General features: G+C 44.6%; 1 protein-coding gene across 10 annotated transcripts; it reads left to right on the top strand.

Moving 5' to 3' along the window:
* The first annotated feature begins 65,725 nt into the window (after positions 1 to 65,725).
* On the top strand, positions 65,726 to 223,763 carry CIT (citron rho-interacting serine/threonine kinase). Of its 10 annotated transcripts, none has more exons than XM_084868245.1 (49): positions 65,726 to 65,805; positions 66,677 to 66,785; positions 68,028 to 68,169; positions 77,366 to 77,541; positions 80,998 to 81,099; positions 92,379 to 92,521; positions 94,296 to 94,389; positions 101,093 to 101,296; positions 102,706 to 102,859; positions 125,435 to 125,618; positions 145,145 to 145,250; positions 146,158 to 146,301; positions 147,581 to 147,700; positions 153,629 to 153,799; positions 154,099 to 154,149; positions 154,676 to 154,729; positions 157,319 to 157,459; positions 159,330 to 159,455; positions 163,052 to 163,147; positions 166,912 to 167,028; positions 167,994 to 168,103; positions 169,079 to 169,253; positions 172,650 to 172,847; positions 179,805 to 179,858; positions 187,983 to 188,180; positions 189,079 to 189,272; positions 191,845 to 191,980; positions 194,256 to 194,360; positions 198,924 to 199,064; positions 200,068 to 200,175; positions 202,022 to 202,139; positions 202,403 to 202,567; positions 205,586 to 205,723; positions 206,243 to 206,423; positions 207,032 to 207,123; positions 207,644 to 207,748; positions 207,953 to 208,122; positions 208,807 to 208,851; positions 209,287 to 209,367; positions 209,504 to 209,639; positions 211,998 to 212,137; positions 213,489 to 213,581; positions 214,219 to 214,327; positions 214,420 to 214,548; positions 215,404 to 215,484; positions 217,002 to 217,080; positions 217,199 to 217,381; positions 222,111 to 222,414; positions 223,264 to 223,763. In XM_084868245.1, the coding sequence occupies exons 2-49, from the start codon at positions 66,690 to 66,692 to the stop codon at positions 223,285 to 223,287; spliced, it is 6,213 nt and encodes a 2,070-aa protein (XP_084724371.1). In that variant the 5' UTR covers positions 65,726 to 65,805; positions 66,677 to 66,689; the 3' UTR covers positions 223,288 to 223,763. The 10 variants fall into 10 exon arrangements, with proteins under 10 accessions (XP_084724371.1, XP_084724370.1, XP_084724369.1 ...); XM_084868244.1 differs by having other exon boundaries at positions 201,977 to 202,139; positions 217,202 to 217,381; positions 222,114 to 222,414; XM_084868243.1 differs by having other exon boundaries at positions 201,977 to 202,139; positions 217,202 to 217,381.
* Positions 223,764 to 224,274: the final 511 nt, after the last annotated feature.

Below are 224,274 nucleotides of genomic sequence, written 5' to 3'. Positions count from 1 at the left end.
CAGCCGCGCTCCATGTCCCTCCGCGCGGCGGCAGTCCCGGCAGCGGCGGCGGCGGCGGCGGCGGCTGCTCAGGCGCCGAGGCGGCCGCTCCACATCGCGCGCCGCGCAGCCCGGCGAGCTCCTTCCTGCCTTTCGGGGCCCCTCGCGCTCGCCCTGCCGCCGCACCCGCCCCGGGCTTCCGGCCGCGCCCCTGGCCCCGCCTCCGCCGCCGCCTGACGCGCGCCGCACCTGTTCGCCGCGCCGCGGGGTGCGCCGGCGCCTGGGTCTCCGCGGCGGCGCCAGGGGGCGCCGGAGCCGTGACCCCTGCCGTGACCCCTGCGCGGCCTCACGCCCGGGGCGGCGCGCGGGGCGGTCGGCAGCTCCCTGAGGCTTCCCCCGCCCCGGACCCGCGGGGGCCCCGAGGGGCGCTCCGGCCCGTCCAGGTGCGGCCCGGCCCCCAGCGCCCTCAGCGCGGGGTGTGGCCTCGGCCTCCCGTGGGAACGCGGCCGCCCCGGCCTCGCCTCCCCCTGGGGGTGGGGGAGCCTCACAACCGGGCGAGGCTCGAGCGGGACGCTGCCTCTTCGGAGACGTCCCCGCGGACAGGCGCCCCGGCCCCGGAGGGACGTCCCCGCGGACAGGTGGCCAGGCCCCGGGGAGACGCGTGGCCAGCGGTGAGATCCGCCCCCGCGAGGCGGAGCCGTCAGGAGAGGGAGCCCTGGAGGGCGGGAGGAGGGGCTGGCTCGGAAGCCTGCATCTCGATGGTGATGACTCAGGGATGTGAGGGACCAGAACCTCGAAAATAACAGCCTCGGAAATAAAAAAGAAAGGAATTCTATTGAGAAATAACGAAAAACACCTCTCACTGAGGAGAATATGGAACAAAGGAATGTCCCTAATGATAACTTGTGCCTCTGCCGAAACCGGTTTGGCTCAGTGGATAGCGTTGGCCTGTGGACTGAAGGGTCCCAGGTTCGATTCCGGTCAAGGGCATGTACCTTGGTTGTGGGCACATCCCCAGAGGGGTGTGTGTGCAGGAGGCAGCTGGTCGATGTTTCTCTCTCATGGATGTTTCTAGCTCTCTATCCCTCGCCCTTCCTCTCTGTAAAAAATCAATAAAATATACTTTAAAATAATAAATAACTTCTGCCTCTGAGCACTGGGCGGGTGCCACGGCTGCAGGGGTCTTCAAACTACGGCCCGCGGGCCACATGCGGCCCGCAGAGGAGTCTGATCCTGCCCGCCAGGTTTTTTGGGCAGTGAGCGCAGCCGAGGTGTTACAGTAGGGATTAGTAGTTCATATAGTCCGGCCCTCCAGCTCTCTGAGGGACCGTGATCTGGCCCCCACTTTAAAAAGTTTGAGGACTCCTGTAAGGGATGCATATGCATTATCTTAGGTGACCCTCGCAGGCACCCTAGGAGGTGAGCTCGGTCACTCTTCCCATTTTACCGAGGAGGAAATCGAGGCCCGTGGTTGCGCAGGTAATTGCACCAGGATCCGGTCCAGACTGGTTGGCCGGGGTTACTTCCACACAATGAGGTCCGGAGGAAGGTGGTGGTGAGGAGCGCTGCCCGCGGGGATCAGAAGGAAGACTGAGCCCACTAGCTGGTGCCGGTCGGTCCTTGCTCTGACCTCATTGGTGATGCTCCGTCTCCTAATTCCAGAAACTGCCCTTTCTGAAGCTAGAATCGCGATCCTCTCTCCCTTGCCTCTTGGACAGCATCCCATTTTTACTTAGATCATGGCTTGATTCTTTCCCCGCAGTGAGATGAGAATTTCAGGACAAGAGGCCAAAATGGGTCAAACGTTTCTCCTGGCTTTTATTTCTTATTAAATTCAGGGCCCCGCCATATTCAGGCCTATGCACCACTTTCTATGCTGGGGCTAAGGGGGAGAATCTGAAAGGCCTCGAGTTTTAGGGCTGGCTTTGTTCACTTGTTGCCTGGAAGGGAGAGAGACAAGAAGGGGTCCCACATCAATCTTAGAGCTCAGTTTGGCAATTCCCCTTTGTCTCTTTTTGCCAGGAAAGAACATGTTTCTCCCTAATCTATTTAGAAACAGAATTTCTAATCCAGAGGGGTTTCGGCTGTTTATTTTTCCTTGATCCAGACTTACAGCCCATCTTTCCAAAAAGGTGTTTGGCCTCCCCTTTTTTGTAAAAAAAAAAAAATATATATATATATATATATATATATATATATATATATATATATATATATATATATTTGATTGTTTTACAGAGAGGAAGGGAAAAGGACAGAAGGTTAGGAACATGGATGAGAGAGAAACGTAGAAACATTGATCAGCTGCCTCCTGCACACCCCCTACTAGGGATGTACCTGCAACCAAGGTACATGCCCTTGACTGGAATCGAACCTGGGACCCTTAAGTCCTCATGCCTACGCTCTAGCTACTGAGCCAAACCGGTTAGGGCTGGTCTGCCCCTTCTTGAATTCAGTGGTCCTGCTCCATTAGACTGACCTGTTACTGAGAGAACAGTGCTAACTAGCTCACAGGGCTCCACTGCTGACCTGGCCAGGAAGTGGTCATTTCCTACTGGACAGGTTTGCCTTCAGCACTGTCTCCCTGTGAGTAATCAGAAGAGACCAGCCCAAGATTGGAGAACTATTTTTTAAAAAATATATATTTTATTGATTTTTTACAGAGAGAAAGGGAGAGAGAGAGAGCTAGAAAGGTCGATGAGAGAGAAACATCGACCAGCTGCCTCCTGCACACCCCCCACCATGGATGTGCCCGCAACCAACATACATGCCCCTGACCGGAATCGAACCTGGAACCTTTCAGTCCGCAGATTGACGCTCTGCCACTGAGCCAAACCAGCTTCGGCTGGAGAACTATTTAGAATAGTGGTTCTTTTACATTTTGGTCTCAGAACCTCTTTACACTCTTAAAAATTATTGAAGATTCCAAAAACTTTTAGTTTGGATAGATTTAGATATTGATATTTACCATATTAAACACTAACTGATAACATTTATTATTTCATTTAAAAATACTTATAATAAACCTATTACATATTAACATCATGTGTTTTAGTAAAAAAAAAAAAAAAATCATTATGCAGTCCCAAATTTAAAAAGAATGAGAGGACTTGCATTATTATTATTTTGTTGTTAATCCTCACCCGAGGATATTTTTCCCATTGATTTTGGAGAGAATGGAAGGGAGGAGGAGAGACACAAAGAGAGAGACATTGATATGAGAAAGAAACATCCATCGGTTGCCTCCCATACCCATCCCAACTGGGGATCGAACCTGCAACCTTTTGGGGAAGGGGACGATGCTCCAACCAACTGAGCTACCTGGCTAGAGCATTAGGCACATTCTTAAGGGAAACTAGCTTTATTTTTTCCCTCTTTGGTAGCACATGGCAGTGAAGAATAACATTCCCACCAATGCATGCTGGTCCCACTGCTTTGATTCATGCTAAGGTTTCTGTAGTGTTGCCCACCATTGCTTTGGCACCATCAGTACAAATGTCAACAGTGAAAAATGAAAATGGTATTCGACCAATAGTAAAATTAGTTATACTATTATTTTTAAAAATATATTTTATTGATTTTTTTATAGAGAGGAAGGGAGAGAAATAGAGTTAAAAACATCAATCAACTGCCTCCTACACACCTCCAACTAGGGATGTGCCCGTTAGCAACCAAGGTACATGCCCTTGACCGGAATTGAACCTGGGACTTTTCAGTCCGCAGGCTGACACTATCCACTGAGCCAAACTGGTTGGGCTAGTTATACTATTATTAATAAAATTATGAAAATAGTGTTCACTTTATAGATTTTAAGAAAGGGTCTTTGGGACTTTGTAGATTTTAAGAAATGGCTCTAAATCAACAGTTTGAGAACTGTTGATTTAGAGCCATTTAAGACCATTAGGTCAGACTTGAGCTAAGAAGAATAAATAAGTACCTGCCAATATAGAAATTAGTGCCAGAATTTAAAGCTCATCAAAGCAAAGCTTATTGTTAAGTTTATTCTGCTTCATGCTAGAATAATATTAGCTAAAATATATTTAGCTGTACATTCCTTACATCCTTTATATGACATCTCATTTAATCCTCACAATAACCTATAATGTTAATATGTAATCCCAATATATATACTACTTGATACTATGATGCTAGTGCTTTATGCCTGACTGACTATTTACTAGAGGCCCAGGGCACAAATTCATGCACAGGTGGGGCGGATCAGAGCAGGGCCTGTCAGTAGGAGGTTGGCTGGCCAGCTCCTCCCGTAATGGGACAGGTTCGCTGACTGCAGTGGGCATCATAGCAACCAGTGGTTACAGCGTTCTGGTTGCTGGCTTTAGATAGATAGATAGATAGATAGATAGATAGATAGAATAATATCTATTTTTATTGATTTCAGAGAGGAAGGGAGAAGGAGAGATTGAAACATCAATGAGAGAGTAACATGAATCGGCTGCCTCTTGCACACCCCTACTGGCGATAGAGCCCACAACCTGGGCATGTGCCCTTGACCTGAATTGAACCCAGGACCCTTCAGTCTGCAGGCTGATGTTCTATCTGTTGAGCCAAACCACCTAGGGCCTGACTGACTCTTAATTACTATATCTCACTTCACATTTTTAATATTTATATATTCCTTTAAATATATTTGTATTAGTTATGCTGTTGGTACCTGGATATTCTGGTTGAACTTGGATATGACTGACCTTAGATTTCTACTATGGATGGAAATTTTCCTTCTAAGAAATCCTATTTCCAAATATGGCAACACTCATTGAATTTCCCCAAGTTGTTTTATTAACATCTTGATCTGCAAAAACTGCGAAGTGTAAAAGACAAAACATTTTCCAGAAAATTTGAAAAGTAAAGCATTGAAGAAACACCAGGAGTTGGCAAAACATGTGACAAAGCAGTTCTACGCTTGATATTTTTATTCAGCAATTATAAGTGTGTGTGCATTTTTTCAAGTGGCATATTTTATTTATGAGCTAGTGGTGGGAACATAAAAGTCTCAAAATTTTCTCAAATATAATTAAAAAGCTTTTTAAAATGTATTTTGGAGATGAATTGATTCAACATTTTGTAAAACGTGGTGTGTATACTGAACTTGATTTTAAATAATATTTTATTGATTCAGGAGAAGAAGGGGGAGAGGAGAGGAGAGAAGAGGAGAGGAGAGGAGAGAGAGAGAACAACCAATGATGAGAGAGAATCATTGATCGGCTGCCTGGTACACGCTCCACTCTGGGGATCAAGCCTACAACCCGGGCATATGCCCTGACCAGGAACCCAACTGTGACCGGTTCATAGGTTGACCTTCAACTACTGAGTTGGCAGGACTGAACTTGATTTTTAAGGAAAAAATATTAACGTCAGTGGCTGGCGCTCACCAGTGTTGGCCTTTAGCAGACACCCTCTTCTCCCTGGCATGGGAGTGTGCTTTCTCTCTATCCATCTGGGTGCCTCAGCTCTCCCTGCTGGGATCCTTTCTCAGTCCCACCTAAAGTTGCAGCAACTCCCCACCCCCATCTCTAGGTTCTCACCTTGATATCCCCTAGCACCTTTCCCCTCAACTCTCCAGGGCCCTGTCCTGGGCCTCAACCCCCACCCCACTCCTTTTCCCTTTTCCCAGATCACCATTCTGCCTGAATATCCACCTTCAGCTTCACCGTGTCCTCACCCTGCCAAGCTCCTTGTTTCTCTCAAAGCCTGGCACACTTTACTCAAGTCTCATCCTGTCCCTCCCCACTGATTCGCCCTCCCTCAGCTTCTGTCCTTTTCTTTCCACCACTATTTCTGTCCAACCTTTCTCTTTTTTTTTTTTTTTTTTTAATAAGTTTTTATTTTTCATATTATTACAAATGTTCCTTCCCCCCCCTCCCCCACCATTGCTCTCCTCCACCAGGTTCCCACCCCACCCTCTGCCCTTTCCCCTCTCCCCATTGTCCTCATCCATAGGTGCACAGTTTATGTTCAGTCTCTTCCCACGCCCCCCTCTCCCCTTTTCCCCAAGAATCGTCAGTTCACTCCCCTTCTATACCTCTGATTCTATTATATTCAACAGTTAATATTGTTCATCAGATTTTTTAAATTTCCTTGGTTTTTAGATTCACTTGTTGATAATTACGTATTTGTTGTTCATAATTTTTATCTTTGTTTACTTTCTCTTCTGAAAGAACCCCCTTCAGCAATTCATATAATTCTGGTTTGGTGGTGATGAACTCCTTTAGCTTTTTTTTATTAGTGAAGCTCTTTATCTGGCCTTCGATTCTGAGTGATAGCTTTGCTGGGTAGCTTATTTTTGGCTGTAGGTTCTTGCTATTCATCACCTTGAATATTTCTTGCCATTCCCTTCTGGCCTGCATGATTTCTGTTGAGAAGTCAGCTGACAATCGTATAGGTGCTCCTTTATAAGTTACTACCTTCTTTGCTCTTGCTTCTTTTAGTATTCTCTCTTTATCTTTTGGTCTTGGAATTTTATTTTATTTTATTTTTTTTTTTTTTAATAAGTTTTTATTTTTCATATTATTACAAATGTTCCTTCCCCCCGCCCCCCCACCATTGCTCTCCTCCACCAGGTTCCCACCCCACCCTCTGCCCTTTCCCCTCTCCCCATTGTCCTCATCCATAGGTGCACAGTTTATGTTCAGTCTCTTCCCACGCCCCCCTCTCCCCTTTTCCCCAAGAATCGTCAGTTCACTCCCCTTCCATACCTCTGATTCTATTATATTCAACAGTTAATATTGTTCATCAGATTTTTTTAATTTCCTTGGTTTTTAGAGTCACTTGTTGATAATTATGTATTTGTTGTTCATAATTTTTATCTTTGTTTACTTTCTCTTCTGAAAGAACCCCCTTCAGCAATTCATATAATTCTGGTTTGGTGGTGATGAACTCCTTTAGCTTTTTTTTATTAGTGAAGCTCTTTATCTGGCCTTCGATTCTGAGTGATAGCTTTGCTGGGTAGCTTATTTTTGGCTGTAGGTTCTTGCTATTCATCACCTTGAATATTTCTTGCCATTCCCTTCTGGCCTGCATGGTTTCTGTTGAGAAGTCAGCTGACAGTCGTATAGGTGCTCCTTTATAAGTTACTACCTTCTTTGCTCTTGCTTCTTTTAATATTCTCTCTTTATCTTTTGCTCTTGGAATTTTAATAATGATGTGTCTCGGTGTGGTCCTCTTTGGATTCCTTTTGTTTGGAGTTCTGTGCGCTTCCTGGACTTGTAAGTCAAATTCTTTCACCAGGTGGGGGAAGTTTTCTGTCACTATTTCTTTCAGTATGTTTTCGATATCTTGCTCTCTCTCATCTTCTGGAACCCCCATAATTCTGATGTTGGTTCGCTTGAAGTTGTCCCAGAGGTTTCTTACATTATCTTCAATTTTCTGGATTCTCTTGCCTTCTAGCTTCTGTGGAGGAGTGTCTTCTGGCTCTTTATGTTCCAAATCTTTGACTTGATTCTTGCGATCTTCCCTTTTGTTTTTAGGACTCTGTAAAATATGTTTTATTTCAGACAATGTATTCTTTATTTCTTGTTGTTCCCTTATCATTTCTTGATGGTCTCTTTTCATATCCTCATAGGTCTTATCCATCTTTTCTAGGAAATTCTTGAAAAACCTTATAAGCGTAGATTTGAACTCTATATCCAGACGCTTTTTGTCCTCCATTTCTTTCGTTTGTGATCTATTTTGTTGTCGCATTTCGCAGTTACAGATGGGACGGGGTTTCAGGGTGGAGCCTGCAGCTTTGGCTTCCGTCAGCCCCGCCCTATGCGGGTCCTTCAGTGCTCGCTGCCGGTGCCTCTGAGAGAAAGGTGCCCTCGATTTTCGCCTGCTGCCAAACAGTCTATGCTCTCCCACAATGAGCCTGGTATTGGGGTTCAGTTCAGTTGGAAGTGGAGTTGGAGGTGGCGTTCACAGCAGTCTGGAGCCCCAGTCTCCTTCCCGTCAGGGCAATCCCGAGGCACAGCCGACCGTCCCTTCTCTGGGGGCAGTGTGCGCGCCTCCGGGGCCTCCTTTCTCCGCTACCCCGGGGTTCCGACTTACAGCCCAGCTCCCTATGGCTGAGCCTGGGTCCCCGGGGTCTGGCCCAGAACTGGAGTTCAGAGCAGTCAGGGGCCCAGCACAGTCGGAGTTTTATCTCCTTTCCGCTAGGGAACGCCCGTCAGGCACTCGGCCTCCCTCCTCTCCGGCTCCGTCCTCTCCGCGCGCCGCGTGTCTCCGTACCTTAGGCTTTTACAGCTCCTCCGCGCTTCCTTCTGGTTTTCTCCTTGCTTCTCGTTGTAGGATTTCCAGTCAGTCGACTTTCCTGTAGTTCTGGGTATTGTCCATTTTATATTTTAGTTGTATTTTATTAAAATTGTTGTGTGCGGCTGCGGCTAGTTGCCTACCCGAGCAGCCATCTTGGATTCTCTCTGAGTTCTTGGTCTTGGAATTTTAATAATGATGTGTCTCGGTGTGGTCCTCTTTGGATTCCTTTTGTTTGGAGTTCTGTGCGCTTCCTGGACTTGTAAGTCAAATTCTTTCACCAGGTGGGGGAAGTTTTCTGTCACTATTTCTTTCAGTATGTTTTCGATATCTTGCTCTCTCTCATCTTCTGGAACCCCCATAATTCTGATGTTGGTTCGCTTGAAGTTGTCCCAGAGGTTTCTTACATTATCTTCAATTTTCTGGATTCTCTTGCCTTCTAGCTTCTGTGGAGGAGTGTCTTCTGGCTCTTTATGTTCCAAATCTTTGACTTGATTCTTGCGATCTTCCCTTCTGTTTTTAGGACTCTGTAGAATATTTTTTATTTCAGACAATGTATTCTTTATTTCTTGTTGATCCCTTATCATTTCTTGTTGACTCCTTATTAATTCTAGTTGATCTCTTTTCATATCCTCATAGGCCTTATCCATCTTTTCTAGGAAATTCTTGAAAAACCTTATAAGCGTAGATTTGAACTCTATATCCAGACGCTTTTTGTTCTCCATTTCTTTCGTTTGTGATCTATTTTGTTGTCGCATTTCGCAGTTACAGATGGGATGGGGTTTCAGGGTGGAGCCTGCAGCTTTGGCTTCCGTCAGCCCCGCCCTATGCGGGTCCTTCAGTGCTCGCTGCCGGTGCCTCTGAGAGAAAGGTGCCCTCGATTTTCGCCTGCTGCCAAACAGTCTATGCTCTCCCACAATGAGCCCGGTATTAGGGTTCAGTTCAGTTGGAAGTGGAGTTGGAGGTGGCGTTCACAGCAGTCTGGAGCCCCAGTCTCCTTCCCGTCAGGGCAATCCCGCGGCACAGCCGACCGTCCCTTCTCTGGGGGCAGTGTGTGCGCCTCCGGGACCTCCTTTCTCCGCTACCCCGGGGTTCCGACTTACAGCCCAGCTCCCTATGGCTGAGCCTGAGTCCCTGGGGTCTGGCCCAGAACTGGGGTTCAGAGCAGTCAGGGGCCCAGCACAGTCGGAGTTTTATCTCCTTTCCGCTAGGGAACGCCCGCCAGGCACTCGGCCTCCCTCCTCTCCGGCTCCGTCCTCTCCGCGCGCGCCGTGTGTCTCCGTACCTTAGGCTTTTACAGCTCCTCCGTGCTTCCTTCTGGTTTTCTCCTTGCTTCTTGTTGTAGGATTTCCAGTCAGTCGACTTTCCTGTAGTTCTGGGTAATGTCCATTTTATATTTTAGTTGTATTTTATTAAAATTGTTGTGTGCGGCTGCGGCTAGTTGCCTACCCGAGCAGCCATCTTGGATTCTCTGTCTCCAACCTTTCTCTTCCTGGTGCGAGTTCCTTTCTCCCAAAAGGATTTACTTAACACACGGGTCTGACTGCCTTTTTACCCGTACCCATTATTTTCTAACTACATAGAAAATGCTCATGAGGTTTGAACTCCAGGCCCATCTCTCCCTTCGCAGGCATTTTCCATCTTTCCCTTTATCGATGAAGAGCATGGACTCTGGAGCCAGCCTTTCTGGGCTGGTATCCCAGTTCTGCCACTTGTGACTTGGGTAATCTTTTTTTTTTTTTTTAATTTCTTTATTGATTAATGTATTAACTATGTGTCCTCATCCCCCCATTAGTCCCCTAACCTCCCACCCCGACTTGGGTCATCTTGAATCTCTATCCTTTATAAAATGAGGATAATAGTAACAGTTATCTAATAAGATCATTATTAAGACAAAAAAATTTCATATATGTAAAGCACTTAAAATGGTGCAGCCCTAGCCAGTTTGGCTCAGTGAATAGAGCACATGTGTCAAACACAAGGCCCGCGGGCCAAATCCAGCCCGCCAGGCCTTGCAATGTGGCCCGCACCGCGCTATCATCACTGCACTCCGCTGTCAGTTTATGACATTGTCAGTTTATGACTGTTCAGTAAACCATTCTGCCCGCGATTTAGGCTGGATTTTAGATTTTGGCCCCTTCTCTGATTGAGTTCGACACCCCTAGAATAGAGCATCAGCCCACAGGCTGAAAGGTTCCGGGTTTGATTCTGGCCAAGGGTGCATACAGGAGGCAACCAATAAATGTGTCTCTCTCACATCGATGTCTCTGTCTCCCACCACCCCACTCCTTTTCCCTTTTCCCAGATCACCATTCTGCCTGAATATCTGCCTGAAAAAATAAATGGAAAAATATCCTCAGGTGAGGAATCCTATGTAATAATCCTATATAATAAAAGGCTAATATGCAAATAGACCAAACAACTGAACAACAGGTTTCTATGACGTGTCCTGACCACCAGGGGGCCCAGGAAGCATCGCGGGTGGTGGCTAGGGTGCAATGGTGGAGCAGGCAAGTGGGGTGCCAGACCAAGGCAGGGCGCCAGTCGCTGTCATCAGGGCAAGCCTCTGGTGGTTACTGAGAATTCTTTGCTCCCACACACTGCAGTCCTCAGGTCAGCAGGTGTGAGTGGCGGCTGCCGCCCAATCGCCCTGAGGGCTTCTCCACCTCCTGCTCCTGAGGGGCAATTGGGGCAGCAGCCACCTCTCACCCCTGCTGCTGGCACCGGCCCCAATCACTCTGTGCTGTCAGCAGGTGCCAGCAGGGCCGGTGCTGTCAGAGAGTGGGAGCAGCGGTGGCAGGAGCAGAGGCTGCTGGCAGACAGGGGACCAGGGGCCACAGCGGGAGGGGCCAGGCGGGGGCATCAAGGATGGGCCAAGGCCCACCCCTGTGCCAACTGCAGCCTCTCGGCCCATTGTTCGGGCCCCTAGTAAATAAGTAAGTAAATAAATAAATGGTACATGGCACATGGTAGGCACAATGTAGGTGTTTGATAAAATACCTGAGCACAGATCTCTCCCTCTGATACCATAATCTTTTCTAACTTTTGCATCTGTCTTTCCCTTATATACCTGTTTCCTTTTAAAATCAATTAAACTTTAAAAAAATGAGTCAATTCAGATAAAAATAATAAATAATGATAGAAATGGTATTGGGTATGGCAAAATCATGATGGTGATATGGATATGACTAAAACCGGGGTAGAATAGAATTATTGAGGGTGATGGTCTGGGGTTTCTGGGTGAGATCTGGCGTTTAAGCACCTGTTTCTGATCGAGCAAGGCATTCAATGTGCGTGGGCTTTGGTTTCCTCGTCTGTATGGTGAGAGGTTGGGCTGGATGGCCATCCTTCATCTTTTAAGCTAGTGGTTCTCACCTGGAAGTGCTTGTGCCCCCCTGGAGATACTGGGCAATATCTGGAGACATTTTTGGTTGTCACAGCTGGGAGCAAGGGTTGCTACTGGCATCTAGTGGGTAGAGGCCAGAGATGCTGCTCTACATTCTGCAATGCCAGGACAGCCCACAGCAAGCATTTTCTATCCACAAATGTCAATAGTGCTGAGGTTGTGATCTAAAATGACAGGCTTCTGCAATTTGACATGGGATTTGTTCCCCGAAAAGGAATCAACGGGCTGTACACAAGAGAGTCTATTATGTGAGCCAACGGGTGCTTTTGGCTGCTTCTAGGGATTCCCATTGGGAAACCAGCCCATAACAGAGCCATACCACTTAGGCAAACAAACAAGAAAAAAAAATTAGGCAAACAAACAAGCAAAAAAAAAAAAAATCCTTTTGTTTTGAGCTGAATTGCTCTCAACATCGACTAAATGGCTCCCTACTCTCCTTCTCCCTCTTCTAATGATTTGGCTGTTTCCATTGCCCAAATTCATCTGAAAATTACTACTTTATGCTAAGAGTTGGCTGTATTTTGTTCTTTACTGTCCACAGTTGGAAAGATTTGTGATTTAATTTTCTCTGTATCCACATCTTTCTATTTCTTTCCAACAATCTTGGCCCTAAAAACACTGCTGATGTGTTTTGCTACATGTATCATTTATCTGAAGCTATTTTTAGGCATTTCCTAGTTTTATTTCATTTCAAGAATTTCTCAAACATTTGTTATGTCTTGTTCTTTTTGCATCACATTCTGGTTTAATCTGTTGGCAGGCAAGATATTTATACCTATTGATACTGCTCATACTCACAGTTTCTTAAGTGAATTTCTCTTCTCCCCCCTCTCCTGTAGTTTTCTTTGTCAAATTTAAAGAAACTGGTTTTATAAATAGTGTATCATCCAGTTGCCAGGACAACTGAATATGTTTGCTGGTGGGTAGGTAGGATGCCTTAAAAATCTATTTTTCATAATTTGTGGTATCATTGCTATTACTACCCTCTGGCTCTTGGGAGAAATAAGTTTTTACTGGTGATGAAATATCTTTATGGGTGAATTAAAATTCCCAAGTTCTAATGAAAGCCAATGGATAATTCAGTTATCAGAGCAGTTGGCCAGTAGGTATTTATTGATTAATCAACAAAAGTTGGCATGGATTTGGAATTAACATTATATAAGACCTTCGGATGTTATCTTCAAGGAGTATTACATCATTGATTGTGTAAGAGTGTGGTCACACGGGACAGTCACTATGATCATGTGGCTTGTCAATAGCTGACACCAGAGGAAATAAACGTAGTGGTTAAGAACATGTTTCTCGAGTAAGACCTAACTGAGGCTCCCCCAGTTACTAACTGGTCCTCGGACCACCTCTCTGACCACCAGGCAATGTGTAAATAATTTGTTCATTAATGTATCCTTAAGGCATAGCACAGTGCCTATAGTCAGATCTTGATACATGTTTATGATGAATAAATAATATATGTACAGTGCCCTGGCTGGTGTCGCTCAGCGGTTACCGTGTTGGCCTTCACACCCAAGGGTTTCAGGATTGATTACTAGTCAAGGGCAGGTACCTCGGTTGCAGGTTTAATCCCTGGCCTGGTCAGAGCATGTGTGGGAGGCAACCAATCAACGTGTGTCTCTCACATTGATGTTTCTCTCTGCCTCCCTCCCTCCACTCTCCCTGAAAAATCAATGGGGAAAAAAATATCCTCAGATGAGGATTAACACAAATAAAATAAAATAAAAATAATACATGTAAAGCACTTAGCACACTGCTTAGCATGGTCAGTGCTCACTCAGTACGATGTTAGGAAAAGAACACCTTGATCTCAGAATGCCAGATTTGTTACATACTAACTTGGTTGGTATTAACCTCTTCATTTACAGAATATTTATTATAAATGGAGGCTGTGGTGTTAGATACTATGTCGGAAGCAAAAATGTATATGCAATGATACTTGCAGATGTGCCTCTGAGGTTGCTAACTTGGGCAAAGAATGGTAGTGCTAGGAAGAGAGAGAGAGAATCAGCAACTATGGCTGCAGCCAAGGACACCTGGCTCCTATAGGGAAATAAGACCAGCGTGTAATCAGTGTAAACACAGCGATCACAAGAGGGAGTTGTTGTTGAGATGTTGGTCAGGAATTGTATTAATGGGTTTGAAATTGGAAAGTTTCCTCGTCTGGAAGAAAAGTTCTTAAAGGACAACTAGAATGGATGGAGAAGGGCTAGAATATTTGACAGGAGGAGAAAGGTGGTCCCCTGTGTTTGGAAAAGCATTGGTGAAGGCCTGGTGGTGGGAAATGGGGAGCAAACATGGCTCCGTGCCTATGGGAATGGTGGCGTCTCTCCTTTATCGGTGTGACCACAGGTGGAGTGACCGCTGCCCCCATCTGCAGTGAAGCACATTGGGCTTCTCTTCCTGACAGCCCCTTCCTCCCAGCCCCAGCCCCAATCCAACAAAGGAAGGCATTAGAGAGAGAAGCGGGCCCTCCTGATGGGTTTAGAAAATGTTTGCATAGAAGAAAGCTGTCTGCAGCTTTTATTATCCATTTGCATTTACAAAAGTCAAGAATTTATATTCAAGAAGACGTGTGAAATTACCCATTAAAAGAAGAGAAGATGGCAAAGACTCAGAAACTGATCCCAGAATTTATTTTAATTGAAGAAAAACCAAGAAATACATCAAAGGTATAAATCTGCATTTCCCTGGGGTCTCCGTGGTGTGATTCAGCTTTTTTTTTTTTTAGTAAGTGGGTCAGAAAACTGCTAATTCTGTGAGGATTTTGTTCAACTGCACTCAACTGGTATATTTGTTTCTTGCAGAACTAAAAAAAAAAAAAAAAGTATGCTAAATTGTCAAAGTTGATATCAACCTAGTGTCAAACTGCTTTGTTTATCAACCATGAATACAGTTTTAATTTTCTTTTTTAAAATATATTTTTATTGATTTTAGAGAAGAAGGGCGAGAGAGATAGAAAGAAGCATGACTGAGAACGCCTTTACTGCCATGCTAGCAGGCATCAGCTGTACGGTAATATAACCTGGGGCTATTGGGTAAGTTTTTCTGGACTTATATTCCTAACCCTTCACGGGTGGGAGCCCTTACCTGGGCTGATCCTCCTGCCCAAAGTAGTCACTGATGATACCAAACACCTTGGTCATCCAGGAGGACCACAGGTGGGACAAGGAAATATAATTACATAGTGGTCACCACCCATCTCCCCTTTTGTATGACACAAAATTAAACCACTGCTCCTTTGTGTGTAAAATTAAACAGAGGTTTCTGGCTGGTGATGACACCAAAGGAAGGGACCATCACTACTTCCTCCCGGGAGAGGTGTAGAAGATGAAACAAAGACCTTGTCTATAGAAAAAGAAATTGACAGCCAGTTTAAAATGGAATTTCCATGGCCTAGAGCAAAGAATATCCTCACATGATATTATTCTACAAGGTCACTATAATTTTTCCTAGAGTTGGGTTATTCCCATTACCTATAATAGTATAATAGTACCTCGCACCATGGGGTATCAATAAAAAATCATTTATTTTATTTTTATATATATATATATATATATATATATATATATATATATATATATATATATTGTTTGTTGGTGGTGCTTGGAGACAAAGGTACACAGCTCTAGATATTTTAGAATTACAACAGCATATTGTACAATTATCCCAAACAAACATACACACCAATCCTTTGAATGTCTGGCAGCAATTTAAAACGACATGAAAGGACTTCATCCCTCCTACTATGCAGAGGGCCCCCTGGGAAGGCACCTGAGCATTCTATATTGGCCCATCTTGCCCTTGTGGCCAAAAATGAACCTCTTCTCATGGTCCAGGTGCCCACAACTGTTGCCTGACCTTTCAGTTCATGCCGAGGCTGAAGCACCATGGTGGCTGGTACCATGGATCTCTCGCCTGCCCAGTGGGGGGAGCTGAATCCTCTCTAGAGAAGAAACATGGGTTCCCAAAAATTATGAGATCAAAGCCCGGGCCTCGCCAGCAGGTGAGGGGTTCCTGAGGCAGGTGCTGGGTGTGGAGCCCATGGGGGCACAGGCTACCAAGGAGACAGAACTAAACCTCACATCAGCCTGCTTGGCCCCGGAGGATGGCTGGTTAGCCAGACACGGGTAAGATTCCTCATGGAAGGAACAACCTAAGACAGGCACAGTCGCAGAGGGGCCATCAGGAGAGAACTTGGGGGTCAACAGAGGTGGGGCACAGACCCTTACCAACCCCCCTGCAACATGGCAGGCACCTGAACCTTCTCCCATTCTGAGGGAGGTCTCCTGCTCCCATGGCTGCTTCGCTTCCTATGCACAGCTCAAATCGAGAACAGACAGAGACTTGGCTGACAGCAGCTGCCCTCTCACTGCAACAAGACTTGTTTGAGAGGTCTTATACCCATGGTGTGGACAAGTGGGTTTTTAATATCCAAGTCCAGCCTAGTAGCAGGAATGCTCAGGCCCTTCTCAAGAAGGGAAATAATCAATTCCACTAATATACACATGGTAAATAAGATTGTTGCTAGAATGTTGAGTTTGACAGATGAATAGTAGCCAACTTCTCAGAGGAAATTAATGTGGCTAATGGAAATAAATGAATATTCTAGAAAAACTGATTGTGCTGTACAAAAAGCTGTTCCTAAAGTGTTAACAAAAATTCTATTGGCAGAACGAACGTCCCATGGTAAAATTGCACATGTTATGAACCTAAAGCAGTCATAGTGTAGCGCAAATAATTTAAAATGTAAAAGCTATCAAGACTACATTATAAAATTTACAAAAGTCTCCTATTATTTAAAGTAAAAAAGGGAATGACAGTGGAAGAATATCATGTAAGGGAAAATATCCTGAGAATAATTCACATCTAAAAAATTTGTACTTTAGAATATTAACCTTCATTCGAAACGCTAATAGCAAGATACCCATGAAAATACACACATGTTGTCAAAACATGCCAGGGGAAAATTATTTGGGGGGGAAAATGAAAAAGAATCCCGAATCAAATTTAAAGAAAATATCCCTTTATTAACTTTTGGTCGAGAATATATTTGTATATTTTCAGAAAACAACTCCAAGACCATCAGGAATCCTGTAACAGAGAGGAATAGACAGAAGCGCTCCAGCCATGAAGAGAGAAGAGACACAATTCAGAGATGAAAGATGCTGATGATGCCTCAGCATACCAGCAGACAGCAGCTGTGTATTACTGAAGGATGCCCAGGACCAAACCAGAGACGGTCAGACCTGCATTACCACCATTTGTCCACCAACCAGATCTGAAATATCATGGCTGACATGTACACATAAGGAACTATTTGACATTGAAATTGGGACTTAAAAGAACTATTGGCCCAGAAAGGAACTCACTACAGACTGATTCATTTGCCTCTCAGCATAACCATTATTGCTTGTCGCAGTTTAGGTTCTTACAAGGGTATTTCTTGGATCACATGATCTCACACATCTAGAAGAAATAATGAACAACATAAACTGATGAACAAAAACAGACCCAGAGAAAGAGAAGCAGCGATCAGACTCTCAAACCTCAGAGGGAAAGTAGGGGAGGGTGGGGGTAAGGGGAAGAGATCAACCAAAGGACTTGTGTGCATGCATATGGGCCTAGCCCAGTGTTTTTCAACCTTTTTTGGGCAAAGGCACACTTGTTTCATGAAAAAAATCACGAGGCACACCACCATTAGAAAATGTTAAAAAATTTAACTCTGTGCCTATATTGACTATATATAAAGTAATTCTCTTGAATAGGAATCAAATAAACACAAAGAAAGTATTTTATAATTACTTTATTATGAAATATTAAGTAAACAAAATAGTGAAAAATTATAAAATTCTTGTCTTGTCTGCACCTACGGCACACCAGGCAACATCTCCGGAACAGCGGTTGAAAAACGCTGGCCTAGCCAGTGGCCATGGACAACAGGGGGGTGAGGCATATGTAGGGAGGGGGTTGGGATGGGAATGGGGGGATAAGGACAATTATGTGAGACCATAATCAATAAAATAAATTAATTAATTTTAAAAAAGAAAGAAAGAAACATCAATGAGGAGAGAGAATCATTGATTGGCTACCTCCTGCATGTCCCCCACTGGGGACTAAGCCCGAAATCTGGGCATGTGCCCTTAACCAACATTGAACCTGGGACCCTTCAGTCCACAGGCCAACTCTCTATCTGCTGAGCCAAACCAGTTAGAGCCAGTCTTAATTTCTTTGATTGAAAGTCTGTCCTTTAATTAGCAAGTAGTGAGTGACAATAATGTTTGCACCTTTATTTTGGAAACTAGAGGCCCAGTGCATGAAAATTTGTGCACTGTGGGGAGGGGGCGTTCCTCAGCCTGCCTGCCCCCTCTCACAGTCGGGGACCCCTTGGGGGATTGGGCCTAAGCTGGCAGTCAGACATCCCTCTGACTATCCGGGAGCCCCCTGGGGAGTGGGCCTAAGCTGCAGTTGGACATACCTAGCACTGCCGAGGCAATGGGAGAGGCTCCTGCCACCTCCGCTGCACTCCCAGCCATCAGCCCAACTTGTGGCTGAACAGAGTTCCCCCTGTGGGAGCACACTGACCACCAGGGGACAGCTCCTGCATTGAGTGTCTGCCCCCTGGTGGTCAGTGCACGTCATAGCAACTGGTCATTCCACTGTTAGGGTCACTTTACCCTTTTATTATATAGGATGCTGTGTCCTATGTTGCACAACTCTATGTATAGCTGATACAGTGACACTGTAACACAGGGAGTCTCAAACAGAATGAAATTCAACAGGCAAACCATTGTACTAAACATGGAAGAGCTTTTTTTTTTTTTTCCAGTTTTAGTAAAATACACATAACATAAAGTTTACATTTTTGTCATTTTTACGTGAACAATTCCATGGCATTGATTATATTCACATTGTTGTGTTACCACCGCCACCAGCATTCATAGAACGCTTTGTTTTGCAAAACTGAACATCTGTACCCATGACACAGTAACTCCCCATCTCCCTTCTCCCAGCCCCTGGCAGCCATTGCTGTACTTCCGATCTCTATGAATTTGGCTATTCTAGATATGCCGTACATGGGATCATTCAGTATTTGTTCTTTTATAACTGGATTGTTTCACTTAGCATAATGACTGCAATGCTCATTGTAGTATGTATCAGAATTTCCTTCTTTTTTATTTAAAAAATATAGTTTATTGATTTTTCACAGAGAGGAAGGGAGAAGGGTAGAGGGTTAGAAACATGATGTGAGAGAAACATCGATCAGCTGCCTCCTGCACGCCCCCTACTGGGGATGTGCCCACAATCAAGGTACATGCCCTTGACCGGAATCAAACCTGGGACCTTTCAGTCTGCAGGCCAACACTCTATCCACTGAGCCAAACCGGTTTTGGCTTCCTTCCTTTTTAAGACTAATATTCCATTATATGTACATACCACATTTTGTTTATCCTTTCATCAGTTAATGGACATTTGGGTTGCTTCCACCATTTGGCTCTTGTGAATAGTGCTGCTGTGAACATGAGGAAACAAATATCTCTTCAAGTTCCTACTTTTGATTCTTTTGTGTATATACCCAGAAATGAAATCGTTAGATCATGTGCTAATTCTATTTTTAAAGTTTTAAGGAATCTCCATATGTTCCCCATAGTGCTGGAGAGCTATTTTAAAATCATCTGACATTGAGATGCACTTATTCATTCATTCCTTCGCTCTCATTCTTTCAACAAACATTCCTGAGGATTTGCCTTATATAATGACAATGCTAGGCTTGGTCGAGTTTGTAATTAAGACTAATTTGGTGGTATAAAAGAGATCTGTAAAATAAATATACAATGTAGTACTCCCAAGCCAGAAGGAGACTTGAATTCAGGGATTCAACACCATTTCTTAAAATGTTGCTTATCAGAAGAGAAGTTGGTCTATTTGGAAGCACAGAAAAAGAATCAAGGGGGGAACTATCAGGAGACCCATTAAATCACGGCTCAGGAATAGAGTTCTACTTTACAGACTCATTGAGGAGATTATCCCCAGAAGAGCAGAGTGTGTCTAAATATTCGGAGGGACGCTTTTTTAGCTCATTCTCCTGATTCTCTTGGTTCTAATTATATGCTTCTTAAACTGTGTTCTGACTGTAATTTGGCTTCTCTGCCTACAAAGAGAGAATGTTTTTGGTCATGCCAACCTCAACATCCTGGTCTTTGAGAGATTAAATATTTCTCATCATAATTAATAATTTGGGGAGCTCCAGTGGCGCAGTTGGTTAGTGCGCAGTACTTATAATTAATAATTTGGCATCTTGGTTTTGAACATGAGGCTTATTGAGCGCTAATGAATGTCAGTGCAATTCTAAAATATTTTGCTGCTACTGATGTGCTGGCCAAGTCAGATTCCTAAGCCTCTTACACCATAGACCGGAGCCAGGCCATAGATGTCCCTGAACTTCAGTTTCCTGATCTGAAAATGGAAATCAAAAACAGTACCTACCTCATAGAGTTGTACTGATTATATAACTCCATGCCTCTCACATAATAAGCACTATGCCAGTGCTGAGTCTTGTTATTAATAGGAACTGAACTCACTTATGAGATTTCTTGGTAGACAAAGTCTGACCTTGGTAGACAAAGCCCACATGCTTCTCTTCTGCTGGAATCTGCACACCTCTTTTTTTTATTTTTCATTTTTTATTTTATTTTTAAAAAAATATATTTTATTGATTTTGTACAGAGAGGAAGGGAGAGAGATGGAGAGTTAGAAACATCGATGAGAGAGAACATCGATCAGCTGCCTCTTGCACACCCCCTACTGGGGATGTGCCCGCAACCAAGGTACATGCCCTTGACCGGAATCGAACCCAGGACCCTTCAGTCCCCAAGCTGATGCTCTATCCATTGAGCCAAACCGGTCTTGGCTGCACACCTCATTTTAAAAAAAAATTTTTTTCTAGCCATATTTAGAAATAATATATTTTATTGATTTTTTACAGCGAGGAAGGGAGAGGGATGGAGAGTTAGAAACATCAATAAAAGAGAAACATTGATCAGCTGCCTCTTGCACATCCCCTACTGGGGATGTGTCCGCAAACGAACTACATGCCCTTGACTGGAATCGAACCTGGGACCCTTCAGTCCGCAGGTCGATGCTCTACCCACTGAGCCAAGCCAGTTAGGGCTGCACACCTCTTATAGGCAAAGTGCAGGGCACGTTGTGAAGGAGCCATCCCATCCCAGGTTGCCTTCCTGCCTCCTTTTTTTGCTGCCTCTCCCTCTCTTTCCAAGCACTGCACACCCTCAGGATTTTCTGCCACGGCCAGAGGAATCCAGCACCCCCTGGGAGTACCACAAGCTCTGGCCTTCACATAACCCAGCTTGCAGGTCCCTGGCAAGGTTACTGTAGTCAGTACAACAAATTTATTAATGCCAAAAAAGTCATGACTGAGCGGCTATGGATTACACATGCGTCCATTTTAACCTTCCCAGAAATGTATTGCCAACACCCAAAGGAATGCTCTCACATGGTAGAATTTAATCGACTGCGATTGGCCAATAAAGGGGAAAACTTTGGAGTCATGTGAGGCCCATTTGGTTCCCTCTTTCAGGTCTGTTGTTTTCTTTACTGTCCTTTTAAAGAAGTCTGGGCCCATTACAGAAAAAAAAAAAAAAAGAAGAAAAAAAAAACTTGTTATTGTGTGAACTCAAGGGATTTAATGAGATTTGCAGGGTTTTGAGTGAGAACTGGGAAATTCTTGGGCTAAGTTAGGGGTTTCAGGTGTGGGTGAGTTGCTGAATAGTAACGATAAGGGCCAGGGCAGAAGAGTAATATGAAATGGAGCTGATCAGAGACTAGGACAGATACTGACTGTTACTTTTTTGGAGCAAACAAGGCTGGTCCAGAGGACCTGAGCAAGGAGTTGAACTAGCTGCTGTTAACTTTGCTACTTTCTAACTGTGAGTCAATATACGGCACCAAAACAAGTGTATGATTTAGAAAACCACAAAATTCACTTGAAGAATTGGTAAACAGAACTTCCAAAGAAATTGTGAGTGAATAGAATTATTTAACCTGAGATAAGTAACAACATCCTGTGTTATGTTATTGAAGGTGGTTGTGTAAGTCAGCGTTCTCCAGAGAAACAGACCAATAGGACAAATAGACGAGAAATTTATTGTAGGTGTGAGCTTGCATGGTTATGGAGGCCAAAAAATATCACCACCTGCTGTCCCCACGCTGGAAAGCCAGGAAAGCTGCTGGTGTACTTCAGTCCAAACCCAAAGGCCCGAGGACTGGGGAGATGCTGGGGTATGCCAGAAATACTGTTTTACCAGCTGGAGTTCCCTTAGCCCCTTATTTCTATGTCATTAGACATGGAAAGTTAACCATCACTTGCCCTAGCCAGTATTGCTCAGTGGATAGAGCATCGGCCTGCAGACTGAAGGGTCCCAGGTTCGATTCTGTTCAAGGGCACATGCTGGGGTTTCAGGCTCTATTCCCAGTAGGAGGCATGCAGGAGGCAGACAATCAATGATTCTCTCTCATCATGGATGTTTCCATCTCTCCCTTCCTTTCTGATATTAATAAAAATATATTTTAAAAAAGAAAATTAATCATCACAGTGGTGATCAATTACTCTCTAACTACACTGAGGATTTTAATTAAATATCAAACAAAAGTTTCTGGAAATGCTGGTTGACTGGCCCTAAAATCATTTACTAAATGTACAGACTCTGGGCTCCTTTTAAAAATGGAAGTGGTAAATGACAAGTACTGGTGCAGATGGGGAGAAAAAGGAACACTGCTGGTGGGAATGCAGACTGGTGAAGCCACTGTGGAGAACTCTAGTATGGAGTTTCCTCAAAAAACTAAAAATGAAACTCCCATTTGACCCAGTGATCCCAATTCTAGGAATGTATCCCAAGAAACTATTGAATAGAAACACCAATTAGAAAGGATATATGCACCCCTATGTTCATAGCAGCACAATTTACCATAGTTAAGATTTGGAAACAGCCTACGTGCCCATCAGCAGATGAGTGGATTAGAGAACTATGGTACATCTACACAATGGAATCCTATGCTGCTTTAAAAAAGAAAGAATTGTTAGCATTTGCAGCAGTATGGATGGAACTGGAGAGCATTGTGCTAAGTGAAATATGCCAGTCAGTGAAAGAAAAACACCACATGATCTCACTCATTTATGGATAGTAAAGAACATTATAACCTGATGAACAAAAAGATAGATACAGATGCAGAGAAGCATCGAACAGACTGTCAAATTACAGCAGGAAGGCTGGGGGGGGGGGGGGAGAGGTGGGAGGTAAGAAGTCAACCGAAGGACTTGTATGCATGCATATATAGCATAACCAATGGACACAAGACACTGGGGGGTGAGGGCAATGGGGGGATATGGGCACACATGTAATACCTTAATCAATAAAAAATTTAAGAGGAAGTGGCCACTCTGGCCGGTGTGGCTCAATTGGTTGAATGCTGTTTCATGTACTGGAAGGTCCCAGTTCCATTCCCAGCCAGGGTATATGCCCAGATTGTGGGCTCAATCCCCAGTAGAAGGCGTGCAGGAGGCAACCAATGGATGTTTCTCTCTCACATCAATGTTTCCCTCTGTCTGTTCTCCCTCCCTCTTTGAAATCAATTTGAAAACATCCTATATAGTAAAAGGCTAATATGCAAATCGACCAAATGGTGGAAGGACCAGTTGCTATGACATGCACAGACCACCAGGGGGAAAATGCTCAACTCAGGAGCTGCCCCCCAGCCTGCAGGCCCCAGGTTGGCCAAGGCAGGTGCTAGCAGGGGTCTCCTGGTTGCCCTGCTGGTCACTCTGCAGATTGGCCCTGATCGCCAGCCAGGCCGAGGGACCCTACCCATGAACAAATTTCATGCACTGGGCCTCTAGTATTTATTATTTATTTATTTATTTATTTATTAAAATATATTTTATTGATTTTTTACAGAGAGGAAGGGAGAGAGATAGAGAGCTAGAAATGTTGATGAGAGAGAAACATCAACCAACTGCCTCCTGTACACTCACTACCGGGGATGTGCCCGCAACCAATGTACATGCCCCTGACCAGAATCGAATCTGGGACCTTTCAGTCCGCAGACCGACGCTCTACCCCTGAGCCAAACCGGTTTGGGCAGGCCTCTAGTATTTAAAAATAAAAATTGAAGTGGTGGGCCAGGATGTAACATATAGGATGGCTGGCTTGTATGTGGCCATGGGGAACATCCAAGTATGAATGAATGGTGCACACTTGAGCTTGTCATTCATCTCTTCTGCTTTGTCATTCTATATAACTCTCTATAATACTAGTAAAAGACTAATATGCAAATTGTCTGTTTGAGTGGGAGTTCAGCCAGGAGCTCAACTGGGAGTTTGACCAGGGGTTGGGGCCAGCTGGCCAACCACAGGAGGCCCCTCCCCCTAGCCAGCCCAGCCCAATTGGCTCCAATCAGGGCGAGCAGGCTGGACCCCACCTGTGCACGAATTTGTGCACCAGGCCTCTAGTCCACCATAAAAACAGAAATTGGTCTGTGTTAACTAAACTCATCCAATGTAATGGCCATTTATGTCAACATATAGCAATAACATTCTCAGAAAGTGCTTGCCCTTAATTTAACACTTGGACTATTGTGATAACTGGGCTTCTTTGAGATGTCTAAAAACAGACCGGATTGATCTGTCTCAGCTATGGGAAGTTTTGAGTGGGAACAGCGAAGGTGCAATTTTATTTCAAAGACAGCTGCAACTCCTATGATAAAAATTACTTTACGCCCAATAAAATTGGACTTTGAGGCTAAGATTAAGTCTCCAGGACTTAACTTGGGTAATGGAAGCTCTTAGATTCTTGTGCAGTAGATGTTTCAAATTAGGTATGGCCACAAAGTATCACTCTAAGGAACGAACCCTCGAACCTTTCTAGGGATGGGAAACCTTTCAATGTTATGGCCACCTTGAGTGAAAAGTTCATTGTCCACCCAGGTTCTGGCCACCAATTTCACTCACCTTCCTCTCACTTTTCCCTTGAAGTTCCGAGGGAGTGGGGCCCTCTTTTGAGTCGGTACAAGTACAGGAGCCAGAGAAACAGCAGGAAAATTCAATGAGGAAATTGTTTGATCAGATCAGAACCAGCTGTCTCGGTAAGCTAGCCAGCTTTCCTAGGATCAGAAACTCAAAAACCTATGCTTTTCAACGTGGCCTTTTTCTTTCTTTGCTCCTGGTACTTCCTGTGTTTACTAGTGAAGCCTCTTTTTAAAATCACAGATGATCTCATCTTTGCTAAAGGGCACAGGGAAAGGGAATTTTAAATTTATCCATGTTTTGGCCCATGTTTAAATGGAGAACTGAGAAACTCAGAAATGTGCTGCGGTGTTTTGCTTTGTATTCTTTTTTGCCTTTTTTTTTTTTTTTTTTTTTTCCTTGTTGAAATGAACATCAGGAAAGTCATTTAAAATTTAGGATCAGCCCTAACTGGTTTGGCTCAGTGGGTAAGAACGTCTGCCTGGGGACTCAAGGGTCCCAGGTTCGATTCCGGTCAAGGGCATGTACATTGGTTGCGGGCACATCCCCAGTACGGGTGTGCAGGAGGCAGCTGATCGATGTTTCTCTCTCATTGATGTTTCTAACTCTCTATCCCTCTCCTTTCCTCTCTGTAAAAATATCAACAAAATATATTAAATAAATAAATAAATAAATAAATAAATAAATAAAATTTAGGATCGGCTGAGGTAGCTCAGTGGTTGAGCATCGACCTATGAACCAGGAGGTCACGTTTCTATTCCTGGTCAGGGCACATGTCCTGTTGCAGGCAGGCTCCCTGGTAGAAGGCGTGCAGGAGGCATCTGATCAATGATTCTCATCATTGATGTTTCTGTCTTTTTCTCCCTCTCTTTTCCTCTCTGAAATCAATAAAAATATATTTTAAAAATATAGGATCATTGTACAAAGCTGTACTTTGTACAGCTTCACATAAAGCTTCTTTCATAAAAAAAAATGGGGATATCCCAAAGTTAAAAAAAAAAAGAAAACAACATAAGTAAACAAATTTTTAAAAACTGGAAATATCCGAAGACAGTTACCAATTTTAGCCCAACAGCTCACTAAACACTGAGCCATAACAGATGTAATTTTTTAGAGTTGATGAATCTTTTCAGCACCGATTCTTGGGGGCCTCTGGCATCGACATCTGGTATTATTATTTCAAATGATGATTAAAAATGAGTCTTATGTGCTAGGAAGCTCTTCCTGTTATTTATTTATCTTTTAGGCTTCCTTTTCCAACCACGTGCTTTAGTTCTGCTTATTTTAGGAAGCATGCATAGTGTTGCCATTAATGTATTCAGTATCAATTATGCACTTGCACACAGCTCTGCGTGGGTGAGTTGCAGAGCTGAGAATTTCCTTAAGAAAATGAATTCTGAATTTCAGTTTCCTTTGATCACTTTCCCATTTTAGCTGGCTACCTGGGGGGAGGAAAAGCTCCAAAGGCATCTGATGCCGCTGTTAGCTTTTAGTTTGAGTCATGCACCTTGGCTTTAACTTTAATGAAAACAGAAGGCGCGAACCCTGAAGCGTACGTGTTGGTCCCAATTCATAGGTCCTGGATAAGAAGCGTACGTGTTGTTCTTAAAAATTCATCAAGAATGCACTTTTTTGCTGAAGCCGGTTTGGCTCAGTGGTAGAGCATTGGTCTGCGGACTGAAGGGTCCCAGGTTCGATTCCGGTCAAGGGCATGTACATTGGTTGCGGGCACATCCCCGGTAGGGGGTGTGCAAGAGGCAGCTGGTCGATGTTTCTCTCTCATTGATGTTTCTGGCTCTCTGTCTCTCTCCCTTCCTCCTCTCTGTGAAATATCAATAAAATATATTAAAAAAAAAAAAAAAAAAAGAATGCACTTTTTTTTTTTGCTACTTGAAATCTCAGGTTTTGCTTAGTCTAAGTCTACAGCCAGGCCAACAAAATGATGTCCTATTAGATTCTTGGCAAAATTTTCTTTGACTCTAACCTCCCCCCTCCCCGTGTCTCCCACTTCCTTGTCAATCCCTCTTTTCTCTCCTCATCACGGATACCCTCATCAGCTTCAGCATGATGTCATGAACTGGCTCCCTGCCAGCCTCCTAGCTCCCCCCTCCCCCATCATAGAGACTATTTTTCAAAGTCCTGCTTGGGATTAACTGACCTTGGCAGTTAGGCTAACAAAAGGTGGAGCGGTTCAGGCAGCTTGTGGGAAATTTCCTTTACAGATGGTTTCTTTCTCTTAGGTGGCAGAAACAGAGACTCTTGGATGGCATATATTGGCTCGTAATTAATCATGAGCCAGGGTTGATATCCATCAACCTGACCCTACCAGAATGTTCTGATTTTTAAGATTTGCCTCCCTAAGTAGCATATCCTTGCCTCTGTTTGGGCCTTGAAGGAATTAAACCAATGAGAGATCAATCCATCTAAAAAACAACAACTTGATTAAAAACATCCTAGATCTGGCTTGTATAAAAAATAAAAACAAATACAGTCTGCTGGCGTAGCTTTGTGATTAAGCATTGACCTATGAACCAGGAGGTCACAGGCTCGATTCCACCCAGGATTCCGCCCAGGCTCCATCCCCAGTTGGGGTGTGCAGGAGGCAGCTGATCAATGATTTTCTCTCATCCTTGTTTCTCTGCTCCCTCTCCCTTCCTCTCTAAAATCATTAAAAATATATTTTAAAAAATAAGTATATAGCAAGTCTTGAAAAAATATCTGTATATCCATGTTCATGGTAGCATTATTCATAATAGCCAAAGAGTGGAAGCAACCCAAGTGTCTGTTGATGGATGAAAGAAGGAACAAAAATGTGACTTATTCATCTAATAGAGTATTTATTACTCAGCCTATAAAGGAATGACATTTTGGCATGTGCTGCAACATGGATGAAACTGGAGGACTTAGGCTAAGCGAGAGAAGCCAGTCTCAAAAAGACAACTGCTATGTGATTCCACTTATATGTGATCTCTAGAGCAAATTCCTAGAGACAGGAAGTGGAAACATGGTTATCAGGGCCTGGGGAGAGGGGAGAATGAAAAGCTGTTTTATGGATGGCTATAGAGCTTCAGTCTCGCAGATGCAAAAGTCCTATGGGTTGGTTGTACAATAATATGGATATACTGGACAATATTGACCTGAACACTCAAAAATGTTTAAGATATGGTTAAGATGGTAGATTTTATGTATGCATATTTTACTGCAGTTTTAGAAATCCTTTAGAAAGTCAGTGAGAAAACTCTGGTGATGAATTTGATAAATCTTTATTGTTCAGATTATTACAATTATTCCTCTTTTTCCCCCTCATAGCTCCCCTCCACCCAGTTCTCACCCCATCCTCTGCCCTTAACACCGCCCCCCCCAGTGTCCTCATCCATAGGTGTACAATTTTTGTCCAGTCTCTTCCCGCACTCTCTACACCACTTCCCCCCCAAGAATTGTCAGTCCACTCCCTTTCTATGCCCTGATTCTATTATATTCACCAGTTTATTCTGTTCATAAATTTTTTTATTTACTTGATTTTTATTTATTTTTTTAAAAAAATATATTTTATTGATTTTTGTACAGAGAGGAAGGGAGAGAAATAGAGTTAGAAACATCGATGAGAGAGAGTCATCGATCAGCTGCCTCTTGCACACCCCCTACTGGGGATATGCCCGCAACCAAGGTACATGCCCTTGACCGGAATCGAACCCGGGGCCCTTCAGTCCCCAAGCCGACGCTCTATCCATTGAGCCAAACCGGTCCCGGCGATTTTTAGATTCACTTGTTGATAGATATGTATTTGTTGTTCATAATTTTTATCTTTACCTTTTTCTTCTTCTTCCTCTTCTTAGAGAAATACCTTTTAGCATTTCATATAATACTGGTTTGGTGGTGATGAAATCCTTTAGCTTTTTCTTATCTGTGAAGCTCTTTATCTGACCTTCAATTCTGAATGATAGCTTTGCTGGGTAAAGTAATCTTGGTTGTAGGTTCTTGCTATTCATTACTTTGAATATTTCTTGCCACTCCCTTCTAGCCTGCATAGTTTCTGTTGAGAAATCAGCTGATAATAGTATCGGAGCTCCTTTGTAGGTAACTAACTGGTTTTCTCTTGCTGCTTATATTGTAATATTCTCTTTGTCTTTTGCTCTTGGCATTTTAATTATGATGTGTCTTGGTATGGTCCTCTTTGGATTCCTTTTATTTGTGCTTCCTGGACTTGTAAGTCTATTTCTTTCACCAGGTGGGGAAAGTTTTCTGCCATTATTTCTTTCAATAGGTTTTCATTATCTTGCTCTCTCTCTTCTTCTGGGACCCCCATAATTCGGATGTTGGTACACTTGAAGTTGTCCCAGAGGCTCCTTACACTATCTTCATATTTTGGATTCTTTTTTCTTTTTGCTTTTCCAGTTGGGTGTTTTTTACTTCTTTGTATTTCAAATCTTTGACTTGATTCTTGGGATCCTGTAGTCTGTTTTTAGATCTCTGTATATTATTCTTTATTTCAGTCAGTGTATGCTTAATTTTTGATTGATCCTTTTCATATCCTTGAGGGTCTCACTAAATTTCTCGGAGGTTTCTAGAAGATTCTTGAGTAACCTTATAACTGTGGTTTTGAACTCTATATCCAGTATTTTGTTTTCATTCATTTCTTTCATTTGTGACTTGTTTCTTTGACTCCGCATTTTGGCTGCTTCCCTGTATTTGTTTCTATGTACTGGGTAGCTGCTAAGTCTCCTTGAGTTGACAGAGTGGCTTTGCGTGATTGGTGTCCTATAGGACCAGTGTCTCAGCCTCCCCAGTCTCCTGAGGTGGATACATTTGGTGTACCTCTTTGTGGGCTGTGTGCACAGTCTTGTTGTAGTTAAGCCTTGTTTGCTGTTGGTAGCACTGGAAGAAATTGATCTCCAGGCCAGTTGGCTGTGATGATCAGCTGTGTCTATACTGGAAGATCTGTTGTGCAGGAGACACCCTTATGGGGCAAGACTTGCTTCATAGTAGGGCTTTGGTGCTCATTGAGTTTGCCCCTGAGTGTCTCTCTTATGGATGTGAAGAGTTGTAACCTGATATGGTTTCACATTAACCACTGAATACACTGGCTCTTGGATCTCCAAGGAGGTGCAAGGTCAGCCACTGTCTGGGGCCGCCCAGCAAGAACTACAGAGACATCTGCAGATTCCTCCTCTTTGTATGGAGTTTGGCAGTGCCTAGTGAAGCCCAGTTGTGAAGTAAGGCCATTGCTGCTGCCAGGTAGTGGCCCTTCTTTTGGGATCTCTGGGGCTCTCTGACCCAGCTGCAAGTTTTTTGTTTTTTTTTTTTTAGGCAAAGGAGAGGCCATTGATATACAAAAGCCACTGCTCACAGCTTGGGTGGGGTTGTAAATTGGGTGTGGTGGGGTCTCTGGGAATCACCAGGGCGGAGCAAACAGCAATGGCCGCCCTGAACTGGAGAAGTCCCTTGTTCTCTGTATCCTGCACCCCCATGCAGGGACAATGATTGCTACAAGCACCTCTGAGAGTAAGTCACCCTCATGTTCCTGTCCAGATGCCAGACAGTCCAGTTTCCCCCCATATGTGCCTGGTCCCCCAGAGTCTCGCCTGGAACTGGAGTTCAGAGCAGTGGGAGCTTGTATCTCCCTCCTGAAGAAAAGAGTAGCACATCCAGGTGCCAACACTTTCCGTGCCTCCGCAATTCCTCTGAGCCTCACTGCACCTTCTTCACCTCTCTAGATCCCACTCAGCCGGCTTCCCTGTGGTTCTGGGTGGTAGTTGTTCTGCTGTTCAGTTGTGGTTTTGATGTGGTTGTGAGAGGCAGCAAGTATAGGTAATTACCTATGCTGCCATCTTGGTTTCTCCCTTAAAAGCCATCACTTTTTTTTTTTTTTAATTTTATTGATTTTTCACAGAGAGGAAGAGAGAGGGATAGAGAGTTAGACACATCGATGAGAGAGAATCATCGATCAGCTGCCTCTTGCACACCCCCCACTGGGGATGTGCCCGCAACCAAGGTACATGCCCTTGACCGGAATCGAACCCGGGACCTTTCAGTCCGCAGGCCGACGCTCTATCCACTGAGCCAAACCGGTCTCGGCAAAAGCCATCACTTTTGTCAGCAATAGGATAAAATGTGCCACCATGATTTGTATTTTATTGTGTGTGGGATTTTTTTTTTTTTTTTTTTAAGAAAATTATCCTAGCCCAGCCAGCGTGGCCCAGTGGTTGAGCGTCGACTTATGAACCAGGAGGTCATGGTTTGCTTCCCAGTCAGGGTACATGCCTGGGTTGCAGGTTTGATCCCCAGTAGGAGATGTGCAGGAGGCAGCTGATAAATTCCTCTCATCATTGATGCTGCTATTTCTCTCTTCTTTCCTCTCTAAATTAATAAAAATATATTTTAAAGAAAGAATATCACCCTTGGTCTGTTATGAGTAAATAAGAAGTATAGATTGATGGCAATAGCTATCACTTTCATATCAGAAAGGAAAAATTTGAATACATTTCCATTATTGGACTGGCCAAGCAAAAAACCCTGACCTTTGGAAATTTTATTTCCTCTTCCCTCCAATCTGGTAAAGGGGACTGAGGGGAGGGAGGGAGAGGGCAGCAAGGAAAAACAGTTCAGGTAGTGGATGAACAGAATAATTGTATTGGGAGGTAGAACATCAGGAATGAGAAAATGCTGGAGATCTTTCCAGGGAGAGGGCCCTGACATCCAGGGACGGCCACCATAACGCCGTCAGGTTTCGTCCAGAGTTTAAGAGATAGCCCTGGCCGGTGTGGCTCAGTGGATGGAGCATTGGCCTGCAGACTGAGGGGTCCTGGGTTCGATTCTGGTTGGGGCCATGTGCCTTGGTTGCCTGTGCATCCCCAGTGGGGAGTGTGCAGGAGGCAGCTGATCGATGTTTCTCTCCCATCGATGTTTCTGGTTCTCCATCCCTCTCCCTTCCTCTCTGTGAAAAATCAATTAAAATAAAAAAGATAAACAAGTAGGAGAGGTTTTGATAAGAAAGACGCAGAGAAACACTTCCTGCTGCCTGAGAATTCTGAGTCAGTGCCCCGAGTACAAGAGCGGCTGCGGATCCTCATCTCTAGGGAGTTGAAAGAAAAGGGCAATTTGCTCTTAGTCATTTGGGATGAGTCAAGGTGAGGTCATCAGATCCTTCGAGCCCCGTGAATCATCCTCCTGTGCTAAGGTTTTGTGCCCCTAATCGCTTAAACTGTTTTTATTTTTATTTGTTGATTTAAAAAATATATATATTTTATTGATTTTGTACAGAGAGGAAGGGAGAGAGATAGAGAGCTAGAAACATCGATGAGAGAGAGAGTCATCGATCAGCTGCCTCTTGCACACCCCCTACTGGGGATGTGCCCGCAACCAAGGTACATGCCCTTGACCAGAATCGAACCCGGGTCCCTTCAGTCCCCAAGCGGACGCTCTATCCATTGAGCCAAACCGGTTTCGGCTATTTGTTGATTTTTAAAAGAGAGACAGAGCGAGAGAAACATCGATTTGTTGTCCCACTTACTTATGCATTCAGGGGCTGCTTCTTGTCTGTGCCCTGACCTGGGGTCCAACCTGCAACCTTGGCGTGTTCGGACAACGCTCTAACCGACTGAGCTACGGGCCAGGCTAACCTGATGTTAATACGTGTTGCTACCAGCACAGCGCCTGCTCCGTGAGTTCATGCCTCCTGCCCCGCCCCCTCCACAGCTCTTCTACCGGGAGGAGAGGCTGCTGGGAACCAAGAGCAGTCAGTTCTGGAAGCACAAGCTCTGGGTGCCTGGCACCTTTCAGATGAAAGAATCACAACATGCTCAAAAGTGCGGCGAGCCTACACTCTGTCACCCAGATTGTGCTCATCACGGGAACAGCAGCCATCCGGTTCACGGCTGCCTGGCGTGACATGCAACGTGACACCTGGGCGGCGGCCGGTGCGTCCCCAGACCGGGCACTGCACCTGGGGAGTCGGGCAGGCGCCGGGCCCCGTGTCCCGTGGAAGCGCACGGGAAGGACTAAAACAGCGTGGCCTCTGCGTGGGAATCGCCGGCTTCCCTGTCGCAATGTCACAGCTTAAGGCCGTTGGGCACTTGGCTAGTGTGACGGAGGAACTGAGGTTGTACTTCTACTTAAATTCTATCAGTTTACATTTTTTAAAGGTTGAGATGAAATTCACATAAAAGTAACCATTTAAAAATGAACAATTCCACGGCACTTGTCACAATCACAATGCTGCCAACCACCACCTCTCTCCGGTTCCAAAACACCTTCATCGCCCCAAAGGGAGACCCTGTACCCAGTCAGCAATGTTCCCCACTTCCTACCCCACCCCCCAATCCCCAGCTGGCACCTCCAATCTGTGCTTGTCTCCAAGGGTTACCTATTCCAGGCTTTTCCTATAATTGGAATCATAATAGCTTTTGTGTCTGGCTTCTTTTACTTAGAATAATGCAAGTGTATTTCCATTTAAATTTAAAAATAGTTGGCTCTGTTATTGGAAAACTTTTAAGTACGTTTGGAGTTACTTGAGTATATAAATCTACTTTTTCAGTTCCAAGTTTCTGAAATTTAACTACAGAGCAATAATTTCCAATTATTTCCAAAGGACACAGCATCCCAATCAAGATAAGTGTAAAATTACACTTTATCAGATTTCAGAGACTTTGTATGAAAAAAAGAATACCAAAGATCTCATTTATTCTTTTTAAAAATATTGGTTATACATTGAAATAATAATGTCTTGGATATATTTGGTTTAAGGAAATAATGTTTTTAAAATTAATTTCAATTGTTTGCTTTCTGCTTTGTTTCATTATAGCTGCTAGAAAATATAAAATTATGCATGTGTCCCACATTATATTTTTATCATTCCTCTTCTCATAAAAAAACCTAACTCAAGCTAACTAATTTGAAAACATTTATTTTGAGCACCTATTATAAACTTTTATATTTTGACAACTATATGGATGGAAAAGTTGGTTAAAAACCATTTGTTTGCCAATTTTATTGACCTTTCCTTAGACTTTAGTCTGGACAAGAAGTTTGTTTATGGATTGAGTTAAAGGAGTTTTCTTTAAACATATATATTTTATTTTAAATATATTTCTTTATTGATTTCAGAGAGGAAGGGAGGAGAGAGAGATAGAAACATCAATGATGAGAGAGAATCATTGATCGGCTGCCTCCTACATGACCCCAACTAGGGACTGAGCCTGCAACCCAGGCATGTGCCCTTGGCCGGAATTGAACCTGGGATCCTTGAGTTGGCAGGCTGATGCTCTATTCACTGAGCCATGCCGGCTAGGGCAATATATATTTTATTGATTTTTTACAGAGAAGGGAGAGGGATAGAGAGTTAGAAACATCAAAGAGAGAGAGTCATCGATCAGCTGCCTCTTGCACACCCCCTACTGGGGATGTGCCCACAACCAAGGTACGTGACCTTAACCAGAATCAAACCTGGGACCCTTCAGTCCTCAGGCTGATGCTCTATCCACTGAGCCAAACCTGTTAGGGAGAGTTAAAGGAGTTTGATCAAGTTTTCCTTCTTTCCTGCCAGATGCTGATGCTCATATAGAGTCAGAATCACTAGGAAAGGTCTTACGATACAATCATTTCTGCTTTTTAACTGGTAATTTAATGATGGTCAGTTTGGGATGAACCAAAAGTATATGCCTTACTGCTGCTGAGAACAAGGATCCTTATCTAAATCCATTCATCATTATGCTGAGTGGTGCCGGGCGCTGTGCACTATGGTAGATGCCAGGAATGCAGGTGCAAAGAAACAGGAACAGTCCCTGCCTAGCTGAATTTGCATTCCACTGAGAAGAGACAGAAACAAATTAATAAGATAATCATAGATTCTGAAAGTTCTATGAAAACCATAAATATAGCGATTTGATAAAGAGCAACTCCATCGAAAGGTGAGGAGTGAGGTGAGGGATGACTATGTCAGGGTTGGTAGCTGGGTAATCTCTCAAAGATGACATTTGGATTGACATTTAAAGACTAAGGAGTCAGCCACACCTGGACAGAACCCTCAGGTAGAAAGCTCAGTGGAGGCAAAGGCCTTAAAATGGGAAAGAATTTAATGTGTCTGAGGTATTGAATGGAAGCCACCTGGCTAGGGCAGTGGTCTGCAAACTCATCAGTCAACAGAGTCAAATATCAACAGTACAACAATTGAAATTTCTTTCGAGAGCCAATTTTTTTAAACTTACACTTCTTCTAATGCCACTTTTTCAACATAGATTCGCCTAGGCTGTGGTATTTTGTGAAACAGCCACACTCAAGGGGCCAAAGAGCCATATGTGGCTCGCAAGCTGCAGTTTGCCGACCACGAGGCTAGGGTATGTAATCAAAAGAGAAAGGAATAGGAGAGTTGTTGGCAAGTCAGAGCCAACAGGTCAGAGTAAGCAACTAAATTTTATTCTAAGGGTAATGGGGAGCCATTGATGATTTTAGAGCACAAAAGTAACCAGCTATATGCCAAAACTGGTTTGGCTCAATGGATAGAGCGTCGGCTTGGGGACTAAAAGGTCCCGGGTTCGATTCCGGTCAAGGGCATGTACCTTGGTTGCGGGCATATCCTCAGTAGGGGGTGTGCAAGAGGCAGCTGATCGATGACTCTCATCGATGTTTCTAACTCTCTATCTCTCTCCCTTCCTCTCTGTAAAAAATCAATTTTATATATATATATATATATATATATATATATATATATGTAACCAGATATAGTAGTTTCCATTCAGATCTAATTGCCAGAAATAAGACCTAACAATTGAGTAGTTTTGATAAGTGTCCTCCAGCATTCACAGTATTTTAATCAATAATCCCACATACCAAGACACGTTGCACCTTTCCCATGGGGCCTGTTTCCTTGAGAGACCACGGGACTCTCCAGGAGATAAGTCGTCAAAAGGAAAGTCGAAGTCAGTCAGGCAAGTTAGGCTCAAAATAATCTTATATCTGGCCGAAACCAGTTTGGCTCAGTGGATAGAGCGTCGGCCTGCGCACTGAAAGGTCCCATTTTCGATTCCGGTCAAGGGCATGTACCTTGGTTGCGGGTACATCCCCAGTGTGTGTGGGGGTGCAGGAGGCAGCTGGTCGATGTTTCTCTCTAATTGATGATTCTAGCTCTCTGTCCCTCTTCCTTCCTCTCTGTAAAAAATCAATAAAATATATTTAAAAAAATAATAATCTTATATCTGGCTGGAGTTTGGGTGGGTGATCTTTCAGGACAGTGGAGGACCTGTCACTCGGATGAATTCTCAGGACCAGTCCTTAAGGACTTACCATGCTTAGTTTTGTGTGGCTTTGGCTCTCAGTAAAAGCTGAAGGGGCTGTTGAATGAGAACTTTTTTGGTCCCCACTCATCGTTGTTGTGGCATCTTGTCCGTGGGTTGGGACACAATGTGGCTGGGAGCCGTTCCCCTCTACTGAATACCACCCTCATGCATCCAACAACGTGGCACCTTTACTAGTTGGTACCCAGGAGGCGGCAGCAGCGGCTGGCAGGAGAGGTGGTACTCAATGACAGAAGATGGAGATGTCTCTCGGGTAAAGTGGAAGTCAACTGAGATCGTCTCAAACAGCAGGAACAGCAGCAGGCCTGCTTGGTGCAGGTGTCCAGAGCAGATGGACAGGAGGGAAAATTCGAAAATGTGGTTAGCGGACTAGACTTGTTTCTGAGCACGTGTGACTCCCTCCTGGGCACTCCCGGAAATCCTGGCTGGGAGTAAGCGCGCAGGAGTCTGGAATTCTACGGTAGACAGCAGAGGAGGGCGCGGTGAGCTGTCTTGGGTTGGATTCCCCCAAGAAATGCTTGCTGAGGCAAGGATTTAAGGGCAGGTGGTTTATTTGGGGCCGTGGTCAGCAAACTGCGGCTCGCAAGTACATTCCGCTCTTTGGCCCCTTGAGTATGGCTCTTCCACAAAACACCACGGCCTGGGCGAGTCTATGTTGAAGAAGTGGCATTAGAAGAAATTTAAGTTTAAAAAATGTGGCTCTCAAAAAAAAATTTCAATCATTGTACTGTTGATGTTTGGCTCTGTTGACTAATGAGTTTGCCAACCACTGATTTGGGGGATGAACCCAGGAAACAGCAGCGTGAGGGTGAGGGAAAGGGAGACGCAGGAAGGAAGACAGCCGGGAAGAGGTGTGTACCAAGCCAGTCACTGCTCTGGGCACCTGGGGCTTGGTGGCCCCGGGGAACTCTGGGAGACTGCAGACGACAGGCCTCCCGTGGCAATGAAGGGAGAGGGAGCTGGGTTCCTGTCCTACCCACTCGCATCCATCTCCGTGGGGCTGCTTTTAGGGCCTTGTGCTCCCTGGCACTTCTGGGCCGTCCTGCTTGCTGGCCAGGAGTGATTCCACAGCCAGAACAGAGCCCTCATTCAGGCCACAGGTGCAGCAATGAGCACCCTGTGGTGTAGAGAGATGGGTGGTAAGGGCTCTGGGCAGGGCCTCGCAGTGTATGCTATACCCGTTACTACACCCATCACCACACCCGTCACTACATCCGTCACTACACCTGTCGCTATATCCATCACTACACCCATCACTATATCCGTCACTACACCCATCACTACACCCGTCACCACACCCGTCACTATATCCGTCACTACACCCGTCACTACACCCGTTGCTATATCCATCACTACACCCATCACTATATTCGTCACTACACCCATCACTATATGTCACTACACCCATCACTACACCCGTCACCATACCCGTTACTGCACCCGCTACTGCACCCATCACTACACCTGTCCCCATACCCATTACTGCACCTGTCACTGTACCTGTCACTACATCCGTCACTATACCCGTCACCATACCCATCACTGTACTCGTCACTATACCCGTCACTACACCCGTCACCATACCCGTCACTGCACCCGTCACCACACCCGTCACTACACCCGTCACTGCACCCGTCACTAAACCCGTCACTACACCCGTCACCGCACCCGTCACCGCACCCCATCACTACACCCGTCACTGCACCCGTCACCGCACCCGTCACCACACCCATCTATGAGCAGAGAGGATTTGTCTCTGTGTTGTCTCATTTCTGGACCCATCTCAGTCCTCACTTTTGTGTTGTTTGTTCTTTTCCTTCATCTCCTATGTACACTTCATGCTACATGGCTATGGTTTATGTATTCTTGGAAGCTGCCTTCAATCTTTTTTTGGGGGGCGGGGGCAAAGGGAGGGGAAGCAGAGTATAAGTAAGTACTAGTGAGGGTCACTGTGTCCCCTTTACTTGTTGGCCATTTTCCTCCTCTGTGACCTTCTTGGAACAAAGCTTTGTTCACTGTGCCCAGCACCGTACAACGCTGGGCACGTTGAAAGCATCTGCGTATTGTTCTGTAGAATGACACACGGCACAGAGACACACAGGCTGCAATAAACCAACAACAGGTGCCGGCGAGGGTGTGGAGAAGAGGGAGCCCTCGTGCCCTGCTGGTGGGAACGCAGACAGCGGGCAGCCACTGTGGAGAGCAATATGGAATTTCCTCAAAAAATTAAAGATGGAGCTTCTGTTTGACCCAGCAATCCCACTCCTGGGAATATATGCTAATGACCCTGAAGCACCAGTCAGAAAGGATGAATGCACCCCCATGTTCAGAGCTGCACCATTTACATAGCAGCTAAGATCTGGAAGCAGCCCAGGTGCCCATCAGTGGGTGAGTGGGTAAAAGACTGTGGTGCATCTACACCATGGAGTACTGTGAGCTGTAAAAAAGAAGAATCTCTTACCCTCGGAGACAGCATGGAGGGACCTGGAGAGCATATACTAAGCAAAATAAGCCAGTCAGAGAAAGACAAATATCACATGATCTCACTTATACATGGAATCTAATGAATGAAATAAACGGACGAACAAAGTAGATCCAGAGGCATGGATGCATGGAACAGACAGACAGAGCTCAGAGGGCAGGGTGGTGGGGAGACGGGAAGGGAGCTCATATGCATGTGTGCACAGCCCATGGATACAGACAATGGTGTGGTGAAGGCTGGGGGGGTGGGCACAGGGGCTGGGAAAGGGGGGGAATGGGGGACACATGTAATATTGTCAACCATAAGAAATAAATTTAAAAAGCATGACTCTGTGACCGGATGCAGACACAGAGGCACAGGACTGTGGCCCCTTTTTTGAACCTAGTGCTTGGGACCGTGCCTGCCACATAGTAGATGCTCGGTAAACATGTATTCAATGAATGGATAGGAGGCATAGGACCTCTGTGCAGTAAGGTTTCCCACAGGCCAACCATCAGAAATCCACCAAATATAGAATTGTGTGTTTAGTAAGGTCAAGGCTCCCTGCTACCTCTATCATGTGGGCGTGCTTGTTTTCATGAGCACAGGCTGGGAGGCGGAGCGAAAGATTGCTCTGGAGACGCTGTTTGAAGATGCAGACTCAGCAGGCTCTGTGCACGGAGGAGCGCCCAATGGCAATTCAGTGCATCCTGATAATGAACCTAATCTCTGCTGGTAGGTGTCCTGGCAAACCGCTCTCCATCGCACCCCACCGGGAGAGGAATTACCGGCAATGCCGGAGACTGGGCTCCCCCGGGGCCTCACAGCCTGGAAATGGAGGGACCGTTTTGTAGCTTATGAATCAGAGAGAACTTGGGTAAGGGCTGGGTCACAGGCAGGTAGGCATCTGGAGTTTTGAGCTGTAATATTTTTCCCTTCAGAGGCAAGCTCAGTGTTTTCCTTAATGAAACACTAACCGAAAACCAGGAAGTCTACCCTTTGAAAGACAAGCTCTTCACGTGTCGTAGGTTGCATCACCCACAAGTAGGTCACCTCTAGGAAGCTCCGTTTTCACGTAGATCTTAGCAAAGAAGGAGAGAGATAGCGTGGCGCTCCTGTCACTTACGTGTTTTTAAAGGAAGGTGCACGTGCACAGAATAAAATCCATCCTTTGGAAGTGAGGGTCCAGGGGTGTTAAGTGCACTCACTCTGCTATGCAGCCGGCACCTCTGCTTCTTCCCGAGCGGTTCCATCCGAAAGGAGTCCCTGGCTCATTAGCAGTCGCTCCCATCACCCCTCCTCCCTGCTCCTGACAACCACTAATCACCGTCTCTGCAGACCTGCCTGCTCTGGCTCTTCCATGTACACGGAACCCAACCAGGCGGGTGTCCTTTCCGGGCTGGCTTCTTTCACTTACCGTGATCATTTCCAGTTCATTCATGTTGTAAGCATGTATCAGTGCTTCCTTTCTAAAAAATATTTTAAAATATATTCTTATTGATTTCAGAAAGGACGGGGGAGCGAGAGCGAGAGACAGATCGATTTGCTGTTCCACTTATTAATACGTTCATTGGCTGCTTCTTGTACGAGCCCTGGCCAGAGACCAAGTCTGCGACCTTGCTGTCCTGGTGCTTCAGGATTCTTAGCATGTATTCCCAGAGGTGGGATTGCTGGGGAAAACGGCTGCTGCACCTTTAATTTTTCTGAGGAAACTCCATGCTGTTTTCCATAGTGGCTGCGCCTGTCTGCATTCCCCAGCAGCAGGGTATGAGGGCTGCCCTTTCTCCACACCCTTGCCAGCACCTGTTGTTTGTTGATTTATTGCAGCCTGTGTGTCTCTCTCATCACTGATGTTTCATCTCTCTCCCTCTCCTCTCTTCTCTGAAATAAATGACTATATATATATATATATATATATATATATATATATATAATTTTTTTTAAAGGAAAGGAAAAGTCTAGTTGTAATACAGGTTTGCCAAATGCTTGGCCAACCCCGAGGGAAGCTCTGGAGTGAGGACCATCCATCAGAGTCCTCGCCGAGGGGAAATGTCCTCTTCAGGGCTGCGCGGGGAAGGGCAGGACTTGGAGGGAGGAAGCTCTCCCCCTGAGGCAGCCCCTGGAGGAGCCGGCAGCTGGGGCCATCCGCTGACCACGCTCCTGCGTCTGGACAGCAAGTCTCTCCTGAAGGGGCGTGTGGGTGGCAGGTCCCTATGGACACCGTAGGGACCATGTTCCAGCTGCCACAGCCATCGCCGGCCTGATCCACTCAGTGGCTGCCTTTCTTTCCTGTCTCCCTTCCCACTGCCCTGGAGGCATCCCCTTCTCCTCCCGGTAAATGTACCGAACCCAAATCCTTGTTCGGGCTCGGCTTCTGGGGAAACGGACGTGAAGACACACCAGCTCGCCTAGAGAGTGATGTTCCTGCGGCAGGTCTGGTGGTTTCAAGTTATATGAATGTACTTTTTTCCCTTTAATATTTTTATTGATTTTTAGAGAGAGAGGACGGGAGAGGGAGAGAGAGCGAGAGCAACATTGATGTGATGGCGAAGCATCAATGATCGGCTGCCTCCTGCCCGCCAGTCATTGAGCCCGCAACCTGGGCCTGTGCCCAGACCGTGAATCATACCGGCAACCTCTCGGTGTGCTGATCGGCACCCAACCACCTGAGCCACACGGGCCAGGGCTGGACTCGCTTTTCTGGAGTTACAGGTACGTAGGGTGATTCAAGTTCTGGGCTTCAATTGCACAATTCTCGTTTAATTTGTTGCCTTCATTCTGCTCACATTCCTTTTCCTCCTAAAAGTATCAAAATGTGGTACACTTTTCGATCCTCTTACCCCTCTTGGAAGTGAGTGGTCCCTCACGAGACACACGGGCAGGGAACAGTGGTGAGTGTTTATCTCGAATGCCACCCACTCACGTCTGTTTGGGTGAACTTCACGCTGTAGAGATGGAAGCAGCTTTGGGCCCAGCTAACCCGGTGACCCTCAGCCTTTGCCGCTCGCGATACACATGTTGAACGTCCACAGGCAAACACCGCGGGAGTCCCAGGATGCCACTCCTCTTTCTGACAAGGGGGAAAGCATATCGAATGCTGGAAAGAATTAGGTTGTTATAAGGATAATGTATTATTTAAAAACAGATGAATCATTCTCAAGCTTCGGCACTTTAGCCATTAGCATCCAATCACTCACAACAGCCTTCACGACCAATTGAATTTGAGGACTGCTGCTCTCCTTCCAAACCCTGGATGACATAAAAAGTCAGTGAGCCGCCCGGTCAGGTAGCTCAGTTGGTTAGAGCAGTGGTCGGCAAACCTCAGCATGAGAGCCACATGAGGCTCTTTGGCCCCTTGAGTGTTCTAACGCCACTTCTTCAAAATAGACTTGCCCAGGCCGAAAACGGACTTCTGCGCATGGGCCATGAAGTTTCAGTCGCACTGTACGTGCATGCCAGCACATGGAAGAGCCACACTCAAGGGGCCAAAGAGCCGCATGTGGCTCTCAAGCCACGGTTTGTCAACCACTGGGTTAGAGCATCATCAGCAAGGTTGTAGGTTCAATCCCTGGTCAGGGCACATACAAGAAACAACCAATGAATGCATCCATAAGTGGAACAACAAAGTAATCTCTCTCTCTAAACTAGGGGTGTCGAACTCAATCAGAGAAGGGGCCAAAATCTAAAATCCAGCCTAAATCGCGGGCCGAATGGTTTACTGAACAGTCATAAACTGACAATGTCATAAACTGACAACAGCGCGGTGCGGGCCACATTGCAAGGCCTGGCGGGCTGGATTTGGCCCGCGGGCCTTGTGTTTGACACATGTGCTCTAAACAAACAAACAAACAAACAAATAAAACAAAACAATAAAGAAATCTAACAGAATTAGCTTGAGTACATTGGCTCCCCCAACCAAACCACGGGGAAGTGCTGGTTGGAGCTGGCTGCCCGGATGCTCAGAACTCAGCTTCACTATCGCTGTGCCCCTCACCCACGCCGTTCTCTGGAAATCGGCTGTGTTGCTTTCAGAATTTCTTCTCTGGGTGAGAGCCTGTGACCAGAGAGGAGGGACACCCTCTTCTCATCCCAGTTAGAAGAACCCCACGGAAGCACTTTGATTGGCTCCACCTGGGACTGTCCACGGTTTCCAGGGAATAACGTGTAGACGAAGCCAGGCAAGGCAGATGCCACAGGGTTTCTCACGTACGCAGTTGCTTCAGGGATAGTTGGGGCCTGGCAGCCACGAGTCAGTCTCTCACTCAGGGAAAACGAAATTTTACACACAGTCCAGCCCTTATTCCCAATGGATCCAGTCCATTTCCTGGGCTATAAATAGTAAAACCTTCCCCTCTCCTTCCAAGTGCAAATATTTTGAATATTTTCATGATTGTTTTCCAAAGCCTACTTTCACAGTCTCTCTTCAGAAGGCTTGTGCCAGTGTGTATTCCCATAAAGAGATGGCGGTGGGCATCCTTGGGTTGTAAACTGCCATTGATCCTGCACTGGTGGTTCTCAATCAAGGGTGATTTTCCATCCCAAGGGATAATGGCGGAGTCTGGAAACATTTTAATCATCACAACTGGTTTCTAGTGGATAGGACAGGATGATGCTAGACATCTTACAATGCAGATAACAGTCCCCACAACAAAGATTTATTTGGCCCCAAGTCTCTGTAGTGCTGAGGTTGGGAATCCCTGATCTATACAAACAGATACGGTCTTTATCCTATTTAATAAAAGCCCAGCGACTGAGTGGCAGAACGACCAGAACAACCGCTCGACCAGTCGCTATGAGGTGCACTGACCACCAGGAGGCAGATGCTCAACCCAGGAGCTGCCCCCTGGTGGTCAGTGTGCTCCACAGGGGGAGCACCACTCAGCTGACCGGGATGAGTAGTGCTCCCACGGCAGGCCAATCCCTGCAGGCCACCCCCACCAGTGTACGAATTTGTGCACCGGGCCTCTAGTTTCTGAACATAAAGGAGTCTCAACAAGAAGACTTGCCTGGACAGGGAAACTCGGGTAGCATGTGACCAGAGCTGGTGTATTCAGGCACACTTGAAGTCTTGTTTTCCCCATTTGGGAGGAGGGCAATAAATGTGCAGTAGCATGTTTTAAGGTGGCCAGCTACACGGCTCAGAGCACTCGCGCCTTCCAGGCTCTGCTGGGCTTTGTGTTAAGGGTAATAATTAAAGCACTTTAGCAAAAGAGAAATGGCAATTAATATGAGAAATGCCAATGTTCGGTTTATTTCTATCCCGACCCTTGAAACATAATAGTCATTTGTTGTCATGAAGGAAACTTAATGAAGGACCAACAGAATGTAGAAAAAGCCCGAGAGCAAAGTGTGTGGTCTCAGCATACTATACAACAGAAAATAATTGCTCTTTAATTTTTAGCTTCTTTATTTAGCATCTTTCTCCACATTACCCATCAAACCCAACTGTATTTTCTTTTTGGAAACAGTGTAATGAGGCAATAAAGGGACTTTGACATCAGTCTGTCGGCATTCAAATCCTGACTCGACTGATTATTATTATTATTATTTAATATATTTTACTAAGTTTTTACAGAGAGGAAGAGAGAGGGATAGAAAGTTAGAAACATTGATGAGATAGAAACATTGACCAGCTGCCTCCTGCACACTGGGGATATGCTAGAAACCAAGGTACATGCCTTTGACCGGAATAGAACCTGGGACTTTTCAGTCCGAAGGCTGACGCTCTATCCACTGAGCCAAACAGGTTTTGGCTCGACTGATTATTACTGGTGTGACTCTGGGCAAGTTACTTAACTAACCTGAGTTTCCTCTTTTGTAAATTGGAGCTGATAATGGTATCTCTTCGTAGGGCCACTGTGGTGTTCAGTGGCCCATATACATAAAGAGTTTTGAACAATGCCATAGCAAGTACTATGTATTAGTAATGTTCTTTTCAATTCTACGTTATGAGAACTTTTCAGATCCACTCTTTTAGCAGTTTTCAAATATACATTACAGTATTGATATCTTAGCTGATTCTCATTTGTCTCTCATTGATCCTAAATCTTACAATGTGAGGCTATTACTTGAAATTAATAAATTGAGAGCTGGAAAAAAAATTAGAGACGCAGTTTTCTTCTTCTCCCTTGTTAGTCCATTTTCCTTTCCTTGTCATTTTCCAGGATCTACGTACCTTCACTGCTTGAGAAGGTACTATTTCCTTTTTGTGTTTTACCCTGAATAAAACCAAGAATAGTCAGTGAACTATGAGTCAGATAATCCAACGCTATTCTTGACCAGCTGTGCAAGCTGGGTCTCAGTTTTCTTATCTGCAAAATGGGAAAAATTCTACCTGCTCAGGGTCAACCTCAACGGGTTGCAATGAGATTGAGTTGCAGTGGTGTATGTGAAAATGCTTCATCATTGGTAAATGAACGCAAAAACATAAGGAATTATTAATAGAGCCTTGAACACAGTAGGTGTGGTGTAGTAATCATTTGCTGGAATTTATTCCTGTGGGATCTGATCCAATAACAGCCACCAGGTGGCAGCAAAGAGCAAGCTTCTCTCAGAGGGTTCCCTGAGTTTTTTGGGGGAGTAAAGTGATTGATGCTTCTCCCCGATTTCTACCAAGTTGATTCCTTTCACTCATTCCCCGCCTCCACAACTCTTCCCTATTCTAGAGCCACCCACGTGTCTTCTTTTCCCCCCGCTTCTAATTCCCACCATGGGAATGGTACCAAAAATAAAAAAAAATTGAGGGGCAAATTGGAAGTGACCTCAATCTCTATGATCAGAGCCCGAGGTTAATATGAACTGGCAATGTGGATTAAACTGAGGAGAACTGTGAAATACAATTTAGGCAAAAATGGATGAAAATTGATGCAGCGATGGGGAAAATGAAAATATTTTTAGCAGATTAGTTGTTCTCTAAAGTCCTGTCTCAGGTGGGCCATCTGTTGACCCCTCATCCATCAACAAATATTCATCCCTGAGTTGGGAATACAGAAGCAGACCCAGTCCTCCTGGAGAAAGAGGAGACAAATATTGGACAAGTAATTAATTGCCCATGTGATGTGAGCCAAGGCGCGAGGAGGAGTGAGAACGGGCCAAGCCAAAACCGGGAGGGGAGGGTGCAGGTAAGAGCCCTCTTTGCAGAGGAGACAGCAAACTCGGTGGCCCGATGACCTCCATGTAATTCTAGAACATTCCAATGGGGAAAATATATACAATGACCAAAAGCTGGCAGATTTCTGTTTTATTAGAAGTAATAAAATAATTTTTCATCTATACATAATTGGAAAATACTCCTGTGTATGTAGGAGGCAATATTACTTTGGTCTGAGGATGGCGATGGGGTTGCACTGATTTCATATAGTCCCTAAGACAACTCTGTGACTCTCCCCACCCGCCAGCCCCCACTTCACCCCCGGACAACACAGGACACAATCCCTGTCCTCCAGGGGCTGAGAATTTAGTTGGAACAATGGCTGCCTCCCTCCGCTCCACCTCACCCCAACACTCTCTCTGTCTTAGTATTCGACGTAAACTTCTGAGGTTCTGGCAGGTGGGGACAGGGATCTACTCAGCTGATGCCACAAAGACCAACCTTGGTGCAAGTTCCCTTGCCTAGTACACCTCCCACCGCCCTGTGGAGCGGTCCGACCCTACCTGCCCCCGCCCTGTGGAGCGGTCCGACCCTACCTGTCCCCGCCCTGTGGAGCGGTCCCCCTCCACCTGCCCCCGCCCCGTGGAGCGGTCCCACTCCATCTGCCCCCGCCCTGTGGAGCGGTCCGACTGCACCTGCCCCCGCCCCGTGGAGCGGTCTGACCCTACCTGCCCCCGCCCTGTGGAGCGGTCCCACTGCACCTCCCACCGCCCTGTGGAGTGGTCCGACCCTACCTGCCCCCGCCCTTTGGAGCGGTCCCACTGCACCTGCCCCCGCCCTGTGGAGCGGTCTGACCCTACCTGCCCCCGCCCTGTGGAGCGGTCTGACCCTACCTGCCCCCGCCCTGTGGAGCGGTCTGACCCTACCTGCCCCCGCCCCGTGGAGGGTCCGACCCTACCTGCCCCCGCCCCGTGGAGGGTCCGACCCTACCTGCCCCCGCCCCGTGGAGGGTCCGACCCTACCTGCCCCCGCCCCGTGGAGGGTCCGACCCTACCTGCCCCCGCCCCGTGGAGGGTCCGACCCTACCTGCCCCCGCCCCGTGGAGGGGTCCGACCCTACCTGCCCCCGCCCTGTGGAGCGGTCCCACTGCACCTGCCCCCGCCCTGTGGAGCGGTCCCACTGCACCTGCCCCCGCCCTGTGGAGCGGTCCCACTGCACCTGCCCCCGCCCTGTGGAGCGGTCCCACGGCACCTGCCCCCGCCCTGTCATATCCAGTCTTCACCTGTCATATTTGTTCCCTTTCAAACTTTTCACGAAGCACGCTCTCAGGAACTTTTCAACATCTCTCAGGCCCCCTTTCCAGATATTGCATGGTCTCTCATCTCTCTCCTCTCAGCATCTCTGCTTCTCTTTCCACACAAAAACGCCCCCTATTTTTCCCTTCTGCACAGGGCGGAAGGTGACTGTCCTCGGCCCTGGAGTCTCCGTGGCTCCGTTTAGAGGACAGTAGCGCCCGATGGGCCCTCACGCCCTGCTCTCCGGTGTTAGTTAGGAGAAACGGCCTTGGGGCTCACAGCGTCAGTGTCTACTCCTCGTCCCAGGTCTGGTCAGGGGGTGGGGTCACATTGTGCAGACACAGACACAGGGGCCACCACTGGAGACGGGAATGGGGACCAGGCGGTTCTCAGGGACTTGGTGTCTTACCCCCGTGACCAGGGCAGAAAAGTAAACGGATGCCCATGTTAGGAAGGTCTTGCATTCAATGGAGCTGAATGATTCGCTCGGTGTCCTCTGCCACAGGCATTCGGGAGCACCGCGTCAGGTCGTTCTTGTTTTATTGTCTGGTGGAAAACAGAGAGACACCTCAGAGGCTCAGAGAACAAGCCGGTCTCCACCAATTCCCACGGAGAGATAGGCCCCCATTTCTGCCCCTGATCGGCTGCCATGAATATTTCCAATGAAGCTCTAATCACAGTGATTTCTGGCTCCTGGGAGAAGCTTAGCCGCACACCGGGAAAGCGGTGGAGGCTCTTGGATGCATTACTTTTTTTGCCGGAAGCGGTTTTCCTTGGCGAAGGAAAGTGAGCTGGGGGCTGTGCTCCTGAGGCACAAAGCCTTCATTTCCAACTCTGCCTTTTATACCCTGCTCATGGGAGCGGCAGGAAAGCCGGCTCGGGAGAGTGATCGCCTTCGAACTTTATTTTCTTCGGGTGCCTCCCTTCAGCCGCTGTCCGAGGACTCTCCCTATACCACCTCTGAGGAAACCCCGTAGCTTTCAGGCTTCTTCAAGTGTTCCCAAAGTCCTGTGCGGCCTGCCGATTCTCCGCTCCCTCCTATTCCGGAACAGGCCAGGCTTGTGAGTGTGGGGGAGGGGTGTGATCTGCTTTTCCATGTTTCAGTGAGGCAAACATCTCCAGCCCTCAATGTCTGAGAAAGGTCCCCAGGAGGAGGAGAGGAAACAGTGCTACTCCAGCCTGGGTTTGGGGTCAAGGGCTAGAGCAGGGGTCTTCAAACTACGGCCCGCGGGCCACATGTGGCCCGCAGAGGAGTCTGATCCGGCCCGCCAGGTTTTTTGGGCAGTGAGCGCAGCCGAGGTGTTACAGTAGGAATTAGTAGTTCATATAGTCCGGCCCTCCAGCTCTCTGAGGGACCGTGATCTGGCCCCCACTTTAAAAAGTTTGAGGACCCCTGGGCTAGAGTGAGGCTACAGGCAGCCCAGGAGTGTGTTTCCTTCTTATAGAAAAGGGGGACCCCAATTGTTTCTTCTCTCTTTGGAGCATAGGGTCCGAGAAGTTCCTTTTGTTCCCAGGTTTGAGTCCTGGCTGCCTCCTTCAGAGCCATCCCATGACCAAAGGCAAGCAGGAGGCTCCAATTCCTTTAGGTGCCCTTTTGTCATGGAGGCCTCCAAGAATACGCTATTTCGTGGTGTAGACACAAGGACCACCTGTAAGCCAAATAAATGCTAGGGAGGTGAAGAGAGGGAACGCCCCTCTTCAGATGGCAGAGTCCAGCACGCACTCAGCCAGAAGGAAGAGAGCTCTGGCTGAACTGGTTTTGTGAACACCCACGGTTTGCTGTTGTCTATATATATAAAAGCCTAAGCTACTGGCGGACCAGCCGACTGGCCAGTAGCTATGACATGCACAGAACACCAGGGGGCAGACGCTCAATGCAGGGGCTGCCAAGCAACAGCAACTTTGCAGAGTGCCATCTCGCCATCTGGGGCCCCTCGGGGGATGTGGGACTGCCAGTTTTGGCCCCATCCCTGCAGGCCAGGCCAAGGGACCCTACCTGAGCATGGATCCACACACTGGGCCTCTAATGTAGGATGAAACGCTTGGAAAGGGGAACAACGGACTGATGCTTCCACATGCTCTGTGTTTGTTTGAGACAGACATAAGCAAAGCAGGGCCTTCACATGACCGATTTTTCTGGGCATAGAGGTTTTCCACAACCGGGAAGACACTTCTCTTTCAATGGTGTGCTCGATGGTGTATTTTTGGGACGGGAATTTCTTGTTCAGGGGTGATGTGGCTTAGGGCAGCACGTGGGAAAGGCTTCTGTAACCGGACAATGGGTCTGGGCTGCCTGTCTCCCCTAGAGCCAGTGGAGCAGAGACAGGGCTGAATCCCATAGGAGCGTTTACCCCAATATTGCTGGCAGCGTGGGAGAGCAGCAGGTCATCCACAGAAATCTGCTGTGCAGCCCATCATAAGCCAGCTGCTTATATAGGCATAAGTACAAAGGAAAGTAGGCAAAGGGAGTTTACAGATATGCAGAAGGCTAGGGGTCTGCAAAGGGCTGAGTGATTTGCAAGGGCTGGGGTTACATGAGAAATAGCGAAGGGAGTGCCCACATTAACAAACAGGTCAGCAGGCTGGGGGTTTGCAAGGGCCTGTGGGTATGCAGAAAGGGCCTGGGGATCGTCTTAGGGCTGCTGGCTTCCGTAACACATCTTTGCTCCTCTTTCCAGATAACGGGCAGCTCCAAACGGGGAGGGCGGGCTGCCTCTCTGAGTCAGCTCCAGCCAGGGGGGAACGTGCCTTCTTTAATCAGAATAAAACGGTCACGGCTAACAGAGCCTGATTGATATTTCCTACAATGCTAGCTGGTTCCAGCATTCCATTTCTGCCCCCTTACATGTCCCCGGTTTGATAATGGCTTTCTTGGATCTGTTCCTGATCCTCGGACCTTTCCCGGCACCACTTCCCCGCCACTCATTAGACTGGGAGTTCCTGATGGGACTCCACGGACCTCCCAGGGGCCTGGCAGGGAGTTAGGCATCCGTGAACTTGGCCGCAGGGAAGATCACTTTTCCCCCCCACCAAGTTCTAACCGAAAGCCGGCCTTTCTCCTCTCATTAGGAATGCAGGCGGCAGAGCACCGGAGTGCTCCCGGTTCTGTGACCTTCCCGCCAGCAGAGGTCACAGACATTTGCATATTGCATGGAGAGCTGGTAATCTCAAAGTTAGTGCTTGAGAATCACTTCGAAATGAGGGCGGCTGTGAGAGCTGCTGCTGAATCTTATTATTTAGTGCGTTAATAAAGACACGCACGCATTGCTGTACCCCACGTTGGCTGTTAGAAGTATTCCGGGAACTGTATTTCAGTGTAATTGGCTCCTTTGTAATCCTGTGTGTTACACACCCAGAGGGACTCGCTGCAGGGCCCCAGGGTTTTATGTCTCGTGAGCCTGGGGCACTCCTGCCTCTGGGGCCCTCCTCCCCAGAAGTTATTAACAATTACATGATTACGACTGTGTGGGTTTAGAGAGGATGTAAATCCAGACTGGATTTATGGGTATCATTGTCGTTATTTCTCTTTTGCTTTAAAAAACAATGAAAACATTTGTGTGGGCCCCGGGCCCTGCGCCTGCTGTGCCTGCCGCGCCTGCTGGAGGAGTCGGCCTGAGCGGCTACTCCAGTTCCATGTTTGCAGCTCTTGCCTACGACGTCCCAGTGACACTCAGTCTCCATCTTCAGCCCCATCTCATTTCTTTCCCTCCCTCCCTTTCTCCCTCCTTCCCTTCCTTCTTTCATTCTTTTCCTTCTTCCCTTTCTTCCCTTTCTTCCCCTTCTTCCCCTTCTTCCCTTTCTTTCTTTCTTTCTTTTTTTCTTTCTTTCTCTCTTTCTCTCTTTCTTTTCCTCCCTCCCTTCCTCCCTCCTTCCCTTCTCTCCTTTCCTTCCTTCCTTCCTCCTTCCCTCTCTTCCTTTTTTCCTTCCTTCCTTCCTTCCTTCCTTCCTTCCTTCCTTCCTTCCTTCCTTCCTCCCTCCCTCCCTCCCTCCCTCCCTCCCTCTCTCTCTCTCTCTCTCTCTCTCTCTCTCTCTCTTTCTTTCTCTCTCTCTCTGTCTCTCTCTCTCTCTCTCTCTCTCTCTCTCTCTCTCTCCTTTCTTTCTCTTTTATCCTCACCCAAGGATATGTTTTCATTTATTTTTAGAGAGAGAGGGGGGGAGAGTGAGAGAAACATTGATGTGAGAGAGAAACATCAATCCGTTGCCTCCCGTAGGTGCCCTGACCCGGGATTGAACCCACAGCCTTTAGTGTCCAGGTCCTTTAGACTCTAGGACAACGCTTCAACCCAAGCGGAGCCACCTGACCTGACCCTCGGACACCTCAGTCACAGAGGAGCCACACTGGCTGTCCCAGAGCCATCCTGAACTACCAGGTCTGACACCAAGCACACTGAGTGGCTCTTTAACTCTGCGTGCGCTCCGATGTCCTCACTGGCGCCCTCCCCAGCCCTGAGTGGAGAAACCTGGGTCACTGTGACTCGTCCTCTCCTGCCCTCTCCACGCGTCAGTGACCAAATCCTGCCAACCTCCTCCCCGCCTCCTTCCCAGCCCCAGCCCGACCTCCGTCCCCGGAACCCCTGGCCCAGAATTCCCCCACACCTCCCACACAAACCTCGCTGCCTGTCTTTTGCGGAATAATCTTCCGGGGTGCTGACCTCAGGGTACCCACAGCCACCCAACCCGTGGGCTGTCCCACTGTCCGAACACACAGTGAGCTGTGGGCGCGGAGTGTGCTCAGAGCGAGGATCTCCGGGTCCCGCTGCAGCGGCAGCTTCCGACCCGCTTGCTATTGGACGGTGACCGGGAATCTGTGTTTGAAGCAAAGAGACACCCCTGGGTTCTCTTGGAGCTTCTTTTGAGAGACACGATGATGCCGGATAACTATTCCACGGTGTTTGACTTTCTTCCCGACCGAATTCCAACCTACCCGTTAGGCCTCTGCTTCTCCCTCCCCCTCTAGAGCTGTGAGCTACCCCTGCTCCTCCCTCCGATTACCCCTGTGCCTTCGCTCCAAAGCACCTCCTTCCCTGCTGGTTGAAGACCTCCTCACCTGCCGGGGTTCCATTAAAGGTGACTTCTTCTTCATATCTTCTGACCTCTCCAGGTAGAAGTGACTTCCCTTCTCTGTTCTCTGAACCACGCTGGACAAACCTCGCAGCTCATGTTTACTGGAGAGAGGGGCGGGGGGACGGGATGTTCAAAACCTCCAAGGCAGTGTGGGACACTGGCCGGCGCAGTCAGCACTCAGAGGTGGGCTTGTGCGAAGGACGGAGTCATAACAGTAGCACAGGGGTGGGAGAGGGGCTTTACTGACTGGTACAAAAGTATTTCAACATTTTAAAAATATGTTTTATTGATTTAAGAGAGGAAGAGAGATAGCAACATCCATGATGAAAGAGAACCATGAATCTACTGCCTCCTACACGCCCAATACTAGGGATTGAGTCCACAACCCAGGCATGTGCCCTGACCGGGAATTGAACCTGTGACCTCCTGGTTCATAGGTCGATGCTCAACCACTGAGCCATACCTGCCGGGCATATTTCAACATTTTAACAATCAGTATGGACATACTGGCCAAATAGTAGCAACCTGTGTGTGTGTGTGTGTGTGTGTGTGTCCTGCTAGGCCCTAGCATGGTTACATGCATTTTGATGCTCATCCCCAGTCTTTTCATAGTTATCAGCTTCACCCCGCTCCCTCAATAGGTTTTAGACCATCTGCAAAATGGATGGCTTCAAATGTCACCTTCTTTCTCTTCCTTCTCATACCTGTGTTGCAAATATGACGGCAGGTAAAAAAACAAAAACAAAAACCTCCCTCCCCCCAACCCCCACACCGCCCAAACCGGTTTGGCTCAGTGGATAGAACGTAGGCCTGCGGGCTGAAAGGTCCCGGGTTCCGTTCCAGTCAAAGGCATGTGCTTTGGTTGCGGGTGCATCTCCGGTGGGGGGTATGCAAGAGGCAGCTGATCGATATTTCTAACTCTCTATCCTTCTCCCTTCCTCTCTGTAAAAAAATCAATAAAATATATTAAAAAAAAAAAAAAAAGAATTTCCCCCAGTGATTCTTATGCATGCTAACCTTTGGGAACTATTGGGTCAGGTCAGTGGTTTTCATATCTGGTTGCGCCTGGAATTCCCTGGAGAGTTTGAAATGTACAGATTACTAGAGGCCCGCCCCCTCCCCCAACCTCTGGAACAAGAATCTCTGAGGGTGTGGCGCAGGCACTGTGTTTTATAAAACCTTCCTCGGTCACTCTGCTTTTAGTTAGGGTAGAGAACTACTGGTTTAGGACATTCTTAAACTCGTTAACCAGTCCCCAAGCAGTGTAATTGAATGCTTACAGTAATTAATAGGCGATTTTCTCTCTGGAATATGAACTCACGTGTTGGTGTGTGTGTGTGTGTGTGTGTGTGTGTTGGGAAGGAGGAAAACTCATTCTTATTTAGACTGCTGTCAGTGGGAAACCGCTTAGCAAGTCAAGTCATGCATTTCTATTCTGTGCAAGTCACGATGATTATTAAGGTGCTGAAATTGTCTTGAGTGGGCAGAGTTGGAACTGGCTGACTTATCATTCAGCGGCTTCCTGTTAATCAGTGGGGCAGATGGCCTGACTGCAATCCCTGAAGTCTATGGACTGCTTTGCATAGTCCTCTTGTGAAATAATGTACCACTTTCCCCCTCAGTTCATGGGATAAAAATAAGGCACAGAAATTGCAGGGAGCTGCTCAAGGCTGGATATCTTGCAAGTGTCAAAGTCAAAGATAGACTCTCTGAAGTCAGGTTATACAACTCAGAGTGGTGAGCTGACAGAATTGGGCACTTAGAAGAAGCATTTTGGATGACATGGTGTTGGTTGGAGGAGGTGGTTGAGAGGATGTGACTGCCAGTGGACCAGCGAGCAGGCCCTGGGCAATTGGAATCTCCACATTCCTCTGCTATCCTTGGGGTGTACATTGTGCCCACCATTTCCCTAAGTCAGTGGTTGGCAAACTCATTAGTCAACAGAGCCAAATATCAACAGTACAACAATTGAAATTTCTTTTGAGAGCCGGGACCGGTTTGGCTCAGTGGATAGAGCGTCGGCCTGTGGACTGAAAGGTCCCGGGTTCGATTCCGGTCAAGGGCATGTACCTTGGTTGCGGGCACATCCCCAGTGGGGGGTGTGCAAGAGGCAGCTGATCGATGATTCTCTCTCATCCATGTTTCTAACTCTCTATCCCTCTCTCTTCCTCTCTGTGAAAAATCAATAAAATATATTTTAAAAAAATTTCTTTTGAGAGTCAAATTTTTTAAACTTAAACTTCTTCTAATGCCACTTCTTCAAAATAGACTCGCCCAGGCCATGGTATTTTGTGGAAGAGCCACACTCAAGGGGCCAAAGAGCCGCATGGAATCTCGCTAGCTGCAGTTTGCTGACTATGGCCCTAGGGGAGCCATTTTCAAAGACCTAACCTTAAGAGAGGAATGTGTTGCCTGGCTGACATGGCTCCAAGGTTGAGTGTTGACCTCTGAACCAGGAGGTCACAGTTTGACTCCTGGTCAGGGCACATGCCTGGGTTGTGGCCTTGATCCTCAGTGTGGGACATGCAGGAGGCGCTGATTGATGATTCTCTCTCATCACTGATGTTCCTATCTCTCCCTCTCCCTTCTTCTGTGAAACCAATAAAAATGCCTATCTCTATAAAAGCGTAATATGCAAATCGATCAAACTTCGGAATTACCGGTTGGCTGTGATGTGCCCTGACCATCAGGGGGCAGACACTCAAAGCAGGAGCTCCCCCAGCCTGTAGGCCCTGATTGCCCAATGGGAAACTGGGGGTGGGTGGTGGTGAATGCAGGCGGTGCTGGGGCCCAATCGCCCTGCTGGTGGCTCCACACACAGAGGGCAACCAGTGGCAGCAGGGGGCAGAGGGCGGGGCCAGCTGCCAGCAGCTGGGAAAGATCGGCCCTGATTGCAGGCCAGGCCTAGGGATACTACTGTGCACGAGTTCGTGTGCCAGGCCTCTAGTGCTTAACAATAAAAAAGGGAGCCATGTGTTGTTGAGGCTATCTGGTTCCTGGTTCTGATCTTCTGGCCACAGATTGGTTCAAGGGTCATCAAATGGCTGGCTTCAGGTCAACAAGAGAAAGTAAGTTCCAGGTCTTGTGTGAGAGATTTCAGAAGATAGTCTTTCTTCCCTGGGATGGTGAGCATGACGATGTGGAGCAGCCATAGGACCACTTGGTAAGCCCTGGAAAGGATGCTAGCCCAATAGAAGGAAGGAGAGGATGGAAAGCTGCAGGCCAGGGAGATGCCTACAGGTTTTGAGTTACGTGAGCGAATAGATAACACATTCTCAGCATTGTTTAAGCGCCTGGAGCTGGACTTCAACCAAAACATCCTCATTGGCAACCATCTCTTATGAGCACAACTGACTACTTTTTAGGGGGAAATGGATGGGGAACTTCAGGCCACATGCTATTGAGAAGGACCTACCTCCCAAAGTAGGCTATGCAGGCTCTCTTGGCAGGTAAGGGGTTTTTACAGTCCCTCCTTGGGCCCCTTCAGTTAATGAAATCATGTGCCTGAGTCCTCTAAGGAAACCTATTAGTAGCCCTACACAAGCAAAAACTCAATACATTTGCCGACTGACTGGACATCCTCATTGTTAGTTGTTGAAAATCATTCCTATAGTTGGATCTCTAAATTTGAAAATGTAGACAAGCTCAAACTGAGTGAGTGTCTTGGGGCTCTTATAACCCACACAAAGCTCAGAAACTCATTTGTTTTATATCTTTGGCCATTAATAAACTCAACTTCTCTCTGCCGATCTTGACCGAAGGGGTCCACCTGCAGGATTCAGAAATGATTTGGGACTTTCAAAAGTGTTTAGCCCAGACCCGAAGGGCGGAGCCTAGCCCCAAAGAACTAAACCCAGACCTAGAGCCCAGCCCAGACCCTAAGGGCTGTAGCTAAGGCAGTCTTTTGGGGACGGGGACCTCCCCATGGCCCGGACCCATTTGATGTTAATGGACCTACCCAGGGATGGCCCAGCCAAGGCTTAAGAGCTGAATCTAGTCCCAAAGGGCTGACACTGGTTCTGAAGACCAGAACCTGGCCCCTGAGACCCCAACCAAATCCTGGGAATAGCCGGGGCGGAGCCTACCTGGAAGAGCCGGGCCCAGACAAACCAGCCGCGTTGAAACTGTCGCTGCATGTCTGTTATCCCTGTTTCAGAAAGGGGTGCAATTAAGAGGTCACTGGAGAAGGCGTTGTCACTCCGGTGAAAGCCCATTTATATAATCTTTGTAAAGGCACCCCTTGCTGCATTTGACTCGGACTTTGCTTTTCGAGGCACGACCAGATGGGCATCACCATGAAAAGCAAGATATAATTAAGGACTTGGTTAGGACAGTACAAGTGAGAGGGGGCGGCACCTGCAGTTATCCTACTCGGCCACTAGATAGCGCTTCTGCTCCGGTGAGGCAAAGCTCCGAAAGAGCCTAATAGTATAATATAAGGAAGTAAATTTGAAGGCGGGATATAGTAGGTGCTCAGTAGACAGTGCGGAATGGAGAAAGTCTGCATTTCATAGATGAAGTATTTCCATTGCTAAACAAGCAAAGTAGAAATTAGTAGGCACAATGTGAAAACACTTCATGCCCACTAAGATGACCCTAAGAATAATTTTTAAAAAGCGCAGAAAATAACAAGTGTTGGTGAAGACGCGGAGAAATTGGAGCCTGATGCATTGCTGGTGGGAATGCACAATGGCGTCGCTGCTGTGAAAAACAGCTGGGCAGTGCTCCTAAACACTAACTGTGGCATCATATCGTCCAGCAGTCCACCACTAGGTATCTGCACAAAAGAATCGAAAGCGGGCCCTAACTGGTTTGGCTCAGTGGATAGGATAGAGCTCCGGCCTGAGGACTGAAAGGTCCCAGGTTCAATTCCGGTCAAGGGCATGTACCTTGGTTGCAGGCACGTCTCCACTGGGGGGGTGTGCAGGAGGCAGCTGATAGATGATTCTCTCTCATGGATGTTTCTAATACTCTATCTCTCTCCCTTCCTCTCTGTAAAAAAATCGATAAAATATATTAAAAAAAAAAAAAGAATTGAAAGCTGGACTCAAGCAGATACTTGTATGCCTGTGTTCTTAGCATTATTCACAATAGCCAAGAGGTGGAGACTACCCAAGGTCCATCAGCGGTTGAGTAGACACACAAAATGAGGTCTATCTACACCATGTACTATGACCCAGCCATAACAAGGAGTGAAGTTCTGGTACATGCTACAATGTGGAGGAATCTGGAAAACATTATTCTAATTTTGTGCCATGAACCAGACACAAAAGGATGAATATTCTATGATTCCACTTGTATGAGGTACCTGGTATGGGCAGATTCAGAGGGACAGGAAGAGTGGAAGTTACCGGGGCTTGGAACGGGGAATGAGAGTCATTTTGTAACGTGTACAGAGTTCCCGTTTGGCGAGATGGAAAGAGCGCAGGAGGGGGATGGTGGTAGTAGTTGTACAAGAATAGGAATATACTGAATACTTGAACTGTACACTTGACAATGGCTGAGATGGTAAGTGTTATGCTCGTTGAATTTTAACCATAATTAAAAAAAATAAATGAGTCCTGGCTGCATAGCTCAGTTGTTAGAGTGCTGTTCAGAAACACCGAGGTTGTGGGGTTGATACTTGGTCAGGACACATACAAGAATCAACCATGAATGCATAAATAAGTAGAACAACAGATCAGTCTCTCTCTCTCTCTCTCTCTCTCTCTCTCTCTCAAATCAATCAATAATTTTATTTTTTTAAAAAAAGAGAGAGAACAAGAGCTATGTCAGGCTGGACAGCGTCTTTCTCAATATGTATAAGCCCCCCAAAGAGCGATCTTGGGCTTTTCTGCAAAATGATGCTAATGAGCAACAGAACAGAACACATCTTATCTTTTCCTACACAACCCTCCCCCCCTCCCAAGTCCCCCCAGCTACGTTTGCTTTCTGGCTGGGACAGTCTCTCCACACCCCCATATGGAAAACTAAGATGTATCCTGCAGTCTCCCCAAGCGCTTTAACTTCACTAGAAGTTGAGAAAGAAAGAGAACATGACCAAGACTGTGCCACAGCGGAAAGAGTAGAGAAGTGCAGCCCCGGCACTTAGGTTATTTACGTTGAGAAAAGGCCAGCCCCGGCAGTTTTAAAGAATGCGACGGCAAAGACAATTCTCTTCTTAGTGGACGAGCATTTAGTCATTACAAAACGTTGCTCAGACCTCATCTCCTCCTATCCTGCCTGCACGCCGCCTTCTTCCACCGTGCTGGATTCGGGAGGCCCAGCGTGGCTCCCAAAGATGTGCAGGTCCTACCGCTCAGATCCTGGGAATACCGATCTCACCCGGCCAAAGGGAGGGCGTTTTCCAAAGTGAAACATAAACCAGAGCGGCTTTTCAGTTGAATTTTAGGTTCTAACACTTGACTGAACTCAGGGGTGCATTAACCCAGAGACTATCCATGTCCCGAGGGCCTGTCAAGGCACAGACACCGTGCAAGATACTGAAGATGGTTATCAGGAGCCGGACGGCACGGTCCCTGCCCTTGCACGGCTGAAGTGTGGGTGCTCAGAGACAGGTTTTTATGTAGGATACATATGTTTTCAACTCCTTAAACCCCAAGGAGTGTGATTGCCGGGCTGATGGCACCTTTGGTTTGGAAATTGCCTAACCGTCTTCCGAAGTGGCTGCACCACTTTGCACTCACACCAGCCATGAACCAGTGTCCCTGTGGCTCCACACCAGCGCCAGCATTTGGTGTTGCCGGTTTCCTGACTTGGGTCCTGGGAACAGGTTTAAGGTGGTATTTCATTGTTGTTTTAATTTGCGCTTCCCCAATGACATGGGATGCGGAACATCTTTTCATGTGCTTATCTGCCACCTGTCTGTTTTCTAGGGGGAGGTGTCAAGGTTTTTGAGCCATTTAAAAAAAAAAATAGTTTGTTCACAGTGAACTAAGGAGGCTTTGCCTTTTTCTTAAAAAATACATTTTATTGATTTTTTACAGAGAGGAAGGGAGAGGAATAGAGAGCTAGAAACATCGATGAGAGAGAAGCATCGATCAGCTGCCTCCTGCACACCTCCTACTGGGGATGTGCCTACAACCAGGGTACATGCCCTTGACCAGAATCGAACCTGAGACCCTTCTGTCCTCAGGCCAATACTCTATCCACTGAGCCAAACCGGTGAGGGCTAGGGCTGAACAATTTTTAAATCAGGTTGTTTGTTCTCTTATTGTTAACTTCTAAGTTTTTTTTTTTTTTTTTTTTTTTTTTTTTTTGTGTGTGTGTGTGTTTTAAAAATATATTTTATTGATTTTTTTACAGATAGGAAGGGAGAGGGATAGATAGCTAGAAACGTCGATGAGAGAGAAACATCGACCACCTGCCTCTTGCACACCCCCTACTGGGGATGTGTCTGCAACCAATGTATATGTCCTTGACCGGAGTCGAACCTGGGACCTTTCAGTATGCAGACCGACGCTCTACCACTGAGCCAAACCAGCTTCAGCTGTGTGTTTTTTTGTTTGTTTGTTTTTTTTTTGAGGGGGGTATGTTTTGGGTAATAGCCCTTTATCAGATGTATCATCTGCAAATATTTTCTCCCAGTCTGTGGCGTTTATTTTTATTTTCTTAAACACTGTAGGGATTTGATAACTTTTTTCTTTTCTAGTTGTCCTAGAGAACATTTGATGTGAGCCAGATGGCTGAATTTCTTGCATTTTAAATGGACGGGACATTGTAAAATACTCCCGAAATTAGTGGGCTGAAGGTAGCGGTATTAAACCTCTAAGGTTTAAAGCTTTTACCTTTAAAGAAACACGATTAATGGACATGCCCAAGTACCATAGAGTGATTGTCTAGAATCAAATGACAGGAAAGCTAATTGCCATTTAATTGTATTTTGAAAATTTATTTTTCCTTGTTGGAAGCTTTGTCTAGGGTCAAAGAAGGGAAACACACACACACACACACACACACACACACACAAATAGGAAATGATTCATCCAAACTTGGATAAAACACCGACACCATTAGGTGTAAAAATGGAAGTTGTAACAGTTAAATTTTCATAATCTTTAAATCTGGAAACTGTATTTTGGTTTATTTGTGAGCTGTGTTGGTTTAAATAACATATGTTTAATGTTTTTGTTGGGAATTTTCCCATCCTATACTCACAACAGTTCTCAATCAAGGGAGACGTTGCCCTCCCCATCTTTTCTTCCAAGGCACTTGGCAATGTTTGGAGACGTTTTTTCCCCCGTCATATGTTTTTTTTTTTTTTTTTTTTTTTTTTTTATAATATATATTTTTATTGATTTTGTACAGAGAGGAAGGGAGAGAGATACAGAGTTAGAAACATCGATGAGAGAGAGTGGGGATATGCCCACAACCAAGGTACATGCCCTTGACCGGATATGCCTACTGGGGATATGCCCACAACCAAGGTACATGCCCTTGACCGGAATCAAACCCGGGACCCTTCAGTCCCCAAGCCGACGCTCTATCCATTGAGCCAAACCGGTCTTGGCTCCCCTCATATGTTTTTATTGATTTCAGAGAGGAAAGGAGAGGGAGAGGGAGATAGAAACATCAATAATGAGAGAAAATCAATTGGCTGCCTCCTGCACGCCCCCTCCTGGGGATCGAGCCAGGCATGTGCCCTTGACTGGAATGGAACCCAGGACCCTTCAGTCTATAGGCCGACGCTCTATCCACTGAACCAAACCAGCTAGGGCTGGAGGCATTTTTTATTGTCATGACTAGGGGTGTGTGCTAGTGGGTGGAGGCCAGGGATACTGCTAAATATCCTACAATGAACAGGACATGCCTCCATAATGAAGAATTATCTGGACCAAAATGTCAACAGTGTCCAGGATGAGAAATTGGAGTGATAACAATGTTTCACATTTATAACTCACTAGAGGCCCGATGCATGAAATTTGTGCAAGGCTCTCGGCCCTCACAGCCCCTCATAGCCTCAGCTGGCCCTCACACCCTGGTTTCGTCCAGAAGGTTGTCCGGAAGGATGTCCAGAAGGTCCTTCAGCTGTTCCATCTAATTAGCATATTAGCTCTTCATTATATAGGATTTTAAATTTTTTTACCTTAAAAATTGAGATATCATTCACATACCATAAAGTTCACACTTTAATTGTAGAGTTCAGTAGTTTTTAGTATATTCACAAAGTTGTGTAACTATCAACATTGCCATCTAATTCTAGAACATTTTTTAAAAATTGATTTTTTACACAGAGGAAGGGAGAGGAATAGAGAGTTAGAAACATCAATCAGCTGCCTCTTGCACACATTCTATTGGGGATGTGCCCCCAACCAAGGTGCATGCCCTTGACCGGAATCGAACCTGGGACCCTTCAGTCCACAGGCCGACACTCTATCCACTGATCCAAACAGGTCAGGGCTAATTAAAATATTTTAATCACCTCTGAGAAGAAACTCCCTACTCATTAGTAGTCATTCCCCGTCCCCCCATCTTCCTAGCCCCTGGCAATCACTAATCTCTGCCTCTATCTCCTTGGATTCCCCTAGTCTAGACATTTCATGGAAATGGAATCATGTAATATGTGGCCTTTTGCATTTGGATTCTTTCACTGAGCAAAATGTTTTTGAGATTCATCCATGTTGTAGTCGGTTGCCAGCGGTTCATTCCTATTTATGATAGAATAATATTCCGTTACTTGGACAAACCATCTCTGTGTACCCATTTATTTGTTACTTCCTACTTTTGGGCTGCAATGAATGCCAAATGCTGTCAGGAGCATTTGTGTAGAGGTTTTTGTGTGGATATATGTTTTAATTTCTCTTGAGTATATACCTAAAAGTGAAGTTGTTGGGTCATAGATTCTGTGTTTAACTTTTTGAGGAACTGCCAAACGCCATAATTTTACATTCTCACCAGCAATGAAGGAGGGTTCAATTTTATTGCACGTCTTCAGCAGCACTTGGCATTGCATGTTTTTATTTTTATTTATGATAGCCATCCTAGTGGGTACGGAGTCGTATCTCATTGTGGTTTTGATTTATACTTTCCTAATGACTCATGATGTTGAGCATCTTTTAATGCACTTATGGGCCATATTTGCATATCTTCTTTGGAGAACTGTCTATTCACATCTTTTGCATATTTTAAAGTTGGGCTATTTGTCTTTTTACTGTTGTGTAAAAATTCTTTATACATTCTGGATATGAGACCCTTATTAGATATCTGACTTACAAATATTTTTCCCTAGTCTGTGGTTTGCTGGCTTTAGATTTTGCAAAGCATTTCACATTTCTTAGCTCTTTAAAAAAAAAAAAATTTATTGATTTTTCACAGAGAGGAAGGGAGGGAGATAGCTAAAACATCAATGAGAGAAAAACATGGACCAGCTGCCTCCTGCACGCCCCCCACCGGGGACATGCCCGCAATCAATGTACATGCCCTTGACCGGAATCGAATCCGGGACCTTCCAGTCCGCAAACCGACGCTCTATCCACTGAGCCAAACCGGCTTCAGCTACATTTCTTAGCTCTTAATGTCATAATAACTATGCTTAAATTTAGACTCAAAGGTTAAGTGATTTGTGTTTTCCAAATTTCATGATTTAAAAAAAGTTATCTTCATGTGCCACTTATACTACTATCAACTTAACATTTTCTTTATTCACTTATTTTATTCCTTTTAAGCAAGAGTGGAAGGGAAGAGACAGAAACATTGATATTGCCTCAGGTGACACAGGATGGAGCCTGCAACCAAGGTGCATGACCTTGGCCAGGATTGAACCTGGGACCCTTCCATCCACAGGCCAATGTCCTGTCCACTAAGCCAAACTGGCTAGTGCTCATTTTCTTTCTCCCTTAGCCTTACTCCAAGTGATATAAGCTGTGAAATACCTGGTTTGATGGACCAGCTACAGTTCTCCCTGGCACAGGGTAAAATGTAACAAATGTATGTGACCTGAAAGTGTTTCTCACACCGGTGGTGGGAACACATTTAGGAGAACAAGTGATGCCTGGGCTATGGCTCCCTCTTAGTGTGCACGCAGCTGGTGGTGGTCATTTTTATTATTTAGAACTTACCTGCAGCTAAAATAGCTCCAGGAACTGTTTCTTACCAAAGGGACCAGAATAGCATTGCCTCTTTGTGGCTAGCTTCTCAGATTCCTCTTTTTCCCTTTAGGAAGATGGTATGTACAATGCTCAATGTTCCACTCCGTCTGGTTTGAATCTTATTCTTAAGTCAAGTCCCCTATCTCTTTAAGGTGCATTGGCTTACCTCTGCTTGCTTTCTCTCCCGGGTGAATGTTCTGAGGGCCATCCCATTGATTTAAAGTTTCGGGTATTTGCTATCACATTCCGCCTGCCACAGCCCTCTGCCGCCTCCCCTGCCACAGGACTCATCAGCCTTCTCAATTGTTCGCTTACAGCCCCGTTTCCCCTATCACACTTGGCTCCTCAAAAACAGGCAAGATGGGAGTTCTTTTCATATTGGTGCCCTCAGTGCTTGGAATAATAATTTTTTTTAAATAAGCGAATAAGTGGTAATTAAATGCAGGAACATCACAATGTCCCTCATTATGACTCAGAGCTGGTGAACTTTGTCCAGAATCCCCGTCACGGCAATCATCACGGATTCACGTTCAGCATTGAACTGGTCATCGTCTCATTTTGTGCAAGAACAAATGTCCAATTTCCTAACAGTCTCGTTCTAATGACGGTTCCTTCCATTTGGCCCATTTGGCCCATTTGGCCGTGCTTGTCCTTTTCCTATTGGCACAGCCTCTATTGTCCCTCTTCACTCTCTTTCCCTCCCACACTCTGTGCAGGGACTACCCCTGAGGGAAAAGCTAGCGCTAATGTGGCTTTTGCCTTATGTTTCTTTCTTCCTTTTGCTTATTTCCTATCTTGTTTCACAAAGGATTCACTGTTCTACTGGGACATTAATAGGGTATCAAAGTAGGATTCGGGGCAATGCAAAAGGGTGTTGTTTAACATTGCATTCTAATTTAGGAAGAATAAGACTTAAGATTCTGGTCAAGACTTCTGTTTGTGACACCTGGAAACTAGTTTGCTGGACTAGAAAAAGCAGCAGAAGCATTGACTAGCTCCATATTCCCAGCTTTTCTGTGATTCTTTTTTTTTTTAATCCTCACCCAAGGATATTTAAAAGTTGCGGGGGGGTGAGGGGGAAGAAACATCGATATGAGAGAGACACATAGATTGGGGCTGGGGAACCTGCAACTGAGGTACATGCCCTTGACCAGGAATTGAACGCTCAATTCTTTGGTCCATGGGCTCATGCTCTAACCATTGAGCTACCACCCAGGGCCTGAGATTCTTTATATCAAGGCAAGAGCTGTCTAGAACCCTATTTTGGTCTCCCCTCATCTTGCCATCCACAAACTTAGTTAAGCCTCTCAGGCCATTAGAAACATTTCTTATTTTTATACATTGTTCTGGACTGGGTTGGCCCTTGAAAATGACAAAAGCAAGGGCTGGGAGAATGTCTAATGTCTTCTGAGAAGCAGGTTTTGTGTAGAGGAAAGGATTTGAAGTCATATAGTCCCAGAGTTCCAAACCCAGCTCCAAGCCTAAAGCTGAATGACTCAAGATCAGTCCCATGATCCCTCTAAACTTCGATGTGTGCAGTATGGATTACAGTTCCTCCCTCTCAGGGTTGTGGTGAGGATTCACTGAGATAAAGTGCTTGGTAAAGTAAGGAGGGCTTGATAAATAAGAGCTGTATTGTCTCAGAAATGAGTAGCCAGTTATATTTTGGGGGGAAAAGTGTATTAAGCAAGTCTGTAGCTTTGGTTTTGTGTTGATATGTGCATATGTGGTGCATGTGTGAATGTGATAACACATTTCCAGTTCTATCTAGTGTAGGGATTAGAAGAGTAAAGAAATTTTTTTTATATACACACATAGAACATATATAAACACAATGGAATAATTATAAAATCTCCATTTTATTACCACCCAGGTTAAGAAATAGATCATATCCGTACCCAGACTCCCTGAAAGGCCCCATCACAACTCCAGGAAACCACTGTCTGGCCTTTTGCGTTCTTATGGTTTTACCACCCGTATATACATCCCTCCCTAAACAACTTTGTTTTGTCAGCTTTTGAAATTTATACTAATAAATCATACTTTATTGTTTTACTTCCTTCATTCAGCATTGTTTTGAGACCTATTATGCCATTGTGTGTAGTGTAGTTTATTCCTTTTCATTGCTGTTTGAAAACAGGACAAATAAGAAATTATCCTTTCTACGGCTGATGGATATTTGGCTAGCTTCCAGTTCTTTTGGCCCTTACACCACTCAATATTATTTGTACATTCTTGTACATGTCTCCTGGTGTACACAGTTAGGCATTTCTGTAAGATATATGTCCAGGAGTGAGTTGTAGACTGTGCGTATATTCAATTTCAGCAAATAGTGCCAAGACTGTACTAATTTACACTCCCATCAGTTATGTATGAATGTATGTAGAGTCTCTTCTTTGAAAGTTAGACTTTAGCTAAGATGGAAAAACAAGACCAGGCGGAGGCCTGGCTGCCTTCCTCCTCGCTGGTGGCCTTGAAAGCAGGAGACGCTGCCCTGGCCACTTCCCCAGGGATCCTAGGCACAAACCGGCGTCAGTAACCCCTGCATCCAGTTTAACCGCCAATTTCAAAATTCCTTGGCCGGCCCTGCCGGGTTAGTCCTTCCCAGATTCCCATTGGTCACCAGTCAAAGGAAGGAGCAATTTGATTGGCTCCCCTTTACCCTCACTCTGTCCCTTTAAGGACCTGGGCGGGGCCTGGGTGGTACGCAGATGTCCATCATAGGTAGCGGTCCTCTGATTGGTCCAAACAGGGTTGGGACCCACCCATTCGTCCCCGAGTTCAAACGCGAAGGCGGGAGGCCGGCGGCGGAGCTCGGCGCTGACGGGCGGGGTCCTCTGAGCGTGAGTCTGAGCCCCCCCGAGCCCAGTTCTTCCCACCCGACTCCCAACACGGCGGAGGGCCCCCGTCACCCACACCAGTCCCGCTTCGCCTCCCGCTGCGGGGAGGGCGGCGGTCCCGCCCTCAGGGCTGCGGCGGGAGTGAGAGGGGGTCAGCTGTGGGGGTCGGGGGGTCAGCTGTGAGGGTCGGGGGGTCAGCTGTGGGGGTCCGGGGGGTCAGCTGTGGGGGTCCGGGGGGTCAGCTGTGGGGGTCGGGGGGTCAGCTGTGGGGGCCCGGGGGGTCAGCTGTGGGGGTCGGGGGTCGGCGAGCGGGGTCCGGAGGGTCAGGATGGCGGTGCGCGCGCCTCTCCCACGGGAGCCGAAGGGTCTGCTGGGGGCGGAGGGGCCCGGGGCGTGAGGAGTTGGCCCCATGGCCTTCTGCGCCGCCTCCTGTCAGCATGACGTGCGTGCGTTCTTCCGACTGGTGGAGTCCGGCTGCCACTTGCTACCTGTGTGACCTTACCTCCTCAGTGTCGTCACACCCCGGCATCCACCCACCCCCTGCTTCCTCCGGCCTCTGTCACTCTGCTCTAGCCCCTCGGCCTTCCTTCCTGCCATCATTAGAGAAGGCCAGCGCCTGCCTCAGAGCCTTAGTGGAGCCCTGGCTGGTCCCTCTGCCTGGGGTGCTTTTCCTTCTCCAGTGATCACAAGGCTTGCTTACGGCGGATAGAAAGCTGTTTTTTGTTCGCCCTCCCCAGACTGAGTACCCCAAGGCCCCGGGTGTGGTGGCCGACCTTCACCTTCCCATCCCTGCTATCTAAGGAATATCAGGATCCTTCAGCCCTTCCTTCTCACCTCGTCAGCGCACCCTTGACCTTCTCCTTTCTCCCTTCAGCACCTGCGGGGAGATGTTGAAATTCAAATATGGAGCCCGGAATCCGCTGGACACTGGCGCTGCTGAGCCCATTGCCACTCGGGCCTCCAGGCTGAATCTTTTCTTCCAGGTAACAGGCTGCCAACTCTGCTCACCTGAGTTTGTTTCCTTGTCACTCATCTTTATGTTTATTACAATATTGAGACCAACCTAGGAGACATCCCGTTCTCATGCAGCGTCAGCAGGCATAAATATGGAGCAATGCTGCTAGATCTGTCAGTTTTTTTTTTTTTTTATAAATATATTTTATTGACTTTTTACAGAGAGGAAGGGAGAGGGAGTGAGAGTTAGAAACATTGATGAGGGAAAAGCATCTATCAGTTGCCTCCTGCACACCCCCTATTGGGGATGTGCCCCACAACCAGGGTACATGCCCTTGACCAGAATCGAACCCAGGACCCCCCAGTCCGAAGGCCGACACTCTAGCCACTGAGCCAAACTGGTTAGGGTGATCTGCCAGTGTTTTAAGAGAAGCCAGAAACATCCCCTTCTCCTACCGTTTTGGTAAAATCTGATTTTTCAATATTGGCAGATAATTCAAATTATTTTACATATCACAGGCCAAACAAAACATGTCTGTGGGCTAGATACAGTCTGCTAGTTTGCAACTGTTGCTCTAGATCAGGAATGAATTCAGCTTTAGAATAGTTACTCCCTTCATCACACTCTAGATTAGGGGTGTCGAACTCAATCAGAGAAGGGGCCAAAATCTAAAATCCAGCCTAAATCGCGGGCCGAATGGTACTGAACAGTCATAAACTGACAATGTCATAAACTGACAGTGGAGTGCAGTGATGACAGCGCGGTGCGGGCCACATTGCAAGGCCTGGCGGGCTGGATTTGGCCCGCGGGCCTTGTGTTTGACACATGTGCTCTAGATTGTTTGAGTGAATTAAAGACACTGAAGTTATACTAATAAACCTCTGGGCACACATGAAGGAAATGGCAGTCCTTGTTTCCTGTAGTAGAGACATGGAGACATGTCCAGACCAGCAGGGTCCAGAATGAATGTTCCCTTGGGCCTCAGACCGTTAAAAAGAAGGGCCTTTTCTAATTAATGGACCTTCACGTGATGTTTTTCTTCCCAGATGCTGGTGAAAGAAACCCACAGTAATGGAATCGTACAAGTGATAACTTAATGACTGTCAATTGATGTCTCTATAAAGAATGAAGCTACAGAATTGGGCTGTTAGCATGTGTCGTGAGCAGTTAGTCAAGTTGGTGGCTTGTAATTTACTCTGTGTGGATGGATGTTATTGATCAAAGCTTTTCATTATTGACAGTGTCTCCATCTGCTGTTTGCTGTTTTTAGGGGAAACCACCCTTGATGACTCAACAGCAGCTGTCTTCTCTTTCCCGAGAAGGGATATTAGATGCCCTCTTCGTTCTCTTTGAAGAATGCCGGCAGCCTGCTCTGATGAAGATTAAGCACGTGAGCAACTTCGTCCGGAAGTGTAAGTTGGGAGAACTGTTTCTTGAAACTGTTCCCCTGGAGAAACCTGGGAGGATACCACAGGCAGAATGAGTCAGTGGTTGCTGAGAGTGGGAAAGAATTCTGCTCTTAGGCCCCTTTTCAAAGTCAGCTTCCACCTGTTGTAGCTGGGAGACCGGATAAGTCAGGCTTCTTGTTCGCAAGCGACAGAAACTCATCTCAAACTAGCTTAGGCCAGTAAGTGAGAAATCCAAGGGTGGGTCAAACTTTAGGCATGGCTGGTTCCAGGGACTTAAATATTGTCCTCTGGCCTAGTCCTCCACTCACTCAGCCTGGACTGCTCCATTAGGCATAGTGAGCACAATGCTTAAGTCCCACAATATTTAATTTTAATAAGTTTAATTTATTTTAACTTAATTTATTTTAAAGTCATAAGGAAATATGTATTGTATATAGAAATAATGTATAATGGTTCTGGATTATGATTATATTTGTCATTATGCCACTGCTCATAAAATATATATAATTTTTTATTTTATTTATTTATTTTATTTTTAATGGAGGAAGGGGCTGATGAAAGCAAAAGAGCCTAAGGGCCCATGTTGGCCCTGCCCACACCCTGTTCTTGACTTTGCTTGACTTGGGGAAGTTGGCTGCTGGTCCCTAGTCTTTTTTGACCAGTGGTGATTTTGCCCACAGGGACACTGGGCAACGTCTGGGGACATTTGTGATTGTCAAAACTGGGGGGGGGGGGGGGGGGGGGGGAAGGGGGGGCATTGCTACTGGCATCTAAACAGCCTGTAAGGCACAGGACAGTTTTCCACAACATGGAATTATCGGGCTGGAAATGTCAATTGTGCCAAGTTTTGGAAACCCTGCCTTACATGACTTAACAGTATAACCACCCTAAACTTTAGTCGTCTCAAATGATGATCATTGTATTACCTTTCACGATTCTGTGGGTTCCTGGGCTCAGCTGAGGACTCCTCCTCTCTATGTGATGTTGGCCAAGATTTCAGGCACCAGGGACCCCTGGTCTGGAATGTCCAGATGGTTCACCCAGTGCTGACATGTTGACTAGAAGGCTGGGCTCAGCTGGGGTTCTGGGGTGACTAGGCCTTTTTCTCCTGAAGTCTCAGGGTTTTCGTGCTCTCCACGGCGCCTCTATGTGGTCCCTCTCTCAGGGGGTCAGCCAGCTACAGCCTGGATGCCTGTTATCTAAATAAAGTTTTACTGGAACACACAGCTCATTTGTTTAGGCGTTGTCTGTGGCTGCTTCCACATTTACAGTGGCATTTGAGTAGTGGTGACTGAGACCTTGAAAGGCCTACAAAGCCTAAAAGCCTGAAGTATTTACCATCTGGTCCTTTGAGGAAAAACTTGCTGATCCCTGATCTGCATGGTGATCCCTGATCTGCATGGTGGGTCTCTAGCAGAGATGTCCTACATGGTAGCTCGAGGTTTCCAAAAGCACAAAAGTAGAAGCGGCCAAGCCCCTTAGGGTGAAGTCCCGGAAGGGGCCTAGGGTCTATTTAGCTACATTTTGTTGTTTGAAGTGGGTCATAGGGCGGCCCAGGTTCCACTGCCAGGAACTACGCAAGGGCATGAATTCCAGGGGACATGTGTCACCTGGCACCACCTTCAGAGACTGGCTATCATACGCTGCCTGACCTTTATCTTTCACTGTGTACTAGTATATTAATACAATGGCAGGGAAGATTCTAATCGGCTCTGTTTTGGGTCGTTTGCCCACCAGTCACTGTGATTGGCCTCACCTGGGTACTCGGGTTCAGGGCACCGTGATTACCAGGGCCTCATGGAATGGGGGATGTGCAAGTAGCCAGAGGAGCTGGGAGTTTTGAATAGATGAAACCAGTGTATGGGCCCTAGCCTGTTTGTCCAGTGGATAGAGCATTGGCCTGTGGACTGAAGGTGTCTGGCATTGCAGGAGGCAGCCGATCATGATTCTCTGTCATTATTGATGTTTCTCTCCCTGTCCCTGTCCCTGTCCCTGTCCCTGTCCCTGTCCCTCTCCCTCTCCCTCTCCTTCTCCCTCTCCGAAATCAATAAAAATGTATTAAAAAAAATCAGTATATGTTCAGTACAATGACTTTAGGTAGTTAGGTGTGAACCTTGTCTGTCCTCAGTTTCCTCATCTGTAAAATGGGGGAAATGTATATCTAATAAGGCTGTGAGGGAATTGAATGATCAGGTTTATCATGTTGCCTGGTACATAGAGACACTTCATAAATGTTTCCCAATAACGATAGTCATAAACCTCCACCGATGTTTAATATATCTTTAACTTTAAAATGTCCTTGGGGTGTTTGCTCATTATTCTGTATTTGTTTGAATAAACTCCCACCTTATTTTCTTGCATATTTAAATTCTCAAATAGGGAGTGGAGGGGAAGGGAAATTATGTGACAGACGAATTTACCACTTACCGAGCCACCCAGAGGCACCTTCATTAGGCTGGAGATTGCTCTCTGGTTACTTTAAAGCAGTGGCTCTTCTTGACTCATTCCATAATCAGGGGGTTAGGCTTAGTGAAATGTAGATTCTTCAAATGGAATTCTCTTTCAGGGAACTGTTTCATATTGTTGAAGAGGCTTCCTGGAGAGTATAGTTGAGAGGCTATGATTGAAAAAGGTTGATTGCATTAGTGTTTTTTTTTAATTTTTTATTTTCTTTCCTTTTGAGTTTCTGTTTCAGAATGCAAGCTTCAGTTTCCCATGGGAATAAAGGTCCAAAAGCTGTTATTGCCCAAGATTCTAGAATCTTGTCACAGAGATAGAGATTTTCTCTGGGAATTTTTGGAGGAAATGAGACAGAGTGTACCCCTATAAACCAAAATGTTGCCCCTAGCATGGGCCAAGGGAGGGCAGAGAACTAGCATCTGGGAACGAGGGATGGAACTTTTTTCTTAATTACTGTCCTATCCCCAGTGTCTGACACATAGTAGCTGCTCAGTAAATACTGGTTGACTGACTATGATGCTAATGAACAAAACAAGTGGCCAAACCTTAAATATAGTGTCCCATAATTTGTGTGAAAAATAAACAGCAAGAGTGATATTAAAACACACATAGAAAAGTGTTCGTAATTGCCAAAGTTGGGAATTTTTGGTGAGTTGATAGTAGCTAAAATTCTACCCTCTTTCATCCACATTCACCATAGGTAAAATCTGTGTGTTCACAACTTTAATATTTATGGGCAAATTATAACTTGAAGTTTTTTCTTCCTAATTGTAAACATAATACAAAATTAAATATAAAAGATCAAAGAGAAAAATCCCTCAAAATCTTGCCTGCCTGAGATAACCATTATTAATAGTTTAGTGTATAGTATTGCAATGTTTTTGTCCTTATAAAATATTATAGCAATTATCAAAACACATCAAAAGGAGAAGACAGTATTTTATGAATTCCTCTGCCCCGGTCAATTAGCTTTAGCATCTATCAGCCCTTTCCCTGCGTGTTCTAACATTACTTGTGTTTAATTTTACACAAAAAGAATAATATGTGTTAAATTAGAAAGTGAAACATAATTACTTATTTGAGATCAATAAGAACTCAATGGGAATCACTGGTTCAGGCAAAGCCCAAATAGTGTTCCGATGAGGAGCAATGGGTATTTAGGAGGAAGGGAAGGGGCAGGATGACATCAACAGAAGGAAGGCATTTCTGTTGGTGCAGATAGCATTAACAGCCATGTTCATTCTAAATCATATTTAAAATTTCAGGCCAGTAGTCATAATAACTGCTTTTTTTTTTGTTATTTTGGCAAACAGTTCTTTGGGACAACGTTTCTTAAGCCCCATCCAAATGTTGTTTGCTCTGTTTTAATATTCCAAAGATTTGAGACAGAACAAGTTTAAGGCAGTTCCTCTGGCTTGGCAGCTCCGGTCCATTTTAGAGTGGTTCTGTTATTATTATTCACAAATGTGTATAATGTATTGTTCACATTGTGTATAATGTCTTGCCACTAGCTTTGCTCACTTAACAGCATATTTACCCAACAAATATTTATGGAGCATTGGCTATGTGCCAGATTCCCTTTTAGGTTTACAATAGTGACTAAAACAGACAAACTCTCCCCATATATTCTAGTGGAGGTAGAATAAGGGCCTAATCTTTTAAACAAGGGCCTAATATTCTTTTATGTGGGTGGACTTTCCCGTTGATGGACCTTTAGGTTGTTTTTAATCTTCTGTTACAAGCGTGCTCATCACGTTTTCATATGTATCTTCTGAGCACATGTGCTGGTGTTTCTGTGAAGCACTTTGAGTTCCTGGAAGTTGAAATGTTGGATTACTAAATCTCGAAAAGAAGCAGTGCATTCAGCGGTGCTGGCTTTTCCTTTCTGGGTGCAAATGTCTATCTGACAAGACCATCCTTTGCCTGCATTCTGTTATAGTGCTTCCGGTCTTTATTGCCACTTCAGAAGTCAGCACTGGGCTCTTACCTGCTATAACCATGTGCAGGGGTGAAGGGTAAAATGGTCTTGGGATTACAGAAGCTGCTAATTTAGAGAGAAATTGTGAAGATTTATTTTCTTAAATAGTCATAGACTTGAGTTTAGGGTCTTACCTGTTCACCTTAACAATCCAAAGCCTTTGAAAAAAGATATTGAGATTTGGAATGATTTTTTATTTTATTTATTTATTTTTTTAAGGTTAAGATGTTATCTTTCTTTTTTAAAAAATAAATTTTTATTTTTCATATTATTACAAATGTTTCTCTCCCCCCCCCATTGCTCTCCTCCACCAGGTTCCCACCCCACCCTCTGCCTTTTCCCCACCCCCCATTGTCCTTATCCATAGGTGCACAGTTTATGTTCAGTCTCTTCCCACATCCCCCTCTCCCCTTTGCCCCAAGAATCATCAGTTCACTCCCCTTCCATACTTCTGATTCTATTATATTCAACAGTTAATATTGTTCATCAGATTTTTTTTTTTAATTTCCTTGGTTTTTAGATTCACTTGTTGATAGTTACGTATTTGTTGTTCATAATTTTTATCTTTATTTACTTTCTCTTCCAAAAGTAAATTCATATAATTCTGGTTTGGTGGTGATGAACTCTAACTTTTTTTTTATTAGTGAAGCTCTTTATCTGGCCTTTGATTCTGAGTGATAGCTTTGCTGGGTAGATTATCTTTGTCTGTAGGTTCTTACTATTCATCACCTTGAATATTTCTTGCCATTCCCATCTGGCCTGCATGGTTTCTGTTGAGAAATCAGCTGACATTCGTATAGGTGCTCCTTTATAGGTAACTACCTGCTTTGCTCTTGCTGCTTTTAATATTCTCTCTTTCTCTTTTGCTCTTGGAATTTTAATTATGATTTGTCTTGGTGTGGTCCTCTTTGGATTCCTTTTGTTTGGAGTTTTTTGCGCTTCCTGGACTTGTAAGTCTAATTCTGTCACCAGGTGGGGGAAGTTTTCTGTCACTATTTCTTTCAGTATGTTTTTGATATCTTGCTCTCTCTCATCTTCTGGGACCCCCATAATTCTGATGTTGGTTCACTTGAAGTTGTCCCAGAGGTTTCTTACATTATCTTCAATTTTCTGGATTCTCTTGCCTTCTTGCTTCTGTGGAGGAGTGTCTTCTGGGTCTTTATGTTCCAAATCTTTGACTTGATTCTTGCGATCTTCCATTCTGTTTTTAGGACTCTGTATAATATTTTTTATTTCAGACAATGTATTCTTTATTTCTTGTTGATCCCTTATCATTTCTTGTTGATTTCTTATTAATTCTAGTTGATCCCTTTTCATATCCTCATAGGTCTTATCAACCTTTTCTAGGAAATTCTTGAAAAACCTTATAAGCGTATATTTGAACTCTATATCCAGTTGCTTTTTGTCCTCCATTTCTTTCGTTTGTGATCTATTTCGTTGTCTCGGCATTTTTGCAGCTTCTCTGATGGGGGCGGGGTTTCAGGGTGGAGCCTACAGCCTTGGCTTCCGTCAGCCCCGCCCTATGCTGTTCCTGAGTCTCAGTAATCCCCAGGGTCCTTCAGTACTCGTTGCAAGCACCTCTGAGAGAAAGGTGCCCTCGATTTTTGCCTGCTACCAAACAGTGTAGGATCTCCCCCAATGAGCCCGGAACTGGGGTTCAGTTCAGTTGGAAGTGGAGTTGGAGGTGGTGTTCAGAGCAGTCCGGAGCTTTGTCTCCTTCCCGCCAGGGCAATCCTGCGGCACAGCCAACGGTCCCTTCTCTGCACGCAATGTGCACGCCTCTGGGACCTCCTTTCGCCGCTCCCCCGGGGTTCCGCCTTACAGCCCAGCTCCCTATGGATGAGCCTGGGTCCCTGGGGTCTGGCCTAAAACTGGGGTTCAGAGCAGTCGGAACTGGGGCCCAGCACAGTCGGAGCTTTTAACTCCTTCCCTCTAGGGAACGTCAGCCAGGCACTCAGCCACCCCTCCTCTCTGGCTCCGTCCCTTAGGCTTTTACAGCTCCTCCACTCTTCCTTCTGGTTTTCTCCTTGCTTCTCGTAGAATTTCCAGTCAGTTGACTTTCCTGTAGTTCTGGGTAATGTCCATTTTACATTTTAGTTGTATTTTATTGAAATTGTTGTGTGCAGCTGCGACTAGGTGTTTACCTGTGCAGTCATCTTGGATTCTCCTCGTATCTCCTGGAATGATATTTTAGAATTCTGAGAGTATCATGGTGGTTTTGCCTGTAAGCAGTTTGCCTGCTTGTGTGATTGAGATGTCTGGTAGTTGGCAGAGACAGACCCAAAATTAATAAGTTGGACAAAGGCTGTAAGCAAATTGTGGGCTCAAGGCCTAACAGAGAATCAGGAGAGATTGGCCTTGTGTGGGAGCAGTAATGAAATCGGGTTCAGCCCAGAGAGTTGCAAGCCAGCGTATTTGGGAAATTATAGTTCAGAACTCAAACGCTTGATCTGAAAGAAACTTGGAAAGGGACAGGGAAGAAAGATGGGGCTGGCACTGTGATGTCAGGGTAAAAGGAAAATGCCGTTCAGCTTTCAATTTTGCTTCAGCAGTGATTTCTCTGTGGAGGCACTCTAGATTTTTTATTTTTATATTTTTATTTTTACAATGGTCATGATGAATTCATGGGGATCTACCTACCACTCTGGCCTGATTCCCCAAGGGCCGGAAGGAAGGTGTTTTGAGGATGACTGGCTAATGTGAGAGGTGGGTCTGTGGTGGGTAAACACTTAGTGCAACAGAGTTCATCGTAAGTGCCTTTGATACAAAGAAATTAAATTCCAGCTATGCAACAAAGAAAGGGGGTGGGTGACAGCAGTTACAACTGCATTGGCTAATTCATCAATATGCCACTCTGTGAATGTGGATATGAAATGGCTTTTCTTTTTGTTGGACTCGGTCCTGTCATGGTCTGAACAATCTGCTGAGCTGAACGTAACTCTAGAAATCTATCTTCCAATTTTGTCCATGGCCAACCTACAGAAATGGTGATCTGTTCCCGTGCCCAGAGGACTCCAGTGTCCCTCTGGGATTGCAAGACAGCCTCTTGGTCTTCAAGGTAGCACTGTCTGAGGGATTCTCCAGGGTAATTTTGATGATGTGTTTTCCTTGTCTTCCTTTGGAGTGTACCCCTGTATACGGTGCAGTTTCCTTATAATGTGCAGAACTGAATTAATTTTTCAGTCAGTCACAGCTGCTACCCTCCGTTCTTGCAGGTCATTAGAGTTGCTGCATATTCAGAGATGCTCCAGCCTAGTGTTCTTTCAGTGTTTAAAAAAAAGTATGTTAGAAACCTGCCATTCATTTATTTAGTCCATATTCATACATCAAAGATCTCTGACTGAACGTTTATGTCCCGCCCAGTTTACTGTGTTGAGCCTGTGTCCCTCAATGGGATGGTATTTGGAGGTGAGGCCTTTAGAGGTACTTAGATTGAGATGAGATCACAAGGATGGGGATTCCAAGAAGGGACTAGTGCTCTTATAAGAAGAGAAAGAGACTAAAACTGCCTTTCTCTTTGTCATGTGAGGATGGAGTGAAGAGGTGGTTGCCTATAAGCCAGGAATTGGGCCCCACCGGGAACTGAATATGCCTGCACCTTGATCTTGGATTTCCCAGCCTTCAGCATGATGAGAAATAAATGCCTGTTGTTTAAACAAATATCTATGGTATTTGTTATAGCAGTTCAAAGCAAACTAAGACACCAACAGTTTGTACTAGGACAGTGGTTGGCAAACTGCGGCTCTCGAGCCACATGTGCCACATGTGGCTCTTTGGTCCCTTGAGTGTGGCTTTTCCACAAAATATCACGACCTGGGCGAGTCTATTTTGGAGAAGTTTAAATTTAAAACATTTGGCTCTCAAAAGAAATTTCAGCCAAAATCAGTTTGGCTCTGGATAGAGCATCAGCCTGCGGACTGAAGGGTCCTGGGTTCGATTCTGGTCAAGGGCATGTACCTTGGTTGCAGGCACATCCCCCCAGTAGGGAGGTGCAAGAGGCAGCTGATTGATGACTCTCTCTGATCGATGTTTCTAACTCTCTATCCCTCTCCCTTCCTCTCTGTAAAAAAATCAATAAAATATATTTTAAAAAAATTTCAATCGTTTTACTGTTGATATTTCGCTCTGTTGACTAATGAGTTTGTCGACCACTGGCCTAGGAAAAGGAGTAAGATCATACATTAAGAAAAAGACAGCTGCAACCCTTTCAGAACTGTGGCATGTCAAGTTTGTTTTGTGTGTGTTTTGTAGCACTGCCACATATTAAGACAAGGAAGGCATTACTATTATTGACACAATTTATAGGCGATAAAATGGGCTACTGAAAGGAAACTGAGCTGAGCGCATGTCAGAATGGAATGTTCTAGAAACTACAGCATTGGTTGAGATGGGAGTCAGGATGCTTGCATCCATTGTAAAATTGACCTAAACGCGGACAAGCATTTTTGACCAAACACTGCCCTGCAGCTTTGGGGAGGAGGAAGGAAAGCTTGATCTGTTCTCCTTCCCCTATTTCCCAAGTCTACAGGATGCAAATTATAGCTGCCATGGAAACTGTGCTTTGGAATTTCTGGAGCCCTTAATTTAAAATATAAAAACACTTTTGTGCTGATTTTATAATTATTCATGATGATGAGAAGTGACTAAATGTCTTTGACAGTGAGGGAGGACATAAGAACACTTTCTCTTTTTTGGCTTTCATAAAGATGCAGGTCTTAGAAGCTCTTTATTTACCTGGGAGTCATTCTTCTATGTTTGCAGATTCCAGCACCATCACTGAGTTGCAGGAGCTCCAGCCTTCTGCGAAGGACTTCGAAGTGAGAAGCCTGGTGGGTTGTGGACACTTTGCTGAAGTGCAGGTGGTCAGAGAGAGAGCCACCGGGGACGTCTATGCCATGAAAGTGATGAAGAAGAAGGCCATGTTGGCCCAGGAGCAGGTAGGAGCATTTTGGCATCACACCTTTTCCCCTCTCTGTACCAGAATGTTTGTTGCAGAGCTGTTCATCTGCTGAATTGACATCTGGGATCAAGCACATTTTCCTGTGACTAGTTAGTTGCAGTTGCATGGGCAGACAGGTCTCTCATGTCCTTAGCTCTCTTTCTTGAACTAATCTTGACTCATTTTGAAGGCTCACAACTCCCCTGGATTTCTTTATCATGTTTTTATAGTTGTGTGTTTTATTCAGAACCAACTTGGCCTTTTAATTAATGAGTTTAAGGTCTTTCTTGACTGTCAGTTGGGGATTTAGAGATATGCATATTATGAGGTGAGTCAGCATTTGCTTTTGTGCACATTTTATATATTTGTGCTATGGGCATGTATATTTGATTTTAAAAAACACGCCTCTAAAGAAATGAAATAAAATCCTTATGTGGCTAGAGAGTTGCTTGTTTGAGAGCAGGTAAGAAGGCTATGGTATTTTTCTTTCTTTTAAACAAGCCTGATGCTCCAGACATATTGATTCTTTTGCTGTGTTTCTGGAGAGACGACCATCAGCCTTGGAGTTCAGAGAGTAATTTATTAGTTACAGACGTTTGAGTGCACATCATGTGTCTGATAATGTATCTGGCTCGTGGGAAGCCTGCACAAGGAAGTGAAGCTCCATGCTGTTGGTTTCAGGGTTTAAATTAAAATAACCTTGGAAAGCAGAGGAAAAATGCAAATATATAAAGCAGGCGCTTACCAGCTGAAACAGCTAAAGCGTCACAGGAGGGAGAGCAGTTAGCAAGTCTTTGAATGATGGAGTGAGGAGAGGTGTGAGCCAGGGGCAGTCAGGGGACGTTTGTTGCTGCGGGTTCTGGGCAGAGAGAAGTGACGAGAATATGCCAGGTGCAGCATGAGTGACTTTCTGGAGACTTGAGTACAGGATTGCTGTTTGCAGATGTGGTTTGTATTTTCAGTTTTTTAAAATGATTTAGAATAGACCTGGGAATGGGAAGAAATGAGGACATTTGGGTGGGATGGGGGTAACTGATGGGAAACCTCAAGAACCTTTTATTGTGGCAAAATAGATATAACATAAAATATATCGTTTTAACCATTTTAAAGATCAATTCATTGGTATTAGTGCCTTCGCAGTGTTGTGTAACCACAGCCATTTCTAGAACTTGTTCACATCCCAAACAGAAATGGTAACTCCCCATTCCCCCTACACCAGTTTTTGGAATGGCAGTTTAATCTGTGAGACAGCTGGGGATCATTTAGGCTTTTGGAAGGAGGAGGTTGGGATCAGAGTCTCAGGACCTCTGAGACTTTGTGTGGCCTCCAGGCAAAGAAGAGCGGAGGACAGGATGTTGCTTGTTGGAGTCCGAGGGGGATGTAGCCCGTGTTTAGAAATGCAGTGTGAGTAACTACCCAGAAAGGACCAATGCAGGGTGGGGCAGATCGTCTGCAGATTGTGGAAGATGCTCACCTGGCCTCCTGGCACCTACGTACCATCTATCCCCAGTGAACTCTTCCTGAGCACCTGCTGTGTTTGGAGTGTTTCTAGGTCGTTGGGAAGAGGCATTAGATATAGTCCCGACCTCGAGATGCTTACCTTGTAGATGGAAACAGTACATGCAAAGGCAGAATAATCCAGCGGCCCACACTGCAGTTCAGATAGCGTGCCTTCCTCCGGGGAATGACTCGTGATGACCCCTGTGAGGTATGGGTGGGAGGTCTCTAAAATCATACACATGTTGAAGTTGACCATCCATTCCTCAAGAGGGTGACTTTAAGAAAAGCAGGGTCCTTAGCTGAGCCATGCGGAGGCTTTGGAATTTAAGAGCATTAGAAGAGAGATGCCAGCACCAGGAGTGAGTGAAGAGAAATGCCCAAGGGGAGGAGGTAGGGAGAGGTAGTGTCCTGCAGACAAGACCTGTCGCCTAGGAGCGGCCAGTCCAGCCAGCCAGAGCTCCGTGAGAAGTGGAAGAGGTCATTTTAAATGAACAATGATACACTGTTACCGTCTAATCCTCAGACTCCCATTCAGGTGTGACCAGTGGTTCCACGGTCTTTTGGGACAAAAGGATCCAGTCCAGAACCACACCTGGCCTTTAGTTGTCCTGTCTTTTTAGTCTTTCCAATCTGGAACAATTCCTTAGTTTTTCCTGGACTTTCATGACCTTGATAATTCTAAAGACCACAGGCCAGTTATTTTGTAAAATTTGTATTTGTCTGATTTTCTCATGTTTGGGTTCAAGTTAGATGTCTTTGGCAGGAACATCACAGTTGAGACGCTCTGTTCTTTTTATTGCATCCCGCAGGTGGCTCTCAGTTTCAGTTGGTCACATTCAAGATGATGTTCACTTTGGTATCTGCCGAACTGCTTCACTCTAGTTACCTAAGTATCTTGTAGGAAGGTGCTTTCAAACTATCAAAACAGGCATTCCTCATAAAACTTTCAACTCACTCATTTATACTGTACGGGCTTATATTTAAATGTTTAAGTCAAAGAGTTATGATCCATTACTGTTATTATATATTTTTATAGTTAAATTGTCAGCAGGTTGGTCCATGAGAATCTCTTTAGATTGGCTTTTTGTCCTTTTGACATACCCCACCTTTGAGTACTGTCTTACTTTCTGGTACAAGTTTTCAGGACCTTGTACTTTTTCTTTGCCTGCTCCAGCCCTGCAACAGTCCTTTCAGTATAATACAGCCCTCCTGGCTCCCGTCTCTGCTCGGGGCTTGGGCCAAACCCTGGGAGCTTCCTGATGGCTCTCACATCACACCTCACTTTCTAGTCCAGCCCACAGCGCCAGCAGCAAGCTAACCAGTCAGTTGGAGCATCTGCCCCCTGGCGGTCAGTGCACGTTATAGTGCCTGGTCAAGTGGTCGAACTCCCAGATGAATTCTGGTCAAGGGGACAATTTGCATATTAAGGTTTTATTACCTATATAATAAAAATGCATTAGAATGCATCTAATCTACTGTCTTTGGTGCTGCCCTTCCCTTTGGTAGGCTCAGAACTTCCCTATATGTGGGTGCCTTCTTCACCCTGTATGGCTGTTGATACCATATATTGAACTGTCCCCACACGTGTTTGCAGCCCTCCTCATCCTGCTTGCACCTGGTATCCTGTTCTGGGCCACTATGCCTCTTTCTACCACTGTCACTGATGCTCAGGAAGGGAAGGTGAAGAGAAAGAGAAAGTACTTAGATTTAAAGAAAGTGAGTTGACTTTAAAGAAAGACACTAAGTAAATAATTGGTCAGATAATATATGGATCTGGCAAAAATTGTGAGCAAAGTAAGAAAATGGTTGAGATTTGTGGGATGCTGGGTTAAATGATTTTTTTTTTTTAAACTAGAGACATCAATTTAGGCTTTAAGAGAAAGAAAAGGGCATTTTCCTCTTCCTCACATTTACTTTGTATTATAATTGTCTAAAAGATTTCTTTTTCCTCTAGGTTTCATTTTTTGAGGAAGAACGGAACATATTATCTCAGAGCACAAGTCCTTGGATCCCCCAATTACAGTACGCCTTTCAGGACAAAAATAACCTTTATCTGGTGAGTATTTACATCTATCTGGAAGTAGCCCGGTGCACTGATACTGGATGTCACAGTCATAGAACCGATGTGGTTCTTGCTCAGACAGTCCATGGTACCTCTCTTTCCCTCCCCTGCTTTTCTGACTTTCAGGTGTCTTCCTGTTCTTCTCACCCTAAAGACTGAGGGCTAGCCCATTTAGAAACAGCCCCACTTACTGTTGGGTAGTGTAGCTATGACTTATAGGTCAATAATGAGAAATCATTTATTTGGGAATAGTCTGGGATTACCTTTAATAGAGTCTTGCTTTAATTTTTTAATAGAGGTATAATTGATATATAATAACTATATTTCAGATGTATAATATGTTTTATATTTGTATATATTGTGAAGTGATCACAACAAGTCTAGTTAACATCATTAAAAAATTTTTTTAATCCTCATCCGAGAATATGCTTAGAGATTGATAGATAGATAGATAAACATTGGTTACCTTCCATACACTTCTTGACAGGGGATCAAACCTGCAACCCTGGTATGTGCTTTGACTGAGAATTGAACTGGCAACCTTTTGGATGATGCTCAACCAACTAAGCCTCTTCCGGGGGGCAAGAAGTTTTAATTTTTTAAAATTGAGATAATTGATGATTATTATTAAGAAAATGCAATCACTGAAGAACTGTATGACATAGAAAGGAAAATGCTCTTCCTTTTTAGTCCATTTTCTAGTAGAACAAATATTAACTGTTATGCATGTTCTCTCTGACCCTTAACTATGTCTCATGGGAAAAGTATTTCTAGGTCTATATTTATAACACATACATATAGTTTATTTTACAAAAAAAGGTATATTACTCTCTGTTCTGCTCTGCTCTTCACCTTGTTTTTTGCCTTTACACGATTTGTCATGGACTTTTTTCCAGATTAGTACATACAGATCTGCCTCATTTTTTGAATGGCGCCATAGGTATTTCTGATATACATGTAACATAAGTTGTAGAATGCTAAAATTCATTTTGGGGCCTTGTTTAGATTCTTGGGGCTTTAGATTCTTAAAGTAAAAAAAAAGAAAAAGAAAAAAAAGTGTATCCTAGAAACAATTTTTGTTTTGTCTCTGAGTTAGCCCTTAAAACAAGACTATATAAACTTTATAGAGGCTCATGTAAGAGAGAGATGGGCTTCTATTTATCTTGCAATTTCACGGGGCTTCTTTTTGGGGACTTTACTGCCTTTATTTCCAACCTGGAATAAACAGTTTATTTGCTTTGGCTTCATATTAGTTGAGAAGCCATGCTGGTAGAGAAGCCTCCTCACGCCCCTCCCCCAACCCCTCCGTCCCCAGCCTTCTAAACGAGGACATTCTCACAGACTGCTGGGAGACTGGCCTTGCACCAGCCACATGCTCCTTCAAAATCAACACCACATCTGCTTGTTTATGGCCTGAAACTTCTTTTCCTTGAATAATGTCTGGGAAGCTTTTCTTCCTTGAGGACTGGGGCATGGAGCCCTGACCTTCACAAATGACCTTGATGATGTGTTCACTGATGCTTGCTGCAAATGCAACAATTGCCTTGTGGTGTCTGTATCTTACAGAGTCCCTTATGTTTGTGGCTATTAACAGACTTGTTGATTAGCCTGCAGAAAAGAAATTCCCTTGAAACCAGCAGGGGTTTGTTTGTTTGTTATTGTTGTTTTGGGTATTTTAATTAGAATTCTGCAAATGATTTAGAAGACCAGCTTGTGAGGATAAGCTTTATTTTCAAGGCAATGCATGCAGTCTTGGAGCTAGGAAAGGCACTGATTTTTGGCAAAAGCTCAGTCCACAGTTTTCTGGTCTGCCTTGCACTGCTCTGTAAGCTCATATTTCTCTTCCTTTGGGTTGAAGAGCTCATCTTCTAGATATCCCATCTCATGCAGTTTCTTCTTTAAAAAAAAAACAACACACATATTTTATTGATTTTTTACAGAGAGGAAGAGAGAGGGATAGTTAGAAACATTGATGAGAGAGAAACATCGATCAGCTGCCTCTTGCACACCCCCTACTGGAGATGTGCCTGCAACCAAGGTACATGCCCCCAACCAGAATCGAACCTGGGACCTTTCAGTCCGCAGGCTGATGCTCTCTCCACGGAGCCAAACCGGTTTCGGCTACAGCTTCTTCTTAAAACTACACATTGTTTAGGACTGTCACACTATCAAGGCCAGCTTTGGCCGGGTGATGACAGATTCTGAGTGTTGTGTGTAACTCAGATGACAACTAGTGGTCCAGGCACAGGTGGCAGTCACTGCTCAGTTGCTTCAGGGAAATGGTGTCTGTGGTGGCCAATGAGGATGACCAGAGGGAACCTAGGAGTTACCATTATCTTAAAAAAAAAAAAAATATTTTATTGATTTTTTTACAGAGAGGAAGGGAGAAAGGGATAGAGAGCTAGAAACATCGATGAAAGAGAAACATCCACCAGCTGCCTCCTGCACACCCCCCATTGGGGATGTGCACGCAACCAATGTCCATGCCCTTGACCGGAATTGAACCTGGGACCGACGCTCTATCCACTGAGCCAAACCGGTTTCAGCCCATTGTCTTTTTTTTTTTTTTTTTTTTTCCATGGCTCCACAAGTTTTAAAACATATCTTCAGGAAGTAATATTTGGGCATTTGAGAATTTTAAACTCTTTTGGTATTCCCATTTTTATCCTTACCAGTTGGCTTTGTCACAATGGTAAAAACCTACCCTTTCTTTTTAATTTGTGGACTTAACTGTGTGGACTTCTGCCTGAACATAGCCTTCCTGGAATAGCTCATGGGTTGGGAATACCTGCCGTTCCTCTGCTAAGATGGCTCCTGGCTGCAGGGGGTTTCCTTTTTGGGGTCTTCTAGCTGTGGGCTTCCCCCCTGGGTTTTGTCCCTGGCATCCGCATCCTCAGCTTAAGGACCATCTTCTCAGGTTATCTACTTGCCGACGTGCAAGATGGGAATGATTGCAAAACAGCTGCTTCTGGAGTTCTGGTTGCCTCAGCACACTGATACCTGGTTGCAACATCTTTCTGCCCTTCTTTAGTAGCTCCATTGAGTATCACTGATGGCATCTTGTAATTATCTCCTTGTCTGCATTGTCTTCTCAATTACTTTGGTACTTTGGAGTAAAATGCTTGCTTAGGGTGCAGTTTTCATAAAAAAATCCAAACTTAATATAGGAATCAAGGTGAGATTACAGATCCACCCTCCCTTATCTGCAATTCTGAAACACCCAGAGCTCTGAATAACCTCAAGTTCTTTTGTTACTTATTTGGCAGCAAAGCCTGACTTGAACTCCAGCAAAACCTGACCTGAACTCTCTTATTTATTCCGTTTAGTGTGACTATTCATCCATTTTGCTGCAAAATTACGAATGTATTTTATTACAGGGTGGTATCTCAGGCCCTACCCTTGGGTGTTACATAATGTAAAGTAAATGCACATTTTACCCTTCTGAAACCTGGGAATGCATTCTGCCGCAGGATCAGGGGACTAGATCTACTTTGGTATCATAAAGTACTAAATTCCATTATACCTTTTGACCACATAGAGATCATCAAACCTTTGAAGTTTAGGGAAACATGCAAATCATGGTAAGCTCCCCTGGTAGTTGAACATCATTGGTAATGCAAATGCATTTAATTGATGATACAATTTACATTAATGAAAAGATATAGGATTCCACCTCCGATATATTTCTCAGAGCTATCTCTCTTCTCCAGCCCTGCTTCTACGTGTGCGTTCCGGCCGCCATCTTTTGCCTGCATTACTGCATTAACCTCCTAGTGATCTCCCTGCCATCTGTCTTGTCCTTCCCCCAGGTCTTCCACACAGTGCAGCCAAGTTGTCCTGCTGTTAAAACCCTTCAAGACTCCCTGCTGCCCTCTGGATGAAGTCCAGACCTTTCCACGTGGTTTACATGGCCCTTTTTTTTTTTTTTCATGTCTCCAGCCTTGTTGCTTACTATTTCTTTCCTTTCCCTTGACAGTCACCCTACACTTCCTTTGGTTCTTTGAATTTGCCTCTAACCTTTCTCCATGCTGTTCCCTTTTTCCTTGTTCCTCTGGCTTACTCTGATTTCAACTTTTGGGCTTGGACCAGATGCTACTTCTTTTAGAAATAATTCTTCTTCTTCTCCTTCTTCTTCTTCTTCTTCTTCTTCTTCTTCTTCTTCTTCTTCTTCTTCTTCTTCTTCTTCTTCTTCTTCTTCTTCTTCTCCTCCTCCTCCTCCTCCTCCTCCTCCTCCTCCTCCTCCTCCTCCTCCTCCTTCTTTTTAATAACTTAAAACTTTTTTTAAATAAGAGTTGAGGTATAGTATAGTTTCAGGTGCACAACCCAATGATTGGGCACATATAACTTAATCTTTTTAAAAAAAATCTTTTATCATTTTTTAAAATATATTTTTATTGGTTTAAGAGAGGAAAAGAGAGGGAGCAAGAGATAGAAACATCAATGATGAGAGAGAATCATTGATTGGCTGCCTCCTGAATGCCCCCTACTGGGGATCGAGCCTGCAACCAGGCATGTGCCCTTGACTGAAATTGAACCTGGGACCCTTCAGTTTGCAGACCGATGCTCTTTCTACTGAGCCAAACCAGATAGGGCTCTATAACTTACCATTTTAGAAATTCCTGCCGGGCCCTTTACTGGACTCATCGCACCCCTGTACTTCCTCTTTCTGAGCAGCTACTCCTTCCTGAAGGGAGGGAGGGGTTATGTCTCCTTTGCTTCAGTAGAGTTTCCCCATGTAAATGCTTAAAAAATACTTATTGGATGAAAACACTGATTTCACAGAAATTTGATTTGTATACAAATTTACTTATTGTGTTATGGAAATAATATGTACTCTAAAGTATATAATTTAAGATAGACGCAATGGGATTTTCAAAATTTGGAGTGCAATGCCAAGGAAATTGAACTTGGGCACTTCGGAATTTTGATGGTTAAAAATTTTCCATTTGTAGTTACATACTAATGAATGTGGCTTACAATTTCTGGTATGTAGAAAATTGTAGCAAGTTCGTTGTAACATCTGGTTCTGTATAACAAGGCTAGTCCTGCATTCTGGCAGGTGGCCCATGGAAACAGTGCTGTGTTAATCTGGATCATGATGAAATCTGTTCAGTTCTGAATAGCAGATGCCTTTGCCTGTGTCCTTCCACTATGCAGCTGATCTTTACAAAGGAAACATTGTTTTGCAACTCACCACTTGTAATACGGTTACATCTAAATTCTTTGTAAATTCTTAGAGCTTGCTGGTTTTGTATTGATGTGTTTCATACTGTGGATCTCTTCAGGCTGCCTTAGCACTGAGCCTATAACTAACCAGTGAACCTTCTTTCCCTGCTGGCCTTCTATAAGCTTCCCTCTGTGCGTTCCCAATGCTCCCTGCTCCTCTGTTGCACACGGGGTGGTAGTAGTTAAGGTATAGGCTAAGGCATTGTAACGAAGAGACCCCAAAATACAGTCCATGTGGTGGAGCAGCAGTGATACTTCAGGAACCCAGTTTCCTTCCATCTGTGACTCCCCTATCCCTTAGGATGTTGTATTCATTGATGTGCTTGAACTGGGGCCATTTCATGCCTTTATTGTCCCCAACTGATAGCAGAAAGGAGAGCAAGGCAGAGCAGCCACATGTCTTTTCCATAGGATGATCCGGAGGTGGGGCACATGGTTTCCTCTCACATTTTGCTGACAAGACCTTGGTCACATGACTACACATCTGTATTGTCTTGCTGACCTATATCCAGCTCAGATTCTTACCACAATAGGTGAAGGGAAGAATGGATTTGGGGGACAAGTTATGTAGTCTGCCACAGAGATGAAAACTGGGTGTAAGCCACGCTCCCTAGAACCACCTCCCATCCTGTCATTACGTTATATTGTTGCATCCCAAACCACTTCTAACATGACCCTGGTTCTCATGTCCTGCTTGGAATTACTGCTCTATTCTTCCTATTTCTCTTTCAATGCACAGCCAGGTGGTTTCGTAAACAGTCTTCCTTTCTGTGAAGGAGCAATTTAGAGGTGGGCTGTTTCCAGGCAGCGACCCCGTGGCCTGTATGATCACCAGCCTGTGCTGCCGTTGGGAGTCTGGAGAGAGCGAATACAACTTCATTGTTTGTTTTACTGAAATGTGGCAGCTTGCGGTAGTTTTGACAGCAAAGACATGTGCTGTTTTGATCTCACTGGTAAGATTACCAGTTTTCAGGCTTGTCTCAAAACTCGCCAGCGTGTTCACGAGCTGCTGCTCGGGAGGCAGGCTTTGGAGACAGCTGCCCATCAGAAGGAGGCTGTTCCCTCGAATGTAGGTCTTTGTTCATTGCTGTTCCTGATGTGGTCTGTCCGGAGTCATTGGCCTTTTCGGCTTTAATGTTCTCAGTGGTGGAATCAGATATTAATACCTCTCATGGACCCCAATTCACTTGCTGAGTGTGTTACCTTCGGGGGGTTCTTTGAGTTCTCCATGCCTTTCATATAGTTGTGTTGTATCCTGGTCTTTAAGGCATATTTCAAGTGAGTGAATTTAGAGTCTTACCATTTTGGGTGTCCCTGTTTAGTTACATTGTCCCAGTTTGCCTGGCACCATCCTCCGTTTCTAATTCAGTAGGTCTGGGGCGGGGCCCAATAATTTTAATTTGTGATCAGTTCCCAGGTGAGGATGCTGCTGCTGGACCCCACTTTGAGAACCAGGGTCCTATAGCTGTTGGTATGGCTATAGTTAGCGTCTGGTTCCTGCGACTTCCTCCCACTCCTTCAGTATTAGTATACACATCTGAGACTCCTTTTCTGGTTCTTTTAGGCCAAGGCATGGTACCTACTCACTCCTCTGCTGTTAGCTAGCCACAGGAGTTTCACCATCCATGTTTATTTCCTTTAACCCTACCTATGCCTTTGGAAATAGCCCCTTCATTAATTCATCTCCTCTGTTATCTAGTTTGAGTGTGCTAGCCAACACTGTGGGTGATTCAGATCTCAATGAGGATTTTTTGAATTCATGCACTTATCAGGCTGGGATTCATAGTTTCTGAAATAAAAGGCCTCCTTTCTTTTTTTCTTGGTCATCTTGCCTTTCAAGAATAATTTAGGGTCTCTGCCAGGGCCCCCTCTGCTTATAGGACCCCTTCCTTGCTCCCTCATACCAAAGATCAGGAATACTGGCATAGTAGGTAATGATGCCAATAGCATCGTTGCGTTTCCATGGCACTTTCAGTCTTGCTGATTATAGTGCAGGCATTTCAAGGACAATGTTACAATATTTCTAAGTGATGGCCAGCGCAGTGTGCCTCTAAAGACACCTTAGGCAGATTGGAATAGAGTACTAAAGAACTATTAAATATTCATATACTTACATATGCATACATGTATAAGCAAGTGTGCAGGTATGTGTGTGCACATTACTGATACACTCACTCTTGGTTTCAAATGTAACACAGCTGATGGGAATTGCCATCCTTGTACTTGGGGGTTTGGACGCAAACACCAACAGAGAAGCATGTAATACGTTCCCTTTAATTAGCATCTGTAGCGGCTGCCATCAGAAGGGTCTGTCTCTGTTGGCCTGAATGTCTTTGCTTTAAAAGAGCAAGTCCATTATAGCTCCAAGCCTGGCTCGTCTGTCAGCTGCTGTGCTTTCTCTGCCATCCGCAGGGTTGTCACACTATTTAGGGCTGTTTCACTGCAGGGCTCTTTCCTCCTCCCACTTCCTGGCCTTTGATTACCATGCCTTGGCACTCGCCATTTGGGTGACCTGCAGCTGTTCAGGGACAGCTCTCGTCCTTGCAAAGATGGGGGATTGTAGCTTCAGTGCTGACAGCCTGGTTATTTTCCAGCCCTTTGTAGTCAGTGATCTTGTCTTGATTTGCAGAAAGGCTCCAGGTAGCCATTGGAAAAAAAATGTACAAAACAGAAGCGATAGTTGTATGAGGCCAGGTTTCGTACAAGGGCACCTTTGCTGTGGAAACTTTTCAACTGGTTGGAGTAGGGACCCTCGGTGCTCCACCATAGTGCTGGGCTGGCTGCATCAGAATCACCTGGTAGCACCCTAAAATGCAGGTCCTTAAGCCCCACCCATGGAGCTTAACTATGAAGTCTGAGTTGGTCCCTGGAACCCACATTTTTATTTACTTATTTTTTAAAATATATTTTATTGATTTTTTTACAGAGAGGAAGAGAGAGGGATAGAGAGTTAGAAACATCGATGAGAGAGAATCATCGATCAGCTGCTTCCTGCACACCCCCAACTGGGGATGTGCCTGCAACCAAGGTACATGCCCTTGACCAGAATCGAACCCGGGACCCTTCAGTCTGCAGGCTGACGCTCTATCCACTGAGCTAAACCGGCTTCGGCAGGAACCCACATTTTTAACAAGATCCTGAATGGTTAGGATGGGAAGAGACATACTTTACCCTTTCATGCTGTTTAATTAAAAAGAAATTTTTTTCATTCCATTAGAATTCCAGCTCCATGAAGATAGCTGTTTTCCTAATATCAAAAACAGTGCCTAGCACATAGTAGGCACTCACATATTTATTTGGATGAGTATATTTTATCTATTTTAAAATAGTGCTTACTTACCCAAGTGATTCTGGTGGGCAGGCAGGTTTGAGGAGCTCTGCCCAAAGGTCTTACCAGTCTAAGTAGGTTAGAAACCATATTTTGGGGGGGACCAACATCTCACTGGGCACCACTGGATAGTAAAACCAAGTGCTGTGAATGGTCAGTCTGGAACAGCCTGGGTGGTAACTTTAGCCTTAGTTTGTTGATAGTGTCTGTTGATGCTGCTCTTAAAGACTCTTAGTTTGTGACTTATTTTTAGGAATGTCAATTTTTATTCTCTTTTTGTTGTTGTTAATCCTCCCCGAGGATATTTTTTCATTGATCTTTTTTAGAGAGAGTGGAGGGAGGGGGAGAGATAAAGAGGGAAACTTGTACTGGTTGCTTCCTGCACTTGCCCTGACCAGGGCTGGGGACTGAGCTTGCAACCGAGGTATGTGCCTTTGACCAGAATCGAACCTGGAATCTTTCAGTCCGCAGACTGATGCTCTATCCACTGAGCCAAACTGGCTTGGGCTTATTTTAAGACATTTTCATTCTAAAAGTGTGACTACTAGTGTGCGTGTGTGTGTGTGTGTGTGTGTGAGAGAGAGAGAGAGAGAGAGAGAGAGAGAGAGAATGTGTGTTTATGTGTGTGTGTGTGTATGTGTGTGTGTGTGTATATATTAGAGGGCTCCTCAAATCTGCCTGCCCACCAGAATATATATATATATTCTGGTGGGCAGGCAGGTTTGAGGAGCCCTCTAATATATATATTAGAGGTCTGGTACATGAATTCCAGTCTGGTCAGGGGGAGGTGGGTGGTTGACTGGCCTGCCTGCTGGTTGAACTCCTGGTTGAGGGGACAATTTGCATATTAGCCTTTTATTATATAGGATATACACTGAGTGGCCAGATTATTATGCATTCAGAGATCATAGTAATCTGGCTACTCAGTGTATATGTAAAACAGACATCAAAATTAGCATTCATTCACTCACATACCAGAGCCTGTAGAGAACAAGGTTGGGGTGAGTGGGTGAGCCATAGGCAACTAGGTGGCTCCTGTGGGATCTTTTAGCACAGGGACAAGTAACTTATGTCTACTGTTAATTTGGGGGACATGAAGTCTACATTTTAGCTGCTGCCCCATCTAAGTGTTGCTGTTCTTGTTAGTTCATAGATCAAATCAAATGGAACCTTACTCTTCAAATTGTCCAGTCTCTGGTTGAGTATCTGCCATGTGTATGATGCCATGTGAATGGGGGTGACTCCCAGGTGATGTGGAGCCCTCCGGGAGGACACGCAACTCGCTGATTCCTTTCAGGGCCCTCTGGCCTGGGGTTGGCTTGGTGTGGGGCAGAGCCTTTACTTGACTAGCCTGGGGCCTCTGGGGATATGTGCCCGTGCTCCATGTTTGACTTTACTAGAGCTTTCTTCTAATTCTGGACTAAAAGCAAACAGGAGTTTGGAGGAGGATGGAGAAAATTCACTTTACAGAGGGAAAGGATGTGAACTATGTGAATGATGTGGAGGACCTTATTAGTGCCAGGCTTTGTGCTGAGAGGGTTCCTGGTGTGGGTGAAGTTTTTTGCTAATCAAATATTTTTGTTTGTCTTGTTAATCCTCACCCAAGGATATTTTCCCATTGATTTTTAGGGTGGAAAGGAGTGGGGGGGAGAGGTCGAAAGAGAGAGAAAAAAATCAATGTGAGAGAAATACATTTATTGGTTGCCTCTTGCATGTGACTGACCAGGACCAGGGCTTGAATCTGCAACCCAGGTACGTGCCCTTGACTGGAAATTGAACCCTCAACCCTTTGGTGTGTGGGCCAATGCTCTAACCACTAAGAAACACCAGCCAGGGCACTAACTCCCCCTTTCTTCCCTCTCCCTCCCCCCGCCCCATGTTTATACTAATAAGTTAATAATTTGTTATTGTTTTTAAATTCACAACAAAGGAGCTGTACTTTACCCTGCATAGGATGCCACTCTGTTTTACCGTGGACAGCTTTCCATGGCAGTGTGAATAGATCGAGTCCATTCATTTTTCATAGCTGAATCTTATCCCACTGTTTAGCTGGATCACATTTTAGCAGTTTCTTACTGATGGGTATTTGGGAGATTTCCAGGTTTTTTTCCTTCTATGTTACAAACAGTGCTGCAGTGGATCTGTTTATCTATCTACAAACTATTACATGTTCCTGTAAAATAGTCAGAAGTGGAATTATGAGACCAAAGAGTATATGTTCACATTTAAATATTTAATAGAGAGTCAGACTGTCTTCCACACAATGGAAGACTGATGGTTAAAGGCAAAGATTGTATCACATTTATTGCACGCGTGCTGTGTTCTGCTGGGTGCTGAGGGAATGCAGAAGGGGTGCAAGAGGTTTGTTGTCCTCCAGGAACTTCCATCGATGCTCTGTACTCACCCTCTGGAATGCCTGTTGGTATCAGTGGGTGGGCGAGTGGGAGGACTTAATTCAACTTTCAAGCTTGCCTTGCAAAGATTGTGCATGGTGTCTGGTACTAGCCTTTCATTTTATTGATTCTCTTGGGGAACAGATGCCATTTCCTTAGGGCGGGGACCTCATTCTACATGACTTATAATATGTCTCACACATCTTCATTACTTTGTGGAGACATCGTAATTAGAACATGTCAGGCAGGATTTGAGGATCTAATTGAGACATTTCCTTTTTTTGTGTGTGTGTATGAAGAATTAATAGCTTTGGCATTCTATACAGGTCATGGAATATCAGCCTGGAGGGGACTTGCTGTCACTTTTGAACAGATATGAGGACCAATTGGATGAAAACATGATTCAGTTTTACCTTGCCGAACTGATTTTGGCTGTTCACAGCGTTCATCTGATGGGATATGTACATCGGTAAGTGATACTCTCTGGTAGAATACTGAGGGTTTATCTGTATCACCTAAGAGTTCCAACAATAGAATGAATGGTTGATAATTTAGGCATCAAAATAACACTCTTCTAATTTTTAGCCAGCTTAACTATTACTGGCTGAAACTAAATTTTCCAAAATGGCAGACATTTCAGCTTGCCCATTCAACAGTGAAATAGACCTAGAATTGTAATGTTCTCAAGTTTGCTAGTTAGGTGTGTGAACGTAGTTAATTAAGACCAGGAGCTCTAATTAGAGGGATTCTTTGCATTATATGGTAGAAAGACAGAGTTTGACTTGCAAAAGGAGCTGTCATACCATGTAGAGCAGAACCATGGAATTGTACTTTTGACTTCACCTGTTAGTAATTTACAAAGGTATTCTGCACGATCCTCACTTGAAAAGTTTCTGTGCATCCTCACTATTTGATGTTTTATGTACCTGAGAATGTTGTGGGAATGGAATGTGGTTAGACCAGGAATCACAGGAGTCCTCCTCCTCTTCCTCCTCTTCCTCTTCAATGTATTTTGCAAAATGTGTGCTTATTATTTACAAGAGGCCTGGTATACAAAATTTGTGTACAGGGGAGGGTTCCCCTCAGCCCAGCCTGCACCCTCTCCAATCTGGAACCCCTTGGGGGATGTCCAACCGCTGTAAACTAGCAGTCAGACATCCCTCTCACAATCTGGGACAGCTGACTCCTAACTATTCACTTGCCTGCTTGCCTGATTGCCCCTAACTGCCCCCTCTGCCAACCTGATCACCCCTAACTGCCTCTGCCTGCTGACCTGATCACCCCAACTGCCCCCACCTCCCTGCTGGCCTGGACGCCCCCAACTAACCCCCCTGCCAGCCTGCCTGGTTGCCCCACGCAGCCTGCTGTTCATTTGTTTGGTCGTCCCTCACTAACCCCTCCTTGCTGGCCTGGTTCGGTCGTTACTATTACTATGACAGTATCCCAGACAATTTGCATATTCCTCTATTATTAGTATAGATATCCATCAATAGGGAGGTCTTATAGCAGAATACAGACACATAGATTTTTTAAAATTTAAATTCTTTTTTGTTTAAATTATTACATATGTCTCTTTTCCCCCCATTGACTTCTCCCCAGCTGTTCCCACCCCCCAGCACATGCCTTCACCTTCCTACTGTTTGTGTCCACGAGTTATGCTTATATGCATGCATATAAGTTCTTTAGTCGATCTCTTACTGCCCCCTCACCTCTGCCTTCCTTCTGAGATTGGACAGTCTGTTCTATACTTCTGTCTCTGGATTTATTTTTGTTCATCAGTTTATGTTGTTTATTATATTCCACAAATGATGAGTTCATGTGATATTTATCTTTCTCCGACTGGCTTATTTCGCTTAGCATAATGCTTTCCAGTTCCATCCATACTGTTGTAAATGGTAAGAGTTCCTTCTTTTTTACAGCAGTGTAGTATTCCATTGTGCAGATGTAACAGTTTTTTAATCCACTCATCTGCTGATGGGCACTTAGGCTGTTTCCAAATCTTAGCTATGGTGAATTGTGCTATGAACATAGGGGTGCATATGTCCTTTCTGATGGGTGATTCTGATTTATTGGGGTTTATTCCTAAAGTGGGATCACTGGGTTAAATGGGAGTTTTATTTTTAATTTTCTGAGGAAATGCCATACTGTTTTCCACAGCAGATACTAAGATTCTTGGCTGAATCAATGTCTAGGTGATGGGCATAGAGAAGACAACACTAATTTGTGGCCTGATTTTCTTACAGAGACCTCAAGCCTGAGAATATTCTCATTGATCGGACAGGACACATCAAGCTGGTGGATTTTGGATCAGCTGCTAAAATGAACTCAAATAAGATGGTAACAAAATGCAATAAGTTAGCTTAATAGAGGTTGTACTGAAAAACATTCTGTGATCCTTATAATAAGTTGGGGAAATACTGGGATAAAGCTGAGTGACATTTTGGAGCCTTTTTCTGCCGGCATGTGAAATGACTTCTTAAGGGGGATGAGAGTGGGGATGGGGACACAGAGTTCTTTCCCAGACTTACTTGACCTTGCACCCTGTTATGTATAATACTTGTTCATACCCTACAAGACATTTTTAGGAACATTCTTTTTAAAAAGTTTTTTTAAAATTAACTTTTCACAGAGAGGAAGGGAGAGGGATAGAAAGTTAGAAACATCGATGAGAGAGAAACATCTATCAGCTGCCTCCTGCACATCCCCCACTGGGAATGTGCCCGCAACCAAGGTACATGCCCTTGACCAGAATCGAACCTGGGACCTTTTAGTCTGCAAGCCAATGCTCTATCCATTGAGCGAAATCGGTTTCGGCTAGGAACATTCTTATAGTTTGGTTTAAAAGAGAGAAAAATACTCATTTTGTTTTCCCTTCATTTTCTTTGCCTGGTAGAGACTGTCTTCTTTTACATTATGGTTTTTTTTAACCTTAAAATATTTGTTGAAACATAATCTTCTTTATTTCAAATCCTCTATTTTCCATGCAGCACAATTAAAGTTAATCATCAGAGCAATTGAACCAAAATATCCTAGGCGTTAAGAACTAAGTGCTCAAAATGTTAATCCTGAGTCCTGGAACTGTGGTAAAAATTAAAATATATCCCATGTGTTAAATAGTAGGGCAGGAGGGCAGCTATTGAGAGCCAGAGTGAGAATATGTTAGGAAAAAATGACAAAGTAAAAAAAAAAAAAGGTTAAAAATCTAATAAAGTTAATACATATTAAAATGTGAATTTGGAAGTCAATTATGCAACAAATGATAAGTCTAAGAGAAAATCGACTTAGGTTTTAAGACTCATTTCACAACTGAACCACTTGGTGACCTAGATAAGTCCTTATGAGTTTGGCCTTTTATTCTTTCTCCAGAAAATACTGATTTTAGTAAAAATGCACAAATTAAGAGGTTAGAGAAGCTGTTCTTCAAAAATCCCCCAGCTGTGAGTTAAGTTCTTTCTGTAAAGGGAAATATGTAAAGTTATCTTTCTCAAATTTCTTGAAGGAAAGGTGGGTATTTATATCAAATTATGTTTTATAATCTATTCCTCTTGACCATTACATTAAGAATTAGATTATAGAACCAAAGCACTTTGTTTTTAAAATTGCATGCAATTTCAAAACAGGCATGAAAACTTAGGTGTTGAATTTATGGTGGAATAAAGTTCTGAAAAAAAAGTTAAATACAGCAAAAGTCTTACCACCTAAGATTAAAAAAACTTAACAAAAACTTACGCATCTAAGAAATAAATTGGGCCATTGGTACATAATCTGATCATTGAAGCATAGGTCAGCACCACTGACATTTTGGTCTGGAGAATCCTTTGTTGTGGGCTGTACTGTGTGGAACAGGATGTTTAGCTGCAGAAGATGCCAATAGTACCTTCCCCTCCAGTTGCAATAATCAACCAAAAATATCTCTAGGCATTTTAATTTTTGAGAAAATGCCATACTGTTTTCCACATGTCCCCTGAGAGGCAAAATCACCCCAGGTTGAGAATCATTGAGAAGCATCTGAAAGCTAGTTAATGAGAGCTAGCAACAATGCGTTTGCAATAAATCTGCTTAGAATGCTAGGCTAAGATCCAGTGTCACTGCTTGCTAAACAAATGGGAATCAGGATGAAGGCCCTATCTCTGCATCTGGAGTCATTCTCTTCAGACCCCTTGCAGCAGAGACAGGACTCCTATTCATTTCCGATTTCTGTTTTTCAGTGCTTCAAACCGCCCTTTTCACTTCTAATTGTAGCACCTTCACTCCAGGCAGGGAGCCTCCCAGAGGCACTGCCTTTTATTTGCAGCTCAATGAGCTTAACCCTGGATTATTTTGGTCAAGGAGATGTGGTTTCTCAGTCCTGTACACACAAGAGTATTGTACCTCCCCTCCTTGTGGAGACAGATCAATTTCTCTAGAACGTCCTACTTTTAGGGCTGAGAATGTGACAACCAGAGAAGTAGAGGTTTTTAGCATTGTTTTAAGTGCAAAGGCCCTTTTATTATAGAAGACCAAGTATTTGCAATCTACTACATAGATCAAGTATGGATATCCTCCTGTATAATAAAAGGCTAATGTGCAAATTGACTGAATGACAGAACAACCAGTCACCATGATGCACACTGACCACTAGGGAGCAGATGCTCAATGAAGGGGCTGCCCCATGGTGGTCAGGGCACTCCCACAGGGGGAGCGCTGCTCAGTCAGAAGCCCTGAGCCAGATTCACGGCTGGTGAGTGCAGCGTGATGGTGGGAGCGTCTCCCACCTTCATGGCAGTGCTAAGGATGTCCATCGGACATCCCCCGAGAGCTCCCGAATGTGAGAGGGCGTAGGCCCAGCTGAGGGACCCCACACTCCTCGAGTGAACGAATTTTGTGCACTGGACCTCTAGTAGAATTATAATTTTTTTTCTTTTTTTAAAATATATATTTTATTGATTTTTTACAGAGAGGAAGGAGAGAGGGATAGAGAGTTAGAAACATCGATGAGAGAGAGACATCGATCAGCTGCCTCTTGCACACCCCCTACTGGGGATGTGCCCGCAACCAAGGTACATGCCCTTGACAGGAATCGAACCTGGGACCTTTCAGTCTGCAGGCCGACCCTCTATCCACTGAGCCAAACCGGTTTCGGCTAATTTTGTTTTTTTAAATCAATGGAGGTAGGTTAGAAATGTGTTTCCACTAAATAGAATATTTTATGGTTCTGGCCAGGTAGCTCACTTGGTTAGAGTGTTGTCCTGATACACCAAGTTTGTGGGTTTGACCTCTGGTCAGGACACATACAAGAGGCAACCAATGATTACATAAATAACATTTTGGATGTTTCTCAAATAAAAAAACGTTTAAATATAATGTTTTATAGCCCTTAAGTTGGATCTAAATGATGTTGGTACTAAAAATACACTATATAAAATTGAATCCACATTGACTGAAATTATTGTGTTATCCCAAGTCAATTAATCTCTTTTCATTCACAAATATTGTTTATATGTTTTGGATATTTGTGAATCTTAAATCTGTTGTGTTTTCTATCTTCCATTGTCTTTATTTCAAGCTTCTTAGAATATTGCTTTGGAGTATTTTTCTTAGTAAGTACAGGTGGACCTTACTGCCTGGAGATTTGGGTGTTCTAGGATGTGCCAGTGACGTGCTGTGTGACTTAGATCACCACTTCATTTATTAGAATCTCAAAGAATGGCCGAAACCAGTTTGGCTCAGTGGATAGAGCGTCGGCCTGCGGACTGAAAGGTCCCAGGTTCGATTCCGGTCAATGGCACGTACCTTGGTTGCAGGCACATCCCCAGTAGGGGGTGTGCAAGAGGCAGCTGGTTGATGTTTCTCTCTCATCGACGTTTCTAACTCTCTATCCCTCTCAATTCCTTTCTGTGTAAAATCAATAAAATATATTTTAAAAAAAGAGAATCTCAAAGAATGGTCAACAGCTAATATTTTTAACCTGTGTCAGCTCGGAAAAAAAAATTGTAAGAAGATTATAAAGATTATAAATCAGCCCCATTGATCAGTTGGAAACCCATAGGATATAGCCATTTTTGAGATTTATGCTGGAGTGAGAATTTCTTAGCCCTCTGCTTCTGTAGAGGTGTATGTTTACACCCTGGGCAGTGAGATGGGGAAAGGTAGGTTGAAGCAGTTTTATACAGTGTAAGCATTTTGTGGGAAGGGGCTTGGGAAGAGGAAGACAGTGATTTTCTTACCTTCTTCTTGTCTTCTTTCTGCTTATAAAAGAACCTGCTAGATTAATCCTTTTCTTTCTCTTTTTAAAACCCTCTATTTCTCTAAATATGACTGACACTTCTTTCTTTTAGTAATTTTCTTCTCATCTCCTTCTGAACTGGTAAATTTTCTTCTCTATCAATATAGTGAAAATGAAAGAAACTTCACAAAATGGGGGGCCTGGTTAGATGGTGTGTTGGACTGGACTTATAGTACATGGTTTCCTTTTTGATATCTCACTCACATTAGCTGGCCATGAATTGCCCCCAGAGGAGAATGAAAGTATCTTGCAAAAACTTTATCAAGATGTGTGAGGTGACATGTCGATCAAGTTTAGTATTCTTGGAGGTCAATAGCTAATGGAAACTTAGTAATCATTAATGGCCATTAAAAGTCTGTTAATTACTGTTAATTACTTATAGTAGGACATATACAAAAAGCAAGCAAAGGAGTATTTTTCTTTAAAATTTAGAAAATTTACAATTGGATGAGACGACAGATGCCTATGATCACATATCTGTTATGGGCATTATTTGGGGAGTTAGCTGACTCTCTTTGATGAGTCTAATGAGTTTGAAAATGAGGCATTTGCAATTTATACCCTTTGCTGGATCATGCTGATACACATGACCTAGTCAAGTTCCAACTTGACTTTCAACCCTTTGGTTGTGGACAAGTAGCCAAGCCACGTGAGGTACAAACAGGGAAAACTGAATATTGTCAAACAACCTAGTGTGATGATAAAATAAAACCTAACATATGCAGATGTACATTTGAGGATTGTGTATTAATGTTCTGCAAGATAATTAGGCATTTAATCAACGATACAGTGGCCTTACTAACACCTGGGTAAATCAAGGTATTATAGTGTTTATTTTCTTATTTTGATATTTAAAAGGTATTCCTCATTGTCAGTATTGATGGATTTACCAGAATCCTGCAATTTAATCCTAACTTGTGTTGAGCTCATTAACATGTACACACACATTAAAACACAGAAGTCTGTGCTCAGGCTTCCCAGCGTCAAGGCTTCCTCTTGATGTAAGCTACTTTCAGTTCCTCAGGCTTAGGGTGTGCTGTCTTAAATCATGTTTCCTCCTTTCTCTTCACTTTAAAAAAAAATATATATATATATATATTGATTTTTTTACAGAGAGAAAGAGGGATAGAGAGTTAGAAACATCCATGAGAGAGAATCATCGATCAGCTTCCTCTTGCACACCCCCCACTGGAAATGTGCCCACAACCAAGGTACATGCCCTTGACCGGAATCGAACCTGGGACCTTTCAGTCTGCAGGCTGATGCTCTATCCACTGAGCCAAACCGGTTTCGGCTCTCTTCACTTTTGTCCATCAACACAGGTCCAGGGGTTTCTTGGGGGGTGTGGCCATGTAGCTTTCCCAAATGGGTATTTGCCGTGGAGATCCTGATGACCATAGTGTCAAGAGTAACAGCATCACACTGCTTTCTGGTTTACAATTTGGGAAAACATGATGGGCCTGAGGCAGGGGGGCACGAGGAGGACGAGTATGGAAAATGAGTCCATTTCCTATCACACTGGGCCTCTGGATCAGAGGAATGGACAAAATTAAACTTACAGTTGGAAGAGCATTGGGTCTTCATCACTGGGGAAAGGAGACCTCCTAGAGTCCTCTAAACATTCGCTTTCCTCTCAATTCCCAATCGAAGCTAATTTACTTTCTTGATATAAAGCCCAGCATTAAAGACATGTGGCCTTACCCATAAAATCTCTTGGCTCACAGAGGGGCACTTAACATCCTTTAATGGGGAGAAAGTTCTTTTGTGCCATGTAACTGCTGATGTGAGAGAAACCTTTTTAGATGTAGGGTTATTGGACAACTGGTCAACAGAGTATACGATTAACACCAGGCCCTCTCTGGTTTATGGGGAAGAAGGTTAGAGAGGTGATCCTTAGACTTCAAATTTCATGGTGCAATAAAACTTCAAAACAATTTTGAAGACCAAAAGGGCTGTTGCTGACTTATTAGGTTGCCTCCAAAGGGGTGGGTGAGGGGCAGAAAGCCTACTTCTGTCATGAGCATCATTTCAAGAAACAAAGGACATTTAAACACCAAAACAGCCAGAAGGACAAATTCTCAGAAACAGAAAGGACAGTTCTTTAAATGGAAAATATTTAGCTTTATAAAAAGACATGCTACATCGTCCTAATCTTTTGTTGCCAAGGTTGGGCCATTGGATTGGAGGGCCCTGGTTTCTGAACAGTGTGGAGGGAACAAGAAACAGGAGGAGTTGGGGATGAGGAAAGTGAACTCTGTAACATTTGACCTCTTGTGCAAATTTTCATATCTTTGGCCCGGTGAATGGGTCAAAGTGAAAATGTTGATTCCAAATATTTAAAATTGACATATAATATGTTTGTAATATTGTGTTGCCAACTAGCTGCCAGTGTCTCAGTAATGGGTAGATTGATCTTATAGATTCATTTTTAGGATTTATTATCACTTCGCTGTTTCATAAGAGAAGTTCTGTCACATCCATAACGTGTACCAGAAAAGCTATCTTCCACTTCACGGATATACTCCCCTCTCATTGTGTAACCAAAGGGTATATATCAACAGCTCTTTGCCCTTTTCTTTTGGATTATACTATGTGCTTAAAAAAAACTAGTAAGTCATTTGCATTTCCTGACAGTGTGCCACCTGACAGAAGGTTTAAGTGCCTGGAAGAAGAGTAATCAGTGGCAAATCAGCTTGTGTCTGAAATGTGGCTGTTCGCAATATATTTGAGGATAATTGAAAGCTTGTTGTGTTCATTTTATTTATGGGTTTCCAGGTGAATGCCAAACTCCCGATTGGGACCCCAGATTACATGGCCCCAGAAGTGTTGACAGTGATGAATGGGGATGGAAAAGGTGTCTACAGCCTCGACTGTGACTGGTGGTCAGTGGGAGTTATTGCTTATGAGATGGTGTATGGAAGGTCTCCGTTCACTGAGGGAACTTCGGCCAGGACCTTTAATAACATCATGAATTTCCAGGTAAAGAGCTATTATTAGATTTGAAATAATAGTAAGAAATGTTAAAAATTGTGGAATGAGCATTTGTAATGTAAGCCAGCAATACTGATTAATAACATAGCAAATACTTATATAGCACTTACTTTATGCCAAAAGCTGTTCTAAACACTTTGTTACTTTTAGTCTATTGGCTTTTAGCTGTCAGTAATTAATTGTAAGCTTATGTCATTATTTTGTGTACCATTAAAAAAGAAAACTGCAGCCAGTTAATCTATGATATTTAAGTATAAGATGCATTTTTATTTCAGTGTTGTTAAATGTGAATAAATGTGAGTCTTAGAATTGATGAAATATAGTTTATTAACTTGGCAAATTCTCCAACAACCCTGTGAGATAGATATTATTTTTATGTAACAGATAAGGAAACAAAAGCACAGAGTAGTTAAGTAACTTGTCCAAAATAACACAGTCTGGCTTTGCAGTCTATGCTCTTGATGTCATGCTATATGTGGCTTCTTATTACTATTAGCTATTGAATGTGATTGAGGGCATGAATCAAATACAGTAATGTATATAAAGTAGAATATAAAACTATTTTCTAATAACTGACTATTCACTATAGTAAGCCCATTTCTTAAAGATATGACAAATATAAATGTTTTAGTTTCAACCAAAGGAAAAAGAGAAGTGTTTTAACAGGTTTTGGTATCTCACTCAATTTCATCTTTCTGGATTACTTAATACATATTTTTATATGTATAATACATATTTTATATGCTTAAAACATGCATAGTTATTTGTTATTCTTGAGTCTCCTCTTGAGTTCAAGTTTCCACTTAGATGATTCTTGGGCTGATTTATTCCCCTCATTTCAGCCCACCATTCAGCAAGAGCAGATCGCACTCACTACATTGAAGTACCAGATTTACAGTGATGAGCAGGGAGAAGGTTCTCTGCCTTCTTCCTCCATCGTCACACAGAAATCAGAATACATGTGTGTGTGTGCAAAAGCGGAATACAGAGGGAGAGTGCAGGAGGGAGTGATAGGGTGGGAAAAGTAGGCAGGGAAGAAGGGCCCAGAGTGGGCAGGGTTTTCTAGGCAGACAGAACAGCATGATTTGTTTGGGCAGCTTTAAATAGCTCGTCATTGTTGGACAGCCAAGAGGGAGATGGGGAATGGCGCTAGATGAAATGGGAGAGGAGCAGGGGTCAAGTCATGAAAAGTATTGAGTCCTTGCAAAGAAACGAGGCCTGTTCCTATGAACAGGACATTTATTTTGGGAGCTTGCCTTTGGTTCAAAGAGAAGAGGGCACAAAACTTCCTTTTTTAATAAAAGAAAAAGAAGCTTGCATATAGGAGAAGTACTTTCTTAATATTGGGCCATAGAAAGCTGAATTTGCTAAGGAAATTATTTTATTTTTTGGAATAGCGGTTTTTGAAGTTTCCAGATGACCCCAAAGTTAGCAGTGAATTACTGGATCTGATTCAAAGCTTGTTGTGTGGCCAGAAAGAGAGACTGAAGTTTGAAGGCCTTTGTTGTCATCCTTTTTTCTCAAAAATCGACTGGAATAACATTCGTAACTGTAAGTAGAGTTGTGGTTCCTTCAGGGTTGGGATTAAGAAACATGTGAAAATGATCTGAAATTATTGTGGCCCACAGAAGCTGTTATAAACTATAACAATAAGGGCTTTAATTATCTACCGGATAGGAATGGCTGATGGTGTAGTGCAGCTGTCTGAGTAAAATTCCGCTTTCAAGTTGTTTGCACAGAACTGGGTCACTTAACAAACTCCGGGCTGATGTGGTCTTTAGAAATAGTCCCTCAGTAAGTTAGAGAGATGGACTTTGAAGATGGCAACTTGCTTCAATAGTTTTCTTCCAGAGGAACAGTGGGCCTGGTGTTCCGTTCACAGGTTAGAAAAAAGATTCCGAGATTAGGCAAAGTGCCCAGGTTGCTCTGCTAATGGCCAAGCCTGCATGAAAACCATAAATGCCTCGCATTTTCATTTGCTTCCCTCTAACATTTTTGTGTTTGCTCACGAGCATGTCAAATCTATAATCTATAGAATGGATTCATTCATGTATCACTTTGTAATGAACTAATGCAAACTAACTTCATTAAAAACAAAGATCTGATTTATTGTCAACAAAATAAAAAGGCTTGGTTTTTTACAAATTGGTGATTTTTTAAAACCGTTTTTTAATTGGGTGTGTTGTTGATTGAATGTGCTCTAGTGATCTGACCCAGTGATTAGCATAGATTAGCAGGTAAGAAAGCCATTGGCCTGCTTGAGTGTGTGTGATTTTTGCTGATGAGGGAGGTGGAGAAATGGAAGCCATCTTTAGGTGGCAAAACCAAGTTTCTAATTGGAACTGTTGTATTTATCACCGCTTATACCTTCAGCTGGAGTGTGTTGGGTTAAGATCCAATATTGTCGCTGAAACTGGTTTGGCTCAATGGATAGAGCATTGGCCAGCGGACTGAAAGATCCCAGGTTCGATTCTGGTCAAGGGCATGCACATTGATTGCGGGCACATCCCCGGTAGGGGGCGTGCAGGAGGCAGCTGGTCGATGTTTCTCTCTCATCTATGTTTCTAGCTTTTTATCCCTCTCCCTTCCTCTCTGTAAAAAGTCAATAAAATATATTAAAAAAAAAAAGATCCAGTATTGTCCAGTTGAAAGCCATGTTTATGGTTTCTGTAACCTCCTGCCAAAATATTTAAGTAGATTGCACTTCCATAAATCTTTTGGCTATTTTTCCCTTCTGGTAGAACATTGCTTTATTTTTCTAATCTTTAGATATTAACCCCCAACTCTCCACGGTTCTGAGCTTTTAATCAGTAATATATTTTCAGTGCAGTCTTCCTTTTTGCTTTTAGAAAGATGATACAATTTCTTTTAGTTGCTATTCAAATACTCTTTTCTTGCCTTGCCTTCTCATCTCTAATACTACAGGCCCGATAGGTATGGTCTTTGACCTGGCTAGTGACCAGGACTGATCAGGTTCCCTGCCTCCCTGCCTCTTCCTTTCCTCAGTCCCTCAGCGGGGGCACTGCTGTTTGCCCTCCATATTCCATGCTGCCCCTGGTGGTCAGTGCACATCATAGTGAGTAATAAAACTCCTGGTCTCACATTTGAACTTCTGAGGGGACACTTTACATATTAGCCTTTTATATATATACTCTAGGCTCAGTGCACAAAATTTGTGCATGGGGAGGGGGATGTCCCTCAGCCCAGCCTGCACCCACTCTAATCTGGGACCTCTTGAGGGATGTCCAACATCCTTCTCACAATCCAGAATTGCTGGCTCCCAACCGCTCCCCTTCCCTTGCTGGATTGTCCCTATCTGCTTCTGCCTGTCAGCCTGACCATCTCCTAACCACTCCTCTGCCAGCCTGATCGATGCCTAACTGTTCCCCGGCCGGCCTGATTGCTCCTAACTGCCCTCCCCTGCCAGTCTGGTCACTCTTAACTGTCCTCCTCTGCAGAACTGGCCACCCCATACTGCCTTCCCCTGCTGGCCCAGTCACACCTAACTGCCCTCCCTGCTGGCCTGGTCGCCCCTAACTGCCCTTCCTGCTTGCCTGATCACCCAAAAGTACCCTCCCCTGCAGGCCTGGTTCCCCTCAACTTCCCTCCCCTGCAGGCCTGGGTCTCTCCCAACTGCCCTCCTCTGCTGCCCTAGTCACCCCTAACTGCCCACAACTACCCTCCCCTGCAGGCCATCTTGTGTCCACATGGGGGCAGCCGTCTTGTGTCTTGGAGTGATGGTCAATTTGTATATTAGATAGGAACAATAGATTCTTGAATAAGCAGATAATGGTTTATGCATGCATTTGCGGATTATGTCTATGAACATATCTCCATTCAAGTAAGTCAGTGAATAGTGATTAACTTATTTTGTTTTTTGGTCAATCTTGACTTTTCAGTATTATGTCAGAATTCTCAGTGGATAGAATGTTGGCCTGTAGACTGAAGGGATCCGGGTTCGATTCCAGTGAAGGGCACATGCCCGGGTTGCAGGCTCCATCCTCAGTGAGGGGCATGCAGAAGGCAGCTGGTTAGTGATTCTCTCTCATTGATGTTTCTATCTCTCCCTCTCCTGTTCTTTCTAAAATCAGTAAAAATATATTAATTAAAAAAAAGAATTTTCAGATTTTGTTCTAGTCTTTTCCTTTTGGACTGTTTATAGGTTTTAGGTTTGTTAGGTTTACAAGTGTAACCACTGTTCTGTAAATGAGATAGCCCCGTGGAGAATACATGTCAGTGTAGAATGTGGCCCATGTTGTCCATCATGAGGCCCATCTCTGAAGGTCATGGTTGTCTTTGGGAGGAGATGACTTTCTGATGGACTACTAATAGTCTTGCTCATCTTCACACTTGTTGCTGCCATATTGCACTCACTATTCCTTCTGTGGCTATCTTAATTTTTCCATATCCTAATCAGTGCCCTCTTAGTTTTTCCTTATTTTTAACACACGTCCCCGCTCCTTCTCCCCCCCACACTCATTCATATAAGGAAATTCTCTTCACCCAACTGAATTCTAATTCTTTTTTTAAAATTTATTTTTAAAGTAAAAATTGTATATATTTAAGATGTACAACACGATGATTTGCTATACATATACATGATGAAATGATTACTGTAGTCAAGCTAATTAACATATCTATCTCCTCACAGTTAGTTTTTTCTCTTTTATTTTTTTTGTGGTGTACCTGAAATCCACCCCCTTAGCAAATTTCCAGACTTCAGTATAGTATTGTTAACTGTAATAATTCTGTACATTAGATCTCTAGACTTATTCATCCTACATAACTCCAACTTTGTATCCCTTGACCAGTATTTCCCTGTTTTCTCCACCTCCCCACCCTGGTAACCAGTGTTCTACTCTCGGCCTCTTTATATTTGACTTTTTTAGATTTCACACAGAAGTGAGAACATGCAGCTTTTTTCTTTCTGTGCCTGTCTTATTTCCCTTAGCACAATGCCCTCAAGTTCACCCAGGTTGCTAATATATATATGGACACCTGGTTATTTCCATATTTTGCTCTTGGGAATAATGCTGCCATGAAATGGGAGACAGATACCTCTTCGAGGTACTGACTTAATTTTCCGTGGGTGAATAACCGAAAAAGGGCTGGCAGGGTCTCATGGTAGTTTTAGTTTTAGTTTTAGTTTTAGCTTTCTTGAGCAACCTCTATACTGTTTTCCTTAGTGGCTGTACCAATTTACAACAGTGCTCAATCCTTGCCAATACTTGTCTCTTGTCTTTTTTATAATGGCCATCCTAACAGGTATGAAGTGATATTTCATGGTGGTTTTGGTTTGTATTTCCCTGATGATTAGGACGTTAAGCACATTTCCATATAACTCTTGGCCATTTGTATGTCTTCTTTAGAATAATGTCTTTTCAGGCCCTTTGCCCAGAATCCTGGTTCTTAAAACTTGCTGGTTTTTATTGACTTCTAACTTCCGGTATAGTGGCTCTGAAAAGTCATAAAATATGGTGGCTTCAAAAATTTTTCTTTTAATTTTAATAAACCTTTTACTTTGGAATAGTATTAAATTTATAGGAAGGTTGCAAAGCTAGTACTGAGACTTCCCGAATACCCTACTCCCAGTTTCCCTAATGTTAACATTTTACATAACAATGCCACATTTGTCAAAACTAAGATTAGTATTGGTGCATTACTATTAATAAACTTTAGACTTGCTGTTTATTTCACCAGTGTCCCCAGTCATGTTTTCTTTCTTCTTCAGGAATAGAATCCAGGGTACCATTTTGCAATTAGAGCATTTGTAGTTGCTGGGACTAATCAGATCAACTAATGTAGCTCAGCCGATGGGTGGCATCTTTCTGCCCACTGAGGATGGGTGGTGCCCTTTCCTGGAGGTCCCGTGCCTCCCTGACCATGCAGAGAGCCATGGTATTCATTTCACCGTCTCCTGGCAGATTTTCTTACTTTCACCACCCTCTGATCCCTGCATATTTGCAGTCAGCTTAGAGCTTTGTGATTGAAAACATTGCTGGACTCCATGTGATTTGAGCTATGTTCTAATTCTAACAGAAATTATGCCTTTGTCCAACTCTTGTTTTCAGAAGCACATGTTAATTGACTTCCCGTCAGACAATACACTTGAAGTCATCAAGTTCTCCAAGTTCATGGTTGCTGCTTAAATGCCTCGTGGTTCCAAACTGTTGAATAGTCCACTTTCCACACATAAAAGTGTTTCTTGATGGAAGCAACATTAACCTCTCAGCTGTTTTTACCCCTAATTCTTTTTTTTTATTGTTGTAACTAACGGAAGTACTGCTTAACACAGCAGGTAATCTTCTAAAACTCATTATCTCAAGAAGTGATCTTGGCTGAATATATAAATGTAGTTTAAGAAGGGTCTGGGCAAATTTATGAATGACAGAGTTGGGAATGGCTTCTGAGAGAAACTTGGACAAGTTTTGGCTTTGACACTGAAGTCAGATGGAGCATCTGTGCCCCCGGGTCCTTCGCCTGGGGAGCGATATGGGCACCACCAGAACTCTGACCCAGTCAGGAATGCTTATTCTCCCAGCAAGCAACCTCTGTGATGAGTCACTGCCACACTCATGGGTCACCAGGTGCCCATTACTTGATGCTTCGTCCCCAGCTTCACATAATCAGATATAAGGTTGGGTTTTCAGCTGCTTAGTATTATTATCATTATTTCAAGGCTGCTTTCCAAGTTTTAATCTGGAGCCTCTTAAGTGTGCTATGTTTCTTGGGCTATGCAGTTCTGGTGATGTTTCAGGTGTTGGTCAGGAGTCTGGTTGTACCCACACTGATTTTGGGCTCTGGAAAGCTGAAGCCAATCGAGCTCCTCTTTCATGCCTTTGGGGTCGCACCTGCCTTTCCTGGCATCGTGCACCTGCTCCTGTCAGTGGGGAAGCATAGCAGTCTGGTGCACTCTTCCAGTTACACCTTCTAGAACATATTCCCCCAAAGGCATGGTGATGTCAGAGCAAGTTGTATATCTTGCACCTCTCATTCAAGACAACCAACTCTTGACATTGAGAAATGCATAATGGGAGTATCGATTATGGATTATTCCCTGGAACATCTGTGGCTATTGCTCTGGAGAACTTGTCTGTTGCTTATGACATGGGCTTTTTCTTTTGATTTTCTTTTCTTTCACCATTCTCAGGAAGGCACAGTCCTTGAAAAATTAATCTGAGTTTTCAGGTCCTTAACATTTATTAGCTGAGAGTACATTTTGTTTTGATCTAGGAGTGCCTATGGTGGTCCCTTGCTGATGAATACTGAGTTATTCCCCTGTCAGTTAGGTCCCCCCCTGCCCACTCTCCTCTCTTTCTCTCTCTTTGCTTATGATCATTAATTGCTCTCTGAATAGTGAAACCACAAGGTCATAATCCTGTGGATGCTCCCTTAACCTGAGGGATGACAGCATTTGGTTTAAATCAATGAAGAGAGGGAGTCTACACTGAGTGGCCAGATTATTATGGTCTCTGAACACATAATAATCTGGCCACTCAATGTGTGTGTGCATATATATATATATATATATATATATATATATATATGCACACACACACACATATATATATATACACACACACACACATACATATACATATCAGAGGCCTGGTGCATGAATTCGTGCATGGGGGGGGAGGGGGAAAAGAGATCCAGCCAGTCTGGCCAGGGGGAGGGGACATGGGCAGTTGGCCGGCTTGCCTGCTAGTCAAACTCCTGGTCGAGGGGACAATTTGCATATTAGTCTTTTATTATATAGGATATACACTGAGTGGCCAGATTATTATGCATTCAGAAATCAGTGTAGGTGAAGTTCTACATATTGTGTGTAGAAATAAGCACGATGTAACTAACCCATTGGGTATTTTACTCCAGTCCCTCTGTATGATAGAAATGGCACCTATTCTGAGTCAACTACTAGGTATTTAGGTATATCACACCATATTACTTTAAAACAATTCTGTCAGAGGTAAGGATTTTTATACCCATTTCACAGATGTGGACATTGTGGTAACTTATCCCAGGTCATATATCAAGTGAGTAAGAAGGGCCAGATTTGGGTTGAGGTCTAGAGCCCATGCTCTTTCTATAATACTATGCATGCCCAAGCAGAAATAATTGTGATTAGTAATTATGATATATCATAAACCATGTCACACAAAAATGGTTTAATCTCTGTGTCTGTTTACACATATTTGTAACTAGAGGCCTGGTGCACAAAATTCATGCATTCAGGGTTGGGGGGCAGTCTCTCAGCCCGGCCTATGCCCTCTTGCAGTCCGGGAGCCATCAGTCGGACATCCTTAGTGCTGCTGTGGAGACAGAAGATCCTGCCACTGCTGCTGTGCTTGCCAGCCTGGCTTCTGGCTGCGCAGCACTCACCCTGTGAGAGCACACTGACCACCAGGGGACAGCTCCTGGGTTGAGCGTCTGCCCCCTGATGGTCAGTGCGCGTCATAGCAACTGGGTCGTTCTGCCATTTGGTCAACTTGCATATTAGCCTTTTATTATATGGGATTGCAGTAATTTTTGGATGCATAAGACTCAAGATATTTGAGTACCTACAATGTCTAAGTAGCTCTACAGGTGAATAAATTTGGATATGACCCTGCCTTCATGGAGCTTATAGTCTAAGCGTTAGATCCTTTGCTTAGAGCTATGGTTCTGTTAAAATGCTTAGTCGGTCACATCTGGCTTACTGAACCACCAATGCTTTATTTTAAACAAAATGTAGACCATGACCCAGTGACCCTTCTCTGTGTATGGCATTCTGTTCTTTCTGCTAATCTCTTACCCTTCCCACACCTCAGATTTAGCCTGGGGAAGAACAATCCATGTTGGATCAATGACTTACTTCTAAAATCAGGGTTTATAGTCTTGAGATGAACTGAATGGACTGGATTCATGATTCTGTTGATTTAGAACAGGACTTCTCAACTGGACACTGTTGACATTTGGGACCAGGTAATTCTTTGTTGTGGGGGCTGGTGTGTGAATTGTAGCATGTTTAGCAGCACCTTTGGCCTTTGCCCATAGAGGTCATCCCTGCAGTTGTGACAACCAAAATGTCTCCAGATATTGCCTAGTGTCTCTTGGGGACACATTCCTCCCAGTTCAGAATCATTGACTTAAAAGAATCGACTGGTTGTTACCAGGAGAAAGTATCACAGTAATCGGAATCCCTCAGGATTGCTGTTGGCTGATAAGCAGGGGAGCTGGCATCTGGGGTCAGTGGGACTTGCTGTGCAGCGTGTGGACCATGGACCAGCAGCGTCAGCATCACCTGGGAGCTTGTTAGAGATGCAGAGACTCTCGCCCCACCTGCTAAGCTGAAGCTACATTTAAAAAAGATCCCCAGGAATCAGATTCCTGTGCATATTAGTGTTTGTGAAGCTTGGCAAGGGAGAAAATTAGATCTGAGTTTCTTGTTTATGTTTGTGGAGTCTTCCTAGTTTTGTGCTCTGGGCTTAGGCTAAGGAGAAACTACTTTTAGGCTAAGAACTTCGATGGGTGGATGGAGTGCTTAGAAATGCCAAAAATGAGGCACTGCTTTTGAGGAATTGAAAGTTTTTCCTCAGCTGGGCTTTGTATCCTTCATGATTTCAAGATGGTGGTTTAACTTAATCTCCACCTGCTGTAATGGTTGCAAATGGTTGTAAAAAAAAAAAAAAAAAAAAGGGCATTTTTATGCTTTCCCACACCCCAGCTTACTGTTGTTTTATATTTACCTTTAATTAAGGATGGATTAAACTTTTCATCATTAATACTTTTTGTATGCATGTATTATACTGCCATGCCATTTATTGTTACCTACTATGTGCTAAGGGCTCTGCAAAATACTTTATGCATGTTATTGTTTCATTTACTTCTCCCAAACCTCTGTGAGGCAGGTACAATTATTAGTCCCCCAGTACAGATGAGGATACTAAGGCCTAAAGAGAAGAAGCTGCTTAGTGAAGGTCACGGAGCAAGGCATTGGCAGTGGCGGAAGTCAAATCAGATCTCCCTGACTCCAAGGTCTCTTAGCTTTTATTTTTTTTGAAAAGTTGTATAATCCCTGGAAAACATTCCAGTGTCAAGGAAGGTCATACAATGAAAAACATCTCCTCCCCACCACACCTCCAGTTCCTCTCCTTAAAGCGAACCACTACTGCCAAATTTTTGTATAACTTTCCATAATATTTTCTGTTAATATAAACGACAGCACAGCCTGTACTCTTAAGAGCATCATTATTCTGCCTCCCGAGAATTCAGGAGTATTTATTGTCAGGTTATTTTTCTGCATCATTGGAATAAATGAGGGGAAAGTCTTTGCAAAACCCTACTGTGTTTATCCTTTAAATTTGCCACTCTATGATTTCAAATGAGCAGTGCTTTCTTCTCAAATGAAAAGCTCCTTATGGTTTTAATATGAATATTTCAGTTATTTATTTTAGTGCTGTTTTTCAGATAGCATTCTCTCAATGGCATGTGCAGTGTGTGTGTGTGTGTGTGTGTGTGTGTGTGTGTGTTGAGCCTTTTAAAGATCTCCTGTCATTTGAGCAGGCTCTGGCTGCGTGTTGTTTGTGAACTAGTTTGAGGACGGTGGTAGATATACTTCTCTGTTAGTCTTAGGTGGCCCCTTAAGTGTGTCTCCCCTTCAGACACCCACCCAATCCCTTCAGGGGCAGGAGGAAGGGAGGAAAGGGAGCTGTTTGGGGGACTAGTATAAGGAGGGTAGAAAGAGGGGGGGGGTGCTATAGTTGTGATGGCAGAAGCACAACTTACTGGACCACCTGTTAAAACATAAAAAAGGAATAGTGAAGACATGTCAGTAGCTCTTATAGTTTTATGGGATATTCAGGTGGATATTGATGTGTCTCTTGAGGGCTGTTCTTTTTTTAGAGAGTAAGTCATTGACAAGAGAAAATAGACTAAAAAGAGCTAAATGCTTATGAATTAAAATGATGGGATTTCATTCTAGAAGCTACATCCAGATGTTAAACATATGTAATATTTCATTTTATTCCAAGATAAGTTGAAACAAGCTTATTTCAGCTGTAATTGCAGTATTAGAAGGAACAAAACAAGTGTAGAAATCTGGGTGGTGGAAATATCAGAGTAAGGAAATAAAATGAGGGTCAAAGGTAAAAACGAACCAGTTCTTGTCAGTTTGCTAGAAGATAGATTTGGTGCTCTCAGCCTTTTGGTGGCCAAAGCAGAAAGTATTATGAACAGTCCCATGAGTCTCAGTCCCACGAGAAAGAGACCCAGAAGGTTTGCTCAGAAAACACTGGATTTTCTGAATGTGGAGCCTTGAAGAACTTCCCATAAATGAGACAGACCCCTGTGACATGGTGGACCACATCCCTCCAACGCATGCCCTGGGCCTTCCCCATGATGCTTCTTGTAGTGCCTCTTAGTGTGAGCCAGCAATGCAATGCAAAATTCCAGTTCAGCAAATCAACTCTAAATGAGGTAATTAGTGCCTTTCTTGGGAGAACATGGGAAACAGGAAATAGGTTTGTAGAGAAAGCCCATAAATTGGAATCCATAGCCCTTAAATTCTCACTTGCCAGAAAACCTTCCACAACCAAGCAATCATGGAAATGATTTGGCCAAAGATTCAACATTATATTAAACATCTGGGTCTATATTCAGCAGCCAACTTCCTAGTCGGCTCTGTGAAGTGTGGTGCTTGCATTTACGTACATATTCAGAGGGCGATGTTTGGATAGAATTAAAGAGGGCAGCTGGCAGGAGTCAAAGAGGTTAAAGCCTGGGACAAAGACTAAGAGGTCCATGTTGTTCATGACTGAGGGTTTGGCAATGATTTTCAGTGTCTCACTTTAGAGAAAAGTGTGGCCAAGTCTGTTGCTCCCTGCTGAGAGAAAAGAAAGGTATAGATGACTTCGGGTTCTAAGACCCACCCTCTGTCCCTCAAAATTCTGACTAAGAAAGGACACACACAGAGAACTGGTAGCCAGATAGGGACGAAAATGTCCACTTCATTCTTGGCAAGGCAAGTGCTCAGTGACCTTCGATGTAAGAGTCTGTTCAGTCCACCCACCGTATTGAACAGAGAAGAATGGGAGGCTTCCCTCATGGCCAGGGAGGCCTTGGAATACAGAGGACAAGCCTGGTCACGTGGGTGAGAGCCTGCCGCATCTGGACATAGGCAGTAAAGCAGGAGGTGCTAAGCCTGGTTCTTGTTTTTGCAGCAACCCTGTGGGCCACTAAAACAGCCTGAATGTCCAAGGCCGCCTTCCCTGGGAGAGGAGTGAGATTAGATGTGTTCATTCTACATGCCTACCTCATGGGGTGAAGGAGCCTGGGTGGAAGCTCCTTAGACCAGGAGAGAATTGGGGACAAAATAGTCTCCCTTCCCAATGGTCGGAGACAGCTTCACTGGGGAAGAATAGGCGTACAGTAAGTACATGCATTCTAAGTGTGCACTTAAGTTTGGTATACACCTGGGAAACCATCACCACCCTCAAGATAATGCACATGTCGCCGAAATCGGTTTGGCTCAGCGGATAGAGCCTTGGCCTGCAGACCAAAAGGTCTCAGGTTCGATTCCAGTCAAGGGCATGTACCTTGGTTGCGGGCACATCCCCAGTTGGTGGTTTGCAAGAGGCAGCTGATCAATGATTCTCTCTCATCGATGTTTCTAACTCTCTATCCCTCTCTCTTCCTCTCTGTAAAAAATAAATAAAATATATTAAAAAAAAGAGATAATGCACATGTACATCACCCCCACCATATCTTCATGGCCTTTGTAACTCTTCTCTACCACCTCTCCCCCTCCTTCCCTTGCCCTCAGACCATGATTAATCTGCCACTGTCACTCTAAACTTTATTTTCTAAACTTTATATGAAGTCATACAATATGTACTTACTTTATCCGGCTTCTTTCATTCAACATAATTATTCTGAGATTCATCCACATTGTAGGATGTATCATTATTTCATTTCTTTTTATTGCTAAGTAGTAGTTCATTGTATGGATAAACCACAGTTTGTTTATCCATTCATCTGCTGATAGACATTTGGGTTGTTTCTAGTTTTTGGCTATTTGCAATATAGCTTCTATGAACGCTTGTGTACAAATCTATGGACATATGTATTCATTTGTCTTGGACAAATGCCTAGGAGTGGAATGGCTGGATTATATATGTATGCTTAACTTTTTAAGAAAGTGCCAAAGTTTTTTTTGTTGTTTTTTAAAAAAATATATTTTATTGATTTTTTTTTTTTTACAGAGAGGAAGAGAAAGGGATAGAGAGCCAGAAACATTGATGAGAGAGAAACTTTGATGAGTTGCCTCCTGCACACCCCCTACTAGGAATGTGCCTGCAACCAAGGTACATGCCCTTGACCGGAATTGAACCTGGGACCCTTGAGTCTGCAGGCCGACGCTTTATCCACTGAGCCAAACCGGTTTTGGCTTGAAAGTGCCAAAGTTTTTTTTATAACGGTTGTGCCATTTTATATTCCTACTGTCAATGTATGAGAAATCTAGTTTCTCCACATCTTGTCAACATGCCCGTTGGATGTAGTCACTCATATCTTGGAGTATAGTCGGCTATGGAGATGGGCTTACATTAAAAAAAAATTTTCTCCCATGTATTGACTTGATGAACATCCCCACTTTGTCTCTGCTTTCTCAGCAGGGGATGATGGTGATGGTGATGGTTTTGTATTTGCTCCACCAGGCCCTGCAAACTGAAAGGCAGCTCCAGAAACTAAAATGGATTCTGATTTGACCTTATTTTGGCAAGAATATCTAGTAGAGGGGCTTCTCTGGTCTAAGGTGGGACAATATGAGGATTGAAAAGACTGCAGTGAAGATATCAACTATATAAAAATTCATGTGTTCACACCAATAACGAAAAAGAAATATTATTGGTTACTTCTGGCGATGGCTGAGGGCCCCCACCCTCCAACTCATTACTCTGAATGTTCCTAAATACAAAGAAAGGCCCAAGCATTGCCTTCCTATTCGAACTACCTTCTAGGGTAACCAAATTATTGATGTGGTAATAAATGCAGAAGGAATGACCCAGTTGGAAAGCCACCATTTTGTAGCCCTTAATGAAGTAATGGCTGCAGGCAGTGGTCATCAGTGACCATTAGTGGAAAGATTGGAGGGACCTTTGTGGTGGAGGGGTCAGGCTGGTATCATTGGAACCCTTTCCACTGGGTCTTCCTCAGCATCACAAGAAGGGAAACAAGCAGACATGTGTGCCTCTACTCTCAGGCACTAGTACATACCCAGCACACCCTGGGCAGTATTCTTGCCAAAAGAATTGAATATGAGTCTATGGAAGGCCCTGGCCAGTTTATAGGAGACATGCAGGACAGAAAACATGTTAAACGAGTCAAAGAATATAACCAACCAAGTCCAGAATGTGGGAGATTTTATTGGGACACGCCATCCAGTTTCTTTTTTCTTCTTCTCCTTCTCCTCCTCCTCCTCCTCCTCCTCCTCCTCCTCCTCCTCCTCCTCCTCCTCCTCCTTCTTCTTTCTTCTTCCTCCTCCTCTTCTTCTTCTTCTTCTTCTTCTTCTTCTTCTTCTTCTTCTTCTTCTTCTTCTTCATGTTTTATTGATTTTGTACAGAGAGGAAGGGAGAGAGATACAGAGTTAGAAACATCAATGAGAGAGAGTCATCGATCAGCTGCCTCTTGCACACCCCCTACTGGGGATATGCCCGCAACCAAGGTACATGTCCTTGACCGGAATCGAACCCGGGACCCTTCAGTCCCCAAGCCGACGCTCTATCCATTGAGCCAGATCGGTTTCAGCCATCCAGTTTCTTAAACCAATACATTGCATTAAGTGGTTGGTATAGATTAGGTTAGGGGTGTCGAACTCAATCAGAGAAGGGGCCAAAATCTAAAATCCAGCCTAAATCGCGGGCCGAATGGTTTACTGAACCGTCATAAACTGACAATGTCATAAACTGACAGCGGAGTGCAGTGATGACAGCGCGGTGGAGGCCACATTGCAAGGCCTGGCGGGCTGGATTTGGCCCGAGGGCCTTGTGTTTGACACATGTGGATTAGGTGGTACACCAACTGAATCAGTGTATGAACCTTGGTTGGATCCTGCTTCAAACTAACCAACCATAAAGAAACAGTTTTGGGGCAATTGGAGAAAGTCTAACACAAACATGGTATTAGAGAATGTTAAAGAGTTGCTATTAACTTTGTTGGGTGTGTGACAGTAGTGTGTGTGTGTGTGTGTGTGTGTGTGTGTGTGTGTGTTTGTGTGTGTGTGTTAGTCCTTTTGTATTAGAGCAGTGGTTTGCAACTGAGGGAGCTTTGCCCTTCAGGGGACATTTAGACACGTCTGGAAGCATTTCTGGTTCTCATGTCTGGAGGTGCTAATGGCATTAGTGGGTCTTGGTTGTGGATACTGGTAACTTGTAATACACCTGGCAGCCCCTACAACAAAACCTGAGAAACCCTGGGTTAGAGATATCTCCTGCAGTAATAATGGGGGGAAATGATAGGATCTCTGGGTTTGCCATTAATAACCAATAAGCATGCAAACAAGGTAGGAGTGGGTGAGATGCAATGAGATTGGGAGTTGCTAGCAGTGGAAGTGATGGGCACATGGGAATTAATTTTCCTACCTTACTACTACTGAGCATGTGAAAGTTTTCATAGCAAACATTTAAAAATAAAATTTGAACATGTTGGAGGGAAGGATACTACAGAGTCTTGAGGGCAGCAAAGAATGAATCAAATCCAGTGTGTTCTTGGGTGTAATTCAGTTGTTGAGATTGAGGGCAAGCAGGTTTTAGGGAGTGGAAGCCGATGAACCAGCTCATTTGCTTTTGTTCAACTAAAGCCTGGGGCTTCCACTGGGTCCCAAACTGGATACATCCAGACCCCACTTGGCAGAGAAATGCCCAGCTGCAGTGTGAACAGGCCTGTCTTTTGAGTGTTTTCTAGCCTATGTAGATGTGTCACAGGGCCCTGAGCAGCTAGATTGAGAGGGAAGGGAAAAACAAAGCAAAACAGGAGGCTCGAAATCTGTGGTGTCAGAATTGAGAGAAAGGATCTCTGACGGTACAATTCTGTGGGATAAGTTGTTACCCAAGAACGTGCTATTAAGTAGCCTTTGGGACATGGCTTTTGAGAACGGTGAGTTTCAGACAGAGCTCACACCCCACCGAGATCTCTGCCACTAGAGAGGAGCTCTCCTGAGCAGCTGGCAGCCAGACCCCAGCACCCTGGGGTGTTGGTGAAAGCATACTCCAGTAACTCTAACTTCCTTATTCGTTTCCTTTGTGAAAACCACCAAATCAACATTGCCCTACAGGCTTTTTATGACTCTTCTGGGAAGTAAAGAGATGGGAAAACTTTTAATTTACTTAACTCTATTAGCAGCTGGTTATGATTTGCCTTCTTTTTGAATAACTTATACAAGGTATCATTTGGATGAATTATATCTGATCGCCTCCCACCTGGAGGCTGTAAGGAATATAACCTGTTCTTAAGGGCTCCGCTACTACTGTGTATTTAGTAATTAGCTCTATTTGCCTCTCCCCTGACTTGGTTCATTCTCATGAGACCTCTAATATTGGGTTAACTTGCTCTTTCTATTGTAACCCTTTTCTCTTGGAATTAGAGCTGGTCATTGGTATTTTAAAAATGATAACAAATATTGTGCTCGCATCAGTTGTTACATTTTGCCATTTCTCTCTGTAGCAACCCACTGTCTGTCTCTGTTATCACTCCCTTTGGATAGAATTGTCGTGCTGATATTGTAGACTTGTCCTTCAGAGGTTTCTGGCGTCGACCTCTTCCCACTATCACTACTGAAACGATCATATCAGCCGCAGGAATTGACACCAACACAGCACTCCAAGACTCTCTCTCATAATCCCTCCTGAAAGTCCAATGCAGGATTCCCCCCTTTCGAGGTGCAGCCAAGATTTCACACTCACATACTGTGCAGCCTCATTACCCATGGCCTCTTGGCTGCTGCTGTGGCTTATCTAAAGTAGCACTCTTCCCCGCACTTCAGCCACGAAGACACCTTTAAACCAACTCTTGAGATTCATTCACCTCCATGACACTTCCCTTCAGGGGGACACAAAACTTCCTGTATCCCCGTCTTCAAAACTCGCTCTCACTCCACTGATGTATTCTTGACTCTTCACACCTATATCCTGACCTCTAAACAATAGAAATTGCTCCCCTTCCACTTATTTTGCAGTTCTGTGTTGTTAACACAGATAAGTGCAATTCCAGTGGCTTCTCAGATTTTAAGGAACTGAAGATAGCTTATTTTTTTGTAGTCTTCCTTATAGGTTTGAATATAGTAACTACTTAGTTAAGTAGTGTTTTTTAAAATATATTTTTATTGATTTCAGAGAGGGAGGGGGAAGGAAAGAGAGTAGAAACATCAATGATGAGAGAGAATTATTGATTGGCTGCCTCTGGCACGTCCCTTACTGGAAATTGAGCTCGGGACCTGGGCATGTGCCCCGACGGGGAATCAAACAGTTACTTGGTTCATAGATGGACGCTCAACCACTGATCAACATGGCCAGGCTAAATAGTTGGGTTTTTAAAAAAATTTTTATTGATTGATTTTAGAGAGAGAAGTAGGGAGAGGAGGGAAGAGAGAAAGAGAGAGAGAGAGAGAGAAGCATTTATTTGTTGTTCCGCTTATTTATGCATTCATTGATTGATTCTTGTATGTGATCTGACTGGGGATTGAACCCATGACCTGGGTGTACCAGGGTGATGCTCTAAACAACTGAGCTTCCAGCCTGGGCTAAGTAGTGCCTTTTTAAGGTGTAGGACATCATGGTTGATAGAATAAAGTTGCAAGTGTTTTTGATTTAATATTATTGAATGCCCACTGTGTTTCAGGTACAGTCCTGATTCATTATATTTATTTATGTGCCATTGTCCTTTATGACACTGTGTTGGCTGTTATTCATCTTCTACCTCTGCCACACACAACTCAGCACCAATGTATGTCACCCACAGTGATGATTAAAAGTCATAGGAGTTTTATGAGCTGTATCTAGGCTCAGGTGTTTTTATTTACATACTAGAGGCCTGGTGCATGAAATTCGTGTACTAGGGTGGGGGAGGGGTTGTCCCTTAGCCCAGTCTGTCCCCCTCATAGTCCTGGAACCCTCTGCGGGAAGTGATCGGCTCATCAGCGGAAGATGCCACCCCAATCACCCCCGCTGCTGCTGCCACTGCTGGCCGCCACAGCCGCCAAGGTTTTCAACACGGACTCCAGTCCCTTCACCACGAAAAAATGACAGCTTTCTTTTGACATTTCTTTTATTTATTTATTTATTTATTTATTTATTTATTTATTTTCTCACCTGAGGATATGTTTCCATTGATTTTTAGAGAGTGGGGAAGAGAGGGAAAGACAAAGAGAAACGTCAGTTTGAGAGGGACACTTCGATTGGTTGCCTCCTGCAGAGCCCTGACCTGGGCCCTGGTCAGGGAGGAGCCTGCAACCTAGGTACATGCCCTTGATCAGAATTGAACCCGGACCCTGGGGTCCATAGGCCAAGGCTCTATCTACTGAGCCAAACTAGCTAGGGCAGGATATGACATTCCTTAGCCCTTCCAGCAGCGGAGCTTTGCTTTTTCCTCCAGAAGTGAGGTGGAAAAACCCTAGATTGCCTTCTTGGATTCTTATTACCCAAGTTACCAAGAACCAAGATCACCGTGAGTGGCGGTGTTCCGGGAGCTTAGCCAATGGGCGGTCAGAAAAGGTGTTTCTTCTGCAGCTCATGCGCAGAAGCCCCCTGGTGTGTGTTCGTTCTGGCCCACTGCCAGCCCCATCCTCCCTGTGGTCGCTGGGGCTCCCACCCATCTGCACGCGCAGCTCCTCCTGAGCCGGTCATGATGCCTTAATGTGTCCTGGCTAATTTGCATATTACCTCTTTATATATATAGATTTTATGTCTCAATTCTTCATGACTAAATTGGGTCTCCTAAAGTGGCATATTGCATGAAATAACCTATTAGGTCTAAGAAATTATCCCACATCTAAGGCTCTTATTATTCCTTCCTTCCTTCAAACCAGATAGTAAACATGGAACAAGGACAGCCAGGTACTGCTGTAGCTGTGAGGTGTGCCGTGGAGGATAGCACTGTCCTTCCCTCATGGAGCTGGTGTTCCTGTGGGGAAAGCAGGTGATGGACACAGCAACAGAATTAGAAAGTCTTTTGTGTGTTTTTTTGTTAATCTTCACTCAGGGATATTTTTCTGTTGATATTTTAGAGAGAGTGTAAGGGAGGGAGAGAGACAGAGAGAAAGAAACATTGATGTGCAAGAGGCAAATTGATTGGTTGCCTCCTGCACATGCCCCAACCAGGGCTGGAGATTGAGCCTGCAATCAGGTACATCCCCTGGACTGGAATTGAACCCATGACCCGTCAGTTCAAGGGCCAACATTCTAAGCACTTATCTAAACTGGCCAGAGCTATGTTTTGAATACTTTTGAAGGCAATACATTTCCCCCCCTCAAAGCTTCTAATGAATGTCAGGACTTAAAAAAAAGAGAGAATTTATAGGAAAGAGATTAACTATAGTTCTTAAAATAGCTCTTTGTTTCTGAAAGCCTTGTTTTGCCATCTATCTTATATAACCAGCAGGAAAAAACAACCCTGCAGAACTTATTTGGATAGCCCCTGCCACCAAGGAGAAAGTGCCCTGATATGACCTCAAGCACAAGGCTGATTTATTTAAAAATATGTAGGAAAGCATATTTTTCTATACTTTTCTTAGTGGCTTTTGCCAATGAAAAGTAGATCTTAATATGTGGTTTCTTAGTTGTCATTGAGTGTGGTGGGTGTGTTGGTGGGGGAGATGATGATTTTGTAATACTGTATCAGAAAATAATATAGGCACTCATTAACATATTTTTCAGACAGAACAATCTCCACCTTAAATAAAGAGGCCTTAAAGCCTCTTTATTTAACTCAAACATCAAGTAACTTCCTCATAGCCTGTATTAGGCTACGTGCTCTCATTGCAAGAGGTATTTTCTAGTCATTTAATTATATGTCTGTTCAGTAAGTATTTATTGTGCACCTACTATGCTCCTAGCAAATGCTATATTCTCAGACTCTATCAACATAGATATAGATCCAATGACCTATAAATACTTTAAAAAATCCTCACCTGAGGACATGCTTATTGATTTTAGAAAGAGAGGGCTGGAGAGAGGTAGAGAGGTGGGCTAGGGGAGAGAGAGATGTGAGAGAGAAACATCGATTGGTTGCTTTCTGTATGCTCCCCGACTGGGGATCAAACCTACAACCTTCAGATGTATGGGACTGAGTCATCCAGCCAGGGCTTACTACCTTTTTTAAAGCAAAAAATATTACAATTTATTAGGATCAAATAAGGGCCATTATCCATAATGTATGAGAAAAAGGAGAATTAATTCCCTAAGATTGATATGGTCACATACTTGGTGGTCTTTAGACTTGGCCAAGTTTTCCATAATCCTTTTAAAATCCGGCATCTAGATTTTGATTGTTTGCTGCTCACTCTATCTGGTGTTGCAATTAGATGTGTATTCAACCTTGTTATTCTCTGTCCTTTGACCGCTCATGTCTTCTCTGTCTCTCTGTGTTGCATTCATTAGGAGGATGTTCCCAACTGTAGCGTGCTCGTGAATCACCTGCATATCTTGTTAGAATGCAGCTTCTGATTCCCTGGGCAGGGGCAGGGCCTGGGGTTCTGCATTTCTAGCTAACTCCCTGGCGATGGTGATGTTGCCAGCCTACATGTTACACTTTGGAAGCATAAGTCTGTGTGATGTCTTTAGATCTAACTGCCAGTTCACTAATTTCTTCTTCAGCTGTGTTCTAATCTTTTACTTATGCATCCAATAAAAGTTTAGCTTTAAATTCAGTACTAATACTTTTCATTTTTATAAGTTTCACTTGCTTCCTTTCAAATGTGCTCGGTCCTTTTTTCAAAACATTTTGTTCTTTTATTAGAATTTCTACTCATTTACCTGATAATAAATTACTAATTTTTTATGGTCCATTTTAGATTGTTCTTTTATCTGCAGTTTTTGAAGGGCAAATTTTCCCATTTCTTACACCTGTTCATGCTCCATCATGGTCGTTTGGATGGTTTTTTTTCCTTTGTTATGTGTAGCTGATAGTTTTTACTTTTTTATTGTGAACTAATTTAGTGTGTGTGTGTGTGTGTGTGTGTGTGTGTGTGTGTGTCCTGGGTTGTGAGAGTGTCCCTACAAGTTATTCTCCACTTGTGTCTGTGAGTACCCTAAGGACTCTGTGATCCTGGACCAGTATTGATGTTCATATAGTTCCCACACCTTATAGTTCCCACACCATTCACCCTACCCAGGTTTACAGTGTAGTTGCCACCCCTGTTTCTTTCCCCCTAAAGGGCTCTGGTCAAGGGTGAGCATCCTCATCACTTCCAGTTTCCAGTTTCCCCACTTCTCTTTGACCTGAGACGGTGGCCCTTTTCCCGCCCACATGTGATTCCTAGCGCCTCTTTTCAGAGTTTCCTGTTACACTCAATTGACTGCCTGTTTGGAGGCTTACATCCCTGGCTTTTAATCTGTCCTCTGAATATCTCACCCGTTATCAGCTGGTATATTTTGTGTTGACTTCTTTTTATTGTAGCTTATCTGGCCCTTTTTAAAAATTTTGACCAGATGGGCTACCTTTGAGCATGATGGGCTATTAAAGAGGACTCTTATTTTATAGTATGGAATTTCTAAATCATAATTATTTCACAGAGGGTGGCTTCTACCCCTATATTAATCATACTCTTCATTCAGAAGTGAAATTCTATTTTAGTCTCCTAAAGATAGATTAGTTCAGCGGTTGCCAACTGGTGGTCCATGGACCACTGGTGGTCTGTGAGGTCCAAAAGGTTGGCCACCACTGGATTAGGATATAGTGGAAAGGGTATTAAACCTCTGTTAGGAATTAAATGATATAATTAAATGATTAGCACAAACATCCGCATGAGTATGTCGGTGTCGTGTGCAGGAAAGAATAATATTCAACCTAGATTCTGCTGTATCTCACTGGACTTCAGTACCTGCAGCATCTGTTGTAAACATGTATCTCATCTGTCATAAACAGTAGTACAGTAGGCAGTCTTCATGGAGTGCTTAATGTGTGTTGAGAACTGTATAGGCACTTTATACAGATTCTTCTCATTTAAAACTCCCAGCTGCCCTTTGAGGAAGTTATCTCTGTATTGAAAGTGAGACTCAGAGAGGTTAAGTAATTTTCCCAAGGTCACAGAGCTGTTAAGTGGTAAAGCTTGAATCCGCTTAGTCAGATCCCAAAGTAGGTGCCATAACCACGATGCTTCCATCCTGTTATCATCTGCAAATCTCTCTTCATACATTTTTTGTTTTTATCTGAGTTTCCTTATTTTAGAATGGAAAACTCTTTTTGATTCTTATGAGATGTAGTTTCATTAATTTTTTTTTTTGCTTAAAAAAAGATATTGGGTAATTGAAATCAGATTGGATTTGGGGCTGTGTTGATGGAAGTATGCCTGGGATGTAGGCTGAAGCATTCAATGTAATTTTTCCCCCATCAGCTAATTTTTAAAGTGTTAAGCTAGTAGATTCTGATACTAACAGAGAACATTTAAATTCTCTTGAGAGCTTGGAGGTGTTAAATAATTTCCTGGCAGTGCACATTTTACATTTTCAATCTCCCACCTCATCTCAATGCACCTGAAGCTCTGAGAATGCTCTTTTGCACTAACTGGGAGCAGCCAGAGCCCCTTTCTCTCCTCCGCCCTCCATATCCCTTCCCCGCTCCACTTACTTCCCAGTGCTGCTGCAGACGTTGTCACTGGGGAACTTTGGAAACAGCCGGAATCTTTTGAGTCTGTAAATAGAAAACAGATGCTGCTCAGATCTGGCCCACGGCTTTGTCCAGGAAACAAGGAGTTAAACAAGAGGTCTGGACTGTGAAGGGCTGTGACAGCTGTCCTAGGGGGCGCTGTAGCCAACTCCGGCAGTGACTCATGCTGCCCTGTCACTCAGATCAGCATTGGCCCCTGCCACGCAGGCGGCCAGGTGGGGTTACAGCCAGAGCTCGCAAGGAGTGGGGAGCATGAAGCCTGCACTGCGGGGGATGTGATGCCCAGCTCGCCAACTCGCGGGGCCAGGCTGCCTCAGACGCTTCAGCCTGCAGCCATGGTAACGCTTCTGGCCGGCTGCACCCCCGGGAGCCCACCGCCATGGGCAGCCTCCTGGTGACGGATGGATGAGTTTCCTCCTCCCTGACTTGGAGAGAGTTGAGTAGGTCTGCAGCAAGCGGAGAAAGATGTAAGATGCCCCTGGCCAGGAGTCATGCCTTAACGAGGTAGGACGCCGATGTCCTTCGGTGCATCCGCCAGCGCAGGGGTGCTGTAGATCATGGGGAAGAACTTTATTTGGCTCGCGTTTCATTATGCTGATTAAACTGCGGTGGATTCGGAGCGGGGAGGGCATGCTTGAGCTGGGGAGAAGGGAAAACGAACTAAAAAAAAGTGATTAATAAGAGCTCCGTGTGTACTCATCTGGATATGAATGAGCTAGACTGCAGTGCTGTCCTAACAGGAGTTACATACCTCCCAGATCCTCTTTCCTCTCCCTCTCATTCCGGCTAATCCACAAAACATAGAAACCCCATCTTATTTCAACCTTATTTAACGAATAGCACTAAATATTAATAATGCAGACCTGTCTGGAAGAGGAAATGAATAGGTTTAGGTCATCGGGCATGCTGGCACCACCCGCTGATGCTCTGTATAAGCTCTCTGGAAATATCAGCAACGAGCGGCTTGCTCACATGAGTTCCCCAAGTGCTTTCTTTCCATCAAGTGACCTGTTTGAGTTTATCCTTCAGTTTATCCCAGCAGGGAAGGCAGCCTGTCTGCGGGTGGGTGGCCATGTTGGCAGAGAAGGGGTTAATCTCTTGTTGCTGTAAGAGCCGAGCCCAGGCAGGGGCTGCCTGTGCGAGCTAGATTGAAAGCAGGCGCTGCAGTGCCATCGCAAACGCTGAGGGAGTCGGAGGATTTTCTCCGCAACAGTGTGCAATCTGGCTGAATTTCTCTCTCTCCCCACCTTCTTCTTGTTTTTCTTTAACCAGCTCCTCCCCCCTTCGTTCCCACCCTCAAGTCTGATGATGACACCTCCAATTTTGATGAACCAGAGAAGAATTCGTGGGTTTCATCCTCTCCGTGCCAGCTGAACCCCTCAGGCTTCTCGGGCGAAGAACTGCCGTTTGTGGGGTTTTCATATAGCAAGGCTCTGGGGATTCTTGGTAGATCTGAGTAAGTGAGAATTTGACTCTCTAGGGGACCTGCATTGATGCAAGACCTACAGAGCCCCAAGGTGGTGGTGGTGGTGGTCGGGTGGCAGGAGTGTGGTGGGGGGAAGCTGTTAACCAGCCTGCATTGGGAACGCAATCTACCTGTTTGGGCTTGGGAGGGGTTGACTGTTAATATTTTCATTTTGCTGTATTTAAGGTACCTCTTCCTGTCTGCAGCATCATAATTGTCAATCGGGTACTTTGGGTTAGTTTCCTAGTCTTCGGTCTTCTTTAGAGGGAGGAGATATGGGAAGCAGCTAGCAGTGCAGATCTGTGGTGGAGGGAGAAAGGTGCAGGGCTAAGATGAGCTGTCCATCTGTGTTATCTGTCCACCTAGGTCTCCATCTCTCAGGCGGGGAGATGGAGGTTGCTGTCTTGGCTGTACTGCAAAACACCTAGGAGCTGTGGCTCAGGGTTCCTGATGGGTTTAGCTGTCAGAGCTTCAAGTGGCTGTGCGGAGCTCTCAGAGAGCCGAGCTCAGCTCCGCTCGAAGTCTGCTGGAGATCAGGGCGCTGGCAGAGCGCTGGCAGCCAGAGAAAGCCCCGCTACCATGAGCCACCGGGAGGGAGGGAGTGTGATGCAGCGAGTCACTGATTCCCAGAACCGGGCTTCGCAGGGGAAGAACCAAACAGACCAGGAGACTAGGAAATGGAAGTGTGTACTATTACTGCAAACCTCTCAACATGAGAAGTCTTTCTTCATTTTTTAAAAAGCTAATGAAAAACGCATAAGCGTGGCACTTGGGACAGGAGGGTCTGGGTTCCGCCTCCTGGATCTGTCTAAAATGCAGTAGCCTCTGTGGATGCAGGAGCTCAGTGTCTCGCTTCGTTCTCCTGATCTGATGACAGTCTGTGTTCAGAGGCGGGAGTTCCCAGGCAGTTCTTGGACCGGCCTGGCTCCTCACTTGGAGGCTCTCAGGGTAATGTTGGGCAGTTAGTTGCTGCCCACTTAGGAGATGAGCAGAATTTGATTTTCTCCTTGGCAGCATTCATTCCTGGTTTGTTGTGCTTGTAGCTTAGACATCAATTTGAAGGGATATCATGTTGGTTCTTGGATGGTGCCTCCCCTTGGGTGCTATTTTGACAGTAATGTTCCTGAAAAGATTTCAGACTATTGTGGGGAATTGGGCACTTGACATGAGATAGAGTTGAGGGCTGTGATTGAATTTGGGGCAGATTTTTATTTAGAAAGGTACTGAAGTGGTCCTTCTTTCCTCCCTGCCTGGGTGCTGGGTTTAAAATTTGGGGTTGGATTTTGGTAAGCATTGGCTGTGCTTTTCTGTCTAAATTTGCTCAGCAACCCCCAAAGGGATCTGATGATGGGAGGAGAGGCAGAAAGCAAACTAGCTGTTGAATGTGCCCTCAGATGGATCTGAAACGGCCCAGCAGAGCTGCAAGGTTTTGCACTGGCATCAGGGCCAGGGCAAACGTGGAGGCCCGATACTGAAGGATGCATGGTTCCTGAGCAGCTTAACCTTGACACATGCAGCATACTGAAGGTCACAAATGGGACTGCAAGGAGGCGTGTGGAGAGCTCTGTGCTGGTCAGTAGTGGGCTGGCCAGTTCAGAATGAAGCAGCTTAGGGTGCTGATCAGTGATCTGAAAAACCAAAGAGGACTCAAGGGAATTAGATTTTAGGGTCAAAGGCAGAATGTTAGGGGGGGAAGAGGGGGATCTTAGGCACACAGCAATGAATCTGAACAGGATGTGATTAATTGCTTATTTTTCAGGAAGACCGTAATTGCATCTTCCTGTATCTCGCCGAAAGCTCAGTTAAGGGAGCTCTGTCAGGGCATCTCAGTGCTAAGGCCCAGGCCCTCGACGGATTTAATTTACCCGTGACCCTTTTTGCCAGATTGTGTTTATATTGCTCACTGTATCTGAAGATAGCTATCTCACCTTTGGTAGTTCAAACTATATCTCTAGAGCATAGAATGAGCTTCTGTTCATGCCCCATCAGAATGCTTAATAAGATCCTCTTAATAGAAAAAAAGTCCAAGCAAACAAAAGGCTGTATTTCTCATTTGTCTTTGGGGAAACTTCATTGCCTTTTCCAAACCAATTCAGGGTTGGAATCAGAAAGATTCTTCTTTCATCTTATGTCTCTTAATGTGATCTTGCCTTCGGACTACACTGCCATGGGCAGCCCTACAGGTAAAACCTATAACAGCATTTTAGCAATTCACTCCACCTGTTGGATATAGGTAACCCTGGGCATATTGGGTTGTTATTATTTAGAAATTCAATAAAAGAGATTCAGTGATGGAGTTACTTAGAATCCCCTGCAGGTTTGTTGATATATATTTACAGAATTCATTTGGAGGTGGGGGATGCATTTTCTGGGGGTACCACCATCGCCACCAGGTACCTGGTGTTTCTTCCTGGTGTTTCTCCTCCTCCCCTCGCTGTTTCCAGCATCACAGGTTTTTATTTACTCACATTGATTACCTGTGCTGTTACTCACTCTTCACACCACCGAGGAAACTGCAGATGTTGCTCTACTGCGCTGGGTAAATTGACCCCAGGTCTGCTGCCAGTGAATTGAATGAAATGTTCAGAGGTGGGGCTGAATGAATGAGGAATTTTCTCGGAGACTCTGGCAGTGCAATGACGTTAATTGTCGCGGCTGTTTGTTAGGATCCCTTTTCGGGCCCCAGACTATTTCTCAGCCAGCCACTGAGCACATCATTCTTTTAAGGTTTAATACAGCTCTCAGTTTCAGCATTCTCTGTCTGAGTCTTCATTCTCTGTGGGAGTTCCTTGCAGCTTGAGTTGGAGGGAGTAGGAGAGAGGCTACAGAATTAGTTGGGTTGTCTTTGGGGTGGGATTTATGGCAAAGTTGGTTAGTGCTGGAGAGTGGGTAAGTATTCCCTTTTTCTTTTTAATCAACAATAACCCAAACCAAGTCCCCAAGTTCTGCATGCCTGGTGGTTCCTGTGAGCTTCTATTTGCTTGGATTTCACAACAGTAGGGTATTAACGGAAATCAGTGTGTTAAAAGTTTCAAAATAGAGCGGGTCCCAGCTCTCTTCCCTTCCCTGTCAGTCGGGTCCAATTCTTTAGGACCCTTCTCCATCCTCCGAGATAGGAGGCACTGCCTTGTTGAAGCTCTTGCTGGATCAGTGCATCTGCAAACCGACTGGCTTTCTAGTCTGTGTTCGTTTCGCATAGGCCGGTTGCATGCTGGTAAAGCAGTTGGGAATTGAAGAGGAGCATTACGATCCCAGTGGGGCTGGACTCTGTGGGAGGCCGTGTCTGTTTAGGAAGGGGCTTACTCTTCCCTTTGGCTCAGGGCTTCCCCTTTCCTTTTGGGTGGAGCTGAACCATCCAAACACTGGGGAGAATGAAGAATGGCTGCCATATTGCTTCCCCGGATCCTTAGAGAACCAGTTTCTGGTGCCTCTTCCTTGCATGTCAGTTTCCTCCTCTGCAAAGTGGGGTGATGATTATACCTCCTCTTAGGGCTGTTGGGAGGATTCTGTGAAGCATCTAAAACACTTGATCTAGTACCTGGCACGTGGAAAAGTCTCAATAAACGTTCACTTTTATTATTTTTGTTACTATTGATACTCTATTCTGTATATGCACAGTGTCCTGTTCATGTCAAGTGGTGATGGGAAGAGCTCAGCAATAATTAAAACTCCAAAGTCATACCAGACCAGAAACCCAGCTTCCCAGGCCCTGCGGATTTTCTGCTAGAGAAGCTTAAACGTCCTAACCAACCACAAATTAGTAGGCATTTGCCAAACGCCTGTAGGTAGAGGATGGTTGTTGGGTGGAGTGGATGGGGGATAGAATTAGAAGGCCCGGGCCCAGAGCAGTTCCTTTCTGTCAGGTTGTACCAGTGAGAGTGTGTGTGTGTGAGACAATTCAGGGAGCACCGAGCGAACACCTTTGCTGCAGAATATCTTGGTACAAATTGGAGAGGCAGGAGAGCCAGGCAGCCCAGGACGGGACACTTAGTAGGTAATGCCAGTCACAGTTCTTGCCAAATTACAGTGATGACCATCGTTGGAATGTCTGTCCGTTTTCCCTTATCGGCTGTGATCACAGGGCAGGGCTGGGTCTCATTCATCCGCTCTTACTGGAGCGCCGGGCATGGCAGACCCTCACGAAACGTGTGCTGAATCTGAATTTATAGGGTGGAAGGTGAAAGGTGAAATATTTGGCTTGGCTTTTTAGGAGACAGTGATTTGGATGAGTGGAGAGGGATGTAGACAGGATTTCAGGTAGGCAGAGTGATAACAGCTCATCCTTACAGAGTACCAGCTCCGTACCAGGTTCTGTTCTAAGCACTTTATACAGATCAGCTCATTTAGACTGCACAGCAGCCCACAAGGAAGTACCATCATCACCCCCATTTTACATGTGAGGAACCTGGGCACAGAGCGAGTCAGCAACTTGCCCAAGGCCACACAGCTCCGAGTGGCTCAGCTGGGACTTGAACCCAGACAGTGCAACTGCCGAGTCTCTTAGCCACTGTGCTCTCCTGCCAAGTGTAAATGACTCTGACAGGAGAAATTGGGAAATTTGTGTGAGGTCCTAAGTTCACATGCTTGTTGATGTGGAGGATGACAAGCAATGGGTTTGGAGCAGGGTCAGGTGAGAATTAACAAGTGATCTGAATGCTAAATGACTTTGTTTTCAATCTCTGTGAGGTTATTGAGTAGGTGGACTGTTTAGCTCCAGGATTTTTCTGATTGATTTCTTCCTCTTCTCATTTAGACACTTACCGTGTGTGTGTGTGTGTGTGTGTGTGTGTGTGTGTGTGTGTGTGTGTACATCAACACATGCGTATGTACTCTTCCCTGAGAATTCTTATTTGCTAGGGTCTAAGGTTGGCAAGGACAGGGAGCTGCACTGACCTTGCTCTTCACCGTATCTGCAGGCTGCTCATATACAAGTTGCTCAATAAGCATTTGGTGAATCGATCCAAATCATTTTTATGGCTGCAGCTCTCCATTTGTTGATGACTCTATGATCCGTGTCTATTCAAACCTGCATTTTATACTTCCAAGCTGCCGTCTGCCATTTATCTTGGGATTGCTTATTCTAGTGAAGGATAGCCTGAGCTTTTCAATCAGTCCTATTTCCTTTTTACTGAAATACTTGGGAATATTCTCTTAAAAAGGGTTTTTCTTCCCACATCCAGCCTTGATCCTTATTGCAGAGTCTCATCTGTGTTTTTATTTTTTCTTTAGTCAGCAACAATGACAGAATCTATTGCGGTACATGAAGGTATGCATACCTTGTACTTCCCAAAGAGGTTAGAAAAATGTAAATGGCTCCTGCCCATGGTTACGGTTGTCCTGTATGGTTTCCATTCTGCCATTATCTGGACCAGATGTCTAACATTCCCCTCGGTTGTGTTGCATTCTCTATATCCTTGATCATTCAGTTCTTCCTTCTCTTAATCGAGCACATCTTGTTCTGCTTGTCTTATTCTGTTCTCTATTTAGACCGAGCGTGCTTGCCTTGCAGGCCTGGCAGGGCCGTTCTGCCGCCTTCTCACTTGTCTTAAAGATACCTTCAGGGAAGAGGATCCAAACCATCCCAGCCCAGTCCCAAAAATTAGGCTCTGGAAGATCTGTCAAGTGTTCTTGTGTGTGTGTTTTTGCTGGCCTACACATGCTAATTTGCACGGTTGCCTCGGATCCCCTAAGAAGACAGTAATTGACTAAATGGAGCTGTATGTTCTCAAGCTGTGTGCCAGTTTGGCAACCCTTCCTTTACCTAAGTGAATTTCTCTTCGTTCTCTCTATCTCTTATCTCTTGTCTCCTGACCTCACTCATCTTCTTTTCTCTGACAAGCAGAATTCTACAGAGAATAGTCTACACTCAGTGCCCCTATGTCTCAGAAGCTACTGCTTCCACCAACCCCAAATCTAGTGATTTCCACCTCACCGCAAGATACCGTTAATTGCCACATTCGTCTTGAAATTTTCTATTTTCTTCTGCAAACTTGGCTTTCCTTCTAAATCTCTGCCATTCACACTCTTTTGTAGCTGCTGTCTTCTATTCCAGGCCCTAAAGTACACACTGTTCCCTAAAGCACTCTGTTTAGCCTGTCCTTGGTGAACTCAATCAGTTTCTTTCTTTTTTAATATATTTTTTATTGAGAGGAAGAGAGAGGGATAGAGAGAGAGAATCATCGATCAGCTGCCTCTTGCACACCCCCCCACCCCCCCCCACACACACACTGGGGATGTGCCCGCAACCAAGGCACATGCCCTTGACCAGAATCGAACCTGGGACCTTTCAGTCTGCAGGCCAACGCTCTATCCACTGAGCCAAACCGGTTTCAGCTCAATCAGTTTCTTGATGTTAACTCTCCTTGCCCTGTGGCCTTCCTCCCAGCCAGGATATTCTACCAGTTCCTCACCGGCTCTGTCCTCTGTTCCCTCCCAACACAGACACACTCAGTAAGCCACTAGGTGCTAGCTTTGGCTTCTTCATTTCATTTAAGACAAGAAAACGGAGTCATCTGAAACTCTTGTCCCCATCCCATCTGTTGCTAAGACCTCTATGTTGTGCCTCTAGGGTGACACTTGTATCTATGCCCATCTTTCTGTCCTCACTCCCCTCCCCCATTGACACTTTTGCTTGGACCATTGCAGTAGCCTAGCGGATTCCTCTGCTTCCAGTGCTCCTGGCTCTAACCCATCCTCCACAGAAGATGGAACGCTTCCAAATCACAGGTTGGATGATGTCATTCTCCTGCTCAGACCTTCAGTAGAATCACAGTCGCACAGATTTAATGGCCACTCCTGGCCTTGGTATTCAAGCCTGGTTTATGCCAAGACCCAGCCTGCCTTTCAGTCCTCATTCCTTCTTGTCCCCTGTGTCTGGCCAAGCTGCTCACAGTGACTGTGTTTTCTACCCTGTGCCTTGCCCCTGGCAGGTCTTCAGTGAACATTTGTCAAATTGAATTAGACTAAAGTGGCCAGGGATTATACCATTTTCTTCTGCACAGTTTATTCAACTGTTAATGGAAGCTGTCATCTATTGAGTACTTCCTGTGTGCCCAGAACGATGCTGAGTGCCTTACATGCATTATCTCATTAAGTCCTCACCGTAAATCTATGAGTCAGCTGCTGTTAGCCCCATTTTACAGATGAGGAACTAAGGCTCAGCAATGTTAAGTTATTTTTCTTAAGTTTTGTAGGTAGTAACAGATCTAAGATTTAGATGCTGCTTCTAATGGTCATGACTTTACTAGATTATGCAGAACCTACAGAGTTGCCTAAAAATAACAAAGGTGAAAGAGCTGGCTTTACTAAGAATTCACTCTGTACCAGGTGCTATTGCAAATGACAAGCAGCCTCATTTAATCCCAATAACAACCCATTGTTTTACAGGTAAGGGAAGTGGTGATCGATCAGTGTGAAGCTTCTTAAGTTTCATGTGCTTTGATGTGGCAGAGGATGGCCAACTTTTTCAGCGTGTAACTGTAGAGCTAATACAAGCACTCTTCATTTTTTTGAATGAGCTATATAGCACAGCTTTGGAGTCAGAGAGATAAGAGCTCATATCTAAGCTCCACCTTTGCTAGCTGTATGAACGAGGCATTTAACTTCTCTCAGCCACAGCTCCCTTATGTGTAAGTGGGGGTTATAATAGCGTCTGTCTGATAGGTTTGTTGTGGGAACATGTAGAGCATACAATGCTAGCACCTGGAGCAGGTGAGTGTTCATTTCACATTTGTTATTGAGGGGTGAGGATGGGCCTAAGGGTGCTTTCGGATGTCTTGTCTTTCCTGCTTCACTTCATAAAGACGTCTTGCTGGTTTCTGCCCATTGAGAGAAGCAGACTCCATGTGGGGTGCTTGACAGATGTTGTAATATCTCCATTCAGTTTTTTATTCTGAATGGAGTCTGTGGTGTGTCAGTAAAACATGCTTGAGGCTTCTGGTAGGATCAGTTTCAAGTGGGGTTTGAAAGTCGGTGCAAGGGAAGGAGGAAATGCCAGTCTGATATCACGCACTTCCTCCACTTTACAGTGCTTGAGTGTGGCAGAATATGCATGTAATTGTGGCATTGCTGTTCCTAATACTAGGCACCTCTTGGGCAAGGACCAGCAACATTGCTCATGCCAGCATGCAAGGAAGGCACTGTTTGTTTTCCTTTGTCCATCCATGACCTTCGAACGAGGTGGCCTGGGGCACAGAAGTTCTTGGCACATCATTCATTCATTCATTCATTCGCTCAACAAATATATTGTTCTAGGCCTTGTGGCCTAACTATGAAAAAGGCAAAAATGGTTTTTGTCCCTAAGCATTCTGTTGGGGGATGACAGAGGATAAATAAGCTCATAAATTAGAAAATTTCAGATGGCGGTAGGGGCTCTGAAGAAATCCGAACCTAGATGGGGAATGACTGGGAGTGACTTGGGCGGCTGGAGCTGCAGGATGCACGGGGAACGTGGTTTGAATTTTGGTAGGTAGGGCCTTCAGGTTTGGGTTGTGCTCTACAGATGGCCCCTATGATTTTCCACATTATAATGGGGCAGAAGTAGAACTTGTACCTTGCATTTTTGTCTTTCCTGGTACAATCCTCTTTCATGATGCTGGGTAGCATCAGCGAACCGTAGCTCCGTCAGCCATACAGTCACGGGGTAAACAACCAATTCCCATTGTTTTTTTTTTGGACACTGGACACTGTTCTGAGTATGTTTAAAGTAGGCTAGGCTAAGCTATGATGTACAGTAGGTTAGGTATATTAAATGCATTTTTCACTTAATGATATTTTCAACTTAGTGATGGGTTTATTGGGGCGTAACCCCTTCACAAGTCAAAGAGCACCTGTATTTGCAATGTGCAGGAAGCCTTTGCAGGATTTTGAGGAGGGATGTGGAATAGCCGGTTCTTATTTTACAAAGGGTCTCTGTGATGTTGTGTGGTGGATAGTAGGGCAACAAGAGTTAGATTCAGGGAAGTAACTTGGGTTACTTCAGCCATCCAGACAAGAGGTGCAGGTATATCAATGAAATTAACCAGCAAAGCTAGGCACTGGCTTAGAGGTGGGGACTGTATTAGAGATCCCATGAGATGCTATGCTTTTATTAATAACATGATTTTTAATAACTGATTCTTAAATTACATGCTAATCATTCCAAAGGAAATGCTCTAATTCAACTGGAGACCACTGCTGATTGTGTGTCTATGTTTGGGTAGGGGGTACTCCAAAGCCAGCTAGACTCTGACACTCTTTAGAACAGCAGTATTTTTTATATTACCAAGTATTCATGATGGACACTACTGTATATGTTAAAATGGGTTTATGAAGTTAGTTCATAAATTTCAGAATGCCCAATCTTAAAAGCCAGTATGTTTTGGGAGCAGAATGCTGGTGAGTTTTTTATTCTTTACCCCGTGTTACATCTTGCAATGGCATGTGTTTTTAGTGCCTTTGGTCACAATTAAGAAGGGCCCGCAGCTGAGTAATTTGAGGCCCTTGTTTTAGCCTCCAGTACCCACTCGTGGTAGCTCACGCATATGTGTGATCTGTGAATTAGTGGCATCTTCTGCAGTCATGGGGTCCTCTTCTTAAGGGAATAAAGGGAGGTGTGATACATAATCATGATCTCAATCATTACAGTAGTGATTAGGAAGTACTTAACACGTGTACTGGCTTTTAGGATGGAAGTACAGATTGTATACTCTTTAGATATGAAGTATTTTGTTAATAGCTTTATTAAGGGTGTTTTTGGAGTTATGTGGATTACTTATAGACATTGGGGAAACTGCATTTTATCATTTTTACTTAAATGTTGAAGTTCCATGTAAAGTAATTTTTAGGTCACATCTAACACATTTAGAAAAATAAACACATTCTTTCTGCTGTAGCAGTAACAACGGAGCTCAGCCTTCCCTCTGTGTCATATACCGTTACCTCTATTAATACTCCTTGGGTCTCTATAATTATAAAGCAGATGTGTATCAGCAAGAGATGTCGATTTCTGAGTAAATTTTTCTAGAAAATAGAAGCTGGAAAAAAAAAAGGAAAACCCAAACTCGTCTTCGTGCTCACAGAGACAGCACTGCTGTGTGTGGGTGGGTGGCTGCATGCAGTGCTGCTCAGAAGTGCCTTTTCTCTCCATGGGGATAACTGGCTGTGGATCCGAGATGTGGCCAGGAGGAGTAGGCAAGCAATGTGTGGGCAGGCTGCATGTTCTTTTATTAGCATCCTTATTGTACTGCATCTCATCGAGCCTGGAGCATGAACCAGCCAGGGCCTCTGAAATCTGTGTTGTTTCCTATTTAATTACCACCCTTGAGCCATCGAGTGATGGAGGAAGAGTTGTTCGTGAGTGTGGGCTGAGCTGTTTGTGGGGGTGGCTGTGGACTGGCCTGGCTGTGGATATTCTTTAGTACCCAGGCTGCCCTGGGCTCAGGCTTAGAGTTGCCTTCCCAGAACTGCACATAGCCAGTCACAGATAGAAGTTACCTTCCCTCAAGTAACTGGTTTTCCTTTCCTCCGTGACCTCGCTTCTATGAGCTGCTTCGGTACCTTTCTTGGGTTTGTGCAAGGCATTGCAGCTCCACAATAGCAGAGTTGGGATTTGAACCAATAGCCGTTGGGTTGCAGAGCCCAACTTTAAATTCCCAACTCAACTGTCCCCACCCTAATCATCATAATATAGGAAAATGGAGAGGCCATAGGTAGGCTATTCCTGAGCATCAGTGTCATGGGATAATAATACTCACTCCATAGGATCGTGGGGAAGATTCAATGAGGTAACCCATAGAGCACCAACCAGTGCTTGGCACATAGTAAGTGCTCAATAAATGTGCATTATTATTGATGATAAAGATTGTGGCATTTGCTGAAACCGGTTTGGCTCAGTGGATAGAGTGTTGGCCTGCGGATTGAAGGGTCCCAGGTTCGATTCCCCTTGGTTGGGGATGTGCCCGCAACCAAGATGTGCCATGGTTGCGGGCACATCCCCAGTGGGGGGTGTGCAAGAGGTGGCTGATCAATGATTCTCTCTCATCGATGTTTCTAACTCTCTATCCCTCTCTCTTCCTCTCTGTAAAAAATCAATAAAATATATATTTTAAAAAAGATAGTGGCATTAATTCTCTCTGACATTGCTAGTTCCTTAAGGACAGGAATTGTAGCTTCCTTAACTTTATAACCTCGACAGCAAGGTTTCTTAACTCAGCACAATTGACATTTTGGGCTGGATAATGCTTTTGGGAGGTTCTTCTGTGGATGGCAGGATGTTGAGCAGCATATCTGGCCTCAACCCATTAGATGTTAATAGCACTCCAGACCGTGTTATAAAAGTAAAAAAATCAACACCCTCCAGATGTTACTCAGTGTCCCCTGGGTGACAAAATTGCCCCCTAATTGAGAACCACTGGTTTATAGGTACCTCTCACGGGATACCTTCCCTATCTATGTCTGTCTGTGTACCTATCTATCATGTATTTATCTTCTATCTATCTTATCTATCTAACACATTAATTTATAGAAGGTAGTCCTAAAATATTTATTGAAGTTTGAAAATTCTTTTTTTAAAAGTGTATATTTATTGATTTTAGAGAGGAAGGAAGAGGGAGAGAGATAGAAACATCAACAATGAGAGAGAATCTGCCTCTTGCATACCCCCCAGCTGTCTCTCGCATACCCCCTACTGGGGATTGGGCCTGCAACCTGGCAAGTGCCCTAGACTGGAATCGAACTCAGACCCTTCAGTCTGTAGGCTAGCGCTCTACCCACTGAGCCAAACCAGCTAGGGTGAAGTTTGAGAATATTTGGAAAACTCTTTAGTTAATAGGTAGAGTCCCATTCCAGGGTCAACAGAACTTCATGGTTAGTTTCTTGGCTGTAATTCTGTGCTCATCACTCAACCAGCTACACGATTTTTTGCAAACTTTCCTTAAAGCAACAAAACCATCAGCTCTTAATACTACTCTTTTTTAAAAAAAAATAAACTTTATTGTTCATATTATTACAGTTGTTCTTCCCCTTCCCCCAGCTCCCTTCCACCTGGTTCCCACCCCACCCTCTGCCCCTACCCCCACCCTCACCACCACTGTCCTCATCCATAGGTGTACGATTTTTGTCCAGTCTCTTCGTGCATCCCCTACACCCCTTTTCCCCTGAGAATTGTCAGTCCACTCCCTTTCTATGCCCCTGATTCTATTATATTCACCAGTTTATTCTGTTCATCAGATTTTTTTTATTTACTTGATTTTTAGATTCACTTGATAGATTTGTTCATAATTTTTATCTTTACCTTTTTCTTCTTCCTCTTTTTAAAGAATACTTTTCAGCATTTCATATAATACTGGTTTGGTGGTGATGAACTCCTTTAGCTTTTCCTTATCTGTGAAACTCTTTATCTGACCTTCAATTCTGAATGATAGCTTTGCCAGGTAGAGTAATCTTGGTTGTAGGTTCTTGCTATTCATCACTTTGAATATTTCTTGCCATTCCCATCTGGTCTGCATAGTTTCTGTTGAAAAATCAGCTGATAATCATATGGGTGCTCCCTTGTAGGTAACAAACTGTTTTCCTCTTGCTACTTGTAAGATTCTCTGTCTTTTGCTCTTGGCATTTTAATTATGATGTGTCTTGGTGTGGTCCTCTTTGGATTTCTTTTGTTTGGGGTTCTGTGTGCTTCCTGGACTTGTAAGTCTATTTCTTTCACTAGGTGGGGGAAGTCATTATTTCTTCAAATATGTTTTTAATATCTTGCTCTCTTCTCTAGCACACCCATAATTCGGATGTTGGTACACTTGAAGTTGTCCCAGAGGCTCCTTACACTATCTTCATATTTTTGGATTCTTTTTTCTTTTTTCTTTTCTGGTTGGATATGTTTTGTTTCTTTATATTTCAAATCTTTTATTTGATTCTTGCGATCTAGTTTGCTGTTGGATCTCTGTATATTATTCTTTATTTCAGTCATTGATGCTTAATTTCTAGTTTGTCCTTTTTTATATCCTCAAGGTTCTCACTAAATTTATCTGCTGTCTCTAGAAGATTCTTGAAAACCTTATAATTATGGTTTTGAACTCTACATCCAGTAGTTTTCTTTCCTCCATTTCTGTCATCTGTGACCTGTTTTTTGGTCTCTGCATTTTGACTGCTTCCCTGTGTTGATAGAGTGTCTTTGTGTGCTAGGTGTCCTATAGGGCTCAGTGGTTCAGCTTCCCCAGTTACCTGAGGTGGACACTCTTGGTGCACCCCTTTGTGGGCTGTGTGCACAGTGTTGTTGTAGTTAAGCCTTGAATGTTGTTGGTATCATTAGGGGGAATTGACCTCCAGGCCAATTGGCTGTGAGGATCAGCTGTGTCTACGATGGGAGAGCTGTGCTGGAGACACCCTTATTGGGCAAGACTTGCTTCAGTGGGGCTTTGGTGCTCACCGAGTCTGCCTCTTGAGTGTGTCCCTTATGGATGTGAGCAGTTGTAATCTGGATGGTCCCATTCTGACCACTGGTTCGACTGGCTCTTGGATCTCCAAGGAGGTGCTAATTTAGCCTATGCCTGAGGCCCTCGGCCAGAGCTATGGAGAAATCTGCAGATTCCTTTTCTTTGTTTGGGGTTTGGAGGTGCCCAGATGAGGCCCAGCTGTGAAGCAGTGCAAGCTGGTGTGGTGCCTTGGACCTTCTTTTGGAAGTTCTGAGGCTCTCTGACCCAGCTGCAGTTTGTTAGGTAATTTTAGATTGCAAAGGGCCAGGCCATTCATATGCAAAAGCTGCTGCACACAGCTGGGGTGTGGGGTGAAATCTGAGGGAATCCACAGTGTGGAGCAAACAGCTATGGCTGATCTTCATTCCTGCCCTAAGAGGCCCCTGGATCTCATTGTGCCACGGCAAGCATCTCTGAGAGAAAGCCGCCCTCGAGTTCTGCCTGAAGCCAGACAGTCCAGTTTCTCCCCATATGAGTCTGGATCCCCAGAGTCTCACCTGGAACTGGAGTTCAGAGCAGTCGGGAGCTTGTGTCTTCCTCCTGGTTGAAAAAGACAACCGCATACTCAGTTGCCAGCCCTTTTCGCTTGTGTGCCTCTGTACCTCTGCACTTTACTTTCGCACCTCCTCTGAGTCTCAGCGTGCTTTTCTCTTCCCTTCTAGTTGTATAATTTCCACTCAGCCAGCCTTCCTGTGCTTCTGGATGATGTCCGTTTTGTCTTTTAGTTGTAGTTTTGAAGTGGTTGAGCGAGGCAGCAATTTCAGGTGTTTACCTATGCCGCCATCTTGGTTTCTCTTTCACTGATTTTTAGAGAGAGTGGAAGAGAGAGGGAAAGACAGAGAGCTAAATACTGCTACTCGATGAAATGGTGCATTTTACAATAATTCTTAACCAGCTGAGTTACTACTTGCAGAGCACAGAGACCTATTTGGTAATAGTCTGGTGGATCTGAGGCCAGCTTTGGCTCCAACCTCCTAAGCTATGATTTACAATATGGTCAATTCTACAATAATGCAGATGTCTGCAATAATTTGCTATTGCTTGGAAAGTCAGAAGGACAGCTAATGAAAAGCTTAGGAAAAAAGTAGATATTTCAGAAATCTTTTGGGGGATCTGTTGGTTCAAGAAATACAGAGCTTATCATTGGTGCTAGTGATTGAATTGGCCTAAGTGCCTTTATGAAAAAATAAATGGAATACAAATATGTTAGGTTGTGCCAGCCTTTAGTATATTCCTTTTATGGAAATAATGAAAATGGTATATTTTAGTTGACTTATTAACATTGAGATCATAGGAGTAGTCTTTTATCATTGTCTAAAACATGTGCATTGTCTTAGAATTTATAACTCACCACGATTAACTTAAAAATTATGTTCCCATTAAAGAGTGACCAAAGGGCACCAGCATCAAATGGCGTGGTGAAAGTGCTGCTTGGCACCAAAAGCTGGGGACAGTCATACTATCCAATCTAATAAAGAGGGAATGTGCAAATTGACCATCACAATGATGGTGGTGCCCATAGCCACAAGATGACGGTGCCCAGTCCCCTCAGCCCCACTGGAGTCCCACAGTCCTTTCAGCCCAGCTGGGGTGGGGAGGAGGGCGGCAGGTGGCAGGCTCACTGTGCGGCCGGAACCACCCTCAGCCCCCCAGCTGCCTAGGGCTGGCCTGAGGCGCAGGCAAGCCTCAGATGGCAGCTGCCCAGCTGTCCAGTGCTGCCGAGGCTCAGGTAATCAGGGCTGGCCAAGACTTGCACTGCCGGCAGTGGCAGCAGCAGAGGTGTGATGGGGCATCGCCTTGCCTTGATCGCTGGCTCGCCTCTCGCCCCTGAGGGCTCCCAGACTGTGAAAGGGGGCAGGCTGGGCTGAAGGACATCCCTTCAGTGCATGAATTTTCATGTACCGGGCCTCTACTGAGTAATAAATGCCTAGACCCTAAATCACAGGCACCATGGTTCTCAGTGCTGTGTGTGCATTAGAATTACCAGGATGCTTAATGAAAATGGTGCTACTATTAGTCTATATGTCTCTGATTTAATTGGTCTTGTTGGACATATTTTTTTTTAAAGGCTTAATGTTTAAAGAGAAGTTTTAGGTTCACAGCAAAATTGAGAAGCAGGTTCGGAAATTTCATACGTACTTCTTGCCCCTGCTATTAACATCTGGTACCAGAGTGGTACCTTTGTTACGATGGATAAAACCTATACTGACCCATCGTTGTCACTCAAAGACCATAGTTTACTCTTGCTGTTGTACCATTCTAGGGCTTTGGACATCTGTGTAATAACATGCACCCATCATGGTAGTATCACATGGGTATTTTCATTGTCCATCAGTGTTTTTCAAAGGCTCTCCAGGTAACACTAAGGTGCAGGGCTGTCCAGAGGGCTGCAATGACCTTTGCCCTCTATCCTCTAGCCTCATGCTCCAATCCCATTGTTGTTTATGGGATTGTTGCTACAAGCCAGTTTAGTCACAGAATTCTTACCAGAGCTTTTAAAATTTTTATTTTATTTATTTATTATTTGAAAATTTAGAGTTTATTTGATCCAAACTCAGAACAAGCTCAAAAGCAAGATCTCAAAGAATTGAGAAGAGAATGGCAGTTTTGCGGTTCTCTTTATACATTTAGCGTCAAAGGAGAAAATGTAAGGAGGGTTATGTGAAATCCATTGGTGGCGTATTAAGGAGGTAGGAGAAAGCCAGGCAGAGGAAATGTCTAGGACTGGATAGAGTAAAATGGAGAAGTACATATTTCTTTTAACATCGAGATGGTATTTTGACAACAAGACAACAATCACCATTGCTTTTTATAGATGTGATTTTTATTTCTTAAGAAGACGATTTCCTTAGCACCTTTATTCAGAAGAGCTCTTAATTGTTGTACTAGTACTTCTAAACAGTGAACATTGGTCAAGTATCGGAACAGTAGAAGAATGAGGGAGTTAGACCTTGGGCGACAAGGAGGCATGCGCTTTGTCTCCTTCCTGCAAGTGCCAGTGAGTGGGGCCGCACATCTCCTCGATTCTGGGCCCCATTAAAGAGTGACCTAGATTAGGTTTTTGTTTGTTTTGTGAATCACGCCATCAGCTTTGCATCCACAGCTGCACACTTCAAATGTTAAGCCGGCCCTCCACATGTCATCAGGTTTGGGAGCCACTTCCCACCCATCACCATGCACCCATGTGATCACTCCTCTACAGATGCCGGTTTTGTGCTTGGGCACAGAGAGCTGTGGCCTGTGTTGTCTTCTCTGACTCATGTCAGAGCGTGTGACTTCATGACTGGCGGCTGATTCTTGATACTGGAGGACCTGTGAGCCTGTCTGTGGATCAGCCCTTCCTCCTGGCTGGGTTGGGTCTTCTTCTCCAGCTCCCTCCCAGAGTGAAGACAAGAATGAAGGAAACAGCAAGAGTAACCCAGGTCATGCTAAGCAACCCATTTTATCTCAGGTTAAAGGGGGGAAAAACTGTGTGAGTCTGTGTACCTAGATTTAGGTACAAAACAGGCTAATGAGAGGCGTAGAAATCAGTTAAAAATTTTGGCCAAATGTTAGATTTAAAAAAGGATTTATTTTTGGATTTTAGTCCCTGTTGCCCACTTCTATGAATAAGCAACATTTGTTTTAATGTGAATAATAGCACAGAGTGAATTCAACCCGCTGAGTTTGACTATTTCGAGTAACTGCTTTAGGCCTGTAGGGCCTGTGCTATTTATGACATTGCATGGGTAGTGATGACAAAAATGACAGTGATACTAGTAAATGGTTGGCTCGATTGAACCCTCGCGATGAGCCAGGCACTGTGCCTAGGGCTCTACCTAGGTTATCTCATCTAATCCCGCAGGAACTCTTTGAAGTAGGTTGAGAATTATCCCCATTTTACAGATGAGAAAAATGCAGCTGAGAGGTTACACAGCTAGCATGGCAGAGTCACATTTTGAAAAAAGCAGCCTGACTCTGGGTATTGACCTGCTTAGTTGCCCTGGAGCTGCCACTGGGGCATGGCAAGATAGCACTATCCCACCAACCCTTGTCACGGGGGTGGGAGGTCAGGGTAGGGACAGGGGAGCTGCAGGGAGAGAGGTGTTCTGAGTTGCTGCAGGGAACTGACCTCTTTCAGGCAGGGCAGTAGTTTGGGTCGGTATAAAGCAGAACTTTCACCTGCTGGTAAGATGTGAAAGCTAATGGAGAACCAGCTCCTGCAATCCCGTTACCAAGGCAACAAAGATGGGGCTGTGGGACAGCCGTGGGCTCTGCTGCATGTCCTTACCTATGTGAGAACCTTTGTCGGTTGTTGCTCTGACCCTGCCCTTCACCAGTCCCAGTGTTCGTGCCCAGGGGAGCCAACCACTGTGGGAAGCTGTCTTGGGAGGGGACTGTCATTTCCACCCATAATCAGCTGCTTCTAGGGATGAGGCAGAGTGCGAGAGTGATATACACAAGCATATCATTTCTATGGAGAGAGCATCCTTCTAACCCTCTCTCAGGAGGTCATGCTGCATTATTTTTGTGATCCCCCCCCCCCCCCCCCCAAGGGTTATATCAGGTGTATCAAGTCATCTTCCCTGCCCCAGCTCTTTACTGTGAGACGAACTAAAACCATTTAGTAATTGGCAGGTTGCTTAGTCACTCTGGACCTCAATTTCCTCACGTACAAATGAGGATAATAAATTGTATCTTCCTCCCAGAATTGTTGTGAGGAATAAAGAGTAAAAACATGTCTAGAGTTAGAACAGAACCAGGCATGTAGTCAGTGCCCAATAAGTGTATGAGCTTCTAGAGCTGCTGTAACAGATTGCTACAAATTTAGTGGCTTAACACAGGACACTTCCTACCTTAGAGATCTGGAGCTCAGAAGTCTGAGATGGGTTTTACTGGGCTGAAATCAAGGTGTAGACAAGACTGTACTCTGTAGCTTCTGAGAGAATCGGTCTCTTTGCCTTTTCCAGCTATGCTAGCCGCCTAGATTCCCTGGCTTGTGGCCCCTTCCTCCATCTTCAAGGCTAGCAGTGTGGTATCTTCAAATCTCTCTCTCTTTCTGACTCTGTCCTTAATTCTGTTGTGATATCTCCTTCTCTCTTCTGCTTTCATTTTATAAGGATCCTTATGATTACATTGGACCCAACCAAATAATCCACATTAATCTCCCCATCTCAAACTCCCTCACTTAATCACATCTGCAAACTCTCCTTTGCCGTGTCAGCTAACAGATTCACAGGTAATGGACATTCGGATGTGGACATCTTGGGGCATAGTGAGCCTTAGCAGTTTGTGTAAAATGAAACAGAACCAACTGGCTAGCTTGGGGATGGAATAAACAATAATTTGATTCATGTACATTTATTGAGTACTTGCTGTGTTAGCTCTCTGCTGCATTAGGACTATAGCATCAGTTATCCCTCCTCCCTAGAGCTTGTTTCCTTCCAGAGCTGTGGATGGCCTGCACCTTCCCATCGTCAGGCCCCAGGTTAAATGTCACCTCCTCAGAGAGGCACTCCCTGATTACTGTTGCTTAAAGCAGACCCTCGACCCATTTTCTCTTTGTGTCACGTCACCCTGTTTCCTTATTTGTCATCATCTGTAACCTTTTTTGTGTGTGTGTGTGTGTGCCTTATGCATTTTTTCTGCTCCTCTGCGGAATGCCAGTTCCAGGAGATCAGGGACCCTGATATCTTATTTATTGCTATTCCAGTGCCTGGGACAGTTTCTGGAACATAGTAGGTGCACAGCCCATATCTGCTGAGTGAGTGAAGCAATGTAGGCAGGGTGCTGCTCACACTCTCCTGTGTGGTAGGTCCTTTTATTAGCATCCCACCTCATAGATATGGAAACCGAGGCTCAGAGAGTCTGAATCATTGCCTCAGGTCAGTGGCAATTGAATTTACACCCAGCTCTGCCTGCTGCCAGGATCCTTGCTTCCTTCCACCTTCCTGCCTCATGCCGTGATGCCGTTAGAAGCCCCGCTGATGGCCACAGAGCTCTGGAAGCTCCATCGTCTGTGCCGTCGTTTCTGAATGCAGCTTTCAGGCCATGCATTTGCCACCTTGACATTGGTTTCCTTCTATCTAGGTCTGTTGTGTCGGGCCTTGACTCCCCTGCCAAGACTAGCTCCATGGAAAAGAAACTTCTCATCAAAAGTAAAGAGCTGCAAGACTCGCAGGACAAGTGTCACAAGGTATTTATTTCCGCAGCCGGCCTCTCTCCTTGCTCCAGGATCCTCCCGTCAATGTATGCCAAGGGAGCCGCCCGGGGCCGCTGCTGGCACTGAGCCACCTGATCCATACAGAGCGAGTGAGGTGCTATCGCCCTCGCTGAAGTCACGCCTCCGGCAGCTCAGAGGGAGATGAATTCGGGCCTTGACTTTGCTGTAAATCCTTTAAATCTTAACCAGAGGAGGCCCTGGATTTAAAACGGCCTGTTCCTCAGCATGACCCAGCCAGATGTCCGCTTCTTCCGGCAGGTGGTGTGGGTCCTCACCTGTGGCCGAGATGCATCCCATCTGCTCTGAGTGATGCGAAGTTTCTCTTCCTAGTCCTTTAAAACTCCTGCTTATGTAACTGCTGCCGCGGTGTTGATTATGCTCAACGTCTCTTAACATTCACTGTTCCTGACCAGGGGCAGCTTTCTGGAAGCGCATAAAAGTCACTACTTGCCTGGGACTCCTAAGTGTGCAGACGAATACATACTCCTTGCCCTGTCCTGGATTGTCCTCTAGACCTTTGCAAGGAGATGGGGGGGATCAAGATGGATTTGGGGTAACATTAAAGTGACGTCTGCAAAAACCAAACCAAACCAAAAGAGCAAACAGGTGCAAAGTGATGATTGTGGCTCTCTGGCTCACTGGGTTAGAGGAGTGACCAAGTGTGAACCGAGACGTGAATGAGAGGAGTGACTTAGCATTGGTGACTCTCCTTACGAAGAACTGTGCGCTCCTGGGCGAAGAAACAATGGTATTTCCATCCCAACCTTTGGCGCGATAGTGCCAGCCCAGACCACCAGATGGTTTTGGAGGCTACTTGAGATTTGATAGCCCCCAACGAACCTCCAGGGGCCTTTTTAACCTGTTGATGTGTTTATTTCAGATGGAGCAGGAAATGACCCGGTTACATCGGAGAGTGTCAGAGGTGGAGGCTGTGCTTAGTCAGAAGGAGGTGGAGCTGAAGGCCTCTGAGACTCAGAGATCCCTCCTGGAGCAGGACCTTGCTACCTACATCACAGAATGCAGTGTGAGCCTTTCCCAAGTCCCCTTCCCTTGGAGGTGGCACTTCCTGTTGTGTGTGTCTCATCCTGTTTCATGACAGCTCCATGAGGCACATCACAGCCAATGGCAGAGAGTAGAGAAAAGGAGCCTACAAAAGCAAGAACTGTGATTGCAGAGTAGTGTGAGCCTGGTGACAGGTCCCAGAGAGAAATGAGACTGGACCCCAGAAAGTCCAGGCAGGCCGCAGAGCTTGGCGATGGGCGTAGTCATCCTTGCAGCAAGTCACCAAGGGTCTGAACTTCACCCATCCCAACCTCTCTGGTCCAAACCTACACCAAGTCTGACACGATCAGCCTCGGGGAACCAAACTCGCAAATAAGCACAAGAAAATAAATGTCTTTTGAATCTGCCTGAAATCAATTTTCCATTGCCTGCAACTGGTGTAGCAATAAGAAAACTCAGCCTTTAAAACCCAGACCCTCTGTCATTATTTACCATGTGGCTTTTTTTTTTTCCTTTCCATCACAAGAGTAGACTGTCTTCTCCATTGTCTCGTTAAATTTTTCATCCAGGTGTGTGTTTTTTAATGTGCCCAATTAAACAGTCTTAAAAAAATGGAATCACACATTTTTCAAGTTTCTTCCCCCCTACTTCTTTCATGAGGGAGAGATCTATAGGACGTGGCTAATTAAGAGTAACTGCTATGTTTCCATTCCAGATTTGGCTGCCTTTCAGTGGTGAGTGAAGTTATTCAGCTCTGTAGTTCAGATATATATTTCAGTGCCACTGAAGCACTGAGGGAACTTTATGGATGAAAGGTATCCAGGAGACATAAGCCAGGAGATGGAAATAGACTGCTTGGAGTCTCAAGGGGCAATAGGGCAGAGCATGAAGTCATTGCTACTTTGAAAGAGCTATATACTAGCAAGTCCTTGAATAACTGATATTATAGAAAAGACTCTGTGGACTGTCCTAGTGTGGTTATAACAGCTAAGGGATCTGACTAGTGTTTAGTCCTAAACATGCAAGTAAATATGTGCTAAGACAGGGAGATGGTGGTAGGAGACAGCTTGTGTGGCTTCAGTCTGGATCAGAAGGTCACAGGGTTGAGATGATCTTTCTTGAACCCAGGGGTCTTTACAGGATGAAAATTGGAATCAGCAACCGACTGGAAGTTGTCGACTTTGGTCCCTCACCTGAAACCGTCTTGGTGTCTACGAAGCAGCTTGCAGCTCCCTTAATGAATCTTTTCAAACAGAACAGGCTCCACAGGGCCTCCCTATTAAAATTTTTGCTTTCTGCAGAGCTTAAAGCGAAGTTTGGAGCAAGCACGGATGGAGGTGTCCCAGGAGGATGACAAAGCACTGCAGCTTCTCCATGATATCAGAGAACAGAGCCGGAAGCTCCAAGAAATCAAAGAGCAGGTATGACTGCCTGCCCGGGAGCAGGGTGGCGCGCGGGCCTCATTTCAGGAGAGGGTGTTTGAGAGGTGGAGAGAAGGAAAGAGAAAGCATGAGACATGTAGGTCATTTGGAAACTTCAGCTAGCCCATATTTACATAAACTGTAGAGTGCTTGGTTGTAGCTCCTTTGAAATCCGTGCCCATAATGGCTGCTCTTTTCTTTTTTTTTTTTTTTTTTTTTTTAAATCAATCTTTATTGTTCATATTATTACAAAGGTTCCTCATTTCTTCCCCCCTCCACCAGGTTCCCACCCCACCCTCTGCCCCCTCCTCATCCCCCATTGTCCTCATCCATAGGTGCACAGTTTATGTTCAGTCTCTTCCTCCCTCCCTTTCCCCGATAGTAAATCCCTTTTCAGATAGTAAATCTGTTACTTAGCATTTTCTCATATCAATAATACCTCCACATGCCCAATGATACACTTCACACAAAAGACATTTTCAAATAGGTCAACCAGCCTCATCCAGGCCCCACCCAAGGCACTCACAGATCAACACCCCAGCGCTATACTAACTCAACACATCCAGATCTAAGCCTTCATCACTTGATTCAGCAGACCCTCAAGTTCCCGCAAAAGTTTCCAGCCATGTCTGAGAGGCAGCCGTGGGCAGGTACAGGCGAGGAGCGAGCTGTTTCGGGCCTGGCTGCTCCGGGCCTGGCCTCTGTTGCTCTGGTTCGTTCCACAACCAGCTGCTCTGGGTCTGGTCACTGCCGCTCCCGACCTAGTTGCTCTGGACTTGGCTGTTGCTGCTACAGGCCTGGCCGCACCTGACCCGGCTGCTCCGGGCCCGGTTGCTCCGGTCCCGGCCGCTCCGGGCCTGGCCGCTCCCAGCCTGTCAGCCGCTGCTCCGGGCCTGGCCGCTCCCAGCCTGTCAGCCGCTGCTTCGGGCCTGGCCGCTCCCAGCCTGGCAGCCACTGCTCCGGGCCTGGCCGCACCAGACCCGGCTGCTCCGGGCCTGGCCGCTCCCAGCCTGGCAGCTGCTGCTCTGGGCCTGGCCGCTCCCAGCCTGGCAGCCGCTGCTCCGGGCCTGGCCGCTCCCAGCCTGGCAGCCACTGCTCCTGGCCTGGCCGCACCAGACCCGGCTGCTCCGGGCCTGGCCGCTCCCAGCCTGGCAGCTGCTGCTCCGGGCCTGGCTGCTCCCAGCCTGGCAGCCGCTGCTCCTGGCCTGGCCGCACCAGACCCGGCTGCTCCGGGCCTGGCCGCTCCCAGCCTGGCAGCTGCTGCTCCTGGCCTGGCTGCTCCCAGCCTGGCAGCCGCTGCTCCTGGCCTGGCCGCACCAGACCCGGCTGCTCCGGGCCTGGCCGCTCCCAGCCTGGCAATGGCTGCTCTTTTCTATTAAAAGTCGTGGTTTAGAGCATGGGCAGGTCAGCTGTGGCCTCTGGACAAATCTGGCCCACCCCCTGTTTTCCATGACCATAAGCAGGAATGCCTTTGCATTTGTAAATACTTGTGGGAAAAATCAAAAGAAGAGGAATATGTCTTTTGGCACATGCAAAGTACATGGAAGTCAGAGTTGGGTGCCCATAGATAAGGCTTCGTGGATGGCCATGCTCATCCCTGACGCCTTGCCCGTAGCTGTTACTCCTGCGCCCATGGCGGGGGGAGCTGTGACAAAGACCATCTGGCCTGCAAAGCTGCAATCGCTTACGATCTAGCCTCTCACAGGAGGAGTGTGCAAACCTCTGCTTTCGATCACTACAAAGAAATTAAGGTTTTTTAGCTTTTCAGTTTCACCTTTAAGTTTTTGAGAGAAGCCAGGATAATTCATAGTCAGTAAAACTTACTAGATAAGTAAAATGTAAAGAAATAGTCAAGAAGAAGAGTAAGACTGAGTGAGATTTAACACAGCCAATCTGAGTGCAGAAAGCTCCATCATGTGTGTTCAGAAAAGAGCACTGAGAACTTTAAAAAAGCCTACTCTCCCCACACCCTCCTTTCAAAAGGGTTTTCTTTGGAGATTGTTCATTTTTTTTTTTCTTTTTTTTGCTTCATTGTTTCCATTTTAGCATAGATTTTTTCTGTTCTTTGAAGAAACTGTAAATAGAAACTTTCATGAAGAGATGGTAATGAGCAATTGGAGAGCTGAATTATCAGCTGCCAGGCAACTCTCATTCACTTCAGAAAACCCAATGTAAACAGTGATGGAAATGAACATTTTTGTCTCTGGGTAGCACCAACTTGGCCATCTGGGTGGTGCTAAATATAAGAAACGTCTGCAAATGATCAGATCCATTCACTCTTCTTTAAAGAAAGGATGATTGTTGGGGGGTGTTGTTGGTATAATCCATCACCTTAATATTTAAAAATGGTTGGTTACTATCCTCTTGCTTGATAAAAATGTTGTAAGTAAATATGCAATCTGGTTAGCAGATGTCTGAACACTACTAATCTTAGAGCTTTTCCAGGCCACTCAGTTTGAAAGACCTGCTTTGACAGGTGACTCATTGCCCCTTTTATCAACATGGTTTCTCATCCTGAGAGTTTCAGGAGGTGGGGTTCTTTTTCTCCCATTAGTTCAGTGTGTTCGGAAATTTGCTCTTGGTTGACATCCTGGGGAAATTAAAGCTATATTTGGCCACCAGAGGGAGCAGCTGGTGTCCATGAAATTCCCCAGAAACAGAATTAACAGAACATTTTGAAAGGTGGTTGAGTTCAAAGCAATGTCTTTTGTGATTTATATCGCAGTTGGCATGATGTGGAGTTTTAGATTTAATGACTGCTAACAGTTCCGGTGGGGGAAGAACACTTCTCGGTTTCTGATTTTACTTCTCACCAGAAGAAGGGTTTATTAACTTTTGGAAAGTTTTGTGAGGGAGGATGTTTGCAGTCCAGGAACATGCCCTGGCCGGTTTGGCTCAGTGGATAGAGTGTCGGCCTGTGGACTGAGGGTCCCAGGTTCGATTCCAGTCAAGGGCATACCTCAGTTGCAAGCTCTGGCCCTGATAGGGACACATGTGGGAGGCAACCCGTTGATGTGTGTCTCTCTCATTGATGTTTCTCTCTGTCTCTCAACCTCCCTTCCATTTTCTCTAAAAAAAAAAAAAATCAATGGAAAAATATCCTCGGGTGAGGATTGGCCAAAAAAGGAAGGCGTTTCCTGCTTTCAGCAACTCTTAGTAATTGGTTCCCAGCACTGTGTTCCTCTCAGGTTTGGCAATTTTCCCCTCCTCTTTATCTCAAAAGCTAATTTCTATATGGCTCTTTATTTTTTAATATTTTGCTTCTACCTAGCCACCCTTTATACAGTATTTGGACTTGGTTTAAAATAATACCCGAGTCTCCTGTGATGGTTTGATTCATGCACCTTTACCAGCAATTGCTGACCCCTCACTGTTGCCCTCGCCTCAGGAAGGGAAGCAGAAGCTCGGGAAACACGGAAGATGCTTCTCCCTGAATAGGTCCACGTCTGACCTCTTTCCCATTGAATTCTGCAGCTCCCTCGGAAACACTTACCTTAGGCCTCGGGAGTTGCCCATGGCCCCCATTCTGATCCGCTCAGCTCCCACCCGCAGGTCAGCCTGTGCTGAGACAGGACTGCTCTCCGCTGCCCTTGGAGACAGACCTGCTGACCTTCCCTCAGGTTTTCCCTGCAGCACGCATTAGCTATTGGATTTATGAGATTGCTGTGAAGTCTGCAGCATAACAACAGCGGCTCAACAAATGAGGTAGAATTCTCCTTGCTGCTTGAGCAGGCAGGGTGCCCCATGAGCTCAGAGAGCTGACGGAGAGGTTGCCTGATTCTTGCCTCCCTCCCGCCCCCCCCCCCCCCCCCCCCGGTGCTGATGGCTCAGGAAAGAGATGTTGGGGGATAAATAACTGCTCTGTCATTGCTGTCGACAAAACACAGACATTACATTTCTTCCTCACTAACAAGTTCAAGAAAGAAAAGGGAGCTTGGGTCCCAGGTTCGATTCTGGTCAAGGCCACAGACCTCAGTTGCACACATGATCCCTGGCAGGCAACTAATCAAAGTGTTTCTCTCACGTTGATGTTTCTTTCTTCTGTTTCTCCTCCTCCCTTCCACTCTCTAGGATAAATTGATGGAAATTGATGGAAAAATATCCTTGGGTGAGGATTAACAAAAAAGAAAAGAAAAGGGAGCTTGGGGATAAGATGCTCAAGATTTTCTCCCAACTCAGCTTCCTCCACAGATTGTTGTTTGTGACTGTAGGGTAGGACTGATGGTATTCATAGTTGCCCATAAAATATTTAAATTTTTTATTTAGAAGAGAAAAAGTTAAGGCTTTAGGTCAAAGAAACTTTTCGTAGATAATCATTTTTTTGTCTTTATATGAACACAGTAATAAAATATAATTCTAAAAATTATTATTATTATTATTATTATTATTATTATTTTATTTCATTTTTTTTGGAGAAGAAGGTCCAGGAAGGGACAGTACTCAGAGCCATGATAATCAGAATGCATCCAGGGGTCTGGAAAAACCCAAGGGAAAATGTATCGTTTTACATAATCGGCTCATGTTCCATTCCGTGAGTTCAGATAATTGTGAGCAGGTTATAAAGGCCTTTGGCTATATAACCCCACGTCACCCACTTGGGGTGCACCACCCAGAAACCTGGTGCCCCAGGACTTCTAGGCTGGAACCTCAGTGACAGTATAGTTTTCAGTAAAGTGAAATAGGACTCTCCACTCAGGGCTTGCTTTTTTTTCATTTCCCCTCTACCAATGATATAGTTAGAGGAGTGCTTGCATGAGAGCTACCCAGTTTTTATAAGGACATCACCTCCCTAGTGTGCACTGGGGAGATAGCCTATTAAAGTAGGCTGGGAGGTCTACTTTATACCTTATTATTTAAACACACACATGTCCTTGCTCAATTAATACCTCTTCAATTATTGCTTGGAGAATAGATCTTAGAGATGTTCTCTGTGTATAGTGAATGTCAAAGACCATCTTGATTCAATTTTTTGTTCTTTCATTTTATATCCCGCCTATCTGCACCCTAAGGCATCTTGGATTGCACAAGTGCCCATTCATTTTCTTATATATAAAAGTTTTGATTTTGCTAATAAAGATGATTTTCATACTTTGGCCAAAAGTTTTCAAAACTGCCCATTTCTTGCGGTAAATCCAATTTTGAAAAGCCTCAATTCATATGTTCTGTTTTGATTTTAGAAATGCATTTTGAAAAAGGTCAGGCTGTCTGGATCACTTGAAAGGGTTTGTTAGAGGGAACAAGATGATTCTTTCTTTGGAATCTCTCTCACAAGTTATTCTGACCGGAGCCAGTGTTTTCTGACTCTTGCAAATTTCAGGGTGACTTGTGTTTCAAGAGCAATGTTAAGTTCCTCATTCAGTTTGGGCCCAGAAAAATTAATGGTGAGAAACTGACATGATGACTTTCACCTTCTAAGATTCTTTCCAATTACCCTCTTGTGCAATCTGAAAGGTTAATTTTAAAACTAGTACCATATCTAATTATGTTAGGAGCACATGACTGCTAAGGACAAATCTATAGGAATGATTACCCTTGGAAGAAAGCTACACATAAGCAGTTTGTCCGGTTGTTTAAAGAACATCCCTTTCAGCTATACTGTGTTGCAGATGCCTGAAGGTTCTGTGCTTGCTTGTGGTATTATTTGCTCAAAGGGTCTTATTATAGGCACAGGTGTTCCAAATGGTGTTAATAGTTATCCATGTTCCACTTTAAGAGAATTTAAAGATTTAATACTCTCTTCTCCATCCTCACCCTCCCATGCCTCCCCCCTTTGCCCATCTGTCTGTTCACCTTCTCTCTAGGTCTGTTCTCTGCCAATCTCTCTTCAGTTTTGGTCTTCCCTCTTGGCCGATGTCTGTCCATCTTCACTGCCTGTCTTTTCTTTTAGTAGTTTTCAAGTTCACCTTTCTTCCATGGCCCGCCCTTTAGGAGTACCAGGCTCAGGTGGAAGAAATGAGGTTAATGATGAACCAGTTGGAAGAGGACCTGGTTTCGGCAAGAAGACGGAGTGACCTCTATGAGTCGGAACTGAGAGAGTCCAGGCTGGCCGCTGAAGAGTTCAAGCGGAAAGCAACAGAATCTCAGCATAAACTGCTGAAGGTAGCCACCGCCCACCAGGAGGGTGTTTGGGGTAGAATCATGAATAATCTAGCAAGAATAATGGGAGTGCTAGCCTGAGGAGTCTACGTGTAGGAAATAATGGGATATCTTGGAAAGCTCCTGGTTTTTACGGACGATAACTTATTTTGTCATCGTCGTTGTCGTCATCATCATCATCATCATCATCATAATCATCATCACTTTGATCACAGAGACTTAAGAAAGTACAGGAGGTAGTGTTGTCTGTAAGACTTTATATTCCTGAGACTCCCCGTTATGTCATATCTTTTAAATTACAGGCGAAGGATCAAGGGAAGCCTGAAGTGGGAGAATATTCCCAACTGGAGAAGGTATTTTCCTTTATTGATGTTGCTGTTTTGGTAGATAATCTTTCAGAGGTTACTATCAGTGGCCAGTCATTGGAAAGAATACTCATAATGAATAGAGAACTTTCTTCAGGTTTATTTTGATGGTCAACCTCTGGGTGACCACTTTTAGCTTCAGCTGTGGTTCTAAAGGGATAAAAGACATCATTTTTTTTTTTTTGTCATGTTGGCTCACAGTAACAAAAAACCCCCAGACTCTTAGTAAAATTAATGTGAAAATTCTCTTTGCCTTTAAGGCACTGGGCAACTTTGATTCTCTTTTTGCCATTTTGTATGCTGGTGATTCTAGAGGAACAGTCCCCGTGGAGGTTTGCTCTGGGATATTCGGTCTTTTCTGATAGGCCACTTGTTTTTCCTCTCCATTAGTAGGTACTGAGAAACACAACAAAAAGATCCCACAGAAACCTCAAGAAAATAGGACTGCAGTAAATGTAGCAAGACCTTAATGCTGATTTGCCTTTTGCTTTATTTCCTGGGATTTTAATTATAGATCAATGCTGAGCAGCAGCTCAAAATTCAAGAGCTCCAAGAAAAGCTGGAAAAGGTAAGCCTGAGGGGATTTTCTTGGGAGCCTAACCCCTTCCTCCCCCTTTCCAAATTCTTTACCTTGCCTCCTCCTGGGCATAAAAGATGAAAGAAACAGATTTAGTCACCCAGCGCAGGGGAAAATGCAGGGGGAGTGAGCTATTACCTGAAAATATGAGTTCTGAATATACTTTTTCTTTTGAGATGTGTCAGCAGTGTTTATTTTTGAAAACCAAGCTGTGTGAGATTCTCAAGAAAAGTTTCTAATTATACTGTGACAGAACCTAGGAAGCCGGCTTCTCTCCCTTCGGGGGCCAGGCTCCCCATTTTGCACATTTGTAAGGGAAGCATGTGTTGTTCATGACCCAGACTGCTTTCAATTAGAAACTCTGTGGGCAGCATTGCTGTGCACTGGAAGATGGAAGGAGCTGAGGAAGCATCTTCTGGGGGGAGGGGAGAGGGGGGAGTTTGGGTGACAGCATCCAGAAAAGTTTGTGCTAGTTGAACCCTGGAAATGCTAACAAAAGGGCCAGAATGAATGTGGTTCTGAGACATGCCTTGTGGATGTTTGTGAATGTGTTTATTGGTTTAGTGTAGCAGAACTCCTTCTTACTTTATTTATTTTTTTAATTGTGGTAAAAAAACAACATTAAATTTACCATTGTAGCCATTTTAAGTATATAGTTCAGGAGTGTTAGGCACATTCCCATGGTTGTACAGTGGAGCGCTGGAACTTGTCCATCTTGAAACCCTGGAACTCTGTACCTGCCACCACGAAGCCCCTTCCCCTAAAGCCCCCTGCCCCTGGGAACCACCTTTTCATTTTGTGTTTCTACTAGTATGGCCTTGACTGCTTTAGGTACTTCATATGAGTAGAGTAACACAGCATTTGTCCTTTTGTGACAGGCTTATTTCACTTAGCATAATATCCTTGAGTTTCAGCGACTTTGTGGCATGTGACAGGATTTCCTTCTTCAGGGCTGCATGATATCCCATTGTCCGTATCTTCCACATTTTATTTGTTCATTGCTTCCCTTCTTGCCTGTTCTCGAGCCACTAATGAAAGTCTTACTCCCTTTTAGCTAGTACTTGTGTAAGCAATCCTGTCTTCATCTAGAACTGTGCTCTCCAATAGAAGTGATATGCAAGCCCCCAATATCAGCCACAGATGTAATTTAAAATTTTCTAGTAGGCTTATTAGGAAAAACAAAAAGAAACAGGTAGAATTATTTGAATAGTATAGTTCATTTAGAGCAGTGTTTCCCAAACTTCTCTCATGATGAGAATCACCTGGTGGAGTTGTTAAACTACAGATTCCTGAATCCCAACTAAGAGGTGCTAAACTAGAATGTTGGGGAGCATATAGGTAAAATTGTATTCTTAACTTAGTGCTCTGTACAATTTTACCTATATGCTCCCCAACATTCTAGTTTAGCACCTCTTAGTTGGGATTCAGGAATCTGTAGTTTAACAACTCCACCAGGTGATTCTCATCATGAGAGAAGTTTGGGAAACACTGATTTAGAGTATATCATGGTAGCATCGTCAATATAAATATATCATGCTAACATGTCAATATTAAGACATTTATACTATTTCAGTTTTTAAATGTATTGAACGTAAAGAAAGAATGGAGTTCCCGCCCTAGCTAATTTGTCTCAGTGGGTAGAGCATTGGCCTGCAGACTGAAGGGTCCCAGGTTTGTTTCCAGTCAAGGGCACTGGATCCCCAGTGGGGGGCATGCAGAGAGCAGCTGATCAGTGATTCTCTTATCATTGATGTTTCTGTCTTCCTCTCTCTGAAATCAATAAAAATATATTTAAAAAAAAGAATGTAATTCTCAGTCCTACCAGCCACTTTCAAGGCTCCATGGCCACATGTGGCAAGTGGCTTCCATGTGGACAGTGCTGGTCTCGAAGCTGGAGTTTTCTTGCAGTTTCCATTTTTAAATTTTGAGTTTTTACTTTTTAATATTTTAATTTAAAGCAACTAAGTGTGAGGTTGTTGGTGTCTTAAACTCAGATCTTTACAATGATGCTATAAGAGCAGAAGTATAACGAAGACCCATATAAAAATTAACTTCAAAATATGTTATTTAAAAAAACAACACGTGGATTGGCAAATTACCATGAACGCTATGGTTCTTGTGCCCTTTGAAAACTAGTTGAAATTACCGTTTTTATCTTGTTTGCTTGTAAAGGTAGTACAAATTCTCTATAGGAAAATTAGAAAGTGAGATAATTAAATGAGGAGAAAATTAATGCTTTGAGGTAAATACATTATTATCTGGGTAGATAAATCCTTCTAGACTTTTGTGTTTGCACTGACTACATTGCATTGAATCTAAGATGATAATGATGATCAGATATATCACTATCTCATATACCCCAAGATGGAAAAAATGCTGTCAGTTTTCATTGTAGGATGCATTCCAAATTCAGCAATGTTAAAAAAAAATGCATGTGCATCTTAGAATTAGACAAACTTCATAATAAAATGAATGTTTATATGTTTTTTAAAATGGACATCCTACTAGTGTCCCTGGTTTTCCCCATTTAGAAAGTGGAATAAACGTGGCCATCCACTTTGTGTTCCCTCTTTCCTGTAGGCTGTGAAAGCCAGCACAGAGGCCACCGAGCTGCTGCAGAACATCCGCCAGGCAAAGGAGCGAGCCGAGCGCGAGCTGGAGAAGCTGCAGAACCGTGAGGACTCTTCCGAAGGCATAAAAAAGAAGCTGGTAGAAGCCGAGGTGAGCAGGGCACTGCCAGCCCCTGGCGAACTGACCCCGGGCCCTGGCGTGGCCACGTGGGAGTGACAGTGACCAGCCTCTGGCTGTGCCACGGGAGAGGAATGGCAAAGCCACCTCTTGCTTGTGTCTGACCAAACTGTTTTCCCTTCTGCAAATATTTTTGAAACTTGAGAGGCTTGGAAATGTTTTCCCAAAGGGGAAGAAAGATTTGTCGCAGCAGCTTCAAGTAGAAAGATGTTTTGATGAAAGCTTTTCCGTTCTGTTTTCCTCAGACCTGCTCACTCACCCGGGAGGGTTTGTTTGTGTTTATATAGGCAGACTAACGCCATCCCCAAGTTTTTCTTTTCTTCTCTCTGGACCCTTGTTTTTCCTTGCCTTTTCCCAACAGTGATAATAACATATTGATTTTAAAGGCTTCAGCTATTACCTGTGTGTCGATGACTTCCCAGATCTGTATTTCTGGGTGTCTTCTCTTTCTCATATTCTTTGTTGTTGTTGTTGTTGAAATCGTTTATATAATTATATAATAAACACACGAGTGTCTTCTCATTGTCAAAAACAAAACACTGCTGAATATAGAATAAAAGTGACACTTCCCCTTTTCTCCTGTCTATCTCCCCTAGCTCCTTGGTGATCGCTCTGCAGAATGGATGTGCCACAGTTGATTAACCATGTCCCTGGTGCTGGGCCTTCTGCTTTCCTTACCACCGTGCTGGCGTGACCCTGCTTGCTCATGTCTCTTTGGGGCCATCCTCACCCATGTTCCAGGCAGTATTTCCCACTGCTCCCCTGACATCTGGACTGGGTATTAATAGTGCATTAAATCTAGAATGAACTCAGGGTCTTCCCCCACGAACTGAGTTCCCTTCTTAATTTCCTCATGGTGGCCAAGGCCATCATTCATCTAGTCACCCCAGGCTTGAAACCTTGACACTGTATCTGCTTCTCCATGGACCCGTGGGCCCTGCCATTCAGTGAGCTACTCAGTCCTGTATATACAGCCACCCCTGTCCCCCCATTCATCCCCTGCCTGCCATTCTGTCGGCCTCCTCACAGACCAGGTCCTCTTCCTCTTAGCTGGGCAGTAGTGATTTTTTTTTTGCCTTTTGCTTCCGGTCTTTCCTTCCTCCCAGCAAGTTCGTATAGTAAGACTCGCGGACTCAGAAGAAGGCTCATCAACAAAGCTTGATGCCCCATCCCAAAGCTTTCAGGACTTCCATATATCTTACGTGCAGCCCTGAGCCTGGTACATGACTCGCCACTGTTTGACCCACCTTTTTGAATTTTACCTTTTCTCCTGCTCTTCCCCATCACGCATCTTGAGATGTAGCTGTTTCAGGCTTCAGCTGGGGCCTAACTTGGCTCTTGACCACCTCCGTGTTTCTGCTAACACGCCTGCCTTTGTCTGAGAGGCCTTGCATCCTCCTCTTCTGCCCTCCCCATATCCCAGACTGTTCCAGAACTCACGTCTCTTTGGCTCTTCCCCTCACCTGTTGGGTAAAAAGTCGCCTTTCCTGCCTCCAGCCTTCCACAGCACTCTGTACCTGTTTGCTTTATGGCTCTTCCCCTCTTAATCTACATTATGTTTACCTGTGTTTGTTTTACCTTTTGCAAGGGCAGGAGTTATGTCGGCTTCCTCTCTGTATTTTCCGTGATGCCTAGTGTGGTACTTCTGCAGATAGTAGGTGCTTCGTAAATATTTGAATGAATGAATGCACTCCTGTAACCTTCACAACCAAGTACTTGAATTCTAGAGTCTTTATTTTCCTCGCTGTTGGTGCGGGTCCTGAGACTTCTCTTCCCGCCTCAAGTGCAGGCGTTATGCCCGTAGCGGTTACCCCATTAAAACTCTCTGATTCACGATCTACAGGAACGTCGCCATTCTCTGGAGAACAAGGTAAAGAGGCTAGAGACCATGGAGCGTAGAGAAAACAGACTGAAGGATGACATCCAGACAAAATCCCAACAGATCCAGCAGATGGCTGATAAAATTCTGGTGAGCAGGAACCAAAGTTGAAAAGTTAAAAGATAACAGGGTAGAGGTTGCGAGGGAAGGGGGTAAAAAGAAGCATTAAGTGCCGTCAGAGGGGAGGTATTGCCAAGCAGGTGAACTAAGAGAAGCGATTTCAGTGAACACCGCATCAGAGAACAGAATGAATAATCACATTGTGGACATTTCAGCACTGGTAACAGATCCATAAACATTTTTTATTTTTGCTCTGTTTGCTACTGCCTGGCATTTTAAATGATGAATTTGCATACTCTGTTATTTCCCATAGATTTCTCAGGAGCATTTCCTTCCTATGAGCAGGGTTTTGTATGGCCGTTAGCTTCGCATTGCCAATTTTAAAAACTGCAGGGCTTTAGACCTTTAAGACCAAAGCCCAGATTCTTGTTTTTGGAGAAGAATATAATTAGTCATGCAGAATTGTTTTTCTCAGAGTAGTATTTGTCATAGCAATGTTCACCCACTCACTCTCTCTGCCACAGTTGGTTCTTATTGTTATTTTTCAATTTCTTTAGATGTAGCAAGTCATTTTTTTAGCTTTGTAATCACGATTCTGTATTCAGTTCTGGTGGCCAATTTAACTTCAATCAGGAAGGCTCGGGCGGTATTTGCAGATGGGTTCAAGTGTTGCCTGCCAGGGTGGGACTTTTGAAGGACTCTCTTTGGATCTCAGTCCCAAAGCCAGGAGTTTGATGCCACTTAGTGATGACGTGGAGTCTGTTCATAGCTCCTTCCTCCCCCGCCCCAGAAGCTACTCCGGCGTAGCCAGCTGTTTCTCTCTGCCATAAGGAGGCGAGGTGGTGAGCGGGTCACTTCTCTCTTTTTCTCTCTCTCTCTGCATCACTTCTGGGAAATGAATCATATATGAACTCAAGATTAGCCAACTTATAAGCCTGCACTTAATATTTTTTAAAGAAACACCCTTTGAAACTTTGCATTTCTATGTTTGTATATAGTCCCTAGCGTATGGATGCTCTTGAGCAAACAGCTGAAAGAGAAATTGGTTCGATTGTTTTGCTTGGGCACACAGTCTTCATGTATACGTCTGTACGCAAAGGCAAATGTGACTGTTATTCTACCCTTTCTGTTCTCTTTTTCTGTCATCAGAGTTTCTCTTGGCAATTGTCAAGTGTGTGAATTTTATTGTGAGTAAAATTAGGCCCCACCGAGATCCCCCACCACTATCCCTTGCTTTGTGCAAATGAAGTGGTTAAGTCTCTTGTGGTCGCAAAGTGTTTCTCTGTTTACTGGTGATGTGTTCATTCATTCATTCAACAAATATTTAATGAGCTTCTACTATGTGCCAGGCACTGTTCTAGGAGCTGGAAATATAGCAGCGAATGACAGTGTTTATGTAACAGGACTGAAGAGTTTGATCCAATACGTATAGAAAAGATAACGTTTTAAAAATGACAACAACAACAAAAAATGCCAAACTGCAAGACATCAGATTTTAGCATATCTGCTTTTCCAAAGGTCATTTGCAATTAACATGTAGGAGAATAGAGCTTCATATTCTTCGATTATATGTCGAAAACTCCCATTCATATATAGACCAGAAATTTGGTCTTAAAGTTGCTAGTTTCAGGTATCTGAGTTTTTAACCTGTTTTAGATTCAGATTTCCATTCCTGTGCTATCTTATGAGGACTGAAACTAACAAAAGAAGATTATCAAGTTATTTATAGCATAAAGAAAAAGTAAGCATATTTCTTTGTTTGAATGTATGTTGCCATCTGCCCAAGTTCCTCTGTGGCTGTGACTTCATTTACCGGAAGGTGCCTTTTGCTCAAGAACCCTGTGCTTATGCTGCGAAGTATCTAGGACATGGGCAGAGGTGGTCTTTAATACTGTTATATAATGAATAAGTTTTCAGCAGATCCCAAAATGTCTTCTGCTTTAAAATATTTGCTGTCTGGTAGGAACTTTCACCACAGATAGTTGGGGATCTCATTGTATAGCGAAGTCTTTGCAGAGGATCCTTTAGTACACATCAAACCCTTAAATTATGTTTTTTATTAATTAAAATTCTGTTTATGTTCAACTTTTCAAGATCATATCTGCTATATTGCAACAGATTTTGTGTACCTGGTCTTAAAACAACACTTCACTGGTCCCCGAAGCAAAGCCAATGCTTGCAGACTTTAGAATTTCAAAAGCTTGATCAGTAACATTTTATGTGCATGTGAATTTGGAAGTATTTTTTCCCATTTTTTGAACATATCCTGTATAATTTCTTCATTCTTCAAAATTCTCGTAATTCCCAATTTAAAAAAAAAAAAGTCATAATAGTGTCAAAAGATGAAAACTTGGAGTAATAACTGATAACTTTTTGTTTGTTTTTGATATCTTAGTTTTGGAGTGTTAACTTTTATATTAGTAATGAACTAATGGGTCTAGATTCATAAGACTTAATGTAGATGCGGATATGATATCTGCATTTGAGAATGTTTCAGTGAATTGAATGCTGCCTTTCACATATCAGTTTATAATACATTGGCAAATGAATTGGTATAATTTTCAAATGAATTACAAGTTTGTTTAAAGGTAGAATATTTAATAAAAGGATGCAGAGAATATTGAATTTGTGCTGTTGATATTACTCCAACTTCTCTTCTATTGATAACATATGTATGTACATATTTATGTCATTATTATCAGTATGTTTTATGTTCTGCTTTGTTACCATTAGCTTGTATCACATTGACCAGCGATTTTCAACTGGTGTGCTGCAAGAATTTTTAAAACATGCAATACCTGACTACTTAGTCAGGGGCACTGACCTCTTTTCCTTTAGATTGTCAAATAAAAAAGTGACAACAGCCAACACAACAATAGCTGTCTGATGTGAATCAATCAAAATTACACCTTTTTTTTGTCAGATCGGCAAAAAATATATTTTTTGGTGTGCCATAGCATTTTAATAGTTAGTGTATGTGTGTCATGAGATGGAAAAGGTTGAAAATCACTGATATACACATTAGGTCATATGACTGTCTTCATTCTCATATTCTGCATACCAGTCAGTTGAAATAATCATTCAAAACTCGAAGTGTTTCAATTGTAACATGAGTTTTCCTTCTGAGCTAGGGTTCTTGAGCAATCACTTTGTTAATGAGAAAAAATACAAAATTTTTTTTTTTTACCATAATAAATTAACTTTAAATTTAAAATAAATTAAAATTACTTTTCTCATTTAAGGCTGTCATAGCAGTGAAAATGGCCTGAAGCTCAAGATAGTGGTCAGGGGCTTTGCGCTGTACTCAACGTTCAAGTGTTGCCTTGTTACTCTTATTTCTCTATGCAGATATGAAGAGCTGCCTTTGTTTGGCCTGTCACACTGACAGATTTCTGATCCTGCCCACCTGCTGTGTGTGTATATGTGTGTGTGTATACTTGGACTTGGGAAGCCCAGGGCCAAGGCTTGGTGGTGATTTCCTTCCCAAGAGCCTTAGGGCTAGTGATGAAGGAACAGATGCCTGTTGCCTGTGATACCTGTGCCACAGTCATGCTTCCTGTGAATAGCTAACACACTGGCTATGGCCTGCCCTTTGCACACCTGACTGTCTGTTCTTTTGTGTCCAGGAGCTGGAGGAAAAGCACCGGGAGGCCCAGATCTCAGCCCAGCACCTGGAGGTCCACCTGAAACAGAAAGAGCAGCACTATGAGGAAAAAATTAAAGTAAAGTAATTCCCTGGCCTTCATCATAGGCACTTTGGGGAATTCTTCCTGGGCACTTTGGCCAGTTCTTGCTAGACCAAAGGACTGTCTGGGATAAACACTGTCTTCAGGCCACTGTGGAAGGCTTTGGTGTATTGTCCATGTAGGGGCATGGATATTAGAGCTTCAGAAATTTAGTCATTTTGTATCTCAATTTTATTTTTAAAGTATTTTGGACCCACTCTCATTCAGTCCATGATAATTTTGATTTAAATAGATTTACCACATTCCTGTTTTTAGTGCCTTCCTGAGAATCTTTTTTGGTTTGTTTGTTTGTTTAAAACATATCCTCAAAAACAAGTTTTTATATTTTTCAATTACAATTGACATTCAATATTATATTAGTTTCAGGTGTAAGCATGGTGGTTAGACATATAATTTATGAAGTGATTCATCCAACAAATCTAAAGTGTATCCTTGAGGATATTCTTTGTTGAAGTTCTTCTGGTGACAAGCTCTCTGTTCTGTTTGTCTGAAAAAGTCTTTACTTCAGTTTCATTCTTGAAAGATATTTTACCTGGGTATAAATACTAGGTTGGCAATTATCATATTCCATTGACTTTTGAGTTTTATTACTGTTATTGAGAAGTCAGCTGTCAATCTAACTGTTGGCTGTCTTTGAAAGTAATTGATTCTTTTCCCTTTTAACTCTTTAAAAATTTTGCTTTGTCTTCAATTTTGTGAAGTTTTACTGCGATATGTCTAGGTGCAGATTTATTTTTATGTATCCTGCTTCAGATATACTAAATATTATATCTTTTTCCCTTCTCTTTTTCCTTTTCCTTTGAGAATTTGATTAGGAATGTGTTAAATAACCTTCAGTGTACCCTTTGTCTATATTTTCCATTTTTTTATCTGTTAATGCTACATTCTGGGCAAGGTCTGACAGATTTTCCATTTTACTAGTTCTTACCTGTATAATCTGCTGTTAAACCTACCCATTGAGTTTAAAATTTCAATTACTGTATTCTTTTTTGTTTCTTGACATTCTGTTTAGTTATCTCCCAAGTTTCCTAGATTTTTTAAAGACAATAATTTTTCTATTTCATTCATTCATTTCTAAGCTTGTCTTTTATTTTTTTTAATTGCATGAAGCATATTTGCTTTATGATCTGTGTCTGATAATTCCAATATCTGAAGTATCTGAAGGTCTTTTTCTGCTTTGTTGTTTCTCTTGGTTCTTTTTCATAGTGCCTGTCTCCTTGTGTGCTTGGTGAGCTGTTCATTTCTTTAGGAAATTATTAATGGGAATTCTATGAGACCTTCAATGAAAATATGGCTCACCTTGTGGGGTGGTCATGGGTTTTGACTTGTCTACCTTCTTAACCTTTGAAATTCTTAACAATGAAAGTCTGGTTTGGTTTAGCAAATGCCTCAAGTTAAAAAGTGCTTTGTACCAATTTTACCTTTCTGGGTTTCTGCTTTCACTTTTATGTACTTTTGAGAAAATGTTTTCTATATTTCATTTAGCATTTAAAGTCATTCTCTGTAGAAAAAGTAGCCTAAATAATCTTATCCACCATATAAAATGATACATTCAATTACTATTTTAATTGTTGAAATTATTATTTTAGTTCAATTGTTAATAAATTCGGTGATCAGAAATGGATGTCAGCCTATCTCTATTTCTTTTTAAAATGGCATCACAATTTTTTAATAATTTTTGGACCTGACCTTCAATTCTTATGTCAGACATTGGTCATTGTATCTCAACTATTGTTTCTTTCCAAATCAGACAGTGAAGAAGGCTTTTATTTTTGTGGTGATGCTGTTACTGATTTGGTTGGTATTCTCAAAGAGGAAACTGGTCCTTTTTTTGAGAATCAAACATGCCTGTGCTCCCACAGCATTATCACTATCACCACCTGGACACCTTCTTTCTTTTACCCTTGGTGTTACTTTTGGTTGTTTTTTTTTATTAAAAGAAATATAGGAAAACAACCCATAAGTGATCTTGAAGTGTTTTAACGTGACCTCCTACTTGAGTGTATTTTAAACTTTATATACCCATTGTTTTAGTTTGGATCTGGCATCCAGACTTTTATGTATAAAAGAGTCCATTGGCACCTTTGCATGATGGAAATAACCCTTTGTAAAATTCATCCTGAGATTTGTGTGATTACATTGACTTTCCTGTCAAAAAGCCATGTTCTTTCTTGACTGAGACTTGCTCCTTCTGGCTCACCCTACCTCTTGCTGGGTTCCATTACTGCCAACATTGGGGTCTTTTTTTGAGCAGAGGCACCCCGAAAATGTGCTTTATTGCTTTAGCACCTCGTAAAAAAGAGCATACATATTCTAGATATTATGTGGTCTCTGCTGCCTTCTAGATTGAAAGAATTTTGTTTAGGGAATGTTAGGGAAAGATCTGTTTTCTTCTATCTCCCTCCTGGAATCTTTAGGAAACCTTTTCTTTTTCGCCTATTCTGCTTTGTATTTCCTGATCCCGCCTCTATAAGGCCATTTTACTTATGATTATGATCATACCCTAGATTCTGTCCTTTTCTTGTTCATAATTTTAGAATCATGCCCTGACATCAAGAGAATGGGCCACTTATCCTATTGAGCTTCTTCCCTCTTCCCATGACCCTGTCCTCCACCTTTTGTTCTTCTCCACCAACTCTCTTTCTATTTTTTTCCATCAGTCAGTTCCAGTTTAAAGCCCTCTTTGAAATCTTTCTTTCCTTTCTTTATCATCTGGAACCCCTCCCTGCTGACTGGCGCTTTTTAGAGATAATGTACCCATGCTCTATGAAGGTCCCCTCACAATAGGCATTGTGGGGAAGGCAGATTTCAATCCATCTGTGACCCCAATTCTTTCCAGCGTCAGATGCAGTTGGTGTCATTCAGAAAAGCAGGGTGGATTCTCTCAGATGAGAATCACAGGGCTGTGGTCAAAGGCTTGGACAAGTTATGATGTTGTCTCTCTTTTGCCCTTCCTTTTTTTCTCTTTTTGTTTTGGTGACCAGTAGGGCTTGCGGAACATTAGATCAAGCTGGCGGTTGGTGACACCATTACTGTGTTATTTTTCCTCCTGGGAACAGTAGGTGCTTAGAGTGGCATTCTCAGCACTGAGAACACATGGGTTCTCCCCCCTGGGAAAGGTTTCTCTTTCCAGTGACTTTTTGTGCTGCTGGATCAGAGGAAAGAGACATTTAGTTTTTCTCTCTTCTTTGTTGACTCTCCACCTACGTTCCTGGTGGGCAAATCCTCTTGCCCCTGGCTGTTTCTGACCATCAGCCTTGGTCACACAGACTTCCTCAGTCTCCAGCTTTCTGTCTCTTCATACAGGAGCCCAGAGATATCTAGATTCATTTTGTGCAAATTAAGAGCAAGCAATATTCTGAAAACTACTGGTGCATTGGCTACGATAAAATTATCCTCAGGTAATATATTCAAATTATAAGATCTGTAGAGAGATCTTATTTTCTCTTTCATTTGGAGTTCACCTCCATTTTGGATCTACCTCTTGGGTCTTTTTGGCTGCTGATTTTAAAATAAGTTCTTAGTTCAAGTCAATAGGTTACTTGCCATATCATGGTAAGACTTTTTAACCTCATTTCAGCTAAGAAACAGACTCCCAATCCCTCTCTTTGTCCCAGAATTTGGAGGGCTTTTCCCCTCCTCCCTCCTTTTCCCATTTTACTCAAGTGCCCTTGTTTAGCCTTCCCTGCTCAGCTGTTGCTGCTCAGAAAACTAACTTCCTTTGTTTCTGTTTCTCACAGGTGTTGGACAATCAGATAAAGAAAGACCTGGCTGATAAGGAGAGCCTGGAGAATATGATGCAGAGACACGAGGAGGAGGCCCATGAGAAAGGCAAAATTCTCAGCGAGCAGAAGGCGGTAGGTATAAGAAATCGCAAAGCCAGTGTTCAAAGGAGGGTTTGTGAACCATGCCAGGAACCACAAACCTGAGATGACTCCATTGCAGCTGACGAGTTACTCTTTCTGTTTCGCCCTGTGGAATTTGTTGCTAACAGGTGGTTCTCTCTGTAACTTTTCTCTCTTAAAGCAGTGGAGGTGGCAGCTCAGGATGGCCAGTTTCGCCTTTTCACTCTTCTGTAAGAGCTAATCTGTCAACAGCTGGAACATTGTCCTTCAAAACACCCCCCTGACGAAACATCCAATGGCCCTAGGTCTCCCTCATGCGTCCTCTCTTTTGTCCATCCCTCCTTTTTAATCTATAAGCAGGCATTCAGAAGGCTGTTGCTCATAGGCTCACCGGCAATGCGTGTTGTCTCAGATCCTACTGTCCTAGTTACTTCTTGTAGTTGGCCTTCAACCTCGGACTCTTTAAAGGAGGGTCCTGAGAGGTGGTGTTTTTAACCATGATCTTTGCTGGTTTTCATGATTCCTTATGTTGGGGAAACCTTCAAGAATGTCGGACAGCAGTGGCTGGGTGATAAGGTATCACTTAGGAAAGGACAACTTCATGGGTGATGAGAAGTATGAACTTGTAGGTTCAAGTTAGAGGCTCTTACAGGCTCAGGTGACATGCAGGTGCCATGGGGATCAAAGGAGGCCTGCTTCCTTGCAGAATGTCAGGTTCCTGAATAGGGCCTCTTCCCTGTTTTTAATGCAAGCCACTTAGCTAGTGTGGGACATGCAGTCACCCTTTAGGTAAAACAACTGAATGCCATCATCTGAGTAATAAGATCTGTGACCCTCCGGGTACAGCCTAGTTGAGTGCTTGTTGCCTCTGGTCAGACTGCCGGCATTTCAGATGAGACCCTGGCTCATGGCTCACATTTCTCTTGTGCCGGGGGAACTGCCTGTGGCTGAGGTTTCAGAGGTCCCCTGTGTTTCAGATGATCAATGCTATGGATTCCAAGATCAGATCCCTGGAACAGAGGATTGTGGAACTGTCGGAAGCCAATAAGCTTGCTGCAAACAGCAGTCTTTTTACCCAGAGGAACATGTAAGTATTCAAATCCTAAGTGCCTGTGTGATTATACTTTGATCTTGTCTCCTGGGCATAAACTCCATTCCCCTCTCTGATGGAGCTGGAGCAGATTTAATTAGTTGTGTAGTTTGGCCCAGCCCCTCATCCCATACTTATGTAATCTCGCTCTCTTTTAAGTGGGCTCATTCTAAGAGTCCTCTCTTTTGAGGTGGGTTTTCTTAAGTGCTTCAAATTGCCATCAGATTATAGCGTGTTTTGCTGTCTCTAATGAGGCTATTTATAGTTTGCTTTTGGAAAGCTGCAGACCTTGTTCCCAGACTTGCTCCTATGATTAGCCAGAGGTGATCTGTGTGTGCCCAATTGGGCCATCTCCTTTGCTGTGATTAAGTTAGACCCTGGGGGAAGAAGTTTGGGGCTTAGCAAGGACTCTTCATTGTCCCAGGAGCACTTTGATCTTTAAATTACAATCTCCAGAGTGGTTTTTTTCTTTAAATATCTCTTCAGAGCGCTTCTAAAGCATTCCTATCTTAGTTTAAACCAGTTTGGTAGACTGACTGCTCTTTGGTCTTTGAGTGATCCTGGTTTCTGATGCTTTGAGCGGGCTGGTGGAGAGGGAGCATGTTCATGGAGAAGAAGGAATAGCATTCTTTCTCCTCATCCCTCTCTCCTCCCCTAGGTCTACCTGAAAGTGTGGTCAGGGTTCTCTTATACGCTAAGTGGGCCCCTTTCTGCTCTCCTATACATACTGACTAAAAAAAAAAAAATCTCTGCCCTCGCCTTGACCACACTTAATCCCCAAAGTGGGGGACTTGTCCCCATGCCTGGATCATGCTCTAGCGGCCTGGTCAGGTCATAGCTAATCTGGGAATGACTGTGGTCCACTTACTGTAGAAGACACATCACTCACTCTGTTTCTGTCTGTCCTGAAAGGACGTGCTCACCTCTGACGAGACTGTGCTTTTGCTTGGTTCCTTTCACCACCCCTACCAGGAAGGCCCAGGAAGAGATGATTTCAGAACTCAGGCAGCAGAAATTTTACCTGGAGACGCAGGCTGGGAAACTGGAGGCCCAGAACCGGAAGCTGGAGGAACAGCTGGAAAAAATCAGCCACCAAGACCACAGCGATAAGAATCGTCTGCTGGAGCTGGAGACAAGGTTGAGGGAGGTGAGAGTGAGGGTGATCGCCCCAGAGGAGTTGTTGGGAGGACTCCAGCCGCAAACCAGCCAGGGATCAGGCATAAGTCAGTGCTCACCTGAGAGGCATTGTGCCTAGAGAAGGGCACAGGCTGGGCACAGGGTCTGGGTTAGAGTCCCACCTCCACTTCTGATGAGTTTTCCAACCTTGGGCAGGCTCCCTTCTTCTGTGCATTAGTTTCTTCATCTCTAAAGCAGCCATGAAAATTGATCTCCCTCCCAGGGTCACATGGGGCTTATGTGATTGGTGCCATCTTCAGAAGGAGGCAGAGTGATTCCTCCTCCTCTTGATTTAACAACGGTCACATGACTCAGCTCATGCACAGAGTTTAGCACAGCATTGGCTACTTAGCATGGCTTAATGACAGTGGCAGAGTCTCATAATGACAGTGGCAATTAAACCAGCTGTAAGGTTTGTTGGAAGGAAGGTGGTTCTCTTAGGAAGCTGGGAAGGAAAATATATTCTGTTGTAAATATATTGAGATTGATTGAAGTGATGAAGTTACATTCAGGTACTCACTTATGGTCTATTTATTAAATGTCTGTTTGTGCCAGTTAGTAACTTGATATAAGCTATGATAAGACAGACCCAGTGTCTGATCTTGGGGCTGTCAGCCTAGTGGACAGGGCTCCCTGGCACCTGCAGAGGCAGGACTGCCGCTCAGCAGAGCGGTTGCTGGAAGTGGGACATTGGGTTGGCAATGGAGACACCATGCTCAGATATTTGTGATGGAATTCTTCAAAGAGCAGACGGTGACTCAAGGAAAAGCCTGCTAAGCTGGCAGAGGTCTGCGGACCAAACCTTGGGGAGAACCCGTGCTTAGGCACGTCTTAGTTTGCACTGGCGTGTTGAAATGAGGCCAGCTCTCCAAAGGACAGGAGTTGTCAAGGTGTGGACCCTCCATTAGGACCACCTTGCTAGGTCAAAATGCAGATTCCTGGGCTGCTTCCTTCATCAACCTGTTGGAATGGAATTGGGGTTAGAGGGGGTGCAGAATAGAGGTTTGCATTTTTAACAGATGCCCCAGGAAATTCTTGTTTTTGGAGTTTGAGAACCATCTTTCTAGGTCATCTAAAAGCCTTAGGTGATGGTTTAACTTTTATCACGCAGGCGATATTTTTACTCCTCAGTAAGTTTAACACCACTCCCTTCTAAATAACTCAGACTTCTCTGAGCTTGGGAACATTGGCTGGATGGCCTGCCTTTCTTTTCCACAAATGTCTCTCTTACCTCTTCTGCCCTGAGGCTGTATAACTCATCTGGGCAATTAAAATGCCTTTGGGAAGCGTATTGCTTTGTTCTTAAATTAATATAGCTAGTTCCCCAAGGATGATGGCAGAAATTTAGAATGCTGCTGAGAGGCTCTCTGGGAGTTCTGGAGCTTTAAATGTAAAAGGCAGGTCCACCCTCCCTGCTGCTTGCTGCTGTTGAGATGGGGGGCAGAAGCCTCAACCTTGGCTTGATTCCCCTTAAAGGGCCTGCGCTCCCCCACGCTCGCCAAGTGTGTGCAGCGTTAGCTCTTCTCTAGCAAAGTGTGTGGAGACCTGACTGTGCAGGGCTCCTGGGTTCTCCTGTCAGTGCTCAGCATCCTGCTCACCCACCACTGCTCGCTCTACTGTCACCTGTTTCTCAAGGTTTTCCCAAGTGGCAGGGCAATTTCCAGGCCTGCTGTAGAGTGCTGGCTCTTTAATAAGGCCACCAGTAAGTAGTGTAGCTACACTTCCTGGGTTTGAACCAGCCCTGCCCTTGTTTAGCTGTGTGAAGTTTGTCTCTTGTCCCGTTACTTGATCTCAATGCCAGAGTTTGCTAATCTGCAGAACGGAGGTCATAGCAGTGTCTGCCTCATTGGGTTGTTATGAAGATGAAAGGAGTTAAAACAGTGCCTGGCTCCTGTGAGAACAACATTTGCTGCTATCATGTCGTTGTTGCACCATCGTCATCATTCCCATCCTCACTAGAGAGAGATCACAGTCTAGGCTTCAGCTGCCTGAATTCCCAACCCAGACCTTTGTCTGCTTGCGGAGCCGTCATCCCAGCAGACATTAGACATCTCCATTTGGCTGTCTCCCTGTTGCTCAAGTTCAATAGACGAAGACTGAATCTTTCTCCTCAGACTGGCTCTTCCTCTCGTGTTCCCTGTGTTAGCCAATGATTTCCCTCTGTGTAATGCACCTGCCCAGAAACACAGATTCACTGTGGACTCACCTTTGTCCTTTGTTCCCTGCTCCACCTTGAACTAACCACTAAGTTCTTTCGGTTCTCTAGGCTAAACCTTTCCTAAGTCTTTCTTCTCTTCACCCGTATGGCCTTTGGGACTCCAGTGTCATCTTTTCTGGGAAGCCTTCTCCTGTCCTCTAGAACTGGATCTGATGTCTCCTTTGTGTTCCCACAGCTTTCCACGTGTAACTCATCACCACAGTGTGTACCTCTTGGCAGTCCCATTGGAGAGTGAGCTCTCTGAGGGCAGTGAGCGTCTGTCATTTGCTCGGTAATCAGTGTCTGACAGAGTCTGGTTCTCGGGACAGCCTCATCAGTGCTGGTTAGGTCAATAGATGTGCCACAGTCTTCCTCCTCTCCATGCCTCTGGGTGCCTTGCTGCCCCTGCTTGGAATTTTCTTTCTTCTCTGAGCTGCTTGTTGGCTTCCTGTATTCTTCAGTCCACAGTGCAGTCACCACCTCTGCCCTCCGCTGTGTTCCCATTACATCCCTGTGTGTCCTGACCCTTGCACATGACCACAACATATGATAATGGTTGGTTTTCATTTTTCTTCTCAAGTTGAAGGCAGATCCTGTCTTTCATCTCCATTTTCCTTTTTACACCGAGGTTACTGAGTAAATTTTTCTTATATGAATGAATAAAATGTTGAGTAGATAGATGGTTAGATGGGCAGATAGAAGGAAGAATATTCATAATGTGACATTAATACTGGTTACCTAATGGGACAAATCAGAGCAAGAATATTTAAAATACACAGAATTCGGCCTGTTGTTCCATTTGTAGTCTAACTATGAAGGCATTCCTCTTACTAATATGATGTTACTTCTATCTGCTTGCTTTAAATGCTTTTCTAATAAGAGCACTTGTTATAATGTCCCCTGGAGGAGATTGTTGCATGGTTTTTCTTTGGAAACCTTCCCAAGCATTTGAATATTTGTAAATAAGGAATGTTTGAATATACATCCTCTCACATTTTCTTACTCCTGTTGATTTTCAAGACTCATCGAAGTCAGACCTATTTAATTTAAGTTTCTCCCTCAGTCGAGTGATGAGAATTTGATTCATGACCAAGTTTAAGATAACAACAGCAGGTCACACCCTGGGTTCCTTTATAGGTAAGGTCACCTGAGCATTTCTCTCTGTCTCAGGTCAGCCTCGAGCATGAGGAGCAGAAACTGGAGCTAAAGCGCCAGCTCACAGAGCTGCAGCTCTCCCTGCAGGAGCGCGAGGCCCAGCTGACAGCCCTGCAGGCTGCCCGGGCGGCCCTGGAGAGCCAGCTCCGCCAGGCCAAGACAGAGCTGGAAGAGACGACCGCGGAAGCCGAAGAGGAGATCCAGGCACTCACGGTAAGCCTGGGGCGGCCCCTGCAGCGCTGGCGGCCTCAGCGAGGATGAGTGTGGTGCTAGGATGTCTGCTCACTCTTAGGCATTTCCCAAGAGAAAACAGCCATCTCTTGAGATGTTGAACGGGCATTAAACTGGCTCCCATAGGTTCTCCTTCATTGGAATTAGTGTTTCAGTCATTTGGTATTATAATATCTGAGCTTTCCTTAGCATCTGGAAAAGGTCTTCCTTTATTTATCTTCCCTTTAAAAAAATAGTCATCCTTATTTTTTTCTTTTATTTTTTTTCAATTACAGTTGACATTAAATATTATATTCATTTCAGGTGCATTCATCTGCATTTCAGTTATATTTGGAATTTCAGTTTTAGCTAAAGTCTTTTTACTTGGATCTTCTACTTTGATTTTCAATAATCATTAAAAAATAATAATCTTAACAGTACCATATTTCTATATTTGTTTTGGTTAACTTTATGATCTTTTTTTTTAATTTGTAGATTCTGCTTTATGTCTTATATATTTATCTGATATAATCTGGTATATATTTTAAACTAGTTTCTTTCTTAGAAGTTATTCTCCCTTTGTTGGGTTCGGAGAGCCCATTATCTTAACACATTGGGAACATGATCTGACAGTGCCAGAGTCCTACGGACCAGTCTGGGACACAGGGACTTCAGGATTCTGGGGGTGACATAGTAACATATGTAGAAGATTCTTGTGATGCCTAGATTTTCCAGGTCTTTAAGTTCAAATACCGACTACAATCTGAATTTCCATTGTCTTTACTGCTGATGCCACATGTCCCCAATAATTGTTTGGAAGGAAGTAGTCATGCTATCTTTTTATTCTTTGCCTTGTTTCAAAATGTACTGAAAGCAATTTAGAAAGATACAAAACAGTGAAACAGGATAAATAAGAAAGAAAAGGCAAAGAGTAAATAAGACTATAAAAGGGAAAAATGGAGGCAAGCACGACATGAATATGTAAGAGTGAATGCAAAGAAGGCTTGTACACTTTCTGGAGTTGGGTGGATGGGGGAGGAAGACAGCCAAATAGCTCTTCTTGGCTGCTAAAGGAGACACAAAAAAATCTAACCAGAATTCTATTTAATGCATTGTATGTTGATATTCTGCCCCTGTATGAATACCCGCTCTGAAAGGAAGAGAACTCAGTAATTTAATCCATACTTAATAAGTCCTCATGGTGTGCCTAGGGCTGTGTCTTTAGCCTCTCTCCCCAGGGGATTGGCCTGTCATCCCTCAGGTCCGTTTGCATTGGAGGAGGAAGACACATTATTTTTCTGCTCGGTGGGAATAGGAGGGAGGGCGGTGTCCATGCATCCTCTTCCCTTTGGAAGGGGCGGGTATGAAATAGAGCTTGTGTCACCACTGTTTATCTGTGGGGAAATTAGTCTTTAAATCCTGCTTGCTGCTGGTTGGAATATGCTGTGTCTAATGGCTGCTGGGAGCCTAGCACAGCAGCAAGTCACGATTTAATTTAGTCAGATGAGATCACTGCCTCAGAGCATCTTCTTAGAAAAAAAGAAAAACAGCTTCCCGAGGCCTAGAAACTAGGGCTCTCCCAGTCTCGCAGATGAAGATGCCATGGAAAACGGGGCTTCTTAAAAGTTCTGGCAGGAAACTGCCTTTGGTCAGACAGCTGTTTATAAGCCCACCACGCAGGAACCCAGCTCCATGTCAGCTTGCTTCCATCAGTTTGAGGCCGTGGGTTTTTCCTTTCCGCTTCTTTTGATTACGTCCTATAAACCTGGTTATGGGCCACATGTGGTTGTTGCCTGAATGGCTTTGTTGAATTTGGTCTGAAGAATGTATTTTCCAAGAGAAAGAGAAAATGGTCACAAATGCTGTACTCTGACCCCCTCGCTCTCATTGTTCAAGGCCCAGGTTCAGACCCAGCGAAAGCATCAATCAAATTAAATCAGCCAGATCTAAAATGATCTCCCAGGAGGCTTGTCAGCTTCACAGCAGGCTGTTTTATCAATAAAAGGGAATAGTTAAATGGGCCATTATTGCTTATTTCAAAGAGGCCTCCATCTCCTCGCCTGGGAAGGAGTAGTTACCCCATTTGGCCTCTGCTTCTGGGCCAAATTAGACGGATCGCTGTTAAATTGAAGATCAGTATTGAAGGAGCTTGGCAGGGGCCACTGGGAAGCCAGTGTTGGTCTTCTGCTTTCTTTTTCCTCACTCTCACTTTACCCATCCTGTTAATTGCATTTTCATTGAAATTTACTGGCTGAGATTAAATCAAGGTAGAGTTAAATTTAAGCAAAAATCCATGCTTTCAAGATGCTTCCATGCTTATTGGTAGGAGATAGTATTTTCTGCCTGGACTTGAAATTTAAGACTCCATGTCGTCCTGTCCTGTAAGGAAGAGAATTGGAGTCTGTACGCTTTAGAGCACACAGATATGTGACATGATGTCGGTGTCACCTGAATGGTGCTGTGGGGTAGAGGTGGGGTGTGAGCCCTCCGTACACTTGCAAGGCCCACGAACATGTTTTGCGTCCCTTCCCTCCTGATAGCACTTATGGATTTGGCCAAGAAGCTAAAGCCAGAGACAGTAATGAGAGGAGTCCTCCCAGCATTCTGTGATTATGAAACCCCAAAGTGGTCCTGTGATAAGTTAAAATCGTTAGTCAATGCACGCTCTCATTTTTTCTTCCTCACCCCAATAAATATCAAACCCTGTATTTAATTAGTAAACCATCAGTGTGATAGCCAAGATGTGAAATTGGGGCATGAAAGGTGACAGTCTTGCTTGGTGCCTGCCTTCACAGAAAAAGGGGTGGATGCGTGGAAGCCTGAGTGTTCTAGAATCCTGACCATGGGTCCCAGAAGGTGGTCAGACATCTAAATACTGGTTTCCTTTGCTCAGCTCTGCAGATATTTTCTCTCATCAAGGCTGTGTTTTAATTCTCATATCTTCTTGTAACTTTCCTTAAAATGAATGAAGACGTAAGTACTCTTCAAAGAGAGTGGCTGTCTGTTCTGCAGGCTGCAGCCTGTCCATTCTACCTTATTGCCACCTAACCCCTAGCTCAGTGGTTCTCAAAGTAGGTCTGTGGATGCCTGATGGTGCCCAAGGTCAGACTATTTTCATAGTAATACTAAGATGTCATTTGACATTTTCTATTGGGTTAACACAATGATGGTGCAAAAGCAATGTTAGTGTTATTTAAAAAGAAATAAAATACAAATATTTGAAAAAGATCTCAGTTTTAATTTCTAATATGATAAATATAGATAGATGTAAACCACATAAACAAAAGCTTTTTGGGGTCCTCAATAATTTTTAAGAATACCTATTCCCTGTAGTACCTAATGTCTAATTAACACTCAGTTATTTTATTGAAAGAATCTAAATACATTTTACCTTGTTTATGTATTTCACTATCCTTATAATATACTATTATGCAACCTTTTGCTTTTTTGTATAGTTGGTTTATAACTTACTTCACAAAAACGTAAAACATGTTTCTTGACATTTTTTTTTTACCCAGATCAACCCAATAATTATTAAATTTCTTACAGTATTTCTAGCAGTCACAACAGGATTGTTTCTACATTTGGGGTTTATAGTTTATAGTCAATAATAAATCAAAAGCCATAGTGATGATAATTCATTACATTATCACCTCAAAGAGGATTGCCATTTGATGTGTCAAAATAATCCAAATGCCTCAATGATGGAAAATTTCAAAGAAAATGAAACAGTATTAGTGATTGACATTTCAGACTGCAAGTGGGGCAGTTAAATAAGTTTTTAATGGTGTGGTATTAGAAATTTTGTTATTATTAAGAAGGTGGAATAGGTCATCTATCCCTAAGTCTAGTCCAGGGATCACCGTTTAGGCTTTGAAGGAATTAACTCTACCCTCAGCTTCTTGTTGTTGTCTTTGAGAGATTTCACACCACATAGTCATTTTGAGCAGGGTTAAGCAAGCTATAACCAGTGAGTCAAATTCAGTCTGCCTCCTCTTTCCTGTCAGTAAAGTTTTATTGACACATTTTTTTTTTACATATTGAGTATGGCTGCTCTTGTGTTATGAGGGCAGAGTTGAGTATTTTTTACAGTGACTAAATGGACCTTGAAGCCAAAAACATTTACTATCTGGTCCTTTAAAGAAAAAATGTGCCCACTCTTGCTCTAGAGTTTATTAATCTACTAGAGGCCCGATGCACAAAGATTTGTGCAAAAATGGGCCTTCCTTTCCCTGGCTGTCGGCACCGCCTTCGCTCTGGACCAGAGCTGCCTTTCCGCTCCAGCCTGGATCTGACTTTCTGCTCCAACCCGGAGCTGCCTTTCCGCCTTCCCACGCTGCCCAGAGGCCCAGAGCGGCTGGGTGGTGTAGAACACCTGCGTCATCACCATGGCAACGATGCAAGCATCCCGCCCTGCCCCTGGCTGCTCTGCACATGCATATGCAAATTAACTCACAATCTTTGTTGGGTTAATTTGCATACTCCTTATTGGCTGGTGGGTGTCACGAAGGTATAGTCAATTAGCATACTGCTCTTTTATTAGGTAGATGGGCCTTATTCTTCTTTTAGGAAGAGTCCTCGGTGATCATGAAATGCACTCACAGGGGTCGGATGGTCTTTGGGGCCAGATACTCTGCTTGCTCACAGACGAGATTTCAATAGCAGTGTAGATAGCTACATTTCTACTTTGGGTAAATAGTATTCTTACACATCTATTGGTTGCCTCCCTCATCTGCCAGGGATCAAACCTGAACCTAGGTACATGCCTTGACTGGGATTTGAACCCACGACCCTCCAGTCTATGGGCTGATGTTCTAACTACTGAGAAACCAGCCAACGCTAATTCTTTTCTTTTTTAATTTAAGAGGACTACTTTTGCCTTTGGGCTTTCTGAGCAAAATAAACCATAATATATGTTAGCTCTCAAATCCAAAGGCTGTAAGGATTTGACTCTTCTTTTCCCTTGGCCCCCATGTTCATTAGCAGGTCTTACTGCATTTGCTTCCAAAAGAGATCACAGTCCATTCACTTTTCTTTGTCTTTGACACCATCCTCTCTTCCTTGAATGACAGTGGTTTCCCTGCTTCTTTCTACCTTTGTCCTATTTTGATCTATTCTTCCTGTGGCTTCCACACAATGACAATCATATCATGTAAGTCTGCTTCTTAAAACACCATTGGCTTTCAATTAATTGCAATTTGAATGAAATCCAAACACTTTTCTGGGCCTTCAAATTCTTAGTCCCTGCCTGCCTCTCTACCATTATCTTGAGCCACATTTTCCTTGTCTTTGCTTGAGCCAGGTGATTTTCAAAAATCATTTGGCTACAACTCACCAAAGATACATTTTACCTTGTATTGTAGTAGTGTATTTCACTGAATTTAAGGTACTGAAAATTGGGGTGCATCTTATAATCATAGCTTATATATGATTATATAGTCATGCTATATAATAAAAGGCTAATATGCAAATCAACCAAACAGTTGAACGACCGGTCGCTATGATGTGCACTGACCACCAGATGTCAAATGCAGGAGCTGCCCCCTTGTGGTCAGTGCACTTCCACAGGGGGAGCTCCAACTCAGCCACTGAGCTCCCATGGGGACCGGACCTAAGCCATCGGTTGGACATCCCCCAAGGCCTCCCAGACTGCGAGAGGGTGCAGGGCAGACTGAGGAAGATCCCCCTGCCCCACAAGTGCATGAATTTTGTGCATTGGGCTTCTAGTATATATATAAATATGTCATGGTTTAGTTGATAGCACTTTTTCTTTTTTAATATTACATAAAATTATGATAGTCTTACAACTTGATAACAACTTAAATGGGATGAATTATGCTATCTTAGACAAATTTTCTACAACAGGGCTTACTGTTGTAGAAAAGGGACCATGTGATGTGTTTTATATTCTGTCCTATTTGTTCCATTTCATTGGATAAAACAAACCAGAAAATCCCACTTAGCCTCACCATTGGGGCACAGCTTGAAGTTGAAAAACCTCTGCTGTAGCCACTTGGGTCTTTTTTGTTCATCAAGTGCCTTCTTGCCTCAGGGTTTTGGTACATGCTGTTCCTTTGCCTTTTCCTGTTATTTGCATGGCTGGCCCCTCCTCACCCAGCAGGTTTCGGTTTAAATGTCACCTCTTCAGGGAAGCCTCTGTGACCAGCCATCTAAGTGGGTTCCTTCCTAACCCCTTGTTCCCTTTTTTCTGTTTCCTTTATAGCATTTGCTACGCTTTGTAATCATGCACTTACTTAGGTTCTAGTTCCCCTCACCAGAATGAAGTTGTCGGCCCTACATGCTCTCTATTATCACAGTGTCTGGCATGTAGTATACACTCAAAAAATCCTTGTCAGCTGAACGAAGCAGATCTGCCTCTGTATTTATTTCAAGATCACTATGGGGTTTCTGAATCACAGCAGCTTTTGATTTAAAAAAAAAAAAAAAAAGTTCCTACTTTGTCCTGGCTATTGTCCTGTATGTGTGTCTGTGTGTTTTTTGTCTCTCTTGGGAATAGACTTGGTTGGGGAGGGTTAAGTAGCGAGAAGAGGGAATGGTTAAGGTCGGGGAACAAGACAAATGAAGGAGAGTAAAGACTTCATCCTTTATTAGGTTTTTTTGTCCACTCATTCCTAGGCATTAATGTGAATGTTCAAATATATTTGTAAAGGGTAGGCATGCGTGGTCTAAGTAGTTCATGGTTGTATGTCAACTGTAATTGAAAAATAAATTAAAATTTAAAAAATAGTTAATTGTTATCAACACAGCATCATGTGTTCCTGTAACTTTTGTTTCTGATATTGGGGGTGACTTAAGCAATCCTTTGGAAAACAGATGCCGAGGCTGCTGCATCAGCATTCTTGGCTTTCTAGGCAAATGCTGTTCTCTTTATTTGACCCGTAGTGTGTACAATTGTGTTCCTCCCTATGGAAAATTTATAATCAACTTCTTACCTTTTAGGCACATAGAGATGAAATCCAGCGCAAATTTGATGCCCTTCGTAACAGCTGTACTGTGAGTATTAACCAAAGATGATTAAAATAGCGTAACATTAAATCCAAGAAGAAAAAGAGAACATTTCTTCGTGATACCAGTGACTAATTTTTGATACAAACTCTCAGCTTGAAGCAGTTAATGCTGTCAAACCGATTTGGCATTTCTGAGCCCCAGATAACTTCAGTTTCTCGGGTGTGTGCCTGTTTTAAACATTTAAAAGCATTCTTCATGCTGGAGGGAGGCTAGCTGGAGTGGTCCAAATAGTTCTCACTGCACAACCACCAATAGGTTTCAGTAGCTGCAACAAAAGTCCCAAGCAGCTGCCCCTCCTTTTCCAGGGTGGAAGGTTCCCAGGCTAGCGCAGGCCAGAGATTGTGTAGGGGCAATTATGTTTGCGGAGAGTCTTCTGTAACCTGCTGCCTCTGCAGAGGAAACATCTAGAAATTTTAACTTCCTAAGAGGTAAAATCTGGCTTCCTTCCATGCAAATTTAAAATCTAGGACTCTTTGGAAGATGTTATTTATATTGAGAAAAATAAACCCTATGCACAGATAAGCATCATTCATAGATTATGTAATATGGTCGGGTCAATGGAAATGCAAAGTCTATTTTTGCTGAAAAGGAAGGCCTGAAATAGGCCTCTTTTAGAAGAGAGGGATGTTATCTTTACCCTTGGTTGCACTGCCTTTCTTTTTGGTCCTTTCATTGCTTTATTACCTCTTAGTCAGTCCTAGATGAGCTTGTTTCCATTTGCATTATTCGCATCTGTGAATTTCCAGAATGCGCACCCCCTCCCCGCCCTCATATGTGTTTTATTTTCTTGTAATGAACTCTTTCTTTCCTCCTTACCTATAGTGGGGCATTAAATCCTGATGCTTTCCCCTTTAGTTTAGGTATAAAATGCATACAGTAAAGAATATAAAGTGTAAAAGTTTTACATGCATAGACAATCTACGTTGCCACAACATAGATTAAGATACAGAGCATTTTCAGCTCCCAGAAGGTCCCTCATATTCTCATCAGCATCCTTTTCCCCAAGGGTAACCTCTGTTCTGATCTCTGATACCATAGATCAGTTTTGCCTATTTTTAAAACTCCATTTAAATGAAGGTCTTTTGAGTTTAGCATTTTTTTTTCTTTCTTAAATTGTCTGTGTGGTTCATCCATGTTGTGTCTGTCAAAAATCTGTTATTTTTCATTATGGTGTGGTGCTCCCAATATATGACTAGAGCTGAAGTCAGTTTATCCCTTCTCCTGCGGATGGATATTTGTATTGTTTTTGCTATGGGTAAAGCTGTTAGAGAACATTCTCGTACACGTTCTTTGGTGGCTATAAGCACTTATTTATTTATTTATTTATTTATTTTTATAAGCACTTATTTCTGATGAGCATGTACCCAGGAGCAGAATGGGTAGGTCACACGATGTGCTATTAGTTTGACTCCAGTAGTAGTCACCTGGCAGGTAGATTTTGGTTATTTCCTGGTGCTGATGGCTGGACCAGGGTGGGCCCACCTTAGGAATGTCTGTTGATTTCCTCCATTCTTCCTCCCTTCCACGAAGAATAGACGCATTCTGGGCCTGTCCTCTTTTTTTAGTTTCTTTTTGTCTTGGTTTCTTATTTACACAAGAGTTATTTGCTTATATTACATACATGCTCATAAATGATCACCGAATACAATATAGGTCTTTTTATGGCTGTGGTATTTTTAGATTACTACATTTTCCTAAAATAAACCGGGATATATTTTCAGTATATATATCAGTAATCCTTCATCTGCAGGTTTCCTTTCTTCATTTTTAGTCTTTGGCATAAAAATTAAAATAAAAAATTTAATACTATTATTGAAGTGTCTGTAACTGGCACACAATCCTCTGATGAATTTTCAAGTGTGTGTACACCTATGAAACCAGCACAACACTCAAAATCATGAACATATCCATCATCCTCAAAGTTCCCTTGTGCTCTTTTGTCATCCACTCTCCCCCACATTTTTAAAATTGGAAATTTAGTTTTTAATAGAATATGGCGATATGTAGAATGAATTTGGTTACTTAACTTATGTAACTTGCTTTTTTTTCTGCAACACTGACATGTAACCCTTCCTTTCCTTACCCCCCGGCATTCCGTAGAGAAGCTCTGGGGGCCTCACAGGTGGAAAGAGGGGCCCTACCCACAGCAGTGGCCGCTGAGGGTCCACACCGGCTCTCCTGTGTTAGGCAGACCAGGCTCCAGTTCTGAATTGGCCTGTGGAGAGTCTATGTGGTGTTATCTCTCAAGTCTCTACTTCTTTACCTATAAAATGGAGCTAACACTCTCCTTGATTCCCATACATCATGGATTGTAAGATATAGTTTATTTAATAACTGCTCTTTGAAGCCTGGGCAAGAGAAGAAAGATAGCCGCTTAGTTCCAATATATATCCAAATTACAAAAACCATAAATCTTAGGGAACACTGATTCATAGAATCAGAAATTTGGTAAATAGTACCTATTCATGGGGTTCCTACATGAATTAATGAGATGATGCATCCAAGTGTTTGCATAGGGCCTGGTTCATAGAAAGTGCTAAATTGCTGGTTACTATCATTATTTTATTACTAGAGGTCTGGTGAGTGAATTAATGCACCATTGGGGTCCCTTGGCCTGGCCTGTGGGACCAGGCCAAAACTGGCTCTCCAGCAGTCCCAGATTGTGAAAGGGTGCATTCCAGGATGTGGGAGCCCACCAGTGCACGGTCAGGGCCAGGGAGGGATGCAGGAGGTTGGCCAGCTGGGGAGGGACAGTGGGAGGGCTCCAGGGTGTGTCCAGTCTGTCTCACTCAGTCCCAAATGGCCGGACCCCAGCAGTAAGTTAACCTACTGGTCAGAGCCTTGGAGAGCCGGTGTATGTCATAACAATCTGTTGAGCTTCATTAGCATATTATGCTTTGATTGGTTGAATGGACAACCAGATGACCAGATGCTTAGCATATTAGGCTTTTATTATATAGGATATTGGACTTCTGACATAAAAGTAAATCCTTTGTTTAGAAAAGGGTTCTGCTCCTTAGAAAAGTTTGAAAGCCACTCCTTATGGAACAATATTTGGCAACAATTGTCAATCTCAGTTATTCTTTCACAAGTTCAAAGGCTGCTTTCAAGGCATCTCAGTAAATGTTCCTTTCTCGTTGGTGCAGTTCGAGATCGTCCACTAGAGTGTCTTTATTACTGTTGGGAATTCCTAAATCAATTGATAGAAGCTCCCAGTTAGCAGCTTTTAAAAACCCCACGAACAGTAAGATTTTCAAGCTCTGACCACTTCTATATTTCGAAGAGATATAAAAAAAGGATTTGATTCAAAATATAGATCTTTGAATCCTACCTAAGTCTGTTTTGGAGGGGAGTTGGTGGGCAAACATATGACACAGTTTTAATTATGAATCAATCTGCCAGCTATAAGATTAAAAATAAATAATATGCAAATAGCTGCCTTCAAGAGAAAAACAGGCATTAAAATAGGACTTCAGGCCTGAATCTTTGTAGCCTGGTGCTCATACCTGACTGGTGTCTTCGCCTCCCACATGCTACGGACATTCCGGGTAACGTTCCCCGTGGCGCCCCTCGCTAGGTGGGAGATCTCCGTTAACTTCTGTTTCTTGGAACCAGGAGTTTTGCATGAAAGTCTTGAAAAGCAACAGATAACCCCAAATAGAGATTTTTGTTTTTTTTTCAAAAGAGAATTTTTTTATAGCCTGTTTTCTCTTAGAGCTGCACCAAGATATCTTATCTGCAAGAACAGTACACAACAAAGCTCTGGTGGCCCGTCTCCCTCGTCTTTCTTGCCATTAAGATGGAATCAGGCTTTCAGTTTATCTTCTTTATCCTCTGTCTTTGGAGATAAAAGATTAACAGACTCTAATATAGTATACAGATCATTTCCCCTTGGTGTGGAAAGAATAACCAAAGGCCACAAAGTATACCCAATAATTCTCCTTGTGTATTATCTGGTTCAAAATCACCTATTATTATAAAAGTCTATTATTATACTTTTTTTTTTTAAACCATGGAGACCATTAATTTACTGCTTTGTCTCAAGTCAGTTCAATATCTGCAAACTCAAGTGTGTGTGTGTGTGGTGTGTGTGTGTGTATGTGTGTGGTGTGTGTGTGTGTGTGTGTGTGTGTGTGTGTGGTGTGTGTGTGTGTAACACTTAATACCACAACTCCAGCAACTGGAAACAGAGTCACAAGCTACACATGTTCTGGCTTGGGTAGAAAGAATACGTGAAAAGTCTGAATGAGTTAAAATGCTTGAAAGAGTGCTTGGGTGCTTCCCACAAACACAACCTCCTCCTCTTATCCATATAGAGGCAGTGCCAGGATCTAGAACCAGCAATCATAAACTGTTAAGTAGGAATCAGAGACGTGATCCCTCCACAAACAAACAAAACAACAAAGGACAACAGGGAAATAGAAGGATGCTTCCTCAGCGGGCCCGTTTCAGGTGAAGGGAGAGTAACATCTTGGCAGGTCATTGACATTTCCCAGTGTTTCTTCTTAAGCAGCTTGTAAGTTAATTTTGGGAGAAAGAGAAGAGGTGGCAGAAATTGATTTATATCACACTGCATTTTCTTTTCATAAATTTCAAAAGAAGTGGATATCCAAAGACTTAAATATGTCTTCAGATGGCAAAGAACCTGTTTTGGCAGTGTGCATATTCTTACATGAACAAATTTTCTGTAGTCCCTGCTCCCCAAGAGGCACTATTATAATCTTTACAATGAAACATCATCTTGGTCGTTAATTTTTATCCCTTGTATTTTTTTTAAAAAGAAATATTTTTATTGGTTTCAGAGAGGAAAGGAGAGGGAGAGAGAGCTAGAAACATCAATGATGAGAGAGAATCATTGATCAGCTGCCTCCTGCATTCCCCCTACTGGGGACCAAGCCCACAACCCTGGCATGTGCCCTTGACTGGAATTGAACTTGGGGCCTTTCATTCTACAGGCTGACTTTCTGTCCACTAAGCCAAACCAGCTAGGGCTATCCCTTGTATTTGTACATGGTACATTATGGTGGGATAGTAGGCAAGGAAATTCAAAGCATTAAATCAATAGAAGCGGAAGGGTAGTGAAGATAGTATTTATCTCCATGTCACAGATGGAGAAACCAACCCAGTAAAGTCCAACATTACTAATTTCGGGTTCCTGAATTCATTTTAATGCTTAGCTTCTGGGCCATTTTGTCTCAATTCTGTTTTCCTTTGGGAAAGAGGCAGAAGGAAGCATCATATAGATAGTTAAACTAGAGGCCCAGTGCACGAAACTGGTGCATGGGTAGGGTCCCTAGGCCTGCCCAGCGATCAGGACTGATCAGGTTCCCTACCTCCCCACCGCCTCCTTCCCTCGCTTCCTCAATGACCCCACCGCTGTCACTGGTTGCCAGCCACTTTCCGCGCCACCCCCTGGTGGTCAGCACAAGTCATTGCAAGCAATCAAACTCCCAGTCTCCTGGTTGAACTCCCAAGGGGACACTTTGAATATTAACCTTTTATATATATAGACTAGAGGCCCGATGCAGAAAAATTCATGCAAGAGCAGGCCTTCCTTCCCCCAGTTGCCAGCACCAGCTTCCCTAAGGCACCTGGGACCCAGGCTGGCTTCCCTCTGTCCCTGGCTTCATCAGGAAGGACGTCCAGAATGACGCCTGGTCTAATTAGCATATTATCCTTTTATTATTATAGATATTTGTAGTCTGTTATGAAAATGATCTTAAGGAGTGGGGTTTACTACCTATTGGAAAGAGGCCAGTTGAACTATTAAGTGTTGTTTATTCATTTATCTACTAGGGGCCCAGTGCATAAAGATTCGTGCATGGAAGGTGAGGGGGTGTACTTCAGCCCAACCTGCACCCTCTCCAATCTGGGAGCCCTCTGGGGAGCCCTCTTCAATCCTGGAGTTTCTGTCTGTCATTGCAATCATATCGGTGAATTGTCTGAGACCCCAACCCAGTTTGGTTTGTTGCTCACAGAATAATAGAGGGCTTTTTTTTTTTTCTTTGCTCCATTGTTGGAGATTTCCTAGAAGTTGTAGGATACCTTCCCTTTAATTTTTCCTCGACACTCTGACTTTACTTATGTCTCTCACCTTTGCTTTCCCTCCATTCCCCACCTGCAATAGTAACTTGCTCCAGGCTCACTTTGCTCTGGTGTCTAGGAGAGCCCGCAAGGCGTCTGCCACCAGAACTATGATTCCCAGCATTCTTGGTGCTCTCAGAACTTTGGGCTTCTGCTTCAGGTCCAGGGGCTGCCACCAGAACTATGATTCCCAGAATTCCTGGTGCTTCCCACGCTCTTGGTTTTCGCTTCGGGTCCAGGGCTGCACAAATCAAAAGGACTGCGAACTCCAGTCACCTTACTCCCAGCTCGGGCTGACAGGACTGGACACTCCAGTGTCGTTCCCGGGACCTCGGCCGCACAGTACCAGTGTGCATGCGCACTGGCCACAGGCTCAAAGCGGGCGGGATCCCGGGGATGCCTGCCATGTCGCCCCAACTATGCAGAGGGCAGGTGGGTGTCCCATGCCACCCCCGGCCGCTCAGCGCCTGCATGTGTAGGCCCTGAGCAGCTGGGGAGCATCTCTCCCTGCCCCTGGCCACTAGGCACCTGCACACATGCATGCTGCCCAGAGGCCCACCACCTTTGTTGGGTTAATTTGCATACTCTTTATTGGCTGTTGCATCACGGAGGTATGGCCAATTTACATATTTGTTTATAGATGGTTTGAGGAGCTTTAACCATGTCGCAGAGAGAGTGATACAGGGAACCCTATGAGTCATAGCTGCCTGCTAGGAATGGCAAGCATGCAGTGTTTTCCTATCTCCACTCTCCCATGAAGAAGGAGTCTCAGCTAAGAACCTGACCAGATAACCTTTATTCCCTCGTTTGTATCAATAGCTGACAGTGTACTTCAAACCAGTACGTTAGGAATTAATGTGGCTTCTGATATTAAAATTAAAATTTCTAGACCACTTACTACATTAAAAATCCATCAGCTCAGTTAACAAAATGAAAAGCTGTGCTTTCTGAGCCACATTGAACAAATGTACTTACTTGATGCTCTTTATTTCCATGTGCCCGGGAAGATATTTTTTAAACGCTAATCAGAGGTGGTTAAAATAGGGAATTAGTCATGGAAACAGTGTTAACATTTCATAAAGTAACTCTACTCTTGGTTTGAAAATTGGAAACAATTAATAAGCATAGGCTTAAAGGCATTTCCTTTTAATTTACATCTTTTTGTTACATAAAATTTAATTTGCTGCCTTGCACCTCATTCCAACTATTATAAGAAAATTGGCCTTAAAGTTCTCAAGTATTGTGTGTTAAAGTGGTCTGCAAGTGCTGATAGTGAGCCTCAGCAAAGAATAGGAAAGCTAAAAGCAGTGAAGTTGAAGTCATTTTGCCATTGAGCGGGGAAATAATTTAGCCAAACCCGATTAAATCTCTTCATAAAATGACAATTTCATATACACGCCTTCCCATTTTTCCGATAGTGAACTATATAATAAAAACCATTAAAGTGATACCATACATAGTATAATATTGTATTTTTAGGATTACTCTGAGCTTCCCTGAAGAATATTTTTCCTTTTTGCATGTAATTAAATATGTTGTCTGAGATATTATTAAAATAACTCTAGTGTCCTTTACTCAGTCTTCGATAAGAACTTTATTTTGCTTTATTTTCCTAAGACTATCTCCATGTATAACTATAGTTTCTATAGAAGGTGTCGTGAGCATTTTAGCTTAATTAGCTGGTAGTGAGACCAGTCTTCATGCCTCTTTCCTCAATTTGCATTTATCACATTATATTTTTGTCCATGAACTTTATCTCATTTAAAGGGGCCCCATCCGTACTGCCTTCACTTTTGGTGGATTTGCTTTTGCCATGTTTTCCAGATGAACCCCGAGATGGACTCTCCTCTCACAGCGAGGGCCTTAGTGCCCAGTGGGCGGGCGCAGGAGTTTGGGGCCCACTCTGGGAGTTGGAGAGACAAACTCAGGAGCTGTGTCCTATCTTCAGAAACCCACGGCTCTAGAAGCAATTTCTCAATTAAAATCTACTTGTGTGGTGTGTAACCGATGGCTTTCATCTTTTAGGTAATCACAGACTTGGAGGAGCAGCTAAACCAGCTGACGGAGGACAACGCTGAGCTCAACAACCAAAACTTCTTCTTGTCCAAACAACTCGACGAGGCTTCCGGCGCCAATGATGAGATAGTTCAGCTGCGAAGTGAGGTGGACCATCTCCGCCGCGAGATCTCGGAGAGAGAGATGCAACTCACCAGCCAGAAGCAGGTAAGGACAGTAATGGTGTCAGCGATCCCTGGTCCCCTCAGGTCAGCGTGATGCCTGGTGCATCCCCCCACTCCCCCTCTACAACAGAAACTCTCAGCTTCCAGGGCTGAGCCGGGCCAGGGAAAGGGCTCTCATTATAACCATGTCTGTGTTTTGAAGGCTTGAGGGTTTTAAAAATGGTTTCTAAAAGTGCGTAGTTCTTCTTCGGTTTGATTATTTTTTTTTAATATATTTTATTGATTTTGTACAGAGAGGAATGGAGAGAGATAGAGAGTTAGAAACATCGATGAGAGAGAGTCATCGATCAGCTGCCTCTTCACACCCCCTACTGGGGATATGCCCACAACCAAGGTACATGCCCTTGACCGGAATCGAACCCGGGACCCTTCAGTCCCCAAGCCGATGCTCTATCCATTTAGCCAAACCAGTCTCGGCTCGGTTTGATTTTTTAAAATTAAAACTAGCTCTGGCCAGGTAGTTCAGTTGGTTAAAGCATTATCTGGAGGTTACGTGTTCGATCCTTGGTCAGGCACATACAAGAATTGACCAATCAATGCATATATAAGTGGAACAATAGATTGATGCCCCCCCCCCCTTTCTCCTTTCCCTTTTCCTCACTCTAAAATCAATCAATAAAAAGATAAAAATTAAAGATAATAAAATACCACTGCTCCAGGAGGCTAATGTGATCCTTTGCAGTCTCTCCCCCTGGCCTTGCTTTGGTTTCTGCCGAGAAGATGGTAGCAGAAATGGCCCTTCATCAATTCTTGTCCAGTCCCCTTGATCGGTAGAAGAAAAAGATAGACTGTGTTTCAGGCTGTAGTGAGAAAGGTGTGCTTTTCTGAAACTGACCCAACAAAGGAACATCCAGGAAACCCTCCCTTGGTACTGTTTGCAGACGATGGAGGCTCTGAAGACCACCTGCACGATGCTGGAAGAGCAGGTCATGGACCTGGAGGCCCTGAACGATGAGCTGCTGGAAAAGGAGCGGCAGTGGGAAGCGTGGAGGAGTGTCCTCGGGGACGAGAAGTCCCAGTTTGAGTGTCGGGTCCGAGAGTTGCAGAGGATGCTGGACACTGAGAAACAGAGCAGGTGAGTGTTTCTGTTTGTAGAGTGCCGGTGACAGGGGGCCACAGCAGGACCACCTGAGAGTGCTGAACAGGTGACCAGTTGTCCCAGCTTTCCCAGGACTGAGGAGTTTCTGTGACAAAACTTTCAGCGCTGAAGCTATGAGACCTTTGGGCAGATCAGGATGGGCTGGTCACCCTAGTTGTCACTATGGTCAGTGGCACCTGGATTCTTGGCATTTGTTGTTGTCTGTATACTCTGTGGAGGACCCGGGAGCCAGAGCAGGACAAATGTGTCAGTGCTTTCTTTGCAGAAACTCTTTCCTCAGATTTCCTACCATGGTGGCCTTGTAGCAAGACCATCACCATTTAAAAAATACATATTTTTTTATTGGTTTGAGAGAGAGAGAGAAAGAGAGAGACAGAGACAGAGACAGAGACACAGAGAGAGAACAATTGATGATAAGATGCCTGCAACCGAGGCATGTGCCCTGGACCTCCTGGTTCATAGGTCAATGCTCAACCACTGAGCCACGCCAGCCATCACTATTTTAATCCTGGTTGTGAATAATGCTAGTCTCCCTCTATCCACCCTGTGATTTCTCAGCCTTGGCCCTATTCTCAATGTGGGCTGGTAACCCTTTGCCGTGGAAGCTGCCGTGTGCAGTCTGATGTTGAGCATCCTCCCTTATCTGTACCCACGTGATGTCCCTTCTCAAGTTGTGACAACAAACATGTCTCCAGACATTGTCCAGTGACCCCTGAGGGTGCAAAGATCATCCCCAGTTGAGAGCAACTGCTTTACAAGGATAGTTTTCTTTTCTTTTTCTTTCTTCAGAGGAAATAAGTAGTAAGTCCAGGCAGTCTTCTTCCTCTGTTTTCTCACCTTTGTCCCCCCAGCACAGAATGCCCTGCCAGGCCACGCATGCAGCCTGTGTACTGCATAGCTCGAGGCATGCCGTTCACATTGAGACATCCCCAATTGGCAAATTTGTTAAAACAGTCTCACCACTCACGACAGGAAAGTTTTGCTCTAACCAAATTGCTATATTACAGCAGTTTGCCAACAGACGGGAATAGAGTCTTTTTCCAGTTTGCACCAAGGTATCACATGGGCTAGAGCTAGCCCCATGACTTCCTGTCTGCATAGCTAAATCGTATTTATCCTTTATAACCTCCCTAATATCACTTCCTCCAACACTCACCTTCCTGTGATGCTCCTTAAGCAAGACAACTGTACATAGGAACATCTGTCATTTAGTCGGACTCATTTTGGTATTTTTTTTATGTTTATTTGACCATAAGAGACTCAACTAAATGTGTTGATGTTACATATAGTCTATGCTAAGTTAAACTAGAGAAGATTAGAAGCTAGAGATTAAATTTCAAGAGAAATATTCCATTTTTTGCACATCTTCCCACTCAGGGTATTTGCTGATTATGAGGGGCTGCTGGTTTGTCCAAACTCTTGGGCCCTGATTCCTCAGGTATGTTCTGGTTGCACTCACACAGACATCTCCCCCGGCCCTCAAGTCCAGCTCCCACCCTCGCTGTTTCTAGAGTTCTTCAGAAACAATTTTGGAGGTTGGAGTCTGGCTTCAGCAGTAGGAAAGACACAGCCACACATGGGAGGTGTAGTTATGGAATATGCTTAGGTAGGTATTTCATCTATATTTTTAGGGGGCAAGTATAACCCTCCCCCCAATTTGGTATTATGTGGGATACTGAGATGAACAAAGTCTAATTCTTAATTTTTGTCTTCAAGAGGCTAAGGCTAAGAGTCTAATGGAGGAGATAACCTATGCATTCAAATGTTTATCACCAAAAATAGAGAGTGGGGTATGTCAGGGAAAATGCATTTGTGCTTTGGATGCAGAGCAAGCAAGGAGAGGTTACTTCTGAGAGCAGAAGTTGGGAGGGATTTTCTGGAGGACACGGCCCTGAGTTTATCTTTGAAGACTGAGGCGGGTTTGGGTTCGTGGAGCAGGGAAGGGAGCATTGCCCATGGAGGAGCTTGCTATACGCCCAGATGTGGAAGATGTAAAACCTAAGACTACATGGGAAGGGAAGTGACTTTTCCAGTTTATTTCTAGTTTTTCTTTTCTCTAACCTTATTTACAGATACATTCACCAGATTCAAGTTTCAGTTTCTGATGAGCACACAAAACACCCAGCATCTTGCGAATACATTAAGGAGAGGAAATGTCTGCTTAAATGGGGTCTCCCATGATCCTCTGCACACGGTGGTCCTTCATCAGGACCTCATTCTGTTTCTTCTCCCACTGGAGGGTGTGGCAGTGTTGACACATCCCATCAGCCCAGTTGCATTGGGCAGCATGCCCTTTCCTGTACAGCCTTTCCAAGAGACTCCTAACAGGAACTTTACTTTTTAAGAGTATTTTTACCCAAGGCCTGAAGTGGGTCAAACCTCCGCTCTGTAATAAGTCAGGAAGCAAGGCATAGTTTGGATCAGGATAGGGCATCTGTCCAGCTCGCAGCCTGTTAGGTTGCTTATCAGGACGAAGGATGGGCCAGCCTCCTTTCTCCAGACTGATGACGACAGCGCTTCTGAGAGAGGGCCTGTGTTTCTCCGGCAGGGCGAGAGCTGATCAGCGGATCACTGAGTCGCGCCAGGTGGTCGAGCTGGCTGTGAAGGAGCACAAGGCCGAGATTCTCGCTCTACAGCAGGCTCTCAAAGAGCAGAAGCTGAAAGCCGAGAGCCTCTCCGACAAGGTCGGTGTCCATCCCTCTGCCTTTTAGGAAAACATCCTCATTTCCTTCTCTTCGATGGCATGGTTAACAAAAATTCAAATCCAACCTATGGTCAGCATATTCCATAAACAGGTATTTACTCATTCCAGGGAAGTCTCACAGGTATGTGTCACCGTGGGACATCCTCGGTTGGCAGTCGTGTGGATCTGGGGCATCACAGCCCCTCAGTGATTTCTTAGCATCTCCTTGTCTGGGCCCCCGAGTCCAACTTTTGGTTGGGACATACAACTGTCGTTTTCTGGCACTTGATTTCTAGAAGGCTTTATGGACTTAATGTTATATATACAAAGTGGTATACCAGTGTTTTAGAGGCTTTTATCTAAGATCCTTGAAAGAGATTTAGAATAGATATTTCAGTGTTATAGATAACAAAAGTGAAGATCAGAGAAATTTCATATATACCTCACAGATACATTTTCACACCCATGTACAGTCATCTGAATTTTGTATAACTCTTTGTTATTTCATAACTAGAGGCTCGGTGTATGAAATTCGTGCATGGGGGTGGGTGTCCCTCAGCCCAGCCTGCACCCTCTCCAATCTGGGACCCCAAGAGGGATGTCCGACTGCCTGTTTAGTGGGATCCAGTGGGATCGAGCCTAAATGGGCAGTCGGACATCCCTCTCACAATACGGGACTTCTAGCTCCTAACCACTTGCCTACCTGCCTGCCTGATCACCCCTAACCACTCCCCTGCCAGCCTGATTGACGCTTAACTGCTCCCCTGCCGGCCCGATTGCCTCCAACTACCCACCCTTGCCAGCCTGGTCTCACCTAACTGCCCTCCCCTTCAGGCCAGGTCATCCCCAACTGCCCTCCCCTGCAGGCCAGGTTATCCCAACTGCCCTCCCCTGCAGGCCTGGTCATCCCCAACTGCCCTCTCCTGCAGGCCTGGTACCCCCCCTCTCATCTGCCTTTCCCTGCAGGCCTGGTCACCCCCAACTGCCCTCCCCTGCAGGCCTGGTCCCTCCCAACTGCCTTCCCCTGCCAGCCATCTTGTGACCACATGGGGTCAGCCATCTATGTGTTGGGAATGAAGTTCAATTTGCATATTACTATTTTATTAGATAAGATTACAGAAGGAATTATTTGGGGTCATTATGGAAGATATAAAAACCACAGAAAATAAAGGAAAAAGTGACTGATCATACGTCACCACTATTGTATTGATAAAGCTATTTGTAGTCTTTTCTTTGCATGACATGTTGATGTGTGCACACAAACATTTACAAATTTAGGTTCTTACTATAGAAATAGTTTGCAGCTTTTTAAGACATCATATATTAGGGACTTCCCTTGATTTATTGAATATTTTTTGAACATGTAGTTCTAAAAAACAAATTACATCATTCCACTCGTGTTGGAAATTTGAGCTTCTTCCAATTTTTTTTTTGTTATTTTAAATAATAGTGATGAACATAGATCTTTATGACACCATGATTATTTTCTTACCAGAATTTTATAGAAATACAATGATTAAATTCAAGGCTAGAGCTTGCCTCTCAGGAATGTTCCCGAGTTCCTTGATACTGGCTTTACTATTTTTTTTTAACTGTGATGAAAATAAATACATTATTTAAAGATAAGTGAATCCTTTTGTGTTTAATATGAAGAAAGAAAAAAAATTTTTTTTTTCTATTTGACTATTCTCAAAATATTCTAGAACAAAGTTCTACCCAGCCTTTAAGACACCAGGCATCCTGAGACCATCTTTTCTCGATGACCAGGGATTCAGCATGAATTTCTCTACTTTGTACCTCTTATCAAAATTAACATCTAACCAAGCAGCCTCATTCTTTGTGTGTGTCTAGCTACGGTCACTCCCTGCCTTTGTGATTTGATGTGATATCCTTGAGAGAACATGTCTGTCCTTTTACCCCCAAAGCCCCTGATAGTATCTTGGGCAAGAAGTAGGTAACTTGGGCATATGACTATTATTTCGTTCACCACAGTACGTCAGATAAATAAGTTCTTCAGCGGCCGTTCTCTTAGAACTTGTCATAGCTGTACAAGTGATCTGTACATCCCTTACAGATCACTCTGGTGCTCACACAAAGGGCCTCCACAGGCTTATTATCTCCACCATGGACTTTTGTGGTAAACTTCTAAAACATAGTGTTTTCTGACCTTCAGAACTTGGTTATTCTGTACATGTGAAGGTTTGTGGGTATTTGCAAAAGTCATTAGCATCCAACATTCCTAAATGTGGTTTCATGGCCACTTCCCCACTGTCCAGCTCAGTGACCTGGAGAAGAAGCACGCCATGCTTGAAATGAACGCCCGGAGTTTGCAGCAGAAACTGGAGACCGAGCGTGAGCTCAAGCAGCGGCTGCTGGAGGAGGTGAGTGGGAACTGGCACACGGGGCCAGGCGGGCTTTCAGAAGTGAACAGTTGCTGCGCTCCAGTGGTCGGGTCCAAGTTAGACGTTTGGATTTTGCAATTGGCATTTTCGAGGAAGAGTGAAGTGGTCATGCAGTACTTCCTTGAAGAAGGGTCATGAAGGCCAGAGGGCCTCTGACATTTGCGCCCTCCCACACAGTGCTTACTAGAGTGTGGACCCCATGGGTATGCGCCCAGTGGCAGTTTATTAAGTATGTGAATGAATGAAAATTGCATTAAATTGTTCTTAATATCCAAAGTCTGCTAAGTTTTCAGGTTGGTAGAACATCCTTGCAAATCCGCGGTGTGCACGGGCAGAGACTTGATTATGTTGAGCACCAAGTTTCATGAGACTTGAACATTCAGTTAATTCAATTTAAAAAAATTATGCCCTGCTTTTGAGACACAAAATGAAAAGCTCCAGTATCTCTTAAACCCGTCCCTTCTGCTATTTCCTGAACTTTGTAGCAGAAATCTGAACATCGCTAATTAAAATGGTAACTACTTCCCACTCCCAAGCAAAGGCCTCTGTGTTGAATCACTAATGATTTCGCTTTGTTCATTAGAATGGACCAACCAAGACAGACACACTGTATAAAATACCTACCAAGAAGCTGGACTTCCGGAGTGTTCTCTTTAACCCATAGTGAGCTTAACCACTTGGATTAACCAGAGTTGCCTGTCTGCTTAATTGAGGTTTTATTATATGGTACCCATAGCTGCCAAAGGGCTCTCCTGGAAGAAATAATAGTGCTGTGCTATTAAGTTTGAAAAAATATGGTGAAAATTGTGCAGGCAAATATGGAATGTCTGATAGAATAATACTTTAAAAAACATGTGTGGGAGTTTGGGGAAGATCAGGAGACAGAAGTGGTGATAGTTGCACAACAATGTGGATGTATTTAGTGCTATTGACCGGCACACTTAAAAATGGTTAAAACGTTACATTTTATGTGCTATATATTTTGCCACATGAAATATTTAAATAAACTTAATTATATAGAGAAGTTTACTAAAGGCAGCACTAAGAACACTCCAATAGAAATTTAAAAGTGTACTTGTGCCTGGCCTGGGTGGTTCAGTGGTTGAGTGTCAACCTATGAACCAGGAAGTTCTGGTTCAGTCCTCAGTCAGGGCATGTGCCTGGATTGCAAGTTCCATCCCTAGTGTGGGGCGTGCAGATCAATCAGTGATTCTCTCTCATCATTGATGTTTCTATCTCTTTATTCCTCTCCCTTCCTCCTTGAAATCAATAAAAATATATTTTAAAAACATACTTAAAATATTAAAAAAAAAAAAAAAATAGAAGCCTACTTGGTGGTCAAATAGAGAACTGTGGTCTTTTATCAGGAATGAATAGGCAGTGTCCCCACTTTAGAAAGAACAGAGATAATCAGTGATGTCGTCTGTCCTATTTTCCTTCCAAAGAAGGAGAGTTGGCCCTGACAGCTCAGTGCTTTGGTCCAAGGTTACATGGTGAGTCAGTGACAATGCTCGGAATAGAATGCTGGAATCCAGATTCAGTCCCCTCACTCTCACTTCTAAACCACATGAGAACATTTCCAGTTCCCCAGTCTGCACTCCCAGACATCTGGCTGACACTGAGTTTGAGGCAAATTTCACTGACAGTTGAAACCATTATGAAACATAGAATGATCTTTATTGTCCAAAATGGGGCTCAGCTCCTTGGCTGTGGTATGCACCCTGCAGGCATGTGACAGAGGGCTTAACCCAGGTATCCTCATCCTAAACAGAGGCTTGTCAATGCGGCCAGCATCAGAGTCTCGGAGCTGGACGGAATTTTTATGTGTCTTTTAGCCCCGATTCTCAGCACTTGCACCACTGTTCCCAGACTTTACTGGTGGCTCTTTCTCCCAATTCTTTCCTCCTGGGCCCTAAATGGCCTCAGAAGCTTTTTCAACATGACACTTCACAGCCACTGTTAGTCCATTAGAAGGAATGCCAGAGATGGAAGTCCATTTGCTAATCCTGATGAAATTAATTTCCATCCAAGTTAGAAAATCCCTTCCCAACATTCCTCACACGTGGGTCACGGCCTAAATACAGTGACTCAGGACATCCCAACCCTTTTCTCAACAACTTGGATTCTCACAGAGTCTTTCTTATGTTGAGCTAACACTTATAACTTCCACACACTGGTTCTATTAGGTTGAAACATTTCCAAATAGAATGTAGTCTGATATTCCCAATTGAAATAGCAGATTAATATTGATTACTTGGTTATTAAGCAGAATAGCTGATGTTTAATTAGCACTTCCTATGCGCCAGGTGCCTTTCTGTGACAGTTCTGTAAGGTACCACTGATGCTCTCTACGTGGTCTAAGCTGCTCCCACTCCAGATTCCCCTCGACTTCTCTAAATGGCACATTTCAAGTTTGCAGTTTTCTTTTCTGGTGGATGATCTTTCCAGAGAGTTCCTAGGAGTCTGTGGTCTGGAAGCACAGATACGGTGGGGCACCTCCACCTTCCTTCGAACTCTGTGACCTCTGCCCACGCCCTGGGTTCCCATGGCTCTATCATGCCACTGACACCATTGGCCTGTGCAGTCACCGTCTGCCCTCCCACAAGTGGGTTGTTTGTTGACATCTTTGTGTTTGTATTTATTCAGTTGACGTTTTTAAAAACACCACCCTATTGAACTTTCTCTTGCTAGTCTTCTTCCATCCTTTCAGCCACCAGGGTTGTTACAGGCTCTGGTTTCTGTCATCTCGACCCCTCCTGCTTCTTCCCAGTCTCATGTCACCTCACACATTGTGGGACAGATCTAAGCACATAGCTAAAGCTTCCTTTCAGTCTAACACTGGCCAGGAATAGCCTCCACTCGCCTCTCTGGGAAGCAGGTAAATGGTTTTGAAAAACATTTTATTGATTACATATGTCATTCTTACTTGTTTTTTATTATGGTGACTTAGCAGCCCATTTCTTGGAAAGCTAAGGAACGGTTGTTGTGTTTATTCTAGAAAAAAACCTTGGGCCTGGCTGTCACCAAACACACTCTTGTTCCCAGCATTCGCTTCTCCGCTTCCTGCCTAGTAATTAATGTTGTTCTAAAATAGTGGGAAGAAACTTAAGAGGGTAATTTACAGAAGAAATCACTCCTGCTGTGAGGGATGGGTAGCTCCCTTGAATAGGTTATCTTAGCTGTTCTTTTTCATTTTCTTTTTTTAAGTATTTTAGGGAGTTCTATGGTTCGAATCAGAAATTCCATGCTGGATCACAGACTAGGTGATGTCTGGTTAATGACAGTATCTCTTGACTTTGGGGGACTGAGAAGGGAGAGGCTGGCAGAGTAGGTGGGGCAAGAAAGAGCTCTGAGCTGGATGGAGGGAAGAAAGGACAGAGGAGATAGAGAACATTGAACTCATTAAGCACCTGCTGTGTGTCCCCCAGTGAGGGCAGGGGATATACCCATGTTTAGATGAAGAAACTTAAGTTCCGAGAGGCAATATGAGCTCCCCTATGTCATATGACACACTTCCTCTCCTTTGCTGTGATGCCTCAAGGAATTTAGGAACCTTGATAGAGGAGGGCAGAGGAACAGGTGGAGGGGAGTGAAGTGAGACAGAGAAGGTCAGCGGTAGCTCTTGGCCCGCTGGGTCCGAGAGCACGGACATTGGCCAATGTCTGCGGGAAAGCCCCATGGTGAAATTAATTTCTTCATTAGCTCTCTGTCCTCAAGTCTGCAGAGGGTGTGGGCCACTGGAAGGGCTCTTTTGGGTCACAGCAAGTGTGGTCAGCCTGTATCCCAAGGGCTGGAGGAAATCAGGCAGGGTCTTGTCAGGATAGCTGTACTGCTTTTTACAAACAGGCGTTTTAGGAAAGAGAGCCATAAAACCAGGCCCTTTATAGCCTGCCCTATTTTTTTGTTGATTTTCCATTACAAAGTTTGGAGAGGTTTCTAGCACAGAACTACATTTCCGATAGCCTAAATTGAAAACTCTCTGGGTTTTACCAACACTTGTGCTGAATCTGGGCTCTTCCTCTTTCCACACAATGGAAGTATTTCCTACAGTTCTGGCGACTGTGTGCTCTTCGGGGTCCCTCAGCTTGATGAGGTCTCTCAGAAGTGATGTGATTCCCCTTGTATAGGCCTCACGGCCTGGCCAAAGTGATTTTTCCTAACAGCAATTGAGGCTTTAAAACCCAACAATAAGGACAAATTGGAACTTGGTTGTCAAGGCACAAAGTCACCCAGCCTTAGGTGGCTCACACTCTTAAATGCCGAGTAGCCTTCATTGCAGCTCTGACTGGGGAGCCCGACCCACCCGCCTGGACCTCCAGTTACAGGGGCACCGGCGACCTGCTGGCCGTCAGAGGTTTCTGTGCAGTTTCCTTTTGACCTGGGCAGCATCGCTTTGGGAAAGGAGACGGTTGTTGATGCTGGAGTGAGATGATTTCAGAAGCTGCACTCTTGGTGGCAGGCCTGAAATGAGCGGTAATAGGGACAGTGTGAAACACATGCTGTGAGTGGAATGAGCCCTTCTCTGGCCTTTCTTCCCACCAGCAAGCCAAATTACAGCAGCAGATGGACCTGCAGAAGAATCACATTTTCCGTCTGACTCAAGGGTTGCAAGAAGCTCTAGATCGGGCTGATCTGCTGAAGACTGAGAGGAGTGATCTGGAATATCAGCTGGAAAACATTCAGGTGAGACCTGCAAAGGGATTTACTTAAAAGTTGTCTGCGGAGCCAAAGCCTGGTGGCTGAGGGCCAGCTGGTGAAATGGTCAGTATCTTTATGTGGTGCATGTTGTGTATTTCCCCCAGTATTTCATTACGAACATTTCCAAATATTCAGAGAAGTTGGAAAACTTCTATCAATATAATGATTACCTCTGAGATTCTAGTATTAACCACTTGCTACTTTAAAAAAATATATTTTATTGATTTTTCACAGAGAGGAAGAGAGAGGGATAGAGAGTTAGAAACATCGATGAGAGAGAATCATTGATCAGCTGCTTCTTGCACACCCACCACAGGGGATATGCCCGCAACCAAGGTACACGCCCCTGACTGGAATTGAACCTGGACCTTTCAGTCCGCAGGCCAACACTCTATCCACTGAGCCAAACCGGTTTCAGCAACCAGTTGCTATTTTTACTTTTGCACATGTTTATCCATCCATCAGTCTACCTCCCCTCACCCCCAACACACACACCTTTTTGGCTATAAGAATAGGACTGAGTATTCAATATTGACTGAGTGTGTTTGTGTTGAATTTTCATATGCTAATATCCTAGACTGTATTTTTCATTTTCTTAAAGTATCAAATTTAAAAGCATTACAGGCAGTCCTCGGGTTACGTCGGGCTTGACGCACATACATCGCTATCTCCCATTTATTTGTTAAAAAGAAAGTTCCATCATTTCAACATATGTACATATGTGCTTAATGTTTTTTTATTATTTACTGTATTTACCACAAGTAAAGGTCAGGAATTGTTATCTTTCTTTTAATTTTTGTTTACTGTTTCACTTCATTACTGCTGTGTTTGTGCTCCATCTGAGTGACGTAGGTGCTTACATAGATGGGTTCTGACTTATGGCGAAAGTTGCGTTACCTCGCGCTGTGGGAAAGGATCTCCGACGTAACCCGAGGACCTACTGTACTTCTTTCTGGATCTGAGGTTGCTTTTGTTTTGATAATTTCAGGTTCTCTATTCTCATGAAAAAGTGAAAATGGAGGGCACTATTTCTCAACAAACCAAACTTATTGATTTTCTGCAAGCCAAAATGGACCAACCTGCTAAAAAGAAAAAGGTGGGTCATCGTTGTTTGAAAGGGGGGATTTGACAGTTTGCTTGACCATAATGATGATTCAGGGAAAACTATGGTGATAGAGAACCCAGGGAACATTGAAGAAAACAAAATGTACATTTTGTTATTTTATTTTGGGCTGAAATGTAGGTTTTGAGATAATCAGAATAGCCCTCAAAGAGAGGATATCATTGTCAATTCTGTACTTTATGTTCATGGCCTTTTAGATTGTATGCCTGTCTCTGTTAAGGGAGTAACTTTTTTTAAACCTAAGAGACTGGGAAGATAGCAGAGAAAGGTTTATACATGGGTCACCATACAGGTCTCCAAAGGGGGTCTCTGCTCATGGGAATGGGACTCAGAGGGATTAGCAGGTCATGGGTATGGACTTCAGAGAGCTTACAGGCCACGTGGATGGGCCTCCAGAAAAGGCTAGGAAGCACCTGGCCCAGTCGTTGTGATTGGCTCACGAAGAGCCTGGGACCCAGAGAGCTGAAGTAACCAGTTCAAAGTGCCTGACCGGACGGTTGCACCCTCCACCAAGGACTGCTCCATCCTTTTGAAGTTGTCCAGACAAGTTAAAAATTAGCCAAAAAATCTTCCCAAATAAGCAGCTATGGGCAGGGTTTCATATAATAAAGATGAACACTGGAAGATTTTTTCCTAGTTAGTTTCAGACAGGGAAGAAAGGACACACACCGAGAGAAACATTGATGTGAGAGAGAGAACATCAATTGGTTACTCTGGATGCATCCCAACAGGGATGAACCTGCAACCTAGCTATGTGCCTTGACCGGGAATTGAACCTGTGACCTTTTGATGCATGAGAGATGCTCCAACCAACAGGGTGGATTTTTTTTTTTTTTTTTTAAATAAGCCAGCACATGCTTTTCTGAACCACTGAAGGCCTCCTTTGAGGTTTGGCCAAGTGTTCTCAGTTTGCAAAGGTCTCTAAGGAATTCCATTTCCTTCCGGAGTAGCAGAGGCAGGGCTTTCACAGAAAAGGCCTCTGATGACTGGGAATACTGAGGCTTGAAGGGGTGCGCAGTCTCCATGAGCCTGGTGCTGCCTTTGCAGTAAGGATAAGAGCAGCATTCACAAGCAGCCTCCTGAGTGGTGGCTGCAGGGGAAGGAGTTGCTTGCACACTCTGTGACTGTGTTTGTTATGCTTATGATATTTAATCTTTTTTATTTTAGCCATGGACTGTAATCTGATTATGTTACTTGATGTAGTTAGGGTGTTTCCGTTTTTTTGTTTTTATTTTGTCTCATTATTATATGGTTTCCTTTTTTTTTTTTTTTTTTCCTTCTATGTACAACACGTCTCCACTTGCATTTTTTTTGAGTAATCCCCTAATTCTGACATAATTTTAGCATTCCATTTTTTGTTGCTTCTGTTTTTTATAACACTCTTCTCTGTGTCTTGTAACTAAGCATCATGAGACAAATTCAAGGCAAGAGTGATTTCTGAACCATCTCTCCTGACTCCATCCTCCATTTCCATTTTTTGAGGGTAAAGAATCAGGAAATGGCTCTCCTCCTGGGGAATGCTTAAGGAAGAGGTGGTGGCAATCCAAGCATCTTTAAACCCTCTCGGTGAAAGTTTGCGCATCCCTATTTTTTCCAGCCGCTGGAATGGGCTGTGGCCCCTTCCCCTCCCCCTTCACATGCCATTTTTACTAAATCCACTTACAGTGAGTATGCTCCTGGCTTTCGTGGTGTGCTCCTCCCAAGTCAGCGTCCTTTAGCTAGTGTAAAGTGCCAGTTTCCAGGAGTTAGGAGATATCTCTGTTTCCATTGCTAGGGTTTATTTAGTCGACGGAAAGAGGACCCTGCTTTGCCCACACAGGTTCCTCTGCAGTACAATGAGCTGAAGGTGGCTCTGGAGAAGGAGAAAGCTCGCTGTGCTGAGCTAGAGGAAGCCCTTCAGAAGACCCGCATCGAGCTCCGCTCCGCCCGCGAGGAAGGTAGGGCTCCCAACTCCCCCTGCAGTGCTAGGACCCGTCCCAAGGAGGTTGTTTAAGACCAGTTCAGCATCGGTATTTATGGCCAATGAGCTTTCAGTCCAGACACCCAAAATCTGAAAAATTCATGGCATCCTTGGCGTTGGCAATTTGGTACAATGTGTGTCCTTTTAGTTTGGGGTCCTTGAAAGACAGCTTGGGGCAGTCCATTGGCTCGGGCCTCTTGGTGACTCGCTGACCAAAATGTTGGATTGCTCTCTCCCCAGCTGCTCACCGGAAAGTCACTGACCATCCGCACCCATCTACACCAGCCACTGCGAGGCAGCAGATCGCCATGTCTGCCATCGTGCGGTCACCCGAGCACCAGCCCAGTGCCATGAGCCTGCTCGCCCCACCGTCCAGCCGCAGAAAAGAGTCTTCAACTCCAGAAGGTACCTTCTCAAGCCATTGGAGTTTGGTTGACATTATTTTTTTCCATTAAAAAATGGGGCAAAATAACAAGTAATAACACTAAGGCATAAAGAGTAAGAATCCAATCTCTCCATCCTCCCACTCCTAGTTCCCTTACCCAGAGTCAACCATTGTGTTCATCCATCAGTAATTCATGGAACTGCATATCTGTTTTAATCATATCTATATATATAAAAGCCCAGCAACCAGAATGAATGGTGGCTATGACATGCACTGCGACAGCCAACCAGGCTGATCTGGGCCCCAATCAGCCTCTCTCTTGGCCAGCCCAGCCCCCAACATCCTGATTAGGGGAGGGGGCCAGCTGCCAATCACTTGCAGCCCCTCTGCCCCATTGGACTAGCCCAATGGGCTCCCATTGGGGCCAGCAAGCCAGACCCCTACCCATGCACGAATTCATGCACCAGGCCTCTGATATTTTATATTATGTAATCATATTTAAAGATTTCTCAGACAGGTGAGTCTGAGAAAATAAGCATGTTTTTCTTAGGCCTTTTTTCTTTTATAAATATCAGAGCACACTATGTTATACACTACAAAACACCTTTCTTCTTTTAGTTAAAATGTTATCTGAGAGTGTTTCATAAGAACACACATGGATGGACCATCCTTTTCATAGTGTTCCACCTGGTGGGTATGTGACTCACCTGTTAAACCAGGCACTGGTGGGGGCATTTTTGTTATTTCCAGTTGCTGGTTGCCATACACCCTGCGCCTCTTGGCTTTGTAGCTGTAGGGTGTGCTCTGAGGAAAGGAGTCACTGGGCTGAAGGTTATTGCTTTTTGAATCTTGTTAGTTCATGCGGGTCCATATTCCTACCAACAGTGTGGGGAGTTTTCTTTATGGTCTCAGAAGCACTCTGTTCACCCAGAGATGAAAAGGACGTAAAGAAGATGGCTGGAGAGTCTTAGGGAGAGTGGAGGAGAGCTGTGATTTAGCATCATGGTATCACCAGCAAACCGACTTTTGTCACAAATATTGTAAATCTTGATGGCATTCTGCTGGTTTCCTTCAATGATGATGTCATCTTGTTGTCTCTGTTTACATAACACTGAGTCAGTCAAAGACCTTTACCCTTAACGCCTCTGAAATGGTGATGTTGATGCAGGAAATAAAGGACCTGGCTCTGGGTCTGTTGACAGGGCTGTGGAGAGTGGCTCCCGAGTACTTTGTGATGCTCGAGCACTTCCTTCGGGGGCCTTGCACGTGAGCGTGTCATTTATTCCTTACACCTTTGTGACAAAGGAAGGGTGGTGATGTTAAGTGGCAAGTGTAATTTGTATTTAGAAATTCCTTAGTTTTGTCTCTAGTTAGCTAAGTTCTAGGTCACTATTGAGAGGAGACCTATTAAAAGGAAAAAACATCTTATTAATAGAAATATAAGTGTAAAAATCTGTTTCTTGAGGCTTAAAAGTTGGGTTTTTAACATGAGGTTATTCATGATAGAACTAGACATGAAGGGAGAATACTTCAGTCAGCTTATATATTTAATAATTAGAAATTCTTAGATATTTGTGATTTTTAAATTGGATTCTGAAATGTTCTAGATATATATGTTTCACCTGGGAAATCAAAGAATTCATTACTAAGATATTTACAAACGTTTGACTTAAAAGTATGCTTCTTTATGCCCACAAACATCTATGCTATCATTAGTTGACCTCCTACTTTCTTTAAAAACCCCTAATTCCTGGTAATAAAATGGAGATTTTAAATTAGATGCATCTGTTAGTGTTAAAATAGTTTCCCACTATGGTCAATATGGCTCAGTTGGTGGGAGTTTCACGTAGCACACTATAAGGTGGTAGGTTTGATTCCTGGTCAGGGCAATAGGGCACATACCTAGGCTGTGGATTTGATCCCTGGTCGGGGTGGGTACAGGAGGAACCGATTCATATTTCTCTCTCACATCAATATTGCTCTCTCTTTCTCTTTCTCCTTCCTTCCTCTCTGAAATCAATAAAAAAAAATATATTAAACATTTTTTAAGTTCCCCCATCTGTAACTAACCTGCTGTAATAGTTTTTTAAACAATGTTATTGAGATAAGTTCACATATCATACCATATACTCACTGAAATGTATAATTCAGTCTATTTTGTTAAATTTATCAGGTTGTATAACCATGACATTCTAATATTTGGCTCCATCCTTTCCCCCCCAAAAAACCTATACTCATTAGCGGTCACTTCCCATTTCTTTCTTTTTCCCCCCGAACCTCTGGCAATCACAAATGTGCATTCTGTCTCTGAATTTGCATTCTGGACATGTCATGTAAATGGAATCAAACCATATGTGGCTTTTTTCATTGAGCATAAAGTTTTGAGATCCACCCACATCGTACTTAATTTTTATGGCTGAATAATATTCTACTGCATGGATAGCACATTTGGGTTTCCATTTTTTTTTGGCTGTCATATATAATGTTGTTATGAACATTTATGTACACATTTTGTGGCTACATATGTTTTCAATTCTGAAGGGCATATACCTATGAGTGAAATTTCTGGGTCACATGGTAATCCTATGTTTAACTCGTTGGGGAACTGCCAGAGTGGGTTCCAAAGTGGCCTTGGCATTTTACATTCCAACCAGCAATGTATGCAGATTCCAATGTCTCCACATCCTCACCACTTATTTTCCATATTTAAAATTTTAGACTTCTTGGGGCATGAGCGGTATCTCCTCGGGGTTTGATTTGTGTTTCCCTAGTGACTAATGATGTTGAGCACCTTTATATTTGTTTGTTGGTCATTTATCTTTTTTGGAGAGATGCTTATTGGGATCCTTTGCTCATTTTTAATTAGGTTATGTGTCATTTTATTATTGCTTTGTAAGAGTTCTTTATATAGTCAAGCTACAGGTCCCTTGTCAGAGAGATGACGTGCAAGTATTTTTTCTTGTTCTGTGGGTTGTCTTTCCACTTTCTTGATGGTTTAATTTATAGCACCCTAATGATTTTTTAAAATTTTCCTCCAGAATTCAACCGGCGTCTTAAGGAGCGCATGCACCACAATATTCCTCACCGGTTTAACGTGGGACTGAACATGCGAGCCACAAAGTGCGCTGTGTGTCTGGATACCGTGCACTTCGGACGCCAGGCGTCCAAATGTCTCGGTAAGAGCAGTTATGTTTGCAGTGGGCACCTGTGTCTCCACCTAAAAAAAAAAAATCTATCCTTTTTTCTCCTGTTTTAATTTCCTTATCATAGAGTACATGCATTTCCAAGCTTTTGGTTTCAGTGGGAGGATGCTATTTTTCTCTTGTTGGAGGAGTGAGTTTATACCTGTTTTCGGCTCATGTCTCCAACCTCCTGTACAAAGTGCTAATTTCCAGCCCCCTTTCTTCGGGCTGGTCTCTGCCTACCAGTAGGCTGTGTGCTTGCTGGCTTCCACTGGGATGTGCACATGTGTCCATTACACATTTGTCTGTGGTAGCCTGGGAGAGGCCGGGACAACTGGACTGAGAGCACTGGCTCTCTCATTTCCTGTCTCTGTAGCGGCCTGGCTCCTGGGGAAGCTTAGGGGTTACCTGGGTGACAAGGCCAGACTGACAGGCCCGCAGTGGCTGGCGGAAGAAGGGAATGGTCCAGGATCAGCCACGTGAGTTTTCAGGTTGTCCCTTGCTTTTCCCTAGAATGTCAGGTGATGTGTCATCCCAAGTGCTCCACGTGCTTGCCAGCTACCTGTGGCCTGCCAGCCGAATATGCCACACACTTCACCGAGGCCTTCTGCCGTGACAAAATGAATTCCCCAGGTCTCCAGGCCAAGGAGCCCAGCAGCAGCTTGCACCTGGAAGGTTGGATGAAGGTGCCCAGGTACCGTTGCAGGGTGGCTTGGGCTAGTGCTGGTGAAGGATGGCAGAATATGCCACCCCCAAATATGCCACTCTAGGATAAAGACTATTTTGAACTAAAAGCTCTTGAAAAACAGCAGGTGCAAGGACACTCTGCCTTCCCCTTCCTCTTCCTGAAAGCCGGAGATAAAGCTCCCTGTCAGAGCTGCCCTCCCTGCACCAGCAGGAAAGAAACACTCCGATCTCCAGAGACGGGGAGTCATGGCTGCCCCTGTGCATTTTAGTACTTTTCCAGAATCACTGCTCTTACTCAGCCTGGAGTACAAGCACTTGGGCCTCTCGGCTATTTGGGTCTTTATTTTCTTATGGAGATACCCAGGCAACATAAAATGTGTTTGCTTTTCTCCTGTTCATCTTCTGGTGTCAGTGGACTCCAATGCCAGCCACAGAACCCAGAGGGGCGAAGGAAGCTTTGCTCCCCTGTGCTGCATGGAAGGACACAGGCCACCTCCAGTCCTGGTGTTTTCAGAGAACTCTAGGGTTGTCTTCTCTGGCATCCCTCCCTCCCCCTCCCCTTCCTCCCCTGATTCCTCTGAATTTCCAACATTTCTTTTCCATCTGTTTTCCCAGGAATAACAAACGAGGACAGCAAGGCTGGGACAGGAAGTACATTGTCCTGGAGGGATCCAAGGTCCTCATTTATGACAACGAAGCCAGAGAAGGTAAATTGGGAATTCAGGGGCTTTCGTTGCACGTGGTGGCCCAGGGCTCCCAGGCTTGGCGTGAGGCTTTGTTTTTTTGGACTGCGCTGCAAACCTTCTACAATTCCCATTTTTGAAAATTAAACACCAAGTGACTTCACTAAAGGTTATTGGTCCGATACTCACATCTATAGGTCTCCCCTCTGAAGACCCTGCAGGGTGCTGCCCTGAAGATTCCACCTGCTAACACACCTTCCGAGAACTTCTGCCTCAGCCAACTAACCCATAAATCCGCATCGTCATCAGAAAGTTGACTGTGCTACTCATCTGACACACTTTATTTTTTTTTATCTTCCCTCTCCGCCTTCTCTGCACACCCTTCCCTCCTTTGTTCTTGTGTGCCTCTTTCCACGCATACTGTCTCTCTCTCCCTCTCTCTCTCTCTCTCTCTCTCTCTCTCTCTCTCTCTCTCTATTTTCCTCTTCCTTGTTCTTGTTCCTGTTCTTTTGTTTTTCTTTCTGCCCTTCCTCTTTGTACCAAGCTGGACAGAGGCCGGTGGAAGAATTTGAGCTGTGCCTTCCCGACGGGGATGTATCTATTCATGGCGCCGTTGGTGCTTCTGAACTCGCAAATACAGCCAAAGCAGGTAAGGAGAACAGGGGCCTCCCCCGGAGGTGGGCTGGGCTTGCTGAGTCCGTGGGGGCAGGAGGGTAGTGGGGGATTGGCCTGCACAAGGGCCCAACCTCCTGAGCTCCCTATCTTAGCAGTGAAATCTCTGAAACCTCAGGGCCATCCTTCCGGCGGGAGTGGGAAATCCACACCCAACCCTGTGCTCTCTGTCGCACTCTAGATGTCCCATACATCCTGAAGATGGAATCCCACCCGCACACCACCTGCTGGCCCGGGAGAACCCTCTACTTGCTAGCTCCCAGCTTCCCCGACAAGCAGCGCTGGGTCACCGCCTTAGAATCAGTTGTCGCAGGTGGGAGAGTTTCTAGGGAAAAGGCAGAAGCCGATGCTGTGAGTATGAGCGGGCGCCAGGGCTTGTCTTTGTGGGCTGACACAGTGGGTCCTGGCGGTCAGGATTTCCCTCGAGCTCCTTCTCGGAGTTCTGTGGGGACAGCGATACGGGCTCTCAAGTGGCTTGTGTGGGCACCACGGGCCCTCTTTTAGAATGGGTGGCAACACCGCTAGCCACTTCTTAGTCATGGCAACCCAGCCGCTCATGGACTTAGGAAATCCTCTCTCGTTTACTCTGATGAGTTTATTGGGTTTGAAGGCTGGAGTGTCAAGCATGATGGCCATGTAGCAGCACAAAAGGCGGCCACAGCCACGTCTGCTTCAGGCAGGCTTTTCACAGCCTTCCCAGTCGCTTCGGCACAATTAGCTCTCCCGTGGGCAGGTTTGAAATCCTGCTTATCCTTCAGACGTTAGAAACGTAGGTGTGCCTTGATTGACAGCAGCCCCCCAAACTTTTCAGGATATACAGGGCTCGTTGCTCATTGGCATTTTCTCCACCAAAGACCAAACAGTGCTTTTCAAACACTTACCTCCTATAAACACTCGACATATTAACAACCGGAATCCTTACCCACGAGCCTCCTGGTATCAGGAGCTCTGCTCACTGGGTAGACTTGTTCAGTGACCTGTTCCCTCGTTACCATGTACACCTCTGACTGAATCCACGTTACTCTGTGTAACCAGGGCCCCGGCTGCACTCCCTACGGGCTGCTGCCTGCGTGGGTTCAGGTAAAGAGACTCCGCAGCTTATTGGTTTGCTGCTGACCCTGGGCTTTGCACTTTTGCTACAGCCTGGAGGGGAAAGAACCTTCTGTGCGCTCATTAACCCTTTGCAGGTACATCTCTTAGCTTCAGCTTATTACCCCAGAATATCTTCTACATCTATTACTAATATACGTCTGCGTCCAAGCGGAGTTCTAACTGCAGTGCTAATTAACCACCGCCCCAGAGACAGCGGTAAGACTCAGTCTTGCCTTTTGAGCTCAGATCAAAATATGAGGCAAGCCACGAGCAGAAGTGTGTTTCTGAGTGTTTTCAGGAGTAACTTGCCTTTCTTTCTGACATTAAGCTTCTCGCCATTCTTGCTTTTGTCTCTGGTCATGAAATAGTTCAATCTCACCAGGTTCTTTTTTCTCTTTCTTATTTTCTTTCACATATGAAAAGAAATTGCTTGGGAACTCCCTGCTGAAACTGGAAGGTGATGACCGGCTAGACATGAACTGCACACTGCCCTTCAGCGACCAGGTAATGGTGCTTTCTGTCCGCTTGGCGTCTGGCTACAGCCACATGCCGTCAAGAAAGAAAAGGTTGTGTCAGCTTTGCGACTCTTCCTGTTTGGTTGTTATGGTGACGTGACGATGCTCATGTTCTGCCCTTGCAGGTGGTGTTGGTCGGCACCGAGGAAGGGCTCTATGCACTGAATGTCTTGAAAAACGCCCTCACCCCCGTCCCGGGAATCGGAGCAGTCTTCCAAATCTATATCATCAAGGACCTGGAGAAGCTCCTCATGATAGCAGGTGGAGGCCAAGGACGGCGCTTTTTCCTCACTTTAAGGAAAACCGTTTGAAAGCCAGGTGTCATGCTAGTGAAACCAGAAGGCAGCCCTCCTGCGGGCAGGTTGGAGCGGAAGCAGCTCTTCTCTCTCTGTCCCTGATGTGCCCAAGCTGATGGCTCTCTTGTTCTTTTCGGTTCCCTGGGGTCCAGTGTAGCACAGACTGACACCCCTGAGGAACTTCTCACCATGTGATGGGTGAAGAGCAGTGAGCCTGAGGCTCATTAACGTCAGACCTCTGTCCTCATCGCATCACACCCTGGAGCCACAGCCTGTGAGAGGTGGCCTGCTCCGTCCTGCTCTGTGACTTCTTGGAGACCCTTTGTCTAGATTCACCACTTCTTAGGCTTTTTTCTCTCTCCCTGTGATACACAGACATGTTATCACTTTTTTGGACTGAGAGTTGCAGCCAGTTCTTCAGCATATCACCTAAGAACAGGGTATTCTCTCACATAACCAAGGCAAAAATGTTTTTCTCTCCTTTGGGTACTATTTTTTTTTTTAAAGGAAAACAGTAATTTATTGGCTCAATATTCAAAACATCCACAATTAGGTCCTGTTTTAGGCACAGCTGGATGGATTCAGGGGCTTAGCTATGATGGTCTGGCACTGACTTTTCTTGTTCTTCAGCTCTTTCCTCTGCTTGCTTTGTTTCTTCTTATTGGCTTTCCTCTCTCCCTCCCTTTCTCCTTGACCTTATTCTTTAAAAAAAGAAAAAAATATATATATGTGTGTGTGTGTGTGATTTCAGAGAGGAAGGGAGAGAGAAAAAACATCAGTGATGAGAGAGAATCATTGATCGGCTGCCTCCTGCGCGCCCCACACTGGGGATGGAGCCTGAAACCTGGGCATATGCCCTGACCAGGAATTGAACTGTGACCTCTTGGTTCATAGGTCGATGCTCAACCACTGAGCCACACTGGCTGGGCTCTTTGATCTTACTCTTTGGAACAGTGTTAGGTTCACAGCAAAACTGGATAGTACAGCGATTTTCCATAGATCCTTCTCCCCCTTCCCCCACACACGCACACACAGCCTCCCCTACTATCAACAGTCCCACTAGAGGGTACATTAGTTACAAGTGATGAATCTGCACTGGGAAATCATTGTCACCTAAAGTCCATAGTTTACACGCAGGTTTGCTCTTGGTGTTGTATACCCATAGGTTGTGGCATGGATCCTCTATGATAGCATTATTCAGAATAATTTCGCATGGTACTGTTATGAATTCATGGAGTTTAACCTTTGTTGGAATACAGTGCTCTGACATACTGCCCATAGTCAGATTTTATCTGTGTCCCCATCCTGGCCTTTAGAGTATTTGTTTAGAGTAGTGATACCATCTGTGATCATTCACTACATTTAATCATGTCTCTTTAGTCTCTGTTAACCTGAGTGGATCCTTAGCCTGTCTTTTGTCTTTCATGACATTGCCATATTGGAATTGTCCGAGTCTATACTAATAAAAGGATAATATGCTAATTAGACCAGGTCGACCAGCCATCTTCCGGATGCCCAGCTTCCCTCTGGACAAAGCCATTGGTGGTGGGGGCGGAGGCAGAGGCAATTAGAGGCGATCAGGCTGCAAGGGAGAGCAATTAGGGATGAGATCAGGCCAGCAGGGGAGGGCAGTTGGGGGTGAGATCAGGCCAGCAGGGGAGGGCAGTTGGGGGTGACCAGGCCTGAAGGGGAGGGCAGTTAGGGGTGACCAGGTCGGCAGTGGAGGGCTGTTGGGGGCAACTAGGCCTGCAGGGGAGGGCAGTTAGGGGTGACCAGGCTGGTAGGGGAGGGCTGTTGGGGGCGACTAGGCCTGCAGGGGAAGGTCATTGGGGGCAGGCAGGCAGGTGAGTGGTCAGGAGCCAGTCGTTGGGCCTAAACTGGCAGTCGGACATTTCCTGAGGGGTCCCAGATTAGAGAAGATGCAGGGTGGGCTCAGGGACACGTTCTTCCCCACCCCTGTGCACAAATTTCACGCACCGGGCCTCTAGTAGTTTTTAAAACTACTAGATTTGTTCCTCTCATTTGTTCCTCTCATTGTTCCTATCCCATTCTTACTTTGGTGGGGAACATGTTTGAAAAGTATAGTTCTCCTCCAGTTTTCTGCCTTCAGAATGTTTTTTTCTCCATGAATATTGCCTAAGAGGTGAGATGTTTTCATTTGAGATCTGAAACTTGGACCTAAACTGTGTTTACAGGAATTCATGGAAAACAGTCCATCTGTCTGGCCTTGCTGGCTTTGTTTGTGAATAGAATTACAATTGCCATCCTGTGTCTTTGCTTAATGTCCCCACCCTGACCAAGAAGCTGTTCCTTTTCCCCTCAGGAGAAGAGCGAGCCCTGTGTCTTGTTGATGTGAAGAAAGTGAAACAGTCCCTGGCACAGTCTCACCTTCCTGCCCAGCCAGACATCTCGCCCAACATTTTTGAAGCTGTCAAGGGCTGCCACTTGTTTGCTGCTGGCAAGGTATGCTCTCCTCAGGGCCTCAATGTGCAGAATGTTTCATAATTAATTTCCAGGTCTCTTTTTCTAATATAAGCATTTAAGGGCTACACATTTTCCTCCAACTACAGTTTTAGTTGCATCGTGTGTGTGTGTGTGTGTGTGTGTGTGTGTGTGTGTGTGTCTGTGCACGCGCCAGGGACTGTTTCACTTTCTTCACATCAACAAGATACACACACACACACACACACACAATTGATTTCAGAGAAGAAGGGAAAGGGAGAGAGAGAAACATCAATGATGAGAGAGAATGATTGATCATGCATACTCTACACTGAGGATCAAGCCCACAACCTGGGCATGTGCCCTTGATTGGGTTTCGAACCTGGAACCCTTCAGTCAACAGGCCAACACTCAATCCACTAAGCCAAACCGGTTAGGCTGAACCCTGTAAATTTTTGTCATTCTACATATTTTTAAATTTCTTATATTTATCTGTGAATGATGACTTATTTAGAAATGTGCATCTTAGTTTCCAAAAATTGTTTTTTAAAAAATTATAAGTTAATTTCATCATAATGTTTGAAATATACAAAGAATAATGGAGTATATATGTATATTATAAAATTATGACAACTAATACTGTTGTAAATATCTACATATTCTCTATCCAACCCAAGAAATAGAATATTGCCAATCATTTTCATTTTCCTGTGTATTCCCTCCCTAATCCATCCCATTTCCCTCTGCCCACCCTGCCAGCACCTTCCTTTCAGGACTGATTTGAACAATCAGCTTCTTTTCAGTCTTGGTGAAATGACAAAGATCTAGGTGTAGGAGGTGAAGTAAGAGGGATTCAGCTGTTGTGGAAAAAACAGTTTTCATGTAGAACTCTATATACACAGATTTTAGCTAAGAACTTTTCTTTTTGGGCCAAAATCTTCTCTAAATTCTTATAGCAACATCTACTGCCTTTCCCCTCCCTGGGGGTGTAAGGTGGTCAAAAGGGCCTGTCTCCAGCAGATAACACACACACACACACACACACACACACACACACACACACACACACCCCATGCGTGTGGGGGCAGGTGGGTTTCCTGAGCCTTTCTCTGCATTTCTGTTAAATCAGGGGTTCTCACGCAGGGGTGAGCTGCCCCCGGGATGTTGCACGATGGCTGGAGACATTTTTTGTCAAACTATTGGCATCTAGTAGGCAGGGCCCTGGTGCTAAACATCCCACATGCACAGAAGAGCCCCTCACCAGGAAAGTCACCTGGTCGAGGGCTCAGCAGTGCCGAGGGTGAGCCCTCGCTGTTTTCCCGCAGTCCCTGTACCCACCAGTGACACTGCTTTTTCCTCCGACGCTTTTCAGATTGAGAACGGGCTCTGCATCTGCGCAGCCATGCCCAGCAAAGTCGTCGTTCTCCGCTACAATGAAAACCTCAGCAAGTACTGCATTCGCAAAGTAAGTCCAGGCCTGGTCCGCCTGCTTTGCCCATGCGCCGGCTAGAAAGCATGCTTCCCGGGGAACCAGTGCGTGCCTGTCCCTGCACCTGCCGTCCTCTCGCCCGGTGACCGTGGAGCGAGACCTTCCTTCCTGGAGGAGGCTCCAGGCCGCTGGTGGCTGCAGGTCTCCTCTCTCACTGGCAGAGAATTCAGACAGAGGGCGGCAGTGATGGTGACAATGGTTATATAGGCGACGTAGGTTCAAAATAGAAGCATAGAAGGAAGAAGGAAGCTAAAAGCGTTCCCTCCAGTCACCACTGTTAATAGTTGGTGTATTTTTCCAGGCTTTTCCCTCTGAGAAGAATGTTGTATTTTTAAAGCTTTCTTTTTGAACGCTACCTTTTTATTGAATTGGTGTTTCTGCCCTTTTATTTGGCTAAACTTTGGCCTTATTTTCTTAGATTGGGGTTGCAAAGAATTCAGAGATGGCAAAGGGATGCAGAAAGATTGAATGCTGTGCGTAATCTAAAGCTTGAACAAGTCTGGGGCAGAGGTCCCTCTGCAAGGCTCAGGGAGGCCTGAGGTGGAAATAGAGCTGGAGGCGTGGCTGCCTTGGGTTCAGGACACTCACCTTCTCCTCTTGCCCTCTGTCTCAGGAGATAGAGACTTCAGAGCCCTGCAGCTGTATCCACTTCACCAACTACAGTATCCTCATCGGAACCAATAAATTCTACGAAATTGACATGAAGCAGTACACGCTCGAGGGTAGGTCCCAGTCCTCCAGCCCACACACTGCTCTGGCCTTGCCAGCACCTCCAGCCCCTTCCTGAAGCCCTGCTTCTCGCCTGCCTTTTCAGAATTCCTGGACAAGAACGACCATTCCTTGGCGCCTGCTGTGTTTGCCTCCTCTTCCCACAGTTTCCCTGTCTCGATAATGCAGGTGAACAGTGCAGGGCAGCGGGAGGAGTACCTGCTCTGCTTCCACGGTGAGTCGGGCTGCTGCTCTGGCACCAGCAGACCCAGACTGGTCCCCTGGGCTGCGGGTGTCAGGGGACTCTGGGCAAGGCGGCCCTGCAGGGGTGCAGAGAACTCCTTCCAGCCGTCACAGAGGCTCCTCGGGATCCCCGTCCTGTCCCCACCAGGGTGCTCCCCTGACCCAGCGCCACTCTATTCTGCCCAAAGATCACGCAGTTCTGTCCTCCTCTGTCCGCACTTCTCTCCCTGTCATATTTTTGTCTTTTCTTCCTTCCTTTTTCTTTTCTCTTGATGTTTCTCTTCCTTTTTCTTTACAAATCCCTGGGTCTTTCTTTCTCTTCTTTCCTGTCTTTGGGTCTCTGTTTCTCCCCTTTCCTCTCTGCCTTCCTTTCCCCAACCCTCTTCCCCCTCCCTTTTCTTTTTCTCTCTCTCCCCCTTTCATTTGAACCCTCTCTTTCTTTCTTTCTTTCTTTCTTTCTTTCTTTCTTTCTTTCTGTATATTTTATTGATTTTTTTACAGACAGAAGGGAGAGGGATAGAGAGCCAGAAACATCAATGAGAGAGAAACATCGATCAGCTGCCTCCAGCACACTCCCAACTGGGAATGTGCCTGCAGCCAAGGCACATGCCCTTAACCGGAATCGAACCCAGGACCCCTGAGTCTGCAGGCCAATGCTCTACCCACTGAGCCAAACCAATTAGGGCAAAAAAAACCCTTTTTCTAATAGATCAGGCTTAGCAGGGTCTTTAGGTTTTAACCATCTGGTGAAATCCGGTCAGTGGTCCCTGGGCTCGACGTCTCCTTCTCCCGTCAGTGTGTGCCATTAGCCTTAGCTGTGCTGACGTCCGGCTCTGACTCCTTGCAGAATTTGGGGTGTTCGTGGATTCTTACGGAAGACGTAGCCGCACAGACGATCTCAAGTGGAGTCGCTTACCGTTGGCCTTCGGTGAGTGAGGCAGGCGTGCGGGCTCCTTTCGCCAGTAGCTGGTGTCCCGGGGAAGCATTGTGGGCGCGATGCATTGTGGCCCAAGCACTGTGCTCGTGATTCCATTGGACACCGAGTGCCACATGTAGTCGTCCCCGAGTCAGTGCTCAGGGCAGAGTCTAAGGCTGGATAGAGAATTGCACAGCCAAACCCACCAGCCTTTCGAAGAATTTGTTAGGGTCTCCTGAGAGCAAGCAGACCCTTCCCTGAGTTTATTTAAATCATTTCCAAGGCAGCAGAGTATCCCACGGCACCGCCGAACACCTGTCAGTGTTATCCGTTCTAATTGGGCAAAGCACTCAGGTCCTGGCCATTCTTTTTTAAGTGTAAATTGCCCTGTGATGAGATCTTGTACTAATTTTTAAGCACTTGTCAAATAGTATCTTCTGCTCCTAAGTTCTAAAAGTGGAACTACATACGTGATCACACATACATGCAAACATGTCCTTGCTTGTCCCCGTGAATGTTTCGAATTACCATCACAGCTGACATGCCCTTCAAGGCTTTTTCGTTTATCTGTGTCTGCATATCAAGTTCAGAACTCAGTGACTGAACACAGCTTATTGTCCACGGTGTGTGATTGCCCAGCTCACTCTGTTCCTGTGGTGTCAGCGGGTCACAGTGGCTCACAAACATGGCAGCAGCTGGTGGGAGCCCGGCTGGGCTGGTGGCTGGAGGCCCCAGCTCCTCTCCATGTGGGCCACCGTATCCCCTGGTTAAAGCACGCCACGGAGCCAGCCCAGGTTCAAGGCCAGGAGACTCCTGGGCCTCCTTTCCCCTTTAAGATAGAAAAGGTCATCGTTAGTGTTTCAGTGACCCTGTGATATATGATGTTAAGACCAGAAATACCTAATTACCTATGAACCCGGTAGGTAATTTAATTTTTTCAAAATGCACATAATCAAACATTTTTTATTTTTTATTTTTTTATTTTTTTTAATTTAATATTTTTTATTAAATTATTATCTGTGTACATATTTTAACATTGCCCCCCTCAAACATTTTTTAATGTGTACAGTAAAAGTCTCATCATATTACCAATCTTCCTAACTCTCCATCCCCACTCTCCCAAGAGAAAAAAGTTTTGAGTTTCTTATCTTTCTAGGGCTTTATGCAAATGTAGAGAGGAACTATATTCTTATGTCCTCCTTTTTTATCATTACAGTAGCACACCTGACACATTATTCTGAACCTTGCTTTATGCGCTAAAGAAAACTGCGCACCTCAGCCCCCCTCCCCCCATCTCAGTACTGGAGAGGTTCTTGTTGCATTTTGAGCTGTGCCACCGTGTATGTACCTGATCCCCTTGCATGTACCTTGAGCTGTTCCCATCTTCTGCCCTGAGAACATGGCAGTGAGCACCCTCGAGCAGCCTCCCTGTGCCCGGTGGGATAGCTGGGCCAAGGGTGCACTGCAGGCTGGTTTTCATTTTCTTCCTTTTAACGCTTCCTTCTCACGCTTCCTCTGCGGCGGCCCAGCCTACAGAGAACCCTATCTGTTTGTGACCCACTTCAACTCACTAGAAGTGATTGAGATCCAGGCCCGCTCCTCTCTGGGGTAAGCACGGCCCCGGCTCCGATGGGCTCAGGGTTGGGGTGGGTGTCGGGCCGGGCGCTGGTTTCCGTCCCTGTCTGTCTGCAGCGGCGCTCACGGCACTGCTCTCTCCTGTTCTCAGCAGGACCCCGGCCCGAGCGTACTTGGAAATCCCAAACCCACGCTACCTGGGCCCCGCGATTTCCTCGGGAGCGATCTACCTGGCGTCCTCCTACCAGGATAAGCTGAGGATCATTTGCTGCAAAGGGAACCTCGTGAAGGAGTCTGGCACTGACCACCACCGGGGGCCCTCCACCTCCCGCAGGTACCGTGCCCTCCTCTTCTCGGTCCAGGGGTTCGCACTCTCTGCAGAGCAGAGGAAATCTTGCTAACCTGGCTGGAGGTTCCGGTATTGAAGCACAAGCCACTCGTTTCTTTGAGCTCTGCAGCCTTGACATGACCTTGTCAGGGCAGTGGCAGGAGGCTGTTTAAATGGTCCTCAGCAAAGGCGGGAGGGAACACCCGGCCTTCCTCCGAGGGTGTGTCAGTGGCTCTGTTCCGTGCAGCGTGCATCATGCAGTCATTGCTTTGGCATATGTCCTTCCGGGCTAGCTGGGCGGTCATGGCGGGGTTAGAGGAGAGTAAACCAGATGCATCTCCTCCCTGGTGAAGTCCCAGGGGAGAGACATGCGCTCAGGCGATTCCAGCACAGCCTAGAAGGTGAGGCTGCCATAGGGGCGTTTGAGGTTCCGTAGCACTCAGAGGAGGCTCCCAGCCTGGACTTGGGGGACAGGGGAGATTTCCTGGAAGAAATGAAGTCCTATTTATATGTCCCTCTTTCTTTGTATGTCATGATTTTTTGTTGAAAACAAAGCCTCTCAGATAATAGAATGTGGTGACGGGAAATCTGGTCCCCTCCTTGGGCTTGCTGCTGTTTACTCAGGGACTCTCCCAGACTGATTCTTCTGGCTGCCCCTGAGGTTCCCTGGGAAAGGGCTTTTCCAAAGGGGTAGCGCTGAGCCAGGACAAATAGAAACCAGCCCTGAGGGTCTTTTCCAAGGAGGAACCAGACTGGTCAGCCGGACATTTTTCTAGGGAGCGGCAGTCCGCCGGGCTCCCTCTGCTGACAGCCCCTCTGCTGGCTTCCACAGGTGCTGCTGTCAACACGACTGCAGATCTGGGGGAAAGCCGTGGGAGCGGGTCAACTTACAGTGTCACAAAGCTTTTCTTACTGGAATTCAGCTGTCTTTCCTACATAAATGCTCTTGCAAGCCTCTAGTTAATTTCCAGAGTTCGGAAAGTTGATTTTGACAGTGTTTGTCCGTGTTCTTGCTGCGTTTATGAAGGAACAGGTTTCTCGCTCTGCCCTTCCTTCTCATACAGGTGGCTGCATGCTGTGCAGGCCGCAAACCTTAACATTCAGAGCGCGTTCCGTGTCAGTGTAAGGGAGCATTTCTTCCTTCTTTTCTAAGCCTCACCACATTCCTTCCCGTGACCTTCAGCTTAACGCTCTGCTCCTTTCCCATTGGGTATTGGACTGTTTTCCGTCTGTTGCTGTAGAGTTGACTTTGTGCCTGTGTCATTTTGATATCCTGCAAGCTTAGGAATCTGCCTGTAGGATAAGTTCCTAGAAGCGGCTGTGCGTTTGTGATTTTGATGGATGTTGCTGTGTTTCCCTCCGCGGCGGCGGAAACCTTTTGTCCCACAGCACTATGTGTCCTGCCACAGAGGGCACCAGCTCCAGGTCGATGTGGAGGTATGAGATGTATAAAGTTCAAGTCCTCCGTCCACAGAAAAGGCTGAGATGATTTAACCCAGGGGATATTTAATTGTCTAGGATTTCCATTTCTGGACTGGCTTACAACCCCCCGTGTCTACCAAGAGCTCCGTGGACCCCCTGCCCTGTGCAGACACGAGGCCTGGCTGGGTGCAGAGATGAAGACACTTTCTAATCGGAAGGGACTCGGTTTGGTGGAGGAAACACCTCTGATATTACAAAACACTCAGGTCTTGGGCTCTGTCTTTTGCTGAAATGTAAGAGTCAGTCAGAAGTATTCGGTCAGTGTGGTGTGATCCCAGGACTTGCTGGACAACCAGCAGCTCCTCACTCTTGGCCTGCCCCTGCCTCAAGAATGGCTGCTCAAAGTCCTCCCTTGGGAGTTTTAGATTTTATTTAAGTAGTTTTTATTTAATTTATCTAGGCTTTATTTAAGTAGCTCCTAAGTCATGTCAAGAACAAATCCAAGTACTGTAATTAGATTTTTTCCTCCCTGTCTCACTAATTCAGTGGCCAGGCACCTTCCCTCTGAGACTGTGTGGTGCCTCTGAAGCGAGTTACCTTTTCTGTAGTGGAAAGTGGCCCAGAGCCTGTGAACATGGCAGAAACAATGCTGCTGGCAGGCGTGTGGACAACAGCGTCAGTCTTTGGCTGCCTTGCGGCGTACACGGCCTATAGCTGGAGACTGCTTTGGGCAGGTTAGAATGTAACGTCTGAAATTGGGGGAAGAGTGCTGGCTGTTGTTGTTTTATTGTGTTTTCAGTGGAGAAATACATTATCTGTTCACAAAATACATAGCTCTTGGAAAAGACAAGGCGTACCGACCCGATAAACAAAGCAAACTCCAGCCCTGAGGCACTACGCACATCACGTGAAAGCAACAGTCTGGTCTCCAGGTTGTGAAAACTAGAACTTGAAAGACACTACACAGCTTGGCAAAACTGGACAGCAGTTACGTGAAATGTTTAATAAACTGAATTTCCCCAGCGTGTAAACAACACGACAAGACTAACCCTTGGGCCCGGCGCTCTCAGTCCACATTCGCCGATCACCGCATCGCCCGGGGCTGGTTAGCAGAGCAGGAACTGTAACTCTTTGCAAGAAGCATAAAATTGACGTGACGATCATTGGTTATTATGCACATGGAGATGGAAGATTGCCCACTCGGCCTAGAAGGATGGGTATTTTCTTTGTCCATTAATCTAAGCCGACATCCCCAACGGCCTTCCTTGAGCCATCTTTCTTCCCCTCGGCAGTAACCTCCCTCTCACTTTTTGAAGGGCCCTGTGGACACATTTTGTAATTTCTCATCCATTGCAGACTGGATGTGATTCTCCTAATGGGCTTCCTTTTATTTGTCTGCCATGTCTTAAAGCCAAGTAACTAGAGATGAATGTAAACCTTGGTTTCAAGCTGTTGAAATCGGATTTACTCTGTTCTGTTGCTGCGTGCTCAGCGCAGGGTAGGCTGGCTTTCTGAACACTTGGTACTGGGGTCTTCACAGTCAGCGGTGCACCAGGAAGTAAGAGAATGACATGAAACTGTGCACCATGAACCGACTGCTTATAAAGTGATCTCGCTCACCAACCTCTCTGTGTCACCGTGGAGCAGGAATTGGCAAACGTTCTCTGTGAAGGTCCAGATAGTAAATACTTTGGGCTTTGTGGGCCATATAGTCTCTGTCTCCACTACTCCACTCGGCTTAGTGTGAGAGCAGCCATAGACAGTGCATCTCCAGATGGGCCTGGCTGTGTGCCAATAAAACTTTACTTACACAAGCAGGCATCTGCCTGGGTGTGGCCCTCGGCTTGCTCTAGTCTTTCTCCCCCAGGGATCAGTATCTTTGCTGCTCAGTTGCTTTCAATTCTGAGCATTGACAAAGCAGTTTCTGGTAAAGTTAGACCAATAATTGAAGAAAGAAAATCAACAAATTTGATAAAATTATAAACTGTCCCAAAGGGAAAGATTTAAATTTCAAAGATCACAATAGGCCTTTGGGTAAACCAGATACTTTCGAAGAGATGTCTTTATGATTTACTGCAAAAGCTAGCATCTTTGTAAAGGATGTCATGTAGCATGTTAGCATATAATTAAAAAAAAATTTTTTTCAAGCATATAATTTTGCTGAGAAAGTTACAGCAAAATAAAATCAGTAAGAGATTCATACTTGGTTCAGTTTTAGAATTAGCATGTAATATAGATTTTTAAAATATTAAGGATAAGATAAATTTATTTTCCTGATTTCTCCTTTTACTTTGGAAGATAAAGCCCCAATCAATGAAAATATGTCTCCAAGTGGATTCACTAGAAATGGTCTCCTTGTAGGCGGGTTTGCCTTCTCCCAGCACTAATCATGCTCCGATAACGAGGACCGAATCTGTTTCTGCCCCGGGGGTGGGAGGAATGGATGTGGAGGCCGATTGTCAGTTCTGTTTCTTGCTTTGGCTTCTTCAGAGGTGGAGGGACGTGTGCGCAGAAATCGTCATGAAACACCCCGGCCAGTGAGGGGTACAGGGGGGATTTGTTGTATGAAAAGGCCTCAGTATTTTCTTTCTCTTTTGGGGGTGGGGAGGGGCTCAGTATTCTCACCTGATTGGTTATTAACCGTCACCCTTTGGGGTCAGGAGCATTTTATGAGCAGCTACACTGTTTTATCTGCCTTGTCAGCTTCCTACTTATGGCAGGCCTGATCCCTACACCTCTCACGTCAGCGTTGGGCTGCCTCCTTAGAAAGCCTCCTGGAGGGCGAGGGGACTGGACGCAGCCCAGGAGGGGACAGAATGGCAGCTGACAGGGATGAAACAGGCTTTCTCCAATGGCTCCCTTGCATCGAGGGCCTTTCAGCAGGCTGACCCTCTACGTGCAGTCCTCCGTGCCTCCTGGGCTCAGGAAAAGACAAGTTGAAGGATAGAGGGTGGGGATTGTGACATCAAACTGGCCTGAGCTGAGTCCCAGCCTGCCTGCGTCTGTTCCCTGTCTGTACAATGTGGGGCCTGCTGGCTCCCAGCTGTGCTATTGTGATGGTCTAACGACAGTTAGAGCTGAGCATCAGGCCTGGCACACAGTAGGTGCTCCTAGAGCGGAAGCGCGATTTTCCTTTGTCGTCATCTGTGCTCTCGCTGCCCTCCCTCCCCAAACCGAATAGACAAAGAGCTTGGAAAACTCAGGTGGGCCCTTTTCTCAGGGTCAGTGGTGAGCTGAGACCTGGGGGTTCTCACAGGAGGAGAATGCCTTTTTGGGGTGTGGCTCCTCAGCTCCCTCCCTCTCCTGTTGCCAGCAGCCCCAACAAGCGAGGCCCGCCAACGTACAACGAGCACATCACCAAGCGTGTGGCCTCTAGCCCGGCGCCACCCGAAGGCCCCAGCCACCCGCGAGAGCCAAGCACACCCCACCGCTACCGAGAGGGGCGGACCGAGCTGCGGAGGGACAAGTCTCCTGGCCGCCCCCTGGAGCGGGAGAAGTCCCCGGGCCGCATGCTCAGCACTCGGAGGGAGCGGTCCCCGGGGCGGCCGTTTGAAGACAGCAGCCGGGGCCGGCTGCCTGCGGGAGCCGTGAGGACCCCGCTGTCCCAGGTCAACAAGGTGAGCACCACCCGGAGCCGGAGGAGGGACTGAGGAGCAAGGCCCCCTCCGGCCTCTGTAGTGAGAAGGAAGGCGCACCTGCAGTTCAGGCTGAGACCATGCGGTCAGGAAGGAAAGGTACTGATTTCACAAGCGACTTCCTCAGCAAATGGATAGTGTGTGTGTGTGTGTGTGTGTCCCACAAATGTGACAACGGCCAAACAGGGTCTTTCCCTTCCTCGGAGGCAACAGGCGCTGGCTGTTAGAGCGAGTATGGGTATCAGCAGATGTGTGTGTATTCGCCCTTCTTACACACAAATCACTTACTGCATAATGCGCTCTGTGATTTGCCTTTCCAAGCGCACACACGAATGTGCACATGCATCAGGCAGTGGCTGCCTTCTAGAAGAATTTGAATCTTCCGTCACGGAAGCTGCATTTTCTTCTGATGCCATCGGCAGATCACCTTGCACCCCTGCTGGCCCAGGGAGGAAAGCCTCTAAATGTTTTTATCTTCTTTGCTTCTATGCCCTACTGATAAGATTGCGCGCGCGCGCTTGTGTGTGTGTGTGTGTGTGTGTGTGTGTGTGTGTGTGTGTGTGAGAGAGAGAGAGAGAGAGAGAGAGAGAGAGAGAGAGAGAGAGAGACAGTAAAAATACTCATAGCTTTGGAGACTTTTTAGTGAATTTCAGTCCCTGATGGACCCCACGCTGTGAGGGTTGGCTTTGCTAGTTGGTGCCACCCTGCCCAGCACTCAGCATTACCCGCTGAGGGGGAACCAGGTGCTGCAAACTTCCTGTGTGGATTATGCAAAGAACACGGCAGTTTCTGGCCTCTGGTGGCTAAACCCGCTCCCCCTCTTGCTCCTAGGTCTGGGACCAGTCTTCAGTATAAAGCTCAGTCAGAAACGCCAACTCCTCATCGCAATCTGCAGGAAACACCACACACACCATGGAACTCTGCCGAAGGGGACCCCAGCGCCATCGCTCAGCCACCATGGCACAGCGGGACCCAGACCCACCTCAGCACGGACAGCCCTGCCCACGAGGTGCGGGCGCTGAGGCTCTTGGGAGCTGCCGGCACGTCCTGCAGTCATCCTCTTTGCACTTTGTTACTCTTTCAAGCATTCATAAACTTTTGTACCTAGCTCTAGCCTGTACCAGTTCATCAGAGAAAACCAACCGGGCACTGACTACAACGTGGTTAAACCCCTAATTAATAGCTATTTTAAGATCCTAGGGTCGGTTGTTTCTTTGTTTGTGTGTTTTTTCCAAGTTTTCCCCCTCCTTTTTTTTTTTTTTTTAAGACAACAGAATTCTTACTAGATTTGAATAGCAATGTATTTCCTGTTTAGTCATTTTTAGCTAGATCACACATCCGGTCTTTGCTCCTGGAACGTATTGTAGAAGAGTCCCCGCCAGTTGGCTAACTTCCTGCACTCATAGGCCCACTTTCGTCTTTGCCCTCCCCTGCAGACGCCCCGTTTTACCCAGGGCGACATCTTAGCCAAATGTTTACTGTTCTCATTGCCTTCTATGGCCTTGACGACTACCCTCCACCAGCTGAGAATGTACGAGGTCATCGGCCTCGGCTCGGAGGCAGTGACTTGGGGCCAAGGACCCTCGAGGAGCTTTCCCTCCCCGCCCCTCAGCGTCACCTCCCCGGCCTGCTGTCCCGCTTTCATGTAGCTTTGGCCAGGAAAGCATGCAATAGGTTTGCTCTGAGCCCAGCACCCATGGGCCTCTGGGCCTGGGAGGGACTGGGGGCACCCACCTCCTGTCCGCGATGGCACGCTGTTCCCGGCCTGGGAGGGAGAGACCGTCCGGGAACTCTGCATGGCGGCTCGCTGCATGTGCTGCCCCCGCCCTGACTGCCCCCCTA

The sequence above is a fragment of the Pipistrellus hanaki genome, assembly GCF_964339955.1.
Source record: "Pipistrellus hanaki genome assembly, chromosome: 19".
NCBI classification, from domain to species: Eukaryota; Metazoa; Chordata; class Mammalia; order Chiroptera; family Vespertilionidae; genus Pipistrellus; species Pipistrellus hanaki.
Note: the sequence above shows the minus strand (reverse complement) of the source record. Positions and strands in the feature narration are given on the sequence as shown.

Excerpts from the sequence above, each read along its gene's own strand:
- CIT (XM_084868240.1), top strand. The coding sequence starts at position 66,690 with ATGTTGAAATTCAAATATGGAGCCCGGAATCCGCTGGACACTGGCGCT. Across the intron at positions 169,254-172,649 it reads TGGAGACAAGGTTGAGGGAG|GTCAGCCTCGAGCATGAGGA; the intron begins GTGAGAGTGAGG and ends TCTCTGTCTCAG. Across the intron at positions 222,415-223,263 it reads CGCTGTCCCAGGTCAACAAG|GTCTGGGACCAGTCTTCAGT; the intron begins GTGAGCACCACC and ends TCTTGCTCCTAG.